The sequence below is a fragment of the Equus caballus genome, chromosome 5, assembly GCF_041296265.1.
Source record: "Equus caballus isolate H_3958 breed thoroughbred chromosome 5, TB-T2T, whole genome shotgun sequence".
Taxonomy (NCBI): domain Eukaryota; kingdom Metazoa; phylum Chordata; class Mammalia; order Perissodactyla; family Equidae; genus Equus; species Equus caballus.
Window position 1 is genome coordinate 101,296,553 of NC_091688.1, and position 288,358 is coordinate 101,584,910.

Sequence of the window (288,358 nt, forward strand, 5' to 3'; positions counted from 1 at the left end):
CGCTTCTTGAGCTGGATCCTTGCGCGATCATGCTGCCTTCTTGTATGAGTCACAATGGGCTAGGTTATGCTATAGCAGCTCCTACATCTCAGTAGACACTTACTCTCACTCACACTACATGTCCATTGGGTTAGCAGGGGGCTCTGCTTATCATAGTCATTCAGGAACCCAGGCTGATGGAGACCGCCTCTTTACACGTGCTTCTATGATCACCACGGCAGGTGGAAAAAAACAGTGAATACCGTGCTGACTCTTTGAGTTCTTACCAAGAAGTGACACGTCTCTTCTGCCTGCATTTCATGGGCCAAAGCTAGTCACATACCTAAGTCTAACTTGAAGGAGCGTGAGGAAGCACCACCCACACACCCAGACGAAGAGAAGAACTGGAAGATTTTTAAACAGCTCTAATGACTACCGTATCCTCACGTGGTCCAGTTGGCCTGGAGGAAATGGTCCAAACCCTGGTAACAGAGGCTGCTCCCACTGTCTCTCCCCATCCTCCCACTCCCTCTGCTCACAGAGCCTTTCCAGACAGCTTTTGTCTTCATTACACAGACTGTTAAACTCGTTGAACCCCATGTAAGGCTCTCCAAAAAACCGCTTGGCTCTGCTAAGAGCCTGGAAGTGGAACAGAAGATTTTGCATTTCAGTGAGAATCCAGCTGGGAGCAAGAGTTCAGTGTTCATTTCTGGAAAGCACTACCCTAAATTTCTCTGACTGTTCATTTAGCGCCTCTCTCACTTAATTCGAGATGAGGTAGCAGGCCCCTCACCTCCTCCATGGGAGGAGAAAAAGGCTGCAGGACTCCTGACTTGGCCAGCAACTCTCTTCCAAGAACTCCTCTTCCTCTGGTGAATCCCTAGACGAGTTAAGGGGCACAGGACAAGATCTGTCCACTCTTAGCGAGCTACAACACTTCTCTTTTGAATATGGCATTCATGTCATTTGTTTTCAGCTTGAATTTGAGACATCAGAGAAAGTCCCATTTAGCATTTTATTCCATCTGTCAGTGGACTAGGGACAAACTGCCAAAGAGGTAGGAAGAAAACCAGGAGAATATATGGTCGTAGGAGCCAAGGCATGTTTCAGAAAGGAAGAAGTGTGCAACAGTTTTGAATCTGTTGAGAGACCAAGAAAAACAGGGATACGAAAATATCCACTGGATTTGGGGGAAAATGTGATGACCTCACCACGGATGGTTTGAGCAGAAAGGTGGGAAGGAGTCACATGACAGTGCTGAGGAGTGAGAGGGAGGTGAGGAGGTGGGGACAGCCATCAGAGCGAGCACACGTCCAGGTGTGGCTGTGAAGTGCACGGAGGCGTGAGGCCATGTTCAGGGGGAACATGAGGGTAAGAGGAAGGTTTATTTCTTTTAAATGAAAGCCTTGATCATGTTGAAATGCTGATAAAAAAGGAACTAGTCGAGAATGAGGAATGAAAAGGGTGATGAAATGGTTTTCAATCAGTAACTGTTCATCCCCCAAGGAAAACAACCCCACATACTGGGTGTTAAAACTCACTGCAGCTGCTGATAGGCACAGGGTGCCGGCACCGTATCAGCGGCCGTGATGGTGGGGCATGAGAAGAAGAATGGGTGTGCGGTCTCTGGGTGAACACTAACGGTGCTCAGGCAGCTGTGGTTTTTCATTCAACAGAATAGGTACGTCCATAGAGCTCTAAAAATGTATAAACCTCTTTGCATCCTCAAGTGCATACTTTGTTCTCTTGGTGGTGAACAAGAGGCTTAACATGTCCCCACCCCCCCACCCCCACCCGGTGCTGTTGACACAGCTCCTCAAAGTAAATTTGTATTTGTTTCATTGCCTATAATAGCAAAACCCCTGAAGGTTCCAGTTAGCATTTGTGAGGAACTAATGAGCTGAGTGCTTTCTGTCTTCCAACTCCCACGTGAGGATTTCGCTGCAGCAACAACCATCTCTCCCGTCTGGATACGGGAACCTTTTAATTTCTGCACATTTTGAATTATTTAATTTGGGATGATTTTTTTAAACCAGCTTCCTGTGGTATGTGTAAAAAAGATGTGTTTCCACAGCTCCATTTCCAACTTGTCACCAAGTTTAGTTACGTGGATTGCTAAGCTTGATATTGAAACGTTCATAGATATAGTTAAAAATCAGGTCATTATTTTCGTCGCAGTCCCTGACATGGCCCCAAATTTCCCTTCACCAAACGATCTGACTGTGCCTAGAAACAGCAGGAGGAGTGCATGAAAGAATAAATGAACAGTGTATGTGCAGCGGATAATAGAGAGTGTCTCCCTCAACTCCATTCTAGCTGGGCAACGGAGGCTGGGAAGCTCGAAGCTCAAAGCTCGTGTGCCAGACTTTCTTGCAGCTCGTTTTTCGTATAGAACGTCTCTTCCACCAAATGGCTGTATCAAGTAGAAACTGGAAGGTGGAAGTGGCCACTGTGAGACAGAAGGTGTGTCTGCCAGTTCTCTCTGGAGGATTTCAACTTTTCTGCGGCAGCGGTGGCCGAAGTTCCAGTATGCAGTCCTTAACTCTGACGGTATTTGGAGGCTAATGATGTGCCCTGAAAGCCTAAGAAAGACAGTGTTTCAAAAACAGTGTGGAAGACGAAGTGTGGTCCTGGAATTAGCTGTGATGTCTGCAGCTTCCCAATCACATCAGAGGCAGCAGCACCCTTGGCTGGTCAGCTCTGCGGCCTCCATCCCCTCCTTCCCACGAGGGGTAAACAGGGAAGCCATCCTTGCTGTTGACCAAACACGTTTCTGGGTTCCTGCTTCCTGAGCATCTGGTAGGATTGCTCTCACCTGCCCGTTGCAGTTGGGTTTGGCCAGGTGACTTGCTTGAGCCAATGAAATGAGGATGCCACAGAATGGAGTCCCCAGTCAAGCCATCACGTTCTCATAGTGTCGGTGAGAAATAAACCTTGGTGGTTTTATGAAAATGAGATGTGGGGGGTGTGGGTTACTGCAGCATAGCCCAGGCCATCCTGCTGATCCAGTAAATCATTCCTTTCTTCTTAAACGATCTTGAGTGAATTCTGCTGTCTACGATTGAGCCCTGAGCAATTATTTCCAGGACTATGACACTGACATACAGTTTAAAAACTAAAAACACATTAGCCTTATAGGAGCATTATTACTCCTCAAATGAGGGGGACCATCTTCTACTTCTTTCGTTTCTCCATGGCGTGTGGAGCCTGGCAGCAGGGCCACCACATTGCACACCTCCAGGGGGCACTATTTGTACCATAGTGGTACCCTGGGGAGACTACGCTGTGAGTGATGCTCCTGGATTTGGCAACGCCAAGGCCAACCACACAGAGTACAGAAGCATGGCAGGAAAATAATCTTATTTGGTTGGTCTCACAACAAGCAGGTTAGGAAGTAAACAAAACCAACAACCATAACATAATGTTTCACTAAATTATTAACCAAATTAATGTAGTTATGACAATAAGGGAGGGCTGATTATTTGGAACCACCAAAGTTTTTATTAACATAATTCTGGTTTTTTAGTCTGAGGTTTTAAACCTCAAATCCATCATACAAAAGAAGACAGATGGTGTACTTGCTAGGATTAGGTCCAGCTATCTGTAGCAGAAAAATCCCAAATGACATTGACTTATGCAAGATGGAAGTTTCTTTCTCTGTCACACAGAAGTTCAGTAGGAGCTGGTCCAGGGTAGACCAGCTTCATGAAGTGGTCAGGGACCCAGGCCCTTATCATCCAAAACGTGTGTCTCCCATGTTATAGTCCACAGTGGCACAAGTCAAATCCAGTCGCCATGTCTACATTCCAGGAAGCAAGAAGGAGAAAGAGGGAGGCAGGGCATGTGCTTTCCCTTTAAGGATTTACACCACACTTCTGGTTGCATCTTATTGGCCAGAACTTAGTCACATGATTATACTCTCAGCTGCACAGTTAGGAAATGAAACCATTTTTCTCAACAGCCCTATATCTAACTAAAAACTGAGGTTTATATTACTAAGGGAGAAAGGAAGAACAGCTTTGGGAGATATTTAGCAATCTATGTCAGATGGTTAGTGTAGTGGGTTGAACAGTGTCCCTTCAAAATTGATGTCCACTCTGAACTTCAGAATATGACCGTATTTGGCAATAGTCTTTGCAGATGTAATTAGGTAGGAACCTTAGAGTGAGATCATCCTGAATTGAGGATGGGGCCTAAATCCCATGACAGATGTTCTTACCGGAAAAGGGGAAGACAGGGAGACACAGAGACAAAGGCCACGTGAAGACAGAAGCAGAGACTGGAGCGATGCTGCCACAGCCAAGGTGTACCAGGAGCCACCAGAAGCTGGAAAAGGCAAGGAAGGACCCTCCCTGAGCTTTCAGAGGGTGGGGGCCCTGCCAACACCTTCATTTCCGACTTCTGGCCTCCAGAACTGTGAGGGAATAAATCTGTGTTGTTTCAAGACACCAAGTTTGTAGTAATTTGTTATAACAGCCCTAGGCAACTAATACAGTCTAGTTCACTGCTGCTTGTGGGTATTCCTGAAATCGAGGGCTCACCTAGCCTAGCAGTGTGATAATGTTAGGAGATCATTTCAATACTGATTCCTATAGGAATCCGGAGGCAGGCTGGTTTTTGATTTGGCAGGGTATCCATGGTTCAGAATCTGGTCTCCCACTATGATTTTCAGCTCCACACAAAGGAAGGTGGAGATAGAGTATAGGCAGTGTACGCATAGTTAGCACCTTCTCGGTAGCAAGGACCTAACACATTTTCTCACTTAGTCCTTACAGCTTCCTCTGTTATGGTTGGTATCACATCCACCTAAGCGATTAGGACACAGGACAATGAGGTTGAGTACACAGCACATGTGTAGCCAGTGCTCACACACCGGTCTGTCTGACTCTCAAGCACAGGCTCTTTCTCAAGGCGGTGATCAGGCTGGGGGATCACTCAGTCACCTAACTAACAGAACGCTTGGTGCCAAAGGCCAATTAATCTGCAGAGGATGAAGCTTTCCAGCAACCGTGTGTTCACTTCCAGGCACGACTTCCCATGTCAAAGCAATTCAGCTCAGATAAACTCAACAAATCTTTATGTGCCGGGCACTGAAGGGGACATGATGAGAGGGAAGACAGTCCTTCTCAAGTTGCTTACAATCTTGGCGTCGGCAAGGGACTGGGAGTCTGCAACAGCACTGTAGGAATGTCTTTGAACGCTGGTTCTTGTATATGGTTATATGGCCGAGTCTGTTGGCATACTCTTAGAAATCCAGACTCCCGGGCTCCACCCCAGCCTGTGGAATCAGTGTTTGAGAGTGGGCCCAGGACTCTGCATTTTAACAACACTCTCTGGGCAATTCTTATCCAGCCAGTTCAACCCATTTCAGGAATAAATACTTTCCTTGGATAGAACCTTAAATATATTAGTGACAAATGAAAACACTAGCTGTGTATGATAATATTTATTACAGTTTTCCTTAGTAGTAATTATATACTACTTATATATCGGAGGAGCTCTAACGTAGGAGCACTATTTAGATAATTCCTACGTACATTTATTTTGCCTTTCTGAAGTAGAAATTACATTTCTTTTTCCTCTGATAAATATAAAAATTGATTACAAAGGGGTCATATAATCTTATTGACATGCTGTCAAAACCATCAAGAAATAACCTAGCTGTGTGACATCGATGTATTTCCCAAGGACCAGATATTGAGGGAATGGAGTTTCTCACTGTCAACCAGCCAGCCCCTGATGAAGTCAGAGTTTGGCGAGGCAGAAGCATGGGCACCTCACTGCTGTGGTAGCTGGATTCTCCACAGCGGAAGAAGTTTGAATCACAAAGTTATAATTAGACTCGAAGCTCTTGCCTATTCCGATAATGTCTATTCACAAGGACTCCATTGTGTCTTAACTTTCACTCGAATCGTGTGTAACCTCTTCGCTCCCCAGGATGTTAGGTTAGTTTTCTTTAAAATTCTTTCCACCCAGCAGTGAATGGAATGCTGTGAGGTGCACTCTATTTAATAGGCGCAACAGCTGCCAAACAGGCCTACTGGCAAACTTATTTAAATTTTTAATCATCGTGGAAGATGAACACAGGAGGAAAGAACTATATAAATCCTCCCACTAGTGTGGCAATAAAAATATCTAAACAGTACTGGAGAGACCAATTTCCATTTTGTGGAAAGAAGTTTTGCTGGCACACTGCACCACTTTTTTCTCATAGTCAAAAAATCCTTCTAAGGCATACATATTCACTTAGGTGTTACAGGATATATATTCAATTTAGTATTATTATTAACAAAAATATGTTTTCCCTTAAAAATCATTTTCCCATTAATGCAAAAATTATTAAACTAAAGCAAGTATTTGACTTGGGAAAATAACTTATTGAAGGAAATACGTGAATAATATAGATGTATGCTAGGAAAAATAGTTTTTTTCCCCCTACAAATAAGAAAAAGCAAAGAAACATTAAAATATTGAAATAAATCTTTACTAACTTGATCTTTTAAGATTCCACGAATGGAAAAAAATTCTGATTAATCTTTTAATATTTTGGGGATGATGCCAAGAGGAGGCCATTTCCACCTTCAGCAAATGTTGGTCCTTCTACACCCAGCATCTGGAGTCATGTAGGGTTTATCCCCTGAACGCATGCGCTTCTGAGAGATATAGAGGGTAGCTGTGAAGACCACAGGTTCTGGTTCTAGATTGTTGGGGTTCAAATGCTGACTCTGCCTCTCGGAGGCTGTGTGAGACTGGACATCACCCTTAACCTCTCTGTGCCTCAGCTGAGCTAAGTTTCACATACTCTGGCTGCTGTGAGAATAGAGGAGACAAAGCAGGAAAAAGGGGGGCCAGTGAAAAGTTCGTTCCAATAATCCAGAGAAGGAAGGACGGTGACTCGTACCAGAGCGCAGCGGTGTGATCAGACGGGATCAGATCTGGACGTGTTCTGAAAATGCAGCCACGAGGATTTTCTGACGGGTTGGAAATGGAATGTGAGAGGAGAGGAATCAAGGGTGACTCCCAGAACTTTGTCCTAAAGAACCAGGAGAATGGAGCAGTCATCGCTGACCTGGGGAGAGGCTCACGTGGAGCAGGTGGCAGGCAGCTGATGATCAGAGCTCGCTGTAATTATTTCACGGTTTTGCTATGGTGAGATTTGCCCCCAGTATTTCACCTTAAGAGAAAGACATGTTTCATTTTATTAAGAAATCCACTATTATTAAATTATTGGCAAGTTGTCCATAAACATACTAAATTAACCAACAGATATCTTAGTTTATTGAAAAAATTGTTAAAGAAAGGATATATGATTGCTATGGAAAAGTGGCATTTTTACTACTTCTGAAAAATGAGAAAAACTAATTTTTTAAAACTTTCCCCTGATTATAAATATAATGCATATTCACTGCAAAATATTTGGAAAATATAGTAAATTGGAAAGTAAGGTGGTGGGGGGCTGGCCCTGTGGCCGAGTGTTTAGGTTCGTACGCTCCACTTTGGTGGCCCAGGGTTCACTGGTATGGATCCTGGGTGCAGACCTACATACTACTCATTAAGCCAGGCTGTGGTGGCATCCCACATAGAAGAAGCAGAATGACTTGCAACTAGGATATACAACTATGTACTGGTGCTTTTGGGAGAAAGAAAAAAAGAGGAAGACTGGCAACAGATGTTAGCTCAGGGCCAATCTTCCTCACCAAAAAAAAAGAAAGAAAGTAAGTAAGGGGAATTAGTCTGTAGTTTTACCATCCAGAGAATACTGCTGTTGACACTTTTATGTTTTTCCTCTCTCTTCCTCATGACTTCATATACATACCTATCCATATATCCATATCTATATCTACATGTAATGATGTCATATTTATATATAATTTTGTACATTGCTTTGTTCCCCTGGCAATACACATTTTTCTATATTCTGTAGGCTCTAAACATTTTTTAATGGCTTTATACTATCTCTTCACAGGGATACCCATAGTTTCCTTTAATTAATCACTTAATTTTCATCATGAATGAAGATCCTTCTCCCCACGGCTGAGTCTTTGACCATCTCTTCTCCATCTCCCATCACTTTCAACCAGTCTCATGACTTTAAATATCTATACGCTGATGACTCTAGATTTATAATACTAACATGGACCTCTCTCTCCTCTCCAGACTGGCACACCCAATTTTCTGTTCATCACAGTCTTTTTCATCTGGGTAGATGGCAATGCCATCCTTCCAGTTGCTCAGCCAATATCTTGACATCATCCTTGACTCTTCCCTTTTGCACTTCACATCCACTTTGTCAGGAAATTCCGCTGACTCAACCTTCAAAATCCACCAAAACTCTGGTCACTTCTCACCATCCTCACTCTGCCACCCCAGTTGTGTGCCCAGAATGCATTGCTTGGGTTATTATAGTCATTGCTCCAATGGGATCCATTCTTCCACCTTGGCACTCTATCGTGTATTCTTAACATGGGACCCAGAGTTATCCTTTAAAAATCTAACTCCGCTGCTCAGAGCCCTGCAGTGACTCTCATTTCACTCAGAGCAAAAGCCAAAGTCCTTAAACTGGGGCATGGGGGCTGACGTGACCTGCTCCTCACCCACATCCTACTTCTTACCTCTAACTGGTCACTCCTCTGACCTTGTCAGTCTTTTCCCCTCATTCGCTTTGTTCCAGCCACACTGTTCTAGCCTTGCTGTTCCTTAAACAGCCGCCCAAGATCCCATCTTAGGGCCTTTCCTTGGCTGTACCTGCTGCCTAGAAGGCTCTTTCCTCTGATACTCACGTCACCCTCATATCCTCCAAGCCTTTGATCGGATCCCACCTTCTCAGGTCTCACCCTGGCCACCTGTTCCTGCAAATATTTTTATCCTTGGCACTCACCATGTTTTTATATTGATAGACTTTATAGTTTTAAAAAAATTTCTCTGTCTTCCCCACTAGAATACGAGCTCCACAGAAATGAGATCTGTGTTTTGTTCCCTGTGGTATCCAAGCAGCCAGCCCGTGCCTGGCACGTGGGGTGCTCAGGAAGCACCTGTTGAAGGGACAGTGCCACTCTCTCTATCACGTATGACAGTTTTAAGAAACTTCAGTTTTGCATTCAAAATATTTTTAGTAGTATATGTACTAATATTTCTTTCATCAGTATTTATTATGATATTTCTCAACTTTGATTGCTGTATGACAATATGTAAGTTAGCTATTGCTTTAAAAGGTACTGAGGATTTTGTTTTTATTCAAGTATGGTGAGGCCAACAGATCAAGAGATGACTGCCATTTCAAAGATAGTTTGGTGGATGTTAACCAGACTTACGGTGGTGATCGTTTTGCAGTATACACATATATCAAATCACCATGGCATACATCTAAAACAAATACAGCGTTAGATGTCAATTATATCTCAATAAGACTGGGGAAAAAAAGCTAATTTGATACTCACAGTTGCCAAGGTAGGGGAAGGGCAATGCCATGCCAAGCAGGGCCACTTGGGGGAAACACCAGCGTTGGTCAGGAGGCAGAAGGATTGTGGGGAAGACATGGGCATGAGCCTTTATTCTGGTTTCTGTGGGAAAGGCAGGGTAAGCAGATTTAGGACTGGCTAGATGGAATAATTTCAGCGGGCGTGGCTCTGGGCTATATCGGTAACCTCTGGTTGCACCTGGCCCTGGGGTGGATGAGGGTAGGGGGGTAGTGTCCTGGACTGCAGAGCCTGACAGAAGGATGGGGCGGAGGCAAGGACTCAGCACTGGTGGGTTTGCGTATCAAAGGCATGTTTCCATCTCTAGGAATTAGGTGACTCTGGGAGGGGCTGCCCCTTTGTGGGTCCTGAAGGCCCCAAGGTGTCAAAGCATCATAAAATACAGAAAATAAAAAACATGGTAATGCAGGCACATATTTAAAACTATAACTCAAGGAGCTTTATGTGTCATTCAGGGCTGCCAATATGCTCTTCCCTTGCCCTCGCATGACTCTCACTCATCCTTCAGATCCTAACTTGAAGGTCACTGCTCAGGACGGCCATGTGAGAGCAGAGCTTGTCCTTTATTTATTTATTTATCTTTTTGAGGAAGATTAGTCCTGAGCTAACATCTTTTGCCAATCCTCCTCTTTTTGCTGAGGAAGACTCAGCCCGAGCTAACATCCACGCCCATCTTCCTCTACTGTATATGTGTGACGCCTACCACAGCATGGCTTTGCCAAGCAGTGCCATGTCTGCACCCGGGATCCAAACCAGCGAACCCCGGGCCGCCAAAGCGGAACGTGTGCGCTTAACCACTGCACCACTGGGCCAGCCCCAAGAGCTTGTCCTTTTCGTCATCACTGTATCTCCAGTGCTCAGCACAGTAAAGGCTCAGTGGACGTCTTTGTGATTCTAGAGAGGAATTTAACACAAGTATTAACCCTCAATTTAGGAGGTTCTGTTGGGTGAAAATTACAAGTCTATTTCCCGAAGAGTCAAAGCTGATGCATTTAAAACATTCGGATGGCTACGATTCACAGTTTCCTTTTTCTTGCTCTTGGCCCTACCAACTTTTCCCTTCAGGTGGAATATATATGATACATAATGTACAATTGCATAAGCCATAGGTGTGGTAGAAGAGTTCTAAATTAGCAGCTGGATCCATCAATTAACAGCCTGAACTTGCAATTTGAAGGTCATACATTACACAATTTCCAGAGCCTTTTAAACCTCCTATTTAAATTTAGTAGGTCAGACAACTTCCTGAAGACTTCACAGTGTTAACATTCAGTAATGCTGTTAACGCAAGTGGTTTCCCAACTTTGAAACATGCGTTTCTATTTCCAAAGGAAGATTTTGGAGTTGTTGGAAACTTTAGAAATCTGACCTGGTTTTATCAAAAAAAACAAAACTTTTACAAGTTACCCTATTTATATACCATATTTTGTCCTACTACCTTGGGAGAAAAGACTCAATTCAAATGATTCTGCATTTTCTCCCACTAACTCACCATAATGTTTAAAATAGAGAATGGCCTGGCAGCAAGTTGCATATTGTGGCTGCTCTTGGATGTCTGACAAAGGAATAATAAATTGTAGAAAGTTCCGTTTGATTACGTTTATGTTAATTTGCATTCTTTTCCGTCGATGAGAAACTTTCTGTATTTTCCAAATGAAGCTTTTTACTCCTAAGCAATTAAGGAGAGGTTTTCAGCCACTTTAACCCTTAGTTACAAGTGAATTTCAGTGCCAATGAAATTATCATGGAATTTAACAAAAGGCCACATATGCTGAGTACTTTTCCTATGGGAAGGAGGGGAGGAGGCTCAGAAATGTCCTTTTTGCTCTCCCGATGTGTTTTTACTAATCACTAAACAGGAATGTGGAGCAAGCAGGAGTAAAGGCATCCAGGGCCTCCTTCCCTCGTCCAGGCTGTCAGTCAGGAAGCAGGTGCGAGCACCAGCCTAACCCAGCGTCGGGCCAGGTGATGGACGACCGAGCTGAGATGCAGCCCTTGTCCTCACAGAGCAGCATCGACATGAGGCTCTCAGCGAGCTTGGCTTCTCTCCTCAGGCTCTCACGGGTGTTGGGATTAGATAGACCTCCTGGTTTCAAGGAACAAAAGCCAAGCTGATTCAGATGAAGCGAAAAAGAGAAATTTCTTTGAAGGGACATGACTATCCCATGGAATTTAAGAGCAGGACTGAGGCCCTCAGGAAGGATGGGAAGTGGGATCAGCTGTGTCACGGGAGCCCCGCAACACTCGGTGGTTACCTCTCCCCTCCCTTTCTCGCTGCACACTGGAACATTCTTCTCTCCTCTGAAGAGAAATTTTTCTGTTCTCTGCTCCTTAGTCTATAAAGCAGAGCCTGCAGGTCTCCAGGGTATTTCTCTGTCTCTCTCTTTTTTTGTGAGGACGACTAGCTCTGAACTAACATCTGTTGTCAATCTTCCTCTTTTTGTTTGAGGAAGATTGTCAGTGAGTTAACGTCTGTGCCCATCTTCCTCGATTTTGTATGTGGGATGCCACCACAGCATGGCTTGACAAGCGATGTATAGGTCCACCTGGAATCTGAACCTGTGAACCCTGGACCGCCTGGAGCGCGTGAACTTAACCACTATGCCACTGGGCCGCCCCCAGTTTCTTTCTTTTCCATTCCAAAGGACACTTGATTTGGGAATCATTTGAACCTCCCAATTTTCAGGAAATGTAATCTGAATGGACTAGCTTGGGTCAGATGTCCACCGATGGACCAACCAGCTGTTGCCAAGGGGACATGGTTATTCTGTACACTCTTGGGTCCTTGGAGTCACCTCCATGACCTTGTGGATTTAGATTAGGAGTTGCGGACACTTCCTAGACAAGTTGTCTGGCCGGACAAATAAGCCAATATGGGTCCAAAGTAACACTGCAAACTAACTTCTTTTTTTTTAAACCAAGAAAGTAATAGTCATTGTTAAAAGTTTAGAAAGTAAAGAAATATAGAGGAAAAAATGTAAATATCTGTAATTACGACATTAAAAAATCCACTGTTAACATTTTAGTATATTTACTTTAACTCTTTTGTCTATGCAAACTAATCTCTCTATTTTTAAATCTGGTATTAAACATATAATTTTGTATTCTTTCAAGACTTATGATTACATTTTGTACATTCTCCCATGTAATTTTATATTCTTCAAAAATAGTTTTAAATGACTGTACAGTATTCCATTGTATAATAATTTCTTTAATCAATTCCCTATGATTTTCTCACTTTTGATTTTTTACTATTGAAAAAAATGAGATGATAGTAAATATCCTTGTAAATAAATCTTGATGTACTTCTATAGTTATTACTTTTAGTCCTTACAAAGGGGACAAAAACATAAGGTTTAGGGATAGCTGCCGTCTCGGGGAAGTGTAGGAGAAGGTTAGTTGAACCAGTCGGCTTACCCCACTCACGAGCAGCCTTCCTGACGTAGACAGAGGAACGCAGAATTGTAGAGTCCCCATCCGCCCAGCCACCTCGTCTGTTCCATCCTCCATGTGCACTGACACCGGTGAACTGTCCTTCAGTTTCCCAGCACCACCCCCCAACTTCCCACGAAACCCTTGACACTCCGTGTGCACATCCGTTACAGTGGCACTGGCCACCATCTTTCCCAGAACAGTCACGACACTGTGTTACAGTTGTCACATGAGCTTGTGAATTCCTGCCACGCAAGGGCTGTGTGCACCTGCTCTTTGTTTATCTAATGTCTAGCGCAGCGCCTGGTTCAAGTATAAGGCCGGTGAATTGGTGAATTGATAAATCAAGGAATGAACAGGTAAATAAATGACTTGATTGGTCAATTTCCTCACTTCTCACTAAACACAAGAATCTTTTCCATGGGCTTTTCTTCAAGACCTCAGTATTCTAGCTGGTGGAGGAAATGTGATGGAGTGAACTCGTGATGCATTTACTCATTTATCCAGTGTCCATGACATGCTCTCGGGGACTCATATCTCTCTGGTGATTTTTACTCAGCACGTCTGGATTTCTGGAGGTACAGAGGTCTGGGTAATGACTTTGGCCTCTACACATGCTTTTCCCGTATAATGTTAAAATCAAGACATTTCACATACAAATCTAAATTTTCGGATTTTCTTTTAAAAACTGGTCATCTATATGGCAATAATGTTAAAGTTGGCTGCCCTCGTTTGGATGGGGGATTTATTAACCTCCTCAGGTCATCAGATTTATTAACTCACTTATCCAAGAAACACCTGTTGAATGTCTGTCTTATGCCTGCAGGCTCCAGGAGGCATTTGGCATGATGGCTTCTGCGTTGGTCTAATTAATCTGGGTAGTTAGAAATGGTTGAAGCAGAATAGAGTGTTTGGTAGAAACAGCTCCCTGGGGACTGAGCTCTTGCTTAAGCAGCAAGAAATCTGGATTTGAGTTCCAGCTAGCTTTGTGGCCTTGTGTAAACCTTGCTGAGCATCACTTTCCGTATCTGCACAAATGAGGCGACTGGAGATAATTGCCGAGGTCTTTCTAGTTCTAATATTTCATTACAGAGCTGTCATTTTGTAAGTCAGGGGAGGCAAAAAGTGCCTACATATTGGGGTGATGAAAAGTTTTGGAAACAGATAGTGGTGATCGTTGCACACCATCGTAGATGTACTTCACGCCACTGAATTGTACACTTAAAATGGCAAATTTTATATGTATTTTATCATAAGAAAAAATATTCCTTATTAAAAAAAAAGTATCCACATAGATTTGGACCCAGTCTTCCAAGATTGAGTACTAGCCAGTCAATCTATTAATAGATGAGATTTATGAGACAGCGAGGAGCGGGGGAGTGGCCTAAAACTTGGAGGGCTCTGGCGGGAAGGAGCTCTGGCCTCCATGCCCTCCTCAGCCTCCCTGAGTGGATGCCGTTTCCCTGTCTGCCCCAGCCTTCCTTGTGTCAGGTCCTGGCTGTGGTCCAGGCTGTCCACACCCTCCATCTCTAACCCAAATGAGGAAACAACCCCATCCCCTGTCAACCTGGGCCAAGTTGTAAAAATGTTCTTCTTTCTCTCTTTGCCCCTTCTTTCAGCTGAGATAGGCTGGAGTTCTTAAAACTAAAATTAACTGAGAAATGTTTGCAAAAAGCCAAAATAGTCTGAATTTCAGTTTGCTTCATATTATCACCGCCATGGCTGCCGACATTTATGATAGCTTTTTCATATCAGGAATTTTCCCTGGGGCGGGCCCCCTGGCCGAGTGGCTAAGTTTGCGCACTCTGCTTTGGGGGCCCAGGGTTTGACTGGTTTGGATCCTGGGTGGCGACATGGCACCGTTCATCAGGCCATGCTGGGGTGGCGTCCCACATCGCACAGCCAGAGGCACTCACAACTAGAATATACAACTATGTACTGGGGGGCTTTGGAGAGAAGAAGAAGAAGAAAAAGAAGATTGGCAGCAGATGTTAGCTCAGGTGCCAATCTTTAAAAAAAAAAAAGGGGGGAATTTTCCCTAATGCAAGGGTTCATTTAATCCTCATAACGACTCCCGAGTACTTTACATTTTAAATCTTCTCAATCATTTGGTTGGAAGTTCGTATCCATTGTTAGGAATTCCAGCCATCAGCCTGGCAGGAGGGCGTCCGCCCGGCTCCTCTCTCCGCCCCCAGCACAGTGCCCTTGCTAAAATTCCACATTGGCATCCCGGTTCCTGTGAGATATGGAGACAGGACCTGATCTGAAAAGGACGCGGCCCTTTGGAGGCCCACAGACATCAACGGCTTTTAGGGGCAGCTTTTCCTCTCAAGAGCCCTTTCCAACTTCTCCATAATTAAAAGACTCGTATCCTTTTCCTCTTCATCTACTCAGCTTCCCGTCTCTGTAAACTGATTCCTGAAAACGAACCCTATGCCGATCCGTTCACACAGGGAATGACTCACGATTCCTCTCCTCGGCCTCCCTCGTGGGGCTGGCCTTGCAGCACTCACAACGCACACTCCCCGCAAATAAGACACCTGCCAACCACCCACACGTAACACATGGAACACATTCCTCTCCTCCTCAAACCACGCTGCTTCGTGTGCCCATCCTTGCCCGGCCCTCCCCGCTCGTGTCCCTCACCACGGCCTCCCGCACCCTCAGAAGAAACCACAGCTTCTATTCTTCTTTTTGCTAGAGACCAATTTTGCCTGTTTAGAGCCTCACCTCGACGGACTTGCCCAGAACGCACTCCTTTGTGTCTAGCTTCGTTGCTTTGCTCACCCTCTGGGAGCATCGTCCACCAGGTCGTGTGCGTCAGTAGTTCTCTCCTTCTCATTGCCGAGTAGTCTTACTGTTTGCATTCATTTCTAAGTTATATTAATAATTCGAATAGTATATGACTACACTTTTTCTTGCAAAAATTTGCAATGTTATAGATAAGAAGTCTAATATCCTAGGAGATAATTCCCGGGGTCTCTTGCTGCAGACCCTTTAGCCTCCTTGCCCTGTGCCCCCACATGCATGGACATGACCCTGCAGAACACACGCACTACTGTTTGTCGTGTTTTAAACAGCAGTATCCCATTACAGGTCTCTCTGCACAACTTGCCTTTTTAATTCAACAGTGAGTCTTGTCGATACAGCCACGTTCGTGCACAGAGATCCACTTCATTTTTAAAACTGCTGCACAGTGTTTCATAATCTAGGTGACCCACATTTTGTTTAGTTATCACTGAGCTCATTTCCAGTTCTTTCCATTTCAACAAATGCTTCAGTAAACGTTTGTCAAGTTTCCTTTTGTGCATCCGTGAGTGTTTCTGTGGGACAGATGTGGAGAAGGGACATGCTGAGTCAGAGTGCAAAGTGACATTTCAACAGACTGGCCGCCGCATCCGTAGCAATTCACAGCCCCCACCCACCCATGCTTAGAGTGTTAGGCAACTTGGAAACCTCTGCTAATCTAAAAAATCTGACCTCATTTTAATTTGTCTTTCATTAATCCTAGAAAGGTTGAGCTTTTCTTCACATAATTACTGGCTGTTTGTGTTTTCTTTCCACTGAAAGGAACTCTTGGCCTGATTCTTCCATTGGCTAATTTTTTCTTTGTTTCATAGCTATATTAGGTTATTAATTATTACTAATAGGTTAGTTTTAATATATATTATTGTTAGTGCCAAGCCTTTGTCTGTTCTGTTTTTGCAACTAAAAAAATCTTTTCTGTTCCTTTTGTGGTACAGAGATTTTAAATTACACCAATCTTTTTTTTTTTTTAAGATTTTATTTTCCCTTTTTCTCCCCAAAGCCCCCTGGTACATAGTTGTGAATTTTAAGTTGCGGTTCCTTCTAGTTGTGGCATGTGGGATGCCACCTCAGTGTGGCCTGATGAGCGGTGCCATGTCTGTGCCCAGGATCTGAACTGGTGAAACCCTGGGCCGCCGAAACGGAGCAAGTGAACTTAACCACTCAGCCATGGGGCTGGCCCTACACCAGTGTTAGAGTTATGAATTTGCTTTCTCGGACGCTGTTTAAGAAAGTCTTGTTGACTCCAAGGTCATAAGCACAGGGTTTTATTTCCTTCTGATAGTTTTGTAGTTGACAGGTGGATTTTGATGTGCTGGTGCACATTCTATGAGGCAATTCTACTTTCTTCTGATATTTCAGCAAGGGAACTTAGTCCCATCACTTTGGGCATCTTGCATTTTCGACTGTGCCTTTCACTCTATTTCCAGTTCGGGGGGGTTAAATAAACAATATGAAATTATCCTATTTCGTGTCTTTTGTTTCTTTTTTAATCCACCTTAAATTCTGGTCAGAAAAAAAAGTTTATTCACTCTCAAATATCTTGACGTGCCTAATGGAGATGGGTGCCAGGATGCAGCACGGTCAGACAGACCCCCGACTGCGCAGGGCTGAGCGTGGGGGGAGGACAGGCTTACGGCAAACGACTCAGCCGTGCTGAGGCATCTCCAGACGTCAGCTGAGGGCAAACTGCGCTCGGAGATTCCAAGAAAATCGGCTCGGACGTTTCAATGTTTCATCTTATTGGAAATCCAACGACATCCCCAAGATTTCTGTGAATTCCTTAGGGCTGTTGTCGCCTCTGGCTCTGAGTTTTGTGCACTCAGCTGTCACGCTGTCGCTTCCCCTGACAACTGTCCCCCTCTCTCGGCTCTGCCCTGGCCCGTTGGAACCTGGTTCAGCTCCCTGATTTCCCCCGAAGTCGCTTACTCAGGCTCGTGTTTATGAAACTCCAGCGAGGCTGTGGGGAGACAGGGCGCACACGTAGCAGCCAGACAATCTGAAGTCCAACGCTCATTCGGCCTCCTTGCCACCAGGAGCCAGCACGACTTTCACTGCCCCCCCTCCTTTGGGGGTCTTCTTTCTGCTTCAAGACCCCCCACACCTCTCCCAGTTTCTTGCTGTCCAAGCCCCTCCAGAAGCTCCCTGTACCCCAGTTCATCAGGCAGATCAGTTTCACACAATCAAGAGTTTCACCCTTTTGCAGCACAGAGAAACTGGCAGAGGATTCGGCATTTCAGTCTGTTTTTGCCTCCATAAGTGGAAGGGGCGCATGTAGAGACGGATTTTCCCATTGAAGATTATGCCACCTCTCTGTTAGCAGACACAAGTGGCCATAGGCAGTTTTGGGTTTAAATAACTTTTTTCCCAACAGAGGAGCATAACGGTGGAAGCTAATGCCATGTGGGCAGCCACTGAGGAAGTGGCATTGAATCTGAGATCTGAAGGAGGAGCTGTGGTTATCCAGGGAGGGGTGGGCTGGGAGGGGATGGGGTTCCAGCAGCATGGGCAGCACGTGCAAAGGCCCTGAGGTGAACTCTAGCAAGGCTTACTCAAGAAAATAAGAGAAGATAGCAGGAATGCAGAGTCTGTGGATAAAATGGGGTTAAGATGACTATATTCTAAAGTCAGAGGGGGCGGGGGCAGTGGCAAAACACGACAGCATGTTAAGCAAGTAACAGGTTTTAATTCTACGTTTTAAAAAAGATTGCTCTGCCACAAGGAGATATTACTTCACACCCACTAGGATGGCTATAATAAAAAAGAAAAAAGGATAATAAGTGTTGACAAGGAAGTAGAGAAACTGGCACTCTTGTGCATTGCTGGTGGGAACGTAAAACGGTGCAGCCGGTCTAGAAGCTCCTCAAAACGTTAAGCAGAAAATTACTATGTGAGCAATTCAGCTCCTAGGTGTCCAAGCAAAAGGAGTGAAAACCAGTATTCAAATGAATACACAGTGCTCAAGGCAGCACTATACACAACTGTCAAAAGGTGGCACCAACCCAAACGTCCATCAAATGATGAATGGATAAACAAAATGTGGTCTAGCCACACGATGGAATATTATTCAGCCACAAAAAGGAATCAAGTACTGATCTGTGCTATAATATAGATGAACCTCAAACACTTTATGCTGAGTGAAAGAAGCCAGACACAAAAGGTCACATATTGTATTTGTATGAAATATCCAGATTAGGTAAATCCATAGAGACAGAAAGCAGATTGGTGGTTTCTGGGGGTTAGGGAAAAGGGGGAAACAGGGGTTGATGACCTCATGGGGACAGAGTTTCCCTTTGGGGTGGCAAAAGTGCTTCGGGACTAAGTGGATGTGATGGTTACATCATATTTTGAATGTCCTAAATGCCCCTGAATTGTATATTTGAAAATGGCTAATTTTATGGCTCATGACATTCACGTCGATAAAAATAAGATTCCTCGGACCTCCACGTGGAGAATGAATTGGAGGGGACAAGAATGGAAAGGGGGGAGCAACGGGAAGCTGTGGCAGTGGTCCAGGGGAGAAATGACAGCAGCTTGGGGGAGGGGCCATGGGCCTCTGGTGCTGGAATTGCCTGGGAAATACCCATCACCCAGGCGACTGGACAGGGCTCAGAATTTTAGGACAAAGAGAGAAGAACATGGTGGCTTGGAGGACCGTCTCAGGAGGAGCTTCTACAGCTTCCAGCTGAAGTCACAGCAAAGGCTGAGCTCATCAGGGGGAGGGCAGGAAGCACGAGGCAAAGGGACAGCAGGAGGAGGCCGGGGTGAGGGCTCCAGTGAAGAGTACGATTTTAAATATCCGTCCAGAAAGACAGAGGCGCACCTCACGGTAATCTGAGGGGAAGGGAAGGGTAAGGAAGGCTTGTGTTTGTCGGCGAGGGGACAGCTGAGTGTGCTCTAGGCTCACACAGGAGGAGCCACTGAGGGGGGACAGGGACTGAGGATACCACCTTTGACGGAGCTAGATCAAGAGGATATGGCCTGGCCTGGGAAGGAGCAGGAACATGCCTTCCTCTGAGAACAGAGAGGGGAGGATGTCTGAGAGCGACTCTGATGGGAAAGGTACGACGGTTGTGGCACTTCTGCCCACGTGAGGGGAGAACGTGAGAGGGGCTGCAGAACGTGGGGGCGTTAGAACAGGTCTTGCGGAGAATGTAGTACTAGAGAGGAAACTGGGCCGCACGAAGGATGGCCAAGGAGCCCTGAGAGTCAGGAACGCACCTGTGTAGGGGAGCCAAGCTTCTTGTTATGTAATTTTTTTTTTTTTTTTTCCCGAAAGCACTAGGCCAAAGTAAGAACTAAGGCAGTAATCCTGGTGGGTATATTGTTACAGAAAACACTTTCATCAATCAGCACCCAGAAATAGGATGGGAATAGCGCGAATGAAATTCAAGTAGCCTTCTGAGAAGGAGGATTTGAAAACCTTCCATGTGTAAGCTCCTTCTTCAAAAGAAATGCTATTTAAAACCATATCGGATAAGTAAGTACATATTTAAGTTAGCCAGCAGGAATTATTTTTGCACTTAAATATGTGTATATGTCATATAAATTATTATAATAAAATATAGGTAGCATTTTAAAGGCCTATATACTGAAATTGTATGTTTTAGGAAGTTGTTGAGAATTTTTATATCAGAGATAACATTAAAAAGCTCCCAAACATGTAACAGTGGACTAACGGTTAGTACAAAATACTAAAAGCTGTTGTACTACTTGATTAAGCAAATATTTTGGAGAAATCAACTTGCTTCATCTCCTACTTTGAATACTAGACGTATTATTATAGGTTGTAACCAATTAACTATGGCTTCAGTTGACAGTCTAGAAATTTACTTTTTCCAACAAACACTTAAGGCCTTGCAAGTACAGGGCATCGGGCCATGAACACTACAGAGAGGAAGAAGAAATGGTCCCTGCCATTAGAAAGCTCAAGTTGGGTTCAGGCTCTACAGAAGCCATGGGAGGGGCCGGCCCGGTGGCACAGCAGTTAAGTGTACATGCTCTGCTTTGGCGGCCCGGGGTTTGCTGGTTCGGATCCTGGGTGCAGACATGGCACCCCTTGGCAAGCCATGCTGTGGCAGGCATCCCACATATAAAGCAGAAGAAGATGGGCACAGATGTTAGCTCAGGGCCAGTCTTCCTCAGCAAAAAGAGGAGGATTGGCAGCAGATGTTAGCTCACGGCTAATCTTCCTCAAAAAAAAGAAAAAAAAGTAGTTCATGTGAAAATGCAGCTAACATCCACACCAAGATGAACTAGGAGCTCCTGAGCGCAGAAGGCAGAGCTTTAGAAGACCCCAGGGACCAGAGCTCACTTGTCACCAGGCAGAGGAATGCGTGGTGGGGTCCTCAAGGAGCCTGGCCATGGAAGAGGTTGTATTTGAATTGAAACTTTCCGGGGTGAGAGGAGCAGGTATTTCTCTTAAGAGCAGAAGAGAACATACAAGTAGACCAAAAAGCAAGAACCTTCAGCCGTGAGAAAGAAGGAAATCCTGCAGTTTGCGACAACATGGGTGGACCTTGAGGGTATCCTGCTAAGTGAAAAAGCCAGACAGACAAAGACAGATACTGCATGGTACCACTGATGTATGGAATCTGAGAAGAAAAAAAAAAAGTCAAACTCATAGAAATAGAGAGTGGAAAAGTGGCCGCCAGGCTCTGGGCGGTGGGGAAATAGGGAGAGGTTGGTAAAGGGCACAGATTATCAGCTCTAAGATGAGGAAAGTCTGAGGATCTAATGTATGACATGGTGACTACAGTTGATGACACTGTATTGTACAACTGGAATTTGCTATGAGAGTAGAACTTACACGCTCTCACCAAAAATAAATAAATAAAAAAAAGTGAGGTGATGGTGTGTTAACTAAATGGGGGAATCTTTTCATGACAAATACATCTCTCAAATCACCGTGATGTACACTTCAAATATCTTACAATTTCATGTCAATTATACCTCAATAAAGCTGGAAAAAAATAAAAACCACACACACAAAGCCTGAGCAAAGACACATATCACATCAAGAAAGTCAGAAGGTGTTTGGTCAGTCGACTTGTTGGCTGGAGCACAGCAGGTGCACCAAGGAGCAGGAAGAGGCTCTGAATTTAAGCAGAGAAGGAACTGTGGAGCCTGCCACCAAGAGGATTAGGAGGTAAAGAGGCAAGACTTAGAGCTCGTGTATGGTGTTGACGGATCAGACCTAAATCATGTTAAATGTCAGCACATGAAGAGACCTCGCCACAACCCTGGGCAGTGAGCAAGCGCTCAGTGTGAGTCAGTCATCAGCAGTTATGGGCTGATGTGTGCAGGATGAACTCGACAACTCTAGCCACCTTACGCCAAACGTAGCGAACAGTGACTCTTCATCCCTTATCTCCTACCAAAACCGTCCGCACTTCAGTCTCCGCAGCACAGCAAGTGATACCACAAATGATGTAATTTTCCAAGTCAGGGACCCCTCCCTTCTCACTGCACTCCATACCCAACCAAGCCCTACGGTTTCTGCTTCCAAGATGTATTTTCCATCATTCCACTTTCCTCCATCGTTTCTGCCATCATCTTGCATTTCTTACCCAGACTTCTGCACGGGTTTCCTATCCATATCTCCATTTCTGCTACTCCAGGTTGAAAATATTCAACTCAGAATGACCTTCCAAAACTACAGGCTAGATAGCCTCTCTCTCTCCTCTCTTCAAAGATCCTATTACCTTCCACTTACTTCACCCTTTGCCTTCTGTGGCCTGCAGGACCCCATCTTCCTATCCTTCATTCTCATCACACCCACTCTCTTCGTGCTGGCCAATGCTCTAGACATGCTGCTCACGCCTGTCTCAGACCCACTGCGTGTTCCATTCCCTCAGCCTGAAATGTTAGCCTACGCCCATCCCTCTGCCCTCCTGGCTGGCTCCTTCTCATTCTTCAGTAGCAGCTTCAACATCACCCTCTCAGTGGCTTCCCGTGAGCATCTACTCTAACGCAGCCTCCTTCCCTGCCCACAGGTTATTCTGCCCATTGCCCTTCCGCTGCCTTCACAGCAAACGGCCCTCTTTGAAATTATACTTAGATTTTTGTATTTGTGTGTTTAATGCTTATACTGAATGCTTTCAAGTTTAGGTATTAAAGTGCCAACTCAAATGGTCTTGTGCAAATAAGGACTTTTTGTTATCTCCCCAGTGGGAATCCTGAGGGAGGATGGGGTTCAGAGCTGGCTGAGCCAGCAGTTTGTGATGTCCTGTCCTTTCATGCTCTCCACCAGACTGTCCACAGCATCGTGCTGCCTATTGGACTGGATGTTACCTGCTGATTTCTTCACATTTACTAGGAGACAGGAAGTCTCTCCCTGCAACCAAAGATCTTTCAGTCACATTGGACTAGACTAGGTCACATGTGCTGCTCCCTGTTACCAGGAGGCATGCCTTATGCTGGCTGCCTTGAGTCTGAGCTTCTGACCAAATAAGGAGGAGTTATTATGATTGTCTTAGGATTAATGAGAAATCCAACTCTAAGACCGAGGTCAACTCCTGGAATCAGAGTCATTGCTACACAACAGGGGAGGACTGGGATAAGCCCTCGGGAGGCCCCCATTATCCACTTACATCTCTCCATTCAGAAGAGAAGAGGCCTCGTTCTGCTTAACGCATTCCTCTTCACTCAGCTCCTAGCATAGCGCCTGACACATACGGAAGCCCAAGGAATGTTTGCTGAATTAATGAAGAATTGGGCGAGAGAGTTGAGGAACCAGTCTAGAGGTCATTGATTCGGTGGAAGTACATAGATGGCTCACAAACCAGTCACAAAAAAGGAAAGAGAGAGATGAATGCAAGTGGTACTGTTTACTCAGAGACTGTGGATTTGGCCATTGACCAGACGTGAAATGAGAGAGCGAGAAGGAAGTGCAACAGTCTGAGCCTGGGATCACATGCTGGGTTTAGCCCCCAGGCCTCCTTGCTTCAGCTCAGTGCCCTACCATCCCAAGCAGGAAGGGAAGAAGGGGCCAGGGGCAGAACTGTCAGGCACACATCCTCAAACGGGGGACATAATGGATTCTCGGGGGAGGAGAGGAAATCAGACATTACAGCGGCTTGGAGCCCTCAAAGCTCCACTTGGGCCAACAAAAGCTTGTTAGGGTGAGCTTAAATTAAATAAAAAACTTTTCCTTAGGAGGGGGGCAGTAATGAATTTTCAAAAAGGTTAAGAACACTAATTAAGGGATGGAGAGACCCTATTGAGGAGTCTAGGACGGATAAGAGAGGCCGAAGGAACGCCTAAGAACATCTCAGACGTGTACACATCTACATATATGCCTCCATGTGACACAGACACACACGCACCCCTCAGCTACTAAACAGACCGTCTCATACAGTTATGACAGGCATAGAAACATACCTTTCAACTTAAGATTCTTTTCTACTGAAAAATTAGAAATATTCTGAATATGGCATTGTAGTTCAGCCAGGAAAATCACCCCTCCTCTGCTCAGATACAGACCAAGGAGAACACAGATGAGTCTGAGCTGGTCTGTTTTGATTTTATTATTCTGCCAGATATACATTTTTTAAAAATGTAATCATTAGAGCAGTCCATTGCCACAGGAAAATGAGCTTAAGTGATCTTCCAGAATTGCTTTCCACATACCAGTCACTCTGACATGCAAAATAAACCTGTCTGAGTAAATCTGACCAAGTTTTTCTAATAAAAACATTGATGAAGTTCAGTTGAGCATTCAAAACAAATCAAGAGGAAGAGGAAGAAAGAAAAACTACATCTTCCAAAATTTCTAAAGTAAATGGATCTGAGGAGCAGACAAAGGCACACCACGAGAACGGGCGTGCGTCCGAACTCTGTGTTGTTTGAGCCACAAACAGGACATTTCCTTTCCTAGTCAAGTAAAGCAACCTGGGACACCCTCAGCTTCTGATGCTCGTCCGCACTGATGAGCGATGGTGGCTGGGGGGAGTAAGCGGGCATGGTGGAAGAGAAGGGCCAATATGGGTCACCGCGATGACAAGTCTCCAAGAGCAACTTTTCCCTTTCAACAACAGAGAACATGAAAAACAACGTCTACTCAACATTATATGCAACGCCTGAGGAAGACAAAAGGGAACTTGGAAGGTCAAAGCTTCATAACGCTGTGCGGCATCTTCTACAGCAGCTTCTCATTCAGGGGAGACACTTACCCCAAAGACACGAACGCACTTCCGTCACCGTCTGAGTCGGCTGTACACATTTCATTTCTTTAGCTCTGAGTTTTCTGATTCTTTCTTGAAAACACCAAGGTCCCCCCCATCAAGCAGCTAGTGTCCTGACACAAAGGTTCTCAACTTTAGAAAGCTCTCATGGAGAGACGTAGCTCTCTGGGAAGACAGGAACGTCATCCATTCTCTCCAGCAGTTAGAGAATAACCATTTATTTATTATTAACGACAGGAATTAAGATGCTCAGGAAGGGGGAGCTGTGTTCCACACATTTTTTTAACCTTTGCTTTTAATTTTATGCCATTATATTCTTAAATTGCTTCACACAGCCCAGACGGTCCTGCAGCCCGACGCTGACCGTGGCCTCGACGAGAACCTACTTCCAGTTTGACAGCCAATCTGCTAGGTGACAACGTGAATGTAATCTGCCTTGAGGGACAAGAAGTGGTACATGAACAAATCACCATAACCACCAGACTGGCCGTTCATACAGTTTATTTCACTAGACTGCGATTTTATACACAGTATGAAGGGGTTTCCTGACAGCACACAGCTTACTTTCTGCACTGCTGAAGAACCAGTTTTTTTACATTGTATCATAGTACCCTATCATTAAAACATTATTCAGTGAATTTTTTCCAACTACATATAAACGGAGATTTACCACACACACGGTGCAAGAATGTCTTATAACATATTTGAATCACAAAATGCGAATCTAACATACGCCACTGTAATTAGAACACTACTGTAAAATTACGATGCCCCATGTTACACTTGCCAGGTTAGATTAATTTCTGTATACACCACAAAGCAGTTTGGTGGATAACTTCTGATAATGGGCAGCAGCTTTTAACTATGATTTCAAGAGAAATCTTTTAAGAATCAGAATTCTGAATTTTAAAAACTTCTTCCTTTATGTGTTCAGTATTCTCAGAATCAAAATGGGACATTTTTAAATTTATAGTCTCTAAAACAGAAGAATAAATTCAACCCTCCCTTAGCAGAAAGGCTGGGTTGTAATAATAGGCTTCGTAGAAACCTACAAAAAGCATTGCATTGTATGGGGAGTGGAAATGAGTTAAAAAAAAAAACACCATAAAATTTCTTTAAAAGCTTCTTGGATTCCTCTGGCCCTCCCCACCTCTGTCACACAGAGAAAGAAGACTGCATTACAAGGGACGATGTTTCCACGAAATGACGTTCTAAAGAAAATGTATGTAAACAAGGCAGAGAGAAAGATGTCTTCATTTTCCCATTTTGTGGAGCGGGGCGGTGGGATGACATCAGTTAAAAAAGAAATAGAACTCCTTAATCAAAGAACCACTTTATTACACACAAAACAGCTTGGGATAATTGCTGGAAATTTCTCATGTGTTTCCTTTTCTTTCCCCCAAAGTTTGAGAATGTTTGAAAGTTCAATAAATAGTAGAAAAATAATCCTTTACTTAGAAATTTTGAGATGCATCATTTAGAGCTTAACATGAGTTCCCTACAGCAATTGTGGTACCCAGGTCCCACTGAGGAACAAAGTGATGTCTGGAGAGCCCACGCTTCTTCTGGATGCGCCACGTTCCCGGTCTCCGGGGGAGATTTTTCTCTCTTCCAGTTAAGGAGAGCTCAAGGCTTCTGGCTCCGCAGAACATTCCTCTGGCTCAGCTGAACGAAGCTTCCCAATGTTTCATTTACAGGTCTCGTCTCCGTGTTTGGAGGTTTGCCTTCTGTTCCATTCCGTTAGCGTCATGGCAGGTTCATTAATCAGGCTTATTTCCCCTCCATCTCAGAACCAGCCTCGCATCTTCACAGATGCGATTTTGTTGTCGTCGCTCTTGTTCTGAAACATGGCAGCAGGCAGAAAACGAGTGAACCGACGCTGGAGAAAGCACAAACACCAGGGGTCTCTTGCTGTGGATTTGACGCCGGCTCTCTTTGCCTCCAGAACGTTCTGGGTCTCCCAGCTCCCGTCTTCTCCGGGGGGACGAGGAGACCGTCAGCACTCCGCATCGACGGTGTGTACTGTCACGGCTGCCTGGAGGTGGTGGCTGTGATGCAGCGTGGGGTGATGCAGGCGGCAGTGGTGGGACTTGTGACTCAGGAGGGCGGCAGTCTGCGGGGGGGTGTCCAGGTCCAGATCCTCGTCGTGGTTTCCCACATCGACGCCCGCCGACAGGGGGTCGTTGTTGCATGGGGGATTTTCGCTGTCTTCCTGTGGGCTCATGGTGCTGTAACCTAGAAAATGAACAGAACAGGCAGCTGAGGGCTTCCAGGCGCAGGCAGGAGACGTCACTGAAGATTTCTAGGGCACTGGGAGGCGCTCCTGTCTGTGCTACGTCAGTGCGGACCGTCAGCAGACGCTGGACGGACTTATTTTTAATGAGATCTTCTAACCACATTTTTCTTAGAACAGTTACACAATAAATACATTTTAGATGACTGAGAAAGCATAGATAAGAAAAAAAAAAAAAAAGAACGCTTTCCCCAAACCTCCAAATTAACAAAACAAAAATTAAAATCACCTCACATCCCATCTGGTCCACAGATACCCAGCACTGACTTGTGGGCAACTATCCTCTTACACTTTTCCTCGAGATAAGATTAAGACTGTTTTTCATTTTAAAGAAAAAAAAAAAAAGGCAGTTTTAAGAAAAACATCCTAACAGGACTCAGATCAGTCAGGGGCTGGTGGGAAAGCTGGGCTGCAAAATGCCCAAGTGTGATGCCACAGCAAGACAACAGCGACGACCTGCACACCTGCTCCCCGGCAGGCACTGGCCTCCAGCAGTTCCTGCCTACCCATGAGGCATGCGTTCTAGCATCCATTTTACAGGCGAGGGACGTGATGATCAGAGACATCAACGAACTCGTCTAAAGTTCCAGGACCCAGTGAAACGCTACCTCCACACACACACACAGCAACTGGCAGAAGCATCAACCGTTCTCTGAGTAAGCTGGCTCACTGTATTTAGAGATTAATTTCTTTTGGTATTCTAAGTAATAGATGTTTCAAAAGAAAATGCCCTTGCTGATCAAAGGATTCCATTCCACGAACCCTGGCATGTTTTTAAATATTGCAAAAATCCCCTTCTAAAATTTTGAGAAGTGACAGCTCATTAATATTTCCGCTGCATCTACAGTTAGCATCAATCAGCACTCAGCCGTGAGGAGTGCGAGTCACATTTGCGGCTGCAGAATTGATGCGCTTGCATACAGCCAAGCAGGAATGGTTTGTGGTTGAAAATCTATGTTCTGTGCAAAAGGAGAAAGGCAATTCTCTGTCCTCAATGAATCATTTCTCAAATGACAGGATTATTTCAGTCAGTCCAACTCAACACGTATTTCTTGGGCACATACTATGGACCCGACACTGTGTTGGGCATCACAGCAGACGTCAGGACGAAAACCTGGTCCCTGCACAAAGGAGCTGAAAGGCTAGTGCTTGAGAAATAAAACAAGGACAAGCACAACTCAATTCAATTATTCATTTACTGAAGACGGTTTTGGGGCTGGAGGCAGAGACTATGAAACATGGATAAGAGATGGCTCTTTTCCTCAAGGATTTCACAACCGAGTATGAAACAGATATTCATGAAGCTGGGTTCACTCTAATGCGGATAATGGTAAATGCTATAATGGCAATCCAGAAGAGGGAGCAACTAATTCCGACTGGGGGAATTGGAAAGCATCACAGAAGAAGGCATATTTTAGTCGGGCTTCAGTGGATGAATAGGAGTTTGCTAAGTGACTATGAGCAAGGGAACAGGTGAGCAGAGCCCCACGGGGTGCAAGTGAGGCCGTCCTGTACCCCATGGCCACGAGGAGTGCGAGCAGTAGCTGAGAACAGGGCAGGTGGAAGGTGGAAAGGTCAGGTCAGAAAGCCACAGCAAAGCGTAGAAAAGGGAGAGAGATTTTGAGTAGACTGAAAAAAAAATGCATGATCATTTCTGTGTTTTAAAGAGTTCTGGTAGCAATTTGGAAGATGAATAAAAAGGAGAGGAAGGGGGCAGTTAGGTTATTGCAACAGCCCAGACGAGAGATGGAGAATTAAGACTAAGGGTACGGGATCGGACAGACTGAAATGCTACCTCGGGGTGGAAACAATAGAAGCTGGTTAGCAGCTGGGGGTTGCGGGGGGTGAGGGGTGGTTAAAGGGGACAGCAGCTTGAGTCAGGACGGTAAGAGATGGAGACTTGGAGATCCCGAGTCTCGGGGAAGAAAATGAACATTTTTGGGGGGCACATCTTGATTTTGAGAGTCTGTGCCTCACATACGTGATGTCACGAGAGTCAGGGTGGAAGCGGGAGGTCACCGATGTGTGTCTATCATTCTTGATGCCCTCTGGTGCCAGGGGCCAGGCTGGCGGCTCAACAGAAAGAGGGGTAAGGGGAGGCCCAGCTCCTGAGAAGCCCAGTCAGGATGGGGAAAGACACCGGAAGGACCAGCAAAGCAGGTTAATGCAGCTGAGGACACCTGAGGAGGTGACCCTTCAGGCAGCCCGGAGGGGAGAGAAGGGCTTCATCAGGTAGAGAGGAGTAGAGAGGTGCTGCGGGTGGAGAGGCGAGCACAGACACAGCAGCCTGGAAGATGCCAGCGCATCTCGGGAAGGGTGACAAGCTCGATGGGTAAGAGGAAGAAGCAGGAGATGCGGCTGGAGATGCAGTGGGACAGGCAGGGTCAGACCAGATCAAGAAGGCTGTCAAAGCAATGAGCTAGGATTTAGTGACAGTCAAGGGCAGGTGGGGTGGGTGGGTGGCAGTGACATGATGTGTGCTTTAAGAGGATCTCTTGGGGCAATGAGGAGGCTGGACAAGGAAGGAGGGATCAGAGGCTCAGAGGACAGGGGGCGGGGGCCTGGGGCCTGAGGAGATGGCAAGGACCTGAAGTAGGATGGGAGCAGCGTTTGACTGGAGCAAGCAGCTGGCTTCAAGAGGCTGTTCCAGTGCAGAGTAGGCTGGATCCGGTGACCAAACGGCCTTGTCTGGGGAAGATGCCAGGAGGACTGCCATCCTCGGGTAAGGTCAAGGTTTCCCGGTTCAGAAGCTGGGCAAACAGTGATGCCTTTACCCAAGATTAAGAGATCAGGAGCCAGAATGAGTCTCTCCGCTTTGGCAGCACCAAGCCTAGAATGTGCTGTAGGCTCCATCTCAGCTACAAAGTGCTATGGATGCTGAAACCACCTTATGCTCCACACGTACGGGACTAAAGAAGAAAACACGGCTTTAGAAAAAACCTCTGTGCCTGTGTTGATTATTTTCAGTTAACTTTTAGTGTTAGGCTGTCTCCATCTTGTCTCCAAATACTCCTGGATGGCTTCCTATCTCTGCTCATTTACAAGCACCCACAGTAACTGATAATTCACTTTCACATTCACAGCGTAAAATGCACGGCGGTCCTTCTGCCTGGCTCACCCTCCCACTTTCCCGCATCTTGCTGTTGTGCTTTGTGCCTCAGTCTGAAGGTCTTCTCTGGGAAGCCGTCCCAACCACCCCCGCCCCCCGGCTCTGCCAACCCACATGGGTCTGGTGCCTCTTCTATGAGTTCGAACGGCTTTCTCTGCACATCTCTGTCTTAGATTTTGCTGTATTACAATAAAATATAGGGCTGTCTTGTCCATTAGCAAATTCTTTCTTAAAGCACAAGGACTTATTTACCTCAGTCCTCCTAGTATTCAACACAATCCGTCATGCAAAGGAGGTATTAATTAAAAAAAACTCACCTACTCTATTCCCAAAGCTGGCCCGAGTGAATTTGCTTAGTTATCTGTGTTCTGTCTGCTGTCATTCACCCGAGCATTCACTGGGCCCTGCCCAGGGGTTCTGAGTCCAAGGATGCTCTGAACCCGGCTGCTTGCAGGCCCAGGGTTGGTGATGGTGCAGCTGTCCCCGAGGCAACGGAGGGCACCCCCATTTCTCCTGATGTGTTCAGATAAGAACCCTCAGCAGGGGCCCTTCCAAAGGGAACCCCTGGCTCTGGGGCCATTTCGTATAATTTCTCAGTGTGATACTATTGCTCAACCCCTCGGTAACTTACTCAGGCCTCCTCTTATCTCAGTAATTAATGAAAATCTGGAGGGAGGAAGCAGAAAGCTGTGAAGCAGCAGGAGAAAGCCAGACACATGCTCTCCCTTCGCAAATTAATGGAGTGTTTACTCAGTGCCAGGCAGTTCTGAGTGCTGGCAGCAGTGACGAAGACAGGCTGGTCTCTGACTCACGGAGGAGAAAGCGCTATTTAAAACACAAAGGATATTCACAGGCACTTTCAAAGGAAAAATAACTTTACTATTCAAAGTGGATGCAGAAAAGTCTATGCAAAGAGGATCTTGAGTGAGAAACAGGCTTGAGGAAGGAGACCAGGCCCCCATTAAGAATGGAAGAGTACTCTAGGCTTCTGCTTCTGTTTTTATCTGATGGCTCCTAAGAAGCGTTCTGCATGGTTAGGGACATTGGGTCCCGCGGGGGACTCACCACCTTGTGGTCACAGAGAGTAACTGCAGGAGAGTATCCGGGCATCTCTGGAAAGTGGTCCTGGGCTGCGCTACCAGCTTCAGACCAGGTTTTCAAGGTTCAGCATTTGCCTTGAGTCTTTTGGAATATGCTTCGCTAGGAGGAATTTTCCTTTCACAAGGAAAAAATGTTGCTTAACACACACTTGCGTGAAGTTTCCAATGTGATGGTAACCAAAACACAGATTCACAGGAACAAATATATATTGGTGGTTTTTAACTTAAAAATAAGCCAGTTGATGATGAGATAGAACATGATATTTTCAAGAGAAATAATGGGCAAAGCAGATGTATAATTACAAGCACAGACAGGTGCTAGCTGTTTCTAAGCTCCCCTGCGAGGGTAACAGTTAATAGTTGAGCTCTGAAAACAGTCATTCCAAGTGGTCCCAGAATAGTGACAGAATGATTCTACTTTTCAAAAAGGATTCTTATTTTGAGCAGTTTTTTTCAACAAACAAATTAAAATTAGATTCATTTGAAATACAAAACTCTGTTGGCCACATGAAATACTTCTAAATAAAAATGCAGCCTGAAATCTCCAAATTTAGCTTGTTAACAGTCGGCTTCAATTCCAGGAATATCACAGCTCTGAACCATACCACAAGTCTAGTCTGCTCAGTACAAACTTATACATTTATATTTTTAATTCTTTTGAGTTTCCTTTTGTGTATCAGATCCAAGGACTCATGTGGAAATATGCTCTCCGGTAGCACAGAGCATGTGCTGTGACCCTACCAGCTCAAGGGTCGGCACCAGCGCCACCTCCCCACTGGCGTCGTCCATGATTTACTTGCAGATAAACTTGAACTCTCTCCCCAACTTCTTTGTCCCCTCTTTTAAGGAAGCTGTCACAGGCAGCCTTTCATCAGTCTTATGAATGCATGCATTTGTTTACAGGTTCCTCCTAGATTGTAAATTCCCTGAGGGCAGAGTCGGCATGGAGGCGGGAGGGCCACCCTGAGCTCCTCCCTGCCATATGTGATTTCACTTCACCCTCACGACAGCTTTACCAGGTAGGAATTTCTAATCTCGTTTTAATAATTAGGAAGCTGAGGTCCAAAGTAGCTTCACTAAGTCTCAGCTTGCAGAGAGGGAGAGAGGCGGGATGCTAGGCGACCTCTCCCTGACCCTTTCTGATAAGCAATCTGCTGCCTCAGAGATGCTGTCCGTCCTTCTCCAGCTCCCTCCCTGTGCCCAGCAAACAGCAGACGCCCAGTCCCCTCACCAAACAGGAGATGAGCAAGAGGCATGCAGACAGAACAATCAGATTAGATCTTTGTTTTCATGTGTACCCATGGCTTATCCTCCAGGCATTACAGGGACATTAACCGGATGCTGCCAATTGTAGTGACCCGCCGTGCAGGTGCACAGATGTGACAACATGCAGTTAAATGCAACCGATTCTGTGGTGCATTTGGAATTTTGTCGAATGTCACTGTCTTCCAGTTCTTTTGGTGGTGCATTCTGTCTGCACGAGAAACTATTTTTCATTCCTTGGGGATAACAGGGATCCAATTATTGTGAAAAATGAAAGAAAGCAAGCCCTTAGCTAGAAGCCCTGGCTTTCAGATACTGATGCTGCTGCTCTCCTCCTTTTATCTCAGCTGTTGCTTCATCTGCCATTTTACTAAGACGACGGGACTGCTAATGGAACAGCATAACCTTGCTCAGAATTCCAGCTTTGTGTTCAAGCAATTTCTGGGGGGGGGGGGGGGGGGGATGGACGAGAAAGGATTCAGAATTTCTGCTGAATAAGAAATTATTTCTGTTGAACTTTAGTAGCCTCAAACCTGTTTTATTATTCAAAGGAGAAGAGCCACAGAACTGCCTGGCAGAACGAATTTATGCAGGTTCAAAGGTTTTCAGGGAAAAAAGGCAGAAAGTCAAAGAAACTGAAAAATTTAAGTTGTGCTTTGCCTCTCCATAGAAACCCAGAGTTTCTATTTAGTTGGTGGGAACAATGTCATTCAAAGCCCAAATTAAGAGTCTCCAACTTACAAACCAGAGCTTTGGCTTCTCCTATTTTCCAAAGGGCGTTGGAATCTCCAGCTGTCGTGTAAAAGGCAGTCGTGGCTGCTCTGCTGAATATCTACTCCTAAATTTTTTAGCACAGGTGTGGGAGCACACTGTTTGAAGACATTTTTTTTTTTTTCCAGGGTAGATGTGGAGAAAGCAGAGTCAAAAAGGCATAGATGCATTATATATGCATTAAAAAAAACCCTGATTCTGGGAAGAAAATAAAGATTTCTGGAAAATTAAACAGCTCTATGAAAAATAAAAAGGTTTTACCATCATAGGAAAGTCCTTCCGCTCCTGACATGTTTTCGTGGGACTGTGGCAGGGGCACTCAGAGAGCAGGATTCACCTGCTGTTCTCCATGACAACAAGCCACACAATGCTGAGAAGGCGAGAAGGCACGTGGCGGCCAGGTCTTCAGCAGCACATGTGGACTTTATAATCTGTAGCTCAGTTAGCACTCGGCGCCTCTTCACAGCTAAGCCCCAACCCTTTGTGATCACCTCACAGGCACTTTACACAACTCCACAACTTTGTACACCCTGGTCCCTTTGCCCCTAACTCTTCTTCAACTTTCCTTCAAGCCTCAGTGCAAACGTTGTCCCTTTGGTGAGGACTTCTCTGAGCCTCCCAGGTAAGGCTGGAGGTCACGGCCAGGGAATGCCAGAGGGCAGCATGGACTCTCGTGTGCCCCAAGAGTATGCGACTAAGAGAGCCCGTAACAATGCTGGGGTCTGCCAACCAACAACACCCGGTGCTAGGACCCATGAGGATGCCAACCTCCTGAGAGTCACGTGGAGTGGTCAGCAGGCTCCATAAATAATCTAAATCCTCATTTATGGAGAAAACCCAGGAAGCGATCTGTGCACCCAGTCATCTCACTTATGCCTGGGAGTGCTGAGACGTAAGCAAAACTACCCTTGGGCTCTTAGAAATGTGTCATGTTGGAATGTGTCTTTTTGGAAAACTATGTCAAAAACAATTCACTTGAGTACAGAAGAGGAGAGAGAGAGAAGGGTGGGTGTGAGGACCAGCCCACAAGAGGACACCAGGTTCCTCCGGTCCTCAAATGCAGAAGGCTAAACCTTACCATGGTCACTCTCTGTTCCCGATCGACCCCAGTAGCGACGCCTCCTCTCTGGACTGTGTGCGTGTCGTTCGATGACTGCGGCTATAAACCGAGTATTGCTGACTGTGGGAAGGCAAGGATGGTTAGTCACTCCTAGGCCAGTAGCTTTATTGTTTCAAGCACACTGGCTCTGAGCAGCCCATTCACACGTTGGGGGAGTGTTCTTTGGAGAGTTACAATAGTATTTTTTTTTTTTTTTAAGATTCTGAGGATTAGGGAGTTGCTTTTAGATCCAGGGCAGGGAAAGGCCCCTAATTACATGTCTCCATGGAACAAGCATCCAACAAGCATCAAGAAGATGGCACTAAGCGGCTGGAGGCCAGGCTGTCTCAACACTCATAGAACTCTCTTTTGATAAAGAAATGCTCTTTTTTCCCCCTGAGTTGTATACATTAGTTAAGGGATTACAAAAACGCATACCTGCTGATTCCTTTTCTAAAATACTACACTGGAAGGTGAGAAGGAGGATGAGGAAAAGGGAGGGTGAGGGGTTTTAGACAAAAGAACTTAACGTAAAAAAGAACATCATAAAATCTTTTGAGATTTTCTCAAACCAAGCAAACACCCATACTTACTCCGAATGAAAATGGGAGGAAAAAAAAAAAACCCCATCGTGTCGAGGCTTCTTAAATTTTAATATAAGCCAAAAGGATATAAGACAGAATACTTATTCTGGACCAGCCTCCCGCTGACACATTCTGCAGCGAGGCAGCCGGAACACTCACTGATGCCTCTGTCTTCGTGGCTGTCGTCGTCCCTTTCATCTCTGTCATTCTCCAGGTTGGACATACGCACTGACATTTCTACCCATCATTAAAAAGAGAGAAACATGACTATTTAATCAAACAAAATCACCCGCTTTAATACCCCGCAGAGCGCTCGTTTGATGGCTGGGTGACAGCCTTCCATCAGGATCTAGTCCTGTCTCGGAAAAGGATGCACTGATGCCCCATCTAGTTTTTTTTTTTTTTTTTTAAAGAGGAGGGAGAAGGAATCAGAAGAGGGGGAGAATAGGAGCAAATAATCGAGAGAGGCACCTGAAAGGCATCTCTGAAGACAGAGGAGAAAAGAGGCTGATAGAAGCTAACAGACCTTTAATTCTCTCCTAATGTCCCTGAGACAGAAGGAAGGGGTCTAAAACCATGGCTGACTGTGCTGACAAACGGTGTTACAAAGCCTGTGAAAGGCCAGGCACAAGGTCACACGGAGGGCAGTCATCCTCCGCCTAACTGAATATCGCCAAGGGGAGGGCGCCTCATGATGAGCCCGGCCCGGCACTAAATCCGGCAACATTATCCCCTGATCCCCATCAGGACTGCGGCCACAGTGAAACATTCCAGCATCAACTGGTCTCTCCCGCTGCCAGGGGGAGCTCGGAGGCTCCTGACCGAGCCCAGGAAGAACGATGAGTGAGCCTCATCTCCATAAAGGTTAGGGCCACACATCCCAGGGGCTTTCAGGGAGGATGGGGATGGTCATTAAAAGGTTTGTCCCTTGTAAGTGAGCACAGACACGACATTTAAGTCTTGGTATTGAAGCCACGGTTACAGATGAACCATTGCGTACGTGACTTCTATCACATATCCCGCTTTAAGAGATGTGATTGCTCCTTCGAACGTGTGCTCATTCACACTATTTACTGACAGCTGCAATAGGACAGATCCACACTACTGCCAAGAGTGACTTGGGTATCTTTGGTCCACTTGTCTTTTTTGGAACAGCAAGGACAGCACATCTGAGCTTAGTGAAGAATAAAATTTCCCTCTCAGCATCCCGGCTGCCCTGACCGGCTTATTGCAGAGGCAGGCTGTGTCGGGCCAACGCTGTGTAGGAAAAGACAGGATCCAGAGATTTTCTGGGGAATCAAAATGGAGCCCACAGGGTTTAGGCACTGAAGAACGAGCTCTGGGCCACAGGCTTTGGCGACTTCGGAATTGACTCCATGGAAGCCAAAAATGTAGCACTGTCTTACACTTGCTTAGAGGCTCACAAAACTGGCCACGGTCCCTCCAGCCTTGGAACAACCTAAGGAAGGCCACTGCCTCCTGGAGGAGCCTTGGGATTCATCTCCGGGCTCACCTTGGGCAGCGAGAGGCGACATATGCTGATGACTCCGGCGATGGATCTGATGGCGGTAGGCATACACAGCAAGGACCAGGACCATGATGCAGCCCATGATGCCTCCAGCCACGGGGCCCACGGGGGCGCTTTTAATCATGTTCAATGTGACAACCTCGTCACCTTCATTAAAATAAACAAACAGATGTCTCTTGTCAAGATTTCCCAAGTGTGGTAGGAGGTAGGGATGGGGGTGAGATGGGAGGGAAGAGAGCGGGAAGGGGTTGGGGGAAGCGAAGTAAGAACAGTGCTTTGAGCTGTGAAGTCAAGACCCACCAGGAGCGGGGAGCAGTGGCTTCATCTAGTCCTTGGTTCTCAAATTAAATGCTGCTTGCTCAGCAGAGCGAGAGCACCATGGGCAAGCGCAGGTGGAACCAGCGTGTCAACGGGACTCACTCACCAGGCGGTGCCCGGTGCAAAGAGGCCCGCCCCCTGAGTGTGGGCTCCTCGTGGGAGACAGGACACCCAGTACAGAGGGGAGGGCCACCTGGGCCTCATGTGACTGGTCTGCCACAATAAATGGCACCGGGTACAATCAATATGTACTAAAAAGATCATATTTCAAAGCTTATGGGGTCTCTTTAACACCTTCTTTGGACTTTTCAGACAGGAAACTGCAGGTGGGCGTATAAAGGGACTTCTTCGAGAAAGGTCACTTCAGCTGTGTTCCACTGAGTCAGGAGTAACATGCGAGCTCTGAGCCCTCTTCCCACAGGAGTTTTTCTTATTGTATAGACAGGCTAACTCGGGGAGACGTTAAAACTCAAGGTATTCACTAACGATTTAAATAATTGCCTCACTTGTCAGCTGAGCTTTAGGAGCTTGTGCTAACTCCAGAAAGACACCAAAAAAACCTCGCTGAGGGATGCAGGTAGTGTTTTTGGGGTCTTCGGGCCTGATCCCAGAGGCGTCCTTCCCTACCGTGTCCCTGTGCCCCACCCTCAGCTATTCCAGCTGCATTGGGTAACGCTGGCTTCTGCTGACCCCAAGGCCCTAAATGATGGCTTCTGCCTTGTAAAAGTGGGGAGGGAAGGCTGCAGAGGGAAATAGACGTGCAGGGCAGTCTGCCCGCTGTCGGCCCTGCGCTGACCATTGGGATACGCATCCACACAAATTGCAGAGTGCAGCCATGCGGAAATCAGGCCCACAGTTCTCAGAACAAGCTTTAGGGGAATGCATTCCAGGCTTGCACAATTTGGCAGGACAGATGGCTGCTCACTCTGCACAGAATATCTAGCCAGCTTCGAAGGTAATTATCTGCCTTGGTTTTGTAACTAAAAACTACTGGCAGAGGAACCAGGAAAGGAGAGATCATTTTAAGACTGTTGACATCCACATGGGCAGGAAAATGTGTATTCAAGAATTAAATTATTATGGGTTCCCAACAAACATACCTATTGCTCCCATGTCATCAACGTAGGGACTTTTGGCTCCCACGATCCCTCCAAAGCATTCTTTCTGGGGAGCGCAGTAAGATTTGTCCAGGTGAGTCTTCCCATCGCTGTCCACCATGCACCATTCACAGTCCAGCACCCCGAAACAGTCCCTGCCAGAAAGACGACGCCCAGTGTCCCAGGCAGGGGAGAGCACGTGGGCTTGGGCATCAGACTGCTCTCAAGAGCTCCAGCACCTGCTGGTGCTGGAACTCCCTGAGCGCTATTTTCCTTTCCTTATAAAATGAGAAAAGCAAAGGTCTGCTGGCGATAGCTGTTTTATGTCCCTCAACAACTTGCAAACAACAGAAGTACAACTGCCCTCTGTGAATCACACCGTGAAATCCACACATCACGGGTTAGTGCAGGATTATTCAAAACCATCTTAAAAGACCAAATGGCCCCAGGTTTGTTAGACTTTGGTCTAACATCCCCCAATTCATAAAAAAAAAAAAAAAAAAAAAAAAAAAAAAGGAAGGAAAGAAAAAATGGTCAAACAAGTCTGGGAAATACTAGATAAGTTAAACAGATTCCTTACCCCCCATTTCTTAGGACTTTTAATAGGTTAAGCGTATCAGGACTCTCTAAGAGAACACACGCAGTATTTCTCAAACTTAATTGACTTTGGGTTACTGCACAACATCTCAAATTAATTTATCTGATGCCCTGTCATTCCTTTGCCAAAACATACACCAGGAGTAGAATTGACTGCCCCCTTCTACCCACTGTTTGATCAAATGACAGCCTACAGTGACAACAGGCGAATCACCCCACCCCCAGCCCTTTAGTCTGCCACAGCCACCGTTCCTGTGCTGTCTAGTTCCAAACATCCTAAGGAGGAGGGGAGGGAACAGAGACACGGAGGTTTTAGTTCTCAAAACTACCACAAAGCAAATCTGCTTTCTACAGATGAATGCTGAGGAGCTTCCATGTATCACACATGCAGCCTTGGCCACTGGGTTCTGGTTCTGCAGCCCTTGCATCCCTGCCTCTTGCCCTTGCTTCTTCAGGCCATGTCCCCTCACACATCTGTCCTCATATTTATTGCAAGAAAACCTTTCCCATCCACAGACGAGGCTACTAACACGGTACAGATGACAAGTAGCTGTAACAAGTGGACAGCAGACCACCTTAAACCTGGTGGATAAAGGCTTGCAGAAATCAGTTTGGGATCCAAAAAGTCGACACAGCTTCTAAAACATCAAGGATGGGAAGGATGAATATCAACTGGAAAAGCTCGGTGAGGCTGCTGGTCACCACCCTTTACGAGGTTCTGTTCCCACAGTCATCGTGTTGACATAAAATGAGCCCTGGGCATGGCTTACCCACTCTCCATCCTCTGATTGCACCTGCTGTTGACACACTGGTGGAGAGCTTCCTGCAGGCCAGGGTCAATGGCTGTGTATGTCACCGGCTCCTGGTGGACCTCGCAACTTGGGTTTCTAGGCAGGAGCAAGTCTGGGGTTAGGACCAATCCCACGCGCATGCCAAACTGAGCATGCCTCTGGGCCCACAGTGTCAGGCAGATCTGGGTCTGAATCCTGGCTTCACTGCTTAGCTATAGGAAACCTTGGGCCAATTGCTTAAGTACTCTGAGCTTCAATTTGTTTATCTTTATGCCCAATATAAATAATATCAAAAAACTAGAAAGTCATAAATATTCAATAAAATAAGAATGCATACAATCAAAGGTGAACATTATTGCCCCTCACTCACCATTCTAAATCTTACTTTTCAGACGTAACCACCGTTAACAGTTTCATGAAGGTCCTTTTAGACATTTTTGCTATGCCTGAACAAACATATACTAGTATACGTGTGGCACATAACATTCTTTCTTTCAAGTCTAGAGAAGGGACTCACTACAATTTATTTAACTGGTCTTAAAATTTGTCACTAATATAAATAATGCTATATTAGGTGTTAGCACGTGTGCGTGTGTGTGAAAGGTACCTACATATTTATCACAGGGTTAACTTGAAAACTAAGTGACTTAATGTGCATAGAGTGTTTGGCACACAGTAGGCACTTAGTTAAAGTGTGTAACAGTCTCATATTTTTCGTATGTAGCACACATCCTCTTAACAGTTTGACCGCAATTGAATTTAAACCTGAAAGCGGACTTCATTTTAAGGCACTACCAAGCTTGAAATCTTGCTCACCGAGCAGTTTCACCATTAGAACAAATCATCTTCTTATACCCCAACCCAAACCAAATGGATAAACAAGACTCCCAGTAAGTGTGTGTATATATATATGTACACACATATTTTGTCTACACAGATACCTATATATACACACACACACATATTTTTTGTCTACACACACACATGTACATATGTGTGTGTATATATATCTATATACACACACATATTTTACCGGTTCTCTGCGTTGGTTAGGTTGCCAGTGCACTCATTGACCTCTAGAGGGCACTCACAGGGACATTCGCATTCATTCTGCTCCATTCTGAAAAGCAAAAACAAAGTTACTATGCAGACTGTAGACAGCAAACTATATATTGTATACCCACTAAGGGGAGCAAAAGAAAGAAACCTCGAGCTAGTTAAAAGGGACAGTAAAAAGGAAGTCATGACCACGGTTTAATTACACAACTGGCCTCAATTCACTGCTCTGTGGACATGGATGCTGCAAACAGCACAGCTCTAAATGCTTCTGTAACCAGGACTTGCCACCCCAGCATTTTGTTTATTTTGCAGATGCCGCTTCAAAATGACTGGCATCAGTTAAAATATTCAACAGGGTGGTAAACGGAGAACACGATCCCTCTCGTTTTCACCGGTGACAGTTGAGACAGAGCCGGTCCACCATGCTGCAGGCACAGAAGGCGAGGGAGTCGCACGTCTCGTTGACGATGCCGACAAACGCGTTGGTCCCCGGGATCCTGGCCAGTCTGTACTTAGAACAGTGGCTGCCATGCACAAGGTTCGTCAAGTCCCCCTGTAGACAACCAAAGTGTCAGAAGTGGCAGACAACAATGCACAGACTCAGCCCTACTGTGGTGAAAACCCTTCAACCATCTGCTCCAAATAGCCTGCAACGAAACTTCGTTTCTTTCTCATTACAAAAGCAGTCTTCAGTCACTGTTAAATATTTGGAAAATAAAAAATTTTCATAATACCATCAGTCAGAGATAATTCTCATTTAACAGTTGTGCATATATTTTTATTCTTTTACCTATGCTTACACAGATAAAATTTTTATAGCTTGTTTTGTAATCTTTCTTTTTTAACATGTAACAATATATCATAAGATGCAAATAACTGCAGGAAGCGAGGACTGACAACTTTCAGGAACGGAATAGTTTAAAATTCATTCAAAAGCAAACCTAATCAACCAGAAAGCACACATTCCCACCCCCCACCGGATAACAAAGCTCTCGTGTTCTAGCACTATAAAATTCCTTAAAAACCACTCTTTAAGAGGCCAGTTCCTGATTCCAGAATATTTAAACAATCCAACTTAAGTAATCATCCTCTACTTTCTATAAAAAGAAAATGCGATGGGCCAGCTTCTTCAAACACCATATTTGTCTACCATATTAGAAAACCAAAGATCCAAAAGCAGCATTGTCAAGTTGAGCATGATCATTTGTTTCTGCACGTGTGTCATCTGGAAGCGCCCATTATTTAATCCCACACTTGTTTCCACGCTGGTCATCCCTTCCACGTGCATGGTGAGGGGAAGCTTAACTCTGAGGGGCACAGCATGGCACGGGTTCTCAGAGGTCTAGAGGAATTTCCTCCTGCCTGGAAGGTGCCCGCCTCTACAGTACAAGCAACAACAAACGCTGATCACCCGGTTAGCTCCAATACCCAGGAACGCTCCAATTCCATTTTGGAATAACTCGGGCTGTTAAGAAATTATTCTAATTCATATTCCACTAAAATTTGCGTTTCTGAAAAATTTCTACCAGCGTATTCTGGTAGAAATCCTTTGTCTGCCGAAGACTCATGAAATCATTGTACAAATGATGGAAGACAGTCAGTCAGACTTTCATGTGTCAGTCTTACCTGCAGCCTCCCTCTGATGACAGTCAAGTCTGTCAACGCCCCTTTAAGGAGGGCACTCCCCAGAACGGTATGGGGTCTGAATAGAGTAATAGTGACTTCCCTTGCTTTGAACACACTGTCCTATTAATATGTTTATTTGTAAAACTCTTCTCTCCCAGACAACTGTTTTTGCAAGCGCTTTCGTTGAGACCAACTTTAGGATCTTCATTTAACCTTAAAACATCTTTTAAAAAAATAATAACTACACATTTAATGATATAAATACCTACTCTAAATAAAAAGTTACTTCTTGTGAATAACTTTTTGAATATTGGATCTGTCATTAACCATTTTTAGTTTTCTTCCAGCTAGGATTATTTACAAATTAATAAGACTATCCTTAAGATTTTAATCATATCCAGGTAAGTATGCAGCACCTCAAATCATATAGAGTATTCCAAGCTAAAAAAAAGAAATTATTTTCAGATCATCTACATGAGAGCTGCCAACTAACAGGACAGATGACCAAGAAGTGACTAATTCGGCTTTAAGGAGACTGAGCACACTCCAGAAGACAGGAAGAGAGAAACACATGGTGCCACGGATATTTATACAGGAGTGTGGGAACAGACTTCAGCAGACATTTCAAAGGGCGTACCCTGGGTGCGTCTTTAAACAAACAAAACCAAAGCAAAATACCAAGTGAGAGACCTTAAAACATCCACTTCTCCACTGTGGGGTTTATCTCCCACAACTGTCACGCTGCGGAGCGGGCCTGAGGTCCTGTTTGGTCCTATCATTCTACAACGCTAAGGCAACCAAACCTAAGCCGGGAGTCATGTTCAGACACTCGCCGTTATTCCATTTCACATTCCATCGTGGGACGGGATGGGACAGCGTTCAGGAACCAACTTACCACAAGGCTAGTATTGAATTTGTAAAACCTCTGGACTGTCCTGTCACTGAAGCTGTTGCACAGGTTCTTCTTGACGAAGTTGGGGTGGTTCAGGATGTCATTTGCTACCAAGGGCTCCTGGCAAGGCCAAACAGAACAGAAGACAGACGCCGTGTAATTAACGAGCAGCGGGCTGCTGGAGCACTGAGCCATCCGCTGCGTGACAAATACCTTGTGGGTTATGTGCTGCTGTTCCACAGGTGCGTGTCCTTTGGGGTCAATGAGGGTTGGATGGGCCACCAGATAACCCCTGTCCTCCATTATGAAGCACCTGTACCAAAACAAGTGCCATTCCTCAGTCATGGAAGCTGTTTGTCTACACTTTCAGAGAGCATTTATCGTGCTAACCCCCAAACAAATGCATTTATTTCAGGCTCTCAATAAGTGTTCACTGAAAAAAATTTAGGAAGGCTGGCAGGCAGGCAGACAGATGCATTGTTCTTGAGGGGCTGGATCACCTGGCATCCAGGTCAAGGTGATAGAATTGCTCCTCACTCTGAGGTCACCCCCATAGTTCATTCAGAACGTGCCCACCCACTCCAAGTAAGATGGACTCGAAAATCTTTTCAAGGGTGTACAAGTGGGAAGTTTATCCTTTTTTCAGGAGGGAGACTCTGAAGAAAGTGGCCTTGAGTATTTATAGACACAAACTTTAAGTAAACCATACAATTTCTTCCTTTGATGATAAACATACATAAAATATGACATTCAGGAACACACAAAAATATATTTGATGGAAACACTAAATAAATAAAGCTAGACTTGTCGGATCCAGACTACAGTTAGTCCACATCCATCATAACAGTTTGCCGTGAATCCTGCACTTCCCTAGCAAGGGCCAGTGTGAAATTCAGCAGTGATATGAAGGGTGGGCTGTGAGATTGAAATAAGAAAGCTATTTTTAAAAGTGGCCTGCATGAAATCAAGGGGATGCCCTTGCTTTGATCAGACACGTTCCTTTGAAATTCTGGCGGCAGAGGCTTTTAGTTCCACGAGCCTCGTTCTGGGGAAATGTACAAGGGAACAGTCTAACCATCTGGAAATCTCATGAAGACTCGGGTTGAATAACTCAGTTGACATCAAAGGTACTACCCAACAGTACTCTCTGGTCTTTCTAGCACCTAAGAAACAGGAAACCTCTAATTACTGACTCCTAGGGAAATAAGAGCTTCTGGAGAATTCTGTGCCACAGTTACTCTCCTTGTTATGAGCCAAGTTTGTCTGTCTAAATCATGAATGGATGCATCTTAGAAAAATAAAAGGACGAAACCTTCTTAATAGAAGGCCCAGGTAAGGGTCTCCACTTCTGGTCTTGACCATGACAACGTGGTTGCCATTCAACTAGAGATGCTTGACCCTGTTTTCTTTGTATTTTGCAGCTGGATAGGAAATGGTGTCCCTGAAAGGCTTACCTTATTTTGTTGCCACCATCTTGGTTACAAACTGGTAATAAGTCCATCAGAACCTTGTAGAAGTATCTGAGTGTGAAGTCGATGCCCATCACAGCTACAGTGTGCCCGGAAGACAGCTGTGTACTTCATGTGGAAAAGATCCATGAAAACAAGAGGTGTCTCTTACTTACAGGTAAAAACTATGTTCATTCCTAAGGACATTGTATGGTTTCAGAAATACATGTCTGCCGTTCCTCTGCACTTCCCACCCCCATACAAATGATCAACTAAATGACTGATTTAGCCTAACAGGGAGACTCGATGAGAGAAAAATTTAAGACCAAAGGAGAACTTTCAAATCAGCCCAAACCATGGGCAGCTGCGGAATACGGGTAGTCTCAACTATAGATGTTCAGACAGTGGCTGGACTTTCTTTGGCAAGAATCTGGGGTTTGGGGGAATAGGCATCAGGTGTGAGGCTGGATGCAAGGCTACTATGGTTCCTTCCAACACGGAACCCTTAGACAAGGAACCTGAGCGATCCGCTTAGTTATTTCTTTCATTTTATAGATAAGAAAACCAAGATCTCAAAGGTTAACTGACTAGTGTAAGGTCACACAAAACAGTGAAAATAACGTCTCATTTTCTTTCTATAACACTAAGCCTGGTTCTATTCAAAACACAGCTCATGCTCTGGAACAAGGCTCTGCTGGTTCACAGGCCAGTCTGTCTCCATTCTAAAATGCTACTCTCAAAAAGAGGAATGCCAAGGAAGAGGATGTTGGGCAGTAGAACATGGCGCTTGTACCTTTTGGTTCTGGAATCAAGCATCTGGGGGAAAATTCTGGCCCTGCTGGTTTCTATCTATGTGGCTCCTGGGATGTTACTTAACCTTTCTAAGCCTCAAGTTTTTATCTGAAAATGGGGATAATAATAGTATCTACTTCATAAGGCTGTTATTGGGATTGAAGAAGATGGTGTTTATATTGCTTAACAAGCTGCCTAACATCGAAAACACCCAATAAGGAGATGTTCCTCTAAAGAAAATGAGACAGAGCTTAAAGCTCAGGCCTGGACAGAGAGTGAACTCATTCTTCTCCCAGAAATTGCGAGATATATCAGAAGCATGGACTTCTGACCTGGAACCTAGGGTCTTCTTAAAGTATGCTCATGGGTGGTTGGGGGGGGCTGGGGTTACTTGGTCAATGACCTCCTGTACTTCTGTGGCCGGGAATTTGCACGATTTACCCAACTTAAGGTATTCCAAGAGCCCATCACTACCATCATCTACTAGCCTGATTTCTTTATAAAGAAAATACCAAAAGAAAAATGATGGTATTATTAATAAAAACCTTAAAAATAATAATTGGAAAGCTCAGAAGAAACACCCTAAAATAAAATCCTCTTTTGGAAAATCAGAACTTGGAGTGAAATTAGCTTTGTCACGTAGACAACTGCCCGCTTCTGGTTACCACTGATACTGACTTACACCAACCCCATCCCCCAAAAACTGTCTAGGAAAAGGGACCACGACCCATAATGAAATTTCTACCAGAGCTGTGCTGTTGAAACTCTATTTCGCTTGGGATGGGGAGGACCATGTTGCAGGACTGTCTGTGAGAGGCTACTGCCTCAGTAAGAGTCCCTATTGTTACTGAAGTCTCGTAATTCCCTTGTGGAAGAAACCCAAGCCCCAGCTACCCCACACGGGATTTGGGAGTTGTAGCAAATACTGCTCTGCTGAAGTACCAGTCAAAGGAAGCAGAAATCTCTCTTGGTTGTCCAGGAAGGAGGGATGCGTCTGAACAATACCTGTGATCATAGTAATGGCTTCCATTTACTGAAGAGTCACAATTTATAGGCACTCTGGTGGCCATCCGAATACATCATTTCAATTATTTCTCACAGAAAGCTTATGAGGCATTATCATTTCCAGAAAACTGAAGCCTGGGAAGGTTAAGTAGTTGGCCAAAGTCCTACAGTGAATAACTACAGGAAGCAGGAATTTAAACCCAGCATCTTCAGCTCTAAAGCACATATTCCTAACTGGTAGGTTATCTTGTCTCCTTAGATCTGCACAGCTCTCGAGAGTTTCCAAACAATTTCACAAGATCTATTTAATTTCCTGTGAGGACGTCAGGAAGGAATTATAGCTCTCATTTTATAAAGGAAAAATTAGGCTTAGAATGGTTAAAAGATTTAAACAAGACTGATCACCTTTTATGTAGGGTATAGAGACCAGCGTGCAAATCACAATGCAGGTTTTCTGGGACAAGTTAACTTTTGTTTCTAAACTTCCCCTGTAGAACTGCCATCTGCTCCAATATGGTCAACACGCTAAGGAAAAGCCGGCACATTGCCCATGTAAGCCTAGCATTCATATTTTACCTGCATTTCAAAAATGTACACTGTTGCCACAGCAACTCATAACGAATACCATAGAAAATCAAACCAAGCCTACATTTCTGAGTACAATGGACCATGCTGTTTGCAGCAGTTGTTTGAGATTTCCACTGCCAAAGACCCGTCTGACCAGTCCTTTAATCATTGACTGTACTTCATCATGTCTACCAGCATTATCACTCTCCAAAGAATGCACGTCCAGACTCTCAGGCCACTAATAATTCGCGTGAAGAACCACAGCCTGGCTACTAGGAGGAACTGCCAAGTGGGCACTGAGTTAAGAGGCCCCGCCCCCTGCTAGCAGCCAAACCTCTTCCGAAAACCAAGGGTGAATGAGAACACTCCATGACAAGTTGAACAGTGGCGTAAGTCCTCCCTTCTGACCTATTAAAATGCCAGAAATTTGAAGCACAAATAGCATGATAACAAAAATAACTCCCATTTATTTGGGACTCAACATTGTCAAGCACGGGGCTAGGTATTTTACACGCTTCATCTCTAATTCACATTTTATCAGTTCGACACTGGCATTATTACCTCTGTTTTACACATAAGCCTCCGAGTAGTCATGGAACATCATCATCATCATCATCAAAGGATTTATTTAACGTTGAGCCCGTACCATGTGCCAGGCACTGTTCTGAGAGCTGCACCTGTTATTTAACGTAATCCTTAAATAATCATCTGAGATAGGCTCTAGGAGCCCTCTTTCCTAGGTGGGACAACCAAGGCAAGAAGGACTTGTTCACAGCCACACAAACAGGCAATGGCGAATCGCCTTTTCCAGAGTGGAATCCTATCCTAGGAGGAGGTGAGGTGCTCACCTTGGCACACGAGGCCACAACCCTGGTAATCATTTGAAAAAAGAACCTTCACAGAGCCCGCCTATCAATACATCCATTAAAGCTACAGACGCTTTGGCTGAGAACCAGAAGCGGTCGTTGACTTGCATGCTACACTATGTTCAACAAAAACTACACAGCTTTAAGTAAGAAAAGCACGCTCAGCTAAGGAAAATGTTCAAATGATCAAGTCCTTGAGGCTGCAAATTGATCATGGCAAGAGCAGGTACTTATCCTAGAATACGTTCCCCGTGAGCCACGGGTGGACAGAATCCAGGATTTAAATGACCGCTTAACTCTTGTTAAACTTGAACAGCTAAACTTGTTCAACACACTATAAAAAGGAACCAAATACGGGAATTAAACCCAGGTTTTTCTAATTGGAAAGCCCACCTATTTCCATCATGCTTCATTTGGACTGACACCATAAACATTTGTAAATAAACTAAATGAAAATTCTCCCATCCATCCAAATTCCAACAAAAACACGTCTACATATACATGAGCATAAAAATTCGCACTTCCCTGCAGCAGCCCCCTCCACCCCGCAACGAAAAGAATACCATAGAGAACAACTCTCTCCTGATAATGAGCGGCAGGTGGGAGAAGCCTGACGGCACGCCCAAGACTAAGCGAGATGCATGCAGGTCGTCGTTTTCTCCGGGCCCCCCAACAACATCTTTAAGATCCCATTCTGGCCCACGTCATTGTTATCAGAGATCAAGATGCCTGCTGCCCCCTCAAAGAAATCACCTTTGTTTACTTTTTCTCAACTGATTGGAATACGTAGGAGGGATGACAAGGCTCCTAGTCAGACAATAGTAGGCGTATGCCTGACAGATGGTCTGTTAATGAAAACATCGGAAAGATCTGCTCTAAATGAGTGTGTGCCTGTTTATATGTGAAATATTACATTATGGGAACAGCTGACAGAGTCAAAGACACCATTCCCCGTAAAGGAAACAACATCTGGCTGGTGGCAGGGCCCAGATTTCCACGGAGACACAGGTCATGATATTGAAATTCCACACAGTACTGCTTCCCAATTCTTGCTCCCAAAGCACCTGCATTAGAAGAATTCTACTGAATGTCAATCATTTGATATATAATGAGCACCAGTGAAAAGCATCAAGTTAAGGGGGAAAATCTGTCTCCCATAAATTTTAAGGCATCGTTACAGGTACCAGTCAAACTATGGTCTTTCTTGGTTGCTAGGGAAAAACAGCTATTTGTATAACTAAGGGATTAAAACAATGTGTTTGACTTGCCTCTCCACCCAACATTTCACTGACATTTGCAGCTTAAATACTGAAACCTCAAAAGCAGGAAATATAAAGCACTCTAAATATATTTATAGTGATACTGACATTTTATTGCATTCCTGGAAAATCAATTTTCAAAATGCCTTTTTTTGTTTTCCAAGAGGCAGTGCAAGGACGAAGTAAAAACAACAACAAACTCCTAGATAATTCTAAAGCGTTAGATCCAAATACAAGAGGCAATAAATTTGATACTTTTTTGTCTTCACTAAATTGTTCCTTTGCTTGGGAAAATACTCTATTAGTAATGATAATTGTCGGGCTCCTGTTGCTATTTTTTGACTTGCTCAAGAGTGGCATTTCTACCAACTGCTCTGCCGCATCTCACACCTTTCCCTGTCTTCTTCATAAGCATCTTCACGGCTGCTGAGACCGGGCTTAGAGCTTTTTACCAACTCAACCGAGAGAACCTTGAGGTAGGTACTATCCCCATTTTACAGATGTCAGAGGGAAGCTCAGGGAAGCCAAGATGGCGCAGCTAGAGAAGATACTCAAACCTCAGCTTGCCTCACTTCAAAGGGCACGCTTTCGCCACCGATCTTTGGTGTCTACTGTTGTATTCAAATTTTTAAAATATCCTTGAGGTCTTTAAGAAATGACTAAAAATTATTACCTGGACGAGTGAATTGTGTGACTGATGGTCACTACGTAGCCAGCTCCTCCAACGTCTAAGTACGGGCCGGTCAGAGAAATCAGGCCCGGATTAGCCACTGCGTGGAGGTACCTAACCGAGGCCAAGGAGAGTCACGTTATTTTAGAGAATGAACCACCACTCTCTAAACGTCAAAGAAAGTGCGTGTGTAACTCTAAAAATATTTATCATAAATTGTGCCTGTGTGACATGAGAATTCAAAAGGATTCCTATCTTCCTGACTGTAGCATCAACAGAAGAGGTCAAGACAATCTGAAATTCTCTTTTTAAAACAGACAGTGAACTCAGTACCTATCTGAGCTTTTAATAAGCTTGATAGCATAGATGTTTTAGAGGCTAAAAGAAAAAGAAATTAACGGATGAAATAGAAACAAATACAATTTGGCAAATAAAAACGCACCCTGGATACCATGGTAAGGGGGGGAACACGCAGCAAGAATAGAGACTCATGAGTGACTCCGTCACTAAGCAGCCCGTGTCCAGAAGTCCTGTTTTTAGGCCCAAGTTGCCCCCATACCATACCACCTTACTAGCTTTTGTTTTGAAAACCAGAGTAAAAGTAACGCCCAGAAGTAAAAAAAGGTTTCTGAATTTACACGTGTTCCTTTTTCATAGGTCATGCATGAGCTGTGGTGTGACGCCATGTCACGTGCAGTGAAATGAAGTACACCCACGACAGACACGTTGCACACAAGGTAGGACTCAGACAAACCAGTAGGAACCGAAATGGCCAAGCACAAAGCATTTCAGGCTCAAAATCTCAATGACGACAGAAAAGCACTGCAGACAGAGGAAGCCCACAAAGCAGTTGTGAATACTACGCTTAAAGAAAGATTCAAAAACATTTTCACTGCCATGAATGTGTCTTCTTTCATGTGACTGCCTGAAGTTGCTTTATTGTACGCACTTATCATGTCTCTCCAGGATTTGGGGGGAACCTTTGATAACGGAAGCCCCTAAAACTCACCATTGTCTCCTAGTGGGATCAAATGCTTTGTCCATGAGGGAACCAGGATAAATTCTGAGGACGCCATTGGGCGTTGCTATGTAACGGCGGACAATGTAAGTGTTCAGGCTACTCATTTCCATTTGTGTCATCCATTCATCTGTGACGTGGCTGGTAGCCATTACTTCATTTCTGACAGAGAACTAGGAAACAAAGGAAGACATAGCAGGGACCCTTTAAGTCTCACATGAAAAGAGAGTGGACCGCTGGCAGGGCTTCCCAAACCTCTCTTGCAGAGAAGCCAGGCCCAATTACTCCTTAAAAATCTTTCCACAGCAGATGGATACAGCCAAACTTGGGGAAAACAAACACCTCCTGAAACAGAGTCTGTGGATTTGTGATTTACTCAATTGTTCACCCTAGCGAGGTTGTCTGTGTTTAAGAGAAAGCCCATAGTGAACTATTACACACACACACACACACACACACCCCGCAGCTAGATCTCGGCTCCTTAAACTTCATCATGTTCCTCTTGGCAGACAGTGGGGGCACTTCACTTCTTTCCCCCGAGAAAAACGAAGCTGGGAAAGTTTCCCCCATCTCTAAGTCACACCCTACCCAGAAAACCCCTAGTGCGTCTGAGGCCTGAAACGGACTCTTCATCTGGCCCGCGGGGCTTCTTAATCCATCGGCGGGTGCTGGCCGCCCGGCCTCCCGGGCCACGCGCTCTCCCTCCGGCTCCAGCGGAGCCCGCAGACCCGAGCCGGCCTCCCCGCCAGCCTCGCCCCGGCGCCCACCCGGCCCGCCCGCACTCACTTTGAGCCCCGGGTTGGCGATGAGGCGGGTGTTGTCACTGAGATAGGCTGTGTAGTGCTCCACCATGCGCTTTGTCTCTGGCTGGCTGAGGTGTTCGTAGGGGGAGGAAAAGCTGCCAGCAGACAGCATGACGGTTGGACTTTCTGAAAGAGAGGCAGACAAAGGAGCCTGAGGACGCCGGGGCTTCCTCTCAGGACCAGACACAGGAACCCAGGGCTCTGCCATCTGTCACTCTGCTGGCTTACCGTCCTCCATGAAGAAAGCAAAGGACCCCACCCGGGAGGAGCTGAAAAGGAAGGAAAGCGACATTCTCCCCCTTCAGGGAGCTGACCATCATGAGGGAACCAGAAGAGACACACGTACAAATGCACACAAGCGCCCGGAACGGCAAACGTTCAAAACCTCTTCGATCTACACATGACACCTTACTCTTCTCAGGACCAAGGAGGCCGCATGTGACGTGGAGCCAGACTGGGCTGAATCTGGGCTCCACCCGCCCTCTCCTGGCTGGGTGACGTTGTGACGTCAGGGGCCTTGTGATATACGATGTTTTTCTCATCTGCAAAGTGGGGGAAATTATAGCACCAGCTTAAAGAGTTGGGGTGAGAATTATATCAGAAAATGAGTTACTAAACGTAAAACACATGGAACAGTGATTGGCACACAGCAAGGCTCTGTGTTAACGATTCCTTTTCATCTAAGTATCAGCATCTAGGAAGAAGGAAAAACGGAATAGTGGAGTCAGTGCAAAAGTCAAATACAAAAATTTATTCTCACAGATGGAGGCAGCCAAACTTGGCATAAACAAAAGCTTGTGGAAACAGAGCAGTTAACGTATACATATTTAACTGTTGGTCCTATCTAAGAGGAACAGCCCAGTTTTCTCTATTTAAGACAGAAATTCTCACAATGAATTACATTATGAAACAAAACACTCCATCTTTGTCTTTGAAATTTTCTACCGTTCAGCCTCATCATATCTTTCAAAGCTTCAGAGAGCACGCTCCCGTGTGCTATCTCATTTAAATCTGTGGGTCATTTTCTGTTCCTTTCCTTAGCTCTCACTCCTGGTGTCTTGTTTGTTTGTGGTCTGGTTGTCTCTGACTGTGCTGGATCTCGTACTTAAAAATGAATTTGTAGGAACAGTTGAGGCCTCACAGGATGGGAACACCATCCTCCAGAGAGGACTGTTGTTTGATTGTGCTGGGAGCCACCCCCCAAGGAGAGGCAGAGTGGTCAGGCGGAGACAGTGCCCAATAAGGAGCCCGTACTGGCCTAAGCACCACGCTGTGGGACTTTGGGGTTCAACTAGTCCATGACTGGCTAATGCCGGAGGTTCCCTAGACCATTCAGACGTCAGGAATCTCAAGTCAAGGGCTGATTTCGTTTTGTTCACCCTTACGCTGAAGATGTAGGGACCACTGCTAACAGCATGTACGTGTGTGGGGGGGCGGGGCAGAAGGGAGAGGCTTCATTTCTTAGTCTCCACCTTTTTTGGGGACCCTGGATTCGATTTTGCCTCTCTCCCTAGCCCTAAGAAGCTACCTAAAGCAGTTCAACTTCACAGCTTTGCCTTCTGGATTGGTAAATATGTGCACTGCAACAGTGGCTTTAAGTGTTGGCTGTCTTCTCTGGGCTCTTATCTTCTCCTAGACTTTGGCCCAGTGATTCCTCAGAATCATGTCTGTTCTTTGATGCCACTCAAGAAGATTATTTAGGGGCTGGCCCTGTGGCTGAGTGATTAAGTTCACACGCTCTGGTTCGGTGGCCCAGGGTTTTGCCAGTTTGGATCCTGGGCGTGGACAGGGCACCATTCATCAGGCCATTTTGAGGGTGGCATCCCACGTAGCACAACCAGAAGGACCTACAACTAGAATACACAACTATGTCCTGGAGGGTTTTGGGGAGAAGGAGAAGAAGAAGAAGAAAAAAAGATTTTTTAAAAAAAGTTTCCACCCAGGATTTTTAGTTCTTCTCAGTGGATGGGTCAGAATTATCTAGTCTGCCATTACCAGAAGACACTGCTTCCAGGAATCCTATGTCTCATTTAATTCTCATGGCCTAGCATTAGTATTATATTTACATCAAGGAGAAGCAAACCAGAGGCTTAGAAAGGTTAGGCTGCCTTGCAGTGTGCTGTGGATTCATGTGCATATGCTCATGGGCCCTCTGTGCAAGAATGTGCCAGAGATGCAAGGATGTGCCAGAGAAAGGATTATCCTTGAACTCAAAGGACCCAGATGGAGATACCAGAAATAAAGAAAATAGAGGAGACCAATATAAGAATTACACAACAATATAAGAAATGTCAACAGCAGGGACAAGAGAATAGGGTCAGAGGAGGAGGGACTTCTTTGGAAGTGGGCCTTTCTTGTGGTGACAGAGTCTGGGCATCTTTGAGAAGGCTGGTGCAGTAATATGGATTGAGGGAGAAGAAGAAACAAGATACAGAGCCCAACGATTGTGCCTCGGAGGTAGACACACGTGCTTACATACACACACGCATGCTTAACTGCACTGGACGGTAGACTTTAAAAAATGCCTCTTTGTGTACCGAGAAAGACAAGGCCCCCCTGCCTCCTCAGAGCTCTGACATACATTTAACACCCTGCCTCAGAATCCCCATCAGCAATGCAGTCAGATGGAAACCACTCATTTGCCATTGTTTCCCTTATTTCTATTCCCTTTTGATGATATTTTAATTATCTTGCTTCATTTTCATTACCAACTGATCCTAAACCGCCCTTGATGACCCCTCCACGTTGTCCTGGGGGGTTCTACTACCAAGGTGACGTGGTTGGTAATGTGGGAAAGCCAGACACTGGCCTACGTGTGATCAACAATCAGTTCATTAGCTGCATGTAAACTATTTGAGGTGATAAACTCGACATTTTCTGAGTGTTTCTGTGAGACAAGACTGTCCAATTAGAATACAATGCAATCCACAAATGTGGTATAAACTTTCCCAGTGGCCACATTTAATAGAAAGAAACAGGTTAATTTTATAATATAGTTTATGGAATCCAATATATCCAAAACATTAGCACGTTAACATGTAATCAGTATAAAAAATTAAGTATGTATTTTACACTTACAGTAAATCTCGGCTTGGACCAGCCGCATTCCAAGTGCTTAACAGCCACACGCGCCTGGTGTCTACCATATTGGACAGTGTGGCTCTGAGAGATTATCCAAGGGAAATAAAAAAATCTAGGCTTGAGCTTTTTTCTCACCAAGAGAAACTCCTGCACTTCGCTGTCTCAAGTTTCAAAACATGATCTCATTTTACCAGCAGTAGTGTCTAAGCTCGTTCCCACAGCACTTAAGACAATCATGTACATCTTAGCTTCTCAGTGAGCATTTCTTACAAATACGAATTAAAGAGCACACATACTTTTTTAACAAAAAACAAAACCCCCAAAACCTAAATCAAAACAAACAAATGTAAAATCCAACTTTGATTGACATCTCTGGCTCTCTCCAGGCTGTCTACACTGCAGGAATGTGTCAGAGAAGAGACCACCTAGTCTGGCCTGCTCTCCTGCTCTCACATCCAGGCAGAAAGTCTCCAGGATGGAACTTAAAAGAGGACCCAAACACAAGTGCTCTCACTTGCACTCTGGAGACTGATGACCTCTGACCTTGACCCTCTTCCCACCTGTGTCCCCTCTACTCAACTGGCCAGTGTGTGATGATTCTTAGTTATTCACTTCCTTGAGCCCCCCAAATATTTTCAACAGTGAAAGAGAGGAGACTTGTTTTCCATACCAAGTGTTCTGTGCTGTATCGACAACACACATCGCAAATGCCTAGGATGTGTCTGGCAGGTGCAGCACGCAAGAAAAGGGGTGGCATCACGGCATGGTGGGCACATGAGTCACAGCTCAGCCTTGCAACTTTCTGTGTTACCTTGGGAAATTATGGGTTTCTGATAAACCCAAATGTCCTCATCTATAATAGGTCAACTTGGATGATGGATGTTACATACCTGGTACATAATACATCAACGTAAACTCCCTTTGCATCCTTTGAATTATTTGCTTATTTCCTAAGCTCTTTTGAAGGTAGGGACCTGTGGTAGATACAGATGTGCCAGGGAGATGCACAGGTCTGCTACCTTTGGACCCCTTTCTCTTTCTCCCCCTGCCCTCCACACAGTATCTCCGTACCTGTGCTAGCCTCCAATGGGTCATATCCGTGATTCTCTCTGAGGGACTGTCACTGGCCTACTAAAACCTCTTTACCTAGCACTAGCAGAAAGCTGAAAGTGACCACGGAATATGAAAGTCCAGCTCCCTTTCTTGAGTCTGGGCAAACTGCAGTGTAATTTATCCTCTAAGCCCCTACAGGGTCAGGCTGAGGCTGGAACTTCAGCTGAAATCAAACCCTTGCTTGCTTTCTCCCGCTTCCCTCACATCCTCACTGGTTTCTTTGGAAAGCCCACCCTTAATAAATCACCAGCACACAAATCTTCATCTCAGCATCTGCTGGAGAAGCTCATCCACAGCAAGGCTTCAAACTGTTTTTACATTTGTGTCCCCAAACTGGCACTGGGTGCATTCAACACCTTTTTCTTAAAAAGAACAATTCAAACTGACATTTATGGTGAGCTGCTATGAGGAAGACCACAAAGGAAGCAGAGAAGTGCAAGGGCTTTACCTAGAGTGGCCAGCTGTTTGAAGTGGAGGCAAGCGCTAGGCTGGCCCAGGAGGTCTAGCCGGTGGTACAGCAGCTTGCTGCTAGGCACAGTGTTGAGGTTCTTCAGTTGTTTCACAGGTATTTCTGGTTGGATCACCACAATACAGAGAATAAAGGAAGTGTCTTGTACCTGGAAAAAAAAAAAAGTCGATGAAGAAGTTCTAATACACCAAACAAAGGTTCGTTTCTGGGGATATTGACTTTGTCTACATATTTTCTGCTGTCTCTGCCTCTGTCCCCAGATAGCAAAATATTTGACGAGTGAATGAAAGACACAAAGATGGGGCGACAGAAAACATCTCTGGCAAACAAATTTTATTTTCTGGGTTTTTTTCTTTCCAATCCAGGGAAATTAATGTATGTAACAGAAAATCATGGAGCTAATGAAAGGATCAGAGGACAGTCCCTTTGAAACGTGACCCTAGCCGTCTTCTGCTTATTTCAGCTAATGGATACAAGCTGGAGCATGGCAGATAAATGCAATACTTATTTCTGTTTGGGACTGAAAGGCATTTAAAAATATATAGTTGGTTTTGCAGTGAGTGTTCTGAGAACTGACTATTTTAAAAGCCAATTGTGAACCACATATGCAACCCCTACAGAATCTGGTTTATTCATTCTATTCCCAACTAACACTTTCTATTTTTCCGGATGGAGATGACCAGGATCTCAGACTCATGAACAGCACAAATTCTGTGGCTTTCTCCAAAGCCTGCCAGACTCGATATTTCAGACCAGGGCAGGCAAATGTGCTGTAGCTTAGCCTAATTCACTGAGCTCAGATGTAGAAGTAACAGTATTTTCAAATTCACTTTGCTGCTAGAAATGGGTGCTTCAGTAAAATTTGGTGGGAAAAATGTCCACCAAAGAATCAAAAGGCAAGTCAAGTTACTTAGTTCTAGCTCCTTGACTTAAAAATACAAGAAAGCTAAACTCCTCTAAGCCCATTATATTAGGAAATGGACAGAACTTATTTAAAAGATGGTTTGTAAATAAATGAAGAGAGTGATAACCAGCTAAGTCAGAACTAAAGGACAGTGTCTTATAAAGCAGCTCAAAAGATTTACTTAATGATTAAGGAGAAAATTTTAACTAGGCAGGTTACAGTTAAGTGTAATTTAGGGTTTATGAGGATGGTTGCAGAATCTTTTTAAGCACAGGAGAAATTTGCATCTTCCTGGAATTGCTTTCAAGTCCTGCTGCCAAGGATATTCAATTAGATTAGCAAATTTAATCCTCTTCCTCCACCCCCCCAGTTAGGAAGTGACAGGGTGTTCTGAGTGACATTTACCACTTCTCCCCTTCCCATCTCACACAGTCATCCTTTGAGCTTGTTTCCTGTGTGGCGTGTTCCAAGGAGCCAAAAGACAAAAACTTTACCAGAATGACTAGAACGTAATTTTATAATTAAGTCTATTCTGCAAGAGAAAAATTAAAAGTTACTCTAAGCTTCTGAAGCAACACTTCATAAATAGTCCTTAGCTAGAAAGGAGAACAGATTTCAATCTAGGTCTTTCTATCATGTTCTTAGCTGAAAAAGCAGTCTGTGCAATAAGGAACTATAATGTATCCAGAAGGGCTCTCCATGACTGGGGATCGGGTGCCCATGGGACTCATGTTTTGAAGTGAACCGTGTCTGTGTCACACAGGAACATTCTAATACCTTCTGATAGTCAATCCTTCCTCCTGTCATATCAGGTAGCTTCCTCAAATGCTCAAAGACGGACTTGGGTTACACAGTGACAGAGCAGTAATCTCCTTACGCTGCTAACATAATCTCTCACGTTCTGTCTAAATTAATTCAGTGAAATAATCCCTCAGGATCTGCTATATCCATGGATGCAAAGCAGTTTAACCAATTATTCTCAATATAAGCTAAATCTTTTTGCATTATTGTTAGCAGAAAAATCCATTCTGTTCCTGAGGACAAGACGAGTACCTACTCCCTTCCCCCCTCAGAAACTAAAGAGAGCTTAAAAATATTTACTCGTATTGCTGGGTAACCAGGCAAGCCTTTATTCAAAATTCAATCTCATTATTTACTACCTCTTTAATTTTTCACTTAATAGTGATGTTCTTGACAATTTCAGATTCTGAGAAAGCTTAGACTTCTACTCAAGGGGTGATGTGATTACATCCATTTGGCCAAGTAGAGTGGCCAGAATTTACCAGAATCACTGAAGAAAAACTATCTCAGGAAGATAAGACCTCTTCCAAAATGTTGACATTGGGTTTATTTACTGTACAAAGAAGGTCTTAAAAATGCCTACATTTCTTTCTTTCTCTTTTACTGCGAACAAATATTAAGGTAGACATTTTCCCAGGATGTAACTGAGTTACTTTCAATCAGGATATACTGGAGGTAATCTCCAATTTCATGTATAAAAGCATTTTTCAATTAAGTATTCTGGTGTTTGGTTCATCCCTTCTGATAAGAAAATTAAGCAATTCATCTTTATTTAAAAGTTGTATAAATATAAGGGCAGATGGTGCGATCACTCTCAAAAGAATTCCTGAAAATGAGCTGACTCAGAATTTCAAAATAGACTTTGACCTTCTTCAAATGTGCTTTATCAAACAATAAATTAATTATCAGTAGAATCAGGCTTGTAAAGGTAAATTTCTCAAAAGTTTTCATTTATTATTTTGTTTGCTTTTGTTTCCATTGTAGAAATGACTGTTGCCATAACGACACTTTAGGAACCAAACACGAAGTCAGAAGAGAGTCATGTCTAAGGGCATGTTGGCCGCGTGTAATTCCTATCATTCCTACCAGACACAGGCACTGTAGCGAGTTAACTGTTTGCATACACCACTAGGCTGGATGCTCCATGAGGGCAGAGCGCTTCCCTCTTCTTTATTCTTCTTAGCTCAAGTAAATGTTCAGTAAGTGGTCCTTAAAGGAATGAATAAATAGATCCATTTGGAGTCACTAGATTAAATGCCAGATATGGCCGTGCATGGGACTCTCAAGCATGGCTGCATTTTAGTGATTAAAATCTGATGATAAAAATGAAAGTTCACTCTTCTTTTGGTCCATTACAGTGTCGAGGGCCCCATAACACACTGTTAATCTATGCTGGGAAAAGGGAGTGAAGGACAGAAACATGTGTCATATGGACAGCGTGTGGTAGGTTCTACTTCTCCAGGATCTGTGAGGACTACTATTGGGAGGAGGCAAGTAACACAAAGCTCAAGTGGCCGCCACAAGGTATGGCTCAACAGTCAACACGCTGTGGTGAGTATGAATAATCCAGATTCTAATCGGAAAGTTTCTTTTCCTTGGAGAATGTCAGTAGAGTGTGTTTACGCTTTTATATCTCCTTTTGAACTCCCCATTTCCACAATCTGAGTTTAAAATGATAAGAAACCAACTGGATATAACCTAAACGTGTACCAGTAGGCAACTGTTTAAAGAGATTCGGTCCATCTATGTAATGCAACGCTACATAGCCATTAAAGATGCATACACACGCACACGCACGCACAGATACACACACCTGAGTGTGAATAAAAACTGTCTGGAAATTGACCAAAGCACTTCCTTCTGGGGAATGGGAAGTCAAAGGTGGGAGGCGGGGAAGCACATGGTTTACTTTCTACTTTACATACTTTTAGATGGCTTGACTTATTCATCACGGACAATGGTTTTATAAACAAAAAAGGAAAAAAACTAAGAACATCTGTGGAATCTCTTCTTTTCCCAATCACTTTAAAACTGATTACTGACACGCTCAGACCCAAGCTCCCTCGCAATCCCGCATAAAGAAGAGCTGCGCCCCGTAGCTCCTCAGGCGCGGGCGCCTGCCTCCACTCACCATCTTCCAGGCGTAGCTAACGTTGTAGGCCCCCTTCCCAGCTTCTCTCAGCTTGTTGATGTGCCAGGACAGGGATGAGTTCACGGGGACCACGATCGTCTGGCTGCCCAGAGGGAGGCTGCATTGGCAAACAGAACGAAACTCTTCAGGCAAAAGATCAAATGGACACTTAATTAAAGGCAAGGAGGAAGCTGTGAGGCAGTGACCACCTCCTGATCGTGAAGAGCAATAGAGCTCATCGCTTGTGAAAGAGATGAGAGGAGATCTTCAACTTTGTGAAAGCATCGTGTCAGTTCTGCACTAAAATCGTTCCTCTCCACCCCTGCCCCCAATTCTAATTCTTTCCAGAGACGAACTTGTCTCAAATCTCTCAGTCATTAATTTACAACCATTGAGCACAAAGACCTGTTTCTTGATAGGTTACCATCTGCCAAAATAATGTATCACAGTTGGAAAAAGTCCAATCTGTTATTTCAAGAGAAAATGTTGTGTGTGATTGTGCTGTCAACTTGGAACGGACACTACTTTGCCAAGCTATTTTCTGGCATGCTGTAGAGCTGGTCCTCAGCTTAATCTTTTATTTTGCCAACAATTTTCAATTTGGTATAACTGGAGTATTTTTTTAAAAAAGAGATAACATATATCTGATTTTACAATTAAAGGCAATGTGAATATAGAATTTGATGTACCAGAACTTTCCCCATAATAATAGTTCTAAGAGACCTTACCTGTTACACAAAGTAAACAAAATTTTGGCTACTAGTCTTACGGAAAAATTACTGAGTATACTTTTGATAACATTAAAATAATTTATACACTCATTTTATATCCTATAATAAACACTCATATTTGACCTCAGTGGGTCCTATCCTCAGAGAAAAAGAAAATACTAGGACCCTCACTTTCTCCTCACCTTAGGATATTTTGCCGAACCAACTCAAATTTTGGGATATTTTCATAATGAATGATGTCCGTATGAAGGGGGGGTTCTGATAGTAAATATGGCCTGGTAAGAGATGGGTGCATAAGCGTATACCCTGAAATAAGAAAACAAAACACATGCTATGAGAAACACATTGTAGGAAGTACTGATTCCAATGAAAATGTCTATCATAGGTTTGAAACGTGGGCGACTCTGGGATGGCTGCCCAACGCTCCACTTCTCAGGATGTAACTCACCAGCCCAATAAAAACGCAACTTGTTTTATGTGTTCCTGCATAAATCTCTTGAAGTGTAGAAAGGTGTCTTAAATTATCAAACATCTGTCTAACCAAGAATATTTTGGAGGTACTGGTCATTTGGTTTTCGTCTTATGAAATGTTCTAATCTACCACATAAACCTTAACGCCAGTAAATCTGAAGATAACAATATAAACCTAAAAAAGATCCAAAGGATCACATTCTACATGTCATTCAATCCTCAAGTCCAATTTCTTGATGTTGCACATAACCGTCATACACCCCTCAACACAATACAGAAACAAATGCATAATTTTTAGATACATTCTGCCATCCTTATAGTGTTCCATACAAATGAGCAGTCCTAGTGACACTGTTTCTACTAAATACTATCATTTTCCTACTTTATTTGTTGGTTCAGAGTAGCTACAGATGATTTTCTTCAGGTTGCTACAGAAATCATTCTTTCCTATGACTAATTCTTAGCAGATTACCTTTGTCATCTATGAGAAAAGTGTAGGAAGCCAAAGAATCTTGGTAATACGTCACGTCTTCAAGGATATAAGCCAGGTTCACATCCACACCTACAATTCCCAGAAGTAGGTTTCCAAAATAACAGGGTTTACTCACAGTCATTATCAAACCTATGGGTTAAAAACAAAAAAAAATCCAAAGGATAGCAGAGAAGGCACCACACAAAGACTGGAGCTGTGCTCTGGAGAACAGCGAAGGCTAACATCAGCCGTCGCAATTTTCCTGGGAAGACCCGGTAACCAACCCCTGCCTTTGCAGACGGCATAAGTGAGTTAGAGTGTAAGGGGAATGGCCTTTGGGGGTTCAGATGTCTCAGTTAATTTAAAGGAGCTATTTGTACATTTTCCACTATTTTTTCATGTGAAAGGACAAGACATTCTAGATCAGTAGAAAACAGCAGCAGCACTTAACACATCATTCTACTTCCTGAAGTAGAGGAGATTCAGCTGAGTTTGAAAGATCACTCAATAAGGAATCTAAAAATCTGGGTTTTAGCCCAGCTGTGCCCCTAATGTACGGCACACATGACATTGGACATAACTTCTCTGAGCCTTGGTTTCCACATCTGTCTCAAGGACACGGTAGTAACTGCTTTATTGATTTCTAGGGGTTGTTAGATGAAAAGAGATTATGGACAAAGGAAAGCTATGAGGTACAATATTTCATTAATGTGACACAGGAAGACAACGAGAAAAACTCAGAAAGGTACAGAATCTTATCATCTGACCACTTAGAGTGAGTAGCTAAAGGAGACACGAAGTTTCCAAAGGAATGTATTCCCAATCACTTGGGCCAGAAATTCACAAACTTTTACGGAAAGCACCAGATCGTAAATATTTTAGGCTTTGTGGGCCATATGGTCTCTGTTGAATATACTTTTTTGCTTTTTTTTTTTTTTTAACAAAGCTTAAAAATATGAAAACCACTCTTAGCTCACAGGCCATACAAAAACAATAGGATCGCTAGGGCAAGGGAGTAGCGAGGGAAGGCACGCGTGGGTCAGTGCGTGGCCCTGAGCCGTGGGAGAGCTGGGCTCTCCTCCGAGTTTTACTACTGAGCTGGGTAAGTTGTGTCACCTCTGAATGTGTCTCTTCATGTAGCAGATGGGGAGCTGAGACAAAGCTCTCTCAGATCCCTGACAATTCTACACTCTACGGCTCAAAATAAAACTCAAAACAAAAGGATGGGTAGTTTCACTCCATCTTGCTCTTGTGTTCTCCCGCACTTGATGGTACTTTTGTCCATGGCTTAGCAGCTCAGCAGAAAGCCATTCTTCCAGAAACACCCAAAAAAGGGATTTGGATGCTCTTGAAGACCTATAAAAAATGGGCTTCCGCAAAGAGAATCGCTCAAAGCATTCGTGAGTTGCTGTGAGTGCCAAGGCCAAACAATGCATCTGCCGGAGGAGGAAGTGGACACAACACTGAAACCGTGTGAAAGTTATGCAGTGGGTGCCTACTTATTAGAATTCAGAAGCCTTGTTTAAGCAGTCAACATTGAGAATGCCATCTATCTGTTTAAAAACATTTAAAAATAATATGTGTTTAAGAAGGCTTTAAAAATGCATTTGGAGGAGGTTTCAGCCCCGGGACGCCTGGACGAATGAGTTCTAAGCGATGGCAGCAGGGCTGTGAGGGCTGGCACAGAGACAGAGGGCATAATCTGCATGCCACGTCCCCTGGGCTTTAGTCTACCATTAAAGCCGTTTGCATAGAGCAGCAAAGTACAAGTTATACTGTGTGTCTGAGACCACATCCTCACTTCAAATTTTTATCCTCCTCTGGATATGCTCAGAACAAGCCTTAAGAAAGAAGCAGAGTCTTGGGACCGGCCCGGTGGAATAGTGGTTAAGTTCACGTGCTCCGCTTCAGCGGCCCGGGGTTCGTGGGTTCAAATGCACCACTCATCAAGCCACACTGTGGTGGCATCCCCCATAAAAAACAGAGGAAGATTGGCACAGATGTTAGCTCAGGGCCAACCCTCCTCACAAAAAAAAAAAAAAAAAAGAAAAAAGAAAAAGAAACAGAGTTTCACTTTTCAATTACCAACTTGGGCACAAGACTCTTCATCCCATTGTGGCAAACAATGCTAAGCTCTTGCTACACTTAATGGAATCTCCAAACACCCTCTCTACTTTAACCTAAAGCATGTAGGTTTGCTTTTTACAAGAAATATGTCCAGTCACTGATATTTAATCTGTGGAGGTTTTGCATTAAAGCCACATAAACATGGATTCCCCTAGACTCAGTGTCCCCATGTCATGGAGTTAAGAGTAGGTGTCACCCAATAATTCTAGCGACTGAAAACACACACTCTTGCAGGAGAATGGAACAGACCAGTAAGCCAGTCACAGAAACCCACTGCGTTGGATTCGTAACGCAGGCCCTAACGACTAAACGGACATCAGCCCATAGGGAACACCGTTTTGCGCATACTTTGATTTAAGGCATTCAGGGTAGCTCTCTGGTTGCAGAAGTAAATTTCAGAAGGGGTCCTGCTCTGCCAGACAGCACTAATGGTAACAGAATGTGGCTGGATAATCCTCCCTGCTTGTACTGGGCTCAGTTTCCACATCCGTCTTTGTTCCCTTCACACAGTATTAACATGATTCATCGATCTGTCTTTCTCTTATCAGACTTAAATGCTTGCTGAGGGTGGGATGTGCGCCTTACTCTTCATTGCCTGACACAACGCTTGGCTGGCGCTCAATAATGTTGGCTAAATGCATAAAAGGTCACTTGCATTTAAGACTTGACATTTCCCAATAAAAGGAAATGGCCTCATCTAAAGGTGGGAGTTTTGTTTCCATGCACATCTGTGGGCCCCGCCAGAACTGGGAAGGATAAAAACATGGAGGTGTAGCAGCAGCTACCATACTTCTTCTTTATAGAAGGAACATGTTTACTTAATTTCTAGAAAACACACTATTACTTTTTTCCGTTATTTTTGATACATGAGTTTCTCTGAATTTCTGTACTTGTGAGAGTTCTAGCTGGCGGAAGATAAAATAAGATCTCACGTGGCAATGGTGTCTGTCTGGCAGTAACCAGCTGCCTCTTCAGTCTTTGTCAAGGAAGAATAAAGGGGAGAATGTGGGGAAAAGGAGGATAAGCAAGAATTTGAGGAGGGAAAGAGAAAGGCCGTACTTTTCCTGAGCACATGCTGTTGGTCACACATTATTCTAGATGCTCTACATGTATGAGTACATTTAATCTCCCAAGAGCCTTGAGGGAAATAGTATTTTTCCAATTTCATAGAACAAGAAATTGAATCATGTGAAGACCAAACACTTTACCCAACAGGGTATCGCGGGTAACTTGTGACATTAGGATGATGATAACAACAGTAATAATGACAAAAGGAAAATAATAAATAAACAGAACAAGAGCAGTAATAATCATTGAGAGGTGTGCCAGGCACTAACAGATCTGATAATCCTAACAACCTGAAAGATTTATTACATGAAAGATGTTATCACATTTTTAACAGCTGACCAAATGTGAATTAACAAGATGAAATAAATTAGTAAGGACAACAACTGAAGTGGTGGAGTGGGATTTGAAATCCTCTCTCGTGCCAACCATGGTACGACTACCCCATGTTGCCTTGCCTTTGAGGCTGAATCCTGAGCTTTATTTACCACCGGCTATCCATGTTACCCTTTAGTTCCAATTCACTAACTTTTGGATATTGGGGAATCCTCCTGAAGACTCCGACCAGTAGATGTACCCATTACATTGACTGAGGTGAGGGCAATGAGGAAGAAAGAGGGCAGGGGAATTCTGCTCTAGAAGATAGTGCTATCGGACTGATGGCAGGGGTCTATGCAAGCCTCTGACCAGAGAAAGGTATGTCCCTTCCCTTGCCTGCTCAGACGCTCTAATGCTCACATGCAGGTATTGAACAACACTGAAAAGTTACTGTCCTGGTGGACTCATGCCCATTTCCGTTCCCCTTCCTTTTAGTAGGAAGTTTTCTCCAAACTTACCATCTCCCATCTCGTCAGAGAAGGGGAGGCTAAAGACAGCTTCATCAATCATCCGATTGGGGAGGTTGGTATAGAACCTGCCGACCGTGGTCTCCAGGTTACTCAGCTGGTTCAGCACCATCATGCTGCCCTTAATCACAGGCAAGGCTGTCCGGTCCAGCACACCATACTTCCCCGAGTTCTGTTCAGCCAGGTCTCTCAGGAAAGCCAGCTCTTTCAAACCAGTCACTCCATCTGAAATGCAAAGCGAAATGGTTGATATCCACACAATAGCTTTGCCATTTAGATCTAACATGGGCATGGACAAGGTGTTGCAGTGCCAAGGGATCTTTGCAGAGACGATCTGGACTCAGGACACGGATACCAATTCCTGCTGAGGGGTAAAGCCTGAGGCCTGGTCTCTCCTCAAACAGTCAGGAGGGCAAAGGGATTCTGCAAAATGCAAAGATGAAAAACACTTGAGTACATAACCGAGCCCCATTCAGCAAGAATGTGCTCTCTCCTAAAATTTTAATTATAAAATTCACTTTTCTGAACTTAATATTTGAAAGCAAGAGTAATGATTAACAAGTTTGTATTTAATTTGACTTAGTAGATGAAGTTGTAGGAGTTTTAAAGGATAGAGGTTTACCATTTCATTTCTTACCTCTGCACCTATTAAATCCTTGCCAAAGCCTCATGCAAATAAATGAAAGAATTACGGATTGCATTTAGTGATGACTCCAAACCCTGTTTTTTAAGCTCATTTTAATTACAAATGTTTTCATGCTTGGTATTGTTAGGATAATACTGGATTTGATTTATTTAATGTATATTTTTTACATTTAGAGGGTTTAAAAACCTTTGTAAAAGATTTAGGCATACTGGGATGTATTGTTCTACAACATCTGTAATCTATAGCACAAAAATAAATTTAATAAACCTCTCTTAAAATTTTGGTTTGCTATTGTTGGAACACAGTCAAAAGGATTAGTAACTGATCCCATATGGGTACCGCTGTAAACAAATTCAAATGATTTCAGGCACTACCGAGATTCTACCAATGAGTTTTAAAAGGGCTTTGCCTCATGCTCTTGAATTGTTCAGTCATTTAAAAAAATCTGAAGAGCTCGTGGTTCTCCTCCCTCATGCGGCTTTATCATTTCTGTAGAGACTGTATATACTTCTAGCTTTGGAAGTCTATTTCTGAAGTCACGGCAGGATCGAATGGATATAAATTTTCTTTCTTAACACATTGTATTTAAATAACTTGGATTTTGTTCCAACTCCTATGATGCTAAAGGAAAGTCAGACCAGATTATTGTTCCCTTTACTTGACGCGGAGTCGAGCTGAGCAGGGTGGTGGTGAATGGTACACCCCCGAGTAAAAGACAGCACAAAAGGCACCACTGGTCCCAGACCTTATGCCCTTGACAAGCTTGCAGAGGTGAATGAGAAAAGAAGGCATCAAGGCAACAAATACATTTCCTTTCTTTGTCACCTACTGCTGGGCTCTCACAGAAAACAAAAAAAAAAGTCACAAATGGGAACACCTACTGGGCTAAGAAGAAGTGTGTGGGGTGGAAGGCTGTCAAAGATGGGCATTTTATGTCACATGAACTGTCACGCACGTGAGGCAGCAGGGTCACTGTTAAGCACGCTGGATTGCCTATCACCAACAGGGTCATGCTGGAAACTACATTTCCCAGAACTCCCTTTCTTGTACACGTCCAGGTTAAAGGTGGCCAAAAGTGAAGTGCTGCGAGATTTGAGAGGCGAAATGAGATGGCGAGAGACAGACACAAAATGTTCCCTTTTATCTCAGGCTTCTCTGATCTGCATTCAGTTCCCTTTCCCAGCTGCTGGCTTGCTCACCAAGGACAACCCCAGGCCCACTGCGGATGCTTCACTGAGAACTCCCAGGGTCAGCAGCCACAAAGAGCCCACCTCCCACGGCTTCTCCACCAGACCTCCCACATGCCCTTCACCATGCCCAGCTTCCAGACACCTCTGCAAGCTCCAACTCGTTCACCTGTACCAGGGCTGGTAACTAAACTTAGAGTTCTTGACTCCTCTTTCTGGATCTTTGCTTTTCCACTTTCCCCCCACAATTGTGTGGACTCTACTTCTGATAATAAATTGATCATACCAAAATTCTCATAGTGGCTCTGCTTCCCCATTTGAAGCCTGACTGACAGAGTAAGGGAATGTGTCAACCGCAGTGAACAATGCTCCGAGATGGCATTTGGAGAGAGGGAGACTGGCAGTGAGGATGAATGTCTGGCTGGGTTAATGGGAGAACGAGAAGAGATAAGGGTGGTAAGGGAAGCAACCAGAGCTTCTAAAGAATGGAATTATCAGGGCACAGCAGATGCACAAGATACTCTGGTGGGAAGATACAAGACCAAGGAAGAGATGAGTGACAACAAGGAAGCTTCTTTACTCAGCATCTGCCTGGGCGACCTTCAAATCTCATGGAAAAGAAGAAGTGCCCGCTTCCTTTTATGTTTCCTTGCTCCTGTACAATTGCATTTCATCCATCTGCCTTGTCTGTCTGTCTTTCTCACCAGGCTCAAGTTTCTTTGTATAATATAGCTCTAAAACCTCAGTGTACTATGCAGCACACTGGAGGCTCAATACATTTTACCCTCCTGGCTCCTTCCCTCTCTTCTTCTTCCTTCCTCTCTCCATCCCTTCCTTCCTTTCATGAGTGAAAGAAGCTAAACCATAGGAAAATAAGAGCAACAGGCAACTGAAGATGACCCGGAAAGGTAGGTGTCTGAGGCGGAAACAGGCCACCCTGCCTGCCTCAGCTGTGCTCAGCATACAAGAAAATTCATGTCCAAGACGCTCACATCCTTGTGCAAAGTGGAGGGAGGAGGAGGAGACGATATGTGAGCACATCACTCACTTCATGCTTAATGTGAAGTGTTCATGTGGGTGACATGCTTAACACAAGCAAGCACAACACGCTGGGGGACATGCAATACTGAACGGAGAGCTGGCCCCAAAGCAGGTGGGAGAGCACCTCTCCCTCGGAGCGTACCGAGACAGGGCAGCACACGACCTTCACTCACTCCTCCAGCTGGCTTTGAGGGCCTGTTACTTACCAGGCGCTATGTTAGGAACTTTAAACATGTTGTATCTTGTTTGCGTATTATCAGAGCAACCCTATGCAGATTTTACTATTTTCACCTTACAGATAAAACCAGGCCTAAAGAGATTAAGTAACTTGCCATAGGCTACACGGCTAATAAATGGAGACTGGAACTCAGAACCTCTAGACGTCACACCCTGTGTTCCTCCATGTGTAGTCCACAAAGTGTCTGGGAAAGACTCACACTGGCCAAAACAGATTCCTGGACCCCACCTAAGAGGGTCAGGATAAAAATCTGGAAGTCTGCATTTAAAAACAATACTCTCCAAGCAATCCTTGGCAGATTGAAATACAGGAACCACTGTTCCTAAAGCACAAGGTTCTGCACAGAATCTAGAAGCGGATAAGAGAAAGACAAGACCATAGGTGGGAAAGGGCTGCTGATCAAGACACAGCCTCTTAAAAGGAAGAGAATATGGCCAGCCTGGACACTGAGGGCCAGGGGCCTGCAGAACAAGATGCTTTAGGAGAAGAGCTATGCATTAACAGGTGGGGAGAAAAGAACAGAGCAGCAGAAAGAAAAATATTGAGTATTTTCTCAGATTTGACAATTTACTAAACCCATTCACATACTGTCTCATTTAACAGCAACAAAATCCACCTTAATGAGTACCCAGCGAGTGCCAGGGACCGTGCTGGGTGTTTGCCCTACAGGAGGGCTGATGTTCATAACAACCCTGTCAAGTCGGTAACTGGTGTCTCCACCACCCAGCTGGGGAAGCTGAGGAGGAGACAGTGGCAGCAGAGGCTTCAGGTGGTGACTCTGCAGGGAAAAACGGCATTCACAGTCCCGGTTAGACAGGAGAATCTAGGTCAGCACTTGGGCTTCCTGCAGCTTAAATCAATGAGATAAGTTAATAACCTCCATGCAGCACCAAAATCCAAGAAAATGAAGGAGAAATGAAAAAAAAAAAATGGAGCCATACAGAATCCTCTGCAAGACCACAAAAGCGGAGGTGGAGAAAAGAGCAGCTGGTTAGAGAGAGATATGGAGAAGGGGACCTCCTGGACGCGCCCTGGACGCCAACAGCAGTGGGGAAAAGGCAGGCTGGGAAGGGAGCCGTTGGTCGCCTCACACATCTTCATCAAAGCACACCGTTACGGTTCTTTTCCATTTTTCTGAAAGCAGCACGCACTTAGAGAGAACCTTCATGTGAAATAAAACTCCTGAAGCGCTACCTACCGTTCATGAGGGCGTAGGTGAGAATCATGACGGAGTTGTTTAGAAAGCTATTTTCCTCACTGATGACACGGAGAGTCGCTTTCTTATCTTCTTCTGAGGAGTCCTTTGATGTGATGCCAGCTGACAGGTAAATGATGACCATGTCTGTATCTAAACAAAAACATACAGATGGAACGTTACACTGGGCTCCGGCTACAGGCGGCAGTTCTGTTTCTTCTTCATCCCCTGGACTTTCTGGCCTCGAAGGCCCGCCTGGCCCACGGTTCCTCCTCCTGCCATCCCATGCTGGGCTTTCATCTCCCTGCCTCTGCGCCGCTTCCATCCTCCCCTTTGTGGGCACGAGGCCTCACTTATCCAGTGTCAGGTAAGGAGAGGCTCCTGATAAATTTACCAGACAAGAGAAGGTGAGCTCCTCTGGGCACCCGCGGCTGTGGAATCTGGCCACCCGGGCAAGAATCTCTCCCGCCTGCTGAAACAGGATTCAGAACCTGACTCCCTTCCTCAGGGGCTCCGGGTCTTCACCAGGAACACACATTTTTCAGGGGGCTAGGCTTTAAGCTGGTGGTTCTTCCAGGGGCTCCTGAGACATGTAAGGTTATTTGTTCCTCCACTAAGCAGCTGCAGAAACATTTCTGTTTTTAGAACTCATCAGTGTAGCAGAGCAGTGAAAACACGGACACAGGAGCCGGCTGCCCGCGTTCAATCTCGGCGCTGCCACTTACAAGCCAGGTGCGGGAATCGCAGGTGGATTTCTCACCTCTCGCCCCTAAATTTCCTCATCTACGAAACAGGGAAAATGACAGCACTCACTCTGTATGGTTGCTGTGAGGACTAAGTGGTTAATTTAGGTAAAGAGTGAACTCAAGGGGTGACGGCAAATGGAAGGTGAAAGAGAAAAGAAAGAGATCTCAACACACACTCACAACAGACACAGGTAACACACCACACACACACAAATACAACACCACACATACACACAAAGAATACATATCACACACAAACAATACACACATCACATACACACACCACATACATAAACAACACACACACCACACCACGCACCTAGACACACACAACACACACCCACAACACATAAACCACCGCTCCCCCAACACAATGTGCACACAAACACAAAACAAAATAAAACCCTCGTATTGGTTGGAAGTAGCACCTATGACTCAAGATTAAAACTACTCTCCAACTGGGGCTCATGAGTAGGGTAACTGAGAAGTCATTTTACCTCAGTGAGAACTTCTTTCAAGTGGATTTACAAAACAAAAACAAAAGTGGAGAATTTCCCACCTTTAGGGATGTACCAGCAGAGGCTGAGCGACGGCTTTAATGGAGGGAGTGAGGAAAGAGAGCTGGACTTGCACACTATCTTTCTAATCTGAGAGTCTTTGATTCAATATATATTTTTAAGAGATCCTGCGTAGCAGCTTATCTTTTTATTGAAATCGATATTAATATGCTATATGCTTATTTCTTCAGGTCCTTCTTATCACTTAATTGAGGTTACTTTATAGAGTTACTGTGGCAGCAACCTCCACGTTGGTCCCCAGCGGTCCCCCCTCCTGACATTTGCATTCTCATGTACATGTGTCCCTTTGAGCGTGGGCTGGATTGAATGACCGGCTTCTGGTGAATGGAATGCAGCAGAGGGGATGGGCTGTCAAGAGATGGATGAGGTTACGAAGAGAGGGGGCTCCCTCCATGGGTGCACTCAGTCTCTCTCTCCAAGGGAAGCCGCCAGCACGCTGGAAGCTGGCCTATGGAGAGGCAAGAACCTGAGGCCCTCAGGATCGAATCCTACCAGCCCCCACGGGAGTGAACGTGGAAGTGGAGCCCCCCCAAGTGGAACTCTGAGACGACAGCAGCCCTGGCCAACAGTTCACCTGCAAGCCCACGCGACACCTTTTAGCCAGAGGCACCCAGCTTTGCTGTGCCCAGATTCCCAACCCATAGACACTGAGACAATAATCGCTCATTGTTTTAAGTCTCTGAGTGTTGGGGTAATCTGTCACTCAGCAATAGATAAGAAATACAGTTACCCTGCTAAAAGCTATTCTGACAATAATGAGGACCCAGTGCTGGAAGTTCCTTCAGTTTCAGACTCTGAGGCGTCCTTTATTACGCAGAATAGTTAATTTATGTTGTGTCAATATTGTAGACAACTGAAGTGAGTTTAATACAATTTGACTCAAAGAAGTAAATGCATTTAAATTTGCTCTCTCCTATTTACCACTAAGACTTAATACACAGGCAAGTCTTAAAGCCAATTTTGATGTTTGAAAAATTCTCTAATAAACACTAACTGCAAATTTAAGTCATAGTTTTTATTAGAAATTAGGAAGTGAATGCTGATGCAAAAATAAAAAACACAAGTCCATAAGCATAGGAACATCCCTGTTTTAAAGTAGACGTCAATATTTTTCCAATGTTGTAAAGACACTCCTGTAAATCATTTTGTTAGGGCCCTAAATAGCTTACTTAAAGCTTCAGAATGGAAAAAGAAAACACTGCTTGACTCCCTAGTGGGGGAAATACAGAGACAGCACGAGACCAACCTGCAGTCTGCAAACATCTGTAAGCACCCTCAGCACCTGACTCCACTCTCACCCCATCCTCAAGAAAACCAAGTTATTTTTCTATTCTTAGACACCAGACCTGCCAGATTTTGCTGATTTATTTGGATTTTTTTACATATTAGGCTATTACCTCCCTAGTCACTCAGAGGCACTTTAAACCTTGTGATTAGTAATGTTAGGGTTGAGTCATTTTAGGGGCTTTGGGCAGAGAAAAGACATAACAGGATCTGGAAGAAAATGCAATAGACCCTCCACTCGGCAGGTCCCTGTCTACGCCACCAGCATATCCTGGGGTCAGTATCAAAGGGGGCAGGGTAACATGAATTTGGGCTTTGCCATTAGATCCCCACTCCTACCCATCTTCTTCCCTCTGCTCTAACGTGACCTACCAACCAAGCACTCCCCAAACAAACCCATGACAATTACAACCCCAACGTTATTGACGGTATCAGTTATTGATCGACCATGAGACAGAAAAAGAAACTGCATCGATAGAAATTTTAGATTTTTCTGATTAGTGCAAAGCAAATTAGTGAACAGCTACAATGATTTATGACATATGGCTTCTATTTATATGGCTACTAATACAGGGCAGACACTCGACTTTCATGCACAGACTAATCCTCATGACAATCCTATGGGGTAGGTCTGACTCATTAGAATAACCCCACCCCATGGCCCTATAACAGGGCCAGGTCCACAGGAGATGCTAAATACATACCTGTGGAATAAACAGAAGCAACAATGTATAGTGCAAGCTCCAGGAGTACACAGACCCCTCCCTAGACTGTGAGCCAAGGCTGCCAGCGGTCCTCGGCCATCTTTGGGCTTGGGGCCAATTTAGGATGTCTGGGGTACCTGCTCTAATTTAACTAGAGCTAGAAGTTTTGCAGGAAACTGAATATTATCATCTTTATGATGGAATCCTGGATGTTATTATCACCCCCAGTTTGCAGATGAGGAAACCAGGCCTGGAGAGATCAAATAACTTACACAAGTTCACAGGGTTAGAAAAATTTCAGAGTAGGAATCTGAACACACATTGGTTAAAATCCAAAACCCACACACTTAATCACTATGCTACATTGCTTGAGAGCACCTCAAACCCTCCTTAATGAACAGGACAATGGTAATTCCTGAAGTATTTCTTTAAGCAACCTAATTTGGGGTCTTCTTTCTCCAAACTGCCAGCAGAAGCTGTAAAGTGGAGGTCTGTGAACTAAACCTTAGAAATGTCTTACTTGGCCTTCTTTTTTTAAAGACTCCTCTAGGGGCCGGCCCAGTGGTGCAGCGGTTAAGTTCACATGTTCCGCTTCGGTGGCCCAGGGTTTGTCGGTGTGGCTCCCGGGTGCAGTCATGGCACCACTTGGCAAGCCATGCTGTGGTAGGCATCCCACATATAAAGGAGAGGTAGATGGGCACGGATGCTAGCTCAAGGCCAGTCTTCCTCAGCAAAAAGAGGAGGATTGGCAGCAGTTAGCTCAGGGCTAATCTTACTCAAAAAAAAAAAAAAGGAGACTCTTCTAAGCATTTAAAAAACAATGCCATCAAAATTTGTCCATGTCCTTGATGATCACTCTTCTAGCTGAGTTTTTGTTTTCCAACTCTGAGAAAATCCAAAAATCCAAGAGGAGAAACGCTTCCCATCAAAGCAGCCTTCTGCTAGTGTGCAGCACAGGACAGTTTGTGAGGCGGTTTAACGAGGTGTCTATTCACAGTTTTAAAGCTGGAAGAAACGTCAATATTTGAAAATCAAAGGGTTTCACATAAAAATGCAGATTTCTGGCTTCTCTGGAAACAGAAGATGTGGCAACACTGGACAGGCATTCCTGCACGGCAGCCACAGGCTTTCCCTCTGGATGCAGCCCGTGCCCTCTGGATGCAGCCCATGCTCTCTGGATGCAGAGCATGCTCTCTGGATGCAGCCCACATTCTCTGGATGCAGCACATACTCTCTGGATGCAGAGCATGCTCTCTGGATGCAGTGCATGCTCTCTGGATGCAGAGCATGCTCTCTGGATGCAGTGCATTCTCTCTGGATGCAGCCCCATGCTCTCTGGATGCAGAGCATGCTCTCTGGATGCAGCCCGTGTTCTCTGGATGCAGCCGTTTGGATGCAGCCCATGCTCTCTGGATGCAGCACGCACTCTCTGGATGCAGCCCGCGCTCTCTGGATGCACAGCATGCTCTCTGGATGCACAGCATGCTCTCTGGATGCAGCCCACACTCTCTGGATGCAGAGCATGCTCTCTGGATGCAGCCTGTGCTCTCTGGATGCAGAGCATGCTCTCTGGATGCAGCCCACACTCTCTGGATGCAGAGCATGCTCTCTGGATGCAGCCTGTGCTCTCTGGATGCAGCGCATGCTCTCTGGATGCAGCCCGTGCTCTCTGGATGCAAAGCATGCTCTCTGGATGCAGCCCGTGCTCTCTGGATGCAGCCTGCACTCTCCGGGTGCAGCCTGTGCTCTCTGGCTGCAGCCCGTGCTCTCTGGCTTACTATGCTTCCCAAACAATCCTCACTACCTTACCTTGGGCTCGCTTGACTCGTATTCACTGCCTGGCCACTGCCAGTCTAGCATTTATCTCCATAGTTTTAAATAGTGTAATAATCAAAATTGGACTTAAATGCTAAAGATGGTTTGATGACTGAAGAATCCAGTAAAAGTACTTCCAGTGAGCAAGCTGACATGTAGAAGGCAGCTGGTAAATGGCATCTAAAGGTAAATGGCATCAATCAATTGCAATCCATCTTGAATACTTGAGAGGTCAGCCTTGTCCGCTGGCCTTATTGAATCATAGCCAACTTTACACTCAGCCATCCTACAATATTGGTCTGTGGATAGCTGGCACTTGCCAAAGCTGGTAGGCAAAATTCTAAGATGACCCCAACGACCCACAGCCTCTATAATCCTCACCCCTCTTGTGGGAGTGGTTCTGGGAGTAGCCAGTAATTTGCTTCTAACTAACAGAACATGGTAAAAGTGATGGGATGTCACTCCTGTGATTGTGTTACAATGTGGCAAAGATGGAGAGATTTTGCAGATGTAATTGAAGTCTCTAATAAGTCCATCACAAGGGGGAGTAAGACGATTAAATCAAAACGGAGAGTGGGTCTGATTAGACCAGGTGAACCTTTTAAAAGAGGGTCGAAGCCTTTCCCTGAAGTCAAGGGCTTGAAGAAGAGATGCTCTCTGCCTAGACTTGAGGAAGCAAGTGGACATGAGGTTCACAGTTGCAAGGAAATTAATTCTGTCATCAATGGAGCTTGGAAGAGGACTCCCAGACTTGAGATGAGACCACAGACCTGGCTGACACCTGGACTGCAGCCTTGTGCATTCCTAAGCAAGGACCCCAGCTAGGGTGCACCTGGACTCATGGCCACAGAAACTGTGAGATAATAAACATACTTTGTTTTAAGCTGTTGTTCAGTTTGTAGTAATTTGTTATGCAGAAACATAAAACTAATATGCCATCTACCATCATTAGTTGTAATAATTACAGTAACTTCTTCCTTCTTTCAAGGGCCCAGCATGTGCCAGGCACTATGTGCTGTATTTATCAATGCTTAGTTTAATGCAGACACACTGAAGAGCTTGAAAACATATTTTTAAAATTTATCTTAATAGGATACATTCAACTAAAAAAAAACCGCTACAAATAGATTTTCGAATATAGAAGGGAAAAGGACATAGATTCCTTTCAGGAGTTTCAAAGCATGTCTCTTATTTCCAATATCCTTTCCTTTTGCATGCATCCTAATTCCAGATTTCCTTTAATACACGAAAATTAAATTAGAGTGCCTTTGTACATTTGAAGGGCTGTGCTCATCTAAATGACAGCTGGTCAGAAGAAGGAAGGATCAGTGCGGGAACTCCTGCTGCCCTATTTATGTGCACACGCGCACAAGCAGACATCCCTGAGCCAGGGAGGAGGGAAGGCTGACGATTAGCATTAAAAAGGAGGCGAATATTCCCCTGGGAAGTAAATGGGGACATGTTCTTAATCAAGGGGCAGGAAGAAGAGGCTCTGGGAGTGAAGAAATCGGGGAGACTGAACACCTCTGCTTGGAAAAGAAGAGAAAATCTGGGAAGGTCCTAGTTTTAGACGACCATTATGACAACACATGAAAATTTTATCCCAAGTCAGTTTTTGAAAAATCCCTCTAGACGTAGCTGTGTGATCGATTTACGATACATTCCTAGCGCCATCCTTTATTGATTAGTTTCTAAGGCCTCTGAGAGAGGGCACTTACTTGCTTGGGATCTTGTGTTGTTGTTTGTGCTTCGAATCAGCTGAAATGCCTTTTGAAATCCTACTGCGTGCTGGGTGGGACTGTCCAAAGACTTGACGCTACTAACGAAGGTGGACATCTTCCTCTTGGTCTCACTGGTGGCCGGAGACAGGAACGTCTTATAGCACTGGTCGAGGGAGCAAGTCCTGACGGTGTCCGCTACAGTCAACACAGAGATCTGGAGGAGAGAAAAAGAAGAGTTGCTACCTTACCATGTAAAGGTTATTTTATATTCCAGAGAGAACCCAAGGAGTGAGAAGGCCTAGAAAACAGTTTCTGAGAGTTTAAAAATGCGTGCCTGGAGGCATAAATCTATCAAATTTGAAAAGGATTAGTTAAGGATTGGTAAGGGGAAGGGACCCTTGAGTTTGGTTTCTGTTCTAAGATGAAGTCAGCAGAATGGTGTTCATATAGAACATTAAAAAATGTATTTCACGCAGAGAGAAATCTTAGCAAGTACTAACCATCTTGGTTTTCCAACTGCAGGTGGAGTGAGGGCAAAAGGCATGGAGGGTGGTTTTAAGGAACTAGATTAGTGAGTAAAACTTCTGGAGTTGAAGTCAAAATGATGAAGCAGGAAATGTCCACAGGCAATGGATTATCATTAGCTGTAAATAACCTGTCTCTGAGGTGTCCTAGAGAGCAGCATTCCCTTCGTCCGTACCTCCCATCAATCTTGGGATAAAGTCTAGGCAGCTGCCAGCATCCAAGCCCCCAAGCCCTCAGCCTTCCCTCCTTAGCATAACTTCCAGTGTAAAAGTCACAACCAATTAGAAGTCTTAACAAGAGCCGCAAGGAAAGTGCAAGCCTTGGCTTGGCAGGGGTGGTTTTCAAAGAGACTTGCAACCAGACCTGGAAGCTGCTTCCTCAAATATTAGAATAAAAACGAAACCACTCTCTTTTCCCAAAGTCATTTTAAAGATGGATTTAAAAATATACATCATAAAACATAAGGTACTTTTAAAAAGGCATTTAAGGAAGACCCAATGTCACGAGGGTCAGTGGGATAATGATCACCTTATCATGTTCATCGATGGCGCTGAGGATGACCTGGGCAGCATCCTTGGCGATCTGAAGCTGGGTGTCCGTGACAGAAGCCCCGTGGTCCAGGATCACTACTATGTGCTTTGACTGCGGCCGGACTGTAGAGACGTAGATAGGTCTAGAAGGGGGAGAAGCTCTCTGGGGTCAGTCCTGGTTTAGGTAACAGGCCTCCACCTAACACAGATGGGAACACTACAGACGGGCAGGCACGCTGGTGTCGGCGTGTTTTTCCAGGGATGGCACAAGGATGGAGAGATCAGCACGGAATGAGAAACCATACTGGTGCACTGGAAACACCACCTCAAGACAACAGTGTGTGTCTGAAGATCAGGGATTGGTGACCTATGTCTTCTAAAGATTACAGCAACCGGGAGAAGGTTTTAAGAAGCAAATCCTTTGAGAGTCTGATAGTCAAAAGTTAACCCTCAGCTTTGCGTGATGCTGCTGCTCACTGTTACCCGACTTTCTGCCTCAGGAAACGGATGTGCAGAGACAGCACAAGACGGGGGAAAAGGTCCCCTCGCCAGTGCCAGGTCCTCCTTTGCACACTTACAGAATGGTGCTCTGCTGAAACAGAGCCAGCCTGTAATCTGTGGGCAAGCTGAGCAGCTTTGAATAGCAGGTTTGGTTTTTCTTTCCCTAGCCCACGGCTGCTGCAAAGAGGGGCCTTTCCTCTCTGTACCGAAGCATTTCACACAGGTCAGCCACCAAAAGGCCCCTTATCTGAGCATTTAAAACCATGCCATCAAATTTGTCCAAGCCTGTGATCGTCCCTCTTCTTGCCAGGTTTTTGTTTGCCAACATTAAGAAAAGGGGTTTGGGGGGAGCTCCAAGGGAGAAACGCCCCCCATCAAAGCCGCCTTCTGCGAGTGTGCGGGACAGGAAGGTCTGTGAGAAGAGGTTTAATGAGGTCTCTATTCACAGCTTTAAAGCTGGAACAAATTAGGGGGAGCTTAAGAAAGCAAATCAGCCTCGAGAGACTGCTTTCCTTTATTGACACCCTAAAACACTAGAGTTTTCTGTGAAATGTTAGATGCCAGCTGAGCCACAAAAGCCTGGGCACAAATTAAGAAATGCAGGCAAAGTACCAAAACCCCTCAAAATCCGGCCAAGTTTACAGGAATTGTTCTCAAGCCCAAAGTCCCACATTAATACCAAAGTCCCACTGTATTTTCCCCAGTCGATACCACTGAGCCAGCAAGGACCTGGGCTGGGGAACAAGAATCCAGGAGGGGTGGCTGCAGAAACGAAAGAAGAACAGAAAAGAAAGAACTCTGGCTATCCTAACACTGAAGACCACATCAAATATTGAACTTTTTCTGTCCTCCAAGCAAGGTGAGAGGGTTTTCTTCAGAATGACACACCTCCTCCTTTCCAATTCAACTTACATAAATGAAGAGCACAGTATGTGTTTGCGTTGTCACACCAAGTTGTTAAAAAGAGCTTTAGTGGGACAGGTAAATAGTAATGTTAAGTGTATGTTCTGGGAGGTGGTCCTCACGACACAATCAGTATCCACCTGTCCTTTCTCGTGTTGCTCTGCTCTGAAATCCACTCAGCTTCAAAGAATGCAGAACTTGCAAAGGCATCAGATGAAGGCAGTTAGGGCAAGCAAAGGGATGGGAATAGCAATCTATGAGGAGAGGAACACAGATCACTTAGCTAAGGGAAGAGAGGCTCAAGCATTGATTTAATGTCGACTTGGGGTGGAGACACGTGACACCTTCCAAGTGTAGGTGCCTATTGATTTGTGACAAGGTCCTGCTTTTCCTTTTGGACTACCCCTCATAGGTGATTCCCTAAAAGCAGCATGCCATCTAATCTATCTTCCTAGAAGGAAGTGAGAATTAGATGGTTCATAGTGCCTTTGGTCTCTCCTGAGAGAAGCCAGACTAGAACCCAAGGGCATGGCTTCTGGTCTAGTTTCCAAGACATTCAAGTCTTCCCCAGGCTGTCTAGTGAGGGAATGGAAGAAACCATACAAATGATACAAATATCTTTCTCGGGAAAGCACGGAAGTAGTATTTTCCTTGGGGAAAATTTTAGACACAATTTGAAGTCAAGACGAAGGGAGGCTAAAGTGGTGGTTAATTCAGATCCAGAAAGTGGCATGACAAATGGGCACCTTGCACCGGTTCCAGAAGCTCTGGCATCAAACATCTAACACAGCAAAGGGGAACCCATGAGGATTCAAGAGGAAAGTACCTTTGCTTAAGGGGTTCTGCAAATTGTTGAGTCTTGTCACACAATCACGTCACCATCACTGCCCTTCTGGCTGAGTGGGCATCTCAAGCCCTTTCCATGAGAAAAGTAGGATGTTAACTGTCTTTAATCCAATGTTTTCTAGACAACCTTAAAAGTTCTGGTAGCTGAGATTTACATGTAACTTTCAAAAGGACGGCCAAGCACATTATCATAGAATGGAAGGTTGAGAATGGCAAACTCAACTCTGCGATATGTCATAACGTCTTCTAGGGCTAGGCTTTGAAGAAGGCGTTAGCATTTATGTCTCAACAAAGACTTGTGAAGGTCAAAACAGTTTGGGTGTTTCAAACAAGTTAATTTCTTCAGTAAACACCCTGTTTTATTTGGCTTGTTAGATAGTTCTAGAGAAGCTCTGGGCTTTACCATTCGCCCTTCCCCAGCATTCTCACATCCATCTACGTTCAGTGGTGAAATCATTTCAGAACAAACTTCCAAAGCCGCATCTTACTGGCAGAGCCAAGCATGTAAATGAGGAGTCTATATTTCATACAGATCACTCTGAAGTGGTAATTAAAACTTTAGCAAGCAAGTCAACGTACCTACTGCGATGCTCGTAGCTGCCCTTACACCGGAACTTGTGTGCTGGGAAAACAGTGAAAATTCCTTCTTCCGAACTGAAATACTGCCACTTAATTCCAGGGTTGGATTTCAGGTTGTCTGCGAGAACTGGGGGAGTGAGGAAGAGGAAATATAAGCCCCAAATCCACAGGTGCGTGTCGGCTCCTCAGGCATCTGTTTTGCATAAACTGCTTGTAGTCTGAAGAAATCCCACTAGATAGAAGGCTATAAATTTTCTACTAAACTAAATTTTCTTTTTGTCCCTTAAAAAATACCCCATGAATAGGAAATGCAATGAATATTTCAGCCAAGTGAAGCTATCATTCTTAATACTGCATGGTGACGCTATACGCCCTGGATTACTTTTCCAGCATCAATGATTCATTTCTACTCATCTCTCCCCTCACTGGGCTGGTCCCCGTTTGGCCACCGTACACTTGCTGGCTTGGGGGCACAATCTTTAACTGTGAAAAACAGGGATGTTAACAGGCCTAGTCTCCAGAGGGACTAGACCCATGAGCCTGGCCTAGCTCGCTCCACACGGAGGGAAGCGGCATAGATGGTACCTGGAAGGCCAGAACCATAATCATTCAGTAAGAGCTCGTGGGAGTGGTTCCAAGGCGCCAGCCCCAGGATGGAGACGTTCCTCTATGTTATCTCATTTAATCCATAAGACAACCCTAAGATGTTATTAATATTCCTTACTCTGGAGTTGAGAAAATATGCTTAAAGAGCTTAAGCAATTTGTCTAAGGCCTCATCAGGAAACGGCCGAGGTGGGATTCAAGCGCGGGGGTCCTGGCTCCTGAGTTCTTTACATCATGCTGCCCCGCCTCCCTTCCTGTGTGCACTGCATCACTGCCACTGGTCTGCAGCTGGAGTGGCAGCCCTCTTCTTGTGTGAAAGCCTGTCTTCAAACCTCCGTGAAGTCTTCCTTACCCTCCTTCACATCAACTCAGTTACACGTTATACACTTACTGGGTGTAGAGGACTGTTTCACAGGATCCAAGATTTACAGAGATGACCAAAACCCAGCCCTATTGCAACAGCTGACATACCAGGAGAATTATGTAGAGGGAAACAGAACAGAGAGCAATGCAAGGGAAGGAGTCTGAGTGGAGGCGAAAAGGAAGGAAAGTGTGAGGCGCGTTTGACAAAAATACATATAGAGCTCTAAACGCTTTAAAGGGCACAGCCACCCTTTAGTCTGGCTCAGGGGCCAGCGCACTTTTGTAAAGGGCCAGAGTAAAGAATTCTGCCTTTGCGGACCACACGGTCTCTCTTGCAACTACCCGACTCTGCCGTTGCAGTGTGAAAGCAGCCATGAACACCCATAAATGAATGCGTGGGTGGGTGCCAATCAAGCTTTACTTACAAACACAGTGGCAAGACGGATTTGGTCAGGGGTCCCCAACTTTAGGGCTGGTCTGCCCCTGACCACGCCATCTAAAATGTGCCACACGAGGACTTAGATAGTGTTCAGTGCCTCACACCTTCAGCAATTACCCCACCCAACATGCAGCAAGGAGCTGAGCCCATTTCATCCTCACAAAAGCCCCAGGAGAAAAAAATACTACCCCCAAGCGACAGATGAGGAAAGAGGCTCAGAGAGGGGTTTTTTGACCTCCTTGAGGTTTCACAGTGGACGAGAAGAGAGTTAGGTCAGTGTGTGACCAGAACGCCTGCCCCCTCTCCACTCCACCAGGGGACCTTCTCGCGGTCATCCCCTGGACTCAGGCGACCACACTCTTCTGAGACCTACGGCTGACGTGAGTGCACGTAAACGTGGAAGAGGCTTTTTCTCCGCCTGTCTCCTGGGGGTCTGGAGCCTTAACCTTGATCTCACATTAGCGCTGTTCTCCAGACAGCCCTGCCAACCCCGCAATAAAAAGGCAAACAGTGCTTTGGAAGTCAAGGAAAGCTGGATGACCTCATTTAAAAGTAACATCTGTAACAATAAACAGGCTACAGTAAGACTATTAAAAAGGGGAGCCAAGGAGAGCAAGAATGTTTTAAAAATAAATCAGAATTCATACAGTGCATGATACATTTAGTTTCACCACCAGAGATCTTTCTGGTTCCTTACGGTCATTCCGACACTGGAGCCTAAGTACCAGGCGAGCATCCTCAGACCCTCCTGCTGAGAACTCCTTTGGCCTTTGATTAGATTTCATCCGTTATTTGGTATTAGAGAAGATGATGGATATGATGGTAATGAGGACCCCAGGGCCCAGAAGCAATCTATCATTGCGGTGTCACCCCGGGCGGGCCTCCCTGACCTAGATGTGGAGGTGAATGGCAGCCCTATTACCCATGCAGGCAGCCCGGGGGGCCTTGCCCATCATGAGAGTCAGTGAGGTGTTCTGACCATTGCATAGCTGGGCAGGGGTCCTGCAAACTCAACTCTCTCCACAGAAATGCTGGACGCCTTCCAGGAAAAAGCTGGGCAGATGCCCAGCCTGTCGGCCCAGGACGCACAGCACAAGGCTTCAGGCCTGTCAGTGGGCAGGGTCTGTATCTGTCTAAACGGCTCTGCACGCCTCCCTCGGACAGACACATGGGACGGAGGCAATAAATGTGCTTATCCTCGCTGAAGCTTCTCCCCCAGAGAGAAGCTGCCACAGCCTCTGAATGCCCCAGCGTTCTAGCTCTTCCATCTTCGGGTTACGGGTAACTTTTTGCTCCTCCATCACTAGATTCCAGGATCCTCAAGGGCGAGATGTGTATCTGAGTCATCTCCGATACCCGGCAGCAGAGATTCCCGGTTCTTTTCACATCCAGGCACACAGTCTGAGAGCTGCAGGCTGGAAGAGCTGCCCGGAGGTACTCTTTCTCAACCGTTTTTTGATACTTCTGAAATCTTACTTTCCTCTAATGCCAAATCCACTTTAAAATCAATTAAATATTGTGACTAAATCAATATAGAGCAATGATAATTCTAAATATGTTTTAAAGTGATAAACATCCCCTTCTCCCAAAACCACTGCAGAGGCAACCGGGACAGAAACAGACAGGTGAATGGAGAGAGAAAAAGCCTGCTCGTCTGATGATTCACAGGACTATACCTGTCAAAATGTATCGACTGTATATGTTAAACACGTGAAGTTTACTGGATGTCAATTATACCTCAAAAGAGCTGATTTCATAATAAAATAGTGGAAATTGGAGCATAATACAAACTAGTTTTACATATGGTGTGCCACTTTTCATAGTTACTCTATGAGTTTGTTATTATACCCATTTTGCAGATACAGAATTAACTTGCTCCAAGCCACAAGGGCAGAGCCATGATTTGCTCTCAGTCTGCCTGCCTCCAAAGGCCTGGCTCTTTCCGGAACACTCCAGTGCGCCTACCTGTCAATAAATCTATCCTGAATGAATTAGCACTCAACAGATCAAAAGCACACCGAGTACTTCTTGAGAGGCAGCAAGAATAAACACTTCGGTGTTTCTCAAGCCGAGTAAGTGGTTGCATTAGTTTGTAAATAGACAATGTAAATAAATACAATGAAGAAGACATTTGACAAAAAGGAAGGATTTCACAATTGATGTAACACACAAGGCTAAAGGGAGCATTTACTCTTGCGAGACAACTGCTGAACTGCTGAAACTGAGACATACCAGCAGGGTCATCCAAGGTCTTGGGGTCCACCATTGACCCCACGGGCTGGTTTAGCTAGAAAATGGCAGGGACACAAGCCATAGAGTCAACAGTAGTTACAGCACCCACGACTCTGAGCGACATCAAACAATCAATAGCATAGTTTAGATAATAGGAGTTTTTATTTGAGAAACTATATAGCTGAGACCTCGTAATTATTTTGTAGGTGTTCCACAGGTCAGAGATGTGAGCCTTAGGGGTCTTTTCCTTTCAGTGCCAATTGCAGCAGCATGAGAAAGCCATCTGGACGAGGACCGTGGCTATTTTGCACTTTCTACTTAATTCGAGTTGGCGTTTAGGAACTAGAAGGAAGACCCTGATAAATGAGAATAAGCCACGGGTTTAAGTCCCATCTCTAAGACTGGAAAGCCCTCTGGCCCTAAATTGACTCTCTCTACAGCATCCAGAGGCACCTTTCTAAAATGGCAAGCAAATCCCACCACTGATTTACTCAAAACCCTTCAAAGGTCTCCCACTCTACCTCACCTGGTATCAAATCCAGACTTGATGAGGCCCTGAACCATCTCCCTACTCCCCACACTCTATCTCAAGAGCTATTCCGTTCCATTTTGCCAATGGGCCAAGCTCTTTGCACGAGGTGATCCTCAGGCCTGGAATAACTCTTGTCACCGTCTCAGAGAGACCTTCCCTGACCACTCTCCTTATTATCCTTTCTCATAGCACCCAGTTTTTTCCTTCATAGCAGATATTGGTAATGTTCTGTGTATTTAATCTGTGGCTGTCTGTTTCACGTCTCTCACACAGAGTTGCTGTGAGCCCCATGAGGGCAGGAGCCAAGTCCGTTTTCTTCATCACAACCCCATAGCCCGGCACACGCCTGGCATCTAGGAAACCCTCAAAATCAGTCGTCACTGAGTGAACCAGTGAACGACGGCCCTGACCGAGGCTCTTCGTGTCTGTCCCCCGTGAGATTCCGCGATTTCCTCATCTTTAAAGTAACAGATTTGACAAGGTGTTCCCAAAGACCCTTTAGAAACCCAAAGAGAAAAGTGGATAGAAGGCAAAGAATGAAGGCCAATGGGCAGGAAGCATCCAGATTTACAACCAGCGAGAAAGAGCAAACTTCTAATGGGCTTTGATCAAATTTATGCAAAAAAAGGAGGAAAAAAGGAACAGCTTCCTCACTTCTCCTTGACTTAAAGCTGTAGGAGAGCGCTACGAGATTACTAACAGTGAGCCCAGACTAACCGCAGTATCCAAACAGCACCGAGGACTGCTAAGATGAGGACAGGACTGCTAAGATGAGGACAAGGGAGAAACTTAACCCGGGCATTTGAAGGACAGCAGCTCCCTGTGATGGCTCCTTGCTTTTTCCCACCATCCCCCTTTGCAGTGGCCTTCAGCAAGCTGACTTTTCTCTCTCTCACAGTTCCTACGCTAATTCAAAGCAAAGACAAACCATTTTGCAATACCCATTGGCTGGTTTTTCTTCAACCACAACGGACAAACTGTTGTCAGAAAAGCAGCTAAAAAATGTGCTTCTCCCCCTTTGAAAGGTGTTCTGTACTTTCCATTTATTGAGTCTCAAGATCAACCTGCAGACAGCGCACTAAACCATCTGTGGATAATTGTAACACGTGGGCCCCACATTTGTGGGCCCCAAATATTTCCTTTCAATTTCACCATCTATGCCTGACCAGTTCTTATACCTTCAGCCTCTCCAGTCAAGACAAAACCAAGCAGGTCCCCAATTCCTTGTCTGCCCTCTCTAATGCACAAACCACCAGGCTGATGAGAGAGATGGATTACAAGCCGCTCGTAGTTGGACTGTGTGTTCTGTTTTTCCTAACAATATTATCCACCAGAGGCAGGGACAAAAAGAAAATGCTCTATAATAGAAAGCTTGTTGCCTCCCACCTCAAGGAACGCGGGGCTTCCTGACGCCCAGCCCAACACTACTCAGCAAAACACACAAAGCTGTCAACTTCCCACAGCCTGCCAAATATAAAATACAGTGTCCTAAATACACAGAGCTGCAGACACACAAAACGCTCAGACTTCCTCAACAGACCAGAAATTACATCGCACCTTTTCAGTAATATTCTGTGCAATAGCAAACATTTTGGAGGGAAATAAAATAAATTAACATTCTGAGGACTCCAAACAAAACCCCTGGCATGCACCTTTCACATCTTTCCAATTTCTCCTCCTCCTTGCTTCCATCCTATCGTTTTACCATGTATTCTGGAGCGGCTGTATTTCGTGGACCCCGATACTGTCTATGCTGCTCTAGAAGTGGGAAGCACATTGAGTATTTGACCTTGTTCCAGGACTTTGCAAAGTCTTTTATCTATCTTATCACAGTTAATTCTTAGGACAAGCGTATGAGGTAGGTTTTATTTATTATTTAGGAAACCAAGGCACATAGAGGTTAACTTTCCCAAGCATGTAACAGCTAGCAAGAACCAGAATGTGGAGTTTCTCCAAAGAGATATTATTCCCATTTTATAGCTAAGGATATTCTGGCTCAGAAAGGGTAGAGAGACTTAAGCTCTGAGCCCTGAAGGGATCCAGACCATGCAGCCCAGTGACTCTGCCACCACGTGGATCATGCTGGCTAAAACCCACTGCAAAAGTGACACTAATGGCAGGTGACCCAGCTCTCTCACTGTCTTTACTTAAGAGTAACACTAAGGAGAGGACATCCTCAAACCTCTGATTCTGCTCCAAGCTTACAGCACTTCATATCCATTCCAGGTGATTTATATAATGCAAAAAATAACCAGTCCATTCTGCCCTTGACTCAGTTTAGATGGCCTGGTCATGGGCTCAGAGAATCCAGAATCAACTTCTGGGACAATCCAAAAGTCAGTCTAGGATCTACTGCTCTACTCTCTTCCTTTCTAGCAGACCATGCCCTGAGGACCCAAAGGCCCAGGCGGTCTCCGAACATTCATGGAAGGAGCCAGAGAAAATAAACAGAGGTGGAGTCCTCAAGCCTGGCTGATCATCAGTCAGCTTTTGAAACCTACAGATTCCCAAGCTCTACCAAGCCAACACTCTGGTTCACTAGGTCTGGGCTGGGGGCCAGGTGACTCTGATAATCACGAGGTTTGGGACAACTGGACCAAGGTATTAAACTCCATTGTCCCATCTGTTTCCTCAGCTTCACCTTCTTCCTAGATTGTCTCTCCATCTTCAACATATAAACATTTTCAAGTTTCCCTAACTTAAAACACTATTAGTCATAATAAAACTATACCCTTTCTCTCCTAAGTTATCAGTGACCTTTCTCCTTTTCTCAGCCAAGCAATTTGGGAGAGTGGTCTACACGGACTTTCTGCTTCTTGCCACCCATTTGCTCCTCATCTAGCCATCTGCTCATGCCAGGGCCCCTCCAGCACCCTCCCCACCGACTTTTGGATGGTCTTATTAACAGTCCATCCCGGGTTCCTCCTTCCTGCAGGCTAACTCCACTTCCACCCCTTCTCCACAAAGCTCTCTGGCCTCCCTGGCTTGACGTCTGTCAGTTGGTTGCCTTCAAGGGAAAAAAACAAAACAAAAACCAAACCCAAACCAAACTCCTGAGACTAATATCCAAGGCCCATTAAGATCTGGCCCAGCGCTACCTTCAATGCCGGCTGTGGGCTCACCTCCATCTCGACAGCACTGAGCGCTGGGTTATAACTGTAGCATCTGTGGATTTTCCTCCTCCTCTCGTCCCCCCAGCACACACGTATAACCACCAGGTGGGGAGCTCTCTGAGGGTCTGAATTATCCTGGAGTCTGCCACAGTAACTGCCACACAGTCGTCACCAGAGAGAAGCTCTTTATGACAGAGAGTGAGGAAGCGGTCAGGGTCGATTCTGGGTCTCAAGCTTCAGTAACTGAGTAAAACAGAGCTGCTGTTAACTGTCATCTGGAACAAGGGCCGAGGAGGAGATGTGGGTGGGAAAGAATATTACAGGTTTGATTTTACACATGAAGAGTCTGAAGTGTCAGCAGGCAGAAGACAGTGGTGGGGACATACCTCTTTATCTTAAGCAGTCTATTCTAAGGAGGCCACTGGAGTAGGAGTCAGGACACACACGTTTAGTCGTGTCAATACTAATGATTTGCTGCTGACTTCAGCTGGATCAATTAAGCTCTCTGGGCCTGTGCCTCATCTATAAAATGGAGCAGATACTTGTCCTTCATACCCATGGTAAGAACAAGACAATAGTATAAAATGGTTTATGAGGTACTAAGAAGCCAAGAATTCATTTTCTGTGTACACTGTATTTGGACTCAGCATCATCAGTTTCACACAAATGATGTCATTCATCTGCGCAGTTGGTGTCACTCTCTACACCTGTGACATCCATGTGTGCTGATGTGCTGTGAAGCACAGGAAACCAGTGCTACCTTACAGCAAATCACGACCACATCCTTTCCTTTCCTAAGGTCCTTTCAACATCTTGCTTATCCCATTATAAAGATGAGGAAACAAAAGTACAAAGAAAATCCTACCTCCATTCACTCAATGAGCATCTACTGTGCACCTGCTATGAGCAAGGCACTGGACTGGGGACTCGGCACCCAAAAAATAAAGTAGGAGTAGAGGGTTAAGTAGATGCCCAATATAAAAACTAAGATTCTATAATGAGAACGTACCATAGAGTAAAGTGACCTCTGAAGGGCCGTCCCAGCGTCTAAGCTCCCTGGGGGGTGGCTGAGGACTCTGCTGAGGCTTATGTCAACCGTCTTCTCCCACTGCTCCATCCTGCTTCCTTCCCCTCCCCCACAGCCTGCCGATCTCCATCTCAGACTCTGCCTCCTGGTTAACCCATCCTGCTCAACAGCTGAGGAACTCTTACCTACTAGGGTCAGGGAAGGTGACAAAGAACTTAGACACCAAGGAATGAGCAATATTTTACAAGTCAGAGAAGGCAGGCATTGTGTTCTAGGATGAAACAATAACGTGAACAAAAGTAGGGAGGAGTGACAGAGGCTGGTGATTTGAAGAATGAGAGCGATTCCCTGTGGGTAGAGCGCAGAGGGCTTCAGGAGGAGGAGGAGGAGGAGCAGAAGACGCAGTTGAAAGGCCTCCACCTTTATCTTAGAGGTAAAGGGAGCCGTCAGAGGTTTTTGAGAAATGGAGTGACAGAGCAGGTATTTTCACAACAGCTACAGCATGCAGGATATACTGAAAAAGGGAGAGCACAGAAGCAGGGAAGGCTTTCAGGATGCTTCTACATTAATTAGTCTTCTAGAAAGGCAGCAAAGATCTAAGGTTCTGGCATTAGCAGTGGAAAAGACAAAAGGGATTCAAGATACATCTTTGAACTACGAAATCTGAGCCAAGTTTCCCCTTCAATGAAAAGAGGATAATGAGACCTATGTCATAAGTTGGTGGGACGCGCAGGAAGAGGAACACACAGGTAAATGCCTAGGCAAGGTGTTTACATATACTAAATACTTGACAAAGATTCATTCACTCATGCTCTCATTTGGTCACGGACTCAAGCCAAAACTGTTAAAACCTGGAGTGGTACTAGGTGGAAAAGGGTGAGGAAGAATTGCCAGTGTAGCCAGCATGGGGGTACTGACAATTGCAATAGTGAACTCAGACTGGGGAGTGAGTTCAGAGGAAAGTTTGGTTTTTGACTGATTGCTTAATTTTTGAGGGAGCCACAGGACAATCAGAGAGATGTGTGTCCTGAAGTTGGTGACACAATAAACACACTCAGACACAGGTCAGGGCCGGAGACGGGGATGTGGAATTGGCAGCACATGGTGGGAGGTGAGGTGAGAGCTGATGAGGACACTCAGGGAGGTACCATTTAGTGAAGGGAGGAAGTTGGTAAAAAGAAGACATGTGGAGACATCTACCCTTTGGAACAGAATAAAGGAGGGGAGCCTGAGGAAAGAAGGGAAAAGGACTGAGCAGAGAAGGAAGAGGAGAAACAGAACCCAAAGGACTACAGAGTTTCAAAAGAGTTCACACATCAAGTGTGAGGAAAACTGGGAGGGGTCACTTGAAATCCTTCAAGGGAGCAATGAGACAGTGAAAACCTGGGCCAATCTAAATGTCGGACTGGAGTAGACTGACTAATGCACCAATATGATATAATCATGACTACAACGCTATAGATTTATTGACATACACACAAAAGAATATTCAGGCTACATTTGCTAAGCAAAAACAAAACAGCAGGCTGTAACCATTATGATCATGTGTGTTATGAGAGCATTTACATGAGAATACATGTGGCTAATAAAATCTCCTCAAATCAGCATCATAGGGTTGTTGAGAAACTATAAGAAAGACTAGACTTTGAAGTAGCTCTCAATATAGAAATAGAGCTTGAAGGGAGGTCAAGGTGACGAAAAGGGCCCTCTGTCCGTGTACTTCACTGTGTATGTGTGTGCATGTGAGCGTACGTGTGCATAAACATATACACAGACATACATATGAACGTAAACGGAATCACAGCACCTCAGTAATCTAGATTTCTAAGTGACTGAATAGTTTTTAGATGTTATACAAACAATTACCACATCTTCTATGACATTAACGCAATCCTGAAGCTGGGGTAAGGAGGTATAAAAACAAACCAGAAATTTCTAGTATAGTTATTTTTACTCTTCTATTTTAGTTTTTAGGTAGAGTATAGCTTTTCACTGCACTAGTATTAGCCTATTTAAGAGGTAATTTTCATAGTACTTTAAAGAATAGTGAAGACCCTATGGCACATAGCCAATCCTTGTCGCTCAACAGAAGGAAGTGATGAAGCCACTGAAATCAGCAGCACAGTCAGGCTCCAGGCTCCAGCACCCGCCTGGACCTCCTACAGCATCCACCGCCGTAACGTGACTTACAAACGCCCCGACGCCCCATGAATCCGTTTCTCAATGAAGACTGCAACACTACCAAGATTGAAGTTTGCAACTTCAAATGCTCTTTAAATCAAACACAATAAAGTAAGTCCAGACATTTCTTCTTTCGGCGAGAAAGACTAACTCCCACTTCCACTCTCACCGCCATTGCATAACTGAAGAGAGCAAGAGGCAACTTTCCTTGGACTCTTCAAATAAACTCTCTTTAGGGATCAGGCTACACACAAGAAAATAGCTCAGCAGGAATTTGAAAAAAAGAAAAAGAGAGAGAGAGAGAGAAACTAGGGATAAAAGCAGGAAGGAACCTGAGCAAAACATTACCAGCACCACAATATAACACATGCCCCGTCAAACATCAGTTATTTGAATGGAATCAGGGAGAAGGAGTCAATTTAAAAAGTCAAGATCTGGCAGGGGTGGTCAAGAAAAAGAATACACATGTGCGTTGGATGGATGGACACATGACCTGGTTTTGGATAAATGAAGCCAGGAATAGTTTACAACTTATGTGAGTCTGTTTCCAGCTAGTCTGAAAGGCAATCTGAAACTGTGTTATCAATTAGGGACCCATTGATGGATTATATACAGTCTGAAAGAGCCTCAGGCTGGACATCTTACAGATGTAAATATCAGACATGTGATAGCCCACCAAGTACATTAATTCTGCTCTGAAAAGGGGCATGAGCCAGAGAGGAGGAAAAGGGGGAGCTCTGAGGTCAGCCTCACCGTCTCCCACTCCTCTCACATTACAAATGACTGCTCAAGAATGTGGACTTTGGGAAGCAGCCACAGCCTGGTGGAATGTCACAAAACTTCAAATGCAAGCAAGTCAGTTCTCAAATACCTGCATATTGCCAAAAGCTGCCTGTAAGTCTAGCTACGTCAACTGTGCTGAGAACAACGCTTGTTAGGCAGTACGTTATACTTGAAGCATGTTCTTAGAAATAGCAGATTTCAAGATCTGGTCTTTAACAAATATCCCCACCCTCACCATCCTCTTCCTCTCCACCTCCTGATTTTTCAAACCATCCCTCCCTTAACAAATAAGTACTCAAATAAAACAGCATTTTGTCAGGATCTCTAATTATTTGTGCAGCTGAGTTCTACTCCAAAACTTCAGTCATAGAAGATAATTCTAATATAACTACAAGGTCTTCAACACATCTTCCTCCACCTCAGTCTCAGCTGATGATCTTGCTTCCTAATTCTCTGAGGAAACAGGATCACTAAAAGGGAATGTCTCCAAGTTCTCTATGCTACATCGATCATTATGGGCACACTTACTCTACCCTCACTCCTCTCACTAAGAATGAACGCTCTGTGATTCTAGTCCCCCACTTGGAACCCAACCATCTCTTGCCCAATCAAGGAAAAGGCTCTAGCAATCACCTCCCTTAGCTCCATTTCTCTATGAGATTAGCTTTTCTCTACCATATTAGATTTCCTCTAGGGGATCATTTCCTTTAGCACATAACCTTGCTGTACATTCTTTCAATTTAAAAATATTCTCTTGACGCCACATGGTCCTCCAGCTCTCCTTTAAGCAAAACTTACGAGTTCAAGTACTTACTGTCTCCAACACTTGTTACTTCTTAAGCGCTTGAACTGACTAGGATCAGCTGTTCATTCTATTCAATAATTCCACCAAACAACTCTTGTCAAGTTCACCAATAACCTATATGTTTAAAAATCCAGTTGTCAGTCAGTTTTCTTAGCCGTCATCTTACTGGACCCAGTTAACACATGATTTCTCCCTTCTCGTTGAACCACTTTCTTCACATGGCTTCAGGGAGATGGCTGTCCTGGTTCTCCTGCCAGACTGACTTCCTTCTCAGATTCCTTTACTGCGTCCTCTTCATTTCAGTGATCTCTAAGTGGTAAAGGTCCCCAAGACTCAGTCCCTGGACCTCTTCTCTTTTCTACCCACAGCCACTTGCTTTGTGATCTAATTGAGTCTCATGATTTAAGTACTACTGATGCACAATGAATCTCAAATTTAAATCTCCAGTCTGGCCCATTTCTCAGACTCCAGACTTGGATATCCACCTGCCTATGAGACGTATCTGCTTGGATATTTAATACGCCTCTCAAATTTAACTTTTCCAACACTGCGATGTTGATTCCCTGCCTCCCACACAAACCTGCTCTTCCCCCAGCATTCCCTGTCACAGTAAATGGCAACTCTGTCCTTCTCGTTGACAAGGCCAAATACCTTGGAAGTCCTGCCCAACTCTTTTCTTACTCTCACAGTTCCTCCCCTCCCCCTATCCAATTAATCAGCAAATCCTACTGGTTCCACCTTCAAAACATATTCAGAATCCAACCACTTCTCACCACCTCCACTGTTGCTGCCCCATGAACGCCGTCATCACCTGACAGCTGGGTTTTGGAATAACTTCCTAAATGGTCTCTCCCTGCTCCCACCTTTGCCAGCTAGGGCCTATTCTTGTGGCAGCAGCTGGTAACCTCTTAACCTAAGTCAAATCACGTGACTTATCTGCGGGAACTCTTTCCTCCCCCTCCCCCAACAGCTTCTATCTCATTCGGAGCAAATGCTCAAGTCCTTATAATGGCCAGTAAAGCAAGGCTCTTGGAGATCTGGCCCCAACCACCTCCCTGGCCTAATCTTTTTCTACTCTCCTCCTTTATTCATGGAACCGCAGTTATAGGGGCCTTCTCGCTGCTTCTGAGCACAACAAACATTTTCCCAACTCAAAGCCTTTGCCTGGGATACACGTCCTCATTGTCCCATGGTTTACAACCCCACTGGGGAGTCCCTTCCTTCTCTCTCCTCCCTCCACGCCATCCCCCCAGGCCCCTCAGGTCTCACCCTGTTACTTTCCTCCATAACATCCATCATCACCTGACATGCATATTTACTTCAGATCTATGTCTCCTGGCTCCTAGAATATAAGCTTTTTGTTTTGTTTACAGCTGACCTAGTACAAAGCAGAGTGTCTACCACACAGAAGGTGTTTGATAAAATAATTGTTGAATAAACTCTACTGTACTTATTCATTCCAGTTAGTAGGTAGGAGGCCATTACTGGGCAGAATGGCTTCTGTCTTTACTAAGAAAAAGGCACAGTAATACGACTATTGATGATGGAGATAGATCTCAACAATATGCTCATTATCAGAAACAACGAACAGATAGAAAATAAGGCAACAAGAATGTAGCCCTGGCTGCAGTAACTTCCAGATCCTCCAAGGTCTGGCCCAGTGAGGTGAGCGATCCTGGCAGGGGAGCGTTGCTCTGGCTCCCAGGTGAGCATGCATCAGGCTGTCTGCCCCAGTCCACGCTTTATAGTGTCCCAATCACACAGCCAGGAGGGTGCTGGGGCTTTGTCCAGAACCTCAACACCAGCACAAGGATCTACAATCAAAGATGTGTGAAAAAAAGATACTGTCTACCAGAAAGGAGTGGAAATACATTCAAAAGTAGTCTATCATTCTTTCTTGTTTTATTTTCCCCTTGATTATAAAAGTAATGCAGGCCTGAAGTTAAGAAAATTAATAAGTAAAAATACCTTATTCTTCCATCCCTAAAAGATAACTATTAACTTTTATGTACGAGCCCTTCTAGATCTCATATATACAAAAAACAGTAAGGCACTATTTTTTCTTATTAATGCAAATGGGTAGCCCAGAAGTTAACACGTGTTGTAAAAATTTTAACTACACAAAACGTCGGATTACACTGTCTTTCCGGAACACCTTTAAATTTGACCCTACTCAAAGATGGCTATTTCTACCTCAGGTCTTCATCCCCAGCAACATGTCGCCTGTTACTGAGCATATCTGAAGAAAAGAAGGTAAGTACTGAGTTTGGGAACCGGAAGACTCAAGTTCCACCTCCGTGTCCTGTGCAACTATGGAATCATCCATAATTCATTTTTTCTGCCCATTCTATGCCCTTCTCTGCTCTCTTCAATTATTTTTTATGAAAAGTATTTCTACTGAGCTTCCTTTCTAGTAGTAAACCCCATCTGCTCCAGAAGGACCCCAGATTCTCTGACCAACAAAAGAAATAACTGAATCCATTATACACCGGGTCTACACAATATACTCCTGGCAGGTCTAGGCTGGACCATTTAGCTGGCAGCTATAGTTTTCTTCTCCTCAAGCAACATAAAGCTCACAAGTCTTTCTTTCTTGACCTAATAGATTACCTGGTTTGTGTATACAATTCCCAAAGACCACAACTCTTCCCCTGGGCCAAGACTGGATAGGACTCTAAGAGTAAATATTCTGGTCCTCTGGCTGGCTTCTCTCTTGGGTTTTACAAGTCTGCAAGAGACCTGGAATTTGGGAAGTACAATTCTTCATGTTTAAGGATTAGACCTTTCACCTCTCCAGTCATAAGGGAAGTCTTAGGACCCTTCTGAGCCTCAGATTCTTCCTTGCTAAAACCTGAGGATCGAGGCTGGTGGTGACTTCTAAAGGTACTTTCAGCTCTTAAAAGGCAAATCCTTTGGGTTCTGAGGCCCATTAATCAACAAGCGTACATAACGAGACAAATAGGGGGAGAAAAATAGACTGCAACTCCAGGGCAAGAAGGCAGAGACACTATGTCACTTTGAAGCTACATATAAGTACATATACAGGTATTATTTATATTAGTTATTACTATTATATACGACTGAGTTTCAACAAGACCAGGAAGGAAAGTTCAACCTCAATATATGGCAACATGGCACTGTTTATTAGTGGAAAAGCTCCCTCATCCTTCTTCCAAAAAACCCCAAAACAAATTAAAAATTATAATTAGGGAATACAAATGAAATTCAGCATCTACTCCTGAAAAGATAACTGGTTCTCTAGAATAACCTTTAAAACAACAAATGTGTAACTCCTAACAAATGAGATCATGAACTGAAGAGTCTAGCAAGGTATAGCTATGCAGTAAATGCTTGATACGACATTCTCAGCTTGGTTTTCTTCTTCCTTTCCATCTTTTGAGTGTTAACTTCCCAGAAAGAAATATCCTACTTTAAGTATATGATATTTTTTTCTTCAGAACTTAAAGGAAAATGTCTGAAGCAATACAATTGTTCAACTTGAATGTGGCAGAACACAGTTCACTTTTATAAAACCAAGAGATTACTGACCTGAATTTAAGTCTCGTCCTGGATTGAAGGCCCGGCTATTCACAGTAGTAGAAAGTCGATCACAACTAATTGTTCTAGATACATTGGTATTAAAGTTCCCATCAAATCTGAAAAAACAAAAGAGAATTAGCAATATTTCTTTAGTGGTTATTCACTCCACAAAAAGAAACCAACAAAAATCATAGTTAATACTGCGTACAAAATAGGTCAGCTCAGAAACAATAAAATTGTAATTTAGATTTTAAATGTTAAAAAGAATCACTTCAGAACAGTGTGTCGGGGGAAAATGTGTATCTAGAAGGTTTTAGAAATCAAGTTCAATTCTAAGGAGATAAAAATAACCTATCGCCAATCTTTCCACCAATGAATCTGAGTCAGGTTCTATTGATAAAATCATACAGAGAATAGATGCGCCAAAATTCAGACTAGAATTACAAAATTCAGACTTGAGCTCTGATGTCCTATACGAAACAATTCTTTAAATTATCCTATCTGAAAACCAATGACCAAGAAGAAAAATCGACAGTAGTGGACGAGAAAGAATGGCTGTGGAGTGGGAGAGATCTAGATTTGAGTTTCCACTCTGTCACTATTGAACACGTGACCAGGGACAAATTATTCAGTTTTTCTGAGTCTCAGTTTTCTTATTCAAAAAAAGCAAAAGAGATAATAAGACTTATTTTTCAGAGCTGTCACCAAGATTGTAAATAATGTACCAAAGTTCCTCTCATGGTACATGACACAGCTTGCACCTTCTAGATTGTAACGTAGGTAAGGTCAAGGTCTTTTTCGACGTTCAGTGGTGGTGCAATGGTAGTACCTGAGCTGGAACAATGCTAGTGCTCTGGCTAGCACAGATCAAAAAGTACTAGTGTAACCAATGACTCATTTGCTAGAACAAGCCAATCTGCAAGAAAATAACAGGAAAATACACCAATTCATGTACCAGTCACTAAGAGTACTTCTAAGTGAATTTAATCCAGAAGTAACAAAAGAGAAAGATCTTGGACTTCTAAGTAACCTATTTAGGATTGCAGATACTGAGAAGACTCATGAAGTTTCCAAGTGTTCCCTCCAAATCAACTCAATCTGGAACTAGGTTTTTTTTTTTTTTTTTTTTTTTAAAGATTTTATTTTTTCCTTTTTCTCCCCAAAGCCCCCCGGTACATAGTTGTATATTCTTTGTTGTGGGTCCTTCTAGTTGTGGCATGTGGGACGCTGCCTCAGCGTGGTTTGATGAGCAGTGTCATGTCCGCGCCCAGGATTCGAACCAACGAAACACTGGGCCGCCTGCAGCGGAGTGCGCGAACTTAACCGCTCAGCCACGGGGCCAGCCCCGGGAACTAGGTTTTTTAAAACTTGTGTTAAAATGTGTACGTCAGATAATGAATACCATTAATGAAATTCCATTAACACAGGTAGAGAAGCTATATATCCTGGGCGAAACACTCCTCAAAATCAAAATCTACTTGCACATGAACTTTGATTATCTGTTGAGCACACCTCATGATTTATAAGATCTACTATATTGAACTCATTGTATAAGCAAGGGCACTAGGTTTTCACACAGTGTGTTGGGTTCCAAAGCAAAAGTTAAACAGTTTTGTTTTGACCCATATCATCTCAAAGGAGGAGGCGAGTGGATTTTAAGAGACCCTTAGTCCAACCTCTAACCCAGTACAAAATTATGTCAACATTGTCAACTGTGCCTCCACGAACCAGCTGCTTCACCAACGTGGTCACTCTTCTTGGATCTGCTCCAATTTGTCTAGACGAGAAGACTGCTGCTTCAAAAGCCACAGACGGAGGGAAAGGAAGAGATTAACACACCAGCAGCTGCCTGAGTGCACGCTGGCAGAGCAACATGAGCTCACTGTTCCCTCTTGTTTTAGCATTTGAGCATCTGTGAAGCAATAGCAGCATTACACGAGCAACCGCCTTGCTCTCCGTGCTGGAGAGCCACATTACATCTATCCCCTCACATTCTTTTAAATAAAAGACCAGATAATATTTAGGCGGCCATGTGGGCTATATGGTCTCTACCACAACTGCTAAACTCTGCCATTGTGGTGTGAAAGCAGCCAAAGAGAATTCACAAAGAACGAGCGTGGCTGTATTTCAATAAAACTTAATTTTCAAAATACGTGGTGTGCCAGACTCATTCCACCACCCCTGGTCTAGACCAGGGCAGTCTAAGAGTATTCTCTGAGATGATGAAAATGTATTATTTTTGCACTGTCCAATACGGTAGCCACATGGGGCGTTTGAAATGTGGCTAATGTAACTAAGACATTAAATTTTCTATTTGGTTTAACTTTAATTTAAATGTAAACAGTCACTGAATAGTGGCTACCATATTGGATAGTGCAAGTCTAGAAGGTTCTGCTGATTATTCACCTAATCATCCTTCAGGTCTCTGCCCACTTGTCACTTTCCGAGAAAGGCTTATCCTCACTGTGGATGACTTCCCAATCTATGTCAAGTGCCCCCATCTTCTCTCAAAACGTGTCACCATTTTTAATTTGTGGCTCCATTTGTGTATTTTTTATGGATGGATTTTCATGCCTCAGGCTACATGAATAGACAGGAACTTCCTGAGGGCAGTTACCACATTTTGTTGGTTTTCTTTACCATGCGTACATATGACTCTTAGCATTGTTCTTGTCAAAAGCAGGCGCTCATAGTAACTGATCTTCTATCAACAGGGCACCAGTGCCTATCCCTGTCCTTGGCTCCCCAGAGGGCTCCAGAAATCCTAGCAGGTGAGGACCAGGACTCGGATAAATGGTTCCTAATTCTGAAAGTCTAGCCACATCAGAATCCCCTGGGATGCACGCTGGAATGCTGATTCCTGGGCTCTACCCTGGAAGAGTCTGATTTAGTGAGTCTGGGGTGAGGCCCAAGAAGCTGAGTTTGACAGGCTCCCCAGAAACAAGAAGCCCTCCAATCCTGCCATGTAGATTCCTTCAGAAATAAAGCAGTAGAATGGCTTTCTGCATGAGCACAGGTACTTCCCAGCATGCCTCAAAGAGATCAAGGACAGAGGGTCTTCCAATTTGAATCAAGAGAACAGAATAGTTCTTAGGAATACCTGCAACTCTCATCTGGACTTTGCTGTACAAATTACAAACCCCTTTAACACTTGCCCATTTCACAGTTGAGAAAAGTGACACCACGGATCATACAGCAAGTCAGGGACCTCAGAAAGACTTAAACCCGTCATGCAACTCCCTGTTCGAGGATGGGCCACATACCACATGGCTTAATTTAAGTGACACATAAGGAAGAACTTGCTAAAAGGGACAACTCAGGAGAGTTAGTGACAGTTTCTCCCAGGAAAAGTATAAACCTGGAACAGCACTGTGTCCATGGATGAGGTCTCCACAGCCAGGACCCCTGCTACAGCCTCTGCCCTTGAGAAGACTGAAGTCCAGTGCTGAGCACGCAGAGACTCCCTGGGCCTTTGTGAAACGAACACTCGCTCCTGGGGACCGGGGAGACCAGGGAACTATTTTTATAGGTTTTCCTCTCTGTATTCAAAGGATCATCTCTGAGAGCATTAAAGAAAACATTTTTATAACAATAAAAATGGAAGTGATTCATTAACAAAAGTCTGTGCTCAGTAAATATTTGTCAGTCATAAAAAGGTTTCACAATGTAGTACTTGTCATCAATAATCTACCCAGCCTTCTCTTGCCACGATCTCCAAACTGTAGTTCTAACCAAACCAGTCCCTCAATACATGTTTCTCTGTTGGATCCGGACTGTGACGCTCTGCAAAGCCGAGCTCTACTCATCCTCCCACCTCACATTTCTCCTGTCAGGCCCGGCTATGAGTCCCTCCTTCTCCGAACCGGCTAGTGCCATCCAGCCTCTTAGTTCCATGCTTGTGTCTCTCTTTACTATTTTGTCTATTGTTTTGTAATCAGGCTTAACATAGCGTCATCATCACTGACGTCTGTTAGATATAGACTGACTGGCTTTAAATTCTTTTTACATCAACAAAATACTAATCAATAGCAACTTTAAAATAAGATTTATTATAAATAATGAGCAAAGTATCCTACTTACTTGCCTCCCTCATATCAAAAAAGCTGTGTTAAGTGAGGGGTGAGATGCCAGGAGATTTTGTTCTGGAAGCCGAATTGCCTAGATTTGACCGCGCGCCCCTTGAACTCCCAACTCTCTCTAACCCTCTCATGAACCGCAGTGCCCCTGCTGGGACGGTTAAGCTGCTGGAGGATTTCTACTTCTCTCTCAGGGCTAGCACATTGCTGGGAACGTGTAGTTCTCCACAGATTCTTACTGGTGACTGACTAACGAGAAAATGCAGAGAGCTAAGTCACCAGAAACTTGCATGTATTTTATACAGTGACATTCACTGAACATCGATGATGAATGAAGAGTTGCTACCCTGGCGAAGCATGGCCATGTCACGGTCAGGAGCAGGGGCTTCGGGGTACACAGACCCGGACTGGAGTTTGGGTTTAAACTGCTTATTGTTGTAAGTCGGGCACAAAACCTGCATTTTCTAAGTCTACAGTTTTCTCATCTATAAAATGGTGATATTAACAGTACCTGTTTGATAAGGTTGTGTTACGAATTTAATCAGAAAATGGCTCTTAAAAGTCGGGTACACAGAAAGCATTTAATAAGTAATAATAGCACTGCATTAGAATTGGATGTATTAGTAAGGATAACCGTTAACAGCTACTACGTGCTTATCAGACAGGAAGTGTATTCCCAGTGCTTTACGTGAATTAATTCATCTAATTCTTCAAAAACCCTGAGGGAAATAGTGTCATCATCTCCATCCAAAGACTAGGAAACTGAGGCACAGAAATGTCAAATTAAGATCAAGGTTCACAGCGGGGAAGCAGCAGAACCAAGAGACGAACATGTGTCTGAGCTCCCCTTCATAATGAATACGTTACACTGTATCTCAATCAATCACAACCAAGTCATCAGTGAGGTCATCTGCAATTCAACTCTCTCAAAGGAAAAGATTGCTCTGAAAGACTGCAGGATTTAGGGGAAATCCTTGCTGTTTATTTAATGGAAAATGACAGGAGCTAAACACAAGGCTTCACAATGGACAGCTCCCGAGAGAGAGAATTCCATGGACGAAGATGAGGATGTGGCGGAGGAGGAAGAGGCTATTAAAGGAGGGGCTTTCTAAATGTTCACCACTGGCATAGCTATGGGACTGGCCATTTTTGGATTACTTTTTCTTGTTTCATTCATTCTGGCAGCTAGACGTTCCAGATGGACAGAAGGCTGAGCATCAACATTCTCTGCATGGAGAAGTGAGACAGCAGACCTGGTGCCAGCTCACACCAATTTATTCCTTCTCCTGGTACCAATTTTCTCCTCTGAGAGAAAGAGCCTGGCATTCTGGTAATCTGAGAACCTTCAAAAATGGCTTATGTATAACAAAGACAATAAAATAGAAATAGGAAAAGACCAAGAAAGAGGAAATTGCACTAAATTCTGAAAAATTCTCACAGGGGACAATGAACGCAGGATGCTAAACAACATAAAGGGCAATGGCCACAACTTAAGTTTTATTGTAAATGTGGGCAAGGCATAATACCCAAACACTGCCCAGGGAGCCCCCACTGATGTGGTGCAGACACACGGCCTCCCAGAGATCAGGCTCGATCCGAAAATAAAATGGAAACTACCTGAAGAAGTTCTTTTCCTGATGGAATCCATAGGACAATCCTGATGTCTCAGAATTAAACCACCACCTTGCAGGGAAACCTCAGCCAGAGGGCAATCTAACTGTCGTCCCGTTAGTTCAAGGACATCTGGATTCTGAGAGTTTACTAACAAAGGATGAAAACAGACTGTCATCTCATTTCAGAATTTGATTTAATTCTTTCTCCCCGGCTAAAACGCAGGTAGTGAAAGCTATCAAGCCCCCACATTCTGATATTGAAAGAATTCAGACACGTGACAACCACTCTCCTTCCTCCTGTTTCATTCTACATGGTACCTGTAAGTGTGGCAAGGATATCACAATAGTTTGCCTGGAGTTCCCTCCCACGCCTGAGCCTCAGCTGTGGAGCAGCGCGTCCCAGCTGAGTTAACATGAAACACCTAGAAATAAACCTTGCTCTGCTTCTGTTGCGTGCTAGGCTGGTATGGAAGCAGGTGTCAACAGTGGGGTTTAAGAGACACAGGAGAACAGCATGTCCTGAGCTGCTAAGCCGGCTAGGAGAAGTAATTACAAGAGCAAAACCCCGCGGTTCTCTCTCCGGATGCCTGCTTTTCTTCTGGACTCCAAACACGGGAGTAAAACTCGCTCAGCCATCCCTGCTACAGTAGCCACCTCCTCACCCCAGAGGGACGTGCCTAAGACAGGAAGGCATTTTATGCACGTGTGCCTTTTAGAAAAATGATTTTTAAAAAACAAACATGCTATCCACCCTGATTTGGAGACTAAGAGTAATGTGAGTTCATGCTTATGATACTTTGTAAAAACATGTCAGTTACTCTTAGGAGTCACCTAAAAGAGTTTTCATTGAGAAGAATGGAGCTGCCAGTCACTTTTACATAATTCCAGGTTTATGGAAAGGTCAAGAACTGGTAAGATCATAGGTTTCAATTTAACTTTATATCTGTGCTTTAAAAAAGGAATAACAGTAAGAGAACAATCCTATCTCAACCTCCCACAGACCCTCACTCTAAAAAACGGAGATACTGGATGATGACCGCTTTCTGTACTTATTTTCCTAAGATAAAACCAGTGCCTAAAATTCAGTTTCATGAGAAATAACTCCATCTTTCGTACCTTAAAAAAAAAAAAAAGAAATAGAAAAAAAAAAAAACTTCCTTCTGGATTTACTTTCATGAACTGATCGAAACTGCATCCCGAGGGAGAAAACAGAACTGTGACTCCCACTTTGATCTCTTCCCCATGGAGAAATTCACTCCCTGCCTGCCTTGCAAGATGTTCATTTGATTGACGTTTGCTCTGATGTGCAAACTGCTTTGAACTTCAGACACTGAATTCCCATCAGGCTGCAGTCATTTTTATTCTCCTTCAACAGGATTTACAAGCAGGAGATCAGCAAATGTAGAAGATAAAATAAATTTGCAGAAGCTTTGAATCTTACATCAAAACAGTGTTCAAGTGAGTTCCAATTGGATTTCATTCAGCCTCAATTCACAGTGTAAATCAACTTTTCAGTCGAGTCCCAGTTTAGAAAGAAAAAGACATAAAGGAGAGAGACACATACACCAGTTGGGGTTTACTTCCTGAATCTCTCCCTTGGTCTTTGTTTAAATTTCCTAAGGAAGGTGATTTGCCAGGCAAATCACTCAGAACCCTGGGTTTCCCTCAACATCTCCAGCGAAGCCTGCCCAATTTATCCCATAGCAGACAAAAACCACCCCCACAGTGAGGCTTCCAAGGATGATGGTGAGATGCGGTATTGCTCATGAACACGTTTAAGGGAATAATCTAACAAGCCAATCCCTGCGGATATCCTAGAAGAGCAAGCCTTAAACTGGTAGTCGGTCCATGAACAAAGCCAAGATGATGACAGCTAATGGGGTAAGAAACATTTTTGACTTGTTTGCTTGTTTGTAACCACTGCTAAAATGCTGAGACAGGTGCAAAAGATTTAAAAAAAAAAAAACCAACACCAGATCTTCTGGAAGCAAAAGCTGGTATCAGATGGGAAGCTGGTGTAGAGCCAATGCTGAGAGGCCTCCGTGGTTTTCAAAGCACACGGCAGGCCCTTGCTGTGGGTGCCGCGGGACCACCGAGGCCCATTTTAAGAAGAGCACACACTTTTCTGGGAAGCAAATTTAAGGAAGGTCTGGACCCGACCAACGCCCATGCCCGCCAGACCCTGGTCCTCGTGACAGCCCCACAGCGTCTGGGTTGCTGTGACAGGACAGGAGACACATCGCTTCACCTCCGTTTGCCAGGCCCCCTGCTCATTCTTTCTGGGAAGTGTCTCCTCTTTAAATATTTGAGCAACACCAGTTGAAAAGAATTAAACAAGAACCCCCTTATCTTCCACTTAACCACCCATGAGAATAAAGTTAAACAAAGAAAGAGCTGAGATAAAAATCAAACATCTGCACTGGCAAATATTTACACTCTGTTTGAAGGGTGGAGGAAGGGGTAAGAGGGAGACACTTCAAAAAGGAACCATCACATTTATAACGTAAGTGAGACTCCAACCCCCAACCGAGTTTACTTATTCAAACACCTAAATTAACGGGCAAACTGAAGAGCTGTCGAATAACGTGTAATCATGTTCCGAGAAATGGTTTTTCCTTCCATCTCTGCAGAGATTGGAGAGATAAGTCACATTCTTTTTTGTTCTTATCAGTAATAGGGATTAAACCTTCAGGGTTCAGCAACTCAGCCAGAATGGGAACAAGGGCCGGTTTCAAACGCCCTTGGAAGCGGAGGCCTTCAGAGCAAAAAAGCGTCTCCCGCCAGGAAAGTCTACGCATCACACAGACCTGCCATCTTTCTTTTCCGCCATCTCCCTGTCACAACAGCGTCACAACAGATCACTGAGAGGAGGCCCCGCTGCGATCCCCGCCTCACATCTAGACTCCAACTGGCGGTATTATCCGCTTAATCCACCTTCTCACACAAGCTTGGAAAATGGCCCAGGTGACAAGTAGGGGAACTGGAAGTGGATGCACAACCGCGTTAAACGTTTATCTGTATCTTCCTCATCCCCAGGTTGGAGCAGGGGTGCCTGAAGAAGAAGAAAGAAGGGCATCTGGAGAAACGAGAGGGAAAGCAAGCAGGTGGACAGGGGCCTGCTGGCCCCAGAGGCTCCCTCTGCGCCCGTGTCCGTCCTGCCACGTGATCACTCATGAGGACCTAACACACTTGACAGTGATTTATTTACAAGCCTTTCTCCCTTGCTGGGAAACACCAAGAGAGAGATCCTGTCTGACGCTTGTCCCCAGGGCTGAGCCCAGAGCCCGCTGTAAAGCATAGAAGTTTAGCAAATGTCTGCTGAGGGAGTAAACGCTGAAAACCGACGAGGCTCAGACCAGCCAGGACTAGAGACGAGAGGCTGTCAGCTCGTGTGTTGTCCTGTGGCACACACACTGAGTCGTCAGCGTGTAGCAGACCAGTGTGAGTGCTACGACACGGACATCAAAGAGAAGCACTAAGAACTCGGAGCCGGCAGATGACCTTGGAGGTGCACAGGTTCAGTCTCTCAGGCACACACGCACTGGAGCGAGAAGAGGTCGGCTCTGCAAGGGAAACGTGAAACCTAAGACGTGGGGTACTCACGGCCGACGTGTCCTCAGAGGGAATTACGGACCCAACACAAAAAAGTTAGCAAAGCTCTGAGTGTGAGGATGGCCATGTATACCATCACACCCACCAAGCCAGGCCCCGGAAAGAGAGGACGGACAGAATGGGTTTTAAATCTTGGCCTTCTTTGAAAACACTTTGATATTTTTGTATAATAAAACACGTAAAAAGCTTAAGGGAAGTTTCTGGTCCTCTGCTACACTAGGTCTATTTCCTAAATCTTGCATAGTCTACTAGCTAGTTTCTTTTAAAGACCAGATGGAAGGAAAGGAAGGAAGGAAGAAAATCACAAGACCAACTCTCCTTAAAATCTCTAACAGGCCACTGGTGAAATTCAGCATTGTAAGCAGAGTGGCAGGTCCCCTGTCCTTCCTTCGGTGAAGGTCCCACAAGGAAAATCCAGAAAGCAGGATGTCAGCAGACCCAAATGCAGGTCTTTCTGCTGGGAGGGTGCCCATGAATAGTCCTCAAGGTCAAATGATTGATCTGTCTGTCTGTCTGTCTATCTATCTATCTATGGTTTTAAGACTGAGAAACAAACTAAACCAGACTATTATGAGAACTTTATATTTAGCCAATTTAGACACTTCAGAGGGTCCCACAATAGGCGCAAGCGACATTCAAAGAAGGACCACACAGTTCAGCATTTTAACTCACAGATAAGCCATTCCAATTGTACCAACAGTCAAAACATTTTATCATTAAAAGAAAAAAGGATCTGAAATCAGGAAACCTAGATTCCAAACCCAGCTCCCCTGAGTCCTGAGCCAGCCTTGCAGAGCCCACCTCCTCACTGGCAAAACAGAGGATGGGGGACACGGTACCCACCCCAACACGGCTGTAGAGAGGGTCGTATGAAGAATGTAATGTAAGTAAAATAATGTTTGCAGAAGTAAAAGTCTAAGAAAGTATTTTGCTGACATATAAACATATGCAACTCTTTTACATAAGTTAAATAACATAACTGAGTAGACCTTCTGAAATGTAAAGCGTTCTGCACAATCTTTGTTGAAATTCTGAGCTCGACTGAAGTCCTTCTGTTACCAATATCCATAAAGATTGTATCTGTAACATTTCGCCTGCCTGCAGGTAATGATAATTTTAAAAGGGACTGGAGATGAAAGTTTGAGATAAGGCAGGAAGAATGACTCGAAAGACTCAGATTTGCCATACAGTACTTTAAGGGCAAAAACACTACCCACAACTCCCTGCGGAAGGAACAGGACCTGCAATAAAATTAAACTCAGTTGTCATGAGCTTGTCACATTATTTGACCTTGTGACACGAAAAGAACAAAAGAACAAGGGTCATAAGTGTGAAAGCACCTAAGTCACAAGGTTTTACTTTTCATAAAAACAGCAATAATAAGAAATAAAACATATATAGGGTTAAACATTTTACATCACTTTTTTCATGGGCACTACCTTAAAATAGTACTGGGAAAAAACAGGAGCTGCTCACATGTGGGTCAGCTGTTATGTCTAGAAACATCATGTTATACAAAACTCAGTTGTGCATTAGCAAGTTAAAACTATCCATTTCAACTTTGCCCTCTGTCCTGAACTGCCATGCACTTAACATGGCTACGGGGGTGAAAATATTCGTGGGACGAAGATAAAACGGTGCTACAGGCCAATCTCCACTGCTCCCCAAACAACTTCTGAGAAAGATCCACATGCAATTCAAAATCAAAACCAGAACGTTTATACTGAATTCATCATCTTCCTCCTAAAAACCTTCTTTTGCCCATACTTTCACTTTTTAGTTAATCGATCTCTATCCTGAGATGCTCAATCTAAAAATTTAGAACCATCTTTTAAAATCCTCTTCCCCACCCAAATCTCCAATAAAAATTAGTTGGCAGATTCTATGTGCCCACCCCCACCGTGGATGTCTCTGCTCTTTTAGTCCTTCTTGGAGGTGTCATTACTTTTCTCCTGGATCACTACAGGACGGCCTGACTCAACAAGCCACTTGCCTCGCCACAATTTATCCTTTACTCGCCAACTAATTAATTTGTTCACATCATAGACCTGACTACAGCCTTCCTTTGCTTTAAAACCTACTGTTTGCAGAGGGAAATTCGTCCAGTCGACCAAGGATTCTGAGCCCACCACAGTACATCTCCTGGCCACCGCGCCACAGTCAATGCTTTGGACGCTTGCTGTGTTCTGGTCTGAGGCATCCTTTCCCAGATCTATGTGCAGAAGTTGTACCCTTCAAGGCCTCAACCACCACTTCTCCAGCAAATCTAAGTGTTCAGGAGCCTCTGCTCATCCTCATTCTCCTCTACAAGAGGCTTCGGATTTCTTTCACGACACTTGACTCAGTCTGCTCAGTTTATTCCACATGTGTCCTGCGAGATCCTGAAGGTATGGACTATTTTATTCATCTTTTTCTATCAAACACTATCTAGTACAATGTCTTGTACATTGACAGCCTTGAACATGATATAGAGGAGCTGAAAATGATATACACGTAGGTATCTGGAAATTTCACTTTTAAATTCACCCTGCGTAAATCAATTACTAATATTATTATAATGATTATTCATACGCATTATTATTATTAATGATTAAATCTAACTGATAACTAAGTGAATATCAACTCCAGTTTCCTCTCAGGACTTACAACAATGGAATAATACTCAGATGAAAATGATGACTATTATGAATGGGCATAAAAGTACTTGAATTTCTGCCAAGAGGTAGATAGCTCCATAATTCTGAGAACATCATCACTACCAGGGCTCAAAAACTGAAGACCACATCACTTTTGCCACCACACACTAACTCCTTCAGCAAATATTATGGAGGACCTGTTCAAGCAAGGTATGGAACACCAAGTTAAACCTGACAGGCTCCCTGGACTCTGGTGTGACTGAGGAGACCAGAGGGCACACTCTCGTGTCCAAATGTGCCTCAGAACCTGGCATCAGCCTCAGTCACCTCTGATTCCTCCCCTCTTCCAACACCCAAGAGAGTGGGGGCCAACAGCCAAGTTCACGCTCCCTCTTGTTCTCTGTCTACATATAAACCCGACTAGGTCTTCTAGTTGTTACATGGTAGACAAGTAAAATCCCTTAAGGCTCATGTCTCATCATTTCACTCCCTTTTCCAAAAATCTTAAATTAATTCTCTCATTCACGCAACCAATATTTATGGAGTGTCTACTATGTATCAGACAGTAAAGATACAGAACAGAAAGACATTGTCCTTTACTTCACTTACAGAGCCTACGGTCTCCTGAACAAAGTCTAAATTCTGCAGGGGAGCATTTGAGGGTCTCTGTGATCTGACACGATCCAGTGAGTTCTCAGTTGCCTCCTCCATCACTTGCTCAGGCTTCCAACGTACTCCTCAGGACTCCCGGCCATTTCCAGCGATGGAGTTTTCTTCATATTCACCTTTCTCTCCCAGAAAGGACTTCCTCCATATCCCCACATTTTCAAATCCTTTTCCTACTTCAATACTCAGCTGAAATGCTCCTCCCATAAGCCATTCGACAAATGTTTTTTAAATGAATGAAAGAATGAATAAGTGAATGATTTACCCTCTAGAGGCCTTGCTGCACAATATCTTTTTTTTTTTCCCTTAGGTAATTCTCAAAAAGATGAAAACAAATTCTCTGTTGAAATCGAGAATTTACAAGTAGCAGCAGTAGGAAAAGATGCCTATAATGGCAAACAGCTCCAGTGAAAAAACAAACCTTCTAAGAAGGTTGAAGGAAATTAATGAGTCTTGAGAGTGGGGTCTCTGGAGTCTAGTTCAAAGTGCTCATTTTACAGTGGAGGAATCTGAGGATGAAAGAGGTTAAGTGAACTTTCCAAGACCACACAGCAGAGAGGCAGAGCAGGGGCTCATCTGGTCTCAGTGCTACACGAGTGGGATACACCCTGCATCACAGCAGAACTCGACTGAAAAGAAAACTGTCTTTACTGCTTACCATATTCCTTTCCACCGTGGGAGAGACTGAGTTGACTTAAAAATTTTTGTTAAATGCATTTTTAAAAAGAAGCTTGCTTCCTCTTAAAAATGAAAGAAAGCTCACGTTTGAGTTCTGTTCAGAAAACCCTGACCTGAGGTTGTTAAGTCCCTACCGAATCCTAAAGAGCCTAATACAGGAATCTGATGATCGGGGGTCAGCATGTTAATCATGAAAATTAAAAACAACTCTCTGGTTTCTGGCTCCTATGATGTCAATAATACTTAAAGAATTTGAAAGGCGCATCTAGAAATCTGCAACAACACCTAAATCATGACGCAAAATATACAACCAAGTTACATAGAAAAAGACTTAAATGCCTACACTCCTCTCCAGGTAGCTCATTAATGTGAACGTTAACTTTTTTAAAGAGAAGCAGTTAAGGGGCCGGCCCACGGCACAGGGGTTAAATTCGGCATGCTCTGCTTCAGCGGCCTCCTGGGTTTGTACCCCAGATGCAGACCTACACCACTGCCAGCCACGCCATAGCGGCCGCCCACATATAAAATAGAGGAAGACTGGCACAGATGTTAGCTCAGGGCCAATCTTTCTCAGCAAAAAAAAAAAACAAAAAGAGAGAGAGAGAGGGAGAAGCAGTCTAGTGGAACACAGCATAGAGTCTGCGAAGTGAGAGTGTGGCATTCCCCAGTCTAAATCTGAAGGCTAATAAAAATGTAACTTCAGTGGTAAGTTTTGCAGTCCAATTTTCTATCCTTTCTCTAAGAGAGTCACAGTTAATTCTGTGTGTCAGTTTGGTTGGGGCCATGGGACCCAGATACTTAGTCAGACTCTATTCTGAATGTTTCTGTGAAAGGAGTTTTGGGATGAGACCAACATTTAAAACAGTGGACTTGTGGGTAGGCCTTATCCAATTAGTTGAAGGCCCTAAAAGAACAAAACCTGACCTCCCCTGAGCGAGAAGGCATTCTGCCAGCAGACTCAAACCACCCCTCTTTTGGAGTCTCCAGTTTGCAGATTTTGGACTTCCATCTCCACAATCAAGGGAGTTAATTCCTTAAAATAAATCTCGTTACACAAATCCTGTTGGTTCTGTTTCTCTGGAGCACCCTGACTAATACAGAGGTCGTCACAGTGGGGACTCGTGAGAACTGTCGTCAGGAGTCTGTGTCCTTGCATCGGAACCCACGCCAGTTGCTTTGTCTGAGGCACGGTACCCTCCCCGAGGTCGAGCTATCAGACCTGACTCCTGAAGTCATATTGTTCTACTGGGGGCCAGCTAGGAATGCATTAAATCGGAGTTCTCAGAAAGTGAGATGAGTCGTATCTGCCTTCCCCAGTGACTATATCAACCTCAATGGAGGCCCCAACTCAAAGAGCTCCTCGTAAAGTGGCAGGAATCCAATTTGCCAAGGGTTCCAAGAGTTTCTTCATTTTGTGGAATGAGGGATGCTTTCAAGTCTCCCTGACGGGTATGAGAGAGCTCTCCACAGAGCGGAAGTCTCTGAGCTCCAGGTGGCTGGCTTCAGAAAGCCCCGGAAATAAGTTGCTTACTCACTCTAGCACCGACAGGGGATCACTTCGCTCTTCTCGAACTCGGCTCAGATGCCTTAATGCCAATTCCCACCATGGTTAGGCAATTACAAGCACTAACTGAGTGAGGATAACAGCACGGAGCCCCACGTGGATAACAGCACGGAGCCCCACGTGGAGACACAGAAAAGAAGGAAAATCTAAGCTCATCTTCCAGTTTTTCCTCCCTAGTTTACCTTCTCCTTAAATGAAGACAATGGAAATAAAAAATAAGAATGCCATCAGGCAGGAACAGCTCTCTAAGAAACTGGAGAAGGGAAGAGAGAATGGGATTAAGAGATGTGGAAGGTCAAATTATCGACTGGTTTCTGTAAAAGCCAAGGGTTAGCAGAGCCGGCTGACTAAACAGCAGCTTCCGATACGCCAGGCGGAACCCCATCTCTGTGGCAACCCCGATTTTGGGGGTACATATTCTTAGCGTTATGCAAAAAGGAGCTATATTCCTTCAAACTCGAGAGAATGAGAATGGACGTTTAAGTTGGCATAGCAGCGAATGCACATGGGCAAGACATTTTCTTGAATCAAATTTGTTCACTTTACCTAGTCTTTTTAGACCAGGAGTTGCAAACTCACAGGCTGGTTAATGTTGGCCAAGCAGGTGATGAAGACGGGGCTCGGTTGCTGTCCTACAACAGGGACGAGTGGGGACTTGGTGAAGGGGAGAACGCACGCCCGGTCTTCAAAGGAGAGTCACTCCACGGCGCAGGGGGAATGTGGACCCATTATTGCCAGATCCTCTGATTTTAAGAGAAGACAGAAACTTAGATTTCTAAAATGTGTAATCTCTCAAAGTTTAAATGTTGGCAACAGATTTAAAAACTTACAAATTTTAAAACCTTTAAAACATATTGTGGGCCCCCAGATAAACCCATCTGTAGGCCAGACATTGTCCACGAGTGTAATTACACGTCTGTGTGTCTGTGCACACCTTGCAGGAGAGCCCAGGATCTCCAGTACTCCCATCACCTAACCCAACGTGACACAACGGAGGTGTTAAATTACACGAGTAAATGGACTTGTTCTCAAAATTACATATTTTTAAGTGACACCAGTGAAAATGAGTCTGTCTCAGATTAAGCCTATTTTTTTTCCATATTAGAGAATGTTAATTCTTCAGATCATTCCTTCAACAAACATTGACAGAGGGCCTAATCACTATGCAGGAAGCTGTGCAAAATAATTAACTCCTAGGCCTCCTAAGTAAGAATTTTAGGAACTGACTGGTCTGAGAAGGAAAGTATCAAAATCATCTGAAAACTCTATTTCCTGCTGCTTTGCAGGTTCCCTCTGTTGTCATCATAGTGTAACCTTCAGGGTGTGTTCTGCAGAATCTTCTGTAATTGAACACTTTAATGCCCCTCTTTTGAGAACTGGGCCTTTTATTTTAGTTTTTTAAAGTATTCATTATAGAGCCTTAGCGAGAAAAATCAAATATGGATTATATAAATCAGTAGAAACGAAATTCTAGGCCTAAAACAAAAAGCAAAAATTAGCCACTGGTTAAAATTCGTTATAAAAATATTGTTCGAGGACTATTTCATCTTTAACACCATGGGAGAAGCAGCAAGGTCAATCGTCCGCAGGCACAAATAGGTAGAGTGCCATCGGGCCAATGCTGAGGTTTAAAAAATGTTTACAGGGCCCAGATATTTAAGAATGGACAAAATCCAGATCTAGGACTTGTCATCCCTTATCTCAGCTCCAATGGCTTATGTTTATAACGATGACAGTATTAATACACGCCCATGGCCAGACATAGTCCATGGGCATGAAGAATCTGCTTTACAGAACTGCAAAATCTTACAGTTTGGAAGGACTTTAGCAACAATCTTGAGTCCATTATTCATAAACTTCAGTCATTACCATATCTGTCACCTTCAAAACACTGGTCACATTCACTTAATATTTTTATTTAAATTAATTCACTTTTTTTTCTTCTTTTGAGGAAGATTAGCCCTGAGCTAACATCTGCCACCAATCCTCCTCTTTTTGCTGAGGAAGACTGGCCCTGAGCTAACATCCATGCCCATTTTCCTCTATCTTATATGTGGGACGCCTGCCACAGCATGGCTTGACAAACTGGTGCGTAGGTCCACACCCAGGATCTGAACTGGTGAACTCCGGGCCACCAAAGCAGAATGTGTGAACTTAACTGCTGTGCCACTGGGCTGGCCCCTAAATTAATTAACTTTTTAATTTAGGTCACTTTATGTTATTGCCTTAAGAGAAAAAACAGTGTCCCTTGACGTGGAGGATAATATTGAAATCCATAATTATCGAATAAAAGAGTTTATGACCTAAAAACATCTCCCTACATGACCCCGTGAGGTAGGTACTATCATTATTTTCAACTCACTGATGAGGAAACTGAGGCTCAGAATTAAGTGACTTCCCAAGGTCAACTTACGAGGGAAACAGGTATGATTCAAATTCAAATCTGCCAACCACGAAAAAAAAATTGTTTTAGTCATGTCATTAAACTGCTTCCCAAGACTGGGAGTTCTTCCTTGCTGCACGTCACTCCAACACGAACTCCCCGAGACTCAGAATGTAGACATTTTCAGAGGGACTGGAAGAGAGAAGAGAGTGAACTGAAAATGTGCTCAGTAGGATACCACAACAGTGGGGAAAGGCAGATAAAAGCGTTCTGAGGGTAGAGCAAAGGCAGCTGAGGATTCGTACCCTGCTTCACTCCAATAACTTACTATTACTCTTTCCAGCTTTGAATCTTCACATAAAATTATGAGAGTGTCTCGTAATTTTAGCAAGGGCTCATGTGCAGTCAATGGTTGCAAAAGCATCAGCTCAGAGTTCACTCCAAAAATTCTTACACACATATCCCTGGAAAGCGAGCTCAATTCAATGCCAAGAGCACTCAGTCTAAGAGAGGCAGATGTCACTTGCCACCTCCCGCTGCCAACAGCTGTAATCAGGTATCTCTGTAATTAGCCACCAGAAGGAATCCGGTCTTTTGCTCTTCTGTAGTGATTACTCAGCTTTATAGTCAGAACTGCCCTGGTTTTACAAGATTCACCCCAAACGGCAGTTCTCGGGTCTATCAGCTGCTCCGAGCGAGGACGGAAGACTGCATCGCAGGTCCGTAGTCTCCCCTCAACATTCGATGAAGAAATGCACCCTCTGAAGGAGGACAGGCCTCTCACACTGACCTGCTTCCTCAGCATGCATCCTTCTAGGATTCCGATCGTCTCCTGATGTTAAACTGAACTAAAGGAGAAATTCCTGGAGGGCGGAAACTACATTTTATGTTTTATTATATTCACCAAAAGGTAGACCACTGGGTTTTGCCAAAAATCTAGATGGCCTGCATCTCAGCCCTCAACCCTTATCTCAGTATATTCAAAATGGAAACCAGCCTTTATGCAACATTTGGTGTAAGTCCTCCCCCACTTTAATGTGTGCGCGTGTGCATGTCTGTCCAGCCGTTTTCACAAGATCAGCAAATACTCTTCTACAGCACGGCTACATCCTATCATCTCACCTTTATGGATATGATGCAATGTCCTTAACTAATACCCCACTGTTAGAAATTTATGGTAGTTACAATATTTCCTATTCTAAATGATACCACAATGAGTTTCTTTACATGTTCATCCTCAGAAAAATGTCTGATTATTTGTCATATTCCTCCAAACGACCAGATGAAATAAGATGCAGACTTCTAAAGTTCATAGACTCTTTTGTGATGCCATCCACTCGGCATGTTTCTCTGCTTCAAGGAACCACGGCACCTCTCTGCTGTGGCCCACTCTGCCCTATTAGTTATGCTCAATATTTGCCCTCCACCCAATAATTTTTAAATTTCTTGAGAATAGACATCCCCATATTAAATCAATTAAGATGACAACAAATGATAATTAAACACAATTGCCAGGTGCTGGGGTAAAAATGGATGAGGTGTAATCCCTGCCTAGAACAGCAAGGGAGACAGAGCCAGCAGTAACAACGTGGCTACATGAAGTCCTCTCTAACAGGGGTGAATGAAACTTACTATGGGAACAAAAAGGAGAGAGCAATGAACTCTTCCAGGGGCAAAAGGAAACAAGGAGATGAAAAAAAAAAAGTTTAGGAAGCTATGGAGAGAGGCAAATCGTTGAGTTACTTCTTGTAACATTAATAGAAATTCACCAGGTGGACAAGTAATGGTAAGGAGACAGAGGGGGTAAATTTATTAGTAAATGCCAGTTAACGAAAGCTTTTGGTTTCATCTAGAGCATTAGTTTCACTTAGGAATTTATGAAGAGCTCAGATCTTCTAAGCCAGGGTTTTTCAACCTCTGTACTACTGACCCTTGGAGCCAGACAAGTCTTGGTTCCGAGGGGCTGTCCTGTGGACACGTACCAGCATCGCCAGCCTCTACTCACTATGTGCCAGTGGCAACTGTCCCCACCTTGCAAGTGTGACAACTGAAAATGTTCCCAGACAGTGCCAGGTGTCCCGGGGTGGCGGCTAGAGGGATCACCCCTGGTTGAGAACAACTGTTTCAAGCATAATTCTAGCCCCAAGGACTTCTCCCTTATTATACTACCTCTTTTCTCTGTCCTAAAAATGATGTTTCCTTTGGTTCAAAACCCAACTAGACCCTCAATTTATTTTTATTTAATTAGTTTATTTATTTCTTGGTGAGGAAGATTCGCCCTGAGCTAACATCTGTGGCAGTCTTCCTCCACTTTTTCCATGTGGGACGCCTCCACAGCATGGCTGCTGAGTGGGGTAGGTCTGCGCCTGGGATTCGAACCCGTGAACCCGGGCCACTGAAGCGGAGCACACAGAACTTTAACCACTCAGCCACAGGGCCGGCTGCCACAATTTATTTTTAGATAAGAGATAAGTTTACTAAAATGTTACTGATGCCAACTACAGGACACCCGCTTTGATGAAACCTAATAAAAAATGAACTGTTCACTATGATATGGAAGTATATAAATATTATGGCTAATTATTTGTTCAGAATATCACAGCTTACAAGGTAATTTCACATTTGACTTCCCTGAATGCTCACAGCACCCTATGAAGTATTTGTCATTGTTCCCCCTCTGGAGATGAAGACAGGGTGGCTCAAAGACACCAAATATCCCAGCCTATCGAGTGTTAAGTGGTGGAGGTAGGATTCCTATCCAGACAGTCTCATTCCAAATTGTGTGCACTTTCCATTTAGTTTAGTAAATGACCAGCACGAGCTTCTTTAGGTCGCAGAGAGAGTAAGCCAGAGAGAAGGCTCATCTTAACATCACACAGATGGGGAAATAAAATGACTGAGGGATGCCCTGCTACCTACAGAGCTCACCAAGAAACTACAGTAAGTAAAAACTTGCTTGTGGAAGCGAAGCATCATTTAACCACCAAAAAACTGTTGTGTCCCTTCCTTGCATAGCTTCAAGGGCACTTACTGTGCAAAAGGAGTAATACATACTGGTTATGGTTACCTTTACACCCATAATTTTTAAAGTATGTTAACATCTTTTACTCATTTTAAATAGTCTTAGAAAATTGGTGTAATAGAGATTATCTACTGATAAAAAACGATGCATAAAAATATGAACTAACGTGATTAAGGTCACACGGCTAATAAGAGGCCAAATCAAACTTAAGTTCTCTGTTCTTCTAGATAAGCGTTCTTCCCACGACAGTTTCCAACATCGGACGACCCCACACCCCTCCAACTGTAAACATCATAAGCCAGTAAATAAGATATCCTCAATTAAATAGATACTAATTCTGTTTCAATAACATCTGAAGACACGTTTCCCTTGGCAGTTTTAAAAATAGCTATCCACACAAAAGTAAGAAGTGGGAATTTCTGCTACTCTTATCGAAGACAAGAAGCACTTCTGTAAATTAAGCAAAGTACCAGAACCAGCGAGACTATCTTTTTCATGACTTATTAGCTCACACACCTTTGCAATTTTCTGGACTTGGTCAACTCTGTACTCCAACGCTATTTGATGCTTCTGAACCTGAACTGTAGCAATGACAAAAAGGTGAGCAGGGAGGGTTCAGGAATCTTTTGGATATAGAATATTGAGTCAGACTTCTTTAAAAATTACTTGTCTACGTAATGATAAAGGGCTTATTTAAGATAGGAATGCTATACACTTTGTAAACACAGGTATTTTGAGTATGAATGGAAAGCAATTCAATTTCTGGTTTAAAGAACAATAACGAAATCGTAAAGTCTTACTCCATCATGGAAGGTGGGATGGTGCAGCAGTCCTGAATTGCAGTGAGGGGAGAGGTCAGGTGAGCCGTATACGACGCTTCTACAACTTGCTTGTTCCGGTTGACCACATCCAAGTACCGGTTGAACTTCTCTCTGATTTTTTTGGCTAGCTGTGGGACGACAGTGAGCAAAATAAATCGAAAGCCCAAGACAATAACCCATTGTACTTTTTCTAATAAGCTAATTAATTTGTGTCACAAACTGCATGTATTAAACTTCAAGTAAAACAGTAACGCACCCCCAAGACTCATTCCACTGTGTAAATTGAGATCAAAATTGTAAAATGCCCAGAAGTCACAGAAGAATGCTCAGATGACAAAAAAAAAATAGCATCTTCTGTCTTTTAATAGATGATGATGCATTGAGAACTTCTCATGTGTTCAACTTCAGAAAGAACAATACTGATCCATAAAATGACTTGCTGGATAAAGGAAAACGAAGTCTACTGATAGCATTGTCGGCATGTTACAGAGCAGCAACAGTGACTGGGGGGAAATCCCCACTATTCATGGTCCTGGAGTCACACAGGTTTTCAGGGGAAAGATATATAGAGGGGAAATGACATTCAGTGTTTCCTGCTCCACAACTCCAGGGGGCACCATTCAGTCTTCCACGTAAATGGCAGTTTCCTGGGGTTCTGCAATGCAGACATCCATATAAAATAAAGCGCATAGTTAGACATATACTTGTGTTTGGTCTGTTACCCCTTTAAGATGGACAAATGTCTTCCTTAACTGCTGTGAACAGAACACTTCATCATAATTTACTTTCATGTGGGAATAACAAAAGCAAATTGATAAGCATACTGTTTTTCCTCCATTGTTCCCATCAAATATCACAGCTTAATTACAGATCTCCAAGGAAAACAGTGTTGTTTTTCTTCCCCTTAAACAAAATGTTACCCAAATGAAACGACTGATCGAATTACCGCTAATTGGTTTTGCAGACCTATTAGTTACCAGCACACGAGAGGAGAACTAATCATCTCCTTTGGGCCACGCGTCCCACACAATCCAACAGCTTACGGCCTGAGAACATGCAGCCAAATCAGAATATCTTCATTTGTTACTTTCGAGACAACTTGAAAATTTAATTTTGCTCTAATGATATTCTGCAGCTTTCAGAGTTTCAATTAAATAACTGAGGTTCTCAGTCTTACTAAATATTGCACAGACTATACAGTTCAGAAAAATTCCTGGACATAACAGAAGAGTATGAGAATGTTTCATTTGATAATGGGTTGTCCAAATTCACCTTAGCGTTTTTTTTTTGGTGAGGAAGATTGGCCCCGAGCTAACACCTGTTGCCAATCTTCCTCTTTTTGCCTGAGGAAGACTGTCACTGAGCTAACATCTGTGCCAATCCTCCTCTATTTTGTACATGGTATGCCACCACAGCATATCTTGATGAGCAGTATGTCAGTCCACGCCCAGGATCTGAACCCATGAACCCCAGGCTGCAGAAGCAGAGCGTGCAAACTTAACCACTACGCCAGCTCCCTTTCAGCATTTTCAAAGGAGAAATTGTGTGTCTCAAAATTCAAGCAGATCACCTGCAATTGTGCTTCCTGAACTAGAGTTCTTACTATTTAAAGAAACGTACATTTTTCTCATTGAGGTCATTGAAATAAAATATACACACAGTTTAATCTCCCCTGTTTATTTAGACCACTGGTGATTTTGCCCCGCAGAGGACATTTGGCAGTTTGGAGACAATTTTGGTTGCTACAACTTGATGGAGAGAGCAATGGGCATCTGGCAGGTGGAGGCCAGGATGCTCCTAAATATCCTACAACACACAGGACAGCTCCACATAACCAAGAATTATACGGCCCAAAATGTCAATATAGTCTTGCGTCGTTGATAACGGGGACACATTCTGAGAAGCGCGACGTTAGCTGATTTCATCATTGTGCGAACATCATAGGGTGTAGTTACACAAACCTAGATGCTACAGCCTACTACACACCTAGGCTACATGGTACTAATCTTATGGGATCACACTTGTATATGTAGTCCGTCATTGACCAAAACAGCTCATGACTGCAGTGTTCCATCTGGGAAAACCTAACGTAGAGAAAAATCAAAGATAATAATCCCGATCTGTAAGTCAGCCAATAGATCCCAAACTGTTCTTCTAGCTTAGTTTTCCACCCATCCAAAATGGTACCTTAAGGAGGATAAAAACCTAACAAATTTCAATATTTACAAATTTCTATGTTGTTGTTTTTCCTTTTCCAAAGTAATGTGAACAGGCCATCATACATGCCTATAGTTGTCTAAAACGTAGGCCAAATACAGAGACAGGACTATTCCCTCATTGTCAGTAGATGGGCTGAAGTGCTTCTTAAACCACAGTTTGCACTCATAAAACAATCCTTTCTCCCCGGACTCTCACATCAGTGGGCAGTTGAGGATGGGAGAGTGACACATCCAGTTTGAAAACCCACGTGGATTCTTACGGTGCCCTGCTCCCCCCGTCATAACACACACTACGCTTTAATGCCACTACCTGTTTAAGGTCGGGTTGCCCCACTCGACTGCATGCTCTGTACGGGCAGGGACTATGTATGTTTTTGTTCATCTCTGGGTCTTCAGCACGCTGCCTGGCATTGTACGCAGACAAAAAACATTTAATGAATTAATACAGGTCAAAAAAGAATTCACCCCGAGAGTCATCAACCTTGTCTTTTGGTCTCAGGATCAATAAACTCTTCAAAAACATGTAATGCTTATTTAAAAAATATACATCAATATGTATTTCTAGAAACTCCATCAAGACCAAGTTCTGCCTTTCCTCTTTAGGTTCGGAAATAAAATAAATATCATTAATCGCCCACCTACAAGCATCAGCAGTCTAGTACTGCATTGCCCTTGGAAGAAATGTGCTGTCGCAGGGTAAAGATGAGGCGCACCTGAAATGACTGAAATGCCAAATAATATCTTCACAAATTCACTTCTAAAATGAAAACAGCATCTGCAGTCGCTTCTGCCCTTCTCTCTCACACACACAAATGCCTGGGAAATCCTAAAGCTCTGCTTCCACACATTTGGAGAATTCTAACTTAGAAAACACGAGTCCTCGTTAGTTATGATACTCTAACTGCCTGATTTTGCGTGAGCTGAGAACGACTCATATTTTTAAGTGTCTTTTACTCAAATCCCAGTGTTCTTAAGTTTTATTGAGACACAGTCACTAGTTTACGTATCGTTCATGGCTGCTGTCATCACATGATGGCAGAGTTAAGTAGTTGCAATAGAGACCGCGTGGCCTGCTTCGCGATGGGTAGAAGCCAGAAGCCCTAATACGGCCCAAGATACAGCCATAATCCTAGTAGTTTTATAAAAATTTGCTGCAATTCTTTAACACTTATCTCCAGTGAGAAGTGGGGTCTATATTCCCTCTGCTCCCACTGTTTGACCCTGGGTAGGCTTACGATGGCTTCTACCCCGTAGGATACAGAGAAAGTGACACCATGTCACTCCTAAGGCTAGGTCACAAAGGGCCGTGCAGCTTCCGCCTGTCTCTCCTTGGAACGTTCTCAGCTACCAGGCTGTAAGACGTCCAAGACACGTGGAGAGGCCACAATCAAGCACTTGGTTGGCAGCTCCAGTGGAGCAAGTCTTCAAGTCATCCCAGCCCAGGCCCCGGATATGAGTCAAGAAGCCTCCAGATCATTCCAGCCTACAGTCTCCCCCAGTGAAGCCCCAGACATCATGGAGCAGAGATAAGCCGTCCCTGCTGGGCCCGGCCGGCATTCCTGACCCACAGGACCCTAAGCACAAAGAGATAGTTATTTATGCCACTAAGTTTGGGGTGGGTGTTGTGCAGTAACAAGTAACTGGAACGCCCAGGACAGGCTGGATTCCATCCTGAGATCAACGTATTGGAGCGAAGCTAAACAAGGCTGCTCAGATGCAGACATGGAGCCTACATCATCAGAATTATCCAGACTCCAGCCTGCAGGCTAAACCTGCTGCAGAGAGACTCCAGGGCTCTTCAGAAGATGATAAAAGCCACGTAGGGTGGTACTTACATTCACCAGGCACAAGGACCCTACAATGTAGGTATTGTCATTTTACAGCAATGAGGTCATTTTGTGGCTCAAAGCCACGAAGTAGGTGAATAACCCCGTCATCACTCATTCACACTTGGAACTGTCCATAAAGCTACGTATCCACCTGCTCAGCTGCAGTGCCCCCGACAAAGCTGCAATGGGGGCTTGAAATAAAATTTCGAAAAAGGGGCCGGTCCTGTGGCCTAGTGGTTAAGTTCGGCGCACTCCATTTTGGCAGCCCGGGTTCAGACCTATACCACTCGTCAGCCCTGCTCTATAAAATAGAGGAAGACTGGCACAGATGTTAGCTCAGGGAGGATCTTCCTCAGCAAAAAAGAAAAATGACAAATCGCACAATCTGGGGAATGGAGCTCCTGTTAATGTAATCGGCCAAGGCACAGAGCTCCTCACTACTGGGCTGGCCATGGGACCAAGTGTTCCTTGGGGTGGTTGGGGGGTGCTGGTGGGGGGGACTGGCTGACTGATGGGTGAGGGGCCCTGTCAGAAGTAGTGGGTTTGGGGGTGGCAGGAATGCCTGCCTTTGGCCTCTGGTTAGGGGGGACCCTAAGCTGCATTCTTCATCAGTGGAGGCAGTAACTCATACGCAGAGCCCAGACACACGATTAACAAACACAAGCTCCCTCCACTTGGATTCACAGCTCTCAGCCAGAAACCCCTCAGTCCAGGTTGTAGCACCCATCCTGCCTTCTGTAAAACTATAACAATAATAATTGCCAACTTTGGTTTAGTGCTGCCTATGTGTGGGGCACTGTTATAAGCACCTCACAAGCAAACATCAGTTTAACCCTTCCAAGAACCCTATAAGGTACACATCTCCATTTTCCCACCAGAAGCAGACGGTGAAGGTTAAACAACTTCCTCAAGCTCACAAAGCTGGTAAGGAGCAGAGGTGGGATCCAAAGCCGGGAGCGTTCTGACTTCAGAGCCTAGACTGTTGATCTTCTTCTCGCTCGAATTCAGAGACCAATTCCACCCCACCCCCACCCCCGCGTCCCCTGCCCCCGTCATTTCGGTTCAAATCCATTTGAACAAATGCTGTGAAATTCTTGGCAGAAGATCATAAGCCATAATAGTCTCATAACTTTATAACAACATTTTTAAAAATTAATATTTCATTTAGAATTCTTTATAGTTCCCATGAAAATCAAGACTTTGAGGAACTTTAGAATTGCTGAATTCTACCACCAACATAAAAAAGGCAAAGGGCCAAATGTGAAATAATGTATTCTCCAAAAACAATGCCTACCTAGTATGACCTGACTACTGTGGTATAGATTACATCAAACTAACTTAAATTGTTCTAATTATTCCAGGTGTGTGTTAGTTTGTTCGTAACCTGCAAAGAGAACAGAGTGTATGTACCCGTCCTTTCCTTTGGCAAAGAAATTTCGGAATTTATTATTTTCTTCTGAATTAAGTTATCTGTCATCATAGGGTAGTAAGATGCAACCGTCACTCCCATTTTAAAAGTGAAGAAACTGAGGCATATGGAGCTGAAGGGTCTCTCGACTCCAGGGGGTGCTCTGGCCTCCTCTGACCCCACTGCCAAGATGACCTCCCTGTGCCCTCTGACGAGGCATGTGATGGAAGCTCACTATGGAAACCTCAACTCCTGCTCCACGAGGCGGTATTTTTTTTCTCTCCCTAAAAGCAATCTCTTGTAGCATGCCAGCCAAATCCAGGTTGCCTGGCAAGCATAGCAGAATCTACTGGAGTAAAGACAGCCCACAGAGAGATTAAATCCTGAATGTGCCCATTAAACTGAAGAAGACCAGCTAGCAGTGTGGCACCTTCCGAGAGGCCAGAGCGATTCTGGGTCTGCATCCTGCTATGGTCCCTGCAGACAGGAGAAAACAAAGGACACTCTCAACAACAAGCTACAGGTGGACCCACAATCCTCTTCAGTGTAATTAAAAACATTTTTCTTCTCACAGCTCAGCTTTCATCTTTTATCCTTCTTTATCCTCTTCCCTTCATCCCCTAAGGGGTTCCTGAATGCTGATGAGACAACAGGACTAAAACCATCTTGTCATCTTTTGGGTCACTTCTTCGGGGGGCCAACATCCAGCCATGGGTCAACGGATCAGTAGGTAGTGCGCCGGTCCCCATGGGAACGGATTCTAATTTGTCATCATCTCCAGTGACAACGTTTCATCACAACATCAATGAATTTCTTTCTTGCGGAATTCCCCCTCCCTTAATTTTCCCATAGACATTTCTTCATTTGCATACTACCCCGAGCCCTTCTTTTTAAAGCTCTTTTTACCTTCGCTTTATACTTCTGAAGACTGGGGGTGGGGTGGGCACACGGTAAGGGAAAGGTGACAGAAAACAAAAATGCGGAGGAGGCCGGCTACACGCTTTATTTATGTCTCCTTTCTAAAAGGCAGGGCGGGGGGGGGGGGGGGGGGGGGGGGGGGGGAGTGCCGCCCGGTAGGGAAAGCTTTATTGAAAACACAGAACAATGAACTGACAGGCACAGACAGGAAAGGGACCCTGGGGGGCTGAAGATGCAGAGCAAAATTCCTATGGAATGTGGAAGAGTTTAACATTTGACATTCAAAAACCTTTGTGCCGTGATAAGTATTTAATAGCTGACCCCTATTCCTTCGATTCCAGCCTTATTAGTCAGGAATAAACCTTTCATTTTCCAGCAAGTTTCGGGACTTTATTATTTAAATGTATGTGACATAGAAATAATTGTAAGTATCTGCAAGCACAGGTATTTAACCTCTCTGAACATCACACCACTGCATTCCAACGTTCAAGCGGAAAACATTCTCATTGTTCCATGTTGCCCACTGTACAGAGGATGTAAGAAATGCTCTACCCTTGCAATTATTTTGTTAGTGATAATTGTAATATTCCAGACAGCTCTCCCAATTACTAGCTGGGAATTTGGGCAAGTTCTTCGACTTCCCTTAGCCTTGGCTTCCTCATGAGTAAAACAGATAATACCCCTTCATGGGCTTATTGTGACGTTCAAATGAAACAATGAACATACAAAGCCCAGAATAAGTACGAGGGATCAGTCTCATTGTGGTACCCCCGTCTCTGGACTAGAAAGTGCAGGGGTGGTGGGAGGAAATAACGTGGGGTGTTTTCCAATAATGGAGCTATAGGTAAAGAGAGAGGGACTCTGAACATTAACCATTTTATTCATTTAACTCATCCGCACGCTTAATCCTCCATAGGAAACCTGGCACAGGGTCTGGGGGGAAAAACATTTCTTTCTTAGATTAACAGCAAAATGGCACAAAGGGCTTGAGCTTTGGAGTCAAATAAATGCGAGTTAAATCCAACTCTGTCACTTACTAGGGAACCAGGCAATTATTTCTCTAAACCTCAACTTAAAAACCTCTAAACTGGGAATAGTAATAGCTGCTTTGTGATGTTGTTTGAGAACTAAGAGGAATAAAGTTTGTAAAGTATTCAGCAGTGTCCAACATATTGTAGGCGCCAAATAAATGGTTGTGGCTGTTGTTTGACCATTGTCGTTATTGCTACTTACTGTTATGGCCGTCGTTGTTACTGTCTGGAGGACCTGACGTGCTCACTCGAGTACTCTGAAGGGAGACCCCAGGAACACGTTCTCGGCAATTGGAGAGGAGTCAGGACCGATGTGTTAGCACTGAGCAATGCCCTTCCTAGGGCTGTCCATGCCTCTTCCCAAGCCCTGGGTCGTGCAGCCTGCATGACCGCAGTCTCAAGTGGCTTGGCATTCTTCTAGGATTCTCTTTCTAACGTTAAGCATCTAATAGTGACTTTAGTCTTGTGATGCATTTTACCATTTTCAAAGCATTTTTCATGACTGTCTCATGTACCTTCCACAACCCTGGGAGCTAGGCAGAGCACGTGTTCCCTGTCCCCTTTTTACAACCAGGAACTCAAGGCTCAGGTGTGTGCCCAAGCCGACGCCGAGTGAGTGTAGACAGCAGAGAGACCCTTTCTCCGATCCCCAGCTCCATTCTCATTCTGCTACAAGCTCCCCAAATTGCAGGAAAATGGGAACCCTCCCAGATGAAATGACCTACATCCTACTCATTCTTCCAGTCCCCGTCCAATTTTTTTGCCTCTCCGAAGCCTTCTGAGACCCGGCTCTTCCTAAACTGCCGGGACTCACCGTCTGTGCCACTCCTGTCCTGCCTCATGTGACTGACCTTTCCTCAGTCAGGGACTCCATTTTCCCCAAGAAATCAACAACGTCACAGTAACTAGCGTTTGTGGACTTCCCACTGTGCGCCGGGCACTATGACAGTGCTCAGTCCTCACAGCAACTCTCGGCAATCGCTGTAGGTTGTTTTTCTGGGTGGTTCCAATAGATCAACTTGCCCAAGGTCACTCAAGCTAATAAAGAGGTTAGGTCAAATCCATGCTCTTAAACCACACTACACTCCACATTTTCATTTAACACCGCCCAGGATCTAGGAGGGACTTAAAAGGGTTCGCTCGCCCTCATGCAATATACCATTCTCTGCCACACTGGAAAAATCGGCTTCCTTAGGAAAGGACAGATAACCTACAAATATTGCTCATATCTGGTTCAAGGCAATCCACACCTCTGGGCCTTTCTAGTTCCCTATCTTGACGCGCCTCCTGGGTGATGTCAGCTGCTCTGGAGTCAGTCTTGCTAGAAAAAAGAACACCAGTTCAGAAAAGGGACCCTGTCGGCAGTTGGCCATAGTTGCAACGTGGCTGCTCATCCACCACCAGTTTAGGTTTCACGAACCCACTCAGGAGACCAGAGCCTGGGCATGGCAGGCAGATGAAGACCTGGAGATGGAATGGGGCCCGTCGGTATTTCCTGCGGCCCGCGGAGGCTTCAGGTTGTCTGACGGATGTGTGGGAATGCCCCGTCCAGCAGAGAAGCGGGGCAGCTGCTGACAGACGAACTGCAGGTGGACCAGGAAGATTTATGCGCGAGGCTGTCTGGGCTCCGGGGCCACATACCCCGATCCTGTGAGAGGTGGGGCCCCTGTGGCTGAGCTGGGGAGGAGCGCGATGGAAACAGCAGGAGGCAAGTGCCGACGTGCCAGAGAACCGGAGGAGGCCGAGCCGGGAGACGCCGGGAGCGGCAGCTTCTCTGGGAGCAAATCGCGGGCTGGCTTGAAAGGTCGGGACGGGTCTGGTTTGGGCAGCCGTCTGTATCAGGTATTCCCGGGGAGTCATGGAAACGCACACCCCAGCCTCTGGAAGGCCGGGTTATCAACTCCAGGGCTCAACGGGCTCTTGCCCTGGTTTTCACCTGCCTCCACCCCTGACAACAGATCATAACAAAAGAAACAACGGGAGGGCAGGCTCCAGCCCACTTCTCCTCACTTTACTCTGTAATCGGAGCCCCTGAGCTGAGGTCCCTTAAAACCAAAATAAGCAAGTGCTCAGGGCTGGAAAGTTTACAGCCTGCTCCTTCACAAGAAAGAAGTTCAACCTAGTCTTGACCTTAGAAAGAATCAAGAGGCTGAGAACGAGGGAGGAGAGGAGAGGCAGGGCCCACGGCGTACGGAATCATCTAGAACATTTAATTCACGACTTTGGAGATAAGTTTGTGTAAGTTATTAATCAAGGAGGAAAGGGGGAAAATACTCTGAGTTTGTGAACTTAGGAGTTCTCTGGTGGCCCCTGAAGGACACACTCAGTCGTGGAAAAGGAAAGACTCAGTCCCTTACTCTCACCACGTAAAGCTCTTAGAGTACAAACATCCATGCATAACTTATAAACAGCAAGAGCAACTGACATGCATTCCAAGTATCAGGGGCGCTGGAGGAACTGGGGACCAGTCGGCAGGGCTCTGGGAACATGCAATTCACTGTAGCCCAGACTATTTTCCCCACACCCAGTGAAAGAATATCTCATCTCAAGCAAACCTGCAACCTCTGCCAGGGCCTGGCACACCACAGGGACCTGGGAAGTGTTTTCTGTGTAAAGGAAGGACGAAATCTGACCTGGCCTCCAATTGGAGGCCAACTGACCGGAGCATTTTAGGGTTCTCAACAGGCCGTTTAAGAGCACATCGCTCAAATCCTTGCCAGCAAGTCTCAATTAGCCCAGTAGTGAAGTGGAAAGGCGACACTGATCAGGGAACGAAACCTGCTGCCAGCAAACACGTCCCCACCCTCAACCCGGCAGAGAGCTTCTCAAATCCAATTCCTGGGACGACAATCTTGAGACACAAGGAAAAGAAACTAGATGTTTCCATTTCCCCTTTCTCAATAACGTGCTAACCGGACTTACCTTTCCATCGCAGGATGCTACTGTGCCACATTAGCACTTCACTGAGGCACAGCTCTCCTCCTGGCCGTGGACCTTGGGTACAGTAAGGATAATGTCTCTCCTCGTCTCCCATGACAAAGAGATAAGTCGGTGCAAGGCAGAGCCTCATGCACAGCGTACTCCAGATCTGGAGTGACAAATTTTCACAGCAGAAATTCCATTTAGAACAAAGGGAAAATAACAGTACAAGAGAAAGCATCTTATAAACACTTGACTTCTTCAGCTGTTGAAGACTGGCCTTGGATATCTGACACCAAGTTGAGTCCAGAGGATGGCCTGACAACATAGGAGGCAGGAGCACTCATTTCTCCTCTCCCACCTTCAAGCGAGGAAGCCAGCTGGGAACACGCTTATCTTAGCGGATAGAAAAGGCACTTCTTGGCTTTCCTTTCAAGATACTTGAGTAGTGGCCAAGCAGCCCCGGAGATCTAAGGGCCTTTACGATGCAGGCATAAGAGCTCTAAGTACTAAGACAGAAGCACAAGTTTTCTGTTTTTTTGTAATTAGGAGAAACAACAACACACACAGATCACTCAAATGAGGTGCAAATGCTGGATGCTAACAAGAAACGCACTGCTATTAAGACTTGAAGAAACAACAACAAAAAGTAATGTTTCCCATGTGGGTTCCAAACCAGAGAGACGAGGACATGTGCCTCAACCACAACAATTTTATGGGATCCCTCTCTGAACTATTCTGTGTGTTCCCTTGCCAAGCGGCACCTGATACCCTCCTCGAACTCACAGCTGGACTTAGGAAGGCCCCTCATCCCCTTCGAATCACAGGGAGGACGGCAAGCAGAAGAACCATGGCGGATCTGCTCTCCATCCGCTGTTGCTTTCCATGGGATTCACTGCGAACGCCTTCCCGTGGAGAGTGGTACCAGACACCGGTGTCAGCAGACGTGACAGCGACACTTCATGACTTTGCAGAGAAACCAGCGTGTACTTTGCAGCATATCAAAGGCTTAAAGGCTGCTTAAGGAACAACAAGGCATGGGTGTGAAAGCCCATGAACAGCTATTTCAGCATGATTTCTACCTGCCCAGAGTCTTCTAATGTTAAAATAAAGCGGTAATTCTTGGTAAGCTTCCAATTTTATCACACCACATGTTACTTCATGGGTCCAGATTTTCAAACTGTTTGGCCAATTCAGGAGTTCTTGATATTAGCAGCAATTGATTCCCTCACATCGGTACCACAGGTACCTCCTGGTGCACCAAGGAATACATTAAGGATGACCTGGCCCCTGCTCTTCAGTTTGGCGCCAGGTTTTAGATGTACTGAGTTGAGTTTCTGTTGATGCGTTCTGCCAGCGCAGATGATCTGTGGTTATTTTATTTCTCTAGCAGGAACAGCAATTTTGGGTGCAGGATGAAGCTGCCGCGGGAGGGGACTTGGAGAAATCTTGGTTGCTAGCTTCTCATCAGCATTTCCGAGTACTATCCAACCTTGAGATGTCGGAAACGTGGTAAAGTGGGCTGGTTTCTATTTTCAGTGGAATATTCGCTTCTCACGAGGAAGTCTGCCTGGCTTTTAGAATGAGGACTCCAATCTATTCCCTTCCAGTTAAATGAAGCTTTGAGTGTCTGAGTGAAAAGCCCAGGCCCATACTTTTCAAGAGTCTCCTTCACAGAAAGAAGAGCTTTGCACGCATGGGTTGCAGAGTTCTGGGAGAGCTGACGTTCCAGCTGGAGCGGGGAGAGACGCACATCATGGTGGTAGCTCACAGGTCTTGGCCTGCCCTGCCCCAAAGGCCACCCCCGCCCCTCTGCCAGCTGCGGCCTCTTCTCTCCAGCTTTGCCTGCCTGCAACACCCTCTTCTCCCCTGACTCCAGCCCCTCCATTTCTTCCCTTACAAAGAGTGGTAAAACAAAGTGTGAGAATTAAGGGAACAAGGAAATGGACTATTCTGGGTTTTTGCCAAAACAACACAAAAAACCTGTAACCAGAATTTTCAAGCTTTAAATACTAGTATGTGGTCGTGGTGGAAGATACAGAGATTTTCATTTTCTGTCATTGGTATAGGTGTATATATACAAATGTAACAACAAACATCATGTTATAAACATGTGCACAGAGTACAAGTCATATCTGTAAACAATAGATATATAGTGCATTTTTGTGCGTCCAGAGAGAGCATAACACAGTTTACAGGAGAAGGTATGTATGTAAGCAGGATTATGTCAGCCTCTCCACACCAGGCACACACGTTGGCTAACGTACAAGACATACCCGTGAAGTCAGCTGGTCTATATTTAGTACAGGAATTAAACCTTTCATGCATGCACACACACATATTTTAACTTCCAAATATATACAAGCATACAGAACAAATGCTGCATATATATTTTCCTAAAAATAAGAACGAGATAGTTAGATACTTCAAATCTGAAATTGCTGTTTCTTAAGTAGTGAGAGAGGGTCTGTCATGCTGCCTCCTCTCTCCTGACCCATCTAGCTTTTCCCCCAAGAAGCTGGCTGAGCAGTTGTCCAAGGCTCCTCGATGACTGTCAAAGCTTCGTGTCGGAGGAGAGCCTGGGAGCTTTACAGAGAAGATGCTCTAACAAAAGCTTCACCGACCGCAGTTCTACACTAAGAACGGCAAAGAGCGATCAACCTCTGCGTGTGTGACGGGGACCCTCACTATGCTATGCCTTAGTCTGCCATGAGCCCAACAGCTGCAGCTTTTCACTCAATTAGCTAAAAGTCCTTATTTAGGGGATACTTATTTACCAAAAAACCCCAACAAAACAAAACAATCCACAGTTCCACAGAAATTGCACAATGACATAAATTAAAACCAACTGCCTTAAGGTTATGTTAATAATGGAATAATGATGAATTGTGAAAAAACCAAAAGACTCTTCTCTTTAAATAAATCAAAGACTTCACTTATTTTTACATCTTGTTTATGTTCCTGCAGGATGATCCCTTAGTAAGAGAACGCTCTTCCTCATCAGGCTCAAGTTATAAGCTTGAGATTTATTAGAGTTAAAAGGCTTGTTGCTAACAGCACAGAAGGCACCCCGTTCACTGTTTTGACCTGTCAACCGAGCGTTTAAACTCCATCTCTTGCTCATTTAGCAGCTGGGTTTTCATCATAGTACTTACAATGTTTAGACAGATTATTTATCTTACTTTGGTTGACGTGTAACACCTTCAGGAGAGAATAAACCACCTTCCTTTTAAAAATTGAAAACATATAGAAGAACTGGCAGCAGAAAAAGCACGAAAGGCAACAAAGCACAGTGGTCAAGAAGGTGAGTTTTAGAGTTAGACCATGTTGATTAAAATCTGGTCCTATCATCTAATTCAAGGATGATTTGGGAAAATTACCTAACATCTTCGAGTCTCAATTTCCTCAACTCTAAGACAGGGAGAGGAATTGTATTTGTATCAGAGGGTCACAGTAAAAACTAAATGAGATAACTCAGGAGAAGCAATATTTGTTAAATGAACACAAACCATCACATCAAATAAATAATCTTTCCCAAAATGCAACACAATCTAGGTACATACTAGTTCTTGCACCCATCCCCCATTTGTTAGAATTCTAGAAAAACATACATAATTTGAACATAATCGCCAAAAATACTGCCACCCTAGACAGGATCCACAGTCCTTAAGACCACCATTCTGCCTCTGATAAATGCCCAAAGCGGGGATTCCTGTCCTTCGGGGCATCACCTGCGAGAGATTAGCAAGAGAAACCGAATATAGGAACATGTCTCCTGTAACTTAACTACGTCCTTGGGAGAAGCTCTTTGTTTCTCATCCTCCAGGCCAAGTACCTAGTCGGTCAGTCCTCACCCAGTGTTTGCTGAGTTCATCAGGTGCCTTCCCCTCACCAGGTATGTTTCCGAATCACCCCCCAGAGAGACCACGCTCCATCTTACCCATTCAGCCCCAGTATCCATAACGTGCCACAGTGTGAATTATCCTGATGTGGTCCCTGCACCCAGGAGTTTACACTCGCAGTCCCTCTTCCGAGGGAACCTAACTTTTAATGTTAGAAGAGGTAACAAACACCGCAAATTTTCTCTCTGCTATAAAACCATTTATTTAATGTTTTCTTACCTCTTTCAAAGTTGAAGGAGTATCCTCGAATCACAATATTTTTTCATTTCTTTTAAAAATAAATTCAAATTCAACGTGCACGATTTTCTTTTGGAAAGCAGCATGATATAGTGTAATGGTTTGTCAATCTTTCCTTTTTTAAAGTGATAGACCATTTAAAAAAAATAAAATCTCATATGAAGGTTGTATCAAATTAAGTAAGGTGAATGATATCAAACAAGTAAGGTGAATTGCTGGAGGAGGAAATGGAGAGAAAAAGGACAGATCCTGGTCCTTTACATTCCATAACCACCTTGTAGGACACCTTCCTCATGCCTTAGGGAACGAAATGTTGAAAATATAGAGCGGAGCATTGAGTCTAAATTCACTTGAACTCAAAATCAGGTTCTCCAACCTCTTAGTCGGTGGTCTCGCACAAGACACTCTTTGTGCACAACTTTCTGTGTCAGTAAATCTCATAGAGATGCTTCTGGGGATCATTACTTCTTGCAGCAAATAGTTACTGAGTACCTGCCAGAGGCTACAGGGAGACACTGTTTCACGGTGCTGAGGGCACACCAAGGAATGAAAATAGACAAACTCTCTGCCCTCACAGAGCTTATATTCTATTAGGAAAGATACACAACGAAAAAAATAAATGCATATGTAAGTCCCAGGTGAAAAATTATAAGGAGATAAATAAAGTAGAGAAAGTGTTAAGAAGTAAAGAGGGGTGTAATTAATAAAACTTATAAATGGGTGGTCAAGGAGGGCCTCACTGAGAGGTAGTGCTGAGCCAAGACTGAAAGGATGTAAGGGAACAAGCCACGTGGCTATATGAGAATAGATTTAAGAACAATGCTTACTTAATAATAAATATTCGATAAATGATGCTAATTACTACCACAGTCAAGACAATATAAACAAGGAAAGCACAAAAGTAGGATTAAAAATCCTGTCTCTGCCACTTGACCAAACCTCACTGAGATATAGTTCTCTTACATGGAAAAATGGAATAGTAATACCTGCACTTTTTACAATATCATTAGAGGATAAAATGAGAAAATATACACAGAAACACTAAGAAAACAAATACAGAACCACATAAATACTACAACTATCACATCTCCTCTTCTACTATCTTCCCAAAATGACAGACCACCATTCCACCTTATTAATAAGGCATCCAATGATGTGATAGGTAGCCCAGGAAGAGGGTTTCCAAGATAAAAATTAACTTCTCTTTTGGGGTCAGACCAAGAAGAGTAAGAGCTGAAACAGACCGAGATTGAATTCCAATCAAGGAAACCTAAACGCAACCAGCTAAACTTGCTGGGGCTCTGGTTTGAGAGAACAGTCATCTGTTTGCTCTGGTCCTTGGCTGATTCATGATAAATTTCCCATCTGGGTGGCTTCCATTCCTCTCCACCTTTCTTTGCCTCCTACAGATTTAGTGCCTTTTGTTCATTCATTCAACAAACATTTAATGAATCCGTACAATAAACACAGAGCCAAGTGCAGATTTGGGTAAGGGGGTGAACTAAACCAGGACTCAGCCTCAACAAATCCCATGGGGACAGATGGGGGAAAGGTTGGGGGCACAGAAAGAATGGAATCCATCCACACTGCCTCCAGGATTCCTCTGGTCTGAACAAGTCTGAGCCTCAAACATACTTCACTAGGTAATTGTAAACAAAAGGAGAGCCTTCAGGCTACCACCACACTAGCTTACACTTGGCAGGGCAGCCCAAAACAAATCCAGATTCTGGAAATATGAATATTGAGGAGCAAGAGTAACTCCAGACATTTTTTCCAACAAATATTTACTAAATGCCTACCTAGTACCAAGCACAAGGAGCCAGAATTCAAAGATAAGATTCCTAAGGGCTCGGTGGTCCCGCACCTCCTCCTCTTGTCTAACCATTGTCCCTTTTCTCCCTGAGGTCCAGTGCACAGTTCAACAACATAACCAAACTTTCCTACAGCGGAGAGTTTCTGGAAGTAGAAATACACTAGTAATACAAACGCAAAGCCAATATAAATCCCATATACAGTCTTTCATTTCTCAACTAGCATGACTTCTATTTAAAGCTTCCACTAGTGTCTTTTTCAGGGTCTACCTGTGGTCATTCTGTCTTGGAAATTCTCCTTCTAAAGTTTACAGATCTTTCCTTCTAGGCCTTATCTACGAGGATTAAATAAACTAAGAATAGTAATCATACTCTATACCTTTCTGTTCTAAAAGCAGATCACACAAAATACCATAAGCCTACTCTGTGCCAGTCATATAACCTTGTAAACAATCTTTCAAGATAGACCATTATCCTCACTTTACAGAGGAAATTGATGCAGACACTGAAAGGTGATATTTATATCATGCCAAAAATCAAATAGATGGTAAGTGGTGAATCCTGCGTGCAACTCAAGCTTTCCATATCAAAAGATGAGGCTCTTCATGTTATAAACTACTGTGACCTCAATAAAATAGAAATAAATGAATAAATTAAAAAAAAAAAAAGATGAAGCTCTTTAGTTCTCTATCCCAAGCAACTCTCACAAGTGGGCTGGCCAAAAAACAGATGGAGAGAAGTTTCCTAACCTTTCTGGCCTTGTACCCATGGTCTCCGAGGTCCCTTCCAGCTCTAAAATTCTAAGACACCACACTAGTTAGGACTGATTATCTACATTTTAGCACATAACGTGCTATCTCTCCATGATTGACTCTCTATTCCTCACCTCTTTGAAGAAAGAGTTATTTTGTACTTATGGGGCCACATGTAAATTGTTCTGCAGAATATCTTTCTTCTTCTATGAATAAAAGGATATAATTTTGTATAAAACCTATATCTTGCTTCTCACATGGATCCTAATCCACTGCTTTGACCTAGTCCAAATTTCTAATTGAGGCTTTCAGTTTATACTTAGGTAAATAAATAATCTGGAGTATCAGCATCTGTTAAATATCAATTTCTTGTAAAACCAATATGCCTCTCCTTTACTATGTCTCAGTGAATGGTACTTGATGACAAAAAACATCACATTTAAGAATTTTCAGGTAAAATTGTATCAAATAACAATTCGTGAAAATAATTAAGAAAACCTAGACTTCTATGAGAATGTATTTTAAAGGCTGGAGTGTTTTGAAACGCCTTTGGGGTCAGAAAAATTCTTAGATCCCTAACTATACAAGTGTGGGGTAAACTACGTCTAAAGATAAACAATGAGCTGAGAAGTGAGTGTTGAACAAGAGACAGATTAGCAGTTTGAGTCCAATCAACTTAACTGTTGCTAAAACAAACAAAGAAACAAATCAACACTCCTCACAGGACTACAGAGAAACCAAAGTTTCTTTTACGATCTCAAGAATACAGCTCCAATTTTTTTCTTACATATGAAGAAAAAGTCGTGTGACCAATTTTCAAGAGAAAAGACAATAAACAGAGATCAACTTCAAATACTGGCAGATGTTAGAACACGCAGACAGGATTCTAAACCAGGTGTTACAACTATGCTCAAGGATACAAAGGAAAATATGCTTCCAATGAATGAAAAGAGAAATGTCTCAGAAAAATACAATCTGTTAAAAAGAAACAAATGGAAATCCTAGAGCTTAAAAACGCAATATCTGAAATTTAAAAACTAGATCTGGAGAGTTCGACAGTAAATTAGAGATAACGGAAGTGAACTTAAAGATAGATCAATAAAAACTGTCTACTCTGAAGGTCAGAGGGGAAAAAAATTTTTAAAAATAAAAGAGGAGAGGAGAAGAGGGCACCATCTCAGAAACTTGTAGCAAAACAACAAAGGATCTAGCACACATGTAATCAGGAGAATGAAGGAGGAAAAATATTTGAAGAAACAATGGTCAAGAAGTCCCCAAATTTGATGAAAGACATAAATTTACAGATTCAGAAAGCTCAACACCAAGAAGATAAATATAAAGACTGCCGTGTCTAGACAGTCATAGCCAAAGTGCTGCAAATCAAAGATACAGAGAAAAATCTTGAAAGCAGCCGTGGGTGGGAGGGAGGGGTGACACTGAACACAGTAACAACAACTTTAACTGACTTTTCATCAGAAACTATGGAGCCCAGCACACAGTGGAACATCATTAATGCATTAAAAGATTAAAAAAAAAAAAAAACCCCAACCCTATCAAGCCAGAACTCAATCTCAAGTAAAAGCATCTTTTAAAAGAAAAGGCAAAATAGTGACATTTTCCAAAATAACAAGACACTGAAAGAATCTGTCAGCAGAAAACCTGCACTATGAGTAAATAAATATTAAAGGAAACTCTTTAGGCTCAATATCAATTGATTATCTTTAGAAAGAAATGAAAATCATTGGAAATGGCAAGTACAGAAGATTTACTTTTAATTAATTTATTAAATTCATAAGACAGTTTAAAGTAAGGGCTGTAACATTCTCTTGTGTACTTTGTAATAGATATAACTCTAGCATAAAGGAGTTATGGACCTTAACGGACCAGAAATGGACCTATAAGTTTGCCAAGGTTCTAGATTTTACAAGAAGTGGCAGAAGATTAACTATAAATAGACCATAACAGGGTGTATTATTGTAATTTGTAGAATATATACTTAAATATATGTAAAGGAACATAACTAAAAAAACCAAAATAGATTAACATGAAATTCAAAAAAATTCAAAAATCCAAAAGAAGGTGACAAAAGAGAAACTAAAACAAAAAAAGAGAGAGAGGAAAAGGGAAAAGAAATAATACAATGGTAGACCCAAATCCAACATTCCAAACTAAATATTCATTAACTCAATACTCCCAGTTAAAAGACAGAAATTGTTAGAATAGTTTAAAAAAAGTTTCAACTATATTCTGTCTATAAGAGACACTTTTAACAACAGAGACATTGAAAATAAATGCTTGTGAAAAGACATATCATGCAAATAGTAAGCACAGAAAGGCCAGAATGGCTATATTAACATCAGGTAAAACAGACTTCAAGGAAACAGCATTATCATCAGAGATAAAGAATGCCATTTCATACTGTCATAATTAACAGCTCGACAGGAAGACCTAACAGTATTAAATGTGTACATGCTCAATAATAAAGCCTCAAAATACATGAGGCCAAAATGGACAGAATTAAAGGGAAAAATATACAATTCTACCATTACAATTGAAGATATTAACACTCCTCTCAGCAAAAGATGGAATTAGACAAAATAAAAATCAGCCCCAAAATAAGAGATCTAAACTATCAATCAGATTAACTTTATGGTTATATGAAGAATGCAATAACCAACAAATGCAGGAGACATTCTTCTCAAGTTCACACGTATATTCACCAAGATAAATTATATGCTGGCCCATAAAACCCAGGTTTCAATAAATTAAGAAGGACTGAAATCATATAGAACATGTTCTCTGGCCATTTAATGGAATTAAATTAGAAATTAGTAACAATAAGATGTCTAAGAAGACCCCAAATGTTTAGGAAATTGGACAGCACACTTCGAAGTGGTCAAAGAAAAAAATCACAGAGAAATTAGAAAATATTTAAAAACTGAATGATAATGAAAATATATGCCACCAAACTTTGTGGGATGTAACTACAGCAGTGCTTAGAGGGAAAAAAGAAAGGTGTAAAAATCAAGGACCTAAAATTCCAACTTAAGAAAGCAAAAGGGCAAAATTAACCTAAAATACAAGGAAGGAAAAAATAAAGAGCATAAATCTGTGAAAGAGAAAACGAGAGAAAATTAACGAAGGCAAACTCAAGTTTTGAAAAACTGGTGATCACTGATTTGCTTTCCCATTCATTCTCTCTCTCTCATTCTCTCTTGGTCTAGTTTATCCACTTTATTGATTTTTTTCAAAGAATCAGCATTTTGTTTTATCGATTTTTCTCTGTTCTTCTGGCCTAAAGATACTAAAACGATAATAAAAATATTATACATACCTTTATACCAACAAATTTGACAACTTAAATGAAAGAGACAAATTTCTTGGGAAAAAATAACCAACTTACCAAAATTGACACAAAATAAACAGAAAATCTGAAAAAAAAAGAAAACCAAAAAACTCCCAGAAAACCCAAAAACCTATAGCGTTTAAAGAAATTGGAGATCGAAAACCTGTCCACAAAGACGACTCGAGGTCCAAAAGGTGCTCTGGTGAATTCTACCAAACATCTAAGGAAGGAAAACACCAACCTTCTCCTTCAGAAAATAAAGTGGGAGGGAATATTTCCAAACTAATCTTAGACAGCCAATGCCCTAAAAACAAAAAGCGGTAAGTGATAAGGAAAAAGAAGAAAAGAATAGAACAAGATAAAGGAAGATGAGGAGTTTGGGGGCGGGGCGGGCTGTGGTTTTAAACACAGTGGTCACCTATTTTAGAAGGTGACATTTGAGGAAAGACTTGAAGACGGTGAGGGCCCATGGGAAGACATGTCAGGACAACGCCAGTGCAAAGGCCCTAAGACAGCAAGGTGCCAGGAAACAGCAAGGAGGCAAGCGTGGGGTCCTACAGGCCCAGGTCAGGAAAGTTTGTCAAGGAAGATGGAAGGGATCGACTGTTCATACTAATGCTAGTCAGATACAGCGAGGACCCTGGATTCGGCAAAGTGGAGGTCACTGGTGAAGGTTTCAGAGAGAATGGGGTCCAGAGAGTACAGACACCTCTTGTGATGGGCTGTGGCTTAAAGGGAGAGAAAGAAATGGGACAGCAGTTGGAGAGGGAAGTGTGGTCAAGGGTTTATCTAAAATAGGAGAGCAGCGTGTTGGATAGGATCCTGACGAGAGAAAAACTGATAGCGCAGAAGAGAGGAGGAGGAGAGCTGGAGGAAGGCCCCGGGCCCAGAGTCAGGTGGGTCTCACACACGAGCAGTTCTCACACCACCCCGCCCATTCCAAAAGAATGCCACTGTCTGCTAAAATCAGTGGCTGCCATCAATCAAGTTTATGAAATACGGCTTTCATTATGAAAACATGCTTGGCACTTCACTGAATAAATTATTAAACATAAATAATTACCAGAGCATTTGAGAAAAAGTTAGAGGCTCTGATTCCGTTAGTGACGCAATCAAACACCCTAAGAAGCTCTTCCTCTTGTTCCTTCTGCACTGTTTTATGTTCGATGGACCATGTTTGGCCATCTCCTGGGGCATTTGATTAAAAGTTTATTTTTCTTGATTCGGGTTAATTTCAGGGAATGCCCTTATGTGCTCACACATCTTAATTTCTTAAAGTATTCAAAAATGGAGTCGACGGGAGGCGTTGCACGCAAGATGTGTGCATGGGATTTTTATTTTCCTGAGGCTGTTGCCATAGTTTTTTGGCAGCAAAACCACATATACTGAACTAATTAAAGATTTAAAACACATTGTTAGGCAATTTAGAACCACACTCTGAAGGTTAATTTAAAAGAAATAATGAGAAAAAGCCAAGCAAAGTCTATACCATACAGAGTTTTGTGGTAAGAGTCAAGAATCACGAAACGGTTTTTATTACTTTTAATTACTTTGCTCCCTAACCAGAAGATATTAATGACACGTTAGATTTACTGCCAAGTTATATAGCATGCACAAGGCACATCCAACTCTCCATGAGACTTGATTAGTAAGGAGGGAGGGCAAGAACCCATGGGGCTCTAGTTTTCATGACCCCAAAGGAGAAATGATGGACAGAAAACTCAGGTCAGGATTTCAGATGCTATGAAATACACAAAACCTGCATAAAGAAGTGGTCCCTTTCCATGCAAAGGTTGTGAGCTCAAGTTAAAAACACAGGTCAATAATCTCCTTTGATTCACTAACCTGTTTTTGGCTTATCCAACAAGTCTTAAAAGCAATTATAACTGTTCTCACAATTGTTAAGAGGCTCGTGTCCTGAATGAGAACCAAAATCACCATCAGGGGCACTGAGCCGCCAAACAAGGTAAAAGCAGGAAATCTGGGAAATAATCCAGGGCCCAACCCTGCTTTCTCCCTGAGAATGTGAGCAGTCTGGAGATCGTGAGGTTCCACAGGGCACCAGGGTTGGGAGATAAACCACAGGGCTTGGCCAAGATGGGAAATCTGATAGGAGACACTGCACAAAACCGTAACCCAAAGAGCTGTACAGTCAGGATAATGGTGGAGTCGGAGAGGACAGCCAGGTCACTAGGAAGACTCTTAAAGACACTTGGAACCTTCAAAACATACTCTAAATAACTAATACATCAAAGAAGAAACGATAATCAAAATTAGAATATACCCAAAACTAAACAATAAAAATAATACATTTCATGGGGGGCCACTACTACCCTAATTGTGTAATATTGTTCTGGAGGCTAGTGTAACAAGACCGAGAAGAAAGATACAAGAATTAGAGAGAACCAAAACTGTCTTATTTGCATATATAAATATTTATATAGAAAACCCAAAAGAATCCACAGGTAAATTATTAGATCTAATATGAGAACTTAAGAAGCTAACTAGATACAAAAAAACTATATAAAACTCAAACTGCAACAGTTAGAGAATTACAGTTTTTAAAGATACTATTTATAGTATAAGGAAAAAATCTAGAACTGAATCCCACATGCATGGATATTCAAGTCTTTTATGAACAAAATTACAAAACTATGCTAAAAGACATTGTAGGAGTACTAAGCGAATGGAGAGATGTACGACATTAGTAAAGATATTCTCTCCAAATTGATCTATAGACTCACTGTAATGTCAATTAAAATCCCAATAGGGTTTTCTTTCAGAATTGGACAAGCTAATTCACAAATTCATACGTAAGAGTAAAGGGTCTAAAATTCTAATGTAAGAACAAAGAGCCACAGATGCTCTCAAGAAAGATAAATGAAGGGAATGGTGCTACCCCACCAGAAATGTGGTACCCGCATAGTGACAGACAGGGACCTAGGAAACCACATCCAACTCGCACATACATGGAAACTTGACTAATGACAAAGAGGACACTGAAAACAAACAAACAAAAAGACAGACCGTTTAGTAGATAGTGCTAGAACATTTGGAAATACAGATGGGGAAGAAAAAGAAATTGGATACCTACTTCACATCCAATCCCAAAATCAATTCCAGGTGGATAAAAGTCTTAAATGAGAAAGGTGAAAGTTTTAGAAGATTATATAGAAGAACATCTTTATGTCTTTGGGGTAGAAAATAATTTCTTTAACAAAACCCAGAAAGCAGAACCCAAAAAGGGAAAGGTTGATTTAAAAAACAGACTCTATTAAAAGGAAAAAAAATTCTTTAAGAGATATCATAAAGAAAGTGCAAAGAAAAGCCACAAGTTGGGAGAATATATTTAGGAAACACAAATCTGCCAGGGAATCTAATATGGTGACCACTGGCCACATGTGGCTATTTTAATTTAAATTAAACAAAATTTGAAATTTAATTACCCAGTAGCTCTAGCCACATGTGACTAGTGGCTGGTTGATTAGCAACAATATGGAACATCTCCATCATCGCAGAAAGTTCTCTTGGACAGCACGGACCTAGAACATGTACAGATTTTTAAACTTCTAAAGTAAATAGGAAATGCAATTTAAAGAGTGGAGAAAGGGCATTAATAGACGTTTTACAGAAAAAAACACCAACATGTACCAGAAACATCTAAAAATTCATTTCAACTTCATTAGTAATCAAAGTAAAACAAATTATACTCATTAGATAGCATTTCTAACACCTCAAATTGGTCAAAGATTTAAAATCATTAATATGAAGGATTGAAGAAGATACAGACCAGCAAACTCCTAACACACTGTCTGCAGGAGGGTAACCCACGACAACCACTGCGGAAGGAGCTCGGCATCATGCAGCCTCCTGGAGCACTCTGCTACCCAGCAAGTCCACCCCAGAGAAGGGATTCTCCACCTGAACTGGACAGTCCCTCTCCCCGCCTGGGGCATCTGAAGGTTGTGTAGAGGGGCTGGCCCTGTGGCCGAGTGGTTAAGTTTGCGTGCTCTGCTTCAGCGGCCCAACATTCGGATCCTGGACGCAGACATGGCACCGCTCATCAGGCCGTGCTGAGGCAGCGTCCCACATGCCACAACTAGAAGGACCTGCAACTAGAATATACAACTATGTACAGGGGGGGTTCGGGGAGGTGGAGGGAGAGAAGAAGAAGAAAAAAAGAAGATTGGCAACAGACGTTAGCTCAGGTGCCAATCTGAAAAAAAAAACCAGAAAATTTTGTGGAGACACACACAGACACAGACACACAGACACCCACACACATACACACACACCCACACATACCAGCATTTAATTTGCAGAGACCAGGGGTAATGTTCCTGCAATTAAAGGAATTATTCTGCCTAAACTATGCACCAGGAGATATGAACAAAAATAAAAAATTAAAACACTAGACACAACCCAAAACATTACCAACAGAAAAATGGATACATAAGTTGCATTTAGTGGAATGCCAGAGAACTGAAAATAAACGCATCTCAGCTACAGATATCAACACAGGTGATTCTAAGGGATCTAATGCCGAGGGAAAACAGCAAGACACAGGGATACAAACAGCATACTTAAAATTTACACAAAGAACAAAAATTGTCAATCTAAACAATGAAGTTGGGGTGAAACATATATAAAACAAACACACACACACAAGCAAAGAAATGGCTAACAGAAAATCAGGATGGTTATCTCCAGGAGAAGGAGGGGGTGCCCCTGGGAGTGGCACACCGGGGCTTTCTAAGAACTGCTAATGCTTCCCTTCTTCAGATGGGCAGTAGGTTGAGATGTTCATTTTAATATATGTTTATCCATATGTTTTTTATATACTCTTTACATGTTTTATAAATTTCATAATATTTTAAAAAGCCAGCCTCATTACTCATTAGCTAGGATCCTTGGCCTTTCTAAACTTGGTTAATAAAAGTGACTCCACCTGCCTTCCGCACTTGTTCTGAAGTTCAAGGGAGATAAGGCGTGTGCACGTGTGAGTGGATGTGCTGGGGGCAGTTTGCGGAATAGGAAAAGTAAGAGGGAAGCATTCCCCATCGGGTTCACCCTGGGTACCGTCCAGGATCACAGGGCCCAGAGTTCCTGTGCAGTCATTAATCCAGTCAAGAAGATGTGAGGCGTGTGTTTTCTCACCATAACATGGGGCTAACTCCTGTCTGATTCCACCCACAGGAGTATCAGACTATTGAAGTGAAAGCAAAGTATTCAGTAAATATGCAAACACAAGCTTTTTTACTGTTATCGCTAGAGTGGCCAGAGGAGGCAGAGGGTCTGCAAATCACGCCGCAGGAGATGAAATTATTCAGGGCCTGTGTATTTTAAAATTAGGCTAAATGATAATAATAATGACAGGATAATAATTATCTCCAAACACTGGATGCAAAAGAGGCATAAAGTCTGTTTGTTCAGGGTTCTCCCAGAGGGCAGGCTGGAGAGACTGGAGTAAATTTAAAAGTACATTCCGGGTCCATATAATAGACAACTTTTTTTTTTTCTTTTTTTTCACAATCAGAGGGAGACACAGAACTGACCACCAGATAATTCTCCTTCATTTGAATTATTCAGATAAAGATAGAGTTTAGCAGAGAGTCTTGTTTTGGATGAAAATACCAATTTTTAAAACAAACTCTGTTAAAATAAAAATACAGAGGGGCTAGCCTGGTGGTGTCGTGGTTAAGTTTGCATGCTCCACTTTGGTGGCCTGGGGTTTGCATGTTCAGATCCTGGGCACAGACCTATGCACTGCTCAACAGGCCATGCTGTGGCAGCGTCTCATAAACAAAGCAGAGGAAGAATGGCATGGATGTCAGCTCAGGACCAATCTTCCTCAAGCAAAAAGAGGAAGATTGGCAACAGATGTTAGCTCAGGACCAATCTTCCTCACCAAAAAACAAATTAATAAAATAAAAATACAGATAATATAACCTTGTGTCAGTTTTATTTGGGGGGGGAGGAAGATTTGCCCTGAGCTAACTAACATCTGTGCCAATCTTCCTCTATTTTGTGGGTGAGTCACCACCACAGCACAGCCACCGATGAATGGTGTAGATGCAGGAACCAAACCCAGGCTTCCAAAGCTGAGTGTGCCGAAGTTAACTACCAGGCCACAGGGCTGTCCCCTCCAACTTATTTTGAAAACTAGCTCTCCTACTTAATAGTCATGAGACCACAGGGAACTTATTTTAGCTCCTGGAGCTTTGGTTTCCTCTTCTGTAGGAAAGACACTATCTTTCCTTCAAGGTTATTTGCAAAAGTCAACGTGATAAGACATTGAAGTTGCCTAGCACCAGTGTCCCGTAAGCGCTCGATAGGCTGCTATAATTTTTAAAAAATTGTCACTGCAGGCTGCCAAACTCGTTCACAGCTAGAAAAATAAAGCAGTGACATCAGTCTAAGACAACAAGGCAACTTTCACATTTGAAAGTATCTGTTACTTCAAGAATAGCAGCAAACTAATATCGCTAGGTCAGTTCCTTCAAAACGTTATCAAGTGGCTTCTGGTCTCCCAAAAAAGTTTCCTCGAACGTGCTTTGTGTAGCAATCTCCCCCCACCTCCATAAAAACCCTTTTAAACTTCATGACTCGAAAGCACTTTCCAGTCTGGGGGAATACAAATAAAACAGAAACTATGCAGATAAGACTTGATACGGCAAACCACACCACATTCACTCTAACTTAAGGTCGTTAGTTTTTAAAAATATCTAACGCTAAGGAAAAGAGTACACACATAACTGCTTACATCCTCTAAATTTAACCTGCAGAAACCAATAAAAAATGTTAATGTCTATAAACAGGAAATGACGAACTTCAAGATTAAACACAGAAATTTTATTATAAATAAATAACTATCCTATAACTTCACTCTAATGACACTTGCAAAGCTTTTTCCTCTGGTATAGCACTTTTGAAGTTCAGATCAAGTCAAGCTGTTTTCCATGAATAAAATAAAGGCGGCATCTCAGAGAGTTTAAATTATTACGTGTTTTTACCAGACTTATCTTTTTATTCAGTGGAAGCACTCTGCTACACTCTGGTTTTCAGCTTTGTCCTGTTTTTCACTTAAGTTTCCAACCTAGTCTCAAATTACCAGTTGACAGTCACCTAGTGTAATGAAGTTGGTGGATTAGCTGAAATCAAAACCAAGAACCCTCTTTACCACCCTTCTTCTCAAGCACAGATCAATTATTTATGACCAAGTTCACCAACACTGTGTTTTAATTTAGGAAGCAGTCCATTTGAAGTGAGCTATAAATAAATAGAATCTGGCCTCAGAACTTCTTGACCCCACAGAGCACTGAAAGCAGAGGGGAAGAAAGAAAGAATATAAGAGGAAAGAAAAATACAGAACACAATGAGCCAAGACCCACTGAGCTGCGTCTAGGCCAGAACCTTCCACATAAAGGATTTCATTTCTTTGCAGTTAATTTGACGTCACTTCACTTAATTCTCACGACCTCAGAAGGCACATCTTATATTCCCCTCATCTAAGACTGGGAGATTGCAGCTCACAAAGGCTAAATTGCTTACCGGGGTCACAGAGCAAGTAGGAAAAGCAGATTTTGACCTGAAGTTTGTCTGATTCCAAAGCCTTTTTCCCCCATCAGATGAAACTTCTAATATTTTAAAATTTGAGCGGTTTAGGAGTTGGCAAAACAACAAAAAGGAAGTAAATACTACTTCCAAAGTATAACACAAATAGCAGAAAACCATCCATACAACCATTATTTTGACTTCCTGCAAGAACTTGACGTGTGAGGTTGTCACCAATATGCTTAAGATGCGTATGAAATCACATCCACAGGACGACAGGAAACCTCCTGTGGCAATCGCCTGGAGAGAGAATGAAGCCACATCCAAGATCAAGACAAAGAGAAAGTCAAGTACCAGGGACCCCTTACCTGCTGCACTTCACTCTCTCCATTTGAGATCTTCTCAGTGTAAACAAAGGAGTTGAATATCCGCTGTAACAGAGAGGAAATGAACAAATGTTAATGTTTTCCAAATAAGACAGCCACGTTCTGTAAGAGTGTGTGTGTGAATAATTTGTTTGCAACACAAAAAGAATCAAGCAGAAAAAATTTAATTAAGATACAGTTATTTTACACAGAGAAATCCAAGTATCAGCCGACGTCAACCACACATGTATGAGCAATAGCCAGGAACTTCAGCGCTGAAATAAACCAGATGTTACACTACATTTTTCATTTTCAAAAATACATTTAATTACAGATTTCCGGAGCCCATGCCATTTTATCCGACTGGTATAATCTGACAAAGTTGTGTTTCTCATTTAAGTCCTGCACTGCCTGAATGCTGTAATTGTTTACAGACACTACAATCTAATGTAATAAAGCTCTTTAAAGAGGATTCTTTCCATATTCTCTCATGTTCCTGTCCAACCAGTACCTACCTATCCAGTATTATCCACCACCTTCGTTACCCAAGCACCCGCTCAGGAGAGTAACCGAATAGGGCTTGCCAAATATGTGTGGCCTTAGAGAAGATCCAGTTCTTACATGTCAGGAAATATGACAGCTGTGCCAAGACATTAGTCCAAACTGTGCACACAAGCACACACATTCTTCCACTGGTCTCTGCTGAGCTGGTCCCCACTCCTCCATACACTGCCTGCATTTAAAACATCTCTGCAGACTTGTGACTTGACCCAACTCTACGGTTACTACCATTACTGAGCAATCACAAGAGATTAACATATAACAACCCCCCCAAAATGAAAATCCAAGATATCTATCTGTTATAGGCGCAGAAAAGAAAAAAAAGCAGCAGCCTCATCATTTATCCTAAAACTTGAAAGATACTACTGGAACTCTCCCGATGAGTAAGGAGTCAGACCTGGAGATGTCAGCCAAAATTTCCTTTTTTCCTTTCTATCCTACTGCCAAGGGTTTGTCAGCATCTGGGACAGCTTCCCACACAGCCTAACACACCTGCGTGGTTGTGGTGAGGCAGAGGAGCGCCAAGTTCATCAAGCGCTGTGCAAATGAAGGAAGATCAAGGGGCTGGGGGAGGGGAAAGGGAAGCAAACAAACTTGGGAAGGATTGGGATGAAATGCGATGTAATTACAGTCTGGAAAATTATGATTATTAATTTTCATAATTTTCCAATGTGCCTCATTCATTCATTCAACATATGTTTATTTTCTCTTTCCTAAAAAATGGCTCTGCTGATAGAAAAGGTACAGATTTCTCTACCTTTGTTGATAATGGTGATAATGATGTTGGCTACTATTTATCAAAGGCTGAGCACGAGGCAGACACTATTCTAGACATGTTACATCTATTTACTGACTCGAGTCTCATGAACCACCTTTGTGACAGACACTGTTATCTCCATTATATAGATAGGAAAACGGAGGCATATTTACCGAGCGCCCAGTGCAACGCACACATCATACTGCATGTGCGCATCTCATTTAATCGTTGTGAGAAAATTGCTGCAGCTCCAAAGATGAAAAACTAAGACCCTAGGAAGTTAGAGAACTTACCCAAAGTCACTTGGCAAGGCGAGAACTTGACCCCAGGCAGTAAGACTCCAGATCCGGTGCTCCTAACTCTACTGTCTCATGATCATGCTACATGATTGTTTGACACACATAACAAACACCCCTTGTCAGCAGCTAACACTCAAACACAATGCAGATCAACAATCACTCATAAGGTTCTGAAAACCAAAAGTTTTGCGTAACACATTTGTTGGCAAAATATGACATGATCTGAACTTATTCAGCAGTAAATCCCAACTTGAACTGACGTGTATTTATAATCTTTATTAAGCCACTTCATGTGAATATTCATTCTGATGCAGATGTATTAATGTGTCTGACTACAGGGTTCCGCTCCCCATCTCCCTGGGGGGTGTTCTTCATCTCAGGGCATCAGGACTTTGAATCCGGAAACACTCTTTTGGAAAAGGGATTACGAACCTCTGTTCCTACAACTCTCCGTTCCCAGTTTTCTGGTCTACGCCTTAGTTCCCTTGATTATAAGGCTTTTAGAGGCTGGCTCAATGTCACTGCCACCTACACACTCCCAGACCATAGCCTATATTTTTATACAATTTGATTTTCAAAAACTTGCTCAGTATCAAGAGTACACTTTTATTAAAAACGAACATAATTCATGTGTCTGCCGATCTGGATGATGTGATCAATTCCTTATTTCGTTTCTGGCAGTGCTATTCCAGTAGACACATTATGTGTCCTACCCTGGAAGGTGCTCCCCAAAGAGGTGAATGATGGACAAGGCATGAACTAGTCCTGGGAGCAAACCCAAACCACCCGGCTCCAGCCAACACCCACCAGGGCCAAACCCACCCAAGAACATCAGATCCTTCCTTCTCCTTTGTGTTAAAAGAACGGTGAATTTCAGCAATAACAAGGAATATAGGCCCGGGAGGACACATGAGGCTGTGTCTTGGTCCCTATTTTACTCATTTATCGTCTTAACAATTATTGACAATGATTGTTAATACTTTTATGTAGATCTTTTTATGGCTTGTAAGCATTTCTATATTGTCTACACCCAACAAATGTGAGTGTGTCAAAGAAAATTTAAAAAGAGAGGTTTTAGATAACAAGCATTGGGGATTCTGCAGACTACCTATTTTATACGACCCTCTCACTGCCCTGGAAGTGACCTGGTAGGGTCACTGGGGCCACCACCAAAGCAAACAATGTTCTGCCCCTCTTCTCCCTCTGGGGTGAGGGTGTCAGCGAGGGGCCAGAAGACGGTGGACATGTAACTCAGAACCAGATAGGTCAGCCAGCCACGTCTGAAGCAAGGTTACAACTTCAGGCTGACATGTGTGCACAGCTCTCAGGGTGCACTGAGCACCCACTCTGCTCTAGGTCAATGGACAGGAATCGTCTTTCTCAGAATGCAGGGCCTGCCAAGCTCAGCTCTCAAAGGCTTAGGCTGGTACTTTTACAGTTTACAATTTCACATAAATGATCACATTTCACCCCCACAACAACTTTGGTAGCAGGCAGGGCAGGGACCTGAAACCGATTTTACAGATTAAAAACCATGGCTCCAAAGTTAGAAAATGTGTCACAGGTAAAAGAAATTCAAGTGTCGAGCTCTCAACCGAGGTCTTGAGTTGAAAACAGGTATTGCTGGGTTGGCCCTGTGGCGCAGTGGTTAACGTCGTGCCCTCTGCCTAGATTTGCCCCAGGTTTGTAGGTTCAAATCCAGGGCGTGGACCTACACACCACTCATCAGCCAAGCTGTGGCGGTGTCCCACATGCAAAATGGAGGAAGACTGGCACAGATGTTAGCTCAGGGACAATCTTCCTCTCACACACGCACAAAAACCCCCCCAAAAAACAACAACAAAAAAAACCACCCCAGGCATTGCCTTTAGCAAAGCTATTAAACACATTTATTCATATCTTTTGTTCAGGATAGTCTAGGAATCCTGATACCTGCATGTAGAAAGAAATGAAGATTTGAGTTTTTTCTATCCATTTTAAGGAAGCTATACTATGCTGGCATAACCTTATACATATGGCCAATGTCAGGAGTAATTAGGAGTCCCAGACAGAGAACTTATTTTTTATTACTTTCTATCGCTACGTGAAACTGTGAAAGGAATAGAATACAAGGTTTTGTTTTTGATCTGAGAGCCAAGAATTCCAAATGATATACCTAGCTGACATTTTGGTGACCTCAGAGTAGTTTCTCGGTTGTTAGAGGACATGAAAAACGGAAACGGAAATGAAAAGATTTCCTAAAACTTGAAAATGACGAGCGAACCCAGAGGTCGGGCTGTCCGGCCCCTCGGGGTGACTTCTCTGTCCCAGGGTGAGGGGATGGGAGGGCAGCTGGGCATTCTACATTCTATTTCGAGTTGTCACTTTCCCTTAGCACAGTCCCCTGGAGGCCCAAAGGAATTCCAGAAATCTGAGCTCTTAATTTGAGCACAACCTGGGGGGATCCTCAAGTCACTCTTGGCGTACAATTCTCTGAAAGTAATGGCAAAGACATGGCCCATGCTGGCCCACCACTCTTTCTTGTTCTCCTCAAATGCTGAAACTGAAAAAATACTTTATTGTAGGGTGGAAAGATCAATTGAAATGTGTGGAGGAGTTTTAAAAAGTTATTTCAAGTAGAAATATTTCACTGAAATCCTCTTTATTAAATTCCACAATCAAAAGAAAACGAGATGTCCTATTCTTATGCCATGAGAACTGAGAGCTCTGATCTAAAGACAAAATGGACCTTTCTCTCATTAATACATACACTCTGGAAAACTGGCAGTACCTTCTACAGTTAATCATATGTACATCCTACGACCCAACCCAGCAGTTCCCATCCCTGGCGTATACGGAGCAGAAACACGTTCATATGTTTATGCAAAGAAAAGCGTAAGAACGTTCATAGCAGCACCACTCAGAATAGCCCCAACCTGGAAAACATCCAAATGCCTATCAGCAACAGAATAGACAAATTGTGCTGTATTCACACAGTGGAATATTCGGAGACAAGAATGAACACACAATTGCAACATGCATCAACATGATGGCTCTCACAAACATAATATTGATAAAAAAAAAAAAGCCAGATGCTAGGACATGAAGTGTATAATTCTAATTACATCAAGTTCAAAAGTAGACAAAACTCATCTGTGCTGCCAGAAGTCAGGACAGCGGTTTCCCTTTGTGGGCGAGTGGCGTGCTCAAACGTTCTCTTTCTTGATATGGGTGCTGGTTGCAGGGCTGGGTTCACCTTCGTGAGAACTCATCAAGCTGTAGTGCACTTTCCTGCATGGATGCTATACTTCAATCAATTTCCTTTAAACATACATTCTGGACAGTCTGTTTAAAATAAACCCGAGTCAAATGTTTTCACATGTTTCATTAAACTATGCATTTTTAAAAAGGACAAGAGTCCATTAACCGGGCTATTATAAATACTCAAAGAAAAATCTACATCCCACTCAGTAATCCAGAAGAAACTGGGACTTCAGCACCTGCAGAATCACCTGTCAATGCACAGAGATCTCCTGAGCCTTTCCTGAGGCCACATATTAATTGCTCCCTCACACTTGAAGAGCATAACGTTACTTACTTCTTCAGCTTCTCATCCAATGTTACTGTACCAACCTGAATTTCCAGCAAGAAAAAAGGTGTCTTTATCCGAGTTTCATCCAACCTGGGTGCTCTAAACCCATATAACACAATTTAAGCTAATCTCCTCTTTGCATATTCCATTCTTTTATTCTCTAAGCACCGCCCCCCTCAAGAGGAGGTTCAACTCAAATAAAGTAGGACTTAGAGTCACCCAACAATTGAATACAGCTCCCCCCCAGCTCTATTGCAAGAGGCGGAAAAAAAAGACATTCTGCCGTGTGTGTGCCTGTGTGTGTGAGTGCATACTTGTGTAGCCTGCTTCCCCCCACCTCGTAAGGGCTGCACCTCAGTCCTGCCCAGTCCCCACTCCACTGACTCCCCCTCCCTCCTGGCCATCTCCTTCCCTCCCAAGTGTCTCCAGTTAATTGAGCCTGCTTAACAGATGGCAAGAGAATTCCAGCTTGCTGGAACCGCAACAACTCCATGAGTGTTTAATAAGATGGTCAGTTGAGACAGCTGGCCCACCTTCACTCCTCCAACAGCTCTGCCAAATTTTAACTATTTAAATGAGTGGTATAACACAATACCACAGCGGACAAACAAATACCTCTACAAGCCTAATGAGATTCTGTTGGTCTCCCTCCCTGATCTTTGCTAAGGAAATGCAGGACTGAATTTTTATTCAAAAGCTTATCCTCTTGATGTTTACAGGTCTCTGTGGCAAGCCAATTTGGCTGACAATTCACTAATAGCTTCATTCTGCTCTGGATCTCTTCCTATGATTGTAGGAATGGTGGCCAAAGGGGAGGAAAATGTTGATCACCACAGTTATCAAGCAGTTGACTGACATTAGCCATGAAAAGAGAAAGTGCTGTCATTAAAAAACTCCAACTACTGGTCAGGGAATTAATGGCAACTTAATTTACGTGTTTCAGGAGAGAAAACACATGAATGACTTTATTCTCCCCTAAGCACACCCCATGAATAATCTTTACTAGGTTTTAAGGGATCCCTCCTGCCCAGATTACACACAGTCTGATTTTTACCAGACTATTTAACTTAACACTGTTAAACTCGTGAAAGGTCCAGAAAAATGGTATTCTCTGAGGAGGCTCATCATGCTGCATTCTGAGGTCATAAATCTGGTGCTATAAAGCTCAGACATCTTTTTAAATCTCTAAACTTGTTCATTCTGGATACAGGTGGTTCAAGAAAACAGTTTAAGAAGATTAGAAAAAGTTACCTCTAAAAAAAATTTGAAAGTAATCTAAATGTCCAACAATAGGGGACTAATTAAATTACTCTTCCATCAAAAATATATTGTGTAGCTATTAAAAGTATGTTTACAATAATTTTTGTCATTGTTAAAAGCAGCATTAAAATATACAAATAATATTCTAATTATATGTGTGTGTGGGGATACATTACACATAATAACCTTACTGTGATTCAGGTGCTTTATAACACATGATCTCATTTAACATTCACAACAACCCCTCATAGTAGTTACTATGTCCTCATTTTACAGATGAGGAAACTGAGGTTCTGAGAGGTTAACTTGCCCAAAGTTGCCAGGAGTAAGTAAGTGGCCAAGTCTGGATGAGAAATTTGTCTAACTTCAAAGTTTATTTATAGTTCTTTATGTAAACACTACCTTAATAGAGAAAACTTATGTAAAACCTAGAAAGTGACCAAAAGTGTAACAGGGCTTGCCTGGGAATAACAAATCCAGAATATATTTTCTTTCCTTCTCTCTCCCTCCAAATCTCAAAATTGAACACGGATTTTCTCTATAAGGGATAGACAACCCTTTTTCAAAAAGTTGTCACACTCAGAAATAAAGGGCATGCGTTCAGAGTTACAACTAAATTCTACACAGAACCATTTGCACTAGATCATCATTTTGCGAGCTTTCAGAGGAAAAGGTAAATGCAGTGGCTTACGTTTGATTCTCCCTACAAAAATCAGATCTCTGAACAGCACAGTGACTTGCAAGAAACAGCGCTATTCCAGGTTCATGACAAAGGGAAATGCTTAGGTACTGAAAAATCATGGCATAGGAAGAGGCCTAGATGAGGAATTTAAAACAAAACCTGTTAGTACACAATAGTCGACCTTGTGCAAATGGTATCCAGGCACTCATGTCCCGGCCCAACCAACTTCCTGATTTTGTCTTAAGGTTGCTATATATAAAAATAATAACAGCTATCGCTTATAGAGTGCTTACTATCTGTCTGGCACTAGGTACTTTACATATGTTAACTCACAAATGTGAAGATGAATTTATTTATTTATTTAGTTAGTTTGAAGGTATGCTTTTTGGTGAGGAAGATTGGCCCTGAGTTAACATCTGTTGCCAATCCTTCTCTTTTTTTTTTTTCCTCCCCAAAGCCCCAGTACATAGCTGTATATCCTAGCTGTAAGTCCTTCCAGCTCTTCTATATGGGATGCCACCACAGCTCGGCTTGATGAGCGGTGCTAGGTCTGTGTCCAGGATCTGAACCAGTGAATCCCAGGCCACCAAAGCAGAGTGAGTGAGCTTAACCACTACTCCACCCGGCCAGCCCCTAAAGATGAATTTATACAGAGGGCACTAAAAACATCAGGAAAGTATTTCACACACCATTATGATAGTTATTCAGTCTATGATAGTTATTCTATTCTTAGTCTATTCTATTATCGTTAGCCTATTAAGAATATTCTCTTAATGATAGCTGTTCTATGATAGTTGGAGGTAGGGGGAGAGCAAAAATACCTGTATAGATATTTCTCAACCGAAGTCCCATCTCACTCTGAAAAACCTCCCACCAAGGGTAACTGCTTCCTTCTCTGACATCTGCAGCAAAGACTGTCTATGCTACAATTAAAATAGTGTGTTCATTATAGAAAATTTGAAAATACGTAAAGGAAGAAGAGAAACAAAATCTATTGTCTGACTACTCAGTAGAAACCAACTACTGTCTACATTTTATTTCCTTCCACTCTTCTGGATTTCTAGGTTGTATTTTGTTGTAAATTCTGCGATTCCTCAGCACGGTGCACTGTACACAGTAAGCATATATAAGCATTTGTGGATCCACTGATGTAGGCACTAAATCATTCAGATCATTATTTTGATTGGTTACTCAACCAGCTAGCAAAACAAGGAAGAAGGTATTCTTTCTCTTTAAGATAAAAAATTTTCCCCGTCTCTCAACACTCTTATTAACAGTCTTCCCCCCTCACCCCTGTCTTTCCCCCCTGTCCACTTTGGGCTCTACGAAGACACACAGACAGCCTCTCAGATACTCCAAGTCTGCAAAAGAACTCAAATTATGAATTCCTTAGTCTGATGGCATTTAACTTAACACCCTTCAAACCAACCTGAGCTCTGAATAATAAGAAAGCATGTGGGAGAGTCACAAGTTGGTGACAAGTGCCACCTTTACAAAGAGCTGCCTGTTTTGGTCCCCTCTGAGCCTCAAAAGAAATTACAGGGGAAAAGAAGAGCTGCAGTCTGATTCCGCAGGGAAAATCTGGAGCGGGCATCTCAGCAGGCAAAGTTTCCAGTGCTGATCACTTGCTTTCCTGTTGCCGCATTCAAACCCAGGGGAGCGGGTGGGTAAACGCGAGCCGGAGAACAAAGGCCGGCAGAACAGGACGGAAACACTTCCCTCAATGCAATAAAGCTTCTCAAGGGTTATTGAGTTTTCTGTTGTTGTTGTTTTGGCTTTTAAAGGGGAGAAGCAGGCAAAAAAGGCAAGCAAATCAGTTCCACATGTTGGACGGATTCAGCCTGTAGCCGATGTAACTTGACTGTAAGTAATATTCATGACAATGCACATGGCAACCTCTCAGAAACGGAAAGTCGGGTTGCCCAAACCCTTTGCAGATGGTGCCAAATTTCCACTCCCCTCACTCCTAATTCTCCCTCTCCAGCCTCTAGAGCTCCATGAAGATTTTTTTTTCACCTTGAAAGAAAAAAAGGGGGTATTTAATGGCTGTGCATTTATTCTTAGCGGTTGGCGCTTTAAGTGCATATATAAGCCTTTAGTCTCCAGCGTTGTGTGTGTGCACAAACCCACACATGCGCAGCTCTTTGGGAATCCATCCCGTAAGGACAAAGGGGACTGGAAACCCTGAAACGCTTACCCTTCCGGACCTGAGCGACGACGTTTAATTAATAACTCGGCCAATCACTCATGTCTTTTCTGAAGGAGTCAAAGGCCGTGTAAAATACGGCCCCACATTCTTAAGGGGCTCACTCTCTCGTTGGGAGAAGAAATCAAAATAAAAAGTAAGAAGTAACAGTGAACAATTCAGTATGTTTGGCACAGGCCCAAGGTGCTGTCCGAGTTCAGCTGGGGGGTGGGGCAGGCAGCTCTACAGAGATAGGACGGGGGCTCGACTTGGAGGTAAACAGGAAAAGAAGGAAAAAGGAGCCTGGGGGAGAGCATTTCAGAGCATCCGGCACATAGTACTAAGTGCTAAGTACTCTGGTCCAGGCACTGTTGTAGACGCTAGGGGCACAAGAGTGGCATAATGGACAAAAATCCCCGCCCGCGTGGACTCTGCATTTTAGGTCGCTCGGCCTCAAGAAAACCCTTATAAAGGGCTTACTAAGCACTGGCCCATCTCCTGGGAAATGGGGTCTTCATCGATAAGGACACTGCCTTTTTCCGGGAACAGCTCACATTCTACAGAGACCCTGAAGTCCATAATTACGACACAAAGTCAGTTTCACAAGGGGAGCTTTGGGGAATAAAAGTGAAATAAATGGAACAGAAATGATGGCGCTGGACTGGAGGTCTTTCAAGCCAGGAAGAAGAATTGGATTTTCTGCGTGTGGTAGGCACTTAGTGAATATTTTTTGAATGAGTAAATGAATAAATGTATTTTGCCAAGAAATAAAGAGCTGTTAAAAGGACTTTTTTTTTTTTTTAAAGATTTTATTTTTTCCTTTTTCTCCCCAAAGCCCCCCAGTACATAGTTGTGTATTCTTCGTTGTGGGTTCCTCTAGTTGTGGCATGTGGGACGCTGCCTCAGCGTGGTCTGACGAGCAGTGCCATGTCCGCGCCCAGGATTCGAACCGACGAAACACTGGGCCGCCTGCAGCAAAGCGCGCAAACGTAACCACTCGGCCACGGGGCCAGCCCCTGTTAAAAGGACTTTTAACTGAAGAGTGACATGATGAAATAGGCGCTTTGAGAATGTTTATATTCCACACACTCAGAACCATGCATCCACTTTCCTAAACCGTTCCTGAGCCTTCTCTCAAAGAAAGAAATCTAGTTCATTTACAAGACCGGTTACTATCCCAAGGGTCTGTGATAACTTTAAGCACCAAAGGGACCAGATCACCTTCTTGTCTGACACTCGAGGGGCCCTGACGTGAAGTTTCCCATGCGACTTATCTCCTCTTGAGATTAGAAAATCCCAAGGGACGGCTTGACTCACTTCTGCACTCCCTCTGGCCCTTGCGTGAGCAATATTACGGAATGAGACTGAGAAATACTTGTGGAAAAAAATACTTTAAAAATAACAATGAAAAACAACTGTCGGGGTTTCAAGCACAGTTGTAATGTGGCAATTGAGACGGACTAGATTTTGATATTTCAAAATATGCTACTGTGAGGCTGTCTGGGATGTTTTTCACAGGAAATGATCACTTATACCATATCCAAATAGAGAGGATTTTTATAAATGCAATTCTGGTATACTCTTTTATTTAAAGGGATACTTTTTTAGTATAATCATTAAGTACAGAAACTATAAATTGAAACATCACAAAACCTACGTACTAATAATGTCCAAGTGCAGCTCTGTACACACTAGCTCCATGGCCTGGTGAAGTCACCTAGCCTCCCTGGGCCCGGTTTCCCTCACCTACAAAATGGAAAACTGGGTCAGATTATATAAAAACTCAGTGATCCCCAAATTTCCACTCTACCATTGTGCTAGAATTTTGTTGAAATACCAACTCTAGAAATTTTGAGAAGCCACTAAAGCGTGGTCTTTTTGCCGCATGGATGGATGTCCCAAGAAAATTATATTTGCTGATGAAATCCGACAAACTGTTAAAAAAATTATAAACATCTCTCTGAAACTTGTGCAAGAGGAGTGGCTAAGTGTTGAAGGGATTTTTTTTTTTAAGATGAAAATTTAAATAAAAGGAGAAAACCAATCTTGAGAGTGGGGAGAGTTTACATGTGGACATTTAAGACATGAATCAAAGTACTCGGCCTTTATGGAATAAACGTGATGCTAATATGATTACAGAAACGTCTCCCAGGTCCTCCTGAGCGGATCGTTTTTCGGGCTGTCACAGCCAGGGTGCCTGTCACGCATATCAGATACCATGGTAACAACCCTGGCCTGTGATGGCTCCAGCACACAACAGGACACAATTCTCAACAACAACTATTAACTAACATCTTGATGCGGATGGCTCTCCGGGCTCAGATTCACAATATAATTTCCATGAATAAATGAATGCTGGTTAGACATTTTCTTCAAGTTTTGAGGGCTAAAAAAACCCAGAAATGTGAAAAGAGAGTTAAAAAAAAAAAAACCCACAAAAAATCCTTCTGCTACCAGCAGTGCGGCCTTAGAGAGGTTAGACCTGCCCCATTTCCCAGTCTGTAAAGCAGAGCGGAGAATGACAGCCACCTCACAGGGCCTTTGTGAGCTTCAATGCTCCTACAGCATTTATTTCTTACCTACAATAAGAGCTCAATAAATAGGAACTTTTAAAAAATGCTTCAAAAAGAACAACTGTTCCTGGGAATAAAAGGTCATTTGAGATTATCCATGTCCCCAGCCCAACGTCAGGAATGTTTCCAAATAAGCATTTCTGAGGCTTCCCAAAGTGACAAGACTTGTTAAATAACTCTCTATTTCCAGGAAATGGCTTTCACATTAGCTCCCAGTGCCTTTACAAGCTTGGCTCCCAGTCGGAACAAACTGGCTTCTTCCAGTTTCTTTAGAAATCCACAAGCAAGCCGAGTCCTTGAGAAAGAGCCTTTGCCCTTGGTGACTGCGGTGCGTGGTGGGGAGCACCTGTCTCGGCACACCCCAGACCTCCGATGTACTGGAGCCCAAGGCTTTGGACACGGGTGCCAAGGAGATCAAAGGAAGAGAGTGAGGTTGGCAAGTATGGTGCAGAGGCGCAGGACCCCCTCTAACACTGCTCAGCAAACAGGGCTCCTGCCCTGGGGAAGGGCAGCACAGGGACGGGGCAGGCAAGCAGTCCTAAAAGACCAGCCTGCATGTGCCAAGCAAACAGGGGCCGCGGGAGCAGGGGGCCTGCGCTGATCGGCCTGATCTCCAGCAGAAGGCAGGGGCTCACCTGAGGCCCCTTCCCGGACCTACCCAAACAGGCAAAAAGCTGAAACCCCTTGAGCGCTGTCACTCAACATTTACTTTCACATTGTGTGGCAAGTATTTGTTTACAAGTAGTGACCCCACAGAGGGGAAAACAACTCCTGCTCACTCAGGAGTGTGGGGACTAAGGTCTGAGCTTTGGAACCATCCAGACCTCAGCCCTCTCAGCCGTGTGACCAGCACCAGGTATTTCAACCTTCGGAGCCTAAGTTTCCCCATGGGAATTTAACCAACAGATCTCCGCCTCCACAGAGAGGGAACAAAGTGATAATCGCCACCACCCAAGTCTGCTCTTAGAATTAGCTGGGATGACAAGCCAGGACAGTGTCTGGCATACGGTTTTTGCCCAATTAAACACAGCTGGTATTAAAATTATCATTTTCCCTGAATATCCAGCATCCAGTGTAATTAGCAACAGACGTCCACTAAAGGCTTAATGAATAAATGAAAGATTTGGTACCACTCGCTCACCTGACAGAAGAGGAAACTGAGGCTCAAAGCAGGTGTGTGATGCGTCACCAGTGGGGGACAGGATCGAACCCTGGATTCTCCGAGCTTTCAGTCTCCCGCTATCACATTTTTTAACATGCTCATTTCTCATGTAATTTTTAAAATCTGGCTGCACCACATACTGAACTGAAAACTAAACTCGATTTACCCCCAAAATGCCAGCTGGAAGAGGAAGGAAAAATCTATTATCCAAAACTACGGAACAAGGACAAAACCAGAACATCAAATTATTCTCCCCACCACGTAAATATTTAATTTGGCGTGGATTCCTGGAAAGAAGCACTGTGCAGCGGAAAGAGCATGGGTTCTGGAAGCAAGAAAGTCAGATCCCAGCCCTCAACTCTACGACTGACTGTGGGTCAGAGGCATGTGTCTTAAACGTCCAGGGGCTCCACTTGCCCATCTCTAAACATGGGTGTAAGCACATCTACCTTTGGGCAGTGACCGCTAAGCGGTATAAGGTTTCTTTTTCAGATGGTGAAAATGTTCTAAAATCAGATTATGGTAATAGTTGCACAACTCTGGAAATATACTCAACCATTGAATTATACAGTATAAATGGGTGAGTTTATGGAATGCAAACTATATCCGAAAAATATTTACCTATGGTCACAGCTGTGAGGACTCAGTTACCACTGATGTGAGGACTCCAGCAGAGAGCCCACCGCAGGCGCTGCACAGCCGTTACATAAATTGGATTTCCATCACTCAGGTAGAGTTATCAAACTTGAGAGGTACAAAACAAACCCTGGTTTGCTTGTGATGAAATGCAGATTCCTCGGCCCCCAGGCCCAGGGGAGGCCACTATGTGCAAGAATCACCGAGGAGCTCCTGATGGGGATGGCTTGCCAGATCAGTTTGGCAACCCCTCCACTAGGGAGCCACCTTCCGAATCAAAACACTTCCACTGTGAATCTCTTTAACACGTCAGTAATGGTCTCCCCACAGGGAATTTCTGTATAAATCCAAATTTCTGTAGTGTCTACTTTAAAGTACGGTCTGGCTAAAAGAAATTTCTTTAGAAAAAAGAAAGAAAGAAAAAGAAGGAGGGAGAGAAATACCCATTATTGCTGACCACTCAGAGGGAAAAACGGGGGCATTTTCTAAATCTTCAGGCATTAACAGCTGTTCTTCACTTGCAGTTACCAAGTTCAGGATCACAGATAAAATTAGCTTTGGGTGGGGTTCCTGGGACGACGGGAGGAAGAAAAGCGGGACCAAGCACTTTGATTTGTCATGCCTCTGCCTCACCACCCCCGTGAAAGGTAAGGATCAGTGTCTCCATCTTACAAATGAGGAAGCTAAGGGTCACCACAACTTCTCCCAAAGTCACACACCCAATCATGGCACGGGGGCTGTCTCTTTGCATCTCTCGACTTCCCTGGAGGCCAAGGATCGAATCTTGGACAAAGATCTCTTGGTTCTTCCAAACTGCTGGAGCAGCTAGCAGCTTCCTGTAGCCTTCTCCAGCTGAATGTTCTGGAAATGCTCATCTTCCAGACTATAGAAGCACAGACTCAGACTACGGGCCACCTCTGAGCCAGGCTCCGGAGGACTTGGCGTTAAGACAGTCCTATCCTTAAAGAACTCATGGCACCAGGGAGAAGAGGTATAAGCAGATGCTGCAGAGGCTGGAGGGAGTGGGCAGCGTGAGGAAGGGACAATGTTCCAAACACACACACAGTTACCTGAGGACTTGCCAGACTCAGGGCCTTTGCACTCCCTGTCCCCTTTCTGAAACAGTTTGGCTCTGGACGGACTTGCTCCCCACCTGCCTCCAGGGTTCTGCTCAAATGCCATTTTTTACAAAGTAGCAACCCCAGTGGCTCGTGTCACATCCGACGTGTCCTCTATCTTACTCTTTGATGTCCGTCTCCCAATACTGGCACATATGCTACGTGAGCACAGACACTTTGCTTTGTTCCCACAGTGTCCCTAGCATCTACAATTACGCAATCAATGAATTCACAAGAGGGGCATAAGTTGGACATCCACCATGGGAGAAACAGACCCCACTGGGTATTCATAACACAGGGAGTCATTCAAACAGGTTGTCTCTCTGGTGACAATGCACAGTGCCTCTAATTTTCATCTTTAACTCTCCCTGAACTTTCACCTTCTTGCAAAGCCCTCCTGATCTCTATGCCATGGGGGCATCCCACTATGCCAATACTTAAGAAAAGGCATTGCAATTATTCGTTTATGTATCTACCTCCCCACCCCTGATGTCTGGTGAGTTTCTAGAAAATGAGGACTGATTTTTACCATCTTTGAATTCCCAGCACATAGTAGGCATGTCATTGTTGACCATATTAGTAATGCCACCTTCCAACACGTGCCACAGAAGCTGCTAGTATTTAGGTAACAGTAGATGAGTCTGGCATTAACCCAAACCATGACATGGAAGATTTTCTGGCCAGAGAGCAGTACCTCCAACCAAACCCATCAGTGTACAAACGCACCGAGGCTGCGTCCATCAGCGACATCTTCGCCACCTCTTTGAGCAACGAAGAGCCATCGAGGGGGCAATAAGCACATTAACAAGCCGAGAATCACTCTGAACATCTGTGCATCCTGTAGATCCGCGTTCTGCCTGAGTTTATGTCCCTGTTGACCTTGTTTACCTCCCCGAAACGAGTTCTTCACGGTGGTCTTCTTTGTAATTTTTCCAGTTCTGTCTCTCCCTCTCTCGGGCACACGTGTGCATGCACACGTACATATGTGCATTTTTACACCTGTAGAGATGTTCACATTCACCCTAAGGCACTAACTAATGAAGAGCAAAAGGACAGTGGAAGGCAGAGGGATTGGCTAGGTCTCAAGAGTCCTGGGAGGCAGGTCCTGATAAATGAGACGCTTGCCTGGATTCCTCCCTTCTCAATCTCTTCCCCCCTAATTAACAATCGGAAGGCTCCATGAACACCATGAAAATGCAGGCAGGTGAACACTGCTTAGCGTCAGCAGAACTGCCTTCAACAGCAGTGAGCTGGGTTCCCTGGAGCTGCCTGGTCTTCATATCTTTGGAGTGTTTCCTTTCCAAGGGGTTTGTGGCAGGCATTCAATAAGAGTGCTTTTCATTTTGTCCACAATGCATTCATTCCCAGTTTAAGGAAGGAAGCCAGGGAGAAACATTCCATGCATTGAACAGACTTGCTCGGCATTACGGAACTAGCTGAATGTGATATACAATTAATTGCCAATAAGGCTTCCACAGACTTTTTTTTTAAAAAAACAAATTCCTGCTGGAGAATGAGGCTTAGGGAAGAAGTATTTGTTTCACTTCCTTCTTCCTTCCTAAAAAAAAGAAGATGGAATGTTGACTCACTCTGGACTCATTCTTTGCAATTAACGATTCAAGAGAAGAGTCAACCCATTAATAACGGTGAAAAGAAGCTGGCATTGCTCTTTACCTTGACCAGGTAAACAGACCGAAAGTGCGTCCCACTTTATATTGTCACTATTTTTAAACTGGGATTTTCTCTAACTTTTTTTTCCACAGATATACCCAGGGATTTCTAAGATCTTGTCAACGGCTTTGATTTTCATCTCAAGTTGTCAGTTCTTAAAGTTGAGTCTTCACCTATCATTTAAAGTTTCTCGTTAGTCTTAAACCTCCAGGAAGGAATCTTGAGACTCATTGCGGAGGCAAGATCAGGAACCGTCCCATAGCCCCAGGGAACACTAAATTTTTCAGGCGCCAGGAGTAAGCACGGAAGCACTTAGTGTTCTTCCAATTAAGCGACAGGGCAAAATGCTGAACATAATTTTAAGTCTGAAAGGAAGAGTTCTCTGCTATCAGATCCTGACCACAAAGGACACCCGAGTCTTATTGCCAGGCACTGTGCCACTTCAGGAGACAGCAAATGATCCTAAGTATAGAACGCTATCAATGTTATTCTCAAAGGCATCTTTTTTCTTTTTGTTTTTATTCTAGTCAGTCAATCCTTATCAATCATAAACAATAAGAATGAAAGAGTGGATTTGGGGAAAATCATGGAGGACCTAGAAACAGGGCTGTGAAGACTTGGAAGTAATAAGGAGCCTCTAAAGTAATGTTATAGTCATCTTACAATGTCATAAATCTAATCTAGACCTGCAGGAGAATAATTTGGCAGCAATAGATAGAAGACAGACCCATTATTAGCAAATTAAAACATAATACAGTGTTGAACATGGAATAGAGTCAGACTCTTGTTGATTCAAATCCCAGCTCTGCCAATTACTAGCTGAGTAGCCCAGAGCACATTACCTAACCCCTAGGTGCCCCCCCCATCCTGGCCCCCATCCCCAATTTCCTACTTCATAGGACCGTTAGCATTAACAAGATAATTCATTTATCTCACTAACACAGTAGCCAGCACACAGGTAAGGATTCAATAAATGATAATTTTCATTCTTGCTATTGTAACAAACCAAAGACAGAGAGAGGTGGAAGGATGGATAGAGGGCTAGAATAAGGTGATGTTTCTAGAAGTGAAAGAAGGAAAATGGATGCCAGGGGAATTTTTGAGCTCTCAGTTGCTGACTGGTTGTAGGGTACTGAGAGATGCATCAAAAATGCCAAAAAAGTTTGAAAGCTGGGCAATCGCAGGACTGGCAATGATAGGTTCCATTTTTAGGGTGTTAGTTACCGTGTCAAAATGAAAGACAGGAGAGAGAAACAATATTCTCTACGATCACAGCAAAGGCAAGAAAAATTAAGAGCATAGTTCTTGAAGGTCACTCCATTCCTTTCAAACAGATAGGGTACAGGCAGAAAGCTATTTCTTTTAGAAAAGAGGTTTCTCAAGAAAAATTCATTCAATTTAATTAAAAATATTGTTGGGAAACATATGTAACTTTTACTCTTTTATAAAAGCAAGCACCAAGACTATAGACTCATGAATTCAAACCCCTTTTGCCCAGTTCATAACTGATACTTGGGACAGCATGCAGCTAGAATGGAATAGAACCCAATGAAAAGTAGGAAAGTATGGTAAGGAAATATAATTTTTTCTTAAATGTCAGATGTCAGCATTGTAAAATAAATCCAAGAGTCTTCTATTTCATTCCCGCACCATTAAATTAGGGGAATACCATCAATTATTAGGATATTTTCTAAAAAGAGAAGAAAAATTATTTGGTTACAAATACCAATGTCAACAAAGTTACTCTTGAAGAATAATAGTAATAACGATAATGCCTCTTTTCAGAGATCCCACAAAAATGTTTACAGTACTCTAAATCCCAGGCGTCTACAGAAGCAAAGCACTGGTTTCAGCAAAGCTCTTACCCTAGGAAACATTTTTTCCAACAAAGGAATTTTCCCTGGTCATTTGGCTTTACCCTCAAATTTAAACAAAACACAAAAAGGGGGCAGAGTGACTAACCCCCAGAGGCAAAACTAATAATTTATTCAAAGTCAATCTCTGCTGTGATAGTATTCAGAAGGATCCTATTTATCTTAACTTCATTATTTAGGATGTCCCACGCTGATCAAATATATAATGTCATCTTCATTAAAAATAATTAAGATTCCCTAGGCAGACACACTTGAAATGGGGTGGGGGGGGGGAATCTCAATTTTTTATACCACTGCTAGGTTTTCTAAAACTCATTCATATTTAATTTTTAAGGATGCTTTGCAGCACATTAAATATTTAACAGTCAGAGGGATTTCAAACCAGAATGCTAAATGTCAACCTATTCCTCCAAAATACTTTCTATTTCATTTGCAGTAAATTAGCTGGACCTCCTTTCAGAAACAGGAAGGAAAAACAAGGTCTTCAAACTTACCTCACATTAGGACACTGAGATAATAATATCTATCTGCCTAATTAGACCTCGTAAGAGATTTGATTTTAAATACCGAGTGTGGTAGAATTCTAAAGTCAGGTGGCCCACATTATAAATGGAGATAATCTTCCAGAAACTCACTCTCTCCTTCCAGAATTCATTCCACATCATGCAACATGCATTAACATACAGAATGGATGTGATAAGTCAGCAGGAGCAGAGACAGCGAGATTCCACAGGACTGGGCCAATTAGAGATACAAAATGACAACTGGGAAACCCGGCTCACGATTGGACCCTAATTAAGAAGGGACTTAGGAGACCCATTTTGATTTTTGTAAGGAGTTAGTATTGTAAGGTCACAGGCCATCTGGTAATCAGTATTTGCTGACTCCTGCTACAAAAATGGAAATATAGTCTTTTTATAGGTCTGTATACTCATTCCAGTATTATAAATGACAGTAAAATCTGCTTTACTTTTGAACAGAGAGAAAGGAAATTGGTTTTAAACCATGATGATAAGAAGCACAGAAGAAGGTACTTAAAAAAAGCAAGACTAGAAATCTCTAAGACCCAGAGAATCCATGAGACTGGACCACATCAGGCCAAAATTCAGTTCCTCCAGGAGCCCTTAGAAACTCAGCAAACGCCATGGCACAAAATGCCTTCACAAACAGCACTGTGTGAAAGTGTGTTCCTACTGCTGCAACACACAACACGTGATCCAGAGACTTCCCAAAGAAAGGCCTACCCTCGCCTTAAGTCAGGAGGAGGGACTACACATTCGCCACAATGGCTCAAACCAAGAAGAATTAGTGGCTTCCCGGTGCTTCGGTAACAAAAAGTCAACAGCGCTCTTCAGAGATGCCAGCAAGGAGTGCGACTGGATGTCGCATGGCTGCACTCAAGGATTCCAGTGCGAGTGTCCTCGACGGGCAACGGCTTCTGTAGAGATGGAGAGGTGGACGGGGCAGCCGTCTACACCCGGCTCGAATCAAGGAGTGCCGCCCTTGTCCTGTCCCCACCCAGCTCCACTTGCCTGCAACCCACCATTTTATGCCATTTAATAAGAACCACGTGATTTTTCTGACCAATTTTGCCAAAGATATCCCTAAAAAACAAAGCCATCTCTAAGTGCCCCTCCTCTCCTTCCCCCGGCCCAACAAGAAACATCAGGCAGATCTACGGACTCCAGACTGTTTGCTGCACATGAAAGGTTTAAAGCGCCTGGAAAATTCCGTGCATTAATCCACTCCGGACCTCTGGCTGAATCACACGTGTGGCTGTCCTTTGCCTGGAGGTTCTGTGAAAGAATGGTGGTATTAAGTGGAGGCCGATATTCTCCCACCCGACGACGGGAACCCAAACCCAAGGTTGTGGGGGAAGGAGGGGAGTGGAAGAAACAGTCTCCGTAGGAGATGGGGCGCTCAGATAGCAGGGCTCCGGGCACCCATAGGAAAAAGAATGGGTTTCTGATGTACATGGAAAAAATAAATAAGCCTGGAGAGCTTTCTGCATTAGCGGGAATGCGAAATTGCTCCACTTCATCAATTTTGAAACTTTAACGTAATTGCTTCTTTCCCCAATGCCCTCGCTCCCACCCCCAGTCTCTTTAAACTTGAGAGTCTAAAAGAAACCCTGTGACAGAGCAGACGGCCCTCTCAGGACTTTTCAAATTCCAAAACAAGTCATAGCATGCTGGAACTTTCTTTTCTTCTGGGAATAACATTGTTATTGTTATTAACTAGTTTTGTTTGTCTCTTTCTCAAACTCCTTAAAAAAAAAAAAAGTCACTTGAGTTCTTCACGGTCCCCATAGACGTGGGCAGACATGACTCATTTCTTACAGTTTTTCACCACGGCAAGATGAATGAAGGAGAAGCAGGCAGCTGAGGAGAAACCGCCTGTACCTTAGAACCGCATAGCCACCTTCAGCATCGTTCAGGAACCCCTACCACGTGGAGAGTCTTACAAACAAAAACAAGCAATGGTTCACACTGTGAGGGGTGGATATCATTGCAATCAGGCTCGTTTCACCAACCAGCACGCGTGGGTTCTCAGGGGTTGCGGCTTGCCCAAAGTGAGTTGAGCTCAAACTTCTGACCCTAAGTCCCAAGGAGTCACAGAGTCCATAAAGCCATGAAGCAATGCTGGGGCGGATTTTTATTTGGCCCTAAGAGTAGCACTAATGCAGATTCAATTCTTTCCAGTTCCTAGATCATCTGTCCATTTAAAAGCAATAATAATTTTAAAAGTAAGTACACTCCCAGAACAAAAACAAAAACATTGTTGTTTACATTCCTAATATTTTCATAACTACATCAGTGTCGAGTCGGCAGTGTCTTCACCCTCACCTACAGCTTTCTGGGAGGGAGAGCAATACACTTAGCAATGGCCAGTGGTCTCCTTAGGGGGGGCTTCTCCTTCCTCCACTTCCCTTCTGCATACGGTCTCTCCCTGTAGCCTCATGGGCAGGCTGCGGAATGCGGGGTTGCCGTCACCTAATGAAAACCCAGAGCGTCCAGAGAGGGATGTAACCAGTTAAAGCACATGCACATGTGGGATCAATTAGGTGGGGATGACCTTTATATTTAGGAAAAGACTGAAATGCCAGCCAGCCCCCTTAATGTCTGACCTACATCTGAAACCAAAGAACAACAATAACGCTAAAGATTTAGCACTTCAGGCTACTGTATTTGGTTGGCAGTAATACAGTATGCAAGAAAAGCGGCCAGGATAAGAAATTAAGTAGCTGCATTGAGAACCAGCATGGCCAAACTGGACAAGATTTTTCAGAGCATCTAATTTGACCCACTCATCTTAAAGGGGAGGAAAAGAATGTCTGGATAGGTTATTAGGTTTCCAATTTGGGGTAAATATCTAAGAGTTGACATTCTTTGACTACATATGAACCGTTGAGAGATTCTTCACTATCTCTGTCATTCTAAACCCACGGAGGATCATATTTTCATTTCTCATTCTCTGATCATGAATATTAATTTCTCAATGCCATTCTTGACAAGAGACTTAATATCAAACTTTTCTTGACTAGATTTACAGGAGTTTCAGAAAAATTATAAAGCAGAATACAAAATAATGTTATGATTTAAAACATGATTATATTTACTGGCAAAGAGAAATGAGCGAGGACACATTCCGAGACTGTCGGCTGGAGGTGGTATTACAGATGTACTGGGAACGATGTCCTGGTACAGACATTCGGAGAAGGACTTAAAGCCCTTCAGTGACATACAGTTCAAATCCTGGCTCTCCATTCGCTAGCAATGCAAACTTGGGCTAATTACTTAGCCATTCTTGCTCAGTTTTCGCATCTGAAAAATAGAAATAATAAGTCTCTCGTGCCCAAGGGATTGCTGTACTGAAAAAACAAAAACAGGGGCCAGCCCTGTGGCTTAGTGGTTAAGTTCAGGGTGCTCCACTTTGGCAGCCCAGGTTCGGTTCCCAGCCACAGACCTACACCACTCGTTGGTAGCTGTACTGTGGCAGTGACCCACAGACAGAAAAACAGAGGAAGACTGGCAGAGATGTAAGCTCAGGGTGAATCTTCCTCAGCTAAAACAAAACAAAACAATACATGGGAAGCAGTAAGTACCAGGAATATAATAAGCACAATAAACAAAGCTATAATCAGCACCATTACCATCAGCACCAACACCATCAGTGTCTTTGTTTCCAGGGCTTTTCCTGTATTGAACATGTTACTTTTGTAATTTAAAAACATGATTAAAAGTATTTCAAGGATAATTTTCTCCCTAATTCTGCCATTCCATTGTTCTTACAACACAGAAAGTCATCTCTGGAACCGTCGTTTTCTAGAACTCCTCTTTGGATTTTGGTAATGAACTGCTAGCTGTCATTACTCCCACAAGGTCAGTAATGTAGGTAGGCAAATACAGCGTATTTAAAAATGTTTTTTGGGCCAGCACCAGTGGCCTAGTAGTTTAGTTCAGTGTGCTCTGCTTTGGCGGCCCAGGTTCAGTTCCCGGGTGCAGACCTACACCACTCATCTGTCAGTGGCCATGCTGTGACGGCAGCTCACATACAAAAAGAGGAAGATTGGCAGCAGATGTTAGCTCAGGGCGAATCTTCCTCGGCAAAACAAAACAAAAAATGTTTTTTATACAGTTAGATGCTAACTAATATATTATTCCTCACCCCCTCCCATGAGCTAGGAAACAGGCCAATAATTTGGGCAATGTCATGCAGTCAAGGGTTAAAAACTCAATATATGGTGCTATGTGGTCTTGAACCATGTTGCATAAAAGCAGACATGGAGCCAAATGACAAGATACTACAATGGGCTCACTTCTGGGAAAAGGCGAAAATCTTCCTAGATACAAATTTCTCACACAGCACATACTCGTTTTGAATAATGATATACAAGTATCAGAACAGAAAAGTAGAGCTGCTCAAAGCTGCTCCTCCTTTCAGCTAAAACAGCACAGATAGTTTCATTGAAAGTATGTAATAACAAAAACAAAAAAGTCAGCAAAACCCTTACAAGGCTTTTCAAAGCCTGGCGCCATTTACCTCACAAAGTTTAACAATTATGAGAAGTTGGAATGCTCATGTTTCATTATACCAGTGAAACGAAGAATAAAGCATAGAATAATTTCCAGATGGTGTCCCTTTTTGCCCAGATTTTTCAGTTCAACATTGTTCTCCAAGGTTTAGTCATCTGAATACAGAGCTGTAACCATTCTATGCAAGAATCTTGTTCTTGGATAAATAAAGACTCATATCCTCCATTTTCTGAGGTTCCCAGCCATTAGAAAGAGAGAGCAAGACAGAATACAGCGCGTGAAAGTCTCTTCTACAAACAGTGGATCAACGATGGGAAAAGAATACAGTTCAACCCCCGAGTGAGCACACTTTCTACAGACTGTTTCTGACTTTTTCTAGTTATCGAATCTATATACACATATAAACGTACATTTTATATATAAATTTCCACTCTAAAAAGTGCAAAGGTTTACAGAATCATGGGTTTAAAAAGCTTCAGATAAATAAACTCGCATAACTTTGAAACAAAGTGCGTGGCGGACTTGCGTCTGTAACATACAGAGGAAAAAAGGCCCTGCCAGCAACAGATGAATTCCACGAGGGCTCTAGCAGACCTCCGATGGTCCAGAGTCTGGAAACTCAGGTAGGCCTCTGCCTAAGGGCTCCTCCGTACCAGTCCGCAGGGCCTCCAAACTCAGAAGATCCCCTTTTATGTAAAGTTAATGCAGCCCCACATGGCAAGGCCTCACAAACTCCCCCTTCACTGCACTGAAAATGAACCAACTCACTCAAAACTATTTTTTTCATTATAGGAAAACCTACGTAAGATGACAAAACAGTATAACAAACCTCCACACAACTATTACCCAGCTTCAAGCGTCACCAAGTCACAATCTTGTTCATCCACATGCCCACCTTCCTCAACGGAAAGTATTTCTGAGGCAGATTAAAGACGCCCTACCATGTCATCCACAACGAGTCTGTATAAAACTCTAAAAGATAAAGACTCATCGTTAAAAAAAAAAAATCACAAAACCATTATGTCACTAACAGTAATTCCTGAATACCATCAAATAGCCAGTCAGGTTCAAATTCAGCTGCTTTACTTTCCCGGTGCTCCACTGGGAGGCATGGGAGCAGCCGTGAGCAGCAGCACATTACAGTAATTGAGGATTTTGTTTTAAAACTGTGCCAGCACTTAGGGCACAGCAGGGTCTAGTTCCTTGGACTCAAATTTTTCCAATCTTCACCAAGGGTCTTCTCTTTCTCTTGCAGACAAGATGGAATGTTCTCTCACTTGGAAAGGAGGCCACACCAGAATACACGAAGCCAGTTTCCTCACTGGTTTTGTTATGATTAGGAGCAAATTATTAAATGAGCCCAAATCCCCTGAATTTTGCCTATGCCCCAAGAACATTTTGATAAATGTTTTCTTTTGAAAATATTTCAGACTTAACAAGTTGCAAATATAGTACCATGAGTTCCAGGTACCGGTCACCCACCTTCCCCTAATGATAACAGCTTACATAACAGAACCTTTGAGAACCTGCACCAATCGTTACAGCTGTGGCCAAGTGATTTTAGAACAGGACGCCAAAACTCTTCAGGGGTGAAAGAGAGTCTTTTTAAGAAATGGTGCTGGGATAGTCACATGCAAAAGTATGAAGTTAGACCCTTATCTCATATCCTATGTAAAAATTAACTAAAAAAACAGATCAAAACCTAAAAGTAAGAGCTAAAATTATAAAACTTTTAGAAGACAACACAGAGGCAAATCTTCATGACCTTGGATTTAGCAAAAGATTCTAGATATGACACTAAAAACATGAGCAACCAAAGAAAAAAATAGATATACCGGACTTCATCAAAATTGAAAACTTTTGTGTTTCAAAGGACACCGTCAAGAAAGTGAAAAGACAGCCACAGAATGGGAGGCAATGCTTTCACATCATATTATGTGATAAGGGACTTGTATCTAGAATATATACAGGATTCCTGAAACTCAGTAAGAGAAATAACTTTAAAATAGGCAAAGGACCCGAACAGACAGTTCTCCAGGGAAGATATACAAATGGCCAATAAGCATATGAAAAGATGTTTAAAATAATTAGTCAACAGGAAAACGCAAATCAAAAGCCACAATGAGATACCACTTCCTATCTCCTAGGATGGCCAGACACAGAGAGTCAGATAACAAGCGCTGGTGAGGATATGGGGAAATCAGAACCTTCATACACCGCTGGCCAGAAGAGAAGATGATGCAGCCACTGTGGCAAACAGCCTGGTAGTTCCTCAAACGATTAGACAGAGTTACCGTGTGACCCAGCCATTCACCTCCTAAGTACATATCCAAGAGAAATGAAAACACGTCTACACGAAACTTGCACACAAATCCTCATAGCAGCATTATTCACGGCAGCCATAAGGTGGAAAGAACTCGAATGCCCATCAACTGAAGAATGGATAAACAAAATGCAGTACAGCCAGACAATGGCACATTATTCAGTCACAAAAGGAATCAGGTACTGGTCATGCCACGACATGGATAAATCTTGAAAATATTAGCCTAAGTGAAAGAATCCAGTCACAAAAGATCACATATGATTCTATTCACGTGAAGGGTTCAGAAGAGGGAAATCTACAGCAACAGAAAGTAGATTACTGGTTGCTTACTGCTGGAGCAGGGGGGGCCAGGAGGCGGTGTTGGGGAGGACAGGAAGGTGACCGTACCGCTTTTTGTGCTGATGGAAAAGTTCTAAACTTGACTGTGATGATGGTTGCCAACATGTGTGAATATACTAAAAATCATGGAATTAGACACTTTAAATAGGTGAATTATACAGTATACAAATTCTGTCTCAATGAAACTGTTTAAACAAACAAATAAAATCCATAGATATACTTGAAAAAGAAGAAGAAGATCCTGCACTACTGGCTCTCAGGCCTGAATCTGGGTGTTTTAACTAGTCCTTCCCGGCCTCGGCCAGGCGCACATCACTCCCCTCAGCAGAAGGACAGGGAGGCGCAGGCGGCTCCTGGAGACACCGTGCTTTTCACGAGCTCTAAGGAGACAGCAAGGGCAACATCAAAACTTCTCATTTACTACCTGTGACAGAAAGAAGGGTCTGCAGCACAAAGCACTTCGTTCTTTCTACGTACTGTACCATCAGATACAACCAAGATGCTGCAGGGGACAGCGCCTATGCTTTACACGCTTGGACCAAAATCTCCGCTAAAAGTGACACACCTGATGGTTCTCAGTGAGCATTCAGTGTGCTTGATTTGGGAACAAAAATGCCTTGGGATATAAAATCAACAATGGTGCTTCAGAGTCTTGCACAAGAAGGCATTCTTGTACCTGGTGCTGCCTTTACAAAATGATCTACTAGGAAGGTCTCCACTCCAAGTGTACAGTAGCTTCTGGAAGCAAGAGCACACAGTTAGGAATTAGAAGTCTGGGTTCTCACGGCTGCTCGGGTTCTAAGTGACAAGGTCTCCTTCCTCTCTGTCTCCTTCTCCTTCCGTGAACAGCGGTCCCCCCAGGAGGGAGCAGAGGGGAGCCATCAGGGGGGCGGGAAATGCCCTTTATCTTGACCTAGAGAGGTGGGTTACACAAGGATATACGTACGTAAAATTTCATTAAGCTGTACGTTTTAAGATTTGTGCACTTCACTGTATCTTGTATCTCAATTAAAGATGAAATCTGAAAAAGCGGTTTCTGTAAAAGCACTTCGCGAATTGTCAGGTGCTATATAACTGAAAGACACTATCATTTGAAGAGGTTCTGAAAAAACGGTAGTAAGTTGGGGCTGGCCCAGTGGCACAGCAGTTAAGTTCATGCGCTCCACTTTAGCGACCCCGGGGTTCATGGCTTCAGATCCCGGGTGCAGACCTACATACCACTTATCAAGCCATGCTGAGGCAGGCGTCCCACATATAAAGTAGAGGAAGATGGGCACAGACGTTAGCTCAGGGCCAGTCTTCCTCAGCAAAAAGGGGAGGATTGGTGGCATATATTAGCTCAGGGCTAATGTTCCTCAAAAAAAAACAACAAAAAGGTAGTAGGGGAATAAAAGATAGTAGGTTTCTAAGGCGGAACACACACTGAATAAGGGAGAAGCGGTCATATGTTCTCCAACAGTCCTCAATTCAGCAATAGTTACTGTGAAGGACTGTGTCATAGGCACAGTGTAAGCACCAGAAATACAAAAGTTCAGTGCTCTTAGAGCCCTGGTCATACCCAGGCTGGAACCCTGCTACTCACAGTATTAACTTGACAAACAAAACAAAACCTATCTCGTGTGGCTAGGAAATCAAGCCTTCTCCCTAACTAATTTGCATTTGGTTCTTGCCTGGATCATATTCCAAGGTCTGTTCTGTACGGTAGTTTTTAGGGTCAGCTCTAGGCAAAATGGCGAAGCACAAAGAATTTCTACCTTTGGGTCCCCTATCTAACCACCTGCAACCTCAGGTTGGCCCCTCCCATGCCTCATGATCAGGACTCCCACCACAGCACTAACCCTGCAGAGAGCTCTAGCCCTTTCCCTCTTTTCTTCCTTTCCAGATCAAAATTTCTGAGCAGGGTTTGATAGGCAGAATTCTAAGACGGCCCGAAGATTCTCGGCCCTGTTTGTACATGCCAAGTATAATCTCTGGGACTGAGGTTTTACTCCTGTTATCAGGTTATGTTATATGATACAGCTGACTCTCAGAAAGGGAGATTAGCCACTGGGCCTAACCTAACCTCAAGAGCCCTTGAAAAGCAGAAAGTTTTCCTCTGGCTAGTGCCAGAGGGGAATCACACTCTGAGACACACGCTCCGCCTGTCTTGGAGGAAACACACCCCATGCTGTGCACTGCCCATGGAAGCCACATGGCGAGGTACGGAGCACCCTGCAGGAACTGGGAGCAGTACCCAGCTGACAGCCAGAAGGAAACAGGGACCTTGGTCCTACAACCACAAGGAAACTGATCCTGCCTACAACCAGTGATCTTGGAAGATGACCCTCAAACCCACGAGACAGCGACAACCCCAGCTAACACCTTGATTCCAGTTCAGGGAGACTCGACGTGGAGAATCCAGCCATGCCATGCCTGCAGTTCTGTCCCAAAGAAGCTGCAATATAATAAGTTGGCATTGTTTTAAGCCACAAAGTTGGCAGTAATTCGTCACGCAGCAGTAAGAAACGGATGCGAAAGCTAAGGGACAGCCCCACCTGCAGAAAGGACCCATGTTTGGGTAAGGGGCCACTGCATCTCTTTCTTGGCCTCCGTTTTCTGTCTAGGAGACGGAGCTGAGTCTGGACTTCACCTGTTAGGTGAAAGGATAGGGAGACACAATGGACATACAGAACTGGACACGTGGTAGGTGAGGGCCCAATAAGGTGAGTGCACAATCAACCTAACTAATCCGATTCTCCACCCAGTGCCAAGAGATGGCTCTGAATATGCAGAAGTGAAGCTACGAAGCTTTCTGAACAAAGGAATCCTGCAAATCCTTTCAAAGTCTAGCCCCTACAGAGTGCCATCAGTAACAGGGGGTTTCCACGATGGGGTTCCAAAGGCAGTGTTAGGATGCCTAACAAACTGAGCAATAATGCAGGACAGGTCATGTGATAGCGTGTGCGAGTGACTTAGGTTAAACCACGACTCGGATGCAGTTGGTGTTACATTCAGGAAGGGCCTCTGCAGGGCAGGCAGCAGCTCCTGCTCTAAGCGTGAAGCCCAAACATACTCCAAAAGGAGGCACCGCAGACATTCCCATTGTCCGCGTTCATCAACACCAGACCCTTTGCCAATGAGCAAAGTGAATGTCAGATGGTGTGTGTGCATGTGTGTGTGCGCGTGTGCATGCGTGTGCGTGGGCATGTGTGTGACATGAGTGGCTTATGAATAGGTATTACAAATATGAGAGATAGGCTCTCACTGGTGAAATAAAAGATATATTCAAGTTATAAGAATTGGCCAAAATATTTGAGAGCCACCCCTACTCTTGTGCGAACAGGAGAGCGGCCTTGATAAGCTTGTTTCCTACGGGGCCCGAGTCCAGTCGCGGTTGGGAGGCTGCCAGTCGCTTGATGCCGATTATTAAGGACAACAGAAGGCTCCTCTGGAATGTTGTCAAATCCAGGAGTGCAGTTTTCCTGCAAGGCAGTGACCAGAAACTGGAAGAAGAGAGCTGAGACTGTATCAGGCACACAGAACGATTTTGCAGGAATTGCTGTGTGCCCGCGGGCTGACGCACGGCTATTAATCAACATCCGTCTGTACAGCAGCATCGACTCGCTTTAGTTATAACCAGGTGCAAGGCTGTGGGATGGTAGCTAAACCTCACTCACCTCAAATCATTTGGCTGCTATCAAAATCCACCCCAAAAAAACCCCTAGGAGTTGTGCATAACCAAGCAGGTTTGGGTCAGTTTACAACAGATGGCAATGACTGAGCTGCTGCAATACCAAAAAAAAAAAAGGTCAAAACTTGCTAGTCATAAGACTAAGTAAAACATCAAGTTTTTTGGTTTGCCCTGGAATTATACCCACTTAGCCTTATAACTCTGGCTAACTTGAGATGCTCAGAGGATGTGAGTGACAGTTACTGGGCAGTCACTGATAACTTTTTGCTGGAAGAAAAAAACAAGTTAATTCAAACTTAACAAATAGTTTGGTAGGTATTTTTAAAGTATTAGGATAAAATAATGAACTCCCTATTCCTGAGTTAGTTAGTCCTTTCAGGTGAGAGAGAAGGAAGCTGAGGCCTGGGGCAGAGGAACAAGTTTTCTGAGGCGTTCCACACGTTTGTTTCCATGTCTGAAGTCAGACCTCCTCAGGGTATCTCATGTGACTCCCTCCTGTCGCAATTCCTGGCTGCGCCTCAAACAGAAGGTTCCACTGCCTCAACCTGCTGGCCCTAGATTCGTTAGCATCTGGAATTTTCCCACATTTCCATTGCTGAAGACAAAACTTTATCAATCAGGCCTAAGAAGCTATTAGTGTCTCTTTGAGACTTTTGAGCAAATTCTTTCATTGTCTGTTACCAGATGGTTAACAAGGGGTTAATGAGACTAAAAGAAAACGTTCTGCTAATGAGGAACCCCTCAACTGTAAGGCTTTAATTCAATTAAGTGATGTCTATCTCCAAATTTACCTCAAATAATTAACATCCTGGGGAAAAAATGGGCCACTGTGAGGGGCAAAAAGATATTTGTAGGCTCACGAGACAGAGAATAAATCTTGTTAGGGGTGGACTGGAAGGCTCAGGCTGGTGGTCCAGTCAAGGCCCCTACTGCTGGGGTTCTAGAACACAAGAGGTTGGAAATAACCTGAAAGGAAGCCAGAGCTTCAACTCCCAGGGAGCGAGGTGGTGGAAAAATACCCAGGCTTGACATGTTGACATTCCCTAGAAATGATTAAACACGAACCATCCACTCTCTTTTCATTCCCAAACAATAACTTCGCCAGAAAAGTGGTTCCCAACACTTGGGGGTCACAATACTAGTAACTTAGTGACATCTGTCTACCTTATTTTGTTCCTATCCCTTGAGGCAGAAAAGGTACATGTGACAACTTATGTTAGAGATGAGGAAACTCAAGCTCAGGGACGTGTCTGTCACACAGCTACACTGACAAGGCTGGGCATGGAACCTGGGTCACCCAACTCCAGTCTCACGTGATCCTGTATTAAATTCTGCATCATGACCTGCTCCCACCCCATCTACCATTCCCTAATATCACCATACTCCCAAGAATGCATTCAAAAAACAGATTACATAATAACTTGTTTGAGAGTAACAGACACAAATGAAACAATGGAAGACTATCGTGGATGTTGAAAGCGGGTTTAGGGGTCACTGATTCTCACTGGAGACACAGCACAGCAACGTTTTCCATCTATCTCCGTGTGTGCTGAGAGTATGTCTGCTGCTGCTATCTTGGAGGAAGGAAATTAAGCGTAGGTTGTGAGATGACAAATCACTACACTTAAGCTCTTCCTCCTAGCTCATAATGGACCCTCCTCACTGTAAGGAGATACAAACATGTAAAATACACCAAACCAACCAGCACCTCCCAGGATCCTCGACAAAGGTTTCATGGCTCAGTTCGGGAAGACTGGAAGACATCAAGTCAAGTTCAAAGAGGATCCCAAGCTGTGCTACCACAGGGTTCTACTTTCCTTCCCTCTTAAATCTAATCATTTCCTTTGTTTCCCAAGAAATACAACCATTACAGCCACAGGACTGCCAAGTTCAATCAATGACGCACAGTAGGCAGGGCAGCCACCCTGGAGTGGTGGAACACACTTTCCTCCCCACACAGTGAACGTGTAAAAGGTTGCGCTAATAGGAGAAAGAGGAGAAAAGGGCTACGGCCCAGGTCCCTCCTGGGGAGCAGCAGCGCAGTGCTGAGGAGGGAGCATGCCACTCCTCCGCCCAAGACCCCACGAGGGCTCCCCAGTACTCTCACGATGGCCCCTAAGGCCCTTGTGACCCCCCTCCTGTCCTTGTGCCACCCTGGCCCCTTTGCTGTTCACGCCCACCTGAAGCCCTCTACCAGGATCTTCCCAGGGATCCACATGGCATACTCCCTGACCTCCTTCAAGTCTCTGCTCAAGAACCCCTTCTCAATGAGGCCCGCAGTGAATACTCTACGTAACGGCAGCCTCAAAGGCCACCCCAGGCCCCTGCAAACTCTCTTGACCCTCCTTACCCTCCCCCCTTTACTTTTTTATTTAACAGCACTAGCCACCCTCCAACACACAATATAAATTTACTTCTCAATATCTATTATGTCTATCATCTAGCTCTCCCCTGCTGGAATGTAAACTCCACGCAGAAGGGGGTTTTTGTTTGTTTGGATAACTGATGAATTAGTAAGACCCAAGAGTGCCTAGCAGATAGTACGCACTCAAAAACGTGCTCATGATTAAACGTACCTATGAGCTAATAATAGCAGCAGGGAGCAACCATTGAGAAATCACTGTCTCAGACGTGTGGCAAGTGCTTTTCCTGCATTATCTCATGCAATCCCCAAAAGCCTATGAGATAGGTGCTAACTGTATCCCCAATTCACATGTGAGAAAACTGAGGCATAAATGACTTGCCCAAGGTCACACTGCCAGCAAGTAGAGAAGCCAGAATGAAAACCCAGGTCTTTCTGACTCCAGTTAGTTCCAACGCTGTAACCCCACTTCCAGCTCTGCTAGACAAGTTTTTGTGTTGTTTTTTTTTTCATGGAATTCCACCAGTGTTTATTAGGGGGAAGGGTTTGAAATATGAAAATAACTGCTCTAGTAAATTCAAAGAGAGAGAAGTCTCTAGAAAAAAGTTTCCCTAGAGATGTTTCTATATTAGAGAATCTTCCCCAGTGTGCAGCAGTAAGAACAGGAATTAAGGGATGCAAACACACATTCAAATCCAGACTCCTTCTCCTAACTAGCTCTGAGATCAACGTGAGGTAATAACTGATCAAACAGTGATAATGCTGCCCTACTGTGCCAGGCTGTTTTAAGGATTAAATGCGATAACATCATAGAAGAGCAAAAAAAAAAAAGTCTGGTTGGTTATTTGGTCCCTCCTTCCTTCCAGTGTTGACAACCTCACTGACAGAAGCTTCTATTTGTTCATAAACAAACATACATTTATTAAGCACCTCCTGCGTACCAGGTGCAACGCTGTAAGTCGCGGTTACAAACACAGCAAGATGGACTGTCACACAGTAAGGCTCCCAGTCTAGAGATGAGGCAGATCAGCCAACCAGCTCTTCTAGAGTCACATGAAGTGATGCCACAGGGTTATGCACTGGACACCACGGCACACGATGCTGAAGTGAACTGGTTTAGCTAAAACGAGAATGAAGACGTACTGAAAACTGAGTGTCAAATCACCAGAAAAAAAGGAAGAACATGAAAAGGATACGTTTATTAAGAATTGGGACTACATTGCTGACCAAAGGACCCACGTTACATTATCTTTAGCTTAGAATTGATCTGAAAATGTTCAGCGTCAGTCTAGTTCACATGCAACCCATCGAGAAAAAGACTTGAACAAACAAGTGTTTTCTCACATAGCTGTAGTCTACGTGAGAATCCTATGTACGATCTCTTCCCACATCCTAAATTCCAAAAACTTAAAGATCTCAACATCTCAAGCTTTATACATGTTTTAAGTCCAGGAAGAAGCACTAGGCAAGGGAAGGGGTGAAATCAATGCCCTCCCCAATTTTTTACACTAAAACCCATAGCGGTAGTACCATGAACCCCAGACACTCTTCCACAAACAGAGAAAGATGAGCATGCTAGTTTAACTTCTGCACGCCACCTCGGACCACCTGCATCCCCACACAGTGTCAGAGAGCAGGCCTCTCTTCAGACATTAATTTTACATTACCCTCTCTCCCAGGCAGCTACAGAGCTGACAAGCAGTCCCTGCGGCTCCGTCTGAGCAGAGCTGGCGTGCATTCAGGCAGCGCCACTACAGCTGTTGCATAATAGCATGTTTCATATGAGGAAGCCATACCACCACAAATACTAAGAGTCAAGATGATTTAAGAAGGGGAAAAAACGCTTTGAGATATTTTGAACTTGCAAAGATAGAAACTCTTTTTCATTTTTAACTGCATAAGCTTATATTCCAAAGGTCCTAGACAAATGTCAAACCAATGAGACTGGCAACTCATCTGGTTTGAGGAGGCTTAGGATAACTTAAATTCAGTCTCTCACACAAAGTGGTCAGGCTGTATTATTTCCTATGTGCTTTTATTATAACCTGAAAGTCTGTAATTTCCACAGCTCTCCAATTCTGTTTTCCAAAGTATACCGCAAAGAAATTATTATTTTTATTTTTGGTGAGGAAGACTGGCCCTGAGCTAACATCTGTGCCAGTCTTCCCCTATTTTATATTTGAGACACCACCACAGCATGGCTTGACGAGTTGTGTGCAGGTCTGCACCCAGGATCCAGACCTGTGAACCTCAGGCCACCAAAGCAAAGCACACAAATTTAACCAGTACATCACCCAGCTGGCCCCAAGAAATTATTTTTTAGAAGTATGCTGTTCAATTAAGGTAAGTGGACATTGTTAAATTGTTAAATAGTTTGTATTAATGAGAGTTCAGGATTCATAAGAAAAAACCTAAGAGTTCATACCATCCACATTAATCTAATTTTTACCCTTCTATGTCATGTGTGTTTTCCTCCCAAATCATCTAATACTGTAATGTGACAAAAGTCACACAGATACCAATACGCCAATGAAGAGATGTGGAGAACTTGATCCTGGGGAAAATATTTTCATCATGACCGAGGAGGAACATGAGCTCTAGAGCCTATGAACTAGTCAATTTCATGTTCTTTCTCAACTTAATTACGTAATAGATGATTTAATTACAATCACTAAAGACAAATAAGGATTCTGTAAGAATAGATCAGGCCAAATTATGCCATTTACTTTACTCTACAAGTAGAAATTGTATGAACTAATGTATAGCTTGACGTTCTGAAGACATTTGATGAAGTATTTCATGCTTCATCCTTGAGAACAAGATGGCGCACTGAGCCAGACTGTCAGACGCGAGGAACCTGGACACCATCATAAAAAGCTGAACTATCTCCGGAGACTTGAAAGAACGTAAGCGGGGGTTATCACATAGCTTTGCTGTTGAGGTAAACGCCAACAACCCTATGATCAACTGCGAATCTGGCTCTGCTGCCTATGAACACATTCCTTCTGCAGCCCACAGTTCAGTTTTTCAAAACCTAGGAGAAAAAGGAGGAGGAATTCCTTCCTTACAACCTTAAGACTTACGTAAAGCTACAAAAAACAAAAAAAAAGAATGAATGAAAACTCACAGTCAAGCTGGCAAGTGTTCTTTCTAGCTAGATAGCCACATGGATACCTCTTGAAAAAAGCCATATGGTTATACTGTTATTTTTGGTCTCTTTACTGTTAATTCTTTCTTATATAGAGAGGCCTCCAGTTATTACCACCAAGTGATAAATCACTTTGAATTTCCAAGGCTACAAAAGGCATTTACTGGCAACCATTCCAAGTTTCCCTTTTAGCTGAGGACCCTGGAGAATTCTTAAGTGAAGGATGCTCATGTTTTCCAAAAACGTTATTTTATTTAAGCTAGATCTAAACTCTATCTTGATGGCTAAGGCTCAAATGGAAAAAGTAAAACATGAGTGAAAATAAATAGCATATAGTACGAAGGAACACACCAGTTTAACTCTTCCTCCAAAAATTTTTTAAAAGAGGGGATGGGAGAAGGGCCTTCCTAAAAAGATTACCTGGAACAAAGGCTGCAAACTGGCAACCTAACTGGGTCAGCATATGTTATTGTTGTTTTAAATTGAGCCAATGTCTAGAAATGGAGAGATTTCACATTTTACAAAAATCTGGATTTTCAACATCTTTTGAAAAACTGGAAGATCTGGCAACACCAGACCAACACTCCTACTGCCAACAACCAGCTTCCATTGTATTGCAATTGTCTCCTCTAGGAGCGTCATACAATCTTCAGTTTGCCACATGCATTTAAGGCCTACTTCACTCATCTCTGCTTTCTGACTGGCAACCATCAAAAGACTGCAAATGAAGCACTGGCTTCATTTCTACCCTTGCTGTACCCTAAAAGGCATAACGCAAATACCGCCTTGCCTCTGATCTATTAAGTGACGCTTGCATCACCTCCCCGCACTGCGGCTGCTCAGAAGCAGGGATGGTAACGTCCACGTGGTGACTGTCCCTTTTCTCCATAGCACAAAGCACAGCGCTTTACTTGAAGTAGACATTTAATAAAACATCTAGTAGTCATCTTACAGCTCTTGAGCTGCAACAGGCTTTTATAAATAGGAGGGTTCCACCTTAGAACAGTGTTTCTCAACTGGGTCAATTCTGCCCCCTCCTAGAGGGCATTTGATGATTTTGGTTATCAGCACTGGGTGGGGGAGGGGGAGAGCTGGGGCATCTGGTGGGTTCAGGCCTGAGATGTTAAATACCTCAAAACGCACAGGACAAACCCTCTCCCAACACCACCACCACCACCACACGTCATTAGTGTAAAGTTGAGAAAACCTGCCTTAGAACAACCCTGGTGAGGAATATTACAAGTTTGCAGATAGACCATTTCGGGCCAGATGTCAAGCGTCTTACTCAGGGTGAACCAGGTCGCAGCAGACTCAGGTCCAATCTCTGGGGCCAGGCTCTCAGAATCTGAGACAAGGATGGAAGCAAGGATGGAAATGTATACCTGTTTGGCATGAACTTGTATAAGGACGATCACAGGCGAGAGATGAACATTCAGCTAACATAAACTATATCTCATCTTTTGTAAAATACATTGTGTGGCCTGATCATCAGAGAGTCTGGGGAATACTTGGTGGGGAAAAAAAACATTAACCATGTCTCATGTCAGGTTTACCACATGCACTTACTGAAAAATAGAGTTCTCCTCCCAAAAGAGACTTTGTGTATTAGCTCTTCAAAACAAATGCCTGAAGTGACACCTCGTCCATGTGCTGATGAGTAGAGAATACAAATGACTGAAATGACAGTTTCAAAAGGAAGCGCCTCTTTAGGAGGAAGAAAAGACGAAGGTACAGCAATTTGAGGTACGGAAGTGTTGAACTTAGCCCTAGATTGTCACATCGCAGGATATTTCTTTTCTGTGACTCCCGTTGGGCCGCAGCAGCCTCTCTCCATGCAGAGCAGGGTTGCGGTGGGAGGTGCTGAGCTGGGAGAGCAAAAGTGGAGTCATTTGTCCTTGACCCTCAGGGTTCCCACCCACTTCTGTGACTCTCAGGAAGCTCCATCAGTTTCCAAGATCTGGAAAATATGAGTAACAATCCCTACCTCACAGAGTTACAGAAAACAATAACCACAATCAGTAACCTTACAAGAAGTCTCACCATGTGCTGTGCCAAACGCTTTATCTCACTTGACCCTCCTAACAACACTACGAGGTGGCCGCCATTTACGGATGAAGAAACCCAGGCTGAAGAGAGGGTGTGTGACCTGTCCAAGGCCACCGCTAGCAAACAGGGCAGCCAGGATTCAAACCGAAGCAATTTGGTCCTAGAGCTGTAGTTTAGAACCACTTTACTGCCTAGCTTTATCAGTTCAGAATGCTAATTATTGTTTTTAGCTACCAAGAGGTTATTACTCATAGACAAGTAAACTTGGAGCCCAAGGAAATCCTGGGATTCACAGAGAAAAATTTCCTAACGGCCAAAGCTGTCCACAGATGGAGCAGACCATCTAATGAAGAGAAGATGCTCCCCATCACTGTTGCGGGAAGAAGGTGGGGCACTACATGGATGGAGGGGTGACCAGCTGGAGGGGGTGATGAGCTTTATTCCTTTAAGGTCCATTCCAATCTTGCAACTTTACGATTCCCTGTCCCCTGATTTCTCAATAATCTCTCTCTGGAACCTAATGGTTATGCTCCTAAGTAGCCTCTCTTCCTTTCTCTGGTCTTTCTCTCTTCCACTTCCTTATTTTCCCTTGATCCTAGCATGAAGAGCATGGAAAAAGCCCGGGCTTTGAAACAGAAAAGCCCTGGACGTGAACATTCAATGTCCCATCTAACAGCTAATCGATACTGGGCAAGTTACTAAGACTTGCTCTCACTGCGCATTTCCTCACCTATAAAAGAAGTCACATCGAATGAGAAAACACTGCAGTACAGCGCATGCTCTCTAGAAGCTCAGTAAATATTAGTCTGCTTCTCTTGCAATGTTCTCTCCACCCCACCTACTACACTGTCACACTCTGTCTGCTTTTAGTGTTCTGGAGTGTTAGTCCCCAAATATCTATGCATCTTACCTTCCACACAGTTACAGGCAAAAGGAAAATGTCTTGCATTCTCTGGCTTAATATGGAATCTCCACCAGACCCCGTAGTACCAAATCCAGTGGCCCTCTTTGACATTCTAAATCCCAAGGGTACCCACAGCCATACTAATCCAATAGATTTTCCCTCATCACAACCTCCAGGAATAATAAGTTATGAATGCACTGAACTTTCAAGATCCCACAGATCTCCAGGATGCAATACCTCCTTTAAATCACACAACAATCTTGCAGGGAGACTTACAAGGGCAACTGGCATTATCTGAATCTACGTGAATCTTGGTTAGACCCAGTTAGTGCGCCAATCTCTCCACCAATTTCCGGTTTCTAGAGTTTAAAAAACATGCAGGGCAGGTCGCCACCAGAAGAAGAAAATATCAAGATAGTAATTAACTTAATCAGAAAAGGAATTTGCTAAAAAGACATTAGGAACACAAGACACAGAAACTTAACGAGGTTAGACAGCAGAGAACATTCCGCAGGAGGTCAAGTCACCAAAATAGCCTCTCCAGAAGGCCACAGTGGACACCTGGCCGTCCTGGCAGTGCAATCTCCTTTCCATAATATTAAAACCATTACCTGCCCCTCGTCTATTGCTGCCTGAATGTCTAAAGGCCCAGGCGGGAGTCTGACGGCCTGGCATGGGTAACACGCCCATCACCCTGGCTGTTCTGGAGCAGGGAGACGGACCACGTGCCCTTCTTCAAAGAGGGTGCCTACGAAGCAGGGCAGCCAAAACAGCAATAAAGGTCCAAAGATCCACTGAATCTTCATCTTAAGCCTGTGGGAGCGATTCCAATGCACCGCCCCACTCCTTTTTCACAAGAGAAGGTACTGACCTGCTCAGGCTCATGCAACGGATCGAGTGCCAGCACTGAGAATCCAACCGAGGCTCTTGACTCCTAGTAAGAAGTTATTTAAAAAGTAGCTTTACTGGAGCACCTGTCACCCTAAATACGGGTTTTCAGTGAATGTTCTGATCTCTCTTCACTATTCTGTCATAAACATGACTTTGCATGTGTACGTGGAACACGTACTATCTGGGTTGTCAGCTTCTCAGCCATCTTTTAAAAAATGTATTTTTCTGAAACCTGTCATTTCTTCATAATCCTGAACTTAAAATCTTAATAGTAGTTGTGCTGGACAAAAACACACCCAAAGCCTTTGAGAATCATTATCTCTACCACGCCTTACGTTACTCTTTCCTATGTTAATAAACTGAGACAGGATGCAAATTCACCAACACTAAAACAGGGGTACGTATCAGGCTTTGGAAAAAAGTGTTTTCACGAAATCCACCTGATAGATTTAACTTCACATTTATTTATAACATTAGAGTGGTTTTCTTCTATCCTTAGAGATTTAACAAAACTTCTCTACTTTAAAAAGCCCCTGAGGGCCAATTTCAGGGTCAAAGAAAAATAAAAGCCTTATAAAATAACTGAATAACTTCAGTGTTTTACCCTAAGACCCTTTTCCTTCCTACCCATGTTTTTAAGCCAAGAAAGATAAATGGACTAGAGCTGTTCGTCTTTAGTGGATTCAAACCTACCTTTTTAATAGCAAGTGGCTGATGCCAAGGAAAGGATTAAAATGGTGTTCTTTCAACAATTCCTTATTACGACCTGGGATTTGCTTTGCAATTAGCCTCTCCTGGACAGAGCTGAGGCCAAGTGAACTTGTTAGTACCCAGGCTGCAGATCCCTAAAAAATGAAAACCCCACACATGCCTCAAGGGGCGGGGACCCCAGGCAGGAGAGGCAGCCGGTGGAGGAGCTATCAGGCCTCTGCTAACGACAGTTCAAAGATGTAATGAGCTCTGAGCCTCGGGAATAAAGGCAGAGAGCACTTTCCATCCACACATACAGTTAGGAACGAGGCAGCCGAGAAGGGGAATGAACTTCATGACGTCTCAGAGTGGTCTCTGATGCCCTGTTGCGCTCTCTCTCTCTTATAATTACCAATAAAAGCCTTAAAAGAAAAAAAAAGATCTTTCTCCTTTGTGCTTGTCTTCTGCGCAGGAAGATGGGGGAGGAGCAGGCAATCATGGAGGGAAGGACCCCGAGAGAGAGAGGAGATGGCAGGGGACACCAACGGAAAGGCAAGTGGCTGGGAGCCCTGGGCCTTTTTCAAGGATAAAAAGAAGAACCAGGGAGGCAACTTTGCCAGCCTGGAGAAGCTGTCTTGGGCATATGACTTTAAAAAAAAAAAACAAATCTGTGGAGGTAAGCCATGGTCAGACCTGGGAGTGTCAGGTCTGAACACTGAGCATGGCTCCCTCTCCGAGTCACCTCTCTGTCTGAGGAAGCACACAATTGATCAGTGAGAGAAGCAGCAACTCCGGGACCCGCAGGAACACATCGGAGTCAGAGAGGTGCCAGTGTCTAATGTCAACCACTGACACAAGTGTTCTAGGCCAGGCCTGACTTGAACATGCTTTGCCTGGCCGGTGTGTTACATTATCATCCTCATCTTACACATGAGGAAAGTGAGGCCTGTAGAGAGAAGTTTGCTAATCTGAGGTCAAAGAAAGACCACCTGCTCTCGAGTCTGCTGAATCCAAATCCAGCCTCTTTCTTCTACAAGGCTCTCGCCCCCGCCCCTCCTCACCAGCATCTGTGTCACGCCTTACACTCGACACAAGAAGGCTCCTGTGGGCAATCTTAGAAATGAAGGCCCTGACTTTAAATGACTTGGCTAGGCATATTGTAGGGCAAGAGCTCAAGTCTTCTGACTCTTAAAGGTATGCTCTTTCCTCTAAATATCACATTTTTGACATATCAAACAGAAGTTATTTTCTCTCTGCTATTTCCGGTGGAGCTCAAGGTCCAAGCTTACTCCCAGCCCCTGGAAGCTCAGTCTTGGCTGAGTTCTGCCTCATCCTAATTCAACCTGAGCTCCCGCATTCCCTCTCTTCTGGGCTGTCAGATTCCTACTCCACCCCCATTCTCCTGCCCCATCCCCAGACCTTGGGGCCCATGCTCTACATGTCTGTGCAGGATGTTCTTTTTCCAACCCAGAGAGGAAAAGCATAGCAACAAAAACCAAAGTCACCACCTTTCATCTCAACACTAATCACGCAGCCCATTACTTCAATTCAGGTGGCATGTGCTGTGTGCAGTCTCAAACCCAAGGCAAAGACAGCAAGACAGAACCCGGCCCCAGGAGCATGTGATCCGGTGGGACAGGCGGAAGCGGCTACAACCAGCTGCAATGCAAGACCTCGTCAGGGGTGTGAGAGAGGTCCAAGGAGCAGAGTGAATGGAGCCATTTCTGGCTGGAGAATCTAGAGAAGGCTCTGACCTTCCAGATCCTTGCATGTCAGGAACAGCCTGCAAGGCAGAGTGCATGCTACACACTAATTTACTAGCACTGAGCTTCCAGCACCTTCCTAAAGCACTTCATCCAACAAGAAGAAGAGGCGGGAGAGTTATTATTAACCCCATTTTACAGCTGAGTAAGTTGAGATCCTTGCCTAACATCAGTCATAAAAAGAACTGAAAAGCAGATTCAGCCCCTGCATATCAAGGGTTTTCCAGCACTTTGGAACTATAGCTTTCCTAATTGCTCCAACAAAACAACCTCTAATAGGGAAGCTATTCCCACAGAGCAGGCCATTTAATATATTTACTCAGGAGAATTCAAGCCAAAATACTAAACAGCCTCATCTCCACTTTACAACAGTTTCTGGGTTCCCTTTGAGCTTCGTCTATAAACAAGCCATGTGTGTGGGCAGGAACACAACCAGGATACACAAGATGCACCAGACACTCAGCGTAAGGGTTACCTGCTCTCTGAATCCTTCCTGACACATGACCCCCTCCAAGCACTTCCTCCCTCTCTAGCCCCTGCACCCAGCCTGGCTTCGACTTCTGGCTCTGCCATCATTAGCACATGGCCCGAGTGAGGTGATCTCATCTTCGCTCCTCCATCCATGTCTGCGTCTGTATTAAAATAATGACAACAACACTCATACCTCCTTGGTGGGGGAAGATTAAGCGAACACACATGAATGGTTAGGACACGGCGGGCCACATCAGAAGCACTCAAGACCTCCACCACCTTCTTAATCTTGTGGTGCAGTGGTTGAAGACTGAGTTTAAATGCTGGCTCTTCCATTCATTAACTGCAGGGAGTGATGACACAGATAATGAGGGTGAGAGTAGACGCACTCAGCACCTGCTCAGTAAAGATAGTTGAATTACCTGTCTGCATCCGTGAAGGAGCTCTGGCCTCTGTATTTTTATTTTTAATTCCTGGAGCCCAGTACCACGCCAGCACAGCATTAAGTACTATTCCATGTGAAATGAGTGAGTGGCGGGCGGCCGTTTGGTCCAGAAAGGCGAAGCAGCCGTCGGTTCCTGCTTGGCCTTGTTTTTCCGCCAGAGAAGCACCACCACCTGGCACCTAACTAGGTGGCATCTAACAGGAGGGAGCGAATTACGGCCACTCCAGCGAGGGGCCGCAATCAGCCAGCCTGGTCTCAATACATCGCCGGGTTTTGAAATGAAGAACCCATCCCCATTTTAAAAAGTGCCTATTTTTTTGGTACCATCTCAGCCACCTTGGTTAAAAAAAATAAAATGCAGCCCAACGCGGGTAGGAATGGCAGGGACTGAAGGTGACGGCCCAGGTCGCTGCCACCCTGAGGACTGCCAGGCTGGCTGCGCACACGTCAGCGGGATGCCCAGGAGGAGCAGAGGGCGAGGGGAGGAGGAAGCAGGGGGCAGCTTGGGGAAGGGAGCTTGGGGGAGGGAGCAGTGCACCGAGGGTGGCGGGGGGCGAGCAGGGCGCGGAGGCGCTGCACTAGACCCCAGGGGCGACAGAGAGCTGAAGCCAGGCAAGATCAGGGAAGCCTGGGCAGGGAAGGAGGTGGGAGGGGGCTGGGGAAGGCCTGGAGCGAGGTGGGGGAGGAGGCGACCGCGACCCGGAGGGAGGGGCGGAGGCAGGGGCAGCGGGGCAAGGCCTGGAAGAGAAGAGGCGATAGGGGGTGGGGCAGGGCGAGGCAAGGGGCGGGACACGGCCTAGGGAGGGGCCTGGCCGTCCCACCTCGCAGCCGGTGACCTCCTGCCCCTGGTAAGCTTCTGGGCTAACTGAGCGCCTTCCCCGCTCACAGGGGCCCAGCGCATCCACCGAGATGCCGGAGAAGTCTCTGGTACCCTCCCTTCCAGACCCTACGGAAGATCTATGGTTGGAAGACGAGCTACAGGACAGCTTTTATTTCTCGAGCTGGACTCTACCAGCCCAAGAGCAAAGGAGGCAGCCTCCTGCTTTCAGGAGGAGAGGGCAAGAGGCCTTTTCCATGCAATTTGGGAAAGGGTGTCAGGCTGGTGTTTGGTCAAGGTTTAGTGTCACATCTCGTTTTCCTGTGGTGCTGTGGCCCTGGCAGTAAGGCTGGTGGCTCCCCCAGCTGAGCAGGTACCTGCCCCGGGGCTCACCAGGGGCTCTTGACTGTCCTGTATGTTGTGTGTTCCCCTCAGCAATGATGACTCTAAGACAAAGGCCATTCTTGCATGGATGCCCAGAGCTGAACAGCGAGCAGTGTTGTAAAGAGAAGCGAGCTCTAGTTTCACACCAAGTTAAGATACAGGTCTAGAAGAAATCTGACCTACGATCAGAATAGAAATGCTCTTCTGGGTGAACAAAAGAAAAAATTTTTTTCTGAAAAGAATTTAGCAGTCTTGGTCTCAAGAGTTACTATTTGAGACCAACAGCTTCATAAAATATCAAGACCTGGAAATGAAACTATAAATAAGAGCTACTACCATTTATTGACCTACTGTGTGCTCCTGATGTGTGTCGTCCCACTCTGTCTTCACAATCCATCCATTCAAACATCTAATGGGTGTCCTCCCATGGGACAGGCACTGTGCTGGGTGGCTGGGATTATAAATGTGATGGAGGAAGGAGGTCCCAGGCTTCATGGAACCTGTAGTCCACCCAAAGGTGGGTACAATTTGCAAAGGAGTAAACTTACAATAGGTAATTTGCTCTTGGTTATGCCCAGATCCATCTCTCTTTCCACTGCCACACCCTACCTCCTAAATACAGAAGGATTTCAGTGTTAATGTCTGCTTTTCACACCCTTCCACCTAAGGAAAGCAGAAGGACACCAAGGAGAGGGACTTACATCCACACGCAAAGAATTAAACCCAAGAGGTCAATTCAATGGCCACAAAACTGACCGACAGGATTCTGGTACACCCAGGCAAGAGAAGCTAAGAATTACTAGAAAATTCCTTAACTCAAAGACCACGTTCCTCCAGATTCAAATGTAAGGAAACAGAGTTCTAATGTCTACCATTAGTTTCCTGTGATAAGATGAAGTGTCTCTTTTAAGTAATATAGATGCTTTCTCCATTTTTAAATTTTAACCTTTTTATATGCATTTCTATTATGCTCATCACTATTAACATCTACATTAGTTGTCGTCCAAGCTTAGCCTACATTTCAAAAGTGCACAGAATGATAGAGCTATAAGGACCACCTCCAACCGCTTCACTTACAAGAGAAGGGGAGAGTCCCAGAGGGGTCCAGGTCACTGGGGGATGGCTGGCAAGTTGGAACCTGAGTCTCCTGACCAGTGTCTTCCCCGTAGTAGACAGGAAATTCTACCTGTTAGTCTAACCAAGCCCCAGCTTACTCCTATTTGATTCTCCAGAGAGGCTCTTCAGCTGATAAATACGGCTGAAGCCTAAAGTTATGTGTGTAGGGGGGCAGTGGGCAATAAAAACATCTCTAACTGGATGTCTCATTTATTTAACATAAGTTATAGGTATTTTTGATCCTCCCAACAAAACTCATACACAAAAGCATGTTTAGAAAATATAAACTGAAAAACTAATCCAGCAAGTGGTCTCTTTCTTCCTATGCAACAGATCACAAAGACATCTTAAAAATAGGAAATCATACTTTGCATGAACAAAGATGATCCCTAAAAGGCATCACTTAGTATCTTGGATCTGGAAATTTTTTGATTTTGCACATAAATATATTCTGTATTTTCTCTAAAGTAAACCAGTGCTTTGACAGATTTTAGATTTTTCTCCTTAACTAAAGGCACTATTCAATTTCAATGTCCTTGGAGTGTTTTATCTGGGGATTAGACAACTGTACCAAAACACAGCTGTTCCAGTTTTTTCTCCTTTATTTTTCACATTAAAAAACTCCCACTATCAGCCAGTCCAATTAGTTACTCACTATCAAAAGCCGGCTTTGGTCTTTCATCTTCTGGAAAACTGGATCCAAGTGACAGGGTGTCATGGAAACTGTATCTCGGGTCATTTCCTGTTTCAATTGTTTAGCCACAAAAAAAAGTTTGGCTCTATCAGATGGAAATTAACAATACTTGCTGTTGCCTTTTGAAGAGCAGGCAACTAAATAAAAAAAGTAATTATCCTTTTTGACCAAGTTTTCCCACCAACCCAGGAATACGGGGAGATTAGTGCACCCAAAATGGGAAAAGAAAAGTATTTTGATGCAATGAACCAAAGCGTTTCTCAGTTCAGTTTTCATAATTCAGTGGTCAGTTTTAAGGCTGTCACTTGGGTTTGGGAAAAGTAACTACAGGGTAAGTGGTTCTACTCGTAGTTAACTTTGTTTTTACTCTTCCACTCCCCAGAATTCTTACTTCTCCTCATCTGTCCTATTTCACCCCAAACTAGACAGGCTGGCATTCTCCTCTTTAACCTGAAATCTTCTCAGCATAAGGGAAGGTGGAGTTGAAGCGAAAACTGTAATCTAAATCTAAAATCTAAATCTTGGAATCTAAAAAGATACATTGCTGTACCTTTTCTCTGCAAACAAAAGAAACACACACGCGCACACAGGGAGAAGCAGAGCTTAAGGCTTACGAGCAAGACCAGGCATCACGTGTGTTTAGGAAATGAAGTCCTGGCTGGAATCCAGCAATACCGAGCCCCTCGGTGATCTCACGGACACCAGGGTGCACCATGCACGGAAACTGAGTGCCAGACGGGACAATGGGGAACTCAGCCTGTGTTTCATAGGTTTCAGCTCCGTCTAAAAAACTGTTGGCAGAAAACGTGGAAGTAATACAACAAATCAGTTTTAGGGCCCAGGAGGATTTGCTCCAGTGAGACAGAAAGCGCACCTTACAGGGGAAAGTCGAGAGCTCCCCTGTGGGAAAGGAGCCTACTGGAATGCTTTCCGTCCTGCTGAGGTTGTCATAGATCCTCTCTACCCAAAACGAGGGAGCATCTGTGCTGCTGCTGCTTCTTAAGAAGAAAACAACTGGAAAAGCATCCAAAACCAAATTAAATATCATTAAAGTAAGCTAAGCCTTACATGACTTATACCCAGCTTGCTATTTGGACGATTTCCACGGAGAAGAACACAAAGGAAGAAAAGGACACCTTTTAGCAACGACACTTGAGTTCTAGACCTTTTATGGGTCATTAAGGCACTGTGCTTATTTAATCAGTGCCAGCAAAGAGGCGCCCAGGCCAAGGTGGCCCACAATTTCTCTCCTACTTGCTTCACACATGCTGCCCAGTTCCTCTCCCAAAATCTACACGAAGCCCCTGAGAGACTGGCTGTATTATTAAAAATAAGACGGAGCTGATGATTTCTAACTAGAACTCGTTTCTATTTCTTTTTCATCAGCCTTCGAGGAAAGGAGAATATCCATCCTTCTCTACCTGTCAGGGAGAAAGTCCCTGATTTAGGAGAAGGTATAGATAGGCAATCTTTCAAAGGGTTTATTTATGTTATACTTACCATGGTTTGGTCTTTAGGTGCACAAAACACCAGAAGTAGAAGTAATTTCACCAGGGATCACTTTTGCCAGAAGTAGACATAATTTCTAGAAGCCATTCAGATAATATTTTCTTACAGAAAAACTAGTTAAAATATGGAATTAACTGCTGAAGGCATCAACACAAAAAGGCATAAATCAGTTCAAAGAGGGAGTGAACTCAGACTAAAATAAACCCAAGAACAGAGCCACCAACCAGACTGGAACGCCTCCGGTCCTGATGAGTGGAGCTGGTTTTATCCCAAGAGAAACCAGACATAAAATAAAGATGGAGCTGGTGGACGGGGTTGTGAACTGCAAGACAGGCAAGGAATACAGACCGGGTATCAAGACAAACCATTTCTATATTCTGGTCATAACTCACTCTTTTTCTTTTAATTTCTTTCCCCTAGAAAATGCAATGTAGTGTGCTCATTGCACTTTCTATCTAATTCATTAAAGTGGAGGGGGAGGAAATAGAGAATCTTAATTTGTAAGCAGTTGCTCAAATAGAGAAGAATTCTAATAAACTCTCACTAGCTCCATAGGAATAGGTTAATTCTTGTAAATAATGCATGAATGTTGATATTGGAGTTTATGAAATTTCAATTATGGGTTGTATTTGATTTCTTTGCATGCCCAATCAAGGACACTATTTACAACATAGATATTTATTAGGCACCTTCAATGTTGAACACACGATGCTTAACACTTCTCCCCAATGAAAAACATACTGCTATGAAACAGACACGCCTGCCACTCCCTGGACATCCCCAGTGCTCTCCCACTCACCCCACCTCCTTTGCAGTTAGGTGGGGTCATTGACCAAGTACGGCCAATGGGTTATGATCAGAAGTGACCTGTGAGAGGAGGAAAACACCAAAGACTTCAAGATGGCATCAGTCATACCAGTGAAAGAGAAGAAACGCATGGATGTCAAAATAGGGGAGCTGCCAAGCGAGATACTGAAGCTAGATTTCACCTCTAAAGGCATTGCTGGAGCATTTCAAAGCCGTTACTGCCAGTATTACAACGGTGTCAATGGGAAGGAAGGGAGCATCTCTGGGGTTTCTAAGGTGCTGGCAGCTTACGTGTTTTAACAGTTGCCTTTGGTTATGCAAGTACCACTGAGGAGGAAAGCAGTGAAGACCACTCTGGATTCCTGACCATGACCTTCTTTGGCCTGGCACCCCTCCCTGAGGAACGTGATCATCACTAAATCCTTTCGTATCCTAATTGAGAGTTGATGCCTCCAAAAACGACTGGTCTCAGCCAGCCACAGCATACAAGAATGCAGGTGAGCTCTCCGTGCCCGTCTTGCCCTGTTGAGGGCAAACTTGGAAGTCACAAGTTGAGATGCTAAGGTCTCAAAACAGAAGAAAGCCACATCAACCCCTAGGAGACAATAACTAAACAAGAAATACATGTACACATGGGGCTGGCCCTGTGGCCAAGTGGTTAAGTTCACGCGCTCTACTCTGGCAGCCCAGGGTTTTGCTGGTGCAGATCCTGGGCGCAGATACAGCACCGCGAATCAGGCCATGCTGAGGCAGCATCCCACATGGCACGAACAGAAGGACCCACAACTAAGAATACACAACTATGTACTGGGGGGTTTGGGGAGAAGAAAAAAACCCCAAAGATTTGCAACCAATGTTAGCTCAGGTGCCAATCTTTAAAAGAAAATAAAATTCTTAAAAAAAAAAAAAAAGGAAAAGAAATACTTGCACCCTGAGACATAGGGATTTTCCGTTACCACAGCCGGCCCAGGTCAGGGGGTCCTGGCTTTTTGTGGTCACAGAGCCCAGGGACAGTGCTGGGAAGCATGTGAACCTGTCCTCAGAATCAGTGTTTAGATGCATAAAATAAAACATACAGGATTGTAAAGAACACCAAGTATAAAATTTCTTTTTAAACTCATGATGGAGTAATGCATCTACATTGACAGGGAATAGTAATATATGGAATGATGCTTCCATGTAGGATAGAGTGTGCTTCTTTATCAATTATAATTGTCATTTATTCTTTATAATTAGTCAGCAAGATTCAGCAGCGTGTCTAACAACCACTGTAATTTCAGAGCAGCGAGGAGCATGTTAGTTCCAGTTATCTGTGATACCTGCAACGAGTTACGGAGCAGCTGTGATTTGTTCTGGTGACAAAGTCCCAGACACTGCTAAGAACATTCGGATCTACTGTCTACATCATAATGGGAAGAAACGCTGAATTTCTCTTAGAGGTTTGGATTATAATTTTTTTGCTCCTCAAGTGCATGGACTCCCTGAATTCTACAGAGCCCAGAACAGGAACTCCTGAGTTTCCCCTCTCCTGATGAACAGAGCCACACTACAAACTCTCAGGCAGAGTTCTGCTGAGCTGTCTGGAGTTGAGTGTGCCGCAGTGTGCATGGCACATTCCTGTGACTTCTCTGCTGCCACTGAGCGCCTGTCATTTATTCTGTGCTCCTACCAACTGTTTTGAACATGATGGCAACTAAGGAAGAGTCTCTTTCAGGTTGCTAAAATGCAATTACATGGAGGCTTCAGTGCCTTCAAGGAGGTGGTCAAGAGAACTGATAAAATTTGGCCCATAATAAGGGACTAATCAAGTCTTTTGACATCATAAACACCACTCAGTCTGAGAAAAATGACCAACGGTTGTACAAAAGGCAGCTGGTACAACACTTTGTCCAGAGACTTGTGATGACTTCAAGAAACATGAAGATACCTGGAGACGGCCAATACAGGATGCCAGGGTGACTGGATCAGGATGCTGGGGTGACCAGATCAGGATGATGACATCCAGTCCTGGGCTGGTCAGCACTACTTCCAGGAACGTGTACCCCAAACCAACTAAGTCAAGTCTATTTAACAAGCCTATGAAGGCTGGGTAAAACAAGACTGAAATAATTCATACTTCTTAACGTAGTCCTCCATTCTGTAAGTTGCGAAGAAAGAAATGATCGGTGTACACTAACATAAACCATTATTGCACTATCTTAAATTAGCCTAACACGGTAGTTGACAACCTACTCAAGAATATGTGACACAGTAGACAACTGAGCGGGAGCTCTCAGTCCAAATAGGGAGACAAGAGATAAGAAAATCAAGAAAGTCTTTGAAATCAAGTAATACATTCTGTAGGCAAGACTTGAGAACCAAGAAGTTGAGGCCTGGGAATCCATGCTGCTCCACACTGCAAATACTAAGCGTGGTGCAGCATGCTGGAAGTGCCACTGGATGGAAAGTCAGCAGGCCAGGCTTTTAATCTAGGCCCCATCACCAGCTACCTGAGCAAACGTGGGCAAGAAGTCCCCTTCCTCTGAGCTTCAGATTCTCCTTCTCTAAGATGAGGAAGTTAAGTTTGAAGGCACCTTCTCAGCAAAAATAAAGATTTGGTAACTTCTGAAATCTCAGGGAGGCAATGATAAAAGAAGTGTAAAGTATTACTGTAAAAATATAATCAAATACAGATTTAAACTGAACATTTTGTGAAACTAAGAGTATTTCAGTTCCGAATGGTGAGAAAACAAAGGGGAGAAATGAACAGTTTCCATGTACAGAATCACAACGCTGTGCCAGGCACTGTGTCTGCTCCTTCTGTGCATGAGTTTAAAAGTTGCCTAGTCAGGGGCTGGCCCCGTGGCCGAGTGGTTAAGTTCGCGCGCTCCGCTGCAGGCGGCCCAGTGTTTCGTTGGTTCGAATCCTGGGCGCGGACATGGCACTGCTCATCAAACCACGCTGAGGCAGCGTCCCACATGCCACAACTAGAAGGACCCACAACGAAGAATATACAACTATGTACCGGGGGGCTTTGGGGAGAAAAAGGAAAAAATAAAATCTTTAAAAAAAAAAAAAAAGTTGCCTAGTCAGCGTCTGGATGCCACTGCGAGCCCCTAAGGATCCTCTGGAAGCCCTCCGTGCCATACCCAACCACAAGCCTGGTCCAGGGTCTATCAGCCTCTTGAGCGGGCAACGCGGTCTTGTTTGGGGGTGTGCTCCCCCAGCGTTAGAAGAGTCGGGGAAGGTTCTCAGAGAAAAGAAGAATGCCTGAAAGCCTGTCAAAGGGTTTGAGATCTAGTCTACACCAGCTCTTGGTCCCTGGTGAACAGCCCCTGCCCCTTCTGCTGTCATTGTCATTGTTTTCTCCCCTGGGGACTCACCTGTTTACTAGGAGCAGGGGGCTCTTCAGATGAGCAGAGCAAGCCAGGGTTTAGTGTCTGCTGATTCCAAAAAGCCTCAGTTCTCATAACCATCACGTTAATCTCACCGGATTTCAAAACCTCTTTATTCTTCCTGGCCAAGGGTCGCCTTCCCTGCCCTCCCCTGTTCTCCTGCCAACCACTGCTGGCTATAACGGTGGAAGTGAAATTTCACAACTAGGAAGGCACACAGGCGCAGGAAGCACACACAGGGCCTCTCTCCTTTTCCATGTCCACCCCAGGACCTCCCAAGGCACCATGGAGCACATAGTAGGGACTAAAAGAGTGTTGGCTGAATGAACAGATGATCAAAGGACCACGCTGGCCAGAACCCTGGAGCATCTCTGGCTGACAGCAAGGAAAGAGCTGTGCCTTCGTGCTGAGGACAGAGTTACTGTAAAAATCAGATGATTTCTCTTTCTCACTACAAGGCTTTAACTAATCAGTAGTCATTGGGCTGATTACTCTTTGACGCTCAGCATTTTAGAAGAAAAAGTAAACTTGCCCAAACAAACATACTCAAGATGAGGGGTGGGGGGGAAGGGGCAGGAGTAAATTTCCAGCCTGCTTTGAAACATAAATCTTAAGACCCCTCAAGTTAAAAATGACAGCTAGAGTCCTTTAATCTTACAAATGCTCTCTCCATGGAAACTGTAAGGCCAGGAAACCACTTAGGCAAAGCCAGCTCTCTTTTTTGAGGCAACTTCTAAGGAAAATCTCGATTTTGAGGAAATGGGGCTTCCACGCACAGCTGTCCCATAGGAAGGTGGTCCATGTCGTGTGGTTTCATTGACCCATAAATAAAGCTTTCCCAGTTTGACTCGGCTAGAAGAGACACTCACTTCACCTCTCAGACAGATTCTTGTTCTCAGTTCCCAGGGCACCATCTCCACCATTAGGATTCTTCTTAGAACAAGGATTCCATCACATTCCACTCCATTCTCACCCAAAGTCAGTGAATTTTGCAAGCTGTAACTTTCAGGTACGACAAACACCTAAATATGATGCTTTAGGCTACAGAAGACTGGGAAAAATCTGAGTTAGCACACAATCCTAGAAAATTAGGCTGGATGGGTGTCCTGTAGATTACAAGAGGAAACTAGCACAGAGAGATTAATCTTTTAGCTCCAGACCCCACCATAGGTAGAGTACAGTTTCCCACCTCAAAGACTGCTAGGTTTCTCTTGACTCCCTAGCATACCACTTCTTAGATATTCTAGGCTGGCTAAACTTGAAAATAATAATAATCATTAGCTAAAAAGCAATCAAAATATTTTCAATAAGAATAAGGTGAGGGGCCAGCCTGGTGGCGCAGCGATTAAGTTCTCACCTTCCACTTCAGTGGCCCAGGGTTTGCTGGTTCGGATCCCGGGTGCAGACACGGCACCACTTGGCATGCCATGCTGTGGTAGGCGCCCCACATATAAAAAGTAGAGGAAGATGGGCATGGATGTTCACTCAGGGCCAGTCTTCCTCAGCAAAAAGAGAAGGATTGGCAGCAGTTAGCTCAGGGCTAATCTTCCGCAAAAAAATTTAAAAAAAGAATAAGGTGAGGCAGCTGTGCAAAATCCTGCCATCATTTATAGAATCTCGAGCCTATTAGCAGGAGTGAAATCTCACATATTTCAAAGGACGGGTCTAAAGTAGTTCAAACAAGCACCAAACAGCTAGTCACTTTCACAACCACCCAAGTTCTAGGATGCATTGTCTGGGACACCAGCCAGGTTGGCAGACAAATCATTATAACGTGCAAAGGTATGAAGTGCCCTCTTGCCTCTGGCAGTACACTCAAAGCTATTCAAATATATTATAGTAAAACGAAATTACGGCTACCAACGCCTCAGCCAACAAAGACAGAGAGAAGCCTATGCATGCGTTGTTTTTTTTAAAATTTGTTTAGCTATTCCAACTTTTGTTCTATTTCCTTGTGAAAGACAAACCTAGGAAGAAACGGAGAAGGAGGAGATCCAGCCATAAGCTTGTAGAAAAAGAAGGGAAAAAAAAGTAGGCTGAGATGAAGTAATTTGAGGACTTAAGTGCTAGAGGCCCTTTGAAAATTCGTTATAGCAACTCAGGTTCAAACCAGGTCAAGAAAAAAAAAAAAAAAAAAGCTGATTTTCTTAGGTCTGAGTCAAACAAAAAGGAAACCTTATTGCCTCTCTTTCCATCCATGTGTATCGTTCCATCCCTCTCCCAATCAACAATCAACAACAGAGGGACAAAGTCCTTCCACCAACCTCAATCCAGGCAGACAGGAGTACGTGGGAACACACCCTTCGTCTGGTAAATCACTTGGAAGATAATGGAGAACTTGACAATCTTTCAATATACGAGGAGACTGTGTGTACAATGACATCAGCCACTTCATCTGTTTCAACAGAGGAGACGAAGAAGAAATAAACTTAAGATTACGCAGGAGAGCTCTTCCTAGCACATGAGGAAGGAATTCCAGAGTATAGGATAGACACTGGATGATCTAGCTGAGCCTAGAATTTGGCATTTTTCTACTCTCAGGTTCATTCCTGTTCACTCTTCCAAATGATGATGGCAATAACACTTCACGTTTGCATCCATTTCAGTTTTCAAATTACTTCTACATACCTTCCACTCTCTGTAAGCAGTGTATATGCATGTGTGTGTATGTGTGTATGCGTGTGGGTGTGTGTGTGTGTGTTGGGGGGCGCAGGTTCCCCATAGATGCCTACTTGGGACAGAGGAATGAACTAAATGTGTCTTCAGCCGCTGGACCTGTGAAATATTTCCCGTCGACTGAGCTATGGTAATGCCAGTTTCTCCCATAATCCACTCCCATCTTCTCTAGAGCCCCCTACACAAAGACACAAGATTTGTGCAGACAGCAAATATGAAGGGGCACGTGAAATGCTGACTCAATTAAGGTAATGAACCTATGTCCCAGGCAGAAGCTGACGTGGATATGAATACAGCCTCATCCACTTTGTGACTTTCAAACCTTGGACAAGTAGTCTGCCTTTTTGTTTTTTTTTTAACTTTTTATTGAGATTATGCTAGTTTACAATCTTGTGAAATTTTGGTTGTACATTATCAGTAGTCTGCTCTTTCTGAAGTCACTGAGTGTCTGCATTTGACAGGGAACTCTAACCCTTAGCATAATGCCTGGCATGTAAAAGGTGCCCCCAAAACATGCGCTATTGTAAGTCTGACTTACCAATAGAAAGTTGTCCTTAGGAGACAATTTTTTTCCTTTCCTAGCAATTTAAGGAACCCTATCGGGCATGATCCTTGTGGTTTCACTGGTAGGTAAGAGGTAGTGAATAAAAGCAGCTTCCACCTGATTAAATTCTAGATTCGAGCTTGCAAAATGAATTCAAAGAAAAAGAAAGTGTAAATCCTCTGTCTAACAAAGCTTTGAGATGTTGCTGTTTGGGAACTCGAGAACTGCCATCCTTTCTAAGTAAATCCTCTGTGACAACTGCTCACGATATGTCACTAATACAAGCTTGACTTGTGCACAAATATTAATGCAGAAATTCCCTTCAAATTAAGAGAAAGATGGTTGGAAAAAGACGAGAAAATTTCACGTTCCTTACCAGGCAAAGCCAGAGCCACAGTGCCACTTTACAAACCCCTACCTGGTCTAAAAGAAAAGTGATAGGCAGCATTAACTAAGGGGATAAGCAGCCACCATTGTTGCAGGCTTAAAGTGATCCACTTTCACTAGAGCTCAGGGTAGTGAGGCCCTCATTGAAAATGCAAAATCCCCAGCTGGGGGTAAGCAGAAGAGAAAATGCTAAGATGCTCAGCTCTGGAGTGCCAAGACCAGGGTCTCGGCATTCCAACCCTCGGCCTCCTCCCTCCCCCGCTCCAGGCCTCCCGCCCATTATCCTGGAACAGGTCCTTCCCAGCTGGGCCATTCGGTGTCAGGGAGACTTGGGAAGTGCCCCGGGAACTGCTGAGAGATGGAGAAATACACAAAGGCTCCCTTGCACAAAGCATTCTTTCACAGGGGCAGCCGTGTCTATTAAATACGTCCCCCTAATGTGCATGCACTTCTATAAAGAGATTATGAGGACCACGAGCTCTCTAAATTAGCCCCACAAAATGTGTTTAGACCCACTGCAGGGAGGAGAAAAGGTGTGTGTGGCAAAGAGGAGGGAAGACTGAGAGTTAGTGGCAGGGGGCCTCACCCCCTTGGTAATTCCCAGGGGAAAAGAAGATGTAGGTGAAACTGTGCAGTGAGGCGGCTGCAAGGCCTGGTTTGGGCTCGTTGGCATCCGCACAACTGTTTCCCTACACTGGCCTTCGCACATCGCCCAGCTGTGGGCTGCAACACGTCCAGATGTTCCGTCCTGCATACAAGGCATCAGACGACAGGATGACAATTTTCTGTACCATAATAGGCAATTTTCAAACTGTTCCTCAAATCTTTGGGAGTACAAAATGTAGTAAGCAATTTTCCAATAAAACTTACGATACATTTTCTCAAAATATGTAACAGTGTAAGTGAGGTGCCCAACTATATCTTTAAGTTATTAAACCACTCCCGGGCCACCACTGGCTTAATAAATGACTAAGCTTTTCCCCTCATTATTACAACATGATTACTTCTTCCTGGAGGAGAAAGAAATAGTTACACAGGGAACCAGTCTGCCCAGTCATAAATGGAACGTCCTCTCGTTTACCTCGATAGAGAAAAGATAACAGGAAATCTTTCACTCAAGAAGTATTTCTGAAATTTCATAATAAGATACGTAAATTATTTTATAATTCACAAAGGGACTTCAGAGACAGCTCACTTGATGTAACACAGCTCTGTGAAGTATTATTTACCCCCAGGTTATAGGTGAAGAAAGAGACCCAGAGAGATTAAGCGCTTCCAAATCCATTCATTCATTCACTCATTCAGCATTTACTGAGGGCCCACTCTTGGCCTGGGCACCGAGCAGGGTACTAAGGATTTAGGAAGAGCAGACAGTTTCTACCCCTGAGTAGCTCACCGGGGCAAGCAGAATTGGAGGGGTCACAAAGGAGCGGCACTCACCCAGATATCAGGGAAGCAAACAGAGACAACTTTCTGGAGAAGGCAATGCCAGAGCCGAGCCCTCAAGGATAAAGCTGTGTTCTCTTCACACCACAGTGACTCCCAGGGCTCGCCAGTGTTAAACAAGGCTAGTGACAAACGGACCTGACGACAGCGCTGGTTCCAGAACACAGACAACTGCACAGCACCCAGGAAGTGCCAGCGGCAGCCCTGTCTGTCACGCTCATGCCAACTCCAAGGACAGGTGAGCCGTGTGCCAGCGCGGTGCTGCTGGGCGCGGGTCAGTGCTCCGTAACCGGTCGTTGACTGTGTCTGTGAGACAGGACTTCAGGACAGGGGAAGTCACCTCCTGGGATGAGCAGGAAACTCACCCTGTGAGATGAGCTGGAGAGGCCTGGAGCCAGCACCCATGTGGTGCTGTCCAAAGGCGTTAGAGGGACACGTGGGTAAGGGCTGGGAGGGTGGACACGGAGGCCAGAGCTGCTGGTCAAAGGCCCACTCTGAGGAAACCATGGGAGAGCCCAACTCCACGCTGGCAGAATGAAGGCGACCTGGCCCTGTATTTTTCTCAAGTTATAGAAAGGCCCAGATTCCTCAAGCAAAGATTTCCAGTGGCCTTTCACTAAGGACAAAATATCCCCTGATCACAGGCTGTTTATATCGCAGCTCTAGAATATGTTCCTCAACCCTCCCCTTCCGACCACATGAAGAATGCTGCCCAGATGAAAAAATTTTTCTTTTTCCTTTTTTTTTTTTTTTTTTTTTTGGTGAGGAAGATTGGCCTTAAGCTAACATCTGTTGCCAGTCTTCTTCTTTTTGCTTGAGGAAGATTGGCCCTGAGCTACATCTGTGCCCACCTTCCTCTATTTTGTATGTGGGATGCTGCCACAGCATGGCCTGATGAGCAGTGTGTAGGTCGATGCCCAGGGTCCGAACCTGCCAACCCCAGGCTGCTGAAGCAGAGAGCAGGAACTTAACCACTATACCACCAGGCTGCCCCCCCAAAATTTTCATTTTTTTATTCCAAACTTCTGAAAAAGAGTCCCAACCTTTTTAAACTCCTGGAGAAATAGTTGAGAGTTTCAAACCATCTTTAGTCAAGAAAGAACACTAAGGAAAGATCTTTTGAGGGAATCAGACAGTATATGAGCACAACAAAGCTAGTATCTCACTGTTCTTTTTTATTAATAATTAAAAAAAAGAGGGGTAGTCCTTGAAGCAAGGTCCCTCATTTCCTACTGCTTTGGGTTCCTATATCGAGAGAGGACCTTGACATTCATGGACTGGACACATACAGTCGGGACTATTTGAAAGCAAGCCCTACCCAAGCCCTAGGGCAGGGTGATAAACGTAAGGCACTGTTAATGTGACAGTTATATCATACTGCTCTCTATGGACTGTAAGATAGGGTTAATTATTTACTTTTTTAAAAAACTTACATAGCATGAAATTCATCATTTCATTATTTTTTTATTATAATTTTTTTTGGGGGGGGAGGAAGATTGGCCCTGAGCTAACATCTCTTGCCAATCTTCCTTTTTTTTTTTCTCTCCAAAGCCCCCATCCATAGCTGTATATCTTAGTTGCAAGTCCTTCTAGTTCTGCTATGTGGGACGCCACCACAGCATGGCTTGATGAGTAGTGTGCTAGGTCCACACCCAGGATCTGAACCAGAGAACCCCGGGCCGCTGAAGCAGAGCCCACGAACTTAACCACTAGGCCACGGGGCTGGCCCCTAATTATTTACTTTCTAAAAATTATTCAAGCAAAGTTTTCCTGGATTTCGTCTTTTCATTTTTACATGAGGACCTCACAGGGTTGAAAGTTTACTGAAGATTAACAGGCAGGAGCTTTCAGTCCTCATTTGAAAGAAAAAAATGTTACTCTGCACCTACATTCCCACGGCCACTTGCTGATGTCCCCTGAGAAGAGGTTCCATGTGAAAAGCCTGACACGAAGCCCTTTTACAGGCAAGCATCCGTTCGCACACACGCTTCACCCTAGTCCTAGGAGGAGGCCAGGGCTCCCCTTTACAGATCAACAAGCTGAGGCTCAGAAGCTAAGTCATTCGGCCTCTGTGACTGCTCCGTAATTGTTCTTGAAAGACAAAGCATTTTTGAAACCCGTGGCATGGAGGACATGGTGTGAGGACCCCACAGCGATACCCACCACATGCCTCCCGCCCTCAGAAGAAGGAAGGGCAGCCGCGTCTTCTCAGAAGATGGACGCTCATCAGCCGGAGGAGAAAGAGCCAAGTTTAAAGTGAGGCTTGCTCGAGAGGCAGCGATCACAGATTCTTAATTTGGCCTCCTCTCCCGGGGAGCATTTGATGTCGACGGCGAGAGTTCAGAGGTCGAAGAGGAAGGAGCAAGTGCTTTAATTCCTCCCCCTAGAGGGGCGCGACTGTTTTCCATTAACAAAAACCCTGTAGCCAACAAATCCTGGCTGGGATCAAACAGCCTCCATCTTTTCCATCTTTCAAGCTCGCACATCACAGGGAGACGTTTCAGGAGGAAACCAGGCCCAGCCAGACCCGCAGGACCACGGAAGGCTGTTCGGCCCTCTGGGAATGTGAACAGCATCTTCCTTTTTGCTGAAATTGCTTAGCGACAGACAAAAATGTCCCCAAATAGCTATTCTTGATCCATAGACAGAGTCTAAATTAAAAAAAAAAAAAAATGGAAGTGGGCAAGGGCAGAGACAGCGGCATTGGCACCTGAAGAACTGGCCCCCTGTGGCCAAAGCTGCTGGGAACAGACATTCCGGCAACACGCTTGGTCCACTGGGCTGTGTCCCAGTTAAACTATAACAGCCAATTCTTAAACTACACTTATTAATTAGTGCAGAGTAAGTGCTCAGTAAATAGCAGCCAATGCCGTTCTAACGCGTCCTTTTCCCCGCCCTTAACAACACAGGAGATCCATCCTGCTGGTTTTCCACCCGCACACGCCCAGCACGCTCGGCGCTGCGCACGCCTGGCAGTGAGGGTGGACACCCAGCGACGGCGCCTTTCACAAGGACACGGCGGACACCGTGGGGCCCCGGCATCAGGCATCGCTGTTCTCTTGCACCCTCTAACTCTACAACCCCCACGAAGGGGCCCCCGTGTCGACAGCGCGGAACGGGAGGCGCAGGCAGACAGGGAGAAAGCCTGGATTAAAATCCGAGCTTCTCCAAACGGGCTTGGTGAGCGGGCCTGAGAACTGGGGCTGCTTTCAGAAGCCCTCTGGGTGAACGTTGTTCCAACAGCAGACTTCGAAATGAGCTGGAAGCCAGACTGTTTTAAACGGAGGACAGCTGGAACCATTCCCCCTCGTGCCAGCTTTGGGGAAGCCTCTGTGCTGCCTAAAAATGGCTTCGGGTTTGAAGCACCTCCTCAAGGCTGACGAGAAGGTAACCCTTCCCTCCCTTTCCTGCCGGGACAGCCCCGGGAGAGCCGAGAATGGGGTACGTGTCGGCGGCTCACAGAACGAAGAAATAAAAGCCAAGGTAAGGGTTTACAGGAAACACACAGAGAAGAGCAAAGCACAGTAATTGCTTACAGGCCACTTGTGAGTGTCCTAAAATTGCCATAAATAAGAAATGCGGCTGGGGAGAGACCAGCCTGAAAAGCATTACTCTCTTGGACAACCCCTCCAGGCCACGTGACCCACCCGACTCCATAAAGCCGAAGTCTTGGCCATTGCATTCCCGCCATTTCCCTGACCTGCCCTTGGTCCCCTGATGTCCCCAGCCTGCCTCCTGGCCCCCAGGAGAACGTCCTCTCCAGGAGAGCGGAACTGTGTGGCTGACCTCTCTACCTTCAGCATCCACAAGGATGCCTGGCTAGTAGCAGACATGCAGTATGTGACATAAGGGATTATTTATTTCATCACTTACTTAATTTTCCTGGTTAAACTGTTCAGATACAGGAATCATTTCTAAAGCTTTAAAGTTGTTATATAGTGATGTGAATGCTTTGAGGAAAAGGGCATTGATAGAATTCTAATGTGATGATAAAACTAAGAAGAAATAGTCCCATGTCTGTCTATACAATTTTGATCTCAGTCTCATAACTGAGAGAACCGATGTATAAAAATCAAATTCTAATGAAATGGAAGCTACCTAAAATTACCAAATAAGGCACATGGCTTGGCAGACCATGCACAGCTTGAGTGCGTGGGAAGAATGGATGGAGGAGCAATGGCAGCTGTGTGCGCAGCCTCCCCATCTCTTTGATTCGAGGTCAGATATTTTGGGAAATGGCATCACATACCTTCACTTCAATAATTCATGAACGTGCTGAATGAAAATTCAACAAGAAATTCACTGCTACATTCAAGTCCTATAACTCTTGAATCAGATCAGATAGAAGACAAATCTGGGGGGGATAAACTAAAGATACTTTTCATACTTCTCCTCCTTGATAATATTTGACTACGTCAAAATGAGATTCCCTAAAAAATGAATTCTCTATAACTTTGTCCAGAATAGATATTAATTGTTCTTGTAACAATAAATCTCTCAAAGAACATTTATTAAAATCCAATAAAATCTCTATTTATGTTCATTTGAAGGTATAGTAACCATTATTTAGTTTCAAATGAACTAAATGGAGGCTGTTTAATAATCACACCCTAACCCAGCCAGTCTCTTCATGACTTTTCTAAGTGTCATCATGGAAGAGACACAACAGCCAAACAAGAAATTAGGAATGGACACAGAGAGAGTGGTCAGAACACTGAACTACATAAAACGCAAATAATAAAGCGTCTGCCGGCAGGTGATTAGAAACATGATTCTGTCTACAAAATCTAGTATGGTATTAAGATGTGTCTGTCATAATATGTTCATAACATGTAAACTCCATCAGCATAGGTAATTTGAAGCCGTAATGACCTCAGATAAAGCTAAAATTATATTTTAATATATAAAGTATTAGAACTGCCTTCTAAACTGATTCAGACTTTTCTAACCAAACAGATCAAGGAATCCCAGATTATCATGCTGCCATGACACCATCAAGTACATTCTATGTTTCATGCAGGTGCTCAGTAAATGATCAATTAAATTTTTAGAAAGGGGGGAGGGATAATGAAGACCAGCTAAAATGGTCAAAATCGCTCCCATATTCTATGGTCACTGGAATGATGACAGTGAAAACCGTGTCAACCTTTGTGTTGTGTTGTCTCCCGGCCCCAATGCCTGGATGACACAGCAGTCACGAGACGCAGGTGGACTCAACCCCACGCCCAGCTCTGGGAGCAGGTCCCGATTGGCACAAACTAATGTAATCCCATCCTCTTGCATCCACAACCTTGCATCCTCGCAACCACAGCGAGGTCCAGTCAGGGTGGCCCAAGGCATCCTACAATGAGTGGAGGAGGGAGGGGTCCTCTTCTTCACAAGGACATATGTGTCCCTGAGAGGCCCAGAATCACTGCACTGACGTACTACAGGCAAAACCAGCCTGAGGATCAGCTAACACCTAGAGGGTGACAGAGCCAGGAGAGTAACAGGGAGAAGAAAATGGAGACAGGGCCCTTGATCAAACTGTGCCTGAAGCTTACTCTATCTGTAAACCTTTCAGTTGTATAAGCCAACAAACTGTATTTTTAAAGGCAGTTTCAGTTGGAATAAGCTGTTACTTGCAATTCAAAACATCCTAAGGGAATCAGAGATAACGATGATGATGATGATGACGACCATGAGTTTATGACACACTGAGTCTATGACATACCTACACTGCTACCCTTACAACAATGCAAGGTTGAGGCAGGAATTATTTTTCTAGGTATAAAGTGAGAAAACTGAGGCCATTATGAAGACAAAAGGACTAATCAAAAGTTACACAGCCAGTAAGCTAAGATCTTGACCGCCTTGAACGATAATCATTCGGCAGAGAATATCTGTAAATATGAAGTTTACAAAAGTTGTCTCATATTTTCTATTGAAAAGCCCTGTTTTCTTGAATCTTTATTCTATTGCAGCTGTCCTACTTTCTTTCAAATCACACAGCTTTGGCCCCGTGGGCCTCTGTTGACGTACATCATGAAATAATACAATTTCATCATATTTAAACGAAGTCACAAAGGTCAATGTGGTGATTACCTCTCCGTGGAGAATTAATGCCCTCATTGCTCTCTAACTGGTCTCCTGGCCTCCATTTCTGCCTCCCCAAGTGCACCCCGACCACATGCAAGAAGGGTACCCACAACCAGAGGGATATTTCTACAGCCAAAGTCAACCAGTCCCGCTCGTGCCTAAAATCGTCCAGTGGCCTCCCCATTCAGCCCCACCCGACCCAAAGGCTCTGGTCTCCATAGTGATCCATCCTATCCTCTCTCCTCCTCCCCTTCCACCTCCCTCAGTGCCTCCTTTCAGACACACCAAGCTCATTCCCACCCCTCCCCCCATCTCCTCCAGGCTGCCCCCAACACCTTCTTGCCTCACCTGCAACATCAGCTCCCTGGCGCGGCCCCCTGGACACCACGTCACCCTGCTCTATCTCCTTCACAGAAGTGATCAGGGCCCCATGCCATCTTTATTTAACTTTTGCATATTTAAGTCTCTCTCTCTCTTCCAGAATCTAAGCCCCTCAAAGGCAGGGTCTCTGTTCTGTTCATCAGTGGACCCCCACACCCGGAGCGGCGCCGGGACACAGCCGAGTTCAGTCAGCAGTCACCAAGAGATTGACTGACTAAGCCTCAGAATCCACACAGGCCAGACGAACCTTCGATGACGCTTTGTTTTTAGCTGAAAACAAGAACTGCAAGATCCCTAACTCTCTTTTAAAGATTTTTATCTATCCTGGATCACACTTTACTCTTTCCAATCCTGGGCATCATTATTCTTTAAGGAATAAGAGCAAATTTCTTTTTTTTTTTTTTTTTTTTTTAAAGATTTTATTTTTTCCTTTTTCTCCCCAAAGCCCCCCGGTACATAGTTGTGTATTCTTCGTTGTGGGTTCTTCTAGTTGTGGCATGTGGGACGCTGCCTCAGCGTGGTCTGATGAGCAGTGCCATGTCCGCGCCCAGGATTCGAACTAACAAAACACTGGGCCGCCTGCAGCGGAGCGCGCGAACTTAACCACTCTGCCACGGGGCCAGCCCCAAGAGCAAATTTCTTATGAGAACAATGTCACTTAAAAAAAAGAAAAACCAACTCATAGTAGTAGAATTTGGTACTCATAAGGAAAATAAAAAGTACGTGTGCATATTAAAAAAAAAAAGCCTCTCAAAACTCAACAACAAACAAGCACACGGGAACTCTGGGGTATAATGGAAATGTTAGAAAACTAGATGGTCGTGATCATTGTACAAGTCTACAAATTTAATAAAAATCAGTAAGGTGTTTCTTAAGATCAACAACAAGGAAACAAGCCAATTTAAAAACGGGCAAAGGCTTTGACATTTCACCAAAAAAAAGATATAGTGATGGCAAATAGGCACATGAAAAAATGCTCGGCACCATTACTCATGAGGAAAAGTCCACCAGAACCACAATGAGATCCCACGTCACCCGTTTCACGATAGCCAACATTACAATGACCGTCCCAATCAAGTTCTGGTGAGGGTGTGGAGCGACCAGGACTCTTGCACGTGCCGGTGGGAATACAGAATGAGACAGCTCGTTCGGAAAACAGACTGGCACTTTCTTGCCAAGTTTAATGTACTCTTAACATATGACACAGCAATCTTGCCCTCAGATAGGAAAGCTTATGTTCAAACAAAAACGTGTATGCAAATGTTCATAGCAGGAACATTTATAGTAGATTTACGACCTCAAAAAATCCAAAAGTTTTTCAGTTGGTGAATGGATAAACAAACTACAGTACAGTACTACTGCGCCATAAAAAGGACTGAACTACTGATATATACATAATGAATGAGTCACAAGTGCATTATGCTAAACGTAAAAATCCATACCATAATGCAGCCATTTATAGGACATTCCGGAAAAGGCAAAATTACAGAGATGGTTTTCAGGGGCTCCAGGTTGGGGGGGGGTGACTACAAAGGAGCACATCAGGGAATTTTGGGCGATGATGAAACTGTAGGGGTTGATAGTTACGTGACCATTCATTTATCAAAACTCATGGAAGTCTACACCAAAAGGAGTACACTTTCACACCCACTAGGCTGGCTATTTTAAAAGAATAAGTGTAGGCAAGGATCTGGAGAAACTAGAACTCTTGTACGTTGCTGGTAAGAATATAAAATGGTGCAGCCACTATGGAAGACAGTATGAGCACTCCTTACAAAATTAAACATAGAATTCTCACAAGATCTAGCAATTCCACTTCTGGGTATATACCCCAAACAACTGAAAACAGGGACTCAAATAATATTTGCACACCCATGTTTACCGTAGTATTATTTACAATAGCCAAAAGGTGGAAGCAACCTCTGTCCATCAGTGGATGGAGAGATAAATAAAATATGGTTTACATATAAAATAGAAAAGTATTCCGCCTTTATTCCTCCTCCTTGTGCTAGCCCCAACCCCTCCCCAATCGGCTCCTTCTCGCCATCACCTCACCAGGTTCCTCCTCACACATATCACCCAGTCTGGAATGACCACTCCCACTCACCCTTGCCCAGTAAGTATTTATTGAGTGATTCTCAGTGCCACGCGCCATCCCACAGGAAAACAGCAGTGAACAATAAAAAGCTCACCTGCAGAGGTTAGGAGGCATGACAAACATAAAATGAAACGAACAGGGTAAGGGACAGAGTGAGGAGAGGCAAGGGAGGGTACTGTTTTAAAGAGGATGGGCAAGGAAGGCCTCCTGCTGTTCCCAGACAGAGGGGAACGTATGTTCAAAGGCCCTGGGGCAGGTGTGTACTTGGAGTGCTGGAGGAACGGTGTATGTGCAGGAAGGGTGGGAAGGGCAGGTGAGAGAGAAGGCCACAAGACATCAGCGGCCACATCATATCTGGCATGAAGGCCACTGTAATTTGGGATTTTACTCTGAGTCAGATGGGAAACTATAGAGAGTTTTAAGCAGAGAAGCGACATTATCTGACATTTTTAAAGGATCTCCCTGGTACTCTAACAGTCCTCTGAAATTTATAATTAATATTTATTTATATGGTTATTTCTTTAATGTCTATTTCCCCTGGTACATGGTACACTCCATAAAAGTAGAGATCGTGTCTCTTTTTTTAACCACAAATCAAATCCAAGCATAGTACCTGGCATATAGTATATGCTCGATAAATATTTAAGTGAATTAACTGATGAATTTAACCTCTAGGATAATGTAGCTCCAAGTACACATATATTTTTGTATTTCTTATATTACTAAACGTCCTCAATATGCATACCCCAACTTTCCCTAACATGAAGAAATTAGACATCAGGCCAACTAATAGAGAACGAAAGTGCTTGATACTCTGCCAGTCTCTTTCATGCCTCTGAAACACGTTAAGTCTTTAGGAGCAAGTAGCAAGTAAAGGCTCAAGACGTTTCACTGTCAGTCTAGAGTGAGTAACGAAATGGACACGTGAAACACAGTAGTAAAAGCTAATTTGGAATAGTAACTATTAGATAGTTACAAAGCCTGCTGTTTGAAGATGGCCACGTGACTGCTGGAGTCCAGACAGTTTTTGCGTCCTCACCTCGAGCCGCAGCCAGCGCTCGCCGAGGCCAGAATATCCAGGCGACAGAACCTGGGCTCGCTCCTGCGGGAGCTCATGCTCCAATAACTCCCACCCCTGCAACTCTTGCCCACCTTTCTGATCTGCATACACAGGTTTGCAAATTAAAATTTCCAGGCCGCCTTGATGCTCATCTGAGTTTACACAATCTCCAGGGATCTCAGCCCATAGCACAGCAGACGGGTCCACAATCAGCACAGTCTAGTGTCCATCCTGTTGTGTGTCCCATCCCCGCCCCGCCCCTCATCCCCCCACTACAGAGGGGCAAATATCCCAGCTTCACAGCTTCACACAGGGTCAGTGAAACCAACTCTGGATCCGACCGCCAAGACCACCAACCTCAGTTCTCAGGCTTTCTCCAAAACTGCCCAGGGCGGCAATGACCCAGTGACAGTCCCCTGGGAAGGGAACAGAGCAAGCAGCAAAGAGCAGAAAGCAGGCTGCTCTCCTGCAGCAGCCAAGAGCAGCTCTGATTCAGAGGGCACCCTCCACGCAGAACAGGGCACGCAAGCCACTCAGCCCCTCCTGCCTCCGGGCTGCCGGCAGAGGCACTGGCTTTGGAGAAAGCCAATCAGTAAACACCAAAGCAGTCCAGTATCCCGGCAGGGGCACAGGGAGCGATCCCAGGGGACAAAAAAGCCCCATAAAGTTTCACTGAGTTAGTAAATGATTGAGGATAGACAAGAAACTCAACAGGTCTTTCTACAGCTCTCATTTCCCACAGATGAGTGCAACGACCACCGAAATACTTTCACAACTATTTAAATACACACACTCACGTATTCCACCAATAAGGCCATAAAAACATCCTCATGCTGTTTATAAATGCTGCAAAACACATATCAGGGAGGTGATATACTTCAAAATTTCTTCTCCAAATATCTTCTCATGGTTATGCACAGCACAGTAACTGTCAAGGCTTTATGGCTTCCCTGTGATTTTTTTTCCTATACAGAATCCTTACTTTATTTTCAAGTGGCACGGAAATAAGAAGACTATTTTAAGCTGGTTAATTATTTGATACACCGAGTCAGGGCAGACTGGTGAATCGGTCCTTCAGTGGATTTATGGATCGTTCATTTCTGGCCATTCCTCTTATGAATTAAGATTTTTTTAAAAAGCAAGTTGGCCATCATATACCAGGCTCCGTGTGTCTTGTTTCCTTAATAGACGCCTTATCAGCTCTGCCACAGCTGAAGTGATTCCACGTTGCTTTATGACACACTTGGATTTTCTCCCACTAATAATTCCTCCTTCCTGCCCGTGACTGGCAGGCTTCTTCCACACTGCAGTAATGGGGGACAGCTAATTATCTACCAATCCACCTTGCTATTCTGCACTTGGCAACTTTTATCTGCACAGGACAGCTGCACTCTCCCTGTTTGAAGCAAACCGTCAGTCTCTGCTAATGCAACAAGACTTACATCACTAATGATGTCTCCATGCTTTGAAGAAACAACTCAAAGCCTAATTAAAAATTCAGATTCATTCTCACTGCCTTGCCGATTTTCACTGCCCTTCCACCAGGGCCTCGAAGTATCTTTGAAGATACTCCATGCAAAAATAAAATTAAAAAACAATATCCAAGTGGAATCAGGAGAAAAAGTGCTGCCGTCTTGGGCTTTGACCGACTTTCTGAAATAACCGTTGTGGTTGGAACAGAACCAAGACATTATCACGTACAACAGAGAATTTACTCCTCTGGCATCTACTCCACAATCATAATAAAGCACACTATTTCCAGGAAAATATGGACCAGAGGCTGCTTATCAGCTGACCCATTCTGGTATTCAGGTGCTGGAACCTTTCTAACTGTAATTAACTCAGAAATCATTTGACTATGGAAATTTGAAGTAGGGAAAACTTCTTTTGAACTCAGAACAAAGTTGGCAAGGTAAAGAGGCATTCAAATGACATTTGTTTCATTATCAAATCAAATTTTAAAACCTTCCAAAGTAGTAACACTATTCCAATTTTCACCAAAAAAGTAAAAATAAATAAAAGAGAGAGAAAGAATGAACTTCATCCTGCTAATGACTAGGGAGAGACGCAGGTCCTGAAATTCAATTCCAAAATAGAACTTTGCCTGAAAATTACAGGTGGAATTTCCTTCTGTAACTTTTACATAAACACCAAAAAACCAAAGTTGTTCCTCCCCTGAAGTTTTCTTTTCTTTTTATGCTTTACCTTTTTAACAAAATATTACTTTGGTGGTGGGGGTTCATAATTATAAATAGCTACTGACCACTTAAATTTGTTTTGTTTTTTTTTAAAAAAAAAAAGTCTAACAACATTGTAATAAGTCTCAGAATTTTTTTTATTTCTTCAGTGGCTCACTGACTTCTAGGAATTTAAATAACTTAACATAAAAAATCCAGTTAACTGTCAAATTAGACTATTATGGCTGGAAACTTAAAGCCAAAATAACTAAAGCAAACATTTTTTTCCAAAAGGAATGTGAAGATTCTTAATTAAGTCGAGGTTCCTCTCCATCTTAAGGCAACCTTGTTTGTCCTGGAAGAATGGAGCTCCCACAGCATAGTACTGTGAAAGGGTCAAAAAGCACGAGTCCTAAGAGTAAGGCTTGAGTTCTAGGTCTGCCCCTTACTACCGGTGTGATCTCCAGACGTCCCACTGGCCTCAGTTTCTCATCTGTAAAGTGAAGGAGGTAGATTTGACCCTCTCTGGTCCTATCCAGTTTTCAGGGCACCCAGTGATCTGTGGATCTGAGCGGTCAGGGAGAAAAGGCATGCTTGTAAGAGCTGGCCTGCAGAGCCTGGAACGGTACAACCCCTCAGGGCAGACCACGAGCCCACCAGGGGAACCCGGCCAGCCTGTCTGCCCACCAGAAGCAGGGAGACCCCAAAGCAGGCCCTCCCTGACCTGGACTTGGGGGGGCAGAATTAGATATATGGAGCAGGCCCTGGCAGCTGGAGGCTGCTAAGGGAGTCAGAATCCTGAATCACTTCACTGAGTTTCCTAGGGACCAAGGTAATTTGCTTTTCTAGGGGCCAAGCTGTCTCTAGATTCCTAGTTCCTCTGCCCGGGAGCACATCTCCTCCAAATATGAGAGAGACAGGCACAAGCAGTAGCTAGTTCCAACTCAAACGGTGGTAAGCTACTGGCAGCCGTGTTGAAACCAAGGGGCAAGCCTATCTAAGAAAAGCGGGCACAGAGAGAGAAACAGAGTGTGGGCCCCACCGTCTAAGCCCTAACCTAGCCCTGCCCTGGATGGGCAATCGCAGAAGGCAGCGGGCTCCTTTCTCCTTCAAGCCGGTGTAAACTGGGTGTGCTGACACCTGCCCTATAATGTCTTGATTGACAGGAAGGATGGAGGATCCCACAACCTGACCTCTGGCTGCTTCTCCGACTTCTTCCGGAGCCCTTTCTTCCCTTTAGCTCTCTACACTCCAAGCCTTAATGCCATCTTTCCATTCCTCAAAGGAGCTTTCTGAGAACTCCATTCTTTGACTAACCAACTCCTATTCATTCCACTTCTTCCAGGAGGCCTTCCAGAATCCCTCTCCACTCCCAAATAGCTTAACATCCCCAACACACTTTCTCCAAGCAGCCGGAACCTCCTCTCTCATAACATTCATTGCATCTGAAAGTAACCGATGGCTATCTCAGACCTAACATGGTGCCTGGTACCAAATCAACATTTAATAACTATTTGTTTAAGTAATTATGATGATAGGGAGCTCATCTCCCAAAGCGATCCAACTTAGAACTCTTCTATGGGAAAGTTTTCCTTTCTGTTACACGGAATCTTGCTTCCCCATCCCCTTTACACGAGCACTGATTTCACCTCCTGGAGATCATGGAATAATTCTAGTCCAGACACTGCAAATTCGTGGCCTCTGGCCTGATTCAGCCTGCAGATATGTTTGGTTTGGCCCACACGATGTTTTTTTAAAAATCTGAATTAGTCCTCATCATTTTAAGAATCAAGAGATTTCATCTAAAAATCAGATATCCAACTTCTCCCAAAAAACAGTCACATGACAACACCAGACTCTCATTGCCACGGAGCAACAATCGGGAGCTGAGTAGCCCCGGCCTCCTTCCACTCTGGCCCTGCCCTCCAGTCTACATCAGCTGACACCCCTCCCCAATGCCCAACACCTGGCCCACCTCACCCATCGTGTCCGACTCCCGTAAATGTTAGACGTAGCAACCCCAGGTCTAACATAGATCCCATATTTTAGCAATTCTTTCCATGCTCTCTTGCCCCATACAAACTGGTTTAGCCTCCCTGACAAGACACAAGCTCTGAGGGAAAGCACTGATATCCTAAACTTTTCCCACATTCTCCTGCCTCCGAGGCTGCAATGAGGCGCCCAGTGAATGCTGGCTGACAGACTGATCAGAAGACAAATATGTCTACAGTCCAACTTTTGCTCTTCAACCCTCTCCTCTCATACTTACAGCTTGTCTTGCTGGTCCCTTTTTCACTCCTGCATCCTCTGGAAGGGGGAGCGAACTGAGTAAGGAGAAGACATAGTCCATGCTGCAGTCAAATAAGTGCACAGATGATAAGCTAGCCACTAAGAAACAAGGAACCTCAGCCTTGTTGGGGAGAGCCAGGCATGAAAACGAGGGCCAGATGGCACGTGCAAGGGAGAAAAAAATGGGTCCCAGAGAAGCTTCCCAAGTGAAACTTGGGCATTACATCTGGATGGCTGACGAGGTTGCTGGGCAAAGATACTAGCTATTTGCAAAGGGCTAGGGAACACAGCGATGGGTTCGCTCAGGTGCGTCATCATAAAAACTTAAGTACATTCCCTCCTAAGTATTTGTATTTATTTGTGGACTGCAAAATCTACAGACTAGTGCACCCATATATTACGTATATAAAACATTTAAAAATATAGAAATTAAATAAGGATGCAATAAAAATGTTATTGATAAAATTATGTGATACCTGGGATTTTCTTCCAATAACCTGGGTGGAGGGGAAACGCCGTGGAGGCGGAGGGAGAGGCAGAGAAGAAACCAGCCTGACCACGAATTGGTAACGGTTTAAACTGACTAAGAGGTACATGGTGTTCTTACACTAGTCTCTTTACTTTGTATATTTTTTCAAATCTTTGTAATAAAAAAGTTCAAAAGCAAATAAATAACTGTGAATAGCAGGTCTAATATATTCTTCACAAACCCCCAAAGAATGGTTTTGCACCGCATCCCTGAGATCTGTGCACATTTTGGTAACCCCCAGGACAGAAGATGGATCACTCTGAAATCTGCAGGTTCTGCAGAAAATTAGATTTGTTTCATTCAGGCTTGGGAGCTATGTGTTTGCTGCCTTCCAGGGTCTGTGCCTTGGCACTAAACAGGCTGTCCCATATTTATTTCTGTTTACTGACTGTTCCTATGTCAGACTTTGTGATAGACACTTATCTTCTAAAAGATATTTCCCTCCATTAACCAAATGAAGTATGAGGATACTAAGGTTCAGAGCGATTTAATAACATACTGGAAGTTCCAGCTAATAACTAGCTGAGTCAAAACTTTTGTCCCTTCCTATTTTGAATTTCAGTACACTTTAGACCAGATCCAAGCATATCCGAAACAAACCCCACCGCACATAATAACCAAATCCCAGAGTTCTGCACGGTTCCTGTCTGCTCATCCCCTTAAGCTCACGGAAGGAGCTCCTCAAGCAGCAACCAGAAATAGCACAAGTCATACAGCGTGAAACCGTCTCCCTCCCCTGCCCTTGCCCCTCCAGACTCAAGTATGACTGGCAGGGAGATCACAAGCCCAGGCGCCGATGCCAGCTCGATGCCAGCTCGCACAGGTCTCAGTGGGGAGGAAGTGGAAGGAGCACCAAGCAAACAGGGAGAGTCCATCAGAAGTCATTCAACACACTTTTCCTTGGGCTCATTCCTACCAAGTTCAACTCAGAGTCATCCATCACTGGTCTGTTTTCTCCTACTCCAAATACTCAATTTCGGAAGAGAGCAAGGCAGTGGGTTTTCCACGAGGGTTTCTATTGTACGCAGCACATAGAAGCAAACCACATTATTTGCAAATACAGGTGACTTTCTTCCCCCTAAAACACACTCTAAATTGCCCACGTACACATTCAAATCATCCTAAGGCATGCCATTCCTGGTATGATGGACACGATTTAGGGGAAAATACAAGCCGCACCTAAACATAGCTGCAAACAGCATGGTTACAGCAGAGTCCAGCAACCACAGATACTCCAGGGAAGACGGCCAAAGAAAGGAGAGAAGACATGAGGCCATGTGAAGAGGTCCAAGAGTCACATCCACTCGCTACTCAGACACGTAAGATGTACCAACCACCTTGTCCAGTGCCACCAAGGGAATCAGCAATGTCTGATGAACCAATGATTCAGTTCACCCTTCATACGCTGCAGGCTGCTGCTTTCAGGGTCAGCCTCTGTGGACAGACGATTCACTGAAAAGGCTGAGGAAGGAGCAGCCGACTTCCGTGACCTCCCCCGGTGGGCTTGTGCAGCCCTCCGTCTTCCCATAATGCCCTGCTCCTCTGCCATCGCACTGACCCTTTGCATTCTAACGCCTCTCTGCCTCTCACTAATGCCCTCTATCGTGAGGCCTCTTTTCCTGTCTGTCTCCATCTCAGTTGAAAGCTTAGGGGTGCAGACCAGGCCTTATTCACCTTGTACCCCCAGCTTAGTAACCCAAGGTCCCTCACCGAGTAGAAGCCCCCAGAGTTCACCGAACGTATGCAACAGCGAACAATGACCTTGCGCAATGCTGTTCTGGTGCATAGAGAAGGCCTCCCCTCTCACTTCCAGTGCGGCCCCTATCGACCACATCGCTCTATATTTCCAGCCAACACCCTGCCCCAGTGGAGCCCTTCAGTTCCTGAAGTCTGTCCCGGCTGCCGCTCTTTCTTCAATGTGAGTGGAAGCTCTAGTCTGTGCTTCTGGTATTTCTTCTGCCCCCACTGGAAGGACCCCCTCCGACCCCTTCCAGGCCCCATACAGCAGCTGACTGACCAACCTGCTGGTGTGTCTGCCAAGTTCCCAGTGACTATGCCCAGCCCAGCAGAGCTGTGTTAGAACTAAGATCAAGGCGGGCACGCTGGCCCTGCGCCAGGCCCTTGCTGTTAGGAAGCCTGTATTGTCATATAATGTTAAATGGGCCTTATAAGTGCCTGGTGAAATGGCTCCCAGAGCCAGATATGCCTAATAAGCAAGCATTGTTACTTAACCATTTTACCTGTGCGATCTTACCTCCTCCTCCAGACCGTAAACTCCGTAAGGGGCTGTGCTGGGCTACCTCCTTGTAAATCCCCTAGACACCTAGCAGAGTGCCCTGTGCTCAGTAAGCTCTGCAGGAACCTTCTTCCACTTAAGAACCACCTTGTCCATCAACCTTTCCCAGCCCCAGCTTCACATTAACAGGTGCCTTCACCTGCACCATTTCTAGTAAGCCCACAGAGCAACTCTCTAGGAAGAATCCTCGCCCCCAATTCTGCAGATACAGATCACTCAACGTGTAAGTGGCAGAGCTGGGACCCAGGGCTCCACACACCCAATGGGAAGTTCCTTCCACTCCACGAGGCTGCTTGATAAAAACTTGTTGCATGAATGAACACGTGGAAGCGAGTCTCCCTGGACACAGCCACTCTCTGCTCCCCAGATCAGCCCCTGAGGAGATGAGGACCAGGTTCTTGACTTTAACCTGTGATGGGTGATGTCTGCTGCCGGGGGGGGGGGCGGGGGGGACGGGACTCAGTGGCAACTTTCCCAGGGCACTGGCAAGATCAGTTGGTACGAATCATTTAAAGATTTTAAAAGTTTTGTCCACTACTAAACAGCGACGACAACAAAACAAGCAGGCCACCTCCACGAGGAAACCTTTCCGAGGAAACCTTCAAGATGGACCGCCGTTCAAACTGTCTTCTCCGTCAGCAAGCACAAGAGCTGTGCCACGGGAAACTACAGCGCCGAAAGAAGGCCTGGTTTTGGTTTTTGTAAAATTACCCCTCGCAACCTCCGGTCAACAGGATGCGCGACCGTTCGAAACGCTGCGACAGGCATCTTTCGAGAGCTACTGTGTAACTTCTCAAAATTAAAAATTGTCTTTGGAGAATTTCAGCAGCAGCAGAAGCAACTTAGAAGTCTGAAAATAGGCTTTTTACATATCAACTGACCTACAGAAAGTTTCTCGTCAAATGGGACGCTGTTCTGAAAGCTCTGCACTGTGCTCGAAAAGCCAAGGTCACACGAAGGAAGTCAATCTCTCAAGCGAGAGGACAGTCTTCTCCTGCAGAGACATAACCCCCCCAAACCCCTCATACCTGTGTACAGAAGGCTGACCCCACTCACCTTAATGTCCACATGAGGCTCCCCCCTCTGAACGACAGACGAGCTAGACAGCTATAAAACCTAACGTTCCACAAAGGACGACGATACGATCAGCTCTTCAGGTAACTAAAGGCACATAATTTCAGATCCACTTGAACAGATCCCAGAGGTTGACAGAGGAAAATGTGAGACTCGCAGTCTTTGTCCCAGGGGCCAAAAATCCAGGCTGCCTTAGATTTTATTTTGCAAGTATTCCCACCTCCCCATCCCCCCTAAAAAAAGCTGGCAGTCTAACAAAATTAAAAAGAGACTCTTTCCCCAATTTTCCCAGATGGAGGCAAGTGGCAGATCAATGTACAGCTCAAGAAGAGGAATTTAAATACAGTATGTGCTCTCCTTTCAAAAAAAGGAGAGAAGCCACTTCACATTTTGCCAGACAAAACCCTGTCCCCAGGAGGCCAGTTTTTACAATGAGGTTGGAAAGGTGTTAGAAAGCGGCCAGTTGGGAGGAGATAAAGGGCCATTTGGGCACAAACCCCCCACCGATCAGAGCTTTTTTTCTAAAGTGTCTCCTTTACAACAGGAAAGCCTTTTAAAACTACATTTGCTTTAGATCCCTACCTGAATGACAATGTGTTGGGATCCGATTTCACCTTTTGTCAAGGATGGGGTGAGAAACAGTAAAACTGCTGTCAGCGTCTTAGAAAAAGCAAGTCCTTAGCTTATATGGGGAAGGGGGGGGAAAAACCCTAAAATCCCTCTTCCAGCCCCAGTGATGGGGTGAAAGTGACAAACGCCTTCTAATCTTACAAGGACAGCCCACAACTGCAACATGTTAAATTTTCTGTGTTACAAGAGGTGTCTCCATGCAAAAATACAACTGTTTGTGCTCTGAATTGAAACATTCACCACTAGAGAAAACAAATCCTAGTTTTCTCCTAACATTTTAGTTCCATTTCCTCTAAGAGTCACTTCACTCCTAAGAACTCTGCCGGCAATCAACAGAAATCAGAAAATGCATGTGGAAAAAATTATAAGTGAATCTGAAAGCTCTGCATAGAAAAGGACAGTTAAATGATGTATCTTAAAAGCTTGTCTATTGTTATGCAAATGCAGAATACCCCGACTCTGTTGCACTTCTGGGCCGGGTGTCTGCAAATAAAGGTAGAATGATCTTTCAAGCAAACCATCCACCCCTCAACCTCACCCTACTCTAAAAAAGAAAAAAAAAAAAAAAACCAATCGTCTTTCACCTACAGTAGAAAAGGTCTGAGAACTAGCTTTAGGAAAATTGTATCATCCTGGGAGGTGACTGAGGGGTGGGGGTTGGAAAGAGGGAGATTAAAAAAAAAAAAGACGTCAGAAACCTGAATCCCAAAGTGACTCAAAACACCTCTCCCAGTGGGAGGTGGAAGGGTGATCACAGTGGAATGGAAATCAGAGACCTATTCCAAGAACACATTCCTGGAAACTTCGCTCTTTCGAAGACGACCACGTTCATCACCATGGTGGTGGTTAGAAGCAGAAGAGAATGAGGGTGTTCTACGCAAGAACGTTACAGCGAGGGTTTGAGACCCGGAATGTCACCTCAACCTCTGCTAATCGAATGGGCCTTTCCGGCCAAGTCGGTTACAATAGCGGCGGCATAGAATCTCCAGGTGGTTGCTGTTCAGCAATTTTTACCCCTCTTGGTTACTAGCAACATCTTCAGCGTTCCTCCTTGGCCGCGGGCAATCTTTCTTAAGCCCCTTCCTCTCCTGGGGAGGACCACCATGGTAAACATCCAAGAGGAACGGGAGCCTTATTCACTGTGCTCCCTTTTTCCTCCTCCAAAAAGGCATACTCAAAACAAAACAATAATCATACGGCGGACAGCGCGCAACCGATAACAGCAACAGCTGAAAGCAACAAAAACAAAAGTCCCCCCACAGGACGAGAGTCGGGAATCCACCAGGCCAGCCCCTCCCCCAACGCACCGGGCGGCTCTCGGCCGGGACCCAGGTGGCCCGGGCGCAGCTGCGCACGCCGGTGCCTCCCCTCCTCGCGCCCGTCGGTGCGCCTGGGTCGGGGGGACACGACGTGGCGGTCAAGGGGGTAGGCTGGGGGCCAGGCGGGGCCGTCCGCCCCGGGACGAATGCACAAAGAGGGGAGGGGAGTTTGCAGGGGAGGCTGGGTGAAAACAAGGCTGCGGGGCAAATTCGGGAAGGAGGCGCGAGGGAACAGGAGAATCCTCGCCGAGATAAAGGCGCTCTGCGGCAGGGAGAGTGGCTTCCACGCAAAGGGCAGGAGCTTCTGCAGCGGAGGAAGGGAGGGGGGACTCAGCGCGCGGCAGAGGAGTTGGCGTGTAGTCAGGGGGTCTGAGCAGAGGACAGAGGTGTCCTGCGGAAAGGGGGGCTCTGTGCATGCCAGCGAGGTCGATGCACGGCCCAGGGGACCTGCGCTGGGGAATGGGACCGGGCTCTGCGCAGGAGAGAAGCAGGACGCCTGGCAAGTTCGGGGGCGGCAAGCGGGCCACTTACCTGCATGGTGACGACCCCCAGCTCCTCGGCCGCCAGCCTCCGCATCTGGCTCGCCAGCACTTGCGCTTCGTCCAGGATGGAGAAGTCGGCGTCGGCCCCGGCGCCCAGCAGCCAGCACGCGACCAGGCAGAGCAGCCAGAGGGGCGGCCGCCGCGCCCCGGCCCCGGCCCCGGCCCGGCCGGGCGAGCCCGGGCAGCGGCGGGCCAGGGCGGCCGCCCCCGCCGTCTCCTCTTCCTCCGGCTGGCGGGCCATGCCGCCTGCCCCCACTCGCGGCCGGCGGGCTCCAGGCGCCGGGCAGCGGGGAGGGAGGTGCGCCCGGGCCCGCTCGGCGCACCCGCGAAACTTTCTTCCCCTCCCGCGGCCGCTCGGCACTTAGGGGGCGCCCGGCTGCAGCGCGGGAGCGCGGGCGGCCACCATCGCGGGCTCGGCGGGCGGGAGGCGGCGGCCCGGGACCGGGTGACAGCGGGCCGGCGCGGCGCGCTCTCGCCTCCGAGGCCAGGCGCAGCGCGGGCAGCGGCCCCGCGGGAGGAGCGGGCGCCGAGGGCTCCAAGCCCTGGAAGAAAGCGCGGCGCGGGCGAGGGAGGCGTCCGGGGCCACCACGCCGCGCCCCGGCTCCGCGCACTTCCCGGCGCGGCCCCGCGGCTGCGGTGATTTATGGAGGGAGCGGGAGGCGGGGACAGCGCCCGCCCGCCCCTCCTCCGGCCCCGGCTCCCGCCTCGCCGGCGGCCCCCAGGCGCGGGGCCGGGAGCGCAGGCTCTCCTCTCGGGGCCCGGCCCCCCTCGCGGCGGCGACAGCGAGGCCCCCAGCTCTCGCCGCCTCCGCCGACGCGAGGGACCCCGGGGTCCCACCCGGCCAGGCTCCTCCATCGAAAGTCCCTTTAAGTTCTAGGACGCTGGCTTTCTGTCAGGCCGAGCTTTGGGGAGGAGGGGGCCGCCGTGGGTGCGCCGACTGCTCCTCTCCCCGGGTCTGACAACAATAGCTCGCGCTCGCTGGAACCGCCGAGTTCTTTTTTCACCAGCTACTGTGTGCCCGGCCTTGTGCTGTGGGGTTTGTACACATTATCCTTTAATCCCCACCACATCCCTCTGAGGGATGTATCTTTATCCCAAATTTTTAGGTAACAAAGACTGAGGCTTAGAGAGGTGGGATAAACTGCCGAAGGTCACCCCGGGGATAGGACGCAGATCCAGAATTGAAGCACAAGTCTGCCTCCAAGTCTTTTGCTCTTAAATACGACATAGTTCTTTCTGTCTCTCCTCGGAAATGAACCCTCTGATCCCATGAAAAGCAAAAAACAAAACCAGACCCACAGAACTACCGAGCTGGAGCTGCCCCCAGACCTCTCCTCTGCGAAGCTGGGGAGGCGAGGTTACCCTTCCTGTTTGCTCCCGACTCCTGGCTCAGACTCGGAGAAATCACCTGTTGGAAGCACCTGGAACGAGTGGGTGGAGGGGCGGGGTAAAGCCGCCATTCCTCCTTCCAAGCTGGGAGGTGGCTGCCTGTGGTCTCCCGGACAAGCTGGACGTCCCCGGGAACACTGAGGCTACTTGGCAGGGCTAGCATCTGCACTTAGTGCTCTCTTCCCTTTACAGCAAAACCTCGACTACACTGGGTTAAAACTCACTTCCTGTAAGCTGTCCCTGGTCCATCTTACCCCACGATCTCGTCTCTATTCTGAGTTCCCCAACCCGTGTCGTCTCTGATCTAGGATGTGTTTAGGTTTCCTGACTCTCTCAGCCCTATGTCCCCTTGAGAGGGGCACCCTGGACCCTTGCAGCACCATCGTGTAGCATCTGCGACGTTTGTTTTGCTTGTTTTACATTACACACATACTGGAACTAAGGCAAGCTCATTGAGGGCAGGACCAGGCCGCCTCTCCATCATCCACACCTGGCTCAGGACCGAGCACAGAGTAGGTGCTGTGAAAACGATTTTTCAATAAATAATGGGATAAAAAAAATCAACCTGTTGTCTTCAGTCCCCAGAGTTGAATCGACATTTGGTAGAGAGATGATCCTATACTTCTGTTTTTTATTCTTGTACCATTGTGCGTGATAATCAATCAGTGAGATAAAAACAGTAGCCCATGTGGTAAGTGGAAAAGAAAAAAAAATAATAATGGCAGCTAGAATTATTTAATCTTTTGTTTTGGATTCTTCACAGTTACTGTCACCAAAGTTGTCACACACCTCTAAGCTATCCTGAAACTGCTTCAAACTGACTTCTTTGGCCATCCTTTGTGTACTGTTATTTCTTGGGGTTCTAGTTCTCAGGATTCCAATCCTATGTCCTCTTTTCTCGCTCTGTGGTTCTTTCTGAGACCTTTCATGGACACCCAAGCCTTCAATTATCACCAAGACATTAGAGTTTTGCAAACTTCTAAACAAAGCTCAATCTCCCTTTTGAGCTGGATTCCCACTTTTCCAGCTATTTACTGGCTTCTCTACTAGATATACCCAAACTAAAACTCATTTGGACTTATTCCCACTCTTCACCTAAATCTGTACCCGATTGCAAACCTAGGTGGATGTCGCCCACTCTCCAAGCTGGGTACCCCAGTCCCTAGCTCCCTACATCGCTCTCTCATCATCTGTATCCCATTGGCTGACTTCAGCTCCTCCTCACAGCTCACCTGTGATGATGACCAGTCTCCTCTCAGGGCTCTGTAGAGTCCCTCTAACCCCCCTCATTTTATTCTCCACACTGAAACCAAAATCATCTTTCTAAAAGTCAAATCTGAACTTGTCTCTCGCTAACCTAAACATATCTAATGCCCCATCACAGAGAAATGTAACAACAAACAAGGCCCTCTGTGCTCTGGCTTATCTGTCCTCTGGCCTTGTTGAAGCCACTCTGCCCCTAAATCCTCACCACTCCCAGAAAGTCGTTGCTGGCAGTCTTGAAAGCTCTCTCCTCTCCTTCTGGCAAGTCCCTATGAGGGACACAGAGCTGAGAGGTCACCTCTGTGAAGCCTTCTCTGGCACCACCCTCCACAGAATTTACTGCCCCTCCTTTGGTCCTCCGAGCTCTTGGTTCTTCTCTCACCACCTGATGTCCTTCAGCATTTAACAATGTTGTGATCATCCGTTTGAAAGTCTTGTCTTCTCCACCTTAATGCTTCTCATAAGGAACCTCCTGCTTCCTTAGGGCACTCTTAATCAACTGAAAATCCTGTGCTCCATCCCAAGTCTGCTGAAGAATCTCTGGGGGTGGCTGGGCCCTGGAATATGCATTTTACAGCACCTGCCCTTGCCTACACTCAGCAGATTCTCCATCCCCAGGAAGGGCCGTGGGACTGTTCCTATGTCACTGATGGGGGAGAGTCTCAGAGAAATAAAGTCATTTGCCTAAGGTAATACAACGTGTAGATGTGGGGCCAGCTGCAAACCTGGGTCATCAAATGGCAAGCTCTGAGCTACTAGTCTGGTGTTAGGGAAAATGTTTACACACATAGATACTGGTACATGATAGACAAATAAAAGTTTGCTGCCTGACAGACTACTAGTCCTTCATGTCTCCAGCACATATAAGTAAAATTGCCCTGCCATCAGCCCCTGCTCAGCACTGGTTGGTTGTTTTCCAGGGGGCAACTGATTGGACCATGCTGGCCATGTGACATCAAGGTAGCCGATCCATAGCACTCAAGGTGTAGCAACGAGATTAGCTGGTCCAAGCAAGTTTTCATTCTCAAAAGGTTTTGGAAATACTTTTGGAAAGAGGAAAAAGCACAAGTGGTAGTTCCAACTAAAAGGACATGAGAAGGAGTCACAGGGGCCATGAGTTACGTAATGCAGTTAGCAGGGAGTGTATAGCCCTATATACACAGGCATGTAGACTCAAAGATAGACTCAGAAATTCCCTGGTCCAGTTCAAGTCTACATGTTCTATTAATAACAGACTCTTTTTTTCTCCCTTTTATTTTGATGTCACTCTAGGCATCAAGTTCAATCATCCACTCCATACAGAAAGGACGCTATTGACTTTGTAGCTATTTGAGCTACAAAATGATGGGAAAACTTGTCTAAGTGGGCCACAACTGTCTCTAGAGAACACAGACACCATGAAACTTGTCTAATAGCTTTGTCTTCTCCCCAGAGTGCTCCTGCACTCCTTGCTGGTGACCGACGTGGACACCTGTTCCTCATCGGTTTCCTCTCCGTAAGCTCCAGCCTTGACACGCAGCCTTGTAAGTGTTCATCTCTAAGTCTGTTTTCTCCATCTTAATGTTTCTAAAAGTGTGGTCTACAACCACCTACAGCAGAACCACTACTCAGGGACTGTGTCTGCCTTATTCACTGCCACAGAGTCTAGTACAATTCCAGACCCAGAGCAGAAACCCAAGAAATCTTGGATGAAGCAATTGAAAAAGAAAAAAAAATTAAGAAAATCCATGAATCGTTAGCTCCGTGCAAACAGCAGCTCTAACAGTTTTGTTGCTTGACTGCTAAAGGAGAAAGAACCGAGATTCCTCACCCACCTGGCTGCTCTTCCATGTTTGCTCGGAGGTAAAAGCCTCTTCAGTGGTACACCGCCTCACCGGAGTCACTGGCCAAGGTCTCGCCATGGAAAAATTCCATGTCAACCTGCTTTGAGGAAGTCTCGGTCAGACTTCCAAAAATGTAGTATGGAGTTTCCAAGCCACCATGATTCCCCTTTGCAGCTCTGAGGTGGAAACAGGGCCAAGTTCACAACAAATTCTCAGCCTAATGCTGCTGGCAGGCCTCCCATTCAAAGCAATAACTGGCTGCAAACTCTACTGAATCTGTGAACTTAGGGAGCTCAGGAAAATAGAATCAGTAACTTCAGGGGCAGGAGTTAGTACTCATTCATTAACTTCTACAAGAATTCAGATCTCAGCAAGTCTGCCTTACTGTTAAAGAAATGGAAATGGCTAATGGTCTAGACAGAACCCTAGAATGCAGACCTCCCCCCGCACCCTGTTTTTCATATTCCTCCTTCTGATTGTAAATGTTATCAGATTTCCCATTCCCCTTCATATTGGGAGCCAGCAAAGATAGACTAACAGTAAAAGATAGAAGTTTCTGTGAGCCTGCCATGGTTTGGGTACTCTATATGGCACACAACATGTCATTTCTTGAGCTCTTAGTATGGTTCATATGTTCTATCACTGAAGCATCAAGACAGAGAAGACAAGATGATTATTACGGTTTCATACACAGGGAAACTGAGGCTCAGACAGGTTAAGAGACTTGCCCAAGGTTATAGCTAGTAAGCAGAAAGCTGGGATGGAAAGCCAGGTCTGTCTGACTCCAAACTCAATTATTTTGCCACTCTATCATGACTTCTCTTTGAAGGAGAAAAAAGAAAAGAAATAATAATTGGCACCCATTGATCCCTGCCCAAGAAACATCCTTATTTCCAAGGCAACAGCTATTTTTTTCCTGTTACTTTCAACAAACATCTATTGAGCATTTACCATGTGCCAATAATTTTACCGGGTGCTGGGGATGCACAGATGAAAGGACTGGCTGTCCTTAAGAACTTTACAGTTATTGGAGAAGTCAGAGAATTTTAAGACAGGTAACATCACAGACAGCAAGTGCCTCAGGGCCTTTCCACGTGCTGTTCCCCGTGTCTTGAATGCTCTTCTTCCAGATATCTGCATTTCACAGTCAGGAATTGTGATGTCTGAGACTTTGCCCTGTTTGCAAGCCAACAAGTCAGCCTACTACAGCCTCATGGATGTTGGCAGAAGACATGAACCTCTTGGGTTAGGGACAAAGGACAGTTTATTACTCACAGCAGTAGCAGTAGCCAGAGTGTCAGCGTTTGTGCCAGTTCTCCAAACCTCATTTCCCACTGGCAACATGAAGAGAGCCAGGTCACACCTGCACACAGGAGGTAGCATTGAAGAAGAGGAACCCCAAGCTTAGATAACCCAAGTCTTATAATGATATGCAAACAAAATTGCCCTTTGCTGCAGAGGGAGGTGTTGTTAATATACTGGACAGAAAGCAATTTCTCTCTTTGCTCCAAAGGTAGAGACATTATCTCTACCTGCCAAGGCTGTTTGCTAAACAAACATCCTTGAAAATACAGTGCAGAACATTAGGGCCGTTAGTACCTTGCTCACAAGGTGTGCAAAAACGCAAGAAACTTGCAGAGAACTGTCTCCCCACTTCACCCGGACTCAGATATGAAGGGAGGCCTTCGCTGGCCATTCCATTTCAGATTTAACCCCTATGACCCTCCCTCCAGGAGCTCCCTCTACCCCACCTCTCCACTGTACTTCCACCATCTAACATCATATAGTTTTGCTGACTTATTTTGTTCATTGTAAACTCCATGAAGGCAACGAGTTTTGCGTGTTTTGTCAACATATCCTCAGTGTCTGAAATAGTGGCACGTAGTAAGTATTCAAGAAATCATTGTTGAATTAGTGAATATAATGTAGAATGCTCTAAAGAGGGAGGTTATGCATCAGGGGCAATGGGAGGGGCACTCAATCTACACTCAGAGGAAGTCGGAAGGTTTCTTGGAGGAGATGCCGCCTGAGGAGTGTTACCAAGGACAGGAAGGGGTTACTCAGGCAAAAAATAAAATAAAATAAAAAAGCATTCCTGGAGGAGAGAAAAGATTTAAAAAATGTACAGAGACCAAAACGAAACAATGTGAAGAACGGAACTAGACATGTGGGATTTCTACTGCATGAAGTGGGAAGGGGCAGCGGATGAGGCTGGTGGGGAAGAAAGGGGCTTTGGTCCTTGGCCAAGGGGCTTGGCCTGTCTCCTGTGAGGGATGGGGAGCCGCACACAGGTTTTAAGTAAGGGAGTGATGTTTTAGAAAGATCACACTATCCTTGTGTGGAGGATGGAGCCAAGGCAGAGACTGTACTCAGATTCGTTGACTGAACTAAATGGCAATTCAAAAGTATCTAGATATTTCTAATTAGGATGTTGAAATTTCTAAGGAAGAAGTGTGATACAGGTTTTCAGTTTAAAAAAACATGACAAAAATTTTAAAATATCCAGAACTTTAGAAAGATCCCTGATGAGTTTTTATAAACATAATAGTAATAATTTAAATGTAATTTAAGGAGTCTTAGAAAGCAAAGAGCAAGAACTGACTCTCAGCTAGTTATTTCTTATACTGAAGTCAGATGATTCCTTCTTGCCATGGGCTTGGTGACCCCTTAATTGGACGTAGTACGCAGTATAGTTCTTTTCATTTTACCAAAAAATTAAAAATTTTCTAATAACGATTTAAAAGTAATAGAATTATCAATCAACAAAAATCAAAGTAACTATAGGGTGAGCATCTACCATTGGAAGGGGCTGTGCTACTTGCCCTGAGTTTACCCTCTGGCTAGGGAGGCAAGACTTAGAAATACACAGAGGGAGACAGCAGTGAGAGATTAAAACTACAGATCAAGGCTGCACTAGGAGAGACGGCATGAAGCAAGTGAGTTCCACAAACAGTAGTCTGCAGAGTGAAATGAGGGCTATAAATGGACCTAATAGCTAACACTTTCTGAGTGCTTGCTAGGTTGTAGGCATGATGCTGTACGTTCCGAATGGAAGTATCTCATTTAACTGATAAAGCTCTCTGAGTCACAATAACAATGGCTAACATTTACTGAATTCTCACTGGTTCCAGGCACTAGCCCATGTTTTCAATGGATTATTTTATTTTATCCTTACAAAGACCCTATTTAGGAGGTATAATCAGCCCCATATTACAGATTAGGATGCTGAGGTTTAGCGAGATTGAGTTCTTTGCCCAAGGTTTCACAAGTAACATGTGATGGTGTCATTACTTAAATCCAGGCCATCACTCTTAACTACAGGGCTTCCCTGCTTCCTAATAACAGGCAGGTATTACTATCAAATTGATTTTGCAATGGAGGAAACTAGTGCTTAGAAAAGTGGAGCCATGAACACATGTCTGTATGAAAGCCAAAACACAGGAACCAACCACAAAACATCTTGAAGGATCAGAATCATGAATGTCATAAATTTTATATTTTATCAATGTCATCCAGCCTGCTTGACTGGAAATTGAGTTCAAGTTGGATATGAATAACTTAGTGGGAAATGGGGCAAACCAGATTCAGATATAAAAATCTGGATCATTTACTTGCATCAGGCACTTTGCTATCCGCTAGAGAGAAGGCATGTGACAGGCACACTGCACACCCTCGGGAGCCCACAGCTTGGTGGAAGGACAGACGCCAAACTAAAAACTGCAAGAAGAAGCAACTGCAGGAGAGGAATTTTACAAAAGGCAGACGCTTCCGGATCAGTCTTCCTTTTGTACTCCTGTCCCCACAGTGCTAGAGAATTCTAGAATTCCTACCGCAGTGGATGTGTGTCCTGAGCATTGTAACTTCACCCTACAGCCCCAGGGGTCAGAAACAGGGAGAAGAAAGGAACATGCCTACTTGTATTTCCCCCACTCTTAAATGCCCAAGCAAACCCTTGCTAGTGTTGTACTAAAAACTTGCAATGGAAGCCTCTAGAACAAGTTAGAAGACTTCTCATGTCACCTGCCATTTGTCACTTTAGATGCCCCTGGTCCATTTGAGTCCACTCTTGGCCCTGGATTCTCACCTTCAGCATCCCTGGGTTTGATGAGCCATGTTGGACCCCTCCTTCAGGGTATCACCTCAGACACGTTTGGGTTATTCACTCTCTGGTGCCAGGTGTCTTAATGTTGAGCATCCTGCCCTCAACTCACAGTGCTGGCTGGGCAGACCTACTTCCTGCCTGACCTCAGGGGAGGGGATCACACAAGTGCAACCTGAGGGCATCAAGGTTGAAATGGCAGAGTCCCCCTTGAAGTCTCTTTGTTTGAACCTGGTTAAATTGTTTCATTTCTCCAACATTTATTCATCAATGATCCCACATAAGCTTCAGGATGAAGTGGAAATTCTTAGCACACAAGGAATTGCACCAGCTGGCCCTTCACACGCCTCTCCGCATCCCCCACTGCCCTCCTCCCAGCACATCAGCCAGAACAAGCCATCTGAGTCTCAGACACCACCTCTCGTTGCTCCATCTTTCTCTGCCTTTGCTCTTTTGATTTCATCTGCTTGGAACGTCTTTCTTCACCTTTCGACCTGGCTTAGGCCTTCTTATTTTTGGAGGCTGAGGTGGAGTCACCTCCCCCTAGGAAACCCCTCCTGCTCTCTACCCCAGGCAGAGGTGGAAGCCTCTTCTCCGTGCTGCCCAGCCTGTCCCAGCATCTCCCCCCTCACCCGGCGTCTCCTCCCTCACCCAGCATCTCCCCCCTCACCCGGCATCTCCTCCCTCATCCCGCACTGCAACTCTTGACTGTCTTTGTCGGAGGGCTGCTCCACTTTAGGGAGAAGCAGCTTGTTTTCAGCCTTTTAAGATCTTACTTCTCAGCAGCAAACGGCACACAGTGGGGACTTAACACCCGTTTACTGAATTAATGACCATTTGAATTGACCACTTCCTACTTAGCCTTCTTATTGATCTGGAGACTGTTAAGTGTTTGTAGAAATATCACATTCAAATGCTTACAGGGACCAAGGAGATGATGTAAGTGTATTGACTGGCCATGTGGGACGCGTGTCCTGTCTAAGGTGACCTCTGGTTTAGGCCCATGATGTTCCTTGGAGATGAAGAAGGAACCTGGGCGAGTCATCTATTTTCTCCTTCTGCCAATAAACGAAGGTTGGGTTTTTTTTTTTCATATTTCCAAATAAAGAGGTTTCACACTTTTCCCTGAAAGTACTATGCCAAGAAGAGTAATATTAAACATCAAATTCACCTTCATCCTTCCTATGGAGTTTCTACCGAGTTTCTCTGCCCATCACCGTGAGAGCAGAAACACTATTGCTCACATCTTCTGATTAGCACTTAGCACATGGCGGGTGTTTAATTAGTGTTAAAAGAGTAATCATAATATGTAGAAGCTGAAAGAAAAATTATGTATTTTTAATGAAAGAGTGTGATGATGATTTTCCTTTTGAAAAATGTGTTCAACCTAAATGTGATTTCTTATTTATACAACCTTATCTTTTCCATGCCACATCAGCAACAGGAGGAAAAAATAAGTTTATGTCTTAGTCAGAAAGGTATTTAGCTCACATCTTCCCTATTCTAGTCATTCATTCATTTGTCAATCCATCCAACAAATAATCTAGGTCCTCTACGTGCCAGGACTGTAATTATTACTCCAACTCTACCTGAGCCCTGGGGTTGCTCATAGTTCACTCCTCAGCTTTCTTCCTTAAAAGTTCCAGGTATTGGGCCAGCCTGGTTGCATGCTCTGCTTCAGCAGCCCAGGGTCCATGGGTTTGGATCCTGGGTGTGGACATACACACTGTTCATCAAGCCGTGCTGTGGAGGCATTCCACGTACAAAATAGATGAAGATGGCACAGATGTTAGCTCAAGGCCACTCTTCCTCAAGTAAAAAGAGGCATAGTGATGGTAGAAGCTTCCTGCTATGGCTGATCTCTGGATTTCCTCACCTTCCCTGTATGGCTTTCAGTTCTTCCACGCCCCGGTTTAACTAAGTCCCGATATCCAATTTCCTCTGTTCTAAATACTTAAAGTAGTTGCAGTTTTCCTGACCAGCCTCCAACTCACACTGATATGTCATACAAAGCACTGTATGTAAAATTTCTCATTTCCGCCTCACCCTGGAAGATGGGCTCTATTCTCCACCACCCCCTCCCCTTACAAATGACGACACTGAGCCCCAGAAACGTTACACTGGCCGCCAAGCTCATGTGTAAGAGGAGGGATGGCCAACTTCGGAGCTACCACCTGCACCTCTAACTTTCAGAACTTGGCCTTCTGTTGGATTTTTCTGACCATATTGTATCGTGTTAATTTTCGAAGGTCTAGACACAAAGATATTTGTGTAACATCCCCCCGTGTTACCCAGGTGGGTGGTCTCCATGCTCCAAGTGCCTTCCTGGAGTGGGCCAATGTCCTCTAACTGCTCTCTGCTAGGGAAAAATGCTACAGCCTTCCTCCAAGTCCCTTCCCATCGAAGTCCTAATTATTATTCAAGGGCTGCATTTACTCGTTCGTAAAATGTTTACTGAGTGCTTAGTATGTCCTAAGGGCTAGGGTCTGGGGCACGGCAAACGTGAATGAGACTCAGTTCCTGCACATAAAGCGCCCATTGTCCGGGAGGAGAGCCAGGTATAGAAAACAATGAAAGCATGCATGTGGGAAATCTTTCATCCAGCACAACAGTGGCAGAGTGGGGCTGTGGATCTTGAGCTGGGTCTTGAAGAATACGCGAGAGTTTGGGAGGTGAAGGGGATTGGAGGGGCCATTCATTTGCATCAAATGTGGGTACACAGCTTACCCTGCAGTATGAACCTCGGTGCTTCTGTATTCACCCAAATACATGGATGTGTGTGTGTGTGTGTGTGTGTATATATATATATATATATATATATACTTATATATATACTTCTCACATATATATACACACACAAACTACACACCTATATTTTATATACACATTATATATGCTATGTATTTACATATAAATGTACACAGCCATGTATGCATGTGTTATATTTGTACTCTATACGTAAATATAGACATACACATCTTTGGTTTTTTCTTTTCCTTTTTTCCATTATATTAATCTAACTTATTGAATAAAAGAACAAAGATGAACAAAAGAACTAATGTATCATTAAAGTAAGGAAATTGAATTGCTGGAAGGCTACCTGTCATTGTCTTTACCACACTAACAAATACCCAAGGGAAAACGATGGAAATATAAGCCATAGACGCACAGCTTTGTACAGGGACATTCCTTCACAGGGAAAAGCCTAAATGGACCTTGCAGGCTCAAGTTCCTTTCTGGAATACTATTAAAGAACGTGTCCCGCATTTAAGTTTCAGCTGGAAGTAAGATGTGAATAGTAAAGGCTATTTTCCACTGGGCTGGAGTTAGTTCACACGGAGAAGTTCGCAAAATGACAGTCTGTCCAAAGTTCCTTTTGCTTAGGGCAGTATGACTCTGGGAGAAAAAAGGAATTCACTTAATGTACTGCTGCCCAGAATTTCCCAAGGACCATTGGCTGACCTCCGGAAATCCCCCCTGATGGCCGCCTGGTCCTCCGTCACAGCAGTGTGCAAGGAGCGGGCTTCCCGGGCCCTCCAGCACAGCTCAGCCAGCTGAGCCGGCCTCTGCACAGGCTCTAACACCTGCAACACCGGGGCAGCTTTTGAACTGCTCTATTTTTTACATATTTTCTTACCCTTCCAATTAGCTTATAGGGTCTCTGAGACAAGTAACTTCTCCTATACTCAATTCTTTGGGAACAAATATATTGCTTTTGAAAAAAATATCACCCTTTTCCTTCTTGGTTTTCCAGTTTTCTTTTGCCATCTGGCATCAGAAGAGGGAACATACAGATCACCTTGGGGAGGGGGGGAAATGGTCTAGGGAAGCCCCTTTCAGAGAGGAGGGGAAGAAAAGACAGTCCTTTTGACACAAAGAAGTAGGGCCTTGGAGGAGAGAAGAGAGAGCAAGGAGGGGAGGGGAGACATGTGCTAGGCTGTCTTCTCTGGACTGAAATCCCCACCGTGAGGGTGGAGGAGGAACTGGAAGACAAGCAGATATGTTTGACCCAGGCGGGCCTGTGCTGATCAAAGGGCCACCACACTGAGTCAGAGATGGCAGAGAGGCTATACAAGGCGGAAGAAAACAGATCTCCCAGGTTTCGTAAGAAGCCTAGGTTGGAAAAGAGAGGATTCGTAGGTTTGCTGTGGACCTCTAGAAGGCTGTGGAAGACAGCAGGGGCATGAGCCATGTCCACCAGCTCCCCAAGAGGCTGTGGGATGGACCTGCCTCTAGGAATCAGAGGGCCCAGGTTTCTTCCTCTGTAGAATTCCTAATGCCTAGAGGTTGGGGAGGAAAAGCCCCAAGTGGGCACTTGAAAATGGGCCACCTGATAAAGTTAGCAGCAAGATGTGGCCAGCACCAGAGACAGGAACTTGTGAGGACACCAGCAGCTGGAGCCATCACCGAATAGACCAGATGTTTCTTTAGCTACAGCAGTGGGTGCCAGTCAGACGCCAGGGACGAGAGCAGAGCAGCCATCCTGCCTCGGAGGCTGACAAAGACCTAGAGGACAGGATGGGGACCAGGAGCTCTTCCAGCACCTGGAGAACAGGCAAATTATCCTCCCACCAAGACTAATCTTGAGAGAATGGGGAAGGAGGACACCCCTCAGAGGGGAGGAGATACCCTAAGGAGAGCAAGTTTAAACTAAAGAAACAAATTCAACTGAAAGAGATATTGTTGACTGATGCATTTAAGTGCGTTGGGTAAAATTTTCCTTTTACCCAATGGGATGGAGCCTACTGATGAACTTTAAATTCATCAGAAAAAAATTAAAAAGTTCCAGGTGTCTCAGATCTTCTAAGTTTTGTGTTAGGAAATATTCGACTCGTCTACATTTACTAGTAGGGAATGGCTCAGAGGACCTTACACACAGTAGGCATGCAATGATATTTTAGTAAATGAGTTAGACGGATAAACAGGAATGTGCAATTCTCTTTGCCCAGGTAATTGTTAGATGGATTATGAAATTTACTGTCCATAGCTAATGGGAGGTTCCATGGCTTTCTAACCAAATTTTAATGTCTGAAGATAATGAATTATTGCTTAAGTTTTTACTTGAACCTACAAATGTCCAAATTCTACATTTGCTTGTGCATCACTTCCCTCTCAAAGACCTGCTGGACTTGAGTGCACTGCCCTCAGCAACCGCTCTCAGCTGCCTCCTAAGAAGGTGCAGAGACTTGGACCAGAGGCAGAAAACCAAATTTTTTTGCAAACTTGTGTGTCCTTAAGATTTGCCTCTGTCACCATCTGCCTGTCATCAACGGACCATCTTTATCTACCAACCACTCGCTTATCTGTACCAACAAGACTCAAGTATTCAGGAGAAGTGCCTTTCCCCGTGATGATTTGTTGTAACAAAATTATCGTGTGTATGGTGCCACTTTACAGTTCACAGAACTCCCCCAACATTTCGTCTCTTCTAATTTTAACAACTTCGAATGTCACTCTCACCCTTTCTGATGAAGCCTTTGTAGCTACTACCCCACTGATAATGCGCTTGTCAAGGCGGTCAGTGACCTCCATCTCACAAAATCCAGTGGTGACTGTTTGGTCCTTATCTTATTGACCTCTCGACGCCACTCAAAACACCTTCTGAAAACATTTTCTTCACTTTGTTTTGGGTCACCTATTGCCTATATTTTCCTAATTTAGTGGCCTCTCCTATTCAGTACCCTTTACTTTTTCTTCTCTGAAAGGAAATGTTGAGGGGCCCAGGTTCAGTACTTGGCCTCTCTTGATTTCCGCTTCCTAGGGGATCTCATTCAGTGTGATGTCTTTTGAGACTGTGCTGATAAGTCCCAAATTCATTTCTCCAGTTCCAGTCTTCAGTCTTGAATATCCAAGTCGACTTGGCATTTCTACTGGGATGTTCAACAGGCCTTGCGAACTTCATACGTCTGCCTTAGCCAGCCCTCCCAAAGGCGTGTTTTCCTGCTTCCCATCTGTCTTCCTAACTTTTAGCCTAGTGACTCTCTTGACTCTACTTCTTTTATATGCCTAGATTTTGGTTTAACTACGTGTTCTGACTCTAACCTTAAACTGACCTGCACTTATGGTCTTGTCCTTGCTTCAAGCTGGTCTAGACCTGTAGTCTGGCTTGGCCCATTGGCCTCCAGGTCCTGCCCTAATTTGCTCCTTTCTCATGGTGAGGAGCTCCAGCTTTCCTCACCCACGCCAGCTCTCTGCCCTATATCCGAGGCTCTGGATGCCAAAGATTCTGGTGTTACCATCTACCTCACAGCTTACTTGTAATGAAAATCTAGTGCCTTTTAATAACCAGTAAGCTCTGGTTCCTTTATACTTTCTCCTTTAACAAGGGCTGTTAATCGCGTGGTCTGTAGACTACACATCATGAGAGCGTCATCAGAGCAGGTTTATGAAGCATTCAATTGCATATTGCCTCCTTCTTGCCTTTCAGGTGATTTTAATCAGCATTGGCCGAGAGGCTCAGCTCCATTACCACTTCCAATTGATGGGTATTAGCTGCCTGGAGTGCGTTTGGGAAGGATTTTGAAGTCAGTAAACTCAGCAGAAAAGAATGCTATGATCAAATGGTATTGCCTACCATGTACACAGCACAAGAGAACCTGACTCTGTGAATTTGCTGTCCGTGTATAATCTAAGATATTACTCTCTTTCTCAAACTCTTTTTCTGTTCTTATAGAAATAGAAACAACTCATTAATAAAATCAATAGTTCATTAGTAATTATCGACAGTATCAATACTATTATTAATGAATAATAGTCCATTAGTAACTGATTAATATAGTAGTAGCAATAATAAATACCATTTCTAGAATGTTTCACCCCTTACCCAACAATATATGTGCTGCCTAATGACGTTTCAGTCAACGATGGACCGCATTTTGACAGGGATCCCATAAGATTAGTGCCATACAGCCTAGGTGTGTAGTAGGTTATACCATCTAGGTTTGTGTAAGTACACTCTATGATGTTTGCACAACAACAAAATCTCCTAACAACGCATTTCTCAGAACCTATCCCCGTTATTAAGTGACGCATGACTATACCAAGAATTTTGCTCAAGTGACTCATTTAATCCTTACAATTGCCCCTTAGGCATTACTGTTATCTCCTTTTATACGTAAGGAAAATGAGACTTAGAGATATGAAGTAATAGGTGTAAGTTCTCTTCGCTAGTGAGTGGTAGAATTATTCAAACCAACGTTTGTCTGGCTCAAAAGCCATGTTCTAAAAGACTTTACTAGACTGTCAATATGACATTTGCTTAAAATTTTTTAAGAATTTGATGTGTAACATACATAAAGTGCCCATATCGTAAGTGTAAAACTCAATGAATTTTTACAAACACTAACCCTCACGTGGCCACCATCCGCGTCAAGATTTAGAACATCTCCAACACACTAGAAGGCTCCCTCATGCTCTTTCCCAGTAGCTATCCCTTTGTAGTAGTAGCAGTTCTGACTTCTATGACAGTGAATTCGTTTTGCCTGCGTTTGAACTTCATATAAGTGGAATGAGACTGTCTGTGGTCTTTGTGTCTGGTTTCAGTTGCCAATCATTATGCCCATAAGATTCATCTGCGGTGAACAGACCCTAAGGTGACTCCTAATGATCCCCCACCCAAATCCTGGGCCAGAGGAATTTCTAGATGGCAGAGATTATTCTGGGCTGGCACAATCTTTGAAGTGGCGCTAGAGTTCACTCTTGAATGCCAAGAAAGGCTGGGAAGGGCAGAGCAGGGGTGTGGGGCGGAGCAGGACAACTGAGTTGGGCAGAGAAGGCCAGCTGGCCAAGGGGCTACACAACCACAGTTCTGGCTGAGGTGCAGGAAGAAGCAGACGAGGCTGGAGAGGCATGCCCTCGGCCCTAGGGACGTGGCTAATGATCTCCTGCAGGAGGCAGGTCGACTTAGTGTTCCATAAAGAGCCTCTTCTCTTCCAGCTATTTCAGAGAATCCAGCTTCTGGTTTTCAGAATGTGGCATTTTTCTCATTAATTTTTATTTGCAAATTTTTAGGGTGCTTTTTTGGCCGAAGTTTTCATTATATTTATCTGCCCCTCATCCTTAGACTCCAGAACATGATGATTTCTGAGAAACGGCCATTATTCTGGTATCCACTAAAGAAATATTCCGGTCACACCCATCAAGAAGGAAGCCAATGTCCTCATAATCATAATTTCTGCCTGTATGTTTTCCCTCCTACTCTTAGCTTCCTGCCTTCACAGATTTCCTCCCAGATTCATTTATTTCTGACGGACATGCACAGTTGTCAACAAATGCTGTATTAAAAATAGATTTCTGTATTTACTCGGAATGCCCTCGGCCTAGAGAGGCAGCATCAAAGGTGTCTTTTCAACATGATCTGCTGCTGAGAGAACAAAGATGCACACAAAGCTTTTCAGAAATCTGAAAAGAAAAAAAACCCCAAATCTTTCCAACGGCAAAACGAACTTATAGTAACAGAAATAATAAAAAATGTTCTGAGGAATATTCTTGCACTCATGAACAATTGAACCAAGTACCTTCTGATTTATCCCAGTCCTAAGATTACCAGAATGCTCAAATCAGGTCAAGCGGAGAACTGGACTGAGGTGGAGAAAGAAATTTTTAGGACAATAATAAATTAGTTAGAAGGGGCTAGAACTAAGTTTTCTGGCCCAGATATGACATCCAGACCCTGTTCTCAGCATTTTTGTACGTGTTTTGGGGCCTCCCTTTCTGTGGGCTGTAGATATCTGCTACGTTCCATGTGCAATTCCCTGTAGGCATGTGGCACACATGTGCACAGTCCTGCCGCTCCATGCCCAGCCCTCCTTCCTGTCCTCCTGCTTGCCCCCTCCCTCAGCCCACCTCCTCCACTCCACCAGTGTGCCGTCAGATCTTGAGCTCCTTCTCCTACAACCTGCCTCGTGCTGACTCTCCTTGTTAGTCCCTCCTCCCTTCCCGACTCCCCTCCTGGATTCACTTACCATAAGCCAGACTCCCAGAAGGAATTTATATATCTGGTGGCAGTGGACTTTCAGGTCAGTCTGCTTCAGGTCAGGACTCATCTGGGTGTGGTACGAGTTTAAGGGCTGTGCAACATGGAGGAGGAATCTACTTTGACTCTTGGAATGCGGACAAGTTGATTGACTTAAAGACTCATTTCCATCACGAGTATTTGCTTATCAGTTTGAGAAAGTTAAAAAAAATAATTGGGAAGACGATAAACCTTGAGAGGTAGCCAAAGCAGGCAGATGACATTCATCTTCAGGTATTACAGCCCTACTTTAATTGTCAGCAACCCATTACGTCACCCTATCCCAACTTCCCAGCTACCCTGGGATCAGTTTCCAACAGGGAGACTCTCAGCTTTTACCTCTTTTAATGGGATGAGAAATGTTTCTATCTTGCCATGAGTCCTCTGCTGCAGCCAGACCATTCGATTCTGTCTCCTGAATAGTTAGGCACGTTCCAACTCTATGTTTTTACTCACGTCTTCCTGGCATCCCTTCTCCCTCTTTCCATCTCTCCAAATCCTTCCTGTTTTAAAAAACTTGTTTTAATCTAAGTCCTCTACAAATCCTACCCTGACCACCCAGTGAAAACGAGCTCTTCCTCCTCTAACGTTGCTTGTATAATTTGGCAATTAAAACATTTCAATGCAATAAATATTTATTAAGTGTTTACCATGTGCAAATTACCATATACGGGACTGTACAGGACTCCAAGATAAATAAAACACTTTTTCCCTGAGTATAAAGTAAGTTCTCAAAATTATAACCAAATGCAGAACATACTACGTACTATGAGGCATGGTAGACAGAACTGTGGGGGATTTCGGGGAGTGGGGAGAAAGGAGCTAAAACTTGTTGAATGGTTATTACCATACCGTGTTAATGCTGGATGCTATACATTGCAATTTAACTCTCATGAGAACTCATTTTCTAGAGGTGGAAGATAGGGTTCAGAAAAGTTAAAAAATCAACCAAGATTGTACACCCGCTTAAGTGGTAGCGCAAAGTCAGAATTCAAATCCAGTTCTGTTTGGCTTCAAAGTCTCATTCTTTTCACTACCTCTTATCTAGTTATAAATTTAAGAAAGTCTTCATGAAGAAGGAAGCTTTTGGGATGAAGTTTGAATCATGCGTAGGGTTAGATCAACTAGGGAGAGAGAAGAAAATGCATTCCGTAATGGTTAAAATTCATAAGCAAAGTGCAGAGACAAGAAAGAACAGGATGAGCTCAGGTAACAGTGAAGAGTCAAGTTAGACTGGCTCATAGACTATGTGGAATGGACTAATAATATTGTAATATCTGTCTTTCATTTTACACACTTTCATGTGTACGGTCTCACTTAATACTCATGGCAACCCTGTGAGATGATGTATCTGTTAACTTTTACTGTTTAACACATTACTCCAAAATATAAAGGCTTCAATTAGCTCCCACTTCTGTGGGTTGGCAGTTTGAGGTTGGCTCAGCTGGAGGGTTCTTCGGCTGGTCTTGGCTGGGCTTGCTCATGCAGCTGTGTTAGCTCGTGGATTGGCTGGAGCTTGGTGGTCTAAGATGGCCTCACTTACATGTCAAGTAGCTGGCAGTCAATTGGAGGGTAAGCTGGGAACTGCGGTTCTCCTCCTCACGGCCACTCCAGAAGGCTAACTTGAGTTCATTCACAGGGTGATTGTAGATTTTCAAGCATCGAGGGTGGAGTCCTCAAGGCCTCTTAAGTTCTACAAGATCTCTTCCACGTATCCTATTGACCAAAACAAGTCATAAGGCCAAACCAAATTCAAAGGGTGGGGAAATATAGTCCACCTTTTGATGGGAAGGAGCTGTAAAGGAATTGTTATCTACAATCTACCACAGATGAATACTATTATTGTCCCTGTTTTTATAGACTAAAAAAGAAGAAGCTTGAAGAGATTAAGCAATTTTCCAGAGGTTGCATGATTAGGGAATATCAAAGCCAGAATATGAACCCAAGCCTGTCAAGTAAAGCCCAAGCTGAAAAGGTATGTAGAAGCTGCATGATGTCGAATGTGACTGATAGAGTGACAAGTTTACATGTAATTCAGAAAGATAACAAATTGCCATTGACAGATTTTGAGTAGGAAAGTGAAAATATAGTTATGCTTCAGGAAGATTTCTCTGGAAAGGCATAGACTGGTGAAGGAAAGCCTAGAGGGAGTGACGCCAGGGTAGGAACTCATATTATGGTCAAAGCAAGAAGAAAATGTGTGTCAGAACTAGAGTGGCTGCTATTGGAATGGTAAAGATGAGAATAAACGTGTCACCTCTTAGAAAAGAGGGAATGAGTTCAAGAGACAGTGTGGAGTTCAAATTTATAGGATTTGGCAATTGATTGAAAATAATGGAAGACGAGTGGAGAGAAAAAGGCGACTCCAAAGTTACAATCCCAAGTGTCGGGGGAGAAGTGGTGCTTTCACAGAGTTAAGGAAGTCAGAAGAGGGAGTTGGGTTGGGGATTAATGAAGAGTCTGGTTTACCTTGTTCAGGTAAAGGGTTAGCAGAATAGCCACATGAAAGTGCTTATCAGGCAACTGGTAAAGGAGGATCAGAGCTGGAGAGAGAGCCTGTTTCTGCAGGGCGGGTTTAGACGTCATCTGCCGAGAGGTGGGCTGGGAGCTCTAAAGGCAGACGAGCTGCCCTCGGGAGAGATGGCCAAGGGAAAAGGTAGCTGGAGGAAAATGATTTTAACGTCATCCACTTTCAGAGGCTATCCAGAGAAAACGAGACCAGGTACAGAGATAGAAGAATGGTCAGAGGAGTACACGGAGGACAAAGGTAAAGGAAAAGAGGGTTTCAAGACATCAAGGAAAGACCCTCTCAAGTTAGAGGAGGCGATCTACGTACAAATGCTACCAAAAATCTGATCGACTGTGTTTCTGGGGCAAATGGTTTGGATTATGATGATCAGAGTTGGAGGAGGGATGGGTTAGAAAGATGATTGGTGATTGGTTCTAAGGCAGAAATTCCTAATTTTTTTAGGGTTGGGAATCCCTTTGAGAATCTGATTAAAGCTGTGCATCTTTCCCCTAAGGAAATATATCTCCATAAAATACTTCACATACAATTTCAGGAGGTTTATAGTCACCCACAATTTCAGGCAGTTTATAAAGTCAATGGATTACGATGAGCAAGAAACAGATTTCAGATTTTGAACACCTGATCTAGGGGTAAACAGTTTTATTCACATCAGAGGGAGCAGAACACTAAGTGATTGACTTGAGGAAACACTGGAGCTAAACGTAGCGCCTCACTCCTCTAAGCACACACATTCCCAAGCCTATAAAGGGCACGAGTGGGAATAGGAGGGAGGGAGAGACAGAGGCACAGAGAGTTAATTATTAATCAAATTAAAGTAAGAGTGATGAGAATAATAACCAAAATTTATTAAAATTCTACTATGTTTCAAGTATTTACATATACTATTTTGCTTAATACTCACAAAACCCTTCTAAGTTAGGAATCATCATCCCTGATGAAAACACTGTGATTCAGAATAGTTAAATGGCAAACTCAATGGGTCATCGGTCCAAATAGGATTCAGTGTGAGATCTTTCTGGCTCCCAACTCGTGCTTTTTCTAATAAACCATGCTATTTCTCATGAACGCAGATTAAAAACAAAAACAGAAATAACAAAAACTCCCAGCTAAAATGTTAGGAATAGAAAATAACTTATCTTAGGCATTATCTAATACAACCGTACAATGAAAAGAAGGTCAAAATACCAAAGGAAAACGTGAGCGAAGGCAACCGAAAACACCATAAGAATCATCTAAGAACCTCAACGTGTGCTGAGAAGTCACTCAGTAAACTTTACCCTTTCTTCTTGATGAAAACCTTAAAAACTTGGTTTGAGAAGTTTATTCGTGAGGTTATACAATCACTATGACAAACAACTCCCAAATGCAGTGGCTTAACAAAGATTTATTTCGTGTTCACGTCACTCTTGGCATACTGCATGTGTGGTGTGGTGCGAAGGGGGATGGGCAGGGCTCTGTTCCACTTAGTCATTTGGACACCCACTTCCACCCAGTGGTCCGCCCTCCTTGGGCCTCAGAGGGCTCTGCTGGATCTCCTGTATTCAGCCAGCTGGCAGGCCAAGGGAGAGAAGCGGAGGGCCACACCAGTCCTCCCACATTCTATTGGTTGGAGTGAGTCACACGGCTCCACCCGGAAACAAGGGGGCTGGGAAATGTACTTTAGTTGTGGCCAAGAAAGAGGAAACTGATCGAAATTGTCTTTGTCTTTGATCTTCTCGTTACATCTTTTATGTGACACATACTCAAAACTGGGGTCGCCATTTATAGTTAATGTAGACCTGGCAGAGTTATTTCCTGAGGAATAAATATAAGAACAAATTCTACATCTAGTCCTACTCAACATACTATGAGACGCTGATAATAATTATTTGAGAAGAAAAAGAAGTGCAAGTACAGAAAAAAAAAGAAACAAACATTTACATCTTTAGATGACATTTTAAAAATCCTTGGAATTCAAACAAAATTACAGTAAATTTTAAATAATTCACAAATAATCTCCTCATACATTTAGAGTGTAAACTACACATCTGTATCAGATCAAATTTTGGGCACCTCCTCACATGCCCTGAAAGGCTTCTTTCTTCCCAGCGACGCCACCTGCCTCCCAGCCTGTGCGCCTGCGTCGCCTGTGCTGAGCCCTCAGCTGGTGAGCAGCAAGTGGGGGCCCTGACTTTCCTGCCCTCATGCTCCACCTTACTACCCTCAGCCGCCACTTTCAGACTCGGATGGAATGCTGTCTGTAGTGTGCATTTCAACTTCCTGGGGTCCCACCACAGCACTGGGTGACACAACTCGGAAGTGCAGGAGAGTTACCTTCCTGTGGGAACCTTGGCCAACAGGAAATGGGAGACGGAAGAGATCTGTGCAAATAACTCCCCCACTCCCACCATCTAGAGGTGTGATTCCTCCTTGCCCTTCTGGAAAGATCCTGAAGACTAAGCGCCACCCTCTGCACCCCGTGGTGAAGTGGCTCCTTGCATCGCCTCTTTCCTCTCTTCGCCTACCCTTTTCTTCTTCACTGTCACCACCCTGGGCTTGCACCACGCAAAGTTTCAGCACTCCATCCTTTCCAAGCTCTGCTCCCTAGAGGACTCTGTCCAAGTTGTGTCCACTTGCAAGTAAATTACATGACTATCTGCTGGTGACACCTACCTGGAAAATAGAATAAAATACCAATTTCTTTAAAAATAATAATTAAATATTAGTTTGGCTCAGGAAGATTTATTTAAAAGAAATTATGAAAACATTCTGGGGAAATAAATGAAGAGATAATAATAATGAATAATAATGAAATAATGAAGAAATAGTAAATAGTTATATAAATTATGATTTTTATTCAGAACCTTGGGAAAATGAAATATTGTTAAGAACTCTTTTTAACTTAACGTATTTTTAATAGAACATCACTTCAATTTCCTATGAGGTATTTTAGGTAGCAAGATAAACTGAGCATGAAATTTCACTGAAAAAATGAAAAGTCAAGAATGCATGTTTCTTTAAGCGGTGATAAACTCTATTAGATTAGAAACCACCTTATCAGTGTGACGATATAATTTTCCGATGCTTTACAGTTTCTAAGTGCCCTCACACACATTTCCTCACTTATTCATCACAATAACACTACTCGATTGGTCAGAGAAGGATTAGTGTTATCTGCACTCTAGAGATTATTTATTTACTTTTTGGATTTAGTTATAGGTGGCTTCTTTCCAATAAAAGCTTGAGGTGCACAGCTGAGAAGTTTGAAGTTTGGAGAACCCCCAGTTAAAGGGCTGGGAGGGGACGCTGGGACTCCCGCTCAAGCATTTTGACTTCAGAACCCGTTTCTTCTCATTATACTTTGCAGTCTTCTGTTTTGAAATGACAATAAATCAAAATACATGGACTTAGTTTAAAAGAAGAAAAATTGTAATAAAAGGGAATCGATTCTAGAAACAAATTTAAACTATTATAAGAATTTAGCGCAGTTATTTTCATGGTCCTCTGTGTTCATTATCTTATAAAATTACTTCAAATTATTTTGGGGAGTGGGAAGAATGTAAACAAAGAATAAAAAAAGAATTAATTAATTAAATGAATTAACATATTCTAAACTTGAAAAAATATAATTATTAAGTGAAGAATACTTTGATACATTTTGTTGGGAAAATAAACCATAGTACTGTATTGAAGATTAACTCAGTCCCCCATGTTTCACACTCAATAATGCAAAAAACTTCCAGGAAAGTTGAGGTATTACTTTGGTTCATAGCGGGCTCTCAAGAAATATTTATTAATCGCGTGAGCATCTAAAAAATAGAGGCCTAGATGAGTTCACAGGTAAATTCTACCAAATATTTAAGGAAGAAATTATATCAATGCTGTACAATCTTCTTCAGAAGATCGAAGCGGAGGGAATACTTCGTAACTCATTCTATGAGACCAGCATTACCTTAATAACAAACCAGACAAAAACATTATAAGAAAACTACAAACCAATATCTCTCGTGAATATAGATGCAAAAATCCTCAACAAAATATTAGCAAATCAAACCCAACCATGTATAAAAAAGAATTATACACCACGACCAAGCAGGATTTATCCAACGTATGCAAGGCTGGTCCAAGATTCAAAAGTCAATTAATACAATTCATCATATCAACAGGCTAAAGAAGAAAAACCACACGATCATACCAATAGATGCAGAAAAAGCATTTGATGAAATCCAATACCCACTCATGACAAAAACTCTCAGTAAACTAGAATTAGAGGGGAATTTCCTCAACCTGATAAAGAAAATCTACAAAAAACCTACAGCTAACGTCATACTCAATGGTGAGCAACTTGAAGCTTTCCCACTAAGATCAGGAACAAGGCGAGGATGTCCCTTCTCACCACTGGTTTTCAACATTGTACTGGAAGTCATAGCTGATGCAATGAGATAATAAAAGGAAAGAGAAGATATATTGACCGGGAAGGAAGAACTAAAACTGTCTTTGTTCTCAGATAGCATGATCATCTGTGTAGAAAACCCGAGTCAACAGAAAAACTCCCAGAACTAATAGGCAATTATAGCAAGGCTGCAGGATACAAGGTCAATATACAACAGTCAATCACTTTCCTATAACAGCAAGAAACAAGTGGAATTTGAAGTTAAAGACATATTACCATTTACATTAGCACCACAAAAAAGAAATTCTTATGGGGCCGGCCCGGTAGCACAGTGGTTAAGTTCGCACCTTCCGTTTCTCGGTGGCCCTGGGCACGCCGGTTCTGATCCCAGGTGCAGACATGGCAGCATGTGGCAAAAGCCATGCTGTGGTAGGCGTCCCACATATAAAGTAGAGGAAGATGGGCATGGATGTTAGCTCAGGGCCAGTCTTCCTCAGCAAAGAGGATTGGCAGTGGTTAGCTCAGGGCTAATCTTCCTCAAATAAAAAAGAAAAGAAAAGAAATACTTAGGTATAAATCTAATAAAATATGTATAAGACATATATGAGGAAAACCACAAAACTCTGATGAAAGGCATCAAGGAAGAACTAAATAAATAAATGGAGAGATATTCCACATTCCTGGATAGGAAGGGGATTTTTAGGGCAGTGAAACTACTCGGTATGATACTATAATGGTGGATACAAGTCATTTTAAATTTGTCCGAATCCATAGAATGTGCAACACCAAGAGTGACTCCTGATGTAAATTATGGACTTTGGCTGATAATGACATGTCGGTGGAGGTCCATCCATTATAGCAAATGTACCACTCTTGTGAGGGATATTGACAAAAGGGGAGGTTATAGGTATTTCCCCATAAGCAGGGAGAATATGGGAAATCTGTGTACCTTTTGTTCAATTTTGCTGTGGACCTAAAACCACTCTAACATATAAAATTAAATTTAAAAAAATAATAAATAATTTAAAAAATTATTAGAAGGAAAGGAAGCTGTAACGCAACCCCAAACGTGGAAGAGAGATGCGTGGAGGGTATCAGAGACAACATGAATGTGAGCATTTTAGACAACTGCACAACAGAACGTCCTCAGCCTTCAGTCCACCTCCCCTTGCTAGATGGTCTCCAATGGTGGAGAAGCTGCCAGGACAGGCACTGAGCCATGCTTACCGGTAGCGAGCGTGTGCCTGCGGTCACACTTCCAGCACTTCTTCTTTCCCTCATTTTCTTTCTATGCTGTTTATGTAATAGGAGAGTCCACCTTTGCTCGACACACCAGGCACTTCCCCTCCAGCTTTCTGCATCTATTTGCTAAGCTTTCATTTGCATACCGCTCCCTGTTTGAAGCACACTGAGAGAGCCTGGCCTTTAGTGGCAGACCTAGCCATTTCCTTCCACCACCTCCTGCTTCCAAGATTGTATGAGCTGCATGGACTTTTTCTCTCTTTTTTTTTTTGGCAAGGAAGATTGGCCCTGAGCTAACATCTGTTGCCAATCTTCCTCTTTTTCGCTTGAGGAAGATTGTCAGCCAACATCCATGCCAATCCTTCTCTATTTTCTGTGTGGGATGCTGCCACAGCATGGCTGACTAGCAGTGTGTAGGTCCATCCCTGGGATCCGAACCCTTGAACCCTGGGCCACTGAAGCAGAATGCGTGAACTTAACCACCACGTCACTGGGCCAGCCTCTCTCCTTTTTTTTGAGGAATCATGGCTACGTCTCCTCTTCTCTCTCCTCCCAGTTGGAAGCTTAGGCTCTGCTCTGACTCAAGGTTATGCAGTTGTGAAGAACTTATTCACAAACGGATGTATGAAGGGAGTAGGAGGATGGGCTCTTGTAGAGGCTGCCTCAGCAGCCACACCTGCATTACCCACCCACTCAGACAACACACCTTCCCTCTGGCCAACAGCGTGGACACATGACTCACGCTTGAGTAATGAGATGCTCTGGACTGTGTTCTACGTGCTTTACACAAATTAGCTCCTCCAATCTTCACAGCAACCCTATGAGATAGCTACTCCTCTAAGGCGAGGGACTGAGGGATAGAGAGATTAAGTGTCTTCCCCCAGAGGACATAACTAGTGGTGAACCAACCTTCTGGGGTCCAAAGACAGGCAGCTTGGTTCTCAACTCCTCCCGGCCTCAGTAATTCAGGCTGGACCAATCAGAGTCCTTTCTTGGGATTTTTCCAACTTGTGCTGGGGCAGGTATTACTGTTACATCCCCAAGATGTTAGGATGTAAATCTACAGCCATCTGCAACCATGTTCCCCACCATGTGTCTGCCATAGGAGAGAACAATGTTGACAATTGGAGACAAGTGGAACCACTTGACAGGGTCCTAGAAACATCAAGACAGCTTCTAGTTACCTTCAGCTTTTCTCAGTTCCATGAGTACACGAAGCATATCAATTTACTTTTTTGCTTGCATTTTTTCAAACTGTGTTTCTGTCATTTGCAACCAAGAGGGTTCTGACTACTAGAGAAATTGGAGCCTAGATTGACCAGGCTCATGTGATAAAGTAAGCATGGTCATTAAAATAGGGAGTAAGGTGGGCTCAGCAGTTAGTCTCTGTTAGAGAAATTGCTAAAGGAGGATCTTGGATAAAGTTAATTAATCATAGGTTCACAGGAATCCATTTCTGTGGTCATTTCCCAGGTCCCTCATCTCAAATGAATATTCCTGGCAACTGAACCCACCTCGGATCCCTGCCCCGTGAAATAATAGCCGTCATGGGGGGAAAAGCCAAGTAAAAGATGCTGGAGAGCCTCCTCCACAGCAAAATAGTAAACCAAAGTGACATGCCCCCTCCAGGAGCAGTAAACTATAATGACACATTAAAAGGAAAAATTGAGCCCTTTGTCTCTGGGCTGAAAGTTGATTACATATTTTTAGCTTCTCTACAATTACTCACTCACTTTATTTTCTTACTTCAATCCTGGATTTTGAAACCACATCAATTTCTCTTCAATTGTTTATGATGTTGTTTTAGTATGTTACTTATGTCTGGTATTTGTTTACGAGCTAATGGTTTTAAGATTTCTTCCTCTTTTAAAGTATATTTTAAAAACTAAACATGCATGACAAAATCTTACTCCAACATATAAACAGAAGCTGGCCAAAAAAGAAAATGCTACCCTCGCTGACTAAGGGAAAATGATTGTCTTGAAGGTTTGCTGACATGAGTCAACAGGGACAATGAGAGGGGCTCAGAGGCCTGGAGCAACGCGGTCTCAGCTCCTCAGTTACCAGTGAGCCTCTGCCTGCCTGTCATTTGCATCCTGCGGACTGTTCTGCAATAAGGGCTTAAATATAGAATGGGGAGAGAGAGGACACCGGCTGTCAAATGTTTCCGGTTTTGGAAAATCTTACTTATTCACTTAAATTTCTTTCCTGGATGCGTAGACTAAGTATTTTAAAGTATTTAATTTTTTTCCCAAATGATTTTGTGGGTTTTATAAAGTTGCAACCAAAACTTCAACTGTATTTTTCAAGAAGTTATCCAAATAATTTTAGAAATTGTCTGGAAAAAGAAAGAGAAAAGAATATCTAAGCAGTTATTGAAAAGGATGACTATTTAGTGGGAAATTGCTTACTAACAGTTAAAGTGAAACAGTTAAAGCAGTACAGTATTGATTCAAAATAAGATAGAAAGTCAACTAAATAGACAAAAATCCCAGAAGCTAACACTGGTATGTATAAAAACTTAATACATACAGAAGATTAAGGAAGTGAAAGGTGTCATAAAAATTGGTTAATAAGAAAAAAACTGACTCTTACTTTGTGCTTTTTATTAAAATAAAGTTATATTAACTATTTTAAAAGCCATAGGAATACTTTAATGTGTAGCTTTTTGATCTCTGAGAAAAAGATATTCGTATTTTTTTCATTCATATTCGTATTCAACTTAAGAACAATGGAAGAGAGGCTAGCCCAGTGGCATAGTGGTTAAGTTTTTGTGCTCCACTATAGTGGCCTGGGGTTCATGGGTTCAGATCCTGGGTGCAGACCTACACACTGCTCATCAAGCCATGCTGTGGCAGCAACCCACATACAAAATAGAGGAAGATTGGCACGGATGTTAGCTCAGGGTGAATCTTTCTCAAGCAACAAGAGGAAGACTGGCAACAGATGTTAGCTCAGGGCCAACCTTCCTCAACAAAAAAAAAAAAAAAAGAAGAAGAAGAAAAAAATGCAAATAGAAAGATTTGATATGATGTTTGTACTATAAATCAAAAGCAATCATAAATATACTTAAGAAACTAATAACAAACTGGGGAACACAGTTTTCAGAAACATGACTGATAAAAGATCAATGTCCATAGATGTAGACAGCTCACAGATGTTGATGAGAAAATGCATGAGCTCCCAATTATAAGACGGGCCAAGAACTTCAACAGTCAGTTCACACACGTACATACAGTCCTGCCTCACTTAAGACGGGGATGCGTTCAGAGAAATGCATGGTTAGGCAATTTTGTCTTTGTGTGAACATCACAGAGTACACTTACACAAACCTAGATGGCACAGCCTACTACACACCTAGGCTGCATGGTACTAGTCTCATGGGGCCACCATCATATGTACAGTCCATCATTGACCGAAATGTTGTTATGCGACGCATGACTGTACATAACGCACAAAGAAAAGAAAAAAGAAAAGATAAACGCTTAAAAGTATATAAAAATATTTAATGTTTTGAGTTATGGCAGAGATAGCTAGCAGATCACCAAAGTTTATGCTCCTTCCTTATAGCAACATTTTAGTTAGAAACTACATTTCTCAGCCACCCCTTTCCTACGTGAGGCCTTTTACTGGTCTCTGTCAATGGAATGCAAGCAAAAAGTGGTGTGTGTTCCTTTTAGAGCACGGCTTTCGAGAACTGGATTGTGCCTTTTTCTCATTCTCTGCTCCTTTTCCACCTTCTGGGTGCAATTAATTATGATGTCCTACCAAACGTTTGTGACTTAGCTGCAAGTATCTGGCATTTTCAGCTCTTGTAAAGTGAGGTGGTGTCTTTCTCCTATCCAGATTCATAAAACAGGGAATTATCTAAACATAGAAAGGTTTAGAAAGTGGGTATAAAACAAATAACCAAGGTTACAACAAGAGAGTATTAAGACTACTCAGAAAAGCAAGGAAGAGGGAGACAGGGGATACTGGACGCTGTGACTCCACGTCGGATAGAATTAGGTATCTGACCTATAGAACTCAGCAGGTAATAGATAAAAAAGTAACAACTCAGCCACGTGCTGCATAGTGACGTTTTGGTCAATGACGGACCACATATATGACAGTGGTCCCATAAGATTATATTGGAGTTGAAAAATTCCTGTCACCTAGTGATGCTATAGCTGTCGTAAAGTCGTAGCACATTAGCACATTACTCACACGTTTGTGGCAATGCTGGTGTGAACAGACCTACTGCGTTTCCTGTCATATAAAAGTACAGCACATGCAATTATGTGCAGTGCGTAATAATTGATAATGATAATAAATGACATGTTATTATCTTACATATTTACTATGCTATCCTTTTAATCATTATTTTTTGTGTACTCGTTCTATTTATCAAAAAAAAAAAAGCGCTTACCATAAGACAGTATGCCGTGTTGTGTGAGCGGCAGCCTCATCCATCTTGTGCTTACTGTGTCTCTTGATTGCATCATTTTCTCTTGTGCTTGATTTACTCTTGTGTTGTTTTGTGCATCATGGCACCTAAGCATATGAAATCCACAGCTAATGTTGCCACTAAGAGGCCACGTCGAGTGATTGACCTGAAAACAAAATGAAAAGTGATGAAGGAGTATAAAGGTGGAAAATCAGTGATGGTTATTGCTCACTACTCAGGCATGTCCATCCCACCATAGCTACAACCTTGAAGAATAGGAACAAAGTGATGGAAGCTCTTAAAGGATACGCTTCACTGAAGGCAACAAGACTAACAAAAATTTGAGAAGGGCCTGTATCAGACACGGAGAAACTTCTAAAGACCCGGAATGAAGACCAGACACACAAGCACATCCCTCTCAGCACCATGATGATCACAGTCAAAGTGAAAGTCTTTTTGCGATGCTGAAAGAAAGGCTGGGCCTGACTGTGACGTTGAATTTACTGCTGGCTCTGGGGGGTTTAAATGATTCAAGAATCCTTGTTCCTTATGTGATGGGAAAGTGAGCGATGGGTGTGCGAGTGCTGTTGTGAAGGCAGCTGAAGAGCTTCTGGAAACTCCAGATAGGCTGATCGTGGCGGGAAATCACTTGCCAGAACAAATACTCGATATGGATGAAACCTCCCTATTCTGGAAATGGATGCCTGGAAGGACTTTCGTCCACAAGCAGGTCAAGTCAGTGTAAGGTTTCAAGGCTTTTAAGGATGAGAAAACAGTCTTGTGTGGGGGCAGTGTCTCAGGATACGAATCGAAATTCTTCGTGATCTGGCACAGTGAGAACCCCAGCGCCCTCAAGCATATCGGTCAGCACACACTGCCAGTGTACTACAGGAGCAATATGAAGTCATGGATGACCCAGCTCCTCTTCCAAGACACCCTCCTGAATTGTTGTGCCAGCGAAATGGAGAAGTACTGTCTGGAGAACAACATACCTTTCAAGATTTTGCTTATTGTTGATGATGCTCCTGGACATCCTCCTTTTATTGGTGATCTTCATCCCAATATCAAAATGGAATTTCTCTCTCCAAATACCACCTCTTTGATCTGAACAGTGAATCAAAAAGTTATAGGTGATTTTAAGGCCCAGCACCTGAGGAGGACTTTTGCCCGTGTTATTTCTGCAAGTGAGGAAGACACTGATGCAATTCCGGAAGGACTACAATATCTGTGGCTGCATCAAGAACCTTTATTGGGTTTGGGGTGGTGTCGCCAAGGAACTATGACTGGCATATGGAAGAAGACACTCACGAGGTTCATCCATGGCTTCGGAGGATTTGCCAAGGATGAGGAGGTTGAGAAAAGGAAACTACAGGAGAAGACAAAGAAGAACTCCCAAGAAAACTCACAGTGAAGGGTTTAGCAGAAGCTTTTGCAGACTCAACAAGCTCCTTAAAGAGCTTGAAAACATAGACCCTAACACTGGAATGTTTTCATTAATAGAGAGGAATGTTCATGGTGCATTATCTGCTTACAAGCAAATCTATGATGAATAAAAGAAACAAACCAAGCAAACCATCATGGATGCACTTCTGAAAAGAGTGAGACCTCCTCAGGAAGACGTCAGGCAGGTCCTTCAGGAGGTGTTCCAGGAGAAGGCATTGTTATCATAGGAGATGGCAGCCCCATGCCTGTTATTGCCCCTGAAGACCTTCCAGTGGACAAGATGGGAAGGTGGAAGACAGTGATATTGATGGTGCTGACCCTGTGTAGGCCTAGGCTCACGTGTGTGGTTGTGCCTTCGTTTTTTTAGTTTAAAGAATAAAAAAAATTAAAAAAACTTAAAAATAGGAAAAAGCTTATAGAATAAGGATATAATGAAAGAGAAAATTTTTGTACAATGTGTTTGTGTTTTAACCTAAGCGTTATTATGAAAGAGTCAGGAGTTAAAAAAAAATTAAAAATCTATAAGGTAAAAGAGTTACAGTAAGCTAAGGTTGATCAACTATCAAAGAAAGAAAAATATTTTTCAATAAATTTAGTACAGCCTAAGTGCGCAGGTTTTATGAAGTCTGCAGCAGCGCACAGTGATGTCCGAGGGCTTCACATTCGCTCACCACTCACTCCCTGACGCCCCCAAGCAGCTTCCAGCCCTGCAGGCTCCTTTCACGGCAAGTGCCCTATATGGATGTACCACTTTGTATCTTTTATACCGTATTTTTACTGTCTCTTTTCTATGTTTAGATATGTTGAGATACACAAATACTTACTGTTGTATTACAATTGCCTACAGCATTCAGTACATAACATGCCGTACAGGTTTGTAGCCTAGGAGAATAGGCTGGACCGTGTAGCCTAGGTGTGTCGTGGGCTGTACCATCTAGGTTTGTGTAAGTACACTCTGTGATGTTTGCACCATGATGAAATCGCCTAACGACTGCATTTCTCAGAATGGCTCCCCATCGTTAAGTGACACATGACAGTAATTTAGACACGATGGAGATTTATTGCTTTCAGAGGCAGGTGTTATAGGATGGGTGATGTCTACACATTACCATTTTGGACCTAGACACTTTCTGTTCCACTGTCCTAGCATTTTTCTCCCACACTCAAGGTCACAATGATTCAAGATGGATAGTGGAATGCCAGCCGCTGTAGCCATAGGCTTGAGGAAGGGAAAAATGCAAAGAGGAAAAGCCTGCTGAGTCAGTTTCCTTAAAAAGCTTGGGGAGGAGTCCCATGCTCCACTTCTGGTTCCATCTCATTAGTCAGAACTCCCGCATGGTCACAGCAAACTGTGAGAAAGGTGGGGAAATGTTTTTTATATCAGGTAGCAGTGCCCAGCTGAAACTTGGACGCTCTTCCAAAGGGAAATGACGAAGATGCTAGGCAACCCACGGATCCCCCATAGGACTCATCCTACAGAGTCAGGAAGGGACGTTCCAGGACGGCCACTGCCAGGGGCTGTAGAAAGAGCCAGGCCATGTCAGAGGAGGAAGGAACCCTTTGAGAGAAAGATTTTTTGGGGAAAAATGAGGACCCCATGCTTTTAAGATATGATCAAGAGGGCAGGAGAGCTTGAGAATCTGATAAGCATGTTTCTTATTTCTTATAAATGAGCAAAAAGAATGGCAATTACAAGTTCCAGGAGAAACAAAAGCTGTGCAACAAAATCATGTTGAAATAGGAAACAAAATAAAACAACGCTGTGAGAAAATAGAATTCATTGAATAATTTTAATAAAGTATATTTTCTTTTAAGTGGGCAGGGAGTCAGATAGCGACCATGTAAAGAAAGAGATATAATCCTAGCATACTTCTTGAACAAATGGGAGAGAAATATTTACATAGGTATTAACATAAAAATTGTACATGTTAGTTTTTAATGTCTAGAATGAGGCTTCAGACACGATATGGACCAGTTGTAGCTGGAATACAAAACAAATGTTAACATTATAATGTCAAAGTGTAACTGAAAGATGGTGGAACGTGGGAGCCAGAGGAGGAACATAAAGAAAAGGGGAGGAGAATTCATTTCTCATCTGACACAGTGTTGAGTCAGTTTACTGATTAATGTTGATGGAAAGAAAAGTAGAATTTTAAATACTAGTTAAAGTTATAAAGATAACCAATAAAAGAACTAAAAATAATATATTGGGAGGAGGAAAAGACAGACAAAAGCATCCTGTGTTTCCAGATTTGATGAACTTTACATTTTCTCATAAGAATAATATTTTAGTCGAGAGTTAAGGATTAAATAAATGTCATGAACGATATGTTGGAGAAGCAAAGAAAGAACTTTGATAAATCTATATATTGATTCAAAAGAATTTATTTGTATTACAAATGGATACATTTTCATTGATGGTATTTTTCTTCAATAGTTCCAATGTAACGAATATTATTACTAATTAAAAGTTGGACCTATATATGCTTTTTAAGAGAAACACAAATTAGCCATTTTTAGCTATTAGTTTGCTTGCTGTCTTAGAATTTTGAACATATTTCAGTAGCTTTGGATGATTTACCCCTATTCAGGAGCTGTTTCCAGAAAGATTAAGATGATGATTCCATTTTCTTTCTACATAAATTTGCCCACAGCAAGGGAGTATTTCAAAGTGATTTTGCCAACATTGCAGCAATTCTCAATTTAAGATGGTTGTTTTCATTAAGAGGCTTTGCAGTCTTTACCTAATTGAGGACCCCGATGTGGGCTTTGCTTGTGAGATTCTGGAGCCCAGAATTCCCCTGAGGCAGGCCCTGTCATTTGCCTTCGCTTCCCGTGTTTCTCCTCCCAGGCCCTCCTTGATCAACATGAAAGGCAGACTTGAAAAGCAAGGCGTTCAAAGACAGGGGTGGGGGAGCTGGTGGGAAAGGTGAAGCGTTGACTTGGACGGAAGGAATCCCTTTCTTTTCTGAGCTACAGTTGGGTGGTAAATGGGGAAGGTTGAGTCACCCTCAGGCTGACGGTAAGGCTGGATATTTTGTACATCTTCTGATAGAGAAATCCTCCTGCTTTCCCGATTTTCCAGCAGGGTTCTACTCAGAGCTGCTAAAAAGTAGAAAGAGTGATCTAGAGACTAAGAAACAAAACACAGAGAACCTATGGTTTACGTCTCTGGAAGCTATGAATCCAAGTGGGAATGGTTTCTACCAGTGTGACCTAGGGTGGCTTTATTTTCTTTTTGCTTATTTGCATTTTCTATTTTTTCTACAATAAATATGCAAGACACCCATGTAAATAAAAAGGAGGAAAAGAATGCTGAATATAAAAAGTGAAAGTCATTTAAATACATTTCCTTCTCTTCTTGATCTTATTTTCTTAACCTTTTTGTCATCCTTTTGACATGCCATGAGGCAATCTATAAACCAGCTGAGCCACAAGTCAGGATCCCAGGTTTTGCGCTGGGTTGGCTATTCACAGCTCTGAAATATGTGACGAAGTTCGGGTTACTCTTCTTTCTCACATTGAAAAGTAATAACCAACTTAAATGGTCAAAGAGGCATTTATATGTGAGCTAGTCCATCCACTTGATGGAGTCACTAAAAACTGGGTTTTTTTTTTTTTAAAAGATTTTATTTATCTTTTTTCTCCCCAAAGCCCCCCAGTACATAGTTGCGTATTTTTAGTTGTGAGTCCTTCTAGTTGTGGCATGTGGGACGCCACCTCAGCATGGCCTGACGAGTGGTGCCATGTCTGCGTCCAGGATCCAAACTGGCAGAACCCTGGGCTGCCGAAACGGATCGTGCGAACTTAACCACTCGGCCACAGGACTGGCCCCTAAAAACTGTTGTATGAGGATTCCATTAACAGGAAAAATGTCTGAGGTATCCATGTTATATTTTTAAAAAGCCGGATACAAATTGTATGGACAATACTTCTATATTCACAAGAAAAGTCCCTAGAAAGGAACATACCAATGTGTGAATAATTTTTGTTTTAAGATAATGGATTTAAAAACCACCACTGAATGGTCCATTAGTGGGTGGTCAATCAATGTTAGTTGAATTTCAATTTGTAATTTCGCTTTTTTTCCCTCTTCTTCTCCCGATAGTCCCCCGGTACATAGTTGTATATTCTAATTGTAGGTCCTTCTGATTGTGACATGTGGGATGCCACCTCAGCATGGCCTGATGAGTGGTGCTAGGGCCACGCCCAAGATCCAAACCGGTGAAACCTTGGCTCAATGAAGTGGACCGCAAGAACTTAACTCCTCGGCTAGGGGTGGCCCCTGTAATTTCACTTTTAAGGACTCTCTTGTAAGGAGATGATCCAAAGGGGTGGGGCAATTTATATAAAGATGTATTCAGCAGATCCCCAAATTAATGAAAAACTGGAAATGAGCTAAATATTGAAAAATAGGATTATGGTAAGCAAATAAATGTGGAAACAATCTAATTTAGTCTCTGAGCTGGTAACAGTGATGCCTTTCACAGTTTGTATGAGAGTTTTCTGTTTTCCAAGACAATGTTTGACAATAGTCAGTCATAAAAGATAATAACACATGAATAGGCACTATGATACAACATTCGTTGAAAAAAGGAAAGGAAAAATATGTACACAATGAATGCAAATATGACCCAGTCTATGCGTGTATCCAGATTAAGGCTAATCACTAATTTACAAGCGATATAAACAGAGTTTTAATATTAATGGATTCTTTATGTCTCTTGCAATCTGTGAAAGCATCTGTGTGTAGACTAATAATTTAAAAGTGTATCATCAAAGGAACATTTACTGAAGCCATTCTAAATAAAATATACCTAAAGGATTACTGAGTCTGTCCTGCTGTTGAGCAGTTTGTAACTACAAGATAAGTAAGGATACTTGAAAGAAATTAAAAAGTCTGCTTTTGCTCTCTGGTCTTGGAAAGATTTTCAGAATTCCCAGAATTTCCTGTCATATGGCTCAGATCTTCACAAAGTTCTGGATTAACCACTGGATTTTTTTTTACTAGATATTAGTATTTAAAAAAAAAAAAACCATTGTAAGGCATTTTATGATGAGATTTGAGCTACCACAGGGGTCTCTGTAAATTGGTTTTGGATGTGGTGGCCTGTAGCAAAGATTTAGATAATATTTTTCTCTTAAATGCATCATACTTTAAATATATTTATCCTGTAAATTCAGAAAATATGCTGTGTATGGTGATTTCCATTTGAAAGCAATAAGGGACATTTCCAGTCTAGAGAGCAATATGGAGCTAACAGTTTTTTACTAGGAGCCAAAGAAAAGTTGTAAATAAATTTTTGTTAGTAACTCATTTAAAGTTTATCTCAACTTGGAAATATTTTTTCTACAACCGTTTATATTAATTTGTCAGCAAAAAAACCCCATAATTCTTTTTAAAACCCAATCATTAACGTCTTTGTATTTTTTTCTGATCATCATAAAAAGGCTTTTATACATTTTATAACGTTGTAATCAGTGAATGCATTTGATTTTATATCCTGTTTTTTCTATTCACTATTATTTCAAATATGTTTCCATATATGAAGATTTTTCATCTTTGTTTTAAATTAACATTTTAGCCATGTATAAGTGTTAGTTCTTTTTGAGAACTAAATGAATTATACATTTAATTGAAAGTTCACCTCTTATGTCTCACATGCAGAAAGAAGACATTTATTTTCACCTATGAGAAATATTTCGTAGAAAAGTCTACATAAGCAGGAGCATCTTGCCTCCCCAGGCAACCTCTTCCTGATCTTGCTGCTTCAACTACACATTTGGGAGAGAGATACACAAATCTCTCTGCAGTTCTGATCTCTTTTTGGAAATCCACTCATGGATCCCAAACGGCCTCCTGGACATGCCTGTTGATGTCCTGATGTAAATTAATTTTCTTGAATAATTGATAAAATAGACTCTGTTAACAGATAGACACCTATTGCTCTCCAATGTTTGTGTTTTATAGTAACAGAAAGGGATTCTCAGTGACCTTCATACCAACACATTCTCCTCCCTGGAGGCGAGGAAGGAAGTCTTCTGGAGAGCGACCTTTAGCAAAACATGCCTAAAAGTAACAACAAGAGAGGCAACTAGTATTAGCAAGAGAGAAGTCTGTTGTCTTGTGGGTACTACACACTGAAGAATGTCGAGCTCCATCCTCATCCTCCAGGACAGAGTCAAGACTATATGGTCCTCAGCATGGTGACAGGAGGCGGCAGCAAGTGTAATGGAACTTGGAATTTGAGGGGCGGACAGAAGGATAGAAAAGGAAGAATGAGGAAAAGGAACTTCTAGATCTTCCCTTTTTCTGACCAACTATGGTCTAACTTCTTGACATGGCATAAAAGACTCTATCTTTCCTGCGATTTCTCTCCAGTCTTCCGGGGCTGGTCAAGAGTACTGAAATCACACAGCATGTGCATCGGAGTCAGATAGACCTGGATTTGGAACCTATCAAGGACACTTGCTAGCTGACCACAGACTAGTGACTTTAGCTCTCTGAGCCTCAGTGTCTTCACCTGTAAAATAGGGATAAAAATAACCACCAGTGGGGTTTACAGGAGGATCAAGTGAAATAATTCTTTGAGGCACAAATCTCAGTGCCTGACACACATCAAATGACCAATCAATAAATAACTGTTCTCTATTCTCTGATTCTAGACAGCTAAGCGACCCAAGGAGAAAGTATCTATTGATATCGACATCTGGCAGGAAATTTGTCAATTGGAAAGCTAGGACAATGCCAAGAGAGCATCCAGTCTAGGTAAGAGCAGCAGACCAGACAGGTACACGAAGAATGTCCCGCCATCGGAAAAATGACCAGAGAGAGGGCCTGCTGAGCTTGAAAAGATGAAGAGAAGACTTAGTTCTGTTAGGGGATTTAGGGATAATTAAGAGAAATTTGGGTGCTTATATTAAAAGAATCTTTATGGCTTAGCTGAAAATAATATTTCATAGCCTTAATAACGAAAATACTGAGTACTAATTTAACCACAAATAGTGCTATAACTATTTTGAAAAGATGAAGGAAAAGGAAAATCAGAGATCAGAGAGTCTTCGATGGTGGGAGGTTGGTAGGCAGTATTTAAAATGGAAAAAAAGATTAAGAAATAGCACTTAACATGGAATTTAGAAACATGGAGGTAAATACTGGAAGAAATGGCTGCAAGGGTCGGAAATGGTTGCTTCTGCAGAGGGGAAATTAGGGACGGAGTGGGGCAGGACTGACAACTGTTCTAGAATATTTGTAGTATTCCATGACTCTTTAAACAATGTACTTGAATTACTTTAATTCCAAAAAAAAGAGAAAAAAACAGGAAAGATTGCAGCGCTCGCCCGCCCTCCTCCCTCGCAGACGGTACGGTATTTTTCATCAGCTGTTTGCTCACAGCCTCAGCATGAGTGGCAATATTACAAGTTCTTGAAAAATTGAAAATCAGAAAGAAGGGAGTGAATTGCAGGGAGAATTTAAGAGTTCCCAGAAGCTAGCCATGGGAAAGGCTCAGCTTGCTTTGATCACTAGAAGGCCAGTCTGGGTCGGAGGTGTGGTTTAGATGTCACTTGTGTGATGGGTTTTTAGAGTGACCTCGGCAGAGACACAAGGAAGGCAGGCTAGAACCCGGGGCTGGCATCTTCTAATCCAGCTCCCACTGGGAGCTCCCCTCGGTCTCCTAAATCCACACCCTATGGTGTCTGAGGTCTTTCCAGCTTTTCCTTCCAGAACATCAGTTCCTTTGAACTCAGGTTTTGCAGATATTTGCATCCCACCCAAAACCTTATACAGTGTTTGCCACATCATGTGTGGGACAAGAACATTTAGAAAAAGTAGCACTACTCTATTCGTGGTAAAATTTTAATAAAATTTGCTTACAAATTCCTTATAAAATTTACTTAATCTGTTTTCTTAACGTTAGCATTTTCATTAGAAAAAGTGGGCATATTAATTACTTCATCTTTTCTCGTCTCTCTTGTTTTTTTTAACATGTCGAGCTTTGTATTTGTTCCTTACATTTAATTATTTTCTGTCAGACGAGTATTTGCAATATTCTTATTTCATCAGCCTCTTTAAAAATTATTCTTTCACTTATTCCACAAATATTTGTTGAGGATTCACCTTGTGCCAGGTCCTGTGCCAGACGCCGATGGCTGTGATCAAAAAAGAGATAGGTTCTAGCTCTTTAGCAAAAGAGAGATTTTAAATAAAAAGTCGTACAACTAATATGTAATTACAAATTGTGCTTAAAACGTTTGAAGGGAGAATTAAAAGGGAGGTTCTTTTATGTGTTCCTGGGTTCAGAATTCTGGGTCCAATTTTTCTAGCTTAGAAAATTCAATTTCAAAAAAGGAGGTATGCAGACTGGCTTTCTTTAATAAACGCATAATAGTGTGCCAGGAGGTAACAGACACCCATTATCCACATAGCTTTTTAATCTGTTCTATATTAATTCTTTTATTTATAGCCACTCGATATGCAAAATGCAGCTGTCTGTGTATTCCTCCTAGGTGTAAACGACACAACAAAGTTTTAGCTTAATTAAAATACTATAAATAGGGGAGAAAATCCTAGTCTTTTCCCTTTTCTTCTGCTATCAATAGGATTAGACTATTTCTCCATCCAACTTTGCCTTCAGATGCTTATCACAGACATTCTCAGAACCAGCAGCTAATGAGAGGCATCAGCAAGTCAGGGGGAGGGAGAGAAAGGCTTATTTTCCAATTATGAACGTACCGATTCATTAACACTGACTCGAGCATTCATTTTCGGTTCAGGTTGTCATGGACTTGCATTGAAACAATAGTGGAATGTGGATCTCTGCCATCTTTCATCAATCTTGCATGGGGATGCCATTTAAGAAACAGCAGAAAGGGGAGCTGAAAAGGAGTAAAATATTCATGGCCAAAGTCAAAATTATATAAATTCGCTGGAGAATCCTAATTCTTTTTGCTCATCATTGGCAAATCTCAAAATATATTACAGTAATGGCTTATTCTACAAACTTTAAACTCGACATCAAGAAGTCCAAAGTAGAGAGTTCATTACCTGGTCCAATGTTAGAACTCACCTAGAGTCGTGGAAAAGTTATTGGCAGTATTGGTTAAAGCATCAAGTTACAATAGTTTAAATATTAAATCTTACTATTATCCCTCAATATTTATGAATGTACTCAACATTTTTATAAGACTACACCTCCTTAATGATACATCAACAAAAATATAGTCAATTTTTAACATAAAGGATCAGGTTACCTAAATTAATTATTTGTTATTGGAGTAACCAGCTCAAACCAACTCTTTTCCTTAACCTAAATTTGCTTTGGACTTAAGAGAATAATCTATACTGCTGTTTCTCATACATCAGTGACTGAGACGCCAGCCTCAGAAATTTTGTCCATTTCCAGGCATCAATTGTACTATTACTTTCTTCACATTTTTTTTAAATTGACAAATTTTATTTTAATTAACCTAACTTAAGTAACAATAGGATTAAAATCAAGGGATTGATGTGAGAGTTGTGTTTTTTTCAGATAAACATTGAAATAAAGCCCAGAGTCTAGAGTCTGTAATTGTTATCTGTTGGAATGTTAGTTCAAGGCAAGCTACAACTCTTGTTGCTTTTAAGCTACTGAGAACTGAGATTTTCTGGTTGTTTATCACAGAATAACCTACTCTATCCTGAGTGATGAGGTACATGACTCATAGTAATAGTTGTGTACCACCCGTCACATTCTTCATTCAGAGGCCCCTCAAATCCTTTAGTGACTCCCAAACTGTAAATGCAGAGTGAGAATCGAAGAAGCCTGGCAGCATGCAGCAGCCAGGAGGCAGAGGCTTCAGTATCATGGAGCTGGGGAGAAAGAGTTGGAAGTTCAAGCTCTGCCAAGTTGGAAGCGTTTGGTAAACATCTTAGACTTTTCACTGAAACCTCAGAAAAGCCACACCTTATGAGTAGGCCCAGGACTAAGGGCTCCAATCCAGAATTACCTGCAAAGTGGGAATGAGTCCGTGGTAATAAAACCTAAAACAAGCCTCCGTTTAAGGTTATGTGATCCAGACATGTGGTTACCAGAGGTGAAGGGTCGGGGAGGGGCAATTGGAGGAAGGTAGTCAAAAGACCCAGCTTTCCAGCTACAAGAGAAATAAGTACTAGGATGTAATGTACAGCATGACAACTGTAGTTAGCACTACTGTGTGGTACATAGGAAAGTTGTTAAGAGGGTCAATCCTAAGAGTTGTCATCACAAGGAGGAAATTTCTTTCTTTTCTTCTTTCTTTTCTTTGTAAAATCATTTCACAATATATGTAAATCAAACCATCATGCTCTGTGCCTTATACAGTGATGTATGTCAATTATTTTTCAATAAAACTGGAAAAAAAGGAATTGACGTGATCCACCAATAGCTCAACTGTCTATTAATATAAACTCAACTTTCTTTAGAGGAAGGATACAAAAGCACAGCAACTCTGTAATGTATTATCCATGAGATCCAGGATAAATAAAATATCACCAGACATTTGGAGAAGCAGGAAAATATAAACTATCAATCAAAGGGAAAACATAGTCAAGAGAAGCAAACACATAGATGACCCTTATGTTAGCATTGAGAGATTTTGTTTATTATTTATTATTATTTTTTAAAGATTTTATTTTTTCTTTTTCTCCCCAAAGCCCCCTGGTACAGTTGTGCATTTTTAGTTGTGGGTCCTTCTAATTGTGGCATGTGGGATGCCACTTAAGCATGGCCTGATGAGTTCGAATCCTGGGCATGTTCGTGCCCAGGATTCGAACTGGCGAAACCCTGGGTCGCCAAAGCAGAGTGTGTGAACTTAACCACTTGGCCTCAGGGCCAGCCTCTGAGAGAGGGATTTTAAAACAGCTATTATAAATGTATTAAAGGATTAAAAAGAAAAGATGAGCAAAGTGGGTGAACAGACAGGGAATCCCCAAAGAGAAATGGAAACTATACAAGAACCAACTTGAAATTCTACAGAAAAGAAAAATTTACTTTGAAATGAAATTTCAAAGATTGGACACTGCAGGAATAAGGACCAGTCAATTTGAAGTGAAGTGAACAGAAATTATCCAAACTGAAGAAAAAATGATTGAAAAAATTAGCCAAACTGCAGTAATATGTGAGACAACAAGCTGACTGCCTATGCGTCATCGGAGTACCAGCAAAAAAGGAGAGAGGGAGAGAGTATGGGGTAGAATTTTTCTTTTTAAGAAATAAGATAAAAAATTTCCTTAATTTAGTTGAAATACATTAACCTACAAGTCCAAGTAGCTCAGGGAACTCCTAAAAGGATAAATAGAAGGAGCACCAGTCTAAGCAAATGACAGTCCAATTGCTAAGACCCAAAGGTAAAGAGAAAATTTTAAAGCAGTCAGAGACAAATACATATTATAAGAATGATATCTTATTTTTTCTTAGAAAATAATGGAGCTAAAACACAATAGAATGACATCTTTAAAGTGTTGAAATGAAAACTATCAACTTAGCATTGCATATTCAGTAAAAATATCCTTCAACAATGAAGAAAAAATAAAGATTTTTCAGATAAAAGAATGCTGAGATGATTTATTTTCTGCAGAAATTCACTAAAAGAAGTGTTAAAGAAAATTCTTCAGTCTGAAAGGAAATGATGCCAGGTGGAAATCTGAATCTATAGGAAGGACTTCTGAGCACCACAAATGATAAACACATGAATATATATATATATATATAATATATGTAACTATTTTTTTCCTTTATTAATTACTTTAAGGACAATTAAAATTTTAAAGCAAAAATCATAACAGTGTATTGTGGAAGTTTATGACATATATAAAAGTAAAATATGCAAGAATAATTGCACAAAGAGGAGGGGGAGTGAATGAGAGTACACTGTTATAAGATATATTATACACAAAAAATGTCATACAAAGAGTTATAGCTAAAAAACTAATAAAGAAGGTAAAATAAAATAAAGATACTCAATGAACCCAAAAGAAGACAGAAAAGGAGGAAAAAATAATCAAAACAGACAGGATGAATAGAAAACAAACAACAAGATTTAAATCCAAACTTATCATTAATTTCATTGAATATAAATGGATTAACATTCCAATTATGAGATAGAGAGTGTCAGGTTAGATAAAAACAGGAGATTCAACTTAATATTGTTTACCAGAGATGTATTTTAAACACAAAGACATTGATATTTTGAAAGTAAAATGATGAAAAATTATATACCATGAAAATGCTAAGGCCCAGGAAGCTGGTGTGGCTATGCTAATATAAGAAAAAGCAGACTTCTGAGAAGTATTGGCAGTGATAAAGAGGAATATTTTATGATGATTTAAGGTCAATTCAAGACATAATTGTAAATATGTATGCATCTCACAATAGAGATTGAAACTCTATGAAGCAAACTATGCCAGAATATAAAGAAAATAGATAAAAATCATAATCACAGCCAGAGATTGTAATACCCCACTTCTCAGTAATGGATAAAACAAGTAGCAAAAACAAAAAAAACAAAAACCCAATAAGGTTATGGTAAGACAAGCAGCATGACTTAACCGACATTATGAGGACACTGCACACGGCGTCTGCAGTGTATGCATTCTTTCCAGCGCATGAAACATTTACCAAGATAGACCATCTTCTCAGATGTAAAACAAATCTCAACAGACTTCAAAAGTTAGATCTCATACAGAGTATGTTGTTTGACCACCATAGAATTAAATTGGAAATTAATAAGAAAAAAACCCCTGAAATATTCCTAAATATTTAGAAACTGGGTAAAACATTTCTAAATAAATTATGGGTCAAGAAAAAAATCACAAAGAAAATAGAAAATATTCGGGGCTAAATGATAGTGAGAATACAACTTAACAAAATGAGTAGAATACAGACAATGCAGTGCTTAGAGAAAAAAATTATAGCTTTAAATGAGCATGTTAGAAAGGAAGACCGGTTTAAAAGCAATGATCTAAGATTTTCACATAAATGTTAGAAAAAAACAGCAAATTAAACACAAAGTACCTAGAAGAAAGAAATAGAAAGAGTAGAAATAAAAAAAAGAGAAAATAGACAAGCAATAGAGAAAATTAACAAAGCCATAGTTAATATTTTGGAAAGATGAGCAAAATAAACAAACCCCACCATACTAGTCAAAAGAAAAAGAAAACAGAATAAAAACACAAATCACCACTATCAAGAATGAAAAAGGAAGCCTCATTTCAGGGCCAACAGACATTAAAAGGACGTAAGAGAACACTATGAAAAGCTTTATGCTAATAAATACGACTGCTTTTAACAAATGGACACATTTCTTGACGATCACCAATTACCAAAACTTACAAATGGAGAAATCGAAAGTTTGAAGGGTCTTGCATCTGTTTAGACATTAAATATGTAATTAAAAACTTTTCTGCAGAGAAAACCTTGGCCCGGATGGCTTACTGGTAGACTCCATCATGCATTTAAAGAATAAATGATACTAGTTTTACAAGAATTACTTCTGAAAATAGAGGAGGTGGAGCTTTATCTAACTCATTTTATGGGGCCAGTAAATCCTGATACCAAAACCTGACCAAGATAGTAGTAAAATAGAAAATTAAAGATCAATATCCTTCATGCTCGACAGATGCATAAAGCCTTAGCACAATATTCACAAATTCACTCGTGCAATATATAAAAGGGGTAATACATCATGACCGAGGGCGTTGATCCCAAGATTGCAAGGCTGGTTTAACATTTAAAAATCAGCTAACGTGATTCATCATATTACCTAAACAAATGAGAAAAAGAATACAATCATCTAGTAAAGTGTATGTCTGAAAACCCTTGGCTAACATTCACACGTAATGAAAGACTGAACCCTTTCTCTCTAAGATTGGGTAAAGGCTGTATGTTCTCACTATTTGAATGGATTGTAGATTTAAAGGTAAATTTTAAAACCATAAAGCTTGTAGAAGAAAACATAGGAGAATAGCTATACAAAATTCGGGGAGCCAAAATTTCTTAGATCTGACATTGAGAAAATTTTAAAAAGCGAAAACGTAAGCCATAGACAGGAATAAAATATTCACAACACATTACCAGCAAATCACTACCGAAAACACAAAAAATTTAGTCTGTTCATAGAGGAGGATATATTTAGATGACCAATAAATAAATGAAAAGATTCTCAACATCATCGTTATCAGGTAAACGCAAATCAAAATCACGGTTAGGTACCACCTCATATCCGCTAGAACGTAAAAGATTAAAAGACTGACAGCACTAGATGTTGGCGAGGATATTGCTGTGGGTCGAATTGTGTCCCACCAAAAAAGATAGGTTGAAGGCCTAACCCCCACGACCTCAGAATGTGACTTTATTTGGAAACAGGGTCATTGCAGATGTAATCAAGTGAAGTCATACTGGAGTACAGTGAACTCCTAACCCCGATATGACTGGTGTCCTTACAAGAAGATGGCCATTGAAGACACAGATACAAGGAGAAAGTCGTGTGAAGATGGAGGCAGAGTTTGGAGTGGTGATGCTTCTGTAAGCCAAGGAACGTCTGGGGCTGCCAGAAGCTGGAAGGGGACAGAAGGATCCTCTCCCGAAGCCTTTGGAGGGAGTGTGGCCTTGCCAGAATCTTGATTTTGGGCTTTCAGCTTCTAGAACTGTGAGACAATAAAATTCTGCTGTTTCGTCACCCAGTTTGGGGCACTTTGTTATGGCGGCCCTGGGAAATGAATACAGCTGTAAAGAAACTGGGAACTTCTACATATTGCTGGTGACATTTGAAACCTTTCTTTTTTTTTGGAGAGAAATATTTACTCTGAGCAAATATCTGTTGCCAAACTTCCTCTTTTTTCTTTTTCTCTCCAAAGCCCCAGTACATAGTTGTATATTCTAGTTGTAGGTCCTTCTAGTTCTTCTATGTGAGCCACCACCACAGCGTGGCTACTGACAGAGGGCTGGCATGGTTCTGGGACTGGGAAATGAACCCAGGCCACCAAAGCAGTGAGAGCACCGAACTTTACCCACTAGACCGTCTGGGCTGACTCTGCTAGTGATGTTTTAAAGTGATCGTTTAAGTTAAACATACACTCAGTATATGACTCAGCAATTCTGCTCTTAGGTATATGTCCAAGGGAAATGTCTGCAAGAAGACATGAACAAGAATGCTCATAGCAACTTTAGTTATAATCACCACAAACTGACACAAAATTAGTAAAATGTCCATCAACGAGAGAATGGATAGACAATCTGGTGTATTCATAATACTGAATTCTACACAGGAATAAAAAAGGATGAGCTACGCATAAATGGAACAATATAGATGAGTCTCAAAAACATTATACTCAGTAAAATAGCTCAGACACAATATTGAACGTATTGTATAATTCCATTTACATGAAAAACAGGACAAGCAAAACTAATCTATTTTGATAGAAATAAGAACAATGATTCCTTCTCTGCGTTTACCTATACCGAGTGATGCAGAATGTTCTGATGTGAAGGAATATTCTCTATCATGATTGGGGTGTTGGTTGTGCAGATATATTCGTTTCTCAAAACTTACCTAACTCTACACTTAAAATCTTTGCATTTATTGTATATAAATTATACCTCTATAAGATTGTTTATAAAAAATTCTCAATTGAAAAAAGAAAGCCTGAGGCCAGCCCAGTGGCATAGTGGTTGTTTGTGCACTCCACTTTGGTGGCCTGGGGTTCGCAGGTTTGGATCCTGGGCGTGGACCTACACACTGCTCATCAAGCCACGCTGAGGCGGCGTCCCACATACAAAATAGAGGAAGATTGGCACAGATGTTAGCTCAGGGCCACTCTTCCCCCCACACACAAAAAATAGTTAAATTTGACTTCCACTTCTGGTTAGAATGCAGAAGTGTGGGACAGGTCAAATCTCCCAGTCAGGATGCTAGAAAAGCCAGAGAGAATACATAAGCCATCTATACCAAGATCCAGAGACCCACAGAAGCAATGAAGACCAGAGGAATTAAGATTCCAAAAGACAGAAAACTATGAGATCTGAGCTAGGGTCTGGAGATGCTCTCTCCGTGTGAGCTTTCGCCGAATGTTTTGGCACGCGAGAGGCTGGCAGTGCAGACTCGGCCCAGGGAGGAGTGACTTCTGGTCAGTGGGGTGGGGCGTTTCCTATGGTTAGAGAGACAAGACTGTAGACTCGAGAGTGTCAGTCTCGCTCCCAGTTTTCAGTTGCAGGTTTGGCAAATCCCACACGGCTGGAAGCTAAAGAGCCGAGGTGAAAACTTCCCAAGGAAACTCTACAGTCTGGGCCTCAGTTTACCTTTTTGACTTTATTTTTCGTAGTGTTTCACACCAGAAGGCACTTCACACTTTTCGTGCCTTTTTTGCATTTGTTAGTGATGGTTTCCTTCCCCGGATGGGCTTTTCCATTGCTTGTCTTCAAATATGAAAATTGATCTAGGCTTCAAAATGAATTCAAATATCATTTTTGTGTGACTTTGGGAAAATATCTCACTTGTTTCTGAACCTCAGTGTTCTCTAACAAAGGAGGATAAAATATTCCTGTGAGATTGTGGTGAAGGGCAAAAGAGATAATACAAATGAAAATGTCATATCGAGTACCCAGCTCATAAAAGTTCTTCAAAAGAATTGCTCTTCACAGAGACAATATACAATAAATTATATTTCTATATGCCAACAAAAAAAGAGAAAGTGAAAGTTGAAAAACAATACCATTTACAATAGCATAAAGACATAAACCATATGGGAATACATACACCAAAAATTGTGCAAGAGCTCGATTCCGAAAGCTAGGAAACATTACTGACAGTAAACAAGAACCAAATAAATGGAGGGATCAACTGTGGTTATGGAGTGGAAAACTCAGTATTTTAAAGATGCCAATTTTCCCCAAAGCTAATATATAAATTCAAAACAATTTCAATCCAAATTCCAGCAAGAATTTTTGCAGAAATTATGAGTTAACTTCTTTTGTTTTAATTTCAGCTTTATTGAGATATAACTGACGTATAAAATTGTAAAGATGATTTAAAATTTCATATGGAAATGCAAAGAGTTCAGAATTTCTAAAGAATTCTTGAAAAATAATTTCATTACCAGATATCAACATCTAAAATTATGCATGGCATAACAATGTTTTGGTCAACAATGGACCACATATATGACGATGGTTCCATAAGATTGGTACCAAGCAGCCTCGGTGTGCAGTAGGCTGTCCCAGGTAAGTTTGTGTAAGTTCACTCTATGATGTTTGCACAATAAAAAAGTTGCCTAATGACGCATTTCTCAGAACGTATCCTTGTCATTAAGTGATGATGTTTTAGAAAACTATAATAAATAATTAGAACAGCATGATATTGATGCAAAGATAGATAACTGACCAATAGAACAGAATAGAAAGAGTCCAGAAATGGACCCACACATATGTGGTACCTAGTTTATAACAGATGCAACGTTGCGGGGAAAGGTAGTTGTTTCTATAGATAGTGTTTGGTGAATTGGTGAGAAAAAATTCTTATCTGGATCTGTACCCAGCACTACACATTGGGCCATGTGAAAATTAATGACATCTGTTCATCAAAGTATCTTCAGAGAGTAAAAGACAACCCAGTTGTGAGAAGATATTCATGATACATATATCTGACTAAGGACTCATAACAAACATATAATGAACTCCCACAAAGTAATAAGAAAAAGAGAGATAATCCATTTACCAAAAAAAGGCAAAAACTCAAACAGTCACCTCACAAAGGAGGGTAGAAAAGTGGCCAACAAACATATGAAAAAGTGCTCAACTATCTTAGTCTTCGGGAAAAAGCAAATTAACACCACCGTGAGATACCATTGCTCCCATCTGAATGGATAAAAGTAAAATGTGGGAGACAACCGAGTGCTGGAGCAACAGCACTCACACACGTGCTGGTGGGAGTGAAAATCGATCCAACCATTTCTGCAATATCCACTCAAGCTGAACGTGGGCAGGGTCTGTGGGCCCGTAGCTCCGCCTCCCGGCATGTGCCTGGGAATAAAGGCGCGTGCTAGAAAAGTCATCACAGCACCGTCCAAATGCCCGTCTGCAGATGTGTGGCTAGACAAAGGGTGGTGTATCCATACAAAGGGATACCATACAGCCATGAAAACGAAAGACCGGGACAACACAGAACAGTGTGGATGAACCTCACAGACAGACTCGGAGCGAAAGAAGCCACCGAGGGGCACAGAGTGTGCTCATGGGGTTTGATTCCATTTATATCAAGTGCGAAAAGCTGGCACTTATCTCCGCTGTTGGAAGTGAGGAGAGTGGTTCCCCTGGGGGAGAAGCAGCTGCTTGAAGGAGCCCAAGAGGCAGTTCCGGGTGTTCTAGGCTGATCTGGGTGCTGGCCACGGGAGTGTTCAAGTTCTCAAGCTGTATGCTTAGGACAGACGCATTTTTTTGTATATGTATCATATTTTAATAAAAAGTTAACAATCGTCTTTTCCTTCCCTTCTCTTCCTGGATGTCCTCAGCTAGAAGTGGAACTGGTTTTATTGAACTGTCACCAGATAGATGCAATCAGACAACAACGTTTTTCTTCCTCTTCTCCTGTTCCTTAGTTTGAACCCTCCCTGGATGGGATATTGGGCGGGCCTCGTGGCTTTTCCAGTCACGCTTAGATAATAGGTGAATAGTCCCTTTGTTTGGCACTACAGAGTCCGTCCTAGCCTAGTAGTCACACTGCTTCAGCCTGCTGCCCGCTTCTCCCTTCACCCGTGGGGTCCCGACTGGGCCTGGAAGCCCCGAGGAGGAGGTGACGTTCCTCAGAGGCGGGCCACGGTGGAGGGGACTCGCGGGGATGGCATGGTTTCCTATGCCCGGAGCAGCTGCGGGGTGCTCTGGGTTCCCTGGGACTGCTCTCACGGGGGGCTTTGGTGGGTTTTCTGGGGAGCCTCCCTCACTTATGTACACGATGCTTGTCCCCTGGAGGCTGCTTTATGAGCTGCTCCGAGGCCTGGCGTTCCACACACGCCCTACACAGACCCTCTCGTTTGGGTCCTCTCCCCGTGCTGGGGAGTCTTCTTCAGCGCGATCCTTTTGGGGAAGATTCCAGATCAGCTCCTTGTCCCGTGATCTGCGCTTCTCCTTCCTGCTGTCTGTGGAACTGCAGCTTGCTCCCAGTACACTCCTCTCTCTCCACTCTGGTTGCTCACCTTGAAGTGACCAGAGTAGGTTAATGCACAAGACCTCATGTTCCCCAAACTTCTGAGGTGCCCTTGGAGCCCCCTCACTCGGATTGAGGTGAAGGAAAGCAGCTCTTTTTCCTCAAGCTGGAGGAGCAGAGAGAGGGCGGTGCACAGCCCGCTGACCATTGCCTCCAGAGAAACCCCTCCTGGCCCGGCATCGGCAGGTGAACTCTCCTATGCTCTTGAGGCGGTCTCTTAGCACACCCGGTGTGAGTGGTCTGGCACCTTGCTGGAGGGCAGTGGTGTCACGGTGAGGTACTTGGCCCCTATAGGATTGTTCTCAAAGTGAGACAGCCAAGTCCCATTTTAGCATCCTCTTGCATAATTCATCTCTTTCCTCTTCTCCTCTATCATAGTTTGTCTCTGCTGGCTTTTGTCACTTTCAACCTTGTGCTCCAGTCGTTGATGTGCATATCACATTTCCCCTGCAGATTACAGGTTTCTGGAGAACAGGGTTCAAGTCTGATCTAACTTTCTATCCCCTACAGAACCTAGTGGAGTCTTGGTAGAGTTGGGGTTTCATAGACATCAAGGGAGTGAACAGTTAAATGATTTGAGCTGCCCTTGGCCACAGGGGCAATGCTCAACCTGACCTTTTGTTAAATCCCCAGGATTTCCTAATTCTGTTGCCCATGCTTAAAACTTCATCATTTGATATTCACTCAACAAACATTTTTTGAGAATTTATTATATGCCAGGCACCAGGTAAGTGATTGGAAATAAAGCAGACATAGCCTCTACCCTTTGGAATTTAGAATTGAATTGGTGTGAGTTTGACATTGAGAGACGAGTAAGCTTTGGCTAAGTGGAGAGGAAGAAGAGCCAATCCCTGCAGGGAAATAGCTGCCAAGTGCTCTTGACTAGGAGTTGAGACTGTGCAGGTGTGTCCAGAGAGAGAGCACAGGTGAGCAAGCTGGAACCGAGCAGCCTGAAGGAGGCATGTGGTCCAGGCTTGAGGATCAGTACTCTTGTGGAGGATAGAGGGACTCTGAGGATCTGACCCGGATGGCTTGGGTGGACAAGAACAGGTGTGTGGGAGGGCAGCCCTGGCACCTGGTTTACTTCAGCATGGGGAAGTCATAGTCCTTATAATTATGGTGGACAACATCCTCTAAACCTTTTGTAAACATACTCATCCCGGTTAACGAAAATAAGCACCGAGGTATCTTCCTGAAGCCTGTTTGTGATGGTACCTGTCCCTCAATTGCTAAATAACCTTGCCAATTTTATAAGAGCTTTTGATGTTCTCGCCTCATGGCGTCACTGAATGTCCCCTCAACTCCCCCAACCCCCCGACACACACACACTCTTGCCTCAAGAAACTGACACTACATGGCCACTCTGAGGTCTGGTACTTGCTTACCTTGCGTTACACTGGTTGACGAGGAATTTGATAGTTACCTTGGGGAAAGAATATGGGTTATCCCAACCAAACCTTTAACAAAACCTCGCCAAGTTTGCCTGAGGGCATAAAAGAGTTCTGCCAGATTGGCTGAGTTGGGCACATTTTCCCACCATGAGAATATCATGCATCATCATCTCAGCAGCAAAACTCAGAGCTGCAGGAAGAGCCAAGTGTGTGTGGTCTGGAATATTAGCAATGCATTTTAATTTGAAGGCACTTCTGCCTGTAGGGCTTTGGGCACATAAACAGAAAAAATAACTAAAAACAAAAGAAGATCAAGTAAAATGACGGGCTGATCACAATCTCTGCTCCATAAGCAGAGAGCTGCATGACTCCTAATAACATGTGTATAAGCAAGGTTTATGGAGTGTTGTGTAACAGACAAAAAGATATTAAAAATGTAGAAGGAACAAGTCTTCATAATGCCATTGTTTATTAGTACGAAATGACTCCCAAATACCCACTGACTAGTGCAGCATAATCTGCAAACCCTGGGGGACTCAAGAGGACCTAAACACTGACCCTGAGCCTCAGCACTCAAGGTCTGCTCCTTCTGCAGCTGGGTTGATCTTCTATGCGCCAAGAGAATTCCTTCCAATATTCTGTGGTCCTGGCAAGCATCAGTAGTCAATGCTACATCATTGCTGTGGGCAAAGCCACAGGTGAAGGTCAAGGACAGGGCTAGAATAAGCATCTACAGGGAAGCTGGAAAGGCTGTAGAGGGAAGAGGAAGCAAGAGGTCACTAGCAGCTGAGGGTAGGTGGATAGGAATGGAGCATACTTTTACGGCCAGGAAGTGGAGTTCTTCCAAAGCACAGTGCAGGATCCAAGTCTTGCAGCCAGAAAGAGAATGGATTCTTGGAAATAACAGCAGCCACCAAAGGCCAAGGCACAGAGCCCAGTGGAGATAGCAAGTCACAGAGGTTGAAAGCCAAAGGGGGTGAGTGAAGACATGGGGAGTAGCTCCAGGGTTGGAGCTTGGCTGGAGTCGCCTTGGGGGACCCCGTGGGGAAGCAGAGTGGGGAGGTCTGTGCTTGCTCAGAGTGGTCAGACAAAACACTTTGTGACAAGTAACATCTCTTTCAGCCGACAGATGAAAAATCAACACCAGATGGCTCCAAAGGAGTTGATTCTCATGAGCTTGCTGTTTTTTCTACTTCAGAAGGAAGAAAGTGGAGCAATGAGGCAATGCCTACCCTCCAACAGGGTTTTCAAATCTGTTTCAGGAAAACGTCTTGAAGATGCTCAACAACAAAGTACTCTGTGGCTGAATACATTTGAAAAATGCTACATATAATCTCCTTTGTGCTTTACAACGTATATTAGTTTATTAAGGCTCTGAAAAGTCAGCAGAGAGGCCCGTTTAACTTTGCCAACTTTGTTTAACACAGTGTTTCTCAAAAGTGTTTGATTGTGGAATGCTTTTCTTATGCAACGTCTGTCAATTTCCTGAGGCAGGCTTGTTCTGAGCAGCACACTTTGAGAAATGCGTTTCTAGAACGTTTGTTACATTTGTCCTGTAGACTCAACTGTGAGACAAAACTCACCTTGCTCCAACTACATGGAGATCACAGAAAACACTTGCTTTCATGGCACAAATGAATTAACACCAGGTGTGGACACAATATTATCCAGACAGAGCCCTTGTTATTTATTTATTTTAAATGTCTATTTCCAAGAAGGATTTGAAATGGGGTGTGTGTGCACATGTGTTGTGAGTTGTCATCTGAGTCTGAAGAGAGATGGTCAGGGCAATGACTCAGTTACACAGACTTCTATTTGTAGAGCAGGAATGACATGAGCAGTCACAAGAAACGAGGCAGTAGGTACCGAGTCCCTTGAGGATGGGCACGTTCTTCTTCAGGTCTGTCCGTAGATGAAGGGCAATGAGGCAACCCGGTGGCTGCTGATAGACACGTGGACAGCAACTCCCAGAAACTCGACAGCTGAAAATGGAGATCAGACTTTTTGGTGTCTGGCCATCTCGGTGTTGCAAACAGCTGGTGTAGAGTTGTGACTGTTGTGACAGCGGTTGGGAATGGAACAAGTGGTTCTTAAAGCCCTTTGAACAGCCCTTTTTCAGAGAGGGGCCGGAGTGGCCCTGAGGGCAAGACAGCTAATGAGCTGGCTCGGGTCTGACTGCAGATTAAACTTTTGCAGTGTGACAGAACAAGGTCCAATTCCCCTTCTGGAGCCTTGTACTTCCAATTATATTGAACTAGGCGTGGACTTTTTGTAATGCTACTGCAGGTTGTAAAGGACACACTCTTTTAGCATAAAATTAAGGGGAGAAAGGGATTACGAGGCACTGAAGACAGAGAAGTTCTAACATACATCTAATTGGAGTTTCAGAAGGAAGCAATAAAGAGAAGATAGAAGAAGTAACAGTTCAGGAGGCAAAGGGCAAAAGTTTCTAGAACTTAAAAAAAACTGATCCTCAGATGTGGGAAGTGCAAAAAGTCCCAGGAAAAGATAAATAAAAAGAAATTCTCATCTGCTATAAATCCTAGAGAAACTGCGAAACATCAAAGGCAAAAAGACGACCTGTTAAGCTACTAGAGAATCAAGGCTTTCTCCAACATCATCACAAAGAGCCTGACTTAGTGGTTTTTACAACAATAATCAAACCAGAAGACGATGAATGATATCTTTACAGCACTGAGGAAAAATAATTGTCAGCCTACATTGGGATATGTGGCGAAACGACCTTTCAAGAAAGAGAGAGAAAGAATAACGTATTCAGACTAAAAGAAAACAGGGTAATAGAATTTACCACCAACAGATTCTTATTTAGGATAATTCTCCAGAACGAGTTCAGGTAGAAGTTGGGCCAAACGGAAAGTCTCAGAGGCAGAGAAGAATGACAAGCAAATGTTTCTGTAAATATGTCAGTAAATCTGAACAAACATTGACTGTATAAAATACTAATATCTAGTCCATGAAATTAAAAAAATATGAAACCAAATCGTAAACAATCATAGCATGTAATTTGAGAGAAGTTTGATTAGACCTGAAGCACTAATGTCTTTGTATTTGGGAAGAAATAGAAAGGTACTGGTTAAGAGTAGACTTTTTAAAGTATCCGTGTTAAAATGTCTGGGGTAACTACGAAAAGGGCAGATAAGGAGAATATAAACTTAAAACTCATAGAAGGCAAAATAAAAAAAAAAGGTGGGGAGATAAGATAGCAAGGGGTTAACCTCAGTACAAGAGGCCTTTAAATTTTTTTTTTAAAGATATTTCAAGGGAAGACCAGGGCGTTATGAAGAATTCTCTCCTGTCCTTTCGTCCAGATCACCTCCGGTCCCCACCTTCATCCTCCTGTATTCATCAGCAGTGCCTGAAGGAGGAGACAGTAACTCAGAAGCCAGACACCGGAGGAGGCTGCATTTTGGTGCAAAGCTGGTGATGTGAAGAACAGAGTCTGCCCAAAACCCATTCGGGTGGCAGCAGTGGGAGCGAATGTGGCAGCGAGGACAGGGTGCAGGGTGGTACTTGGGCAGGAGGCTCTGGTGGCAGCAGCAATGATGGTGGCCACGATGGCAGGGGAGGCAGTCATGCAGTAGATGCAGCTTCCTAGTGGCAGCAGTGACAGTGGTTCTAGCAGAAGCTCTCATGCCTACTGTCGAGTGATGCTGGCAGTGTCAGCTGTGGCTTTGGGTGTCCAAAGGTAGAAGCAGGTTTTCACTGTGATTTTGGGCATTGTACCAGGCATTGTAATCTCCAGACCTGGTTCTCTGGCTCTCTAGAAGACACTGCGAGCTACTCCATCTCTTTCTGCTTATATTAGCCCAAGTAAGTTTTTGTTGCTTACAACCGACGATCCTGACTGACAAATAGAGCAAGGTCTTTTTTTTTTTGAGGAAGATTAGCCCTGAGCTAACATCCGCCACCAATCCTCCTCTTTTTGCTGAGGAAGACTGGCCCTGAGCTAACATCTGTGCCCATCTTTCTCTACTTTATATGTAGGATGCCTGCCACAGCATGGCTTGCCAAGTGGTGCCATGTCCACACCTGGGATCCGAACCAGTGAACTCGGGCCGCCAAAGCTGAATGTGTGAACTTAACCACTGTGCCACCGGGCCGGCCCTTACAGCAAGGTCTTTTTGACAAAAAAAAGTGGGTGTAATTCCACAGGATATTGTTCTTGTGTACCAAGCCAACAATGCCTCAGAGTTCATTTTTAGTTCGTTCAACAAGGATCTATCAGGCTTCTGCTTTGTGCCAGACATTGTGGCAGACGCTCTAGAGTTGGCACTGACCAACCAGACACTGTCCTTGTCACTATGGAGCTTAAAGCCCAGCAGAAAGTACAAGTATTACAGAAAAAAAGAGAAGTGGGATGGCCAAGGTCTATGAAGCGGCGAGGGCAGTTACGTGCTGCGGGAAGCTTAACGCGCATGAAGGCAGTGCGAGTTTTAGGTCCCAGGAAAAGCATAAAGTGAGGCAGGAACGATTGTGGGAGTTAGCGAGGAACAGGGACGAGCAGTGAGAGAAAGCATTTCAGGTGTGGGAATAACGTGTTCGAAGACCTGGAGATGAGACAGGCAAGGGGGATTTTGAGAAGGTAAAAGAAGTTTTGTCTGACTGGAGGAAAGAGAAGTGTGGAACTGAGAGAAGAGATTGGATAAGCTGGTGAGAGATTGTCAAGGGCTTTGTAAGCTGTGGATAGGGTGTAGGTTTCCAGACCCTCCATCCACGGAGTCAGGTGCCACAACCTGTATGCATTCGCCCCAGAGAAAAGAGGACACGAAGAACCCAGAGAAAGTTGAGAAGTCAACTGAGTTTCTAAGTAGATTATCTTGTGTTCTGGGCTGAATTGTATGCACCCCTCTAACCCCCAGTATATCAGCATGTGACTGTATTTGAAGACAGCACCTTTAAGGAGAATTAGGGTAAAATGAGGTCGTATGGGGTGGGCCTAATCCACTGCGACTGGGGTCTTTACTAGGAGAGGACGTCAGGACACAGACAAGGGGACACCATGTGAGGGCACAGCGAGAAGGCGGCCACCTGCCAGCCAAGGAGGGAGGCCTCAGGAGGAAGCGACCCTGCCGACACCTGGATCACAGACTTCCAGCATGCCAAACTGTGAGAAAATACACTTTTGTCATTTAAGCCACCAGTCTGTGGTGTTTTACTATGGCAGCCCTAGAAAACGCATGCATTCTGAAACCTAAACAGAGACAACAGTCTTGAAAATCTCGGAGCTTCTGATTTGTACGATCCGGGATTCTTGAAAGAGAAAAGATTTTCTCCAACCTCAAGGCCTGGCTTTGGAAATCCAGAGCAAATGCTGTAAGAGTTAGTACATAAATTCAATACCATAGATGAAGAGGTCAGAAAGAATGCATAATGATTTTAAAAGATAATAATAGTTATCTTTGAGGCTGGCCCCATGGCTGAGTGGTCGGGCTCGCACGCTCCGCTTCGGCCACCCAGGGTCTCACGGGTTCGGATCCTGGGGGTGGACATGGCATCGCTCATCAGGCCATGCTGAGGCTGTGCCCCACATAGCACAACCAGCAGCACTCACAACTAGAATATACAACTATGTACTGGGGGGCTTTGGGGAGAAGAAGAAGGAAAAAAAAAAAGAAGATTGGCAACAGATGTTAGCTCAGATTCCAATCTTTAAAAAAAAAACATTATCTTTAAGATAAAATAAATGTACAGGAGGGAGCAGAGAATAAACAAGAGCTAGATATCAGAAACTGTCTCAGAGAAGGGATCCTGTGCCCCTACCTGCTCTGGGCCAGTGGAAACCTCAGAGATATTTGAGAGCATCTCAAAAAACGGGGGACCTCATCTTCACCTCCTCACATGTGGTTTGGAAGAGTTGAGCCTCTTAGACAAACCTCTATTCAGCACGGAGCTAAGCACTAGGGCAGAAACGGCCAAGGGAAGCCACCCTGTGGGTGGGTCTACAGGCAGTTTAGTAAAATCTTAAGCACACAAGGTGAAGCAGGAAGTCAGCTCTGTGCCTATGACAGGGGTGTGAATCTGCCTAAGAGAGACCAGTAGACTCAAAGGAGTGTTGAGATTGGGATAAGAACTCCATGGACGCACCAGCTGGAGGCCATGGTGAGACAAGGGTAACCTGAACAGATGCTGGTGGACATAAAGGCCAAGGAGCAAAGATGATGGGGAAGAGATGCACTTCATCAGACATCAGCAGAAGACGGAAGACGGCTGTCGACCAGATGCCTCACCACATCAGAGCAAGCAGACAAACAGGCCTCGCCAACAGATAGCAAGGAGAGGGACAAAACAGGAGAACAGAACACTGAATTTCACTGAGAAGTCAATACTTCGATTCAGAATCATAAATTACATTGAGATATAGAAAATAAAGGATGTTTGTGGCCCATGACATTCATATTTATTGTTCTTACAGACGAGTATAACGCTAGGAACACAATGTTAGGAGGTATTGGTTATGAGAAATAGAAGCTTAAGTTTACTTTAAAATCTAGCACAGACTCAAAAGACTACAACCTCTTGACATTTCGAGAAAATGTCTTCGTGGGGGTGACTCCGACACCACACAGTTCTCTCATAAAGCCAATGGAATGATTCAGTAACAGCTCTTAGATGAAACAAGAGCATGGTGGGTACTGAGTAGTCCTAGAATCAGGTTTGGAAACTGATTTGGTTGGACTAGACCATGATGTGTTGCAAATACCTTGTGTTTGCTAGGAAAAATACCAGGAATATTGATGCAAGAGCCTGGAAAGGTATTGATAGCCCTGAATTCACATTTCACATTTCTTCCACTCGGATCTCTAATTGCAAAACCGTGTAGGAATTTTTCTTGTGAGTTTGTCTCCTGTTGATTCCTAGAACGTGATATCACAGAAACATAGAGCTACCCTGGGGAGTCTAGAAACAAAAATCTCCTCCTGTGTTGGAAAATCCCAGTGTGATACAAACCGAGAACTGCAAGGGGAGAGGATAACCGAGGCATTGTGATGAGTTGTTAAGTTGGGAAGAGGTCGAATTTTGCAAAGCAAGTTCAGTAAGTTGCTGATTTGCAGCAAATACTAGACAGGACCTCCATATTAATAGTTCTCTGGTGATTTCTCAAAAGTCTCTTCTCATTTTGGGGTTACATAATTGGCATAATTTTGTTTAAAATATTACATTTAAGCTCTACTTCTGCTGTTTCCTTTAGTGGCAAATGTACCTTTCCGGCTTTCAAGTGAATTCTTGTGAAGTCTGGATCAAACACCCCTTCCGTCGGACAGACATAGCCCTGTGTTAGGGTCAGGGCTCAGATCTCTCTGCTGGGCTCTCTGGTATGGCCAACAACTTGTACAACTCTACGTAGTGGCTCTGTTGGGGGAATTTTGTTGATATTTTTTGTGGTTTGGTGCACAAATGAGATGAAGGCCTCAGACATTGATTGCTAATAGTGTGAATCCCTTTCATCCTGAAAGGCCTGTAATAGGAGTCCCCATGATCTCCAATTCCTGGTGTTCATGCCCTTCTGTGGTCCCCTCTGCACTGAACAGGGCTGACGTTGTAACCAATAGAATAGGGCAGGAGTTGCAAACATTGAAGGCTAGGCCGTAAGAGACCTCACAACTTCTTTCTCGCTCTCCTGGATCACTTGCTTGCTCTGAGGCAAGTATGTTGCCATGTCAGGAGGCCTGTGAAGCAGCCTTAAAGAGGGCTCATCCCAACAGCCGTGTGAGTGAGCCGTCTGGAGCAGATCCCCCAGTCACTCAAACCTTCAGATGATTCCAGCTCTGGCCAACATCTTGACTCATGAGAGATCCCAAGCCAGAACCACCCAGTTAAGCAATTTCCCCAAGGCCTGACCCACAAAAACTGTGTGGAATAATATATATTTATTGTTTGTTTCAAGCTGCTAAGTTTTGGAGTAATGTATGGCACAGTAATAGATAAATAATATAGTCTTCGTACTGTCTTATCTTTTACCTTTAGTAAAAGTCTGGGACGTACGTGAGCTTCGTGTCAGTGGTACTTTGGGGCAACTGACAGATTAGAATCATTTAGAGTGTGAGGCAAAGTGGGCTGGTGAGAGAATGACGAAGGCAGTGATTGACCACATCAGGAGTAGTCAATAGTGGGAAAGAACGAAGTGGCACATTTCAGCAGGGAAATCACGAACACCTTGGAAAAATTCAGATAAGGAGAAGTTTTCCTCTTATATAGGATGCAGACTTCAGCATCTTATTTAGATTTTTAAGAGTACTGAAATTATTCTTTTTGTAAAAGGGAGTAAATTAGTTACCTATTGGTCTATAGAAAATAACTCCAAAACTTAGCAGCTTAAAATGAAAACAATTTATTACGTCTCATGAGTCTGTGATCGACTTGGTTGTTCTGCCGGTTCTGCCTGGGCTCACCCATGCAGCTGTGGTCACCTGGCCATTCAGCTGGCATAAGTTGGTCTAACATGACCTCACTCACACGTCTAGGGCCTCATCCAGGATGGTTGGAACAGCTGGAATTGCTGGGACTGCCTCTTCATGGGGACTTCCATCTGGGGTTTCTTCACAGCATGGCTCTCTCAGGGTTCCAAAAGGGTGAACGTGGAAATCTCAATGTATTGCTTCTGTTGAGTCCTGCTGATCAATGCCAGCCAGCAGTCCAGCTCAGGTACAAGGGGTGGGAGATAGACTCCACTTCTTTTTTTGGTTTTTTAAATATTTATTTTCCTTTTATTTTATTTTATTTTTTGCTGAGAAAGATCCATCCTGAGCTAGCATCTGTTGCCAATCTTCCTCTCTCTCTTTTTTTTTCCTCTCCAAAGCCCCAATACATAGCTGTATATTCTGGTTGTAAGTCCTTCTAGTCCTTCTGAGTGGCCACCACAGCATGGCTACTGACAGATGAGTGGTGTGGTTCTGTGCCTGGGAACTGAACCTGGGCTGCTGAAGTGGAGCATGCTGCACTTTAACCACTAGCCCATCAGGGCTGGCTCTTAGACTCCATTTGTTGATGAGAAGACCTGACAAGAATTTGTGGTCAATTTTAATCCACTGCAATGAAAATGATCACTTTTTGAAAATTCAAACAACACAGAGGAGTAAAAGCCGAAAGCTGTAAATCATCCCAAATCTCATCATCCAGAAAAAAGTAACGTTAACATTTGATGGAAACCATTATTTAAGGTACATCTATAGGCATGTGTGTGAGAGGATGGATGGTGGGAATGATGGAGGGATGAATGTTTGGATAGTCAGAAAAAAAATAACCATTAAGAGGTGAGAGTCATTGATTTTTTAACTACATATTACACTTTTAGACAAGGTGGATTGACTATTTGTTAAGAAAGATGAAGAAATGAACTCTCTTATAATTCTTCCTACCTCTCCTCCACCACCTATAGACTATTTTGATTGGGTCAGAGTTTATAAATTTATTTTTTAGTCATAATCCTTTTGGTTTAAATGTAGTTCTGTGTTTATATAAATGCAACAATCACAGGTGCTCCCTCATTTTGGTGGGTTGTTGAAATGTGTGCTGTATTTAGTGAGGACTCACATATCATAGAATGTCTGCCACATGCCTTTATCTTTGAATCATTGTTTGACTCCGTATAACATATTTTCTTTTCCTCAGAACATAAGAGACATTCTTCCATTGTCTTCTGGCATCCAACGTTTCTAACAGTAAATGAGGAGGATACCAGCCTGAGTTTTTTTCCTCACTTGTAGAAGACTTTATCTACTTTTGGTCTAGAGTCCCAGAAAATTCTAATAATCTCACCAGAAAATATATTCATATACTTTTTCAGTATCAGTTTCTTGAGATTCAAGCTGTAAATTTAGTTCTTTCTTTATTTCAGGAAACATTTCGTGCATGGTATCCCTGCGTATTTGTAGTGCTTTATTTGATTGCTTCTCTCATTGTGATCATGATTGTTCTTATGTTGGCTCTTCATTATCTTCCATCTCTATCATCTTCCAGTTACCTTCATCTCCTGCCTTTTTCTTTTGCATACATGTTGATTATCTAAAGCTTTCAAATATTATCTTAATTTTCTTTTTAGGAGAAGTTTTCTTTTTACTGTTTCTATTGTTAGGTCTATAATGGTGTGATTCGGTTTCTTAATCTGTTTACTTAGCTTTGCATTCCCTCCATTCACGTTTTCTCATGTGTATTATATTGACATTGAGCTCTTCCTGTCTTGAATTCATAGCTTTATTAAAGCCTTTACTGGCATCAAGCACTTCTAGGACTAATGTCACATATAAAAAATATTTGCTTATAAAAGTACTGTGCAATAAATTGCATTCTCTCTGCTGATAAGAAAGCTAAAGAATATAGAATATTTAATGTCCAAGTTGCTAAATGAAACAACTCAAATGCTGACTAGTCATATCGAGATAAAGCTCTAAAATCAGATTAAAATTGACTGTGTTTTTCACTTTTATCACAAGTAACAAAGACTCTCCATTGGTTTTCTTGATATTCAGTGTAACGGGGTAAAGACCTTTTGTTGACAAGTTATTTTTCTATTGATCTCTCATTATTCATCTGATGTGTAACCTCAGTCTCTGTGTTTAATTAGACTTCAAGACACTGAGGAATGTTTTATATAATTACGTGAAGTCATAAAATACGGCTGGTGAAAATGGTCATGATGGTTCACAAAATATACGTATTAATCATTTCAGATATTTAAAAACTTGCAATAAATTCACTATGCTTTACTCCCTTTTCTCCTTTTCCATAGCTCTCTGGGTCTTTGTTTTTGAAGACTGTAATAATCATAGAATATTTTTGGTGTTGAGACATTAATTTACTCAGCTGATTCTCTTGGCGTAGTAGCTTATAACAAGCTTGTTAAAAGTGTTTTTGACAGTTTCTAAACCTAACCTCAACATGAAGCCTGGATGGACCAAAACAGATATAGCATTTGAAGAGAGAAAGAATGTCACATAAAAGATAACTTTGATTCTTCTGCAATTAGATGACGCTATGGGTTTGCATTAAACACGTGCTATCCTACGGCCAGTCAAAGTCTAGGCTGAAACTGAGCTGATCTACTGTTTTGCAAAAGAAGCCAGAACCCACTATTTGATAAAAAGAAATACATAGATGGTATTGGTAAAGAAATAGTGAATTTTGTGTTAACAAATGGACTCGCCTATGCTTGCGATAATTGAGCCACGTGAAATTCGTTGTTTTCTCATAAAATGTGAGTGTGTTCTAGTAGAAATGGACTTTTTGTTTTTAAAGAAATTTGCTTAAGGAACTTTGAAGGTCTGGCAACGGTAAGTCTTTTTTATTTTGAGGAAGATTAGCCCTGAGCTAACATGAACTCCTAATTCTCCTCTTTCAGCTGAGGAAGCTTGGCCCTGAGCTAACATCCGTGCCCATCTTCCTCTATCTTATATGTGGGACGCCTGCCACAGCATGGCTTGATAAGTTGTGACTAGGTCTGCACCTGGGACCCGAACTGGCGAACCCTGGGCCACCAAAGTGGAGTGCATGAACTCAACTGCTACGCCACCAGCCCAGCTCCTGGAGTTTTAATCGGATTAAATTGTGTGAACATGTACCGTCAGTGTGTGAATTTCCCACCCCCACTTCTCCTTCTGCTAAGGAAGAGTTGGCGTCAGTCACCGAATCAGGGCTTGTATTCCTACCAGGCAGTTATGAGTAGTGTGATCTCGGACAACTTACTCGCCTCTTTGAGCCTTGGTGTTCTCTATTGTAAGATGGGCTGTAGTGAGAAATAAAAGAGTTAACATACAACAAAAACGCCAGAAACAATTTGTAATATGTGATTACTCATACGACTGAGTTTCTTTCCTTCTAACATACTTTGAAGACGTAGGTAACAATTAGAAGTTGGCAAGGCTCAGGGGTCTACACATGTGCGTAAGACATGGACCTTGCTTCAGTGAGCTCACTGTCCGAAAGGTAGGAGGACAATGGTGACATAGTTAAGAGACACATGACAGTCAACTGTGAATATGTCTGATGTCTACCTTTCGCCCACGACTAAAAGGTCTGCCCAAGGCAAGAAATATTCTCTTTTCTATGAATAATTTACATAATGATAAAAGATTACTAGATATGACCAAATGGTAATAGAAAAGGTGAGAACAAAGAACAGATATGGAGGAACTGGTGGTGGTGCAAAGAGCCCGAATAGTTGCCATGAACTCAACGAAACCTGACTTCATTCTTTGCAGAGTATATTTGTGAGACTTTGGGCAAAGGAAATTCTCTTGGACCTCAGCTTTCTAAGGTAATAATAATAACAAGCTTTTATTGAATGCTTACTATTGCCAAACACAGTGATAAATGTTTTCCATACATTAAAAAAAAATCTTCAGGGGCCAGGCCTGTGGCCGAGTGATTAAGTTCGCGTGCTCTGCTGTGGCGGCCCAAGGTTTCGCCGGTTCGAATCCTGGGTGCGGACATGGCACCGCTCATCAAGCCATGCTGAGGTGGCGTCCCACATGCCACAACTAGAAAGATCCACAACTAAGAATATACAGCTATGTACCACAGGGGTTTGGGGAGAAAAAGGAAAAAAAATCTTCACAGCTTCTCTATTTGGCAAGTACTATTATTTTCCTTATTTTACATCTGAGAAAACTGAGGCTCAGGAGGGTTCAGTAACCAGCCTAGGATCACACAGCCAGTAAATACTTCTGCTGTTATTTTCATGGAAGCAGCATGACTCCAGAATCTGTGCTCCTATTCCTAAGAATATAAACTTAAAGATTTCTTTCCCTTTAAATTTCGTGTTTCTGAATAAGGTGAAAATGCAACTGGCTCAAGGATTTCAACAGCAAGAATATTTTGGGAATTTTGTTCACTAAATTTATGCTCTGGGTCCCAGCAGTGGAATGTTCAAATCAGAGGCACTCTCCTGGTTTCTGTCCCCCTACACTTGAGACCATATTGCAGTCAGGATGGGGTCTCAGCATGGGTGACGCGGCCCTCAGGTGCTTTAAGCAATGCTGTGTGTTAACTGCTCATCCTGACTCTCCTAGGCACTAACCTACTCCCGTAGGCAAAATTTACTCTCTTTTCAAGTTTATTGAATTACTCGCTAGCTCCTTGGCACGAAAATTTACTGAATGATACCCAACGACTTTCATAGCCACATCTTCTTGTTATTTTGATCACTATTAATAGAATGTTTTTTCCTAGAAAATCTTTCGAAAATCCTCACGAGAGTCCGATCGAGTGGGTATTGTTAATATTGTCCCAATTTTCAAACGAGGAAACTGAGGCCCAGAGAAGCTGAGTAACAAAGATGACTAAGACATAGTGCCCGCTAAGGAAGTTTGTGGTCCCTGAAAATATTTAAGAGCTGTCACAGGGCTTCCACAGGCTGGCTGCTCTGCCCGCCTCCGCCCACCGTGACCCCCGCCCCTGCTGGCCACATGAAATGCTGTAGGAAGTACAGGTCTGTGTGTGACACCCTACCGGACGGCTTTCCCACAAACGGGAAGGGAGCTTGTAGGTGCGGTCAACTCCCACATACACCAGCACACACAAAACAGCAACAGAAAGGACATTTAGTTTAGGAAGTGGGGAAATAGAGTTAAGAATTTAATGGGGAAAAAATAGTTCACACTATTCGACTCTCTGTAGACCTAACAGGCAGTGGGTTAAAATATTTTTATTTTCAACCGGTTGTTCTGGACTTTTTATAGACAGCTTTATAAAGTCTCATGAAAACATAAAATGAATTTATTATGTGTTTTTGGTCTCTGTCAGACTTCCTTGGGGCTCTAGGCACATGCTAATGATTGGGATAAAACTGATTTTGAAACAAGTTCCCACTAAA

The 288,358-nt window shown here is 43.7% G+C and overlaps 2 protein-coding genes and 2 long non-coding RNA genes across 5 annotated transcripts; 2 read left to right on the forward strand and 2 right to left on the reverse strand.

Moving 5' to 3' along the window:
* The first annotated feature begins 19,312 nt into the window (after positions 1 to 19,312).
* On the forward strand, positions 19,313 to 33,681 carry LOC111773629 (uncharacterized). The gene is made up of 3 exons (XR_002808299.2): positions 19,313 to 19,521; positions 32,283 to 32,398; positions 32,990 to 33,681. It is a non-coding gene; the product is annotated as an uncharacterized lncRNA (long non-coding RNA).
* On the reverse strand, positions 25,362 to 222,711 carry CACHD1 (cache domain containing 1). Of its 2 annotated transcripts, XM_023641952.2 has the most exons (27): positions 222,317 to 222,711; positions 145,667 to 145,729; positions 117,352 to 117,500; positions 96,311 to 96,417; positions 80,682 to 80,808; positions 77,851 to 77,995; positions 76,795 to 77,011; positions 69,953 to 70,102; positions 65,634 to 65,867; positions 61,606 to 61,755; positions 60,845 to 60,968; positions 59,932 to 60,049; positions 56,075 to 56,243; positions 51,416 to 51,558; positions 50,621 to 50,802; positions 49,615 to 49,725; positions 44,459 to 44,581; positions 43,218 to 43,317; positions 43,008 to 43,124; positions 40,879 to 41,039; positions 40,461 to 40,547; positions 39,407 to 39,523; positions 38,043 to 38,194; positions 36,610 to 36,771; positions 35,256 to 35,333; positions 34,492 to 34,593; positions 25,362 to 27,112 (listed from the first exon to the last, which is right to left on the reverse strand). In XM_023641952.2, the coding sequence occupies exons 1-27, from the start codon at positions 222,566 to 222,568 to the stop codon at positions 26,874 to 26,876; spliced, it is 3,879 nt and encodes a 1,292-aa protein (XP_023497720.2). In that variant the 5' UTR covers positions 222,569 to 222,711; the 3' UTR covers positions 25,362 to 26,873. The 2 variants fall into 2 exon arrangements, with proteins under 2 accessions (XP_023497720.2, XP_023497721.1); XM_023641953.2 differs by lacking the exons at positions 145,667 to 145,729; positions 222,317 to 222,711 and adding an exon at positions 124,980 to 126,743.
* Positions 49,350 to 50,485, forward strand: LOC138924162 (uncharacterized). Its single transcript, XR_011438905.1, has 2 exons — positions 49,350 to 49,417; positions 50,269 to 50,485. It is a non-coding gene; the product is annotated as an uncharacterized lncRNA (long non-coding RNA).
* On the reverse strand, positions 222,689 to 223,555 carry LOC138924189 (putative uncharacterized protein ASB16-AS1). Its single transcript, XM_070267597.1, has 2 exons — positions 223,483 to 223,555; positions 222,689 to 223,173 (listed from the first exon to the last, which is right to left on the reverse strand). Exons 1-2 carry the CDS (start codon positions 223,553 to 223,555, stop codon positions 222,689 to 222,691), a joined length of 558 nt encoding a protein of 185 aa, XP_070123698.1.
* Positions 223,556 to 288,358: the final 64,803 nt, after the last annotated feature.

Excerpts from the sequence above, each read along its gene's own strand:
- CACHD1 (XM_023641952.2), bottom strand. The coding sequence starts at position 222,568 with ATGGCCCGCCAGCCGGAGGAAGAGGAGACGGCGGGGGCGGCCGCCCTG. Across the intron at positions 80,809-96,310 it reads AGGACGAGACTTAAATTCAG|TTCTCGCAGACAACCTGAAA; the intron begins GTCAGTAATCTC and ends TCACTCCCCCAG. Across the intron at positions 61,756-65,633 it reads CTCTGACGAGATGGGAGATG|GTTTGATAATGACTGTGAGT; the intron begins GTAAGTTTGGAG and ends TTTAACCCATAG.
- LOC138924189 (XM_070267597.1), bottom strand. The coding sequence starts at position 223,555 with ATGTCGTATTTAAGAGCAAAAGACTTGGAGGCAGACTTGTGCTTCAAT. Across the intron at positions 223,174-223,482 it reads ATCTGCGTCCTATCCCCGGG|CCTGGCCGGGTGGGACCCCG; the intron begins GTGACCTTCGGC and ends TCGATGGAGGAG.